The 288,358-nt window shown below is 39.4% G+C and overlaps 9 protein-coding genes, 1 long non-coding RNA gene and 1 pseudogene across 17 annotated transcripts; 8 read left to right on the top strand and 3 right to left on the bottom strand.

Moving 5' to 3' along the window:
* Positions 1 to 31,514: 31,514 nt before the first annotated feature.
* LOC146329395 (homeobox protein OTX1 B-like) lies at positions 31,515 to 40,814 on the top strand. Its single transcript, XM_084714660.1, has 4 exons — positions 31,515 to 31,791; positions 34,329 to 34,523; positions 35,223 to 35,374; positions 39,309 to 40,814. The coding sequence occupies exons 2-4, from the start codon at positions 34,427 to 34,429 to the stop codon at positions 40,104 to 40,106; spliced, it is 1,047 nt and encodes a 348-aa protein (XP_084570786.1). The 5' UTR covers positions 31,515 to 31,791; positions 34,329 to 34,426; the 3' UTR covers positions 40,107 to 40,814.
* Positions 40,815 to 59,623: 18,809 nt separating this feature from the next.
* Positions 59,624 to 66,271, top strand: LOC146329394 (integrin beta-1-like). Its single transcript, XM_084714659.1, has 7 exons — positions 59,624 to 59,749; positions 61,350 to 61,604; positions 61,920 to 62,130; positions 62,213 to 62,348; positions 62,556 to 62,862; positions 63,557 to 63,835; positions 65,404 to 66,271. The coding sequence occupies exons 2-7, from the start codon at positions 61,351 to 61,353 to the stop codon at positions 65,600 to 65,602; spliced, it is 1,386 nt and encodes a 461-aa protein (XP_084570785.1). The 5' UTR covers positions 59,624 to 59,749; position 61,350; the 3' UTR covers positions 65,603 to 66,271.
* A 39,536-nt stretch (positions 66,272 to 105,807) lies between these two features.
* Positions 105,808 to 117,825, top strand: LOC146329393 (malate dehydrogenase, cytoplasmic-like; annotated as a pseudogene). The gene is made up of 9 exons (XR_014769808.1): positions 105,808 to 105,964; positions 107,109 to 107,207; positions 108,851 to 108,947; positions 112,321 to 112,496; positions 114,718 to 114,840; positions 115,475 to 115,651; positions 115,764 to 115,877; positions 116,724 to 116,813; positions 117,331 to 117,825. The product of XR_014769808.1 is annotated as a malate dehydrogenase, cytoplasmic-like (transcript).
* Positions 117,826 to 121,095: 3,270 nt separating this feature from the next.
* LOC146329392 (UTP--glucose-1-phosphate uridylyltransferase-like) lies at positions 121,096 to 138,446 on the top strand. 2 transcript variants are annotated; one of them, XM_084714658.1, is made up of 10 exons: positions 121,096 to 121,298; positions 125,890 to 126,005; positions 128,699 to 128,806; positions 133,668 to 133,853; positions 133,964 to 134,097; positions 134,179 to 134,476; positions 134,563 to 134,760; positions 135,281 to 135,523; positions 136,883 to 136,987; positions 138,032 to 138,446. In XM_084714658.1, exons 2-10 carry the CDS (start codon positions 125,907 to 125,909, stop codon positions 138,137 to 138,139), a joined length of 1,479 nt encoding a protein of 492 aa, XP_084570784.1. In that variant the 5' UTR covers positions 121,096 to 121,298; positions 125,890 to 125,906; the 3' UTR covers positions 138,140 to 138,446. The 2 variants fall into 2 exon arrangements, with proteins under 2 accessions (XP_084570784.1, XP_084570783.1); XM_084714657.1 differs by lacking the exon at positions 121,096 to 121,298 and adding an exon at positions 124,178 to 124,418.
* A 5,259-nt stretch (positions 138,447 to 143,705) lies between these two features.
* Positions 143,706 to 172,089, bottom strand: vps54 (VPS54 subunit of GARP complex). The gene is made up of 24 exons (XM_084714656.1): positions 171,950 to 172,089; positions 163,928 to 164,093; positions 163,010 to 163,251; positions 158,694 to 158,778; positions 157,314 to 157,348; positions 157,005 to 157,136; positions 156,172 to 156,557; positions 155,426 to 155,552; positions 154,471 to 154,500; positions 152,859 to 152,966; positions 152,686 to 152,741; positions 152,440 to 152,536; positions 151,572 to 151,906; positions 150,760 to 150,889; positions 149,701 to 149,882; positions 148,737 to 148,849; positions 148,517 to 148,574; positions 148,254 to 148,359; positions 147,247 to 147,334; positions 146,869 to 146,990; positions 146,599 to 146,679; positions 145,436 to 145,543; positions 145,218 to 145,312; positions 143,706 to 144,693 (listed from the first exon to the last, which is right to left on the bottom strand). The coding sequence occupies exons 2-24, from the start codon at positions 164,061 to 164,063 to the stop codon at positions 144,588 to 144,590; spliced, it is 2,958 nt and encodes a 985-aa protein (XP_084570782.1). The 5' UTR covers positions 164,064 to 164,093; positions 171,950 to 172,089; the 3' UTR covers positions 143,706 to 144,587.
* On the top strand, positions 145,439 to 150,902 carry LOC146329391 (uncharacterized). The gene is made up of 3 exons (XR_014769807.1): positions 145,439 to 145,574; positions 147,187 to 147,384; positions 150,778 to 150,902. It is a non-coding gene; the product is annotated as an uncharacterized LOC146329391 (long non-coding RNA).
* A 2,476-nt stretch (positions 172,090 to 174,565) lies between the features above and the next one.
* On the bottom strand, positions 174,566 to 201,039 carry LOC146329389 (E3 ubiquitin-protein ligase pellino homolog 1-like). 3 transcript variants are annotated; one of them, XM_084714654.1, is made up of 8 exons: positions 200,826 to 201,038; positions 189,297 to 189,439; positions 188,958 to 189,140; positions 180,978 to 181,107; positions 179,958 to 180,059; positions 178,275 to 178,472; positions 177,998 to 178,186; positions 174,566 to 176,425 (listed from the first exon to the last, which is right to left on the bottom strand). In XM_084714654.1, the coding sequence occupies exons 3-8, from the start codon at positions 189,041 to 189,043 to the stop codon at positions 175,847 to 175,849; spliced, it is 1,284 nt and encodes a 427-aa protein (XP_084570780.1). In that variant the 5' UTR covers positions 189,044 to 189,140; positions 189,297 to 189,439; positions 200,826 to 201,038; the 3' UTR covers positions 174,566 to 175,846. The 3 variants fall into 3 exon arrangements, with proteins under 3 accessions (XP_084570780.1, XP_084570779.1, XP_084570781.1); XM_084714653.1 differs by lacking the exon at positions 189,297 to 189,439; XM_084714655.1 differs by lacking the exons at positions 179,958 to 180,059; positions 189,297 to 189,439 and having other exon boundaries at positions 200,826 to 201,039.
* Positions 201,040 to 208,745: 7,706 nt separating this feature from the next.
* LOC146329388 (equilibrative nucleoside transporter 2-like) lies at positions 208,746 to 217,144 on the top strand. Its single transcript, XM_084714650.1, has 12 exons — positions 208,746 to 209,037; positions 209,277 to 209,358; positions 210,435 to 210,592; positions 210,708 to 210,847; positions 211,035 to 211,169; positions 211,624 to 211,721; positions 212,842 to 212,917; positions 214,281 to 214,390; positions 215,084 to 215,192; positions 216,065 to 216,150; positions 216,232 to 216,425; positions 216,696 to 217,144. Exons 1-12 carry the CDS (start codon positions 209,000 to 209,002, stop codon positions 216,805 to 216,807), a joined length of 1,338 nt encoding a protein of 445 aa, XP_084570776.1. The 5' UTR covers positions 208,746 to 208,999; the 3' UTR covers positions 216,808 to 217,144.
* Positions 217,145 to 221,305: 4,161 nt separating this feature from the next.
* On the top strand, positions 221,306 to 232,013 carry lgalsla (lectin, galactoside-binding-like a). The gene is made up of 6 exons (XM_084714651.1): positions 221,306 to 221,453; positions 224,773 to 224,817; positions 228,511 to 228,594; positions 229,669 to 229,757; positions 230,883 to 231,066; positions 231,594 to 232,013. The coding sequence occupies exons 2-6, from the start codon at positions 224,779 to 224,781 to the stop codon at positions 231,735 to 231,737; spliced, it is 540 nt and encodes a 179-aa protein (XP_084570777.1). The 5' UTR covers positions 221,306 to 221,453; positions 224,773 to 224,778; the 3' UTR covers positions 231,738 to 232,013.
* A 2,454-nt stretch (positions 232,014 to 234,467) lies between these two features.
* On the top strand, positions 234,468 to 252,715 carry aftpha (aftiphilin a). Of its 4 annotated transcripts, none has more exons than XM_084714647.1 (10): positions 234,468 to 234,605; positions 238,042 to 239,739; positions 243,516 to 243,679; positions 245,147 to 245,276; positions 245,605 to 245,661; positions 247,224 to 247,346; positions 247,556 to 247,616; positions 249,181 to 249,264; positions 250,990 to 251,113; positions 251,705 to 252,715. In XM_084714647.1, exons 2-10 carry the CDS (start codon positions 238,078 to 238,080, stop codon positions 251,844 to 251,846), a joined length of 2,547 nt encoding a protein of 848 aa, XP_084570773.1. In that variant the 5' UTR covers positions 234,468 to 234,605; positions 238,042 to 238,077; the 3' UTR covers positions 251,847 to 252,715. The 4 variants fall into 4 exon arrangements, with proteins under 4 accessions (XP_084570773.1, XP_084570772.1, XP_084570775.1 ...); XM_084714646.1 differs by having other exon boundaries at positions 247,553 to 247,616; XM_084714649.1 differs by lacking the exon at positions 249,181 to 249,264.
* A 6,885-nt stretch (positions 252,716 to 259,600) lies between these two features.
* LOC146329385 (SERTA domain-containing protein 2-like) lies at positions 259,601 to 276,270 on the bottom strand. The gene is made up of 2 exons (XM_084712072.1): positions 275,863 to 276,270; positions 259,601 to 261,485 (listed from the first exon to the last, which is right to left on the bottom strand). Exon 2 carries the CDS (start codon positions 261,479 to 261,481, stop codon positions 260,507 to 260,509), a length of 975 nt encoding a protein of 324 aa, XP_084568198.1. The 5' UTR covers positions 261,482 to 261,485; positions 275,863 to 276,270; the 3' UTR covers positions 259,601 to 260,506.
* Positions 276,271 to 288,358: the final 12,088 nt, after the last annotated feature.

Raw genomic sequence — 288,358 nt, 5'->3', positions numbered from 1 at the left:
GAATTCTTTTGACAAATCTTGGCTTTTTATGTGAAAATTCTCAAAAGGTTGTTTAATTCATTTCCCTCCAGTCTCAGTTTAAATTAATCCCAGCCTCTGGTCTCTATTGATTGGTTTATAGTATGAAAATCAATATTTCTGTATGTATTTAAAAGCACAACTGTAGCAGGTTTTAATTGTATAAACAGATTTTTATTCATAAACATAAATGTTGATACGTCCACAACATGTTATCTGTAATCTACATTTTTACCACTGATTAGTTTGTCCTTTATTATTAAAGATACATTGATTAATCAGTTTTTGAACCCGTATTGATATTGTTTGTCTCTCGGAGAATCCTCAAACGTGTCACATCCCTAAAATCCACACAACCTGAGCTAGAAGAGTGTCTGCATCAATAAATCATAACTGATAGTGTTAAAATTATAACATAAATAAAATATTTATAACATAAATAAAAAGAAAAATACAAAATTCAGACTTTTTTTTCCCATTAGGTTTTATACTAAATACATCCACAAAACATATTGATCCAACAGACTTCTTACACAAGCAACAGTATAAGTTATTTGAATTTTTATAAGAAGAGTGTAGAGGCGTTTTGATAGTTTGTCGCCATGTTTTGCACCAGACAAAGCGTAACGTAATGACATCACTGTGAGCGTACAGTGTGATGACACAGAAGCCTTGGATCTCTGCTGCAAAGAGAATGAATGTTCTGGATATTATGATTTTTATTTTAGATCAGTTTAAACAGGATCAGGCAAACAACGACTTCCTGCGGCCAGTTTAAGGTCCAGTTTCACGTGATAAAATACGGTCGTCACAGTTGGAATTTTTGCTTCAGATCATTGACCTAACCAACTAACAGACTAATGATTACAGCCCCACTTCAACACTGAAAGGTTAACAGAACACTGGTCTAATTTCAGGAGGGTGGATCCTCTTTGTTTTTGTTTCCAGGACTGGAAACGACCACCGAGCTGCTTGTCGTAGCAGGTAAACCAGTTCAGCAGGTGAGTCCTGACCTCAGAGGCTCCACGCTTCTCTTTACGCCACATTTGTGAGTTTTTGGCTGAGCGTTTCCTCGCCTGTTTGCTCATTTGTGTGACGGAGAAAAAAAAAAGAAAAGGAGTCAGTGTCCAGATTGTGGTACATCTGCTGTTTTTCGGCGGCGTGGCGAGGCCTGGCCCGCCACGCCACGCAGGTGCTGCTCCTTCCCCCCTGAAGGCCACATTCTTCTATAGCCATGTGCTGCCTGAGCAAACTGCGCTTGTGAGCGGGCCTGTCCCACCGCTGACTGGCCACTGCCCCGGCAACACGCATTGTTGCTCTATGCAAATCCGCTCACACTGGGACAGAGGCTCGGGGAGGGGGTATCCTGAGCTCAGTAGCCGGGATAGAGAACGGAGGCCGGCCAATAAATGAAAGTTTGCCTTAAATCCTCGGGATAATAGAGGCAGAGGTTGGGGCCGAGCCTCGAAGCCGAGATAAACAGAGGGATTACTCCTCGGTTTTGCATCACTCACTCTCCTCTGGGTGGCCCTTAACCGTCAGGAAAGCTAAGAGGGGAGAGGGGGGTGGCGAGAGAAGAAAAAACGTTTAACGCATGGACATTCACACAGCACATAGGGGGAAAGAAGTGAGCCTAATTCCATCAAAGACTGAGAAATTAGCAATTAATTTATTCCAACCTCCCCGCCCCTGCTCCTTTTCTATTTTCAGCCCAATTGTTGGTTAGTTCTGCAACATCTGGTCCAGAACAGTCACTGTGCCTGATGACTGATGCTCCCTCCATTAAAGTAGAATGGCTGAGAAAATCTTCCCTTTTTCATTCATTTCTTGTCCATGGGAGATTAGTTTGGTACGATGTGAAAAGTAATCATTAAAAATGTTGCTCTTTTTGCAGGCCATGCATAACCACCGCGGGCAGCGCCTTTATTTGCAATTGTAATTTAAAGAATAATTAAAGAAGTTAAATGATTCTGTAAATGTAGAACAACTTGAGTCTTTGTGCTCAAGGGTGCATGAACCTTCGCCTTATGGCTGGTTGCTCCGATAAACTCGGTAATGAAAGAATGTAGCGCCACGCTAATGACAAATTTTGAAGTGTTTTGGATTTGCTCACTCTCCTGTCCTCGGCTCACGCTCCCCCTGATGCCTGACTTTAATCTGGGCGGTGCTGAGGAGCAGGAGCCACAATGAAGCGTTTCCACCAAAAAAAAAACTTTAAAAAAAAAAATCATCAAATGATTCACTGATTTCAGTGTTTCAAGCAAAAGAAAAAGAAAATGACAAGAGCATAAACGATCATGTCAGAGATGTGATCCAAGATGAGCACATGCACACAAATTTTCCACAGTTATTCCAAATATTCCTGTTTTTTTTACCGGCCATGTAAACAGCATATTTTGTTTGGATATTTGTCATTAGGCCTTATTCTAAAAGAAGCATTTTCTGATGGGATATTTCGATATTATTTGGGTTTTTAGGAGCAATCTTTGGACAGCTGCATTCAGAATTTGTCTCAATTTGAGTTTTTTTTTTTTAACCGCAGTTTACGACACGCAGACTTTTACCTGTTTATTCGTTCGTGTGCAAAAATAATGCAATGCCAACCTTTTCAAGAAGGTCTTTGATTGAATGAAAGAGCGAGGCTGTGTTTGCGACATCAAACTAGTTCACCACTGGCGGAAAAAATCAAAAAAATCCTAATTTCATACAAAGAAGCAAAATGGCTCAAGTTGCTCCAGCTGTTCCATTTTGCCATAATCATTTGATGTATGTAAGCAGGAATACAGCTTAGCAAGAATATTGTCCTTTTCAGAATAAGGAAAAACTGGAATATTTTGTGCATGAAGCATTTTTACCATGTTAGTGCAAAAACACTTGATTGAATGGGTTAATGTTAAGAGCAAATTCTGTTTGGATATTCATCATCAGGCCTCATTTAATCTGGGTTTTTACCACAGTTTGTGTCACACGGTCTCTTACTGTTTATTTGTGTGCACAAATATCACAACTCTGAATGAATGAGAGAGCAATGCTGTGTTTGCCACTGGTGGAAAACCTGGAAAAAAATCATGTTTCCATTTCACTTTTCCATAATCAGAGTCTGTAAACAGGAATATTGTGGAATATCTATTTTTATTAACCATGTAAACAGCTTGGTAAGAATATTGTCTATTTCAGAATAAAGGAAGAAAGCAGAAAATTTATCATATTTTAATGTTATTTGGTTCCACGTCTGTGATTGAGTATCAGTCACACAACTTCAGTTTCCCTCTTCTTTCATTGTGTTTCAATCTGCAGATAAGGAAGGAAAGAGGTGAATTAACTGGTAGATTTAATAAATGTCAAATCATTTCCCTCGGATCAAATTAACAGAGAAAGTCCTGGAGTCAGCATCTCGAAACCTCGAGCCGCTGCTTCGTCTGACGTGAACTGGTGAGTGAAGCAGAGATGTCCTCGTATCAATCACATCAACCTGCTTTAGAGCTGCACCACCAGCAGCTTATAAAGGCTACACCTCCCCATCCAACACACACACACACACGCGCACACACACACACGCACAGACTGAAAGACATAACCCAGCTCTGGTGGAAATGAGCTGTTGACATTATTTAGGGTCATTGTCCATGATAGCGAGGCCAACTGCTGGGATTTAGCAGATAAATCCTTCCACCGACACCCATAACACATCTCACCACGTCAGTTAGCTGCTCAGCATCAGCTCACGGAGTCCAAACATCCTTCATAACACAAGCCTGAACAAGTTTGGTCACTCTGTTAGTAATAAATTTAACATATGCATGAATATTTCTTGGAAATCTTTCTGACTGTGAGATGATGGAGAGGGACGGCAGTGACGACAGTGACGGGGAGGCAGCAGCTCCCGTGGAGGTGACCTTGAAGGCTGTGGTTGTTCTGGGCAGGTCCAAGGTGTCACTGTGGGTAACTGCTTCATTGTGAGGCTGGACGGAGCTGAAAACTGGCCTACAGCGCTTATACAGGCAACCACCCCTGGAGAAATCAGAAAATATACATCCATCAGCAGGTCCTTCTGTGCCACAGTGTTCAAGACAAAGACATACAGCCAACAATAAACATCTGGTTTCAAGTTAAAGTGCAGCTAATCAAACATTTCTTGGACTAAGAGTTAATGTGAAGGAAATATTCTCTGGTTCTGTATTGCACCAAAGAAAAAAATACAAAAAAACTGCAAAAAGCTAAAGCTAAATAGATGATAAAGCTACAATAGGAAATCCAAGTATGGGTCATATTGTGCACCTTAGCAACATTTAATAAAAGGGAAAAAATCCAATAATGTTTTCTTCCTGTAAAACAATGCATAATGCATACTTACAAAGGGTTGAACCAACCAGTTTCAACCAATCATATCATGACATCCACCTATCAATCAATCTTCAGCATTTAGCTGCACAGAGCTAAGATTCATTAGTTAGCTAGCTAGCAACAGCATGGCCGACCTGCATCGAGTTATGATTTCCACTTTTGAACGGTTAGGTCAAATTCTACAAAAAATAATGTTCTGCCCAGTTTGCCTATTCTGTTTCACTGGGAGATATGTCACAACACGGAAGCTAGAAACTCCTGAAATTTCCTCTCAGCAGGACTCAAAGGTTAGCTAGGTTGGCTTAAATTTTTTGGAGCCAGACAACGGTTCTTTAAGAAAAAACGAACAGGAGAAAATCAAAACTTGGTTAAATAAAATGCAGAAATGCAGAATTTGATTTGTTTTGCAGGTGGTGGTGGGGATGAAAGATGACTTTGCTACACGAGTTTAGCTAGTTAGCTTAGCAAGCCTTCTGATTATTTTCAATAGTAAAAAATAACAAATTCCTATTTGCCTATTTGCACCTCCGCTTCCCTCATCTGAAAGTCATTAGGTTTTTTTGAATGGCTGAAATGAAGTCTGTGGTTAACAACAGCTGAAGCAATTTTTAAGTTTTGTCCTACAAATAAAATACATCAGTATATACCCCACTCATGGATTTTGAAAGTTTTATTTGTTTTATAACAAGAGGCTAAATGAGACTACAGAGGCTGTCAAAGGCATTAAATCATCACACCAAACGACGATGTTGAAGTCATGCAGCCGTGATGTGGTTCGTAGTTTAGTTCGTTTTGTTTTGCTCTTATGCATTAGTTTGTGTCTACAAACACCATAGGTTGCACAGTACTGTGTGTATGACTGGTTTAATGAGACACAAAACACAGAAGTGCTAATAAACATTATGTCACTCCAACTCCCACATACTGTTGATGCAGGGAGCAGCCATGTTGGATTTTGAGGTTGGGGTTGATGACGTTCTTGGTGGAACCTCCCACCACTTCAGTGGAACGCACCATAGTTTCCTGGATGGCCAATAATACCTCAGAAAAACGTGCATGTTGGTCGAAAACACAGCAGCCTGATATGTCCATTTATTCTTAGACAGCGCCCTCTAGTGGACGTAGTAAGTTTGACGGGAGAATTAAGCAAAAAAATTCTACATTTGGAGGAGGTGGGATGGATGGACGGCTCCATCAGACACAGGACTTTCAACAGATGTCAGATCTCGAGTCCTGCGTAAAACAAAAAGTAAATGTAGAGTTATTTAAATATGGAGGAACTTAAACTGTCATTATACACGCGACATACGAAATGTAGTTGTTAACTCGATTTTTACAGAAGTACAGGTACTTCTGTAAAAATACTGTAGTATATACAGAAGCACTGATTCAAATTCTTTACTGAAGTAAAAGTGGAAAAACTCTGAAATGTACCCATAGTATAAAGTATAAAAGTAAAAAGTCGTCCTCTGAAGGACATTTCTATCAGCCGTTTCTGTGTAAACTAACTGAACAACAGTTGAGCCTCCTTCCCTGTATGTTTCATCTTGTTTCATCTTTTTCGTTTTGCTTTGACTTTTTCAGCTTGTTAGATCTTTTATGTAGTTTTTATTGTTGTTAAGTCTTTTTCATCTTGTGAATTTTTTGCCTTGTAATGTCTTTAATTACTTTTTTGTCTTGTCTTGATCAACTTGTTTTACATTGTTGTCTATCTTCTTACGTCTTTTGTTTTGTTCTCGTCTTGGTGTTTCTTTTTACATCTTTTTTTTGTCTTGTTACATCTTTTATGTCATTTTTCTCCTTGTTACATCTTTTTTTTCTGGTTACGTACTTTTTCCATCTTGTTAACGCCATCTTTAGTCTGCCATGTCTTTTTTGTCTTGTTGCATCTGTTATGTTGTTTTTCATTTGTTTAATGTCTTTACATTGTTTTTGTCTTATGTCTTTTGTAGTGTTATATCTATTACATCTTTTTTTGTGTTCTTGTGTTACTGAGTTTATGTTTCATTGCCCAAACCTAGCCAAATAATTTTTGTGCCAAAATGAAATGTAAACTATGTCTATCATGTCATGTGATTTATATCACATGACTTATTTCACATGACATAATGTAGTTCAGGTCCAGTAAGCCTGTTGCTGTCGATACGCGCCACCAATAATACGCATCATTTTTGGAGTAACTGACAATCAACCTACTCTGTCGTTACAGTATGGAGGATGTGTTGAAAAATTCACCTTCCCTGCAACACTCTATTTTAGACCCAAGCCTGTAAGTTATAGACCCAAATCAAGAATTGTCTAAATTTGCACAAATCCAGCTGAAACCCGTTTTGAACCTGTTGGGCTCAGGTAGCAAAACTCCAACTTGTACACACCAGTTTTCTCAGACAGCTCGGTTCTTGTTTTGGGAGGATTTTTCAAACTTCCTGCTTTTCTTTGGATCAAGCAAATAACTCGACTTCATCGAGTTTCATTGTTTAACTTCACTTTTATTTTGACGTGAACTTGCCCAGCCGCTGTCAAAGTATCGGACAGCCATGATATTGTCTTTTCCCATGATCCTCTTGGCAACGTCCTGCCTAGGAAAGCAGCCCGACATGACAAAAAAATCTTGAAAGAGCACAAAGGCACAAAGAGGCGGAGGGCGCAGCGGCAGAGGCGGCCGTCTCGGGCCCGACAGAGGACCCGGCCTCGCCATACAGCCGGGCCACTCCAATTCTGAGCGAATGCTAATGAGATTGCTCTGATCCCTCCGGTGCTTCCCATGTTTTCAACACCTTCAAGGACCACATGGCGCTCGCAGCATAAAGACAACTAAATGAGAAATCTGAACGTTTTTTTGTGGTGCCGGGGGCCTCTTCGCTTTTCAACCTGGCCGCCCATTCAGTGTACCTCCCCGAAAAGAAAAGATAAGAAAGAGACTGCTACAGGGGGTGTGGATGAGTAAACTTTTCAGGAAAATGGCATATTTGCGAACCTGAAGTAATAATCAATTTATGGCCACGCAAGGGCGAAGCCTTTGACGCAGGAAGAAACGCCGGGGTTGGGGGGATTGAAAAGGAGGGAAGAGAAAGAGAAGGGAGATGCTCAAATTTGGAGGCTGTTTCTCACAACCGCTGTAATGAGATCACTAACATCTTGAGCCGGCCTCCACTATAGCCGCCAAACAACAGGCTCCCAGATGAAAGGTGAATGGGCCCGGGTTCCCGCTGGCTGGTTCAGAAGCACTTTAATAGCACAGCGCCCTATGAAAGGTTCCTGGGCAGTAGCTCATATTAGCGGCGAAGCACACTGCTTAATAGGATGATGCCTTTTGGCTTTTGTCATGAGATGATTAAGGGCTTCGTTGTCACCGGTGCCTGTTGAGCACAAGGCACTAGAATCCACTCTGCCGGGCTTATTGTCTGAGTCTATGTGGTAGAAAGGGGCCCTTTTGATGAAAACACCTCTCAGGGATCTATCAGGTGAGCTCTGCTTTGGAGTCCCACATCTACGCCCCCTTGAAAATATCTCAAGTGCTTTGTTTTCCTCTAAAGACCCTTGAATCTGTCATCGTGGTCGGACAAAGACAAACGCCGCTGAGGGGAGCAGCAGAAAGATGAAACTTGCTGATAATGGTCCTTGAATAAAGAAAATATGTACGCACGTCTTTAATTAATTTACCTCGTTGTGTTAACTGTGCAGTAAGCGCTGCTCGGAAGCTGAGCGCTTATTGCATTGTGGTTTTAAATAACTCAAAGGTAATGCAAAAAGATCTGGTTACACTTTATTTTACAGTGCATTAATAAGACATTAGTCGTACTTCAATTTAAACAAAAACTAGAAATGATAACTTCTTTATTTGACAGTAGTAGAACGTTTATTAACCTTTCATCAGACTTCATTAGAAGGTAACAACAAAACTGACCTGTAAACTAAAGTGTAATCATTTCCACCATTAGACACATTTTCATTTTTAGTATAAAGGAATTACAAAAACAACAACTGTACTGTCAACTAAAATGTATTGTTTCCTACCGTTAGACCTTTATTAAATATTACAAGACTTTAATTAGGAAACCATTACAACAGAACTGCACTGTAAACTAAAGTGTATTATTTTCCACCATTAGACCTTTATTAGACTTTATTAGAGGGTGATTAGGGACAGAACTGTACCATAAACTAAAGTGTACTGTTTCCCATCATCAGACCTTTATTAGACTTTATTAAAGTGTCATTTGGGACACATTACAGTAGAACTGTACTGTAAACTAAAGTGCATCGTTTTCCACTGTTAGACATTTATTAGATTTTATTAGAAAGTAATTTAGGGCACATTGCAACAAAACTGTACTGTAAACTAAAGTGTGTTGTGTTACCTTATTAGACACATTTTCAACTTTATTATTAAACTTTAGTTTACAGTACAGTTCTGTTGTGATGTGATCCAAATTACTGTCTAATTAAGTTTAATCAGGGTCTAACAAACGCTCTAAACTCTAAATTATTTCTTATTCTTGTCTAATTGAATACAAAGTACAAGCCTGCTGTGACTTTTATGAATCTAAAAATTCAATTCTAATACAAATGAACTTTATTAATCTTCTCAGCAGGGCTGTAATCTTTCATATATGACCATATTCATGATACTGACACTCAACCAAAAAGGAACAAGTGGAATTATGTAACAGGCAGAATTTTCTTTCTCCTTCTAAGAGACTTCTGACACTAAATGACTTGTTAAGATGAATATTTTTTTAGCTGCATCAAAGCGGCATCTCCTTCGGTCACTCGGACATTCAAGAAATCTCAACGCGCTCAGTCAGTCGAGAACATTTCTGTCAGGTTCAGCACGATCCCTGAGGCAAAAAAAAAAGAAAAAAACATCAATGAAAAGGCATTAAATTAGCTCTTTTTATGTTTTAAATAAAGGAGAGATTGCGTGTTATATGATCGCCACAATTTACCACACAGAGAAGGTGACTGAACGCCATGAATGTTGGCCAGATTGACGTTCAACAGAGAATGCACTATGTCCATTTTTTCTTTTTTTTTGCAATCAATGCAGGTCCTTTCAATCAGGAGAGCTTTATACTCGGGATTAGTTTTGGTGACTTAAGAAGCTAGACTACCTCCGTACCCCCACCATCTGCAACTGCACCCCCCCGCCCCACTCCTCCACTCTCCTTTGCCCCCTCCAAACCCCCCTCACAAAAATAGCACAAGGATACTGCCAGCCTTTTCACTCGCTCCTAACAAGGCGGCTCCAAAGCACAGGCCCACTCCAAGTAATTAAATCAATCCCTTTGTGTTCCCCAATATTCCCCTTCAGTGGGTGACTGCCCAAGATCTGATTATGGCTCTTCATGCATATTCAGGCTGAAGCTACAACTTGTCTAGAACAACCTCTTACTTTTTATACTCGCGTCATGAAGCAGCCAACGTGCACCAGTTTCCTCTTTTTTCCTCTTAATAACCCCTTAAACGTTTTTATATACATCCCAAAATCCATAGTTTGCTCCAGCAGGAGCTGTGAAATGAGGAGCGGTCACTGACTCCGACGGCTCAGGCATATTTAAGAGAAAGCTGTAAGATGAGGAGAAGTTAGGGTGCGGGAGCCCGAAAGACAAATTGGATTAGCAAGTATTGGATTAAAGGTAAAACGGAGGGATAACAAACAAGAAAAGCTGCCTGTGATCACAGGGTTTAATATATTTCTTTTCCTCTCCGATCCCTTTCTTCTCTCCCTCCCCCCCTTTTTTCTTTCTTTCTTTTCGAGTAAAGATCCCAGGCTTAAGACAGACTTATTAAAACTGGGATTAATTTGTAATGCTCCCCTAACCCTCGGGGTCAACCAAAGATTTGTTATCTAAAGCAAACAGGAAAAAATGTACTATAACAACAAAACGAGGGCTTTAAATCCATGTCTGTCGGGCTTCTGGGAGATTTTAGCTTTGTACGAAAGGTGTTATCCCTGAGATATTTATTTGAGCAGGGAAAGAAAACCCTTGTAGGGCAAACTAGACGTGGATGAAAATAGCAATTGTGGAGCTTTTCTGAATAAAAAGCGATTAAAAAGTCGCTAAAATCCCTTGGAAGGAACGTAAATGCTAAAACATGCAAAAGGTGTCCAATAAATAAAGATTATTTGATAGCGATGATCTTGATACGAAAAATGGAGCATGAAAAAAAAGGAGAAACAAATACACTCCTCTTCCTATATTAGAAAATGTCCTGCTTTTAATCAGCGGATGATGAGAGGTAACTGTTGAGAGAGCGGGCCACTCTCATTAGCCTTATCTTTTTAATGTAGCACTGCCTCAGATTGTGATCTTAATCTTATTTGGTTATGGAGGCTTCGTTCACTCTGACAAGCACAAAGACCTTTGGGGAGCAAATCCAGAGCCGCTGGAAAAAAAAAAAAGAAAAAGGAAGAAAGAGAGAAATCAGCGCCTTGTTTTCTGTGATGGCTTTTGGGTTTGTTCCCCCGGGGTCGCGGTTCAAGGGGCCGAGCTGACCGGGCCTCAGAGCCGGGCGGCCTAAATCCCTTGGCCAGTTGCCCATTCCTGTTTTGTTCCATAAAAACTCCAGTCTTTGTTTCCCTCATGCTTCTTTTAATGTCTTCACCAAACACTGTTGTGTCACATATTTCATAAAATACGATGCACTGTAAACATAAAAAAAACGCGATTCTGTTAACACATGTTGAAAAAATATTTTTATACTTATTTAAATTAAATTTGAAGGTGATCACCATTTCACATACAGCATTTTGTAAAGAAAGGGTCAAAAAAGCTAAGTACAGTCTGGAAAACAGTCATGAAATCATACATTATTCTGACACAGCAGCCTAAATGCAGTTTCAAAGGCAAGAGACTCAGATTCAAAATGGTTTTAATAGACTTAAAGGCTGAATATCGGCACAAAATACTGCATGAATTAGACCTGATCTCAATAAAAAGTATAATAATCATCATTCATTGTTGAAATAATTGATACAGGAGGTACTGTGTTAAAGCTTGAAGAGAAGTGTGTGTCCAGGAGGCTGTTTGCTTGGTTTTCATCTCCTCTGCTTGTCCCGGTCAGTCAGCTGTTTGTTCTTCTCTGATGAACAGGGTTGCATGAACACATTTGCAGAAAGAAAGTAGAAAAGAAGAAGAAAGTTTTGCACTGAACACCAAGGCTGCAAAAAATAAATTCTTACTCAAGTTGTTATGATACCAAAATTTAAAACTTCGATAAAAATACTAGATTAAAAGAATGGAATGGAATTGATGGAAAGAAGGTAACCTTCTCTTCTGAGAAAAAAAGTCCCAGACACACAAAAGTGCTGGTACAGAAAAGTCACTGAACAAGGTCACTCTAAGCTGCAAGGCAGGACTATGACTGAACTGAAGTGAGGTCTTGACTTACAGCTTGGGTCTTTGTTTTTTTTTTTTTCTTTAGCTTTGGTATTTTTGGTACCATAATTAATGGATATTGCATCATTTTAAACATGTGGCACTGAAAAAATGTCTAAGTATGGAAATATTATGGTTACCGCCAATAAAGTGTGGCTGAGGTATAGTTCAGTCCCTCCAGGACCAGGATTTCGTGGTCCTTTTTTGGGATTATTTTGGCCTAAAATGCCCCATTTCATGGCAGCTTTTCTAAAAAAATCGCAATGCATGTTGCAATGTTTTTAGGCATTTTTTGCAATGAAATTGTGGGACCAACAGAACATTGCAAAAGAAATTTGTGCTTTTTTTTTGTATGATTCATTAAAAATCAAAGGGAACTTGTTCCAGTGTCCAGCTGTCGCCATATGTACTAAAGTCTGTGTACAACATTTTAATGATGTTTAGTTGTAGCTGTTAGGTATTTAAACATGTACAGTCTGAAGTGTAGAGCCACTGACCAGGTTTTTGACAAGCTGGATGTGAGAAACTGTTGATCTTGCAGCCATAAATGAGCCACAGCCAGTTCATATTTGGTTACCAGAATGCAGCCGGACGTGCCGTCACTCTGCTGCAATCAACCTGATACGTCTGCCTCCCTGAGTGGTGAGTGAGCATTAAAACCTGAACTCCAGGTGTCACAGTGTCTCTAGTTGATGTTTTTAAGACAGAAATACTGTAGTTCTTAAGTTCTAATGTGTTAAACAAAAATTCTGCCATCAGATCTACCTCACTGAAGCGTGTTTCTGTGTAAATTAGTGTGTCAGGCAGCATCTGTCTGCGTTCACCTGCTCCTGTGAGGTCTGTAATCTAATCTGTTGCCCAACAAAGAGAATCCACATCTGTGTGTTGCTATGACTTATTGTCTTCAGTCATCTGTGTTTTAATAGACATTTGGCTGAAGGCCCGGTGCTGCCAGTCACTGAGTTACAAACTAAATTCTTCTTCAATCACTCACTCATATATCTGATTACATACATCCCCTGCAGGAATGTTTTATGCACAGAAAAAAGTTAGCCACAAAACTATCATATACTGTAAATAAAAAAGTGTATGTTAAACCTTTCTGTCGGAGCTAAAATTTAAAGATAATTATCTAAATGTGCATGACAGTGATGAGTGAGAACTTCAGAAATATGCATCTATTGGTTTGTTTGCATCAAACATACTCTTGCAGAACTTTTGCATGAAAGCCAAAAAGTTTGAACGTAATTGTTTGGTCCCTGATTTTGTTGGCAAGTTACAGTAATTCAGTTTTGTCTGTATTTAAATTTTTTTTGGACAGTTTTTTCATTTCCCAATCCAAAACCACTTTGTGTTATCAGAACACCTTTCTGGTTTTTCACGTCACTTGATTTATATTGTGAAGAGACAGCCTGTTATTTTACACGCAAATGACAGAGAAAAAAATGTCATGTGATGTTATATAAAGATATAAAGAGCAACAAACGTACTTCACGTCATGTTTTTAAGTGACATTTTATGTTAGCTAACTTAAGTTACGTACCTAACATACTTGTTTTAGCCTAAACCACGGCCTTTTCCTAAACCTAACCAACATGGTTAATTTTCATCATGTACACGACGTTAGTTAACTTGTGCAACTTAAGTTACGTAACTAACCCAAACCACGATTCATATATATCATCCATTCAGTCTAATAACATTTGGCCTAGAAAAGCTGCATGAGTGAACTATTCATTCCCTTTCACGTTAGCTGATGACTCAAGTGGAAGTTAGCTCCTTGGCTACAGGAAGTCTGTAGTGTGCTTCCTCTGTGGGCCACATGGAAGAATATGCAGAAGGTAATTTTATACCTGAAAGTCGGTTACATGCGTCACTGAGCAGCTCTCACAGGAATGAACAGAGGCCCGCCTCAAACCAATCCTCCTTAATACATCTGTGAGATGCAGCTGTACAAGTTATGGTAAGTCAATTTATAGAAATAAGAACTCATACATTTCTCTGTGGTTGTTTTGAAATATGTTAAATTAATGGCTGCATGCAAACGCTACCTCTCCTTCTGCATCAACTGAAGATGACGGGCAAATACTTCACTTGACTTTTTCTTCCTTTAACTGCGTGACTCATTTTCATCTTGCTAATTTAGTTTTATCATCTTTGTTTTGTCACGATGCAGCCGATGGCATTCATGCTCTTGATATTACCTTCATGACAGATGTGTTAATGTTTGCAACGTGCAGATCATAAGGATAAAATACAAGCTGCAGCACTTAAATGTTAAGAGTCGAGCCCAAACAGCTCTGCTGACTGTGGGTGGCCTCATCGACAATGAAACTTGTCGCGTCCCTTGATTCTTAAATAATATGATTTCTATTTTAGGGCGCATCTTCCTTCTAAATAGCTTGTTGACCTCAACAACAGAAGAAAGGGTGACTCATCCTCATTTCATCCCCGCCGCTGAAAGCGTGATCAATGTCTCTCACGTCCATTTTCTATTGGTAATCCTCCACAAATTGCCCTCCGCTGCAGTTTGTGTATCAGCTATTTGCACTGGATTAATGTGAGTCACTGGTGGCAAGTGTTCAAATCAATGTTTATTAATGGTTTCTTTAAGTGTTTAAAGATTAAGTCATTAACATATTGATGAAGTTTTCGAAGTTGCCCAGGGAGAGAAAAGGAGCCGGAGCTGGAGAGGGTTTGACGAGCTGCTGAACTGACGCCAGCTGCCAAAAAACAAAAAAGAAGAAGAAGAAGAAGAGCTGTGGGTTTCCTGAGAGGAGGGCGTCAGACGCTCCACTCACCGATGCAAAGTTTCTTCTGTTTATTAAAACCCGGCACGCTGCCAGAGCAAATTTCACTTGACACGGTACACTCTCGACTCCTCAGCTTCAGCTACATTTGCTTAAAATTAATATTAACTGACTGAATTTTACATGCAAAAGTGAGAATTAATGCATGATTTTGAAACGTTAAAGAAGCTGTTTTTGTGTGTCGTTCTCTTTGGGATGCAGCGCAGTCAGCTCAGATTGATTTTACCATTCAGCAGCGACCTGCCGCAGCCCTTTGGCTCACCATGGTAATTCTCTCTCCCACCTGATAAGGTACCTGATCCATAATAAATCAATTCTAATTAGTTTTATGTTTGGAGGGAGGAGTAGGTGGGGGCTGCACTTTGCTAAGGGGACTCTCTGCTGTTCACCCGCCTTCCTCCCATCATCCTGAGTTGTTTTCAGCCGCCAGTCATCTGCACACCTGATATCAGTTAATCTCCTGATTATTAAGTGCGGATTATTGATGGAAGGGAAGCGGCTGTATTTGGTGCTGCCTCTTGTATCAAGGACACGCAGGTTTTGTTTCCTCTGTTTGTTTTTAGGGTGATTTGTGTGTGTGTGTCTGAGTGTAAATGGGTGTGTTTGGGTGGGTGGATGTTGGGGTCAAACATGTCCTCAAACTTCTCCTGATAAAGGTTTCCTGCCAGCCTGAAGTGTGAGGAGAGCGATGGAATCTCTCTCAGGAGCCGCTGGGTGTCCCTCTGCAGGACGTTTAATCAGTTAACATTCAGTCTGTCACGACACACGAGCTGGACAAGTGGTTAAAGACATCGTCCCGTATCAGTGGAGTCACCGATTTGATTCCTGCAACAACCAGTTTGTGTCCTTCAGCAGTCATGTGACTTGTCCTGTACCTTTATCTATTCAGACAACAGTAGTTATGTTTCTGTTAAAGTGCTGCACAGGTTTTAAAGCAGCATTTTGCGATTTTCAGAGTGCAATTGACTTATTATCTTGCAAGGCTGCTGGATTCGCAAGATCATGTGACAATCCATGCTTCAAGTTATCGGTGCAGACCACAAGTGGTGCCGCCAATCTTTTTCCAAACAGTTTCTGAAGATGACTTCCCAGATGGTTCTGGGTAACAAACCATCTGATGTGTCAGTTTAATTGACTTCTGGGACTTCCTAAAAACTTGGTATGTCATCCGGGTGGACGTGGTTTTGCAGGACATAACAGTGCGTGCTTTGGCAAGCTCATGGGTGAGCGTCTTGGGAAATTTTATTTCTAATGCCTGGGAAATTTGGCAGACCGGACTCAATAATACATGCATACAATAGGGTTAGGGTTTTTCAGTATAATGTTATGATGGTCAGTTTGAGAAGTGATCAACAGTCATTTTAAAATCTGCAGGAAGGTCTAAAGTTAATTGAAGTTGCAGCCATGTCAGCAGTACAAGGAGCCAAAATCTTTGTAAACTGATGACCTCAAAAAAGTGAGAAATCATCTCTGCTTGAAGTCAGGACAGTCAGGTGTGAGGTGTCCTGTGGGTTAATCTTGAGGTTACAGAAAAGATCAGGTTAATAAACAACTTTTTAAATCATGGTTTTGCTAGCTCATGCAGAAAGTGACAAGCTGACAAGAACAAGCAGCAGGCGTAGCACGCAAAGCTACCCACCCCTGGGTTGCTAAAACAACCAAACATCAAGTTAATGCAACAGCACAAGACACAACAAGACAAGCTCACCGTCTGTCTGTCAGGTTGCTATGATACAGAATATTTGCATGTGTAATCGTTAATTTATGTTTTGCAAGTTTTGCATGTTCCCTGAAAGTTTATGCAATCAACAAGAACTTAATGTAACCCGCTGGTCTGTGAGGGCTCATGAGATTTTGTGAAACATCGTTTGATTCAAGAGCTGAAGTTAGTCAGGGCCCGGTTCAAGGAGTACGAGCAGGACACAGCATTGGACATCTCAGTAAAAAGTTATAGCGACGAGTGCAGCGTTTTACCCAAAGCCGGACATTTTTCAACTCTTGGTGACCAGAGAAAGACGGCATACACTCAGCGCCTCATCACGCTGCAGTCGGTTGTAGCAGAGTGTAAATACATGGTGCTCCCCGTACTTTGGGAATCACTGATCTAAATCGTATTTCTGAGACAGTCCTGTCCATGTAGCAGTGCAGTTAAACCAACACAGACACTAAAGGAGGATGAAACAAAAGGGAAAAATTACAAGAATTTAAAAAGATATAAAATAAAGGTTGTAAAAAAAATTTAAAACACATTAAACATCGGTATTTTAAGGCTGAGAATAAATAAATCAACACAATAAGAAGAAGCAAACATGCAGCTGCCCCCATCCCCCCCAACCACCACAGAGGAGCGAGGTGGAGTTGTGATTCCACAGTTAACAATGTGCCACCACACCTCATCCCTGCCATTGATTTCTCCACCATTTATTTCTGTTTTGGTTCATGCTCGGGGTCTCTGTATTTGAAAGTTGATGCTCCTCTCTAAAAGACGGATTCATGCATAGACTCCGCTACTTTTGTAGTCGGTGGCGGTTTTATATGATAAGCTTTTTTAGACGTTCAAAATCAATATGTAATCCTGTGCAGGGGCTTATCCCCAGGACTAGGCCATTTGTGAGGCTCTTTGAGCTTTGTTACAGGTCTTCTGGCAGCTCTGTGCTGCAGATTGATTAGCTGCAGTGCCAGAATCCTATCAAATGGCCGGCTCTGATGATGGAGCAAACTCTCTCAGCGCCTCTAGTTGACTGGACCTGGAGATAAGGAGGGATGGCAATTCTCTCCCTCCTGCACACTGAGGGGCAGGGAGGGAGCGCTCGTCTCTGAACTCAGGACAGGATCAGCGGCCGTTTGGACGGTGTTCGTCCACGTTTTAGGACGTTTAGCGGAGACTTATCCAAAGTGACGTACAGTTAGAGCTGCAGCAGAGACTTACTACATCAGCAACATCATCAGCTGTGCTTAAATTGGAATAATTTTAATATCAGAATAAAAATGAATAAACTGTCTCATTCTAAAATGTTTGATTGTGTCTGAACAGGTTGGTTTTGACCTCTGTACACTGACAACAAGTCATCTAATCTGCCCTTTCTGAGCATCACTAGAGTTAAGTCAAAGATGCTCTACAAAGAAACTCTACTCCTTCTGTTCTGTATATTTTTGTTCATTTTTCTCTGCAGGGCGTCTTTCTCTTTGATAGTCGATCATTCAGTTAACAGAGGGCTCACAAAGCCTGCAAAGCATTTGACACAACTTCATCTTTTTCTGTATTTTTTGCGCATTGTGCATGTCTCATATTTTTGGTGGTGTAGATTTGATGCACACTTGCAGAGTTTGATGGCTGATTTTGGCTGAATGCCGGTGCACCTGCACGCTGTCTTCTAGTGTGACCAGTGGACTCGAGCATCGTCTTAGTTGATCTCCATTTTATTTCTGACAGCAAGAAGTAAATAACAAAACCCTCCATCAGTTGCCACATTATAATTAATTGCATTAATTGCTTTGCAGTGAATTAACAAAATTACAGGAAAAAATCATTTTGGTAGAAGGTGCATTAAAGGTTAGATTATGCTTGCCTACAGTAAATGTGTAGAAGTAGAGATCACAAACAGGAAACAAAACCAGTAGTTTGTGAACTGCCGGTAAACCTTCAGAGAAGAAGAAGAAGATGGATGGATTATTTTTTCATGGGACAATCTATAACAACAGCTTCTTCTTCTTCTTCTTCTTCTTCTTCTTCTTTTTTTTGTGTCAGACTGGAAACAGCTGATCAGTCATGTGAGTTGAAAAAGTTTTTCTGTCTCCCATTACTCTTTTTCTAAAAAGGCAAAACCACCTCAAGCGATTTCATCAACCTTTTCTACTGCAACATTTCAACATGTGCATAAAAATATGTGGGCAGTGGTCACATCTCTGAGGTTGTCAGTGTTTCTAATAGACCTGATGCTCGCTGGCAGCTGTTTCACCAGCTGGAAAACAACAAGCCAACCGGAGCTTTGAAGGTTTGACAGCATGAATGAGACTGATGCAGCTGCACAGGTTGTGGTAAGAAAAAAGAACAACTCGTACCAAAAAATATGAATCTGACATTAAGTTACTGTCTCCTGATACTCCTCCTATTGCTGCAGCTTCCGTGTCAATTAAAAATTACAATTTGTCACTTGCTGTTACTTAGATTGAATAATGAAGTGAAACTAAATGACACTTCAGTCTAGGTTTTTGCACAAACTGCACAGGCATCCCACATTTAAGCCAAGCCACTTTTGCTATGTTAGCACATGATGTGAGCATCAAGTTCAAGTATATGTGCGGCCGTGTCCTGTGTACATGTTTGCACTGAAAACCAGCTGCAGCATAAAGGTAATAGTTCCAGGAGGACTCACTACAGCCCCTTTAGACCTTGCAATTCATATTTGTCCTCTGTGGGGGGACACAACACTGAGGCCTTTATTTTAAACACCCTGCATGTATTCTGTTTGAATCCCAATGTCCTTTAAAAAGCACATCCTAGAGTTTGTTGATATAACACACACGCAGGTGTGGCCAACAAACCATAACTTCTGTCTTTTCAAAATTGCAAGAATTTCCGCAAAGCAGCAAGATAGAGTTTAGTGATCAGATTTATAAAGATATGTTGTTCCTGATTTTTATATATGAGAGTCTTAACTGTATTATGTTGAGATTTGAGAAGACTATTTTAATTATTAGTCATTTTAACCCATGTCCTTTATGGGAGACAGCAGGACTTCTCTTTTTCAACCATTTTCCATACCTGAGTAAACACAATGTGATCACATGATCAGCCTTTATCTAATGTCAGGTTGCACAAACAAGCAGACTCTCTGCACCGTCCTGCATTTTTTCAGTCTGGCTGCCACAAACAGCCGGATCCGGTACAGTCAAGACCGCCAGGCCTCTGGGAGACCTGCGGACAAGAGGTTGCAGTCTGCGGTGCATTAAGTCCAACATGTGTCTCAAAGACCAAGATCTGCTCCCTAATGTTGCGTTCATGACATGCATTTCTCTCAAGAAAAACAAACACACGTCTCCATCACCACATTCTTTATGATGTTCTTAAATTCAGCACAGACACAAAAGTAGCTTCTTTAAGTTTTTCTTAGCACTGAAAGTAAAGTAAGATTTGTTCCTAAAATAAAAGCCAATCTTCACTTTAAGCTTCCTAACTAACCAGAATAATAATATGTACGTTAAATGAAAAGCTTGTCATCTCTTCATGTACCCCTCCCTTCAGATGTGAAAATGCTAAAATCACACTGCCCCTATCTTTCATGTATTGCATTTTGCAGACATGAGGCATTCATTTTTGAGGATGAGGACAACCTGAGGATATGTGAGGCAGCCATGATGCGTTAAAAGCAAGTGTATCTGCAGCCTGATTGGTCAGAGGATCACCAGAATCATTTGGGTTCATCATCTAAAGGAACAACAACCGGTGAGCATCAAAATCCAGGCAAACCCATGCAAGAACTGTGAAGATATTTCACTAGAACCAAAGCGACAAACACCACCTTCCTCAGATAATAATAGAAAAAAATAATAACTCCTGTTTTCTCATCTAGAAACTCACATTTGATTTGAACTCTTTTGTGCTTTTTCCACATCCGAAAATATCTGTTCACGTCACATTGAAAATGTAAAACATTTTCACGCAAGAAACTCAAAATCTCACGTTTACACATAAAAACTGTTCAATGATCACATGTGCTTTGAGGTCATGTGAGTTTCCACATGTGACTTGTTTTTTTTTCAATGCTTTACTAATCGTCCTTTAAAAAGCAGCCATTTTGCTCCAAGACATCTGGGAAATGCTTTATCGCCTTCAATATTTTTCTTTTTTTTTTTTTCTGTTGGTACAGGGAGGGTGACGGGGAGCAGAATCTGTGCATTCCTGCGTGCCTCGCCAGCGCTCACATGGTTACCGCTGCTCCGCATTGTTAGAGATATCTGAATGAGCGCTGGCCATGCAAGTTTTAACGTGATTGCCCGAGGGGCAGCGGAGTGAAAGAGCGAAGAACAGAGCCAGAGAGAGGAGGGGGGGGCATAATCCTAAAAGGATTGGAAGTTACCCCCACCACCACCACCACCACACACACATACACACACACACACACACACACAGAAGTAATTTCCTCCACACACACACACCTCTGTGTTTCAGGGGGTGATGGGTACTGGATGGGGTCAGTTGGTTTCGTGGCTCTGGTGTCTGATTTCTCCCTCCTCATCACCCCCCCTTCTTCTTCATTGTTTGCCTTCTTAATGAGAGGGGCGGGGCCACGGGGGCCTGTGATTGACAGCTACATACTCCTCTCTCAGTGCTGTGTCTGTGCGAGGACTCGCTGCCGGCTGTACTGTACTCCACGCTGACTGACGAGTCGTTTTTTTTTTTTTTTTTCTCATTTCCTGTTTCTGCTGCGGCTCCTCAGGTGTCGGTCAGTCTGTCAGTCAGAGCGGCTGCTGCGGCTGACGGCTGACGCACAAGTGTGTCTCATAACAGCACTGTAAAAATACACCCCAATGATAGAGTTTCACCCTGAATGCTTACATTAAAATCCACCTCTGGATCTGCACTTAAACCCACGGAGATATAAACTTTAAATGGAATGAAGTTAGCTGCAACGCTGGATGACATGCTTTAAAACAGTAGTTTACCAAAAGTACACTGTGAAACCAAATGCTCAGATTAATTAATTGCAATAAGTTGTGAAAACATAAAATTTGTTTGGAAGTTCTACTAACTTAAAAATGTTGAGTGCTTTTTTGTTTATTAAACTCATAATTTTAAATAGTTTTGCATGAAATAGTGGGCTGGTCGTCCCTCATGTGTCCTGTCTTTGTCCTTTTGATTGGTATTTGTTTCACCTGTTCCTGATTAGTTCCACCTGTGTCTGATTAGTTCTTTGTCCGTTTAGTCCTTGTGTTTCTCTGTTTCTGTCACTTCGTCGCCCCCCTTGTGTGTCATCCTGTATACTCCTCCTCATCATCATCATCTTTTTTTGTTTTTTGAACTTTCCGGTTGTGCCCTGACTCCAACTGAAATAACTTGATAGAACTGAATAATTTTTAGTTGCATCAACTGAAAATATTCGACTAAATCAATCATCTTAATTCAACTGCAATCAACGAGTGCATGTAGCTCTAACTTCAAGATCTTACTTTAAGCTCTGATAATCTCCAACTTATTTGACTTTACAGTGTCGTTCAATCAACTACAAAAAGAAATAGCTTGTCAAGCTAAAACCACTTCAAGAAGTACTGCAGCTACATCCAGACTACATCACCTGAATTTATTGTTTCACGGAGGTACGACTAAATTAACACTGAGTAAAGTGTAGGTGTGTTTGATTTAGCAACCAGGACACGCCAGTTTTCACTCGCACGACCTGAGGACATGTTTTAAAGTTAGTGAATTTTTGAGGTGGAATTGAGAAAATGTTTAATATCTGGGGAAATTCATCGTACTCACTGATGATTTTAATCAAGTAGCAGGTGATGACAGCTGTAGCCAATGAGCTGTGGCACTGTGCCACACTGTAAAACAAAAAAAAATATCACAAGAATACCGACAATACATGAATATGTAGTTTGCAATTAACAAACTAAACTACTGGACCCAAAGTAGTTTACTAATTACTGATAAAAGAAAGATATGAATGTAGTTAAAATAATGAACTACTGTACATGTAGTTAACTATACCCCATTATTATTATTATTATTATTATTATTATTGTTGTTATTGTTGTTATTGTTATTATTATTATTATTATTGTTGTTGTTGTTGTTGTTGTTGTTGTTGTTATTATTATTAAATATGGGTGACTGAAACAGTTTGACAATCATTTTGCAGAATTCGGAGAGAGAGAGTCCAGTAAAAATGACCAGTAAGACCAGTGGGAGTTAAGTTTTCTGGAGAACTGACGGTTTATAAGTGTGTTTTGTCTCATTTTGTTTTGTTTTTTAATTGATCTTTAGTGGCACGAAGGAAAGACAGCTGGAGAAAAAAACAGTGAGTGAACTCGCTCATACTTTTTTGTGCCTGGGGCGACTCATTCCCAGACATCCAGAAACATTTCCAAAAGACCTGACAGCTATTTTGATTTTAAAGATTGTAACTTGTAGCCGCCGTCCTGATATTTGGTTTGTTAAAATCTCAGTAAGAAAACATAATAAGGAAAAAAGTTTAAACAAACCAGGCGTGAGTGAACTTTCCATCCTCAGAAAAAGACATTTACTGCTGTTTTATTTTGATGCATCTCATTTTAAATCTGCAGCATGTTAAGATGTTTTCCTTACAGAGATGAAGTGTGTCACTGACACAGTAAAGTTTAATATTTTTTTATCAACTATCAGCTCATAAATCAGCGTCATAAAGTTGACATGTCGCCTGCAGCCTGTTGCACCAGCTGAACTTAAGTTGAACTCTAAGTTCTAAGTTCAAGTGTGAAGTCGACACAAACGTTGGAATTTGGCTGCACGACTGGAGGAGATAGAGGTAATTTTAATTCAGAGAACATCTGGTTTATATTGTTTGAAGGATGTCTGAGCACATCGATGCTCAGATTGACATAAATTAACTAGAAATCTGTCGACTGAACACGACTACTTAATCATAGTGTTGCTGAGTTAATAATAAGAACTTAAGGATTCATTTCTTTATTTGTGAAAACAGAGAAAAGGACAATTTTACTTTTATGCAAACCACAGTGTAATTTCACTGTCCACCAAAACCAGTTCACATGTAGAGTCCACTGTCAGACTGTTTGAAACCAAGTTTGAGAATTATTAAATTTGTAAAAATGGACAAAAAGCCTTTGTCAAATATTTCTTTATGTCCTGAACACATATATATACACACCTACATTTATAAAGTGGTGGTAATTCAGTCAAAGCTGGATTACAGTAACATTGTGAACTTTGTGAAGAACAGGCAGAACTTTCTCTACAAATCCTCTCCTCTGAAAACTTTTCCTGCCCTAAAAACTACGGTCATTCAGTTTGTATTCAGTTTTATTTCTGCTTGGTTATGTATATGTATATTATTGTATAAGTATTTTTCATTTGTATCATGGATTTTCATGTACATACTGTGTATTTTTGTATTTTACCTCATTTTTTAAATATTTTTAAATATTTCAAATATTTTGTTTATGATGTTGGTACCACTTTACAAATGTTTTCAGCTAATAATTACTTTATAAATCATTAATAAACAATTATAAAGTAGTTATAACACACTTCATATATCAATATGGGGTCACTATTTGGCAAGATCCAGATAATGCTTACTACTATTATTCATAGTAATGAGTAATATGAAGTGTAAACTAGGCTACATGACCATTTATTAATGACTTAACCACCTGTTATAACTGGTCAAAAAGAGCATTATTATTGTGAAGTGTAAAATGGTGTAAACAATATAAAGAAAGTCTTCTGGTATCTGTTATTTATGACCCAAGCATCGACCTCAGTGTGAGGATCCTGTTGAAATTGAAGGAATTATTATTATTAAGATGAATCACCTTTTGAGGAACTTAAACATGTTCAAAAACTTACCGAGTTTGACACATATGTCAGTCATGGTGAAAATTTACGTGTTATCTAGTTTTCAGCCCCCGCAGCACGTTTCACTGATATGCACGAAAGTCTCTTGGACTCATTGGCTAAACCCAACAGGAAATCAACCATTTTGAATTTTGCAGGCAATTTTAGCGTTTTCCGCATCGTATTTTAACAAACTCCTCCTACAGAAATACCGATCGACTTAAAAATGGGTGTGTGCCATGTAGACTACTTTGAGATTAAAAGCTACTGAACGATCTGGTCAGCACTGAACGGCTGACGTCTCACCATGATTCACGAAATTACTCTAACTTTAGCACCACCTAGTGGAGACAGGAAGTGTTGTTGAATTCCTTCCTGTGGTGTCCAAAGCGTGTGAAAATTCAGCGTGTTGTTGGCCGGTCGTCATCATGTGACATGGTCGCAGGTGCAGCGTGTCCCAGCGGCCGCGGGGGTGTGAGGGCCCGTCCAACGCTGCTTGCACCTTCAATTTGATTTGTTATTTTAATGCACCAAATGAAACTATTGGACTGTTCAGATATGCTGATGATGGTGAAATGTTAGTAGCTTAATAACAAATTTGCATAAATGCTGCTGATGGAGGAGACAAAGAGCTCAGTAACTCTGAGATCTGAGGCTCAACAGTACAGATAAATGTGGGCTCACTATTTGGCGAGCAACGTGTCACTGCTGTCCTTTAAACTAATGTGTGTAACAGCTTATTGATCATTTATAAAGTGTTTACAAACTAAGTAATCAGCAAATTAGCTCACAGTGTTACATTTTTATATATTTTTCTCATGATATTTATTATTGTTTTACTTTGTGTACAGTCCTGTGAGACATGCTTTGTAACGTCTGGCTATAAGCTTTGACTTTAACTTGATTGAAACCCAAAAGTCAGATTCATTTAAACATAAAAATGGGCCAATCAGAAGCCAACGTCAGCCAGATCCAGCTAACTAAGGCTTATAACCTGGACGCACCCACATCCGAATATGTTATGGCACAGAGTTTTTCGGGAAAGCACAAATAATGCGATGGAAACAGATATTTCTTTTATCTGAAGTTGCTCATTAATTCAGAAAAAGTATGCTCCATGATTACCTCGACATAGATAAAAAAGGTCTCATCTAAATTAATCAAACACTGATATAATGCACCCCGTTAAACTGGTGCATTATAAACATTTTGAATATATTCTGTATAGTTTCTGATTTTTCAATATTCACAAGCTGAAGGAGAGGTGGTGGAGGGCTTTAGGAAGTTCATAAAACTTGTGGAAATATATTTTATAATTAATTGTATAAGAATATTAAATCATGCTGATGCTTTTTAGGCACAACAGTTGCAATGCCAGTAAATATTAGATTAGAAAACACAACATTTGTCTGATTGACCATAACTTCAGGTTAAAACACGCCCACGTCTTGTTTCCTATCTGAATACAGACACAGACACAGATAGTTCTGTTGGTTGAACAGATACAGATACAGATACAGACACGTCCACCCTAGAGTTTGGTTCTGCTCGTGGTTTCTGCTGTTTTTCCTCACCAGTGTCGCCTTAGTGTTTGCTCATGGTTGGAAGTGTTCAGTCTGTAGATAATATTATAAAGAGTAAAGTGTAAAGCTGCTCTGCAGAGTGTCTCCAGATAACCTCTGTTATCATTTGGATATGTAAATAAAATTGAACTCAACATAAATGATCATAATTTATTAACCTCCTCCTGTCTCGGTTGTAGTTTTTTCTTTGAGTTTCAGTCTAACGTCCCTCCACCCTGAAGCTTTTTACTCACTGAGATGATTTTGTGCCTCCAGTGCGTCTCTGTGTTTGTGTCTTTCGGGTTATTTTTCCTCTTTCCTCTGCAGCAGCAGCAGCAGCCAGGTGAGATGACAACATCCAGAGAGCTGCTGCTGACTGTTATCTGCTCCGTCAGCCTCCGTCGGCTCCGCTGAGCCAAGTTCATCATCACTGAGATGCTGAACGCAGGAAGAACGTGGCAGCTGGGTCAAGTGACTGCACCGTGCAGAGAGAGAGAGACTTCACTATCAGTCATCCAACCTGCAGCTCGACAGCTGATTCACATCTTTTCAAGTGTTGATATTTCACATCACAGCCTCTAATGAATTCAAAATGTTGCTTAAGTTAAAATATATAAGTATTATCAGCAAAGAAGATAAAAGTAGAATGATTCCTTTCAAAGAGTTCTATTATAGAATATTTTATTATTATTCTTTTATCTCTAATGAATACATGTAAGAGCATTTTAATCATGTAAACTGTCAATGTGGAGCTAATTTTATGTGACTGTATTTTGCATATACTGTGCTGCATTGTGTTATAAGTAAATGATATATTTTTATTAAATGTCAGATGAATTGGTGACATTTTATATAAAAGTAATAATAGGTAATAAGGCTTTCAAAAGATGCTTTACAACATTAATATGTGTTAATAAGACTATATAAGTGTTAGTAATAGCATAATAAACATGTTTAGTGATCATTTGTAAAACAGTTATTAGCAAAAACTTGTTAACATTTTATAGACTGCTTAAGAGCTTTGATAAAGGCCTTATGAGTTTCTTATAGTTGTTTTTAATAACATTAAAAACACATTTAACTAACACATTTTTGTTGTTGCATTATTATGATTTTACATTTTATTGAGTATTTATTAGCAGTTAGCTCTGCTTTTTGTGGCCACCAGATGTAAAGTGTGAACAAACCTTATAAAAGTTAATAAATCCTTCATAATACGCTGATTGAGTACGCATTTTTGACTATTGGATCTAAAGTGCGAACAATGTATTATTGTTAATAATGTTAATAATTAACGTTAATAAATCCTTTATTTAGTCTTGAAAGGTATGGGTAATTGTTAATAAGTGCATAATAACTGATTTATAAACCTTAATAAACCTTGTTGATAGATGCATAATTAAATATGTAGAAATCTTAATAAAGCAAGACAGGAAACCTAGTAAAGACTTTTAAAATGACATTAAAGACAAATTAGTCAAATTAAATACATGTGTTGTTGTGTTGATGTTGTAAATGTGCTGTTATTAACAATCATAAGAAACTCATAAAGCTTTTTATGAATATTTTTGAACAGTTTATACAATTTTAACACATTTCCTAAAATCTATTATAAATATCTTACAGTCCAATAATAAATATGTTTACATATATGAATGTTAATAAGTATGTTATAAGGGCTTTATTACCTATTAACTAATACTTATTACATAATATAAAGTGTTAGCAATAAATGTAGTTTAGTAAAAAGTCCAGTATTTCCCTGTGAAATCTAGTGGGGTAGAAGAATAACAAAGTATAAAGTTACATACTCGCTCAAACTTGTACTGAAGTACAGTACTTGAGTAAAAGTACTTGGTTAGTTTCAACCACTGGCATCAACCATTTTCTAACTAGCAGCAACATGTAGACGGTTTGTTTTGTAAACCTCTTTTTAAAGGTGCACTGTAAAAATAAACTGGTTGTTTTAACTTGAAAAGTTAGATGACTTAAAATTTTTAAGTTGACTTGATTTGAAAAGAAGTTGAGTGTTTTTTGTGTTTGTTTGTTTGTTTTTTTTGACAAACAAACTTGTAATTCAGTTGTACATGAGAAAATGAAAACACATTCGATAAGATTAAGATATAAATTGTTTTAGAGACATTGCTTTTGCAGTTTTCACATATGTATTTTCTATTAAAAAGAAGGGTCTCAGGAGTTTTAACTCTGAAACAATGCATGCTGGGAAGTCTGCTCATATACTGATCATGTTTCTTTAGAAACTTAATTTAATGAGTTGATTGAACTCTGTACAGTACGTTCATTCAACTCATCATTTCAAGTCAGATGACTGAAATTTTTAAGAACTCTGAAATTGTTCTGAAATTAAATACTAGAAATTTAAAGTTTGATTAACTAAAATAAATAAAACTTGTGTATTTACTTCATTTTAATGAGAAAAAATTAGTTGATTCTAATAAATTCGTGTAGAATTTTTTTACAGCGTGTACACAAAAAATCATAGAGGACTGGATAGAGAACAGTTTGGATTTTATTTTGAATTTGCTTCAAAATGTCGTGCCAGCTCACTGTTAATGCTTTGAAACTGAACACATGGTGAGCGGACTGGAAGAAAAGTTAATGATTTAAAGTTTCTTATTTCAAATAACTTAATCTCCTTTTCGTTATGTTTTTACAGACACTTCTTAGATTTTTTTTTTAATCAAATTTGTTGTAATATCATTTACCAAGTTCACTCTGGTAAAAAATAATAAAACTATAACATTTTTAGATGTTTTATTTCTATATTTTATATATTTCCTTCCTCACTACACTATTGTCTCGCATTTTAAACTATATTTTTACAGTTCAGTTTCAAATTAACCTTTTTAACATGTGCATGTTATCACTGCACTGCAGTATCAATCCTGCATGTTGTACATAATATATATATATAAACATGTATACATGCATATACTACAGATAATCATCCACTCCACATACGTATTCTATATTTATTTATTTACACTATTTGTTTTGTTTACAACTTAAAAACACACTTGACTTGTGTAAAGACTGATTTATGTTGTTGCATTTGTGACTTTTATATTCTTTTCACATAGTTATGCACATTACAGGCCTGATCTTTCTTTATTCTTCACTTTTATTTGTTCACCTAAAAATTCAGTTTAAGTTCCTTGTGGACACACTTAGAAAAATAAGGCTGATTTGCATTTTGATTCTGGTGAGAGGAGTCAACAAATTTGACAGCCAAATCCCTGTTCCTCATATTTGTCCTGGGTTAACACTACATTTAGAAAATGCATTGAAAATTAAAAAAAAAAAGTTATATATTTAAAATGATATGAATTTTAAAAAGTTAACTATACTTTCTTCTGTAACCTGAGATGTCATTTTGCAGTGTGGAGAACAGTTGGTGTGATGTGGAGGTGTTACATAATCACATTCAGGCGTATTTCCATACGCGTCATCGTCCTGTCACCTCTAATGTCACACACAAGAGGGTTTGGGATCAGTTTGCCTCCATGAACACTCACAATATCTAAATTAAAATCAGCAGCTAGTGCTGACTTTTACTTTTTAAATGCTGTATAAGTTGCTGAGACACTTGGGCCTTTGAAAACACACTCATACAAAGTTTTTTTTGTTGTTGTTACAAATTTTAGTAAATTTGATATTCAGCTGTCATCTCTTATGAAATGAATATTCTCCCACTCTCCAATTCACAGTTCTCAGTTTTTTATGCTATTTCTAACAGCATATTATCATCTCCAAGAAATCAACTCAAAGATCTAAACTTGTTAAGACAATCAGAACTATTTCAAACAGCAGCATTTCCCAGCAGATTAGCATAAAACACATCCTCAAGGAATAAAATGTTTCAGTGTCTTTCAGCCTGAACTTAGAACACCTCAAACAAATATTGGACAGTTTTGACACAAATAATTTCAACCACAAACATGAGGAAGATCAAATTTGAGTTGTTCCTACCTGAGAGTCCCAGCAGAGAAAAATCTTCTCCTGATGGGTCCAGATCAGAGTCCTGTCAGACAGCAGAGGTGTTCTCTGGTTCTCTGGTTCTCTGGTTCTCTTGTCCCACCTGCCCGCTGAGCTGCACTTTTCCTCCAGCCTGCAGCACAAACTCACGGCTGTCAGCTGATTTAAAGGGCTTTTCTGCCCCGTTTTCTGTCTGCACGGCAGGTTTTGTGTGCGTGTGAGTGTCTGTGTCTTTTTTTTTTTTTAACAAAGTAGAAAGTGTGCAGCAGCCTGGCCGGAGCCTCCTGCGTGCTTTTCTGACAACCTGGGATTTTATGCATCATGCTTTTTAATAAGCGCCGACAACACAGAGACGAGAAGCCTCTCCAAACTTAACCCCCACCACCTCCAACACACACACACACACACACACACACACACACACACACCTCTTTAGGCTGCCTGATCCCTGGATTTACGGGCTTAGTATTAAGAAAATACTCCTGCAATTTGGGATTAGACCCCAAAAACCCTCACAACAACAATGACTCCGTCCATTTGATATCTTGATACTTGTGATCAATCAGCGGCTTTGTCCCCGTCGGCTGCAGCCAATTTCTGAGAACACACAGAGGAAATGAGACAACAGAGATTTCCAACATATTCATACTCATTTCCCCTGAACACAACCTGCTTTTTTATCTTTTGATTTTACAGATATTTTCCTGCCTCAGGAGGCCACAACGTCAAATCTTTCATCGTGTACTTCCTGCGTAGGATTTAAATTAACGGCTGGAATTTAGTGAACAATTCACTTTAATTGATGCAGTTATTATTATGCGTGTTCACGTGGTCAGGCTGCTTATATTTAGCATTTCCTGAAAATATTAACAATTATAAAACAATGATACGATAAAATATAACATCATTTATAAAGTTGAGACATTTAAACAATAGATTTACGAGATTGGAGCACTTTTTTTTTTTTTACCTGTGTGATCCTTTAAGTTCATTTCATTCAGAGGTCGTTTAAGTTAAATAATTCCTGGCAGCAGCATCTCTGCTTTAATCAGCAGCTGCTCATGTCTGAACCTGTACATCGCAGCTTTTTGCTGCCAGGTTTCTTTTCAACAATAATCTGTTTTGTTTCTCTGAAGTGAATCAGCTGGTTGAGGTGTCACTGCAGGGACGGAAATAACTCCTGTAGCAATTATTCGAAGGAAAGGAGTTTCCATTAAATTATCTGCGTAATATTTAGAGTGAAAAAAACAAATATATATATATATATATATCCGTAGCTTTGCAGCAATTTGGAAAGTCTTCTGTTTGATTTGTAGGCCTAGTGAATATATTGTGAGCCTGACGGCAGCCTTCACTGATACACACTCAAAAAAAAAGTAAAGGGTCAACTGGTTTTCAATGTGCTACATTTTATGCTAACTGTTGCAGCCAATTTATCGTATTATTGAGGACGCAGAAAAAAACTTTTAAATCCATTTTAATTTGTCTTCTTCTCTCATGCAGTCCAAGTGTAAAGACGTGTGGTTCAACTTTTGTGCTAATTAAGTAAAACACACATTTTTGATACAAACTCTCCACGTTTACGCTCTAATGTTTCTGCTTCGTCTTAAAATTAGCGCCTAAATCAAACATTTCTCGCTGTAATGGCAGCCGGAGAGATTCTCCTTCAACTTTCTGACACAAACGTTCCAGTCGCGTCACGTGGTTCGTGCTCCACTCGACAAAGGGCGGGCGTTTGGGCGCCGAGCTCGCGGCCTGATTGGCCGTCCGCATCGCCCGTAAGGCCGCAGAGCGCCGTGATTGGCTCAGCAGACGCAGACCCGCGTGCTTCCTTGACTCTTAGAGGCGCGGGCCTCGGAGACGAGCATCAATCTCCGTCCGTCAACACCGGCAGGAGAGAGCACGAGCGCGGAAGAGTCAAAACACGATTATTTTTTTTCATTTTCTGCGTTGAAATGTTAATTTTCTAGTTCCGACACAGGTGTGAGCTGCACGCGGAGCTGCTGAACCTGATTTATTTTTTGTCAGAACAATAAATTTTCCTCCATGTGGATATTTCTCGAACTGTGGATCTCATTGGTTTGACATTTAACAGGATTTTTTAAAGGAGCCAGAATAAGGTGAGACTCCTACCTGATTTTATTTTATTTTATTTTATTTCTCCATTTTATTAATCTTGATTAGTGAGAATCAGCTTTTTTTTACTGAAATAATATTTAAGGCAACAATTTTAATGACATTAATTGCATCAACTTATTATCCCTGCTTTTTATTAAAAGTTGTCGTAGGTCTCAAAACGAGGCCGCGATCTTTATTTTTCTTAAAAGAAAGAAAGAAAGAAAATAAAAAGAAAAACTTGAAATAAATTACATTAAATAGATTTTAAAATTAAACTTATTAGTTTGGTTTGTCTTTGAAAAAATACAGCAGGAAAACCAAAATAATGGTGCGTAACTTTTCAAATTAAACACTGTGAAGTATTTTTAAAGTATTTTTCCGCCGTGTAACACTTTTTTTTTTAATTAGTTGAACTTAATCTTTATTTGGGAGTATTTATTTTCCTCCTGCAGTTTAGCCCGCAGCCTCCTGTCCGTTTACTGTGCTGATAAGAGCCCCTCTGCTAATTGTCGCCCTGTAGATCTAATCTAAATTGTAATGTACTTCATTTGCACACACTTTTGACGCATTTACATTGCGTGATGCGGCTCCTTCCTGCGGTTATGGAAATAAGTCGAGCTTTATGCGGAGTGTTAACGCCTCAGTTCAGATCCACCAGGAGGCCCGCGGCCCCTTTCACGGCACAGAAAGCTGCTATTAGTCCTAAATTTGAGCATTTACCTGTTAAAAGGACCCCGGTGGATTATGGAAATTCTTATCTAAATACATTGTTTTACACTAATACTAACAGTTAACAATTAAGGCAGTTCATTAACAAACGTGTAAACTTCTGCAGAAAAAAACAGTCAATATCCAAGTGCAGGATATTCATTAAGTCCGAGATAAATTCTTGAAATGTTTTTCTCTTTGTATCAATATTTAGTCTTTAGCCTAATCATTTTATTATCAGTCATTCTCTCTAATCTCATGTGTACTTTTATTTAATTTCATAAAGGCCAACTAATCCTTGTTCAACTTTACGCATTTATTTCTATTTATCATGGTGTACTGCAGGTTTAACATGTTATCATCAATTAAATTATTTAATTCAGCTTTTGCATTTTAGAAAAGCTTCTTCACATAGAAAACACCAGTAGGGCACCTATGACAGCTATAAATAAACGAAAACATATAATTAACCGAAATTATATTAAGGACATGACAAAAGTCAGCACATGAATAGTAAAAAAAAAAAAAAAATAGTCAAAATAAACAAATAAAAACAAAAAATAACATTACAGTTGTAACACATAAATCGTCCTACTGGAAAAAATAAAATCTGAGATAATTTAGAAACCAAAAGTAAAATAAATAAATAAATAAAATCACGTTAAACTATATTTACTCGCACCATGAATTTATTATGAATTTTTTCGGCAATTTCTACACTCGGGAAAAGTCTGTTTGTCTGTTTGAATAAATAATGAAAGGATAATATTGGAGTGAGACTCACATTCCTGCAGAGATACTCAGAGGTGAGAAAAGTCTCGAGTGGCCTGTAATCTAACCGTGTGTCTCCACAGGTCGATTTAATTGCGAGCTATTGAATTAATTAAAACCTAATGAAGATGTGAGCGATAAGAGCGCCGTTTAAACATCCTGAGAAAAGTCTCATAATGAATGAGGTCTTGTTTAGAAGCAGTTTCCAAGTTTGTCTCATGAGAATCAGACTGAGCTCGGTGATATTTTCCATCTTTGATTATTTCTTTACTCTCAGTGAGACTGACAGCTGCTGATATCTGCAAACACCGTTTCATGGACAAATCAAAGACTGATTTCACTTTTTTTTTTTTTTCAAATTAAACTTTAATTCCTTAAAAGGAAATTTACAGAAAAGTTGCATCACATCGTGGTGCTGAATCCAAGTTTGTTCTGGGCCTGGAAGTCCCTTAATGAATGGAATATAATTTTGAAGACCAGTTTTCCTTAAAATAAAATGTATCTTGCTTAACATCTTCTCCCTAATTCGTCCAGTTCAATTCCACAGGCAGTTAAACGCATTTACATTCATTATGTTGTGAAATCACATTATTTGTGATTTTCTAAGTTATTCCAAAGTGCAGATTTTTTTTTTTAAAGACCAATTTACTTTGTAAAAAATTGCATAACCATGTCTTTGATTTAGAGTATTTCATCTGTGTTTTATTGTTTTCACTGTGTTTTAAAAAATATGAATTTTGTCAAAGCTCATAAGCAAAATGAAACGTTAAGCGGCAGGTCTACAGTCTGTCGCAGGAAGTTTCTTTAAATCTGATTCTTAAGAGTTTTGGGGCTAAGACTTTAGTTTTAAGTGTTTGGGTGATTAAAATTTATCTGTATTATAGATTTTATAGGCCTGTGGTTTGGCCTGCTTTAGTTTTATGGAAATGTAGTACTTCGATATGTACAAATATTGTTTTTTATTATGTTTTTAATGCACAGGTGTTCGATTGAATACAGTATTTTCAGCGTGTTTCTGCATCCTCTCAGTCTAAATTTACGGTGCTTCGTTCTCTCGCAGGAGCCGACCTGAACACCGGGGGCCCCGAGCTGCTGAACACCGGGAGATCTGCACCTTTCTGTCCGTCCAGACTCCGGTCTCCCCTCCGTGCTTCTAGCATGATGTCTTATCTCAAACAGGCCCCGTACGGGATGAACGGACTGGGCCTGAGCGGAGCTGCCATGGACCTGCTGCACCCGTCTGTGGGCTACCCGGGTACGGGCCACACACACCTCACGTCTCCTTCTAAAACTACTTCAAATATAACTTCACTGTGGTTTTAACAGCATTATCTTAAAAGGAAACTTTTTTGATCATCTGCTGTAATATTTCTGTGATGTTAAACTTTTATTTTTATGTCTGTGCTGCTCGAGTTTAGTGGCATTACGGAGATAAATTATCACGTCTTGATTATTCCCAATATTTACGTATATTTTAAACTTTAGGCCAATCGGCTGCTGTTGTCCGTAACTTCATATCGAATGAAATAAATAAAAACTTTAAGCAGCTGGGAAAAAGTCTAATTAGTTTTAGTCGAAGTGTGTGATAAATTAAAATTTGATTCTAAGTTTGTTTGGTGCATTTAGAAACACAATGAAAGTTTCTGCTGTTTTCTAATATTTTTGTAATATTCTTGTATTATTTCTTAAAGTACATCTCTCAATTTTGTCTCGATGATAAAAACGCTCCTTTATCGAAGGATTTTTTTATTTATTTTTTATTTTTTGGAAGTGCAAAATGTTTTATATACTGTAAAGACGTGGAGATGCGTGGGAATTAACGCGCGTGTTTACGCAGGACGCTCAGATACTTGACTTCAGTCTGTACTGTTTTGGAGGAGTATTATTTCAGCGGTGTTTAACAGTCACGATCAGACTTATTAATAATGAACGTTTTTTTTTTAAACACTTCCAGCTAACCCGCGGAAGCAGCGCCGGGAGCGGACCACCTTCACCCGGACACAGCTGGACATTCTGGAGTCGTTGTTCGCCAAGACGCGCTACCCGGACATCTTCATGAGGGAGGAGGTGGCGCTGAAAATCAACCTGCCGGAGTCCAGAGTGCAGGTCAGAAAGTCACTGCGACTGGTTTATGTGTCAGGGCCATGACATGTGCAACTTTAAACTTAATTTAGAAGGAAAAGGAAATGGGGCATTTTTTTTTATTATTGAAAAAAATATATAGGCCTGTTTATTTTGTAGAATTAAGTGATTTTTCCTCCAAGTTTATTCTGCTGAGGTACAGCAGATGACATTCCACTTGTACTGAATGTACGTTATAAGAGTTAATAAAAATAAGAGACAATAAAGCAAAAACGGTGCAAGAAATCCAGAAAGTTGGAGGTCACATCAAAAAGCATTCAGAGCTAAAGTTTCCTCGAAGTTTTATGATTTAATGTCACATTTAATTTACCGCGCTAAAGACATAACAGCAAAGTTGTGAGCTTAAAACACTTAATTTGTGTTTGTGTTTTATGCACAAATTTGTGCGCTTTATGCACCAACCTATAATGGAAAACAGAAGTGACGCACCAGGTGAAAATTCAGAATGAATGGGTAATAATACATGAAGCTCACAAGAAAGTGGTTTGTCAAAATAAAAGTCCTCTGTAACTCTAATGTCTTCGTTGGAGGGGACAAATGGGGGACAGATTCTCAATATTAAGGGGGACCTGCCCCCTCGTCCCTCCACCAAAAAAAAAAAAAAAACACACTCTGCACCTTCCCTACGTCCTCAAAGAGTTTTCTGCATCTGAGCTCAGGTTTGAAAGTTTTCTGATGGACTTTCTGTTTGTCACCTCAGGCCTCTGCACGATTAGCTCCAGTGTTTAAAAAAAGAAAAGAAAAGAAAAGTTGAGCTATTATTGATCAAGTAGAGACAAGTCTTTAATCAAAGGGGAGTATTTGGCTGGGCTCTGGCGCAGTGAAGGACCGGCTTTTGATGCGGTGAGCTTTTCTTTAGAAAAGCCTGTGAGAGGTTTTCCATCCCCGGCTTTAGCGGCCTTCTGCTGGGCTTAAAGCTGCAATTATGGCTGCAGCCTCTCTGCTTTCTGCTGCTGCTGCTGACAGGCCGCTTTTACCACCACAGCATTTACTGGTTCACCTCTGACAGGCCCAGTTTACCAGCATTACCAGTGCTGTAGATTTATTTTAAAATGTGCTGTAATAAAGTTACTGCAAATAATCCTGAGTACTTCATGATAATGATTTGTTTTATAGGGAAATATTTTTGTGCACTTGTGCCTTTAGCTCCAGCCCATGTGCATTACATGTTTCATGTGCACAAAAGAATTAACAACTTTACAACAAATTTATAGAGATTTCTGACATTTCAATATCCATAACATATAGATTCAAGATTCAAAACTTTATTGTCCACTCAAGGGGGAAATATCTGTATGTGGACTGTTACACTGTTAAAAGAGGAGACAGTGAACATGTCTTTAATTTGTGATATAACATTTGTTGTGTCTTGTTGTCCTCTTAAAAACTCAATTACAAAAAACTGTATTATCCATGAATGCAGGCAGTTATGGAAATTTGTCACACATACATTATGATGGTATATATAACAGAAAGACACATTTAGTCAAATTTTAAAATGTAAAAGTAAACAGGAGAAGAAAGTGAAAGTTAAGTACAAAATCTTTGTCAGTGATGTTTTCACTTTCATTTGGGTCCTGATCAAAGATATATTGGAAACTAAAAACTAGAAAATTTAATCATAGAAGCAGATAATCAATAATTAAAAAAAGAAGGCAAGGTCTTTTTTGTACATTTTGTGTCCTCGTGTTATCTGTCAAAGTTTTGGTCATTGTTCTGCTCACTTTATTTTGAAAAAACACGCTGGTTGAGATGCATCTTTTTCATTCAAACAGTGTAATTTTTAAGTTTATAAGTTTCCATTGACGTCAGGCTGTCCTTAATATTTGTGTAATTCTTTTTATGTGACACGTCACTTCATCAAGGAGAAGTTATTGTTTATTTTCAACAGCACGTCTTCAGGCCAGAATACAAGTCAGGTCACTTTATTTATACAGCACATTTTAAAAACAACAGGAGTTGAGCCAAACTTCTTTCCAGACCAGGAAACTGTGTGAGATTCTACCTGAACACAGGTAAACATGAAAAGGAACAGTGCCAAAAAAAAAGGCATTAATACACTAATGCAGTAGCACAGAGAAGGAAAGACTAAAAATAGAAAGCTAAAATAACTAACATGATAAAATCAGATTCAAAGTAGCAAAGCAGGAAGTTAGATGAAATAGAAATACTGTATTTAAAGGGTCAGTTCACCAAAATCTTGCACAAAAACATATTTTCTCCTTTCTTTCCTCCATGCAGGCAGTTTTGAATTTATTTGTGCAGATTTTGGAATATCTGTCTCCACCTCAGTACAATGGAAGCGAGTAATTATCTGGTGTCTGCACGCAGAACTACTTTCCACTGGACAAATAGTCCCTGTTAAAGCTGTGTACAGTGTACAGAATAACAGGGACAGTGCAGCAGAGGGGTGTGGAGGTGGAGGCAGAAATCTCTGAACGAGGAAAAATCAAACCAAAACTGTCTGCAGGGTAAATGTCACAAGAGATGAGTGTGGAAATATGATTTTTTCTGTGTGTAATTTGGCTTATGTTTGGTTGTTTTTTTTATTATGCTGAAAGTTGTGATACAAAGAAAGAAACACAAATAGTCTCATTGCAGTTTGTGAAAAAGTCGTGAAATTTAATCTATAATTTGTGCACGGACACAAATTTTCCTTTTTTTTTTCATGACACATGACTTTGGAACCGGTGCATTCTCACTCTGATGTCAAATCAGCAATAAGGTCCAGTTACTCTTTCAAATTAAATGTCTTAGGTTTAGGTACCAAAAGGAATCAGTTAGGATGAGGAAAAGATCATGGCTTTAAGTTAAAATTAATAAATGAATGAGCTTTATTTACACAGAACCTTTCATGGACAGACAGAACTCAAAGTGCCTTAAGATTAAACTGCAAATAGAGAAAAAAACATCCACAAAAACAAAATTTAAAAAAATAAGTACATGGGACGATGTGAGACGGGGTTTTACAATTAAAAATTGAATCAACATAGTATCTTAAAAACATAAAAAACACACACAGTTGTTAGTTATAGACTGTGTATTAAAAGATATAATCTATAATTGTTTATAAGCCGTATCAGAAAGATAAGTTTTGAGACTTCCTTCTGAGTCAATAACTCTCATGGCTAGAAGAAGCATCACTAAAGGGTTTAGTGGTGACCTTGGGAATAGTTAAAAGATCATAAAATAAATAATCATCACTGACAGAAACACAGACTTTCTCGCTCTTTATACCAAGTTCTTGTTTATTACTTTGAAAGCTGTGACCTGCGTTGCACAATTAATCGAAATATTATCAAAATCGCAGTATGGCCAAGTGCAATATCCAAACCACAGGAGCTACAGTTGTTTGGTAAAGAAATAAAGTGTGACAAAACAGCTTCACAGTGAAGAACTGTGAGGCTGCAGAAATGTCCTGACATGCTAATATTTTTCTGTTTGTTTGGTTTAGACACCAACAAATATCACATCATCATGATTTAAATAATTTTGTGTGTGTGTTGGTGTCTGTACCTGCAGAGAACCTGCAGCCCTCTGCCTGTATTTCCTTATTTTTCTCATTGGTTTGCTGCTCAGGACGTTTCATCAACCCAGAACGTTGTTATTTGACGTCCTGATGCATTTAAGTACAGCTCGGACAAATCCCACTGACTCTACCTTTAAACTGTGGTGATACAGATTGACTAGTTTCTTCTTTGGTACTGTAGTCATTTAGCGCTCTTTATCCACAGCGAAGAGTCTCTGGAGCCAGCAGTAAAGGTCAAAGGTCAGTGCCACAGCGCCTTGGTAGCGTCATGTGACAGTGAGGTGTGCAGAGGGTGTTCAGTCACTGCCGGCTCCGTCGGGTTTTCTCTGTGTCTCGATTTCTGACCTCTGACCTCTCCTCCCTCCTCAGGTCTGGTTTAAGAACCGACGGGCCAAGTGTCGGCAGCAGCAGCAGAGCAGCAGCAGCGCCAAGGTGAAACCCATGAAGAAGAAGTCGTCGCCGACAAGCGAGAGCACCGGTTCAGAGAGCAGCGGCCAGTTCACGCCGCCGGCCGTGTCCAGCTCCTCCTCCTCCACGTCCTCCTCTACATCCTCCTCCTCTTCCTCCTCCTCCGTCTCCTCCGGCCTCGGCGGTCCCGGCCTGATCAGCACCTCTGCCTCCGTCACCGCCCCAGTGTCATCTATCTGGAGCCCGGCGCCCATCTCCCCGGCCCCGGCACCGCCAACGCTGCCCGACCCCGCCGCCCCCACCAGCGCCTCCTGCATGCAGCGCTCCGTGTCGTCCTCCGCCACCGGGGGGACACCGTCCTACCCGGTGTCTTACAGCCAAACGGCGGCAGCGTATAGCCAGGGCTACCCGGCCTCGGCGTCAGGCTCTTACTTCAGCGGCGTGGAGTGCGGCTCGTACCTGGCGCCCATGCACTCCCACCACCACCCACACCACCCGCACCAGCTCAGCCCCATGACTGGCAGCTCCATGTCGGGACACCCGCACCACCACATCGGCCAGACATCAGGGCACCACCACCATCACCACCACCCGTCGCACCACCACCAGGCGTACAGCGCGCCGGGCCTCACCTTCAACTCCACAGATTGTCTGGATTACAAAGAGCAGACGGCAGCCTCGGCCTGGAAACTCAACTTCAACGCCTCCGACTGTTTGGACTACAAAGACCAGGCCTCGTGGCGTTTCCAAGTGCTGTGACTTCCTGTGTTTCTCTTCTTCTCTGCTTTCAAAGAAGTATTCTTTTTGTTGTTGGTGGTTTATTTTTGAAGATCCTTTAAACTAATAGTAGAGACATTTTAAAATAAAGTTTATTTGTGAACGAACTGAGACGACGCACAAAACCCTGAAGCCTGAGCAGGTTCAGCTCTGTCGTCGTCAGCGGATCGACTCGTCCAGGATTATTTTTCTACTCCAGAACTCGAGAGAAACTGACCAAGTTACAACTTTTGAAGGCCTTTCGTGGTAAAAGTTTCGGTGGAACCTGCGAGACTCTGGGATCATCTCAGCAATCAATCAAACTCCAACTTGATCTGGATTATTCTTCAATTCAACTTTGACAGACCTGAAAAAAAATCACAAATTTGACTCTTGAGTGGGCTTTTTCTAAAAAAAACAACTTTTTTTTCAAAAACATGATGCTGCTATGATTTTCAGGTTTCTGATGTTCATTTCTATCTGATTTCCAACTTGAATCCTGTTCAGAAACTCGTCGTCCAGCCTGTGGGTGTTGTATTTTTGGAGGAGTGAATTGCAGCACTTGTTTATAAGGTGAAAGATTTTGCTATTTGTTCTTTGCAGAGGAAAGAAAATAAAAATGTGAATTAGACACGCAATGTCAGTATTCCATTGAGATTTGAGAGATGTACATTCGTGTCTTTATAATAAAGTCTTGTTAAAACATGAGAAGTCCAAAGGAAAGTTTATTTCTACCATGATCACTGCAGGTTTTAAACTCATCATACTAAACTGCTTCTACACTTTCACATTTCACATTTCACATTTCAACTTTGTGATCATTATTAACAGCAGTTTTGTGGGTTTGAGTCCATCATTTGGCTGTGAACCACAAAAGGCAGCAGCGATTACTGTTTGATATAATTAAAAAAAAACAGTTGTTTTTAACTTTTATTGATAAAGGGAAGTTTCACTAAGAGTTTCATACACACAGTTACACACATTCACACCTGGAAGCTGCCCAGAATAAACACAGTCTGATCTGTTGGCCTCTGAGCTGCTCCACTGTAGCAGTCGAGGGATTAAAACCTTGAGTCTCATCAATGAAATGCTGCAGAAAAAAACATTTAATTTCAATGGAATCGCCACAATCAGAGGATTCAGAGACAAAGTAAATCTTTCACATCAAGTTTTACTTTGATAAACTTTTGTTAGCACTAGCAAAGCGTCTTGATAGCATTGATCTCTGAGGGAACAGAGGGCCTATAGAGTGAAAAAAGGGGGAAGCTATCACAACTTATTAGCTCTGTGTCATATTTTATTGAACAGCAAAGACATGGTTTACACAGTTATGGAATAAACTGTGGCCTTATTGTCCGATTAGCAGCCGAGCTAATGAACTTCCTCACTGAGAGTTAGCTAAGTGAAAATTAGCTTGAAGCTAACTTGAAGAGTTAATGTCGTGGGAGAGTAACCAGTCCAGTACAGACAAAACAAGCACAGAGAGATATTTTGATTGTCTGTCCAGTGCTAGCATGTCACGATCTACGGTTGGGGCCATGTTCCGGGGCGAGAACATGTTAACTGTACCTAAAGGAACCTTTCTAACCAGGTGATTCCACAGGGCATGGCACGTCAGCGTTTTTATCCATCCTCTGCAGGCTGCACGTCCCCACCAGCAGCATTTCAGCAGCGGAGCGTTTTGCCCTCCTGATTATGTTTACTTGTTCAGAGTTTGTTGATTTGGTCCTCTTTTCCTTGCGAGTTGCATAGTTTAATAGTTTTCTTTTTTGTCTGTCTTTATGAACATGAGTTTGCACAAGGTCTTTTATTTTAGAAATTGATCAAATTCTCTCTGCTTTTCCTGTGTCTGACTTCCTACCCATTCGATTTGCTTTGTGCAAATTGATGTCAAAAATAGACGCGAGGCGCTGCCAGTGGAATCAAAACCACTATATTGAATGGCAGTGATCAGCTCTGGCTGACGTGTTGCAGCCGTAGCAAGACGCAGTCGTGTCAGGTGGAATCAAGCTGTCAAGGGGCCTTTGCATGATCCATAATTTGTCCTGAGTTCACTGCAAGGTAGGCAAAGCACAGCGCTACAACCACTGCGTCCTGTCTGTCTGGTATACAGATGGCTAAGGTAACTTAATCATTGGATTTAGGTGAGTTCATAAACTATATATGATTCGCAAATTTCAAAGCCCAACTTGACAGATCACATTTCACCATGCATCACAATTACTAGTTTTCTACTAGTTTTGTTGTCGTCTAGAGTTTGAAGAACCCTGAAACACTTGTCTTTGGTCATCGTGATGTTGCACAAACGTTAAAATGATCACTCTCGCCACATCTTTTGTGGGTTTGGGGTTACCTTCCAGACTTGACCGTCAGTCTGTTCTCTGCTTGTGCTGCTTCCATACATCTACAGTTGCTTCTGGCTGCGCCGTCACACGCAGCTGTTATTTCATTGGCTGCAGTTTGAAAGGTCAGCAAACAAGTTAAAATAATTGGAACTTCTGCGTAGTAGTCAGGGGCAAATGTGAGCATTTTGCGACGCCGCTTCATCAGGTGCCACCACTCTCTCCACAGGAAAACAATCAGGTGGCCAGTGTAAAGTGCTTTCTGCTCCTTTTTGCTCTGCGCTCCAATGACAGTTGAGCAAACTTGGAACTTAAGTCAACTGTGTACTGTGTACCTTTTCCTGTAAAAGCGGCACATCTTAAGTTAGCGAATGTTAATGTACTGGTCTCCTTTGGGGAATTTCTGTTTGACCCATCCATCCACCCCAACCTCATCCCTCATCTCTTCATACTATGTTGTGCTTTCACTTATTTTAACCAGAGCCATGATCTTTTCCTAAAACTAACCTAAAGTCCTGACATGCAGTTTGCACACCATCACACCACACACACACACACACACACACACACACACACACACAGTTCAGACAGTGTGCACATGAACGTGGCTCCAAGCTAAAGATCTACAGTGAAGATTCAGGATAGAAACATGGTGTAAGTAACATTTTTTTCAGTCAACTTGGCATGTTGAGGCTTTAGGAGACTTGAATTACACCAGACGAGCAGCATGGAGGCATTATATGTTTTTATTCTGTTGTTTTTTTTACATTTGAAAACTGGTCACCATTCACTTCCATTGTATAGGAGATTCTGCAACACTGTTTTCCTGTGAAACTGCAGCAGATTTTTGTGGATTGAAAAACTAAACCTGACCTTCAGTCGAAATGAGGGTGAGAAGATAATGACTGAATTTTCATTTTTGGGTGAACTATCCTTTTAAGGATTCAAACCAAAATGTTTGTCTGTCAAAATAATTCCACTCGGGGCTTCTGCTCCTCTACTTCCTCCAGGACAGATAGTCCACAATCAGTGGCAGAAAATACTCAGTGACAAACTGCACAGTTTGTATTCAGCTTCACTGACAGGACTGATCTACATGTGGTCTGTCGGACATCTAGCTTTAGCTTCTCTCTTTTTACAGGTGGTAATGTTTAATACCTCTTGTACAGTTTTCCATCAGAGTAGGTGGGCATGGAAATATGGGACAAATTGCATCCTGTATTGATTAAGTAAGGGATGGTCCGTTTTATTTTTCAGTACAAGACAATCTTGGATTATACAGAACAGGCGGTGACCCGAGAGATTCCTCCATGCTACAGCCTTGTGTTATCCCTCAGCCTGTTGATCCAAGGTCTACACTGACTTCTTTTACAAATCTTTGACTTTGTTTATTGTGCATTAAATGAATTAAACTCAAAATTAGAGTGCAGGGAGGTGGAGAGACAAAATAATGTAATATTAATACAATATGTGATACAAAAGTGTTACAAAAGTGCAAGAATAGAAAAAAACATAGTGTTAGATTATTTAAACAATATTATTAATGTGTTTTATTAACATGATATCAATATTTCATTTTTTAAATATCACAACAACAACATCAGTACCAGTATATCACAACAGTGGCGTCGTGTACAAGATCACATCTTGAAAATATGAATGAAAAATCTCTGTTTGGGATTTTAATTCACAAATAAAGCTCACAGTATTAAAAAAAAACAAAAAAACGATTAGCTGCAGAAACATACTGCAGCTCCAGAACATGAAGGCAGTATAAATGTTATCTGTGGCACCCGGAGGAATATCCAAACAGCGTGTCAATAATCAAACCGTCCCTCCCCGCAGAGGTGGACTCGCAGCCGGGCAGGTTAGCAAACATGTACACTGGCATCCCCGCTGTTTGTTTGGCCGTGTCGACAGTAATGTACAACTCATTTGATCCAAGGAAAAAAGGGACGAATCACGATTTTAATTAACAGCCGTCCCGCTTCCTCGCAACGTCCCTCCAGCAGCTGGACAAACAGTTTTCGGTAAACATGGCGTCCGGGACGTGTGTTTGCCCGCTCTGCGTCCTGCTGGGCTTTACCAGCGTGCGCCGCTGCCTCATGCAAACACGAGCCGGGATTTACCACATTAGGGCGAACTAATCTTTAGGCCATGTTCAGGCAATCTCTGCTGCTTATTTTAGAGAAAGGACGCCCCTCTCTGAACAGCTGTTCTGGATGTCTTATTATCCTGCCTGCTTCTCCCCCGGGGGCCTGAACTTTTATTCCTCGTCTTTGTAGTGACAAAGTGACTCGGCTTTTTGGCTTCTCACTTTTCCAGAAGGCCGCTGACAAAAACGCTTTGTCTTCTCGAGGGATCGCTGCACTCCTCCTGACGAGACCGTGCTTCAGAGGACATCAAAGTGTCCTCTGGAGTGGTCCTGAAGAAGCAGCACCGCGGCCCCTCCTGTCCTCAGAATAAATGATTCACAGAGGATGTGAACAAAGCTGCTTCCTGGACTGCATGTGGACCTGCTGATCGAGCTGAACCATGACAGGAGGTTGAAAGTTTGTGTCGACTTCATCTGCTGGGCTGCAGCCGGCGTCCCATTAGCACTTTCTTAAAATAAACTGGTTTTTAACTCTTTATTGTGTCTGTAAGGAGGAAGAGTTCAAAATAACATCTTGTTTTTGTTCAGCCTGTGTCTCCTGGACATAACTGAGTTCAAATTAAGATCAGTATGAGACTTTGACCATTTTCTCACACTTCTTAAATTCGGCTCCTGAGAAATAGCCTTTGTCTCGTCTCAGTCTGAAACTAATTTGAGCCCAACTGAAGATCTTAAAATGTCTTTTTTTTTCTCTTACTGCACTGATCGGAAATTTGCCTTGAATAATCAGCTCATGAGACAACAGAGAGATCTAAAAGTTTGTCTTAAACAAGATCTTAAACCTGTCTCAGTGGTCAAGTTAAAGCGTTGTTGCTTACGGTTGTAGAGGAGAAATTTTTGAGGCGTCTATGAGCTCAGCAAAAGATCTCCTGCTTTTCTTTTGTTTTGCTCCTTTTTTCTCTTAAGGGAGGAGCTAAGAATCTCACTTACTTCTCATAATAATCCATATTACTGGTGTTGCATGGGAACTAAACACTTGCCTTGTGTGTGAAAGTCCTCTGTTTGACCCATCCATCCACCCCAACCTCCGCCCTAACTCGCTCTTTTTACTACATTTGTCCTTGTTAATTTTCAGTCATGCTGTCATGAAAAATATTGTCAATTTGTGTTCATGTACACAAATCTATAAATTTCATTTTGTCACTATTTCATGAGCTGCTGTGATACTGGGCTTCTAGGACTTAGCCTAGCTTAGCACAAGGATTAAAAGCATCATGAACATGTTAGTTAGCTGGTTTGAAGTTTAGTCTCTCTCCTGCGTCGCTGCTTGTACTTCCAGGTATCTGCTTTATTTTACTGTTTAATGTTCGCTGTCAGCTATAGAGGAGGCATGTTGTATTTCATGATAAAAGCATATAAATAACAAAATAATGTGGAGCGATTAAGTGTTTATGCTTCTGTTAAAAGACACACCTTCAAGCATGTGGCCCCGTTATAATGGAGATGTTAATCCTTACTATGATGGGATGACGAGTCAAACTGAGTCTTGATGATGTCCTATTCAGCTGCTCTAACCTGATAATATGAGCCCCAAAATGAAAAGCAAGAGGTTCTACGACACCCAGGCGTTAGCTATTGATGTGCCGTTAAAGTTGGGTTACGTCATATGAGGAACGAGAAAGTGTGTGTGCATCAGTACGAGACACTGAGGGGCGTCAAAAAGCATCGACAGTATTCAACAACCTGGGACAAGAACTGGTTAATTACACTGTAAAAATGATAACTAGCTAACCTGTAGATGCAAATCTACAAGGTTTCCCAGTCTAAGCATGTGGGCAACTTTTCATTTCACAGAACTTAGAAGTTTAGAAGTTCATTGAACAAGAATATCTGTGTTTGTTGAAGGTAGAGGTACATGGCACTGAACCAGGAATTTCACTGTTAGCCTCACATGAATGTCATAATTAGGGGAACAAGACTCTTGCCTAAACTTGTAAACCTTGGTAAAGTCAACAAAAGCTGAGAAAACACAAAAATCTATTGAATCACGTTGCCTTGATATTTTGCTTTTTCTCAGCATTGTCTTATTAACAGTGTACACACTCCTGCAGCAACCTGGTGACACAAACACAAACATTACAGTAAGTGGCAGGTATGCAGGTGAATCCATACCTCGTTCCAACAGACAGTTAAATCTTTTAAACAGAAGTTTAAAAGTTGACCAGCTGCTTCTCAGAGCCATGACACTGAACACAACCACAGTGAGTTTGTTCTGGTTGTAAAGTGTAACAACAGTGTCGAATTAACAGGCTCCATCTTTACTTTAAAACTCTTGTCAAACAAACAAAAAATATCAAATCCTTTATCCGTTTTTCATTTTCTTTATACAACATGACGACAACATAAGGACAACAACCAGCAGCTGATGTGAGTCACAGCAAAATGACACTGCATTTCTACCAAAATATGTTCTGGTTTGAAATAAAAGGTTCAGCACAAGACAAGAAATGATAAAGATGTATTTATAAAATATGTATTTGGTGGAGTCTGTATCTGCAGAATCCCTGCAGCTCTCTGTCTGTATTTCCTTATTGTCTATCAGTATTTGACGTCCTGGGAATGAGACTCAACAATCAGCAATCTTTCTGGTGCGTTTATGATCAGCTCAGACAAATCTGAATCTACATTTAACCACCAGCAGTTTCTTTGTTTGCTCCAGACTTAAGTTTTACCATAAAACATAAATGACAGACTTTTATTTTTATTGTCAAGCCATTAGTCATGTTGTTACTCCAGATGTGCGGGTGTTTGTTGTTTTTTTTTTAAATGTTTTTATCCTCATCTGAGAGTCAAACTAGCTCAGCAGAGATGCATCAGTAAAAGTTAAAAGAAAAAAAAGACACAATCTGGCTGGAAAAGTGGGTAAAAAGCCAAATGATGATTTATGATTTTGAACACTTCCAGCATCTCTCTGTGTGTGTATAGTTTCATATGGAAATCCCTTTTAGCACGGCGGGTAAATAGATTACGATACAGTGAGGGATTAGGGACTGCCTCGCCGCTGGCCCACTAATCCCGAGCACAGACTGTCAACAGCCCCTGACATGTCCGGGACTCCTTCTGCACAAAATGGCTCCTCGGCTGTTTAAGAAGCCAATCTAGAGACACACACCCCCACCGCCACCGCCGCCGCCACCACCTCCTCCAACATGAATATTCCTATCAGGGCTGTCAGCGACGGGAAAGACAATGACGTTCGTCTTCAAAGGAGGGAGATTAGATGCAGCACGAGACAAAATGAGACTCTTTGAAGTGATTTCGGTTCACATTCCAGCAACTTTTTTGGTCGTGCGGGAGTGAAAGTTTGTGTGTTTTTGAAACTTCTGTCAGACTTCGCACAAAGCGTGAGATGTCTGAGCAGTTTAAGAGCTTTTTATGGCTTTCAGCTCTTCTTTCGCTCGCTTGTTGCTCGTTTAGTATCTTTAGTTTTGTGACAAAGTTGACAACAATACTGGTATCTGTAGTCTGAATTTGCCTGTAGTCTTGTATTCGTATTTGGTGACAAAACTGTAGTTTTCAGTGTGTTTTTCTTTTTGCAGTTTTCCAATCAGGGTTGAAAATCTCTGAAGCAGCATTCAAAACATCACAGGATGATAAAACTTAACTGAAACCAGACTGATTAAATCAGTAAATTCTGCAGTTAAGAACCCGTGAACATTTGAATGTGGGCAACTGATGAACATGATAGGCTTTTTTTTTTCTTTGTGACGTCAGTGTGTGTTTTTATCTCATCTAATCTAACATGGTTCTTTAAACATCCTTTAAAAGTCCTTAAAAAGTCTTAAAATGTCTCAACATCACATTTTCTAATAAAATATCTTGAAAAGTAATAAATCGTCTAACATTCTGTTGGGTAAGGTCTTAAAAATCTTAATTTAGATTTATTTATTGTGGTCTAAAATTCACTCCAAGCACATCTTTGCCAAAATCAAGAAGCGTTTAGTTTGCATGACTTTGTTATCCTCTTAGAGACTTATAGGTTTTTGCTATTTGCATCAACAAACTTTGTCCCCTGGTGGCCACCGTATCATCTGCCTGGATGACATCGACCTATTATTTAAAATACATATATAAAACAGAGAACTATAATAATAATAATACAGGCATCTAAAATGACTTTCAGCGAAAAAAAAGGTTCTACTTTGATACAGGTTCATTGCAGATTGTCACATGCAGTGAACTGACAATACATGTTCATAGCACGTCTATATTTTTTATATATGATGTCTATTTTTTGGCATTAAATTGAATTAAAAGTCTTTTATTTAACCTGTAGGCTGTAGCATACACAGAATAACAACATTACATTAATTAACAACTTACTGACTGTTAACGAGTGGCATCAGTGTTAACTAATGTAATTCTTTTAAACAGATGAATACTAACATGACTGTAACTGTTTTTACTCAGGTATTGTACTTGAGTACCACTGTACTGTTTTGAGGTACTTGTACTTAACGTGAGTATGTGAGCTGATATTGTACATGTTCACTTCAGTTTATCTGTAGGTATAATAACTGAGCTGGTAGTTTAAATCAGCTCCACCTTTACCAGCTGCAGCATCAGTGATATTATATCACTCTGTGTACTTTTACTTTTGGTACTTTGTTTTGATGCTAATATTAATGTAGGCTGTTTCTATTCTGTGATACTGAGACTTTCTTTAGTAAAAGATCTGAGTACTTTTACCACCACTGATTGATAAAGACAAACAAAACCTGCATTCAACCCTTTTGGTACCCAGACACAGAAAAAAAATCACTATTTATTTGTTTGTTTCTCACAGCCAATCATCACCTTCTTCATAATGAATAAAGGAATCAAATAAAGTAATCCATTACTATCATTGTCACTGTAAGGGTACTGCTGTTAGTACTGGTATCTCAGCCCTAAAAGTGACAAAAATGAACAATAATAATGACAATAAGTATTATTAAATATTAATGTGTTTGCCTAAAGGACTTTAGAAACTTTAACTGATGGCTTTATTAATAAATTAATAAATAATTTATTAATGTCTTTAGAGCGATCAGTTGTAAGCCTTTAAAGGTACTATGTGAAATTTTCAAATCAGGCTGTTAAAGATAACGGAGAAAGTCTGAGAAGGTCTCGTTCATTAATTTGGACTTTACAGAAAATGACCTCAGAGGATCTAAACATTTTACAGCTGTGGTTTCAACATTTTAATTTAAGAATAACATGGATTTTTACTTTAGTTATTTGGGCTTTATGTGAGGTGTGTATTTATATTTATATTTACAATAAATTTGTTAAAAATCATGTAAACATTTTGTTGCACATGTCAGTGGGCTGCACTTTTCCTGCTGCTGAACTTTTATTTATTCATGTTTTCAGTAAAGGTCCATACACACAAAAATATAGTTTTCTTCCTCTCTGATGCTGTGAGGAAAAGTAAATAAATTTGTTTTAAGCACTAATAAGCTACTGTAGTACTAATACTGAGTGAATCTTTGATTTATTTTACTATAATATTTGGATTTTATTTTAGTTTATACTTCTACACCATCGCCTTTTTTGCCCCTTGATATTAATTTCACATAAGTAATATGTACTTGTACTGCCACCTGTACTGCTATTAAAACTTCAATTTTGAAATGTAATGGAGTATTTTTGTTGTTACTCAAGTAAAGTATCCAAGCACTTAGCAATATACTCACACACATTTAATAAATATTTAATAAAAAATATTGATCGTCATCTGAACTATAACTCTTCGTAAAAGGCTGAAAAACTCCTGCTGTTCATGATGATAATTGATGCCAGTTGTGACAGTTATCATGACGTTGAAAACATGCATCATGTCAGATATCAGTGGACGACACCGATCAGCTGATATGTGATGGTCCTTCAGTGATCACTGCCCTGGTACCATGAATGCAAACAGCATCTTATGGTGTGTGCGTACCATAAATCAGACCCTGCAGAACTGGAGTGCGTCTTGTTTTCGGGTTCCTACGTTTGATGTTTTTTGCTTCCCGAGTGCCTCTCACTTCTGAGGCCATGCTGGCTGAAGCGGGGCCTCTCCTTGAAACAAACGACGATGGGGAATCTCTTTGTCGGGGCCGTGCCTAAGCCTAATCTAATGATTCAGATGACTGGGGGCCGTACTTAGTCGGATAGCCACTGGCTCGCTTCAAACAAGCCGCTACGGGTGGAAGTTTCCCAAGGATTAACACTTAAAGAAGCAGCAGAGGGAAAAAAAAAAAGAGAGCCGGTGCCTTCCAGGGAATCCCCATTAAGTCGAGTCTTGGAGTGGCAGAGAGGAATGTGTCTCTGCTGAGCTGTGATCCAGGTCTATTTCAGCGCTAATGGAAAAACTGGCCCCGAACGTTTGATCTGTGACTTCTTACAAAACAATAGAAACATGTTGATGTGATTTCATTTGCTCTCCGTTGGAATCTGACTGACTAACATCTCGGCACAAGCTGCTAAATATTCAACACAAACACAACCTGCTGATGGTGCTCATGCTTTTATTTATGAATGAGTCTAAATTAAGTCTACCAGATGATATTTTTCTTACTTTGCAAAAGTACCAAAATGAAATTTAAGACACCAGTGTAGGAATTCTTCAAGTATTTGAAGGGCCAGTGTGTAGGATTCAGTGGTATTTAGCGCTGAACTTGCACACTGGAAACACGTTGCCTCACTCTTCCCTAACCAACAGCAACACATGGCCGTATCTATATTTTGTGTCCATTCTGGGCTACTGTAGAAATAACACACAACATGGCAGCCTCCATGAAGAGGACCTGTACTGTCTGTAGATATTAACATCTCAGTCTAAGGGAATGAAAACACAACAGTTCTTATTTTCAGGTGGTTATACCCTAACAAACACATACTTATGAGTATTATATTCCATTTCTGCCAATAAATCTCCATAAATCTCACACGCTGGACTTTAAGCTCAAAGCCAGACCTCTCTGCACAGCACTGGAGAAATATGCATACACACACTGCTATAGAAGAAAAAAACGCCCTGCCTTGTTTGCATTACTCTAAACCAATCACAGACATCTTGGGCGGAGCTAAGCCCAGGATGGTGCCACTGCAAAATAGTGCTGAGGGGGAACTTGTTTTGGTGGAACATCTGAACGTCAGGAGGTGAGATCTGGTATTAACATGACTACATCACTGCAAAAGAAAAGGGAACAGCTGTTGGCTTGTTTACATTAGTATTGTTAGTGTGTCGGCTGCAGCTCAGAGGTTGTTCTTGTTTCCTGGGGACTCTGAAAACATAGATAGCAGGACTCGTACCTGCAGTGTGCTTCCTGTTTGTCAGACTAGAATTTAAGTAGACTTAAAGTAACTAAGTAAGTTTTAAATTCTTTGTCTACAACATGTCGACAGACTCTTGTCTCCTGTATGGAACAGCTGGTCCACCACTCCGACCACCACACCCATGCTGATAGATTTCGCCAGGCGCGGCTGCATCGCATCAGCCGGAGCTGATTGCTGCCAGTCTACACAATACATGTGATTCTACCAGCATCGCTTCAGCGTGTCCCAGAAGAGGCTTTCTGTTCTGCACCACCTCAAATATAAAGCTGAGTCTATTTTTGATGGGTACTGCGTTAATCTGCACAGAGCAGATCGAGCAGACAGGAAGTCAGACACAGGAAAAGCAGTGAAAATCTGGGCAATTTTCAAAATAAAAGACCTCGTGCAGACTACACAACCTGCTTGTCCATGGTAGAAGCACACAAAGCAAGAAAATAGGAGCTAATCAACACAATCTGAGCAAGTAATCATGCGGGCAAAACATTGTTGAAACGTTTGAACTGCTGCTGGTGGGGGCTGCAGCTGTATGGGTTTATGTACAGCTTGTAAAAATCCTACCAACTCTACCTTTAACTAAAGAAACCTTGCTAAAAAAAAATCCATCAATCACTGTTTAGATCTCGTGTTCATAGCCTCAATCATTGCAACATGCTGATTTTGCTGCAACAAGATCAATGTTTGCTGCACAGACTGAATTACAACAATCAAACTACAAATTCGGTAAATTAACTCAGAATGCCATTGAATTCACGCACAATGTTGAAACCGTACAAATATATCAGTCAAAAGTTCCATATTCTTCCCTTCTGCACATATATCTCCTGCAAGACTAGATCCTGTTCTGTCACAAATAATCAGTGAAAGGAAAACATTAAATACAACCAAAGAAAAAGATCTAACATATTACCAGCCAACAAATTCTTACTCTTTTATTTGATCATTTAATTTGGTGCAACAGATGTTATTTTGTCGTCTGAATTTTGTAGACTAGTGTGCCATAATGATTTGACAGTTTCATATAGACCACATTTTCAGCATACATGAATGCAACCAATAACGTAACCATAAAACATCAGTATCACTGACTGAAGTTTAATGAAATTCTTTGGACTTTGGAGTTTTAATCTATATTGATCTATTTTCCAGTCACTTTGTGCGTGTGCTGACCTCATATTATAGATGACATAATTCTGACACGACTTATAAAGATTCAGCCATCTGTTTTTTTCTTGGTCACACACGTCTCTGTCGTTATCCGATCACTCTGAAGGCGTTTCGCTAATTGTTCCTCAGGTTCCCACTGTTTGTTTGTGGTCGACTTTTATTTCTGAAGCTGCAGTAACGAGTCGGTGCATGTGTGTGGACGCCGGCTGTTTGAGGTGCCCTTCGGTGCTGCTGTCAGCGCTTTGACTGACAGGCCTGTGCAACACAAGAAACCCCGGATTAAAGTTAGCCGAGCGTAAACAAACACTGACGTTTTAAGAGCAGCAGGCGGGGAGACTTGTGACCGATTTCAGACTCTGGGGATGTTTTTTTTTTTTTTACTGCAGTGCTGCAAGTGAGATTTTTAGGTCAAAAAACAACTGAAGTCAACCTAAATCTCAAAGAGTGGCTTTAACACAGAGAGGGGTCACATCAATAGTATTTGAGGCCACTTATCCAGCTACACTGTTTTGGTGTGAGTTGCAGAGTTTAGGAGAAATCAACTCTACGATGTCTCCCTTCTCTCCGATCTAATGGAACTAGATGGCGCTCGTTCTGTGGTGCACAAAATGCCAAAAAAGACATTTGTAAAACTCACCAGCAACATCTTTTTCCAGAAATCATGGCTTGGTTACTCAAGATAATCAGACCTCGTTGTGAGGGGTTTCATGCAGGAACTACTTTCTTTCTGCAGTAGAATCTACTGGAACTACTTTCTTTCTAATTGAGAGAAAGTAGTTCTTACATGAAACTACACTCCTCTGAGCCACGGGCTTTTGTTTTCAGGGTAACAGGCTGTCAGACAACTGGGTTTTCGGGCCACTGGGACATTTTTCGGACTAATGTGGTTTCAGAACAAAAGGCAGTTCCCCTTCTATACTTGGATATTTCTGAAAGAATAAAATTTTGAATTTTCAGTTCCTGTCACCTCAAAGTTCAATAAAATATTTTTTTAAATATATTTTATGAATTACTTTTGTCATTTGCCTTTTTCTTTACCTTTTTCATGACACTGAAGTGCAAAACACACAAAATCATTAGCAGTTTTTGAAAGGGGAACAAGAGGCCATACATGACAAAATATGTTAACACAAGTCTCACTCACTCAGTGATTCCACAGCTTTAAACTGCTTCTCATGGTCGTCATCAGAGGATGGACGTTTTCTCAGTTGTCAGTTGGATCAGTTGTCAAGAAAAAACCCTCAGGGCTGAATATGTTTTTATTGTCAATCGCCTACAACAATGCTCTTATATCTTCAACCACTTCACACATCATGTACGACACTTTCTCATCAGTGCATTTTTGAGTCCAGGGAGTCTAACATCCCTGCTGAGGGAGCGTCTAACATACATCCCTGTGCTGGTGCTGGTTTAAATGGTCCTTCATGTCTGCAAAATTTGTGCACAACTTAGTTGTGTTAAGCTTGAAACAAAGTTAGCCGGGTAGCTCATAATAGCAGCACAACTGAAAGAAACAGTTGAGTTTGCCAAACTTGGCAGGTTTAGTTGGAAAATAATCCGCGTTGATTGTTGTGGTCCTTTATGTCCTTACAGCTAATCTTGTTTCAGATGATCTTCTCCCTGCATTGCATCGCTATGTGGCAGATGCCTGATGTAGCAAGCTAACAGGAAGTGCTGCCAAAGATGTTTATATCCTGCTTTAGCGAGTCAAAATGGCGTTGTATTTCCTCCGTCACATACACACTCAATTAAGCCTGGACCTCACCGTCAGTCCATTTATCCATGTTTTGTTCCATGTTTTGTTCCATCTTTTCAATAATTATGAACTGTTGCGAGCTGTTGTTTATGCTGCTAATTGTTTATACAGGGGTTTAAAAGTGGTGGTTGCTGGTGCTGCATTGGTGCATGTGTTGACCAATCTATGCACACTGAGATCTGAACCAATCACCAAGTTCCTTTTGTGCTAGAGGAGTACCGACTCTGAGGCAGGAACTAAAAGGTTCCTCCTGCGGTGAAGAATCAATTATAAAGGGGAAGGACCTCCAACAGTTCATAGAACTATGGAAAAGTTCCTGCAGTCTGAAAACACCAGTAGATTATAATGTGAGATTAGCTGCAGACAGTAGCTCCACCCACATTGGCCAAGACACGTACAACATATAGAATTAAGTTATTGGTCTGCAAATCCAGAACAAGGGTGGTATGAACGTACAGTGTACAATGTTCAGTTTGTCTTGGTCAAGTTAATATCACTGAGAAATGAAGGAGGACTGGTGGGTTTGAACGGATGGAGAGCAGAAGAAAAGCAGACAGGGATGATGTGGATAATGTGGCTCGCCGGCACATCTGATAGCGCTCGTCTTTTTCACAAATGTAACACGGGATATGCTCTAATCTTATTTATTTAAGAGCTTTAGGGGCTCACAATGAGAGGCTTTAGTCTAAGCAGAGCTGTGGCCTTATCATTAGCAGAGAGGGAAGGCGATTAAGAGCAAATTATAAAACAAAGAATTAAGTTCTGAGAGCCAATCTAGATGAGATCTCAGTTAAACTGAATCAATTTGCAAAAGTGAGACGACATCTGGACCTCACAACGGGGGAATGTTAATGCTGAGAGAGAGAAAACACTCTCTCTCTCTCCCTCCAACCTTAAAATACCAGGTCTCCCATTTTTTTTATGTTATTATACTCAAACACAACAAAAGAGACATTTGTTTCAGAGCAGGTTGTACATGACAGTAATCACTTATTATTCCAAATATGAACAATTGTATTATTATATTCCTAATATTTTTATTTAAAAAAATCCTCTCCTAATCACAAAAACAGATGCATCTGGACGCAGAAAACGTCTAGCGGTGCAGACACACTGGATCTGTTGTCGGATGTTAAATCTAAGTCATTTTCTGTGGAGAGCAGGAGATCCGGCAGCGCGGTGTGTGAAGGTTAGAGTTGATGAAACAGTCACTGTTTGCTAATTTGCAGTGCTACAGCGTCCTCCTGTACTCTTCACAGCTGAGCTGCTCTGTGAAAAGCTAACGTAGATAGTTAACAGCTACATCGATCGGAGCTTCCACCTCTGAAGACGTCTGGTTTTAGGTGGTTTTAATTGTCCTGAGCCCAACTTTCCCAACAAACCCTCTAACCTCCGTCACACCGGTTACCCACAAGCCCGCCTCCCTTAAAGTTCAAGTCCATTACTTAAGCAAAAGTGCTATAACTCCACAAATACTCCACAGCAAGTAAAACGTCTGCATTCTAAACTTTACTGAGGTAAATATTTACTGATAGTGTCAAAAGTAAATGTAATATTATTCATTGTGCAGCAAGATAGATGCTGTCAATGTAATATTATATTATGGTGGAACCCAGAGAGCCTATCAGTATTTCAAATGTTATATTTAAATGTATTATATTTGTTTTATTTCATCTACCCTATTCTCTTCTAATTTAAAACTCAATTTCTATCAACTTTACTTTATCAACTTTGCTTCAGAAATAAAAGGGTTACTGTCCTGAAAACAGCAAAACAGAGTTATCCAATCAGATTTTTTTTTTTTTCATTGTATCTAAGGAGATAAGGTCCAGAGGCAGAAGTAACTAAGTACAAATACTCAAATGACCATAATCAAGAAGTCTTTTTGGGTAGAATTTCAAGTCTGTGCTTATACTTAAGTATGCATTACACCATGTAATATACTTAGTTACTTTTAAAATCAAAATAGAGTACTGAGTACAATTTAAATTAATATTCAAACCATTTATCTGCATTTTTGCATCCAATCAGACGATCTGATGACAAACAGTCCAACATAAATCAGGACTTATGCACAAAAACCAAACACTGCAGCAGCCCACTTTCACTGATCAATTAATTGTCCTTAAGAATTTAACCAATTAAAAATGTATTCACTGATATTTAATCAATAATCTCAGCTGTAACTGCACCTCATGTGACATTGTTTTGTCGGTCAGAGCCATTTGTTGAATAAGGGAACTTAAACTTAGACTTAAAATGAGAAAAAAGAGAAAAAAAAAATGAAAATGAAAATGAGGAAAAAACATGTTTTGCAACCCTAGTTTAGAGAGGTGACTGTGACATCAACAGTTAAAAGTAACTAATACTTTGAGTAGTTTTTGCAACTCAGTAATATTATAGTACTAGATTTTCAACACTCTTTCCACCACTGGTTCGATCTGGTTCACTCACTGGTTAGGACTTTGCAGCCCGTGTGTTTGTTTAGAAAATGTCAGGTGAATTAACCAATCATACTTTGATTTACAGTGGGTGGGACCAAAAATAATCCCCTCAGGCCTTCCTGAAGGGCGGCGATGTCTTGCTCGAGACGAAACGGTCAAGACCAACACTTTTGCTAGGTGGCTGGACAGCACTGCCTTTTTCACAGAGTAGCAGAGAGGAGACTGAAAGTCTGTCAAAAAACAATTTTCAGATGCTTCGGATGCCATATTGCTCAGCCCTAATTGAAATCCTGATGCTAAAAACTTTTATTTATAAGATCATTTAACAAACTGTCAGTGTGTATGGTTTTGTGTTTTAGCAATTGTTGTTCTGCAGCAATAAATGTAGTTTACTTCTATCAGCAGAGAGGATTTTAGGGATTCTAATCTGTCCAGTATTTCTTGTTTGACTTCATTCAGCTCGTAGAGTGTTCGCCTATTGACACATATGGCACATATGCACTTCACGTTATCTCACAACAGAAGCAGGTTTTATCTGGGTTAGACACTTAAATACACAGACACACAGTGTTTCTGTAATCTGGTGCGCTGAACTCAGTGTGTGTGTGATAACAGCTGAGAGGTCAGGTCCTCGTGTTCATTTTGTCAGATATTTCTTTTATTTAGTCTTATTCTTAGTCCTGTGTCAAAGTAAAACAAAACTCCTGTCCCATCCCAGTCCCGGAGAAATGAGGACCTTCACACTCTCTCACCTTCATTCTGTTGGTTTTCTGTGTGCAGCGGTCTTGTGTCTGTGTTTTGGGGTGGAGGGACTTCACTTTGCTGTGAGCCAATGGCTGTGATGCAGGTGCTGATTGAAGGCAGGTGTGATTAAATGTGTCTCACTCTCGAGTGAGCAAACACTGCTGCGTCTCATCCTGTTGCACGTCTCTATCTGCAGGTACGTGCATGACTCAGGTGAGTGACAGTGAAAGGGCTCTCATAAATTTAACTGTGTGAATATTGATTTCTCGTCCTCTTGTCCTCTCTGCAGGCCGAGGAACACGCCATGTGCTGCAGCCAAGTTGGGCTTCCTGAAGGCCAAACTGTGAAGCCGGCCCAGCCGATGGCGACTGTTCACAAGTCTGCAATCAAGTGACGTTTAAGCATGATGACGAACTGTAAATGCAACCGACACGCAGCTAAACTGACCTTAGCCTGCTCTCTGCCTCCTCTCGGTGAGTAGAAACTGACCTTTCCTCCGCCTTCTTAGAACAGAGGAACTGACCATTTCCTCTCTCTAAACTTAGATTATTGCTCTGTTGATTTTTATAAATTGTAAATTGTGTTTTAATCCCTTTTAACATTGTGTTGTCTTTTGTCTTTACGAAGCTGGTTGTGAACCTGCAGACCCACTGCAAGTACTGCAGTCCCATTCCTGTCAGTCCTCAGTCACACACTCAGGTCAGATGGCTGCAACCAGCTACCTGAGACAACAGAACAACTAGCTAATTCATATTACAACTGCATATTTCTATATAAAAAGTGACTACTGTTATTACGATTCCCGTGGCCGTCTGCTCCCGTTGACTTTTTCTCATGTCCTGTCCCCCATCCTGTGATGAAAAGTGAAATTGACTCCCATCCCACAAGAGTCCTGTGTCCTGGGACGTGGATTTTTTTTATATACACAAATATCTAACAGGCTAAAATGATGAGGTGATGACATTTTATATCCAAAAGGTCATAGGTCAACTCCACTGTGACATCATAATGTCAGTCTTAGTGTCTGAGTGAAGACAGCACCTGGAAATGATTTGCAAGAATCAAACGTATTATAACAGCTTCCATTTTGCAAAAAAAAGGTTTCATACAACCATTAACTGCTCGGGACAACGTATGTGGAGGTCATGCTAATGTTTGCAGAAGCAGAAGTTTGGGAATCTCTGCTGGTTGCATCTGGCAGTTGTGGTGTCATTGCAGTAGGTGCTTCACCGTCTGTTGCCTCTACTGAGTGCCCTCTTCTAGTTGTAAAATTTTTTACACCTGGAATTAGCTTGATTTCAGTTGGTCATGTGTTCCAGAGTTGATGTTACTTATGGAGAAAGTTGATTGTCCAAATCTCAGTCTAAGATCTATTTTACAGTTGCTGTTCATCGCGCTCATAGTTCATGTGAATTTCTTTGAACGTCTCATACTGGATGCAAATACTTGATCATCTTTATTCAAAGTTTGATGTAACCTTTTGTGCGGGCAGAGCTACATGTGGACGATTGAAGTCCCCAGTTGTTGACTCTGATCTGTAAATATTTGACAGCGACAGACCCGATCAATGAATGTTGTGAAATCAGGCGTGTCTGTCTTCTAAAGCCACAGCGAGATTCCCCAAAAAACAGCCCCAACATTCACACCCAGACGAAACATAACTGAAGCTCGTTAGTGTGTCTCAGCGTGCAGAGGTGGAGACAGAAGACTGAAGACAGAAACCTTCAAAACTTCAGGTAACTGCAGGCTCTGCTCTGCATCTGTGTTTCACTTTATTTAGCACCAAATCCAGCACAGTAACAGATATGTTAGGCTCCTGGCTGCCTGTTTATCATAGTTTTGTTTTTCAGTTTTAGCCAGAAAAGTTGCTTCGCTGGTAAAATGCAGTGTGACAGACTTTCTCACAGGAGACCAGGGTTCAGTTCCAACATGAGGCCAGAAGTCAGTGTAAATTGTTGTAAAGATAATTGAAGTTATTTGAACTTCAAACTGTGATGATTTCCTAAACCTAACCAAACCGTGACGTTACTTTCAATGTTTCTCAGCGAACTTTATTTTGAAAGTTTATCCAGACGATGTTTATGTATTATTGCTAACTTTACTGCAGGATGAGAACACAACATGAAAATGTGACGCTGTCGCAGTGGGCTGGCGGGTCTGTCACATGTCTGGCGTGGTGTCAGTCATCAGTCCTCATGCTGTTAGTTTAAGCTACAGATTCTTGGCCATTTAATGTAGAAGTGAAATAAAAATGCAGCCGCAGAAAAAAAGTTCTTTGTTTGTTGTTGTAAGGAAAAACGTATCGACTTACTGTGTTGAACGACTGGGACAAATAAAGTGATCCGTTCAAGGAAGTTAATGTTAATAGACTGGTTATATTTTATTCATTCATTTATTTATTTAGGCTTTTATATCACTCTGTAGCTTCCCAGAAATGTTCCTCATCTATTCAAATCCAAACAATCAGATTTTGATCAAGGCATATGTTTCAGTGTAGGACTCCAACCAACCATTATTTTCATAGTCAATTAATCGCTTGATTATTTTCTCGATTAATTGATTAATAGTTGTTTTGTCTTTTTGCATCTTCTTACATCTTTTTACTCTTTTACATCATTTTCATCTTGTTACGTGTCTTTTGTCTCATGTCTTTTTTGTCAATACATATTCTTTCTTGTTGTGTTTCTTTCTCGTGTTACATCTTTAACATCTTGATACCTCTTTTTCACCGTTTTTCATCTTTATACATCTTTTTTGTCTTGTTACGTCATTTACATAGATTTTGTCTTGTTAAGTCTTTTTTGTCATGTATTTTTTAACTTGTCAAGTCTTTTACATCTCATTACTTCTTTTACATAGTTTTTCATCTTGTTATCTTTTTTTTTGCCTTGTTACGTCTGTTTCTTCTCGTTAGATCTTGTGTGTGATATGCACTGATGGACACACCATCCATTTAGGTTGAAATCAGTCTTGATGATGGGAAAATGGTGTGCAACACTGCAAAATAATTGTTGGTGGCTCACTCAGTCTTTGAGGCTGACCACTTTCTGCAAACGAGTTTGCTGCTCACAAATCTCATGAAAAGTTTTCCTGTGTGGCCCTCAATCACATGCTGGTTCCATAAAATGACACTCAGTCATCAAATCTTTGAGAACTGCTGGTCTATGGCTTCTGTCCTTCTATCCCAGGAAAGAGATATGTAGATGAATGGTCTTTGTTAATAAAAGTGTAAAATAAAGTTAGCTTATCAAAGGTTTCCAGCCTTTATTTGATCAAAGTTGATCACTAAATTATAATGTCCAAGAACATCATCCCAGTGCTTTATGTGATGTGCAGGATGGCTGTGAAGCTGCTTCATCTCTGCCTGCTGCTGGTTCTGTTGTGTCCCGGCCAGGCCAAAAAACAACCGTGTCTCAGATCTGCCTCCAGCTGTGACGAGTGCATTCAGTCCAGCCCTGAGTGTGCGTGGTGCACCGCCCCTGACGCTAACATCCGCTGTCACACCCTGAAGGGGCTGCAGAGAGCGGGCTGTCATAAAAGTCATACGTATCACCCTCAGGGCAACGTCCAGGTTGTCAAAAATGAAAGCAGGTAAGTAAGTATCCTGGTTTAAAGGGAAACTGTGGTATTTTTTCAACTTGGACCAGGCTCAGACTGTCAATCTGACAGCTTGAACTGCAAACAAGGTCAGTTATGACTCGGATTGAGATTCAGATTAATTCTTTCCCTCTGTATGGATCCTTTTCATATCGTTGTCATAGTTACCCTTTAAAGATCCTCTATGAAACTCAGCATGCAACACAAACATGCATCAAATTAACTGACGGTGGTGTTAGATTACAGTGCCACTGTTTGTTCAAGACCTGCAATAACTTCTGGGGTTTCGATGTTCTTGAACTCCTGCAGCACAGAGTCAGCGAATGCCAGCGTTGCGTTCCTCCAGCCACAGGAGTTCTCCCTCCGTTTGAGGCCGGGTGTGAGCCAGTCCTTCCCTCTCACTATCACCACGCCTACAGACCAGCCAATGACAGAGCTGACCCTGGACGCCAGCCCTCTGCCAGCGGGAGTCAACATCACATTCAGTAGCAGCATGAATGGAAACCACCTGGTCGTACAGGTCAGCAAAGTTAAGGTGGATACATCATACAAGACGTTAGGAAATAAGAGTTATTACAACAATAAAACACTCTTCTCTCCAGGTGAATGTTGATGCTGCCCACTGTCCCAGTGAGAGTGACGTCTCCAGTGGGATGCAGAACAGGACTGGGCCCTGGTCTGTCCACATCACACCCAGAGGTTTTTCACTGAGTGTGAAATTAGAGATATCTTTGGAGTGTGAGTACAACTTCAGAACCATGTTTCAGTCAACTAAAAAAAAACAGAGTATCAGATAATCTACTGAACATTTCTACCACCTGTTTCTGTGCAAAGCCAGCTGAACCAAATGTTAGAGCCAGGTGTAACCACGTTCTGAGAGGCTGAAATAGTCAGTATGCTACTAATGAAAAACACAGATTTGTGACTATTAAAACAAAATTTCAGGTGAGTGTGAATGTACCAGAAACCGCGAGGAAAACAGCCTCAGCTGCAGCGGCCGTGGGGCTCTGGCGTGTGGCCAGTGTGAGTGCGACGAGCCGTCTGCAGGAAAACGGTGTCAGAGGGATGCTGATTCAGTTTCTTCAGCGAGTGAAGACGCCTGTCGCTCGGGCCCGAACGCCCCCGTGTGCAGCGGCAGGGGGACGTGCATGGACGGCTTCTGCGAGTGCGAGAAACGACCAAACCCGGCAGAAAGATACAGCGGGAAGTTCTGCGAGTGCAGCAACTTTGACTGTCCGTACCACAAGAACAGGTATGTGATGACTGGAGAGAACTTTTGGTAACATTTTATTTGTGCATAAGACTGTCATTACACTGTCAGAACCATGTTATGACACCTGTCTGTCATCACTAATGCAAAGTGTACATTGTTTGAAATATCTTTGTCATGACAACTTGACATTATCAAACTTAAATAAACTTACATGACATTAAACTGTCATATGTGGTTGGTTTTAACACTGGCTGTCAGGCGACAATTAAAGGGATAGTTCACACAAAAATGAAAATTCAGTCATTATCTATTCACCTTCATGCCAGCTGAAGGTTTTTAGTCCACAAAACACTGCTGGAGTGTCACAGTGTTACAGAAACTCCCAAACAATGGAATGTCTGCTGAGATGTAAGCTAGCTTTAGCATCAGTCTTTTAGCATTAACGTTATATCATGTAAGCTGCTGCGAGCTAACTTTACATAAACACTTTCACAGGGTTCTTGTTTTAAAACGTGTCAGATGGAAACATTAAAACATAAGTTGGAGACTTCTCAGCTGACTCATGTTGAATTAGCATTAGCATTAGCTCAGATCAGCCAGCTACACTTTTAAAATCTGCTTGTGAGAGACATAACTTTAGCCAACAAAATCCTAAGGAGGGCGGGGCTTGGCAAAGGGTCATTTCTACTTATTTACAGACTCATATTTAAAAGATAAAAGTTTTGTCTAACAGGATATGTGGAGGCCACGGGATGTGCGAGTGTGGAAACTGTGTTTGTGACAACGACTGGACGGGTGATGACTGCAGCTGCACCATGGAAACTACTTCCTGTCTGGGAGACAACCAGATGCTGTGTAGCGGCAGAGGGACATGTGAGTGTGGACGGTGTAAATGCGTGTCGCCGTACGCAGGTCCAACCTGTGAGACCTCAGCTTTTCAACCGAGTCCATGTGTGGAGAACTGGGAGTGTGTTGAGTGTCGGGCGTTCGGGACAGGAACAAAGAAGGACAGGTGAGAAATGGCTGCTTTTAAACATCCAGCATGTTAGATATACAGGGGTTTATTGGCAGAATATATCGGAAGTGCACTGTAAAAAAAAAAAAGTAATAAAAAAAAGAAACTTTCTGGCAGCTGGGGTGCCATAAAAATACTGACAAATAACAGAAAATAACTATCACATAAAAATACAGTCATTTTGCGTAATTAAACTACAGTTTACACTTTAAATTTTACTTGAAATCTTGTGTATCTTTTGTCTTTTAAATGTCTAATGAAGGATATTTACGTTTAAACACAACAAAATAGCTTAGAAATATGCTTATTAAAGTTGTCAATATATAAGTTGTCAAATAGTTGTTAGTTGACAATAAATCTACATGGAATAACATAATATGCATTTCTATTATTAGTGCATTCTGTAATTTTACCACATTCACCCAAATATTTAATATGTTAATCTAAATTTCAAAAGTTACAGAACTGTAAAAGTCACCATCTGTGAAATTACAGTGATTATGGCTGTTTTCAATGAAAGAAAATGTATTTAACAGTTTGACCATGTTTATATATATATATATATATATATATATATATATATATATATATATATATATATATATATATATATATATATTTATATTATACACTGATTTTAAAAAAACATTTGTTCAGTGTTTTGTCGGAAAAACTGAAAATATCTACAATATCTGTCAATTTGTAAAATTACAGAACCATTATTCATTTTGTTAATTGTTACTAATTTTTTCACACTTTATCAAGCAATTTACAGTATGAACCTTGAATTTAACAGTTTCATCTATTAAATTAAAAGGCAACATTTGTGAAATCATGATAAAATTATAAATGTATTTTAAAAGTGAGAAAAAAAAACATTTTTACGAGGATTCAGTTTGTAATTTTATTGATATTTAATGTAATTTTAAAATACTGGAAAAATCTGTAAGACGTTTTTTTTACAGTGTAGAATGTAATTTTCAGAAGTATGTTTTTATTTGTGTATAATCACCTGGAAATAAGAATTGTTGTGTTTTCATTACCTTAGAATGAGCCCTTCTGTGTATCCTCTTTCATGGAGGCATTAACGTTAGCTTCGGAGCTAACCCCGTCACTTTTCCAGCAGTTGGGAAACAACATGAGACTTTTTGAGGTGTTGCTGTAGCGTTTATTAACTGACACACTGTTACCTGAACTGTAAGTTTAACTTTCTGCTCCACTAAGAGCATCATCATCACTCGCCTGCTGCTACACTCTCCCTCATTTGCACACCGCGCACACTGCTTTCATTTTTTTTAAAAAGTCTTAATGTTCTTACATGTACATGACTTATTTTAATCAACTGTTGAATTCTTATCAGCTGTTTATTTCATTATCTTTGTTTTTTTCTTGTTTTGTTTCTATTGGATTTCTGCTTTGCTGCCTAATCTAATCTCTGCATCACTGAGTTCCTGAGAAATAAATAAAGGTTGAATGAATGAATGAATTTTGATATTTTCACACTCATATGTGTCTTTTATATTGTATGACTGTATGTTGACTGTGTTCTCTCTCATCATCATCAGGTGTCAACAGGAGTGTGGCTCCCTCACCATCACGAAGGTGGCGACCCGACACGATTTGGTTCAACAAGGGGAAAATACTGTATTTTGTAAAATGATGAACCGTGAAGAGCACTGCCTCATTTACTTCAGCTTAGACAGTACGTCCTCTGACGTACGGGCAACTGTGGTGCAGTTTCGAGACTGTCCAGGTTTCCCCTGACTTTAATGTAACTCGGGGGTCTGCAACCTTCAGGATCAAATGAGCCAATTTTGGTTTAAAAAAAAAAAAAGAAATCTGTCTGGAGCTCCGGTTATTAAATTATCTACCTTAAAAATTTTAACAATAATTCACTTTCACTTGAATTTTTTATGTACAAATTTTTGGGGTTTCTAAAACTCAGAGATTGAAGTTTATGCAAAGAAGAAAAGTAAATTAAGAGTTTGAGTTGAGCTTGAAATGCAAAAATCTACTGCAGTATGTTGCCCTGAAATTTTGAGTGCCTCGACATTTTCAAAGACCTACAACAATGATAAAAGAAAATTGAAATGTTAAAGAAATAATCCTTATGCCTTTCCATAAAATATTTTGCAAAAGTCACGAGGAGCTTCTGGAGAGGAGCTGAGAAGGCACATGTGGCTCCGGAGCTGCTGGTTGCAGACCTCTGATATAACTGAAAGATAAGATATCCAGTTGGAGCAGCCTGTGTGTAATTTAGCAACTAGAATGAAGAAATTTTAAGTTAAACTCAGAGTCAAAGAACCTGGACCTGACCGGTCTCACCTGGAAACTCACCTGATGATTTAAAAGCAGTGAATGAAGACTTGTATGTACACGCACTGATGAAGGCTGAGATCATGTTGTGTTAAAGTAAAAGCTCATGAAACCATATTACCTCTGAGTGTGACCCTCTTTTGTTGGACAAAATTGTGTCTTTTGATCGTAAAGGCTGCAGACCCCTGAGTTAGTCCCTCCAGGATTTCATGGGCTTTTTCTAAAGGCCTGAATTCACGTCAGCTTTTCTTTGCAATGCATGTTGAGATTTTTTTAGGCATTTTTTGCAATGAAATTGCAGAACCACATGAAAATTGGGGGTAAAAAAGTTGTGATTTTTTGTATAATTCATGAAAAATCAAAGGCAACTTGCTCCAGGCAGAGCAGGGAGACCACACTCTGTTCTGAGTGTTCTCAGTACTTTTACCAAAAACACTCAGGATTACAAAAATTCTAACAAAATCTTTTTTTATTTGTAAATGAAGTACAGTTTGGAGCTTAAACTCAGTCAAAACAGCATAAAATTATATAATATAAAAATGCACAGGGCACTGATAAATGACACACCTTGTGTTCTTTTGGAACTCGTGGGAAACAACGATGATTGGTCAAATTTGTGGAAAAGTTGCAGTTGTGCAGAATTCACAGGGATTCATCCTCATCGCATTCAACATCGCAGCTTCCTGGAGGGACTGAGCAACGCAACGGAACAACCCAGGACACTCAGCTGCATAATTACACTACTGTATCCATCTGAAAGAAAACTGAGACCACACTGTACACAACCACTTTATTAAAAGCTTCAAAGATCTCCACTGGTGGCATGTGGCACTTTGTGGGAGCTTTGCAGTAGGTGCTTCACCATCTGCTTTCTGTTCTCTTAATTATTAAGGTTTGGTTCAGACTTGTGCTCATAAAATGTCGACTAATCAACAGTCAGATCAAAGAGGAGGTCGATTTGTTTGTCATCGATCACAAACTGCGGTGATTAAAGCGGAGGCTCACCGACTGGGTGAAACATCAGTAACTCCCCCGCCCACCCCCCCCCACCCCCCAGCCTCTCCCCTCCTGTCTTTGTCGTCTTTAAAGTGGCCGTAGGAGTGTTAATAATTTGACCCCCTCCAAATGTCTCTTAAGTGATGGGGAGGAGGGGGTCGTTTGAAGACTGACCCTCCCGTCTTGTTTCTTGTCTCTCCCCCTCCCTCTCCCCCTTTCTTCTTACTCTTTCTTCTTCTGTTGTCTTCTTCTTCTTCTTCTATCCTCTTTCATGCTCCGTGGCCTCGGCTCCTCCTTTTCAATCTGCTCGGCTCAGCAGTCGACTCTTACGGGGCGAACGGACTGGAACTGTTGCTGTTCCCTCTGATGTGTGGCGGGGGGGTGTGTGGTGGGAGGGGGGGGTGACACGGGAGGTGTCTCATTCTTTCCTTCCTTCCTTCTTTCCTTCCCCGTTTTCCCATCTCTTTTCCTTACCTCCTTAACATCCATTTAGATTCTTTCTTTTCGATTTTTGTTCCATGTCTGCATCTTTGCATGTTCTTGTTTTCCCTCCACGGTTCTCCAGAGGTGAACCTGTTCTAGTCCTGTTGGAACAAGTTATCAGAATCAGATTTAATGCCAACAAAGATTTCACATTCAAGGAATTATCTTCAGTATCTGAGTGCATATAACCATCAACACTGTAAAGGAAAAGAGGAAGAAAAGGAAACGAAAGAAAAGTTCTGCAAGTTAAGAATCTAAAAGAGCCCTTCCAGACAAGTTTGGCATTTATGTAAAAACTCCACATTAAATAAGAATTTGTATTTAATATATTCAGTTATCTTGTTAAAATCTTATGTTTATCTTTATCCTTCATTATAAATCCAGGATCTATAAATATAAGTTGAACATTGATAATCGAGTGTTTTCATCAGAAGTGGCAAAAGTTCACACGTTCTTTACTCAAGTAGAAGTACAGATACTTGAGTATAAAACAGTAAAAGTAGAAGTACTGATTCAACTTCTTTACTGTAGTAAAAGTGAAAAAGTACTTTACTCAAAGTATAAAAGTAAAAACTCCTCTGAGGGACATTTCTACTTTCTGTGCAAAGTTAACTGAACGTCATCTTTTCTCTGTGGTCGAGTTCCCTTCTCTCTCTGTTTTGTCTTGTTATATTTCTGACGTAACTTGTCTTGTTATGTCCAATTATGTCTTTATTCCTGTTTTCATCTTGTCACTGTACATCATTTTCATCTAGTCTTTTACATATTTTTTGTTTTGTTCTGTTTTTTTTGCTTGTTCCATCTTTTTATGTCATTCTAGTTTCCTTACATCTTGTTACATTGTTTTCATCTGGTACTTCTTTTTACGTTATCTTCGTCTTGTTACATCTTGTCATTTTCTTGCCTTGTTAAGTCTTTTTAGGTCATTTATATTTTGTTACATTTTGATACATTATATTTGTTTTGTTACGTCTTGTTGCATCATATTTGTTACTTCTGTTTATGTTGTTTTACTTAGTTACATGTTTTGCCTTGTTATGTATTTTTTCATTTTTTGTATTGAAAGTAAGGAGTAAAAAGTAGAGATATTTCTGTTAAAATACAAGGAGCAAAAGTAAAAAGCTGTCAGAAAAATAAATACTCAAGTAAAGCATAGGTACCTGAAAAATCTACTGAAGTACAGTAAGTATTTATACTTTGTTACTTCCCACCTCCAGTTTTCACCTGTTTATCAGTTTCCACATCACATCACTTTTGTAAGTTGTATATTGGATCAGGATTGGCCTCAAAACTACTTGGGATGAAGTGGAGACTTGACAGAAAACAAAAAAACAAAAAAACAAAACCAAACAGTCAATAAGTGTTTACTGATCCATTAAGCTTCACACTGCAGATGAAATATATGTGAGTTAAAATGGCCTAATGTAAACAGATTACCGGCAGTGTTCTCTTCCTGGGTTGTACCGGGTCCCTCTTCTTTTAAACTGACAGTGTTATTAATTATTTGCACATTTATCTTTTCTGTCTTAATTTCCTCCTTTTGATTCTTTCCTCCTTCCTCCCTCCTTTCCTTCCTTTCTCCCCTCCTTCCTTCCTTGTCTCTTCTATATTTTGCTGGGCTCGGGGCGGCTGCAGGCGGTGGAGCAGCAGCAGCAGCAGCAGTCGTCTGGTCGCTGGCTGCCAAAAATGGAATTAAGTCGGTTGCCAGGCTGGATAAGGAATTGGATTCTCTTCCTCTCCTGTTATCCCTCTGGACCAGATCCTGTTTCCCCCCTGAGGGGTGTGGGGGGTTAGTGGTGATGGAGTTGGGGGGGGTGGGTGGTACGGTGGGGTTAGATCTCTGCCAGGTCGCTGTCACCGGAGCACCTCAGTGAGTCCACATCAGGCCACACCTGTCCCCCCCCAAACAAAAACCCAGGCTGTGTGTCTGGGCAGCAGCTGCAGCCGGCCGGGGGTCTGAGTCTCCGGACCGGCCGAGGTCTCCTCCACGCCACGCCGGCTTATTTATCTTCACAGGATGCAACACCTGGCCGGGCCTCCACCCAGCTGGACAATAACACTGCTGACTGATATCAATAGAGGCTTTGGAGTTTCATCACAAATCTCCTAGCAACCGCGGCTGGCGCCATCATGGAGGAACTCACTGTGTGGAAATAATGTGCAGTGTGCGAGGCATCCTGGGTTAAGGAAATCAAAGATAGTGCCACATTACTGTAGTGGAGATTGTTGGGCTCAGAAAAATTTGCGTTACAGCCTCCATTACCTTCCTAAACATGCATGATAAATATAAGCTTTGGTTAGCAGGCAGCATTTATGACAGCCAAATCGATTGGCCGTCATAAATGCTGCCTGCTAACCAAAGCTACTAGCCATTGGTCAATTTTGGACTTCATTAGCTGTTTCTATCCAAGTGTATCACAAAGTTTAATCAAAATGCAAATGAATGCTTGTTTCCATCCACTAGCATTATTACTGTGATTTTTAGTTGCCAGGTTATCAAAATAAGCAGTAGATGGCGCCAATTCATGAATCAGAAAACCATTATACAGTCCCTCCAGAAAGTTGCGATCACAACAATCAATCAATCAATGTAAATTCAGCCAATCCCAGTGAATTCTGCACAACCTTGCAGTTTTGTCCAACCACCACAGCTTTCCTGCAAATTTGTAGTTTCCCATGAGTTCTAGTTCTCAGTGAACCGAGTCAATATTTTATTATTTCTATCACATCCATAATGAAATTTTAAGTTACACAAAACTTTAAATAACTCCACGTGTAACTTTTTTGTCTCCTGAGTGAAAGTCCTGTGCCCGTTTGAGCCGTCCATCCACCCTCTTCCAAATGTGGACTTTCTCGTTTCTTGTACTTCTCCTGTCATACTTACTACATCCACAAGGGGGCGCCACCCAACAATAAACTGTCGGAATATCGGTCGGAATAAGCTACTTGGACTTAGGACCAACATGCATGCAGGGTTCCTGTTTGTTTCAGACCAACATGCATGTTCCCCGAGGATGACTCCTCCGTTCCAGATGAAATCTCCAACTGGGAACTTTCCAACTTCCCATTTCAAATAGAACCAACAGAACAAGACAGTGATGATTAGTTCAGCAGATGGAGAAGGTGATACTAACTGAAGACAAAATCAGTACAAGTACTGTTACATTACAAAAATATTACTCTATTACAAGTAAAAGTACGGGCGTACATCTAAAAAACTACTTAGAGTATTCATTACTTTTCAACCACTGACATTATCAATAGCAGCGTTTAGTCATTTCTATTTCTTTGAATCTTTCGTCTGAATCGCTCCCAACATCTTCTCTGTTCTGCTCAGTGATCACAGTCACCTCTACAACATGTTGTGCATTTCATAGTTGAACATACTCGCAATCAATTAATCATTAATAATTTATCATTTATAGTTTTTAGATTTTTTTCATTTTAAGTTTAAGTTTCCTTATTAAACAAATGGCTCTGCCAGACAAAACAGATGCTGCCATTTCTAGACTAAAGTTAAATTCTTAAAGGGATAGTTCACACAAAAATGAAAGTTCCCTCATGCCAGCTGAAGGTCAGGTTTAGTTTTTTAGTCCACAAAACTCTGCTAGAGGTTCACGGGAAAACAGTGTTGCAGAATCTCCCAAACAGTGGAAGTGAATGGTGACCAGTTTTCTAACAGCTGGATCCAAGCTAAAGATCTGCAGTGAAGATTCAGAATAAAAACATGGTGTAAATATTTTTTTTTTAACTCAGCTTGGTATTTTGGGGCTTTAGGAGACTTGGATTACACCAGACGAGCAGCATGGAGGCATTTTATGTTTTTTATTCTGCTGTTTGAGAACTGGTGACCATTCACTTCCACTGTTTGAGAGACAACAACAATAAATCGATTCATGATTAATTATTAACATCCTTATGCATAGTTAAGTACTTGTAAAAGTACAAACTTGAAACCCAGAGTACCCAAAAAACTACTTAATGACAGTAACATGAGTATTTGTCATTAGTTACTCCCCTGATTGGCTGTTCACAACTGTAAAGATGAATTACATCTATTTATATCTGATAAAATTGTGTAATAAATCTGTGTGCAGCTTCTGTAACCTTACAGCTCAGGTTCCTCCACCAGGATCAGGTACATTTCACACCAGAAACCCCATCTGGTTTTTGACTTTTACTCTCCTAATGACAGAGGTGATGGTGTATATATATTTAATTTCTGTAAACATTTAAAGATTTGCAGAAATCAGATGACTCTTGGGGGAGAATCAGTGATCATAAGGTTTCATTTTCCGTTCCCATAAAAGTGTTAAACACAGCTGGACGAGTCTGCTCTGGGGTTTGGGTTTTTTCGGGGTTTTTTTGTTGGGGGGATTGAGGAGAGAGGCAGGCTTGTGAAACGGACCATCGGACCTCAAAACACATCTCCTCCTCTACTTTTTCATTAAAATAATTTTTTCCATTCTCCCAAGAATGATTTGGAATTTAAAGTCCTCTATAATTGGGCCTATATTTTCCTGGCCTGCCGCGGCTGTGCTTATCAGCAAGGGGTAAGAATTAAGACCACATAGGGAACCAAATAACATTTTTTAAAAGCTGGGAGACTTAAGTAGAAAATTGGCTTAGCATGCAGATAGCAAAGTCAACAATGGGAACATATATCCCAGCTCGGAGTGATTGAAGTCGCTGTCTTTCTGAATAACAAAGTGTTTGATTTCCACCACGGCTCTTACATAAACTGCTAACTTGATTTCACACTCCGGATCTGAGGGTGACAACAAACACTTTAATTAGAGGAAGATGATGCAGGGAAGGGGAGGGAGGGAAAGGTGATAGACGGTAACAAATCCCCAGCACACTCCAGACAGCCTAAATATACAGCCAGCAAAGCGAAATATAATAATTTTTTTCTCCTACTTTTCATATCTTATTATTTTTCTCTTCATTCTCCAGCTTGGAATTGTGAATATTTTTGCATAGCTTATAGCTCGCGTGCTATCTCGCCCAAACCTACATGGCTCATTTGCATTGTGGAGGGTTTGCACGGGAGGTTACCGGGTCTGAAGCGGGGGGTTGTGCGTACCATAATTAGGCCTTTGTGGTTGGGTTTTGGACCGGACCGCGTACCTATCGTCCTGGCTTGTAGCTGCTGTGGCGTGGCAGCCTGAGTGGCACCTTGTGGCCTTTTTGAACCAAACCCCTCCTCGCCGCGAGATTAGCTCCTTTCAGAGTGCCTCCATCCTCTAAGTAGTTGTTTTTACACTGATAGAAGAGAAGAAAGAGAAAGGGAATGAATAAAACCTGAACAAAAAGCACAAACCCCCTGCACTTGATCCCGCAGACGTTATTAAGCGGCCGGACAGATCACCAAAATTGATAAACGGCGTCCAATAAACGTGCCAATCAAGGCCTCCACCTTTCTCTGCAACCCCAGAACCAAACGCCACCTCTGCGCTCGGTCTGGGCTTTATTGGTCAGCAAATAATCAAAGCGCTTCTTTTTTTTCTCCTCTGGAGGGGATTAGAAAGGCGAAGCTTAGCCCGCTGGACCAGACACTAGCGGGGAGGCCAGGGGGTCTCCTTATCAGGGCTCGGCTGCTGGATGCAGCCCCGCTACAGGACAGATTGCTTTCACTGTCGCCCGTCTGCGGGGAAGAACAAAGACGCACCGCCGCCGCCGCCGCCATAATGCCCCAGCTCTGTTGGGACACCGAGGGCTCCAAAATACGCCTTTATGTATTCATTAGGATGAGCAGTGAGATCATACATGCCTCCGCCTCCCCCTGCCTCCCCCCTTTCTTCTTCTCTTCTTTTCATCCATCCATCTGGCCTCCATTAAACGGGGTTAATTTCTTCTTCATAACCTGTTTTCTCTGATTGTGGGGGCCGAGGATATAGATTACAGATACATGGGCTGTGTGTGTGTGTGTGTGTGTGTGTGTACATGTGTGTAGCTGTAGAAGACTTGCTGTCTGAACCCTCACAGACTCTCAAAACTTGGATACTTTCTGTACTAAATTTTGCTGATATTTTTTACTGAAGTAAAGTTTTGAATGCATAATTTTCACTTTTAGAGGATTATTTTCACACTGTGGTTTTATGACTTTTACTTAAATGGAGAGTGCAGTAGATGCCGGTCGGCAGAGAGCAGAGAGGAGCACCAGCACAGAAGCTAAACAACAGGGCTGTTTCTTGCTATATGTGGGCTACGTGGTTGCACAGGGCTGGCGATGCCTCCAGGGGCCCCCAAGAAGTGTAATGTAATGATCTGAGTTCAGTAGCAGAATACAAAACAACCCTAAGAATGTACCTGTACCTACGTTCGCACATTCATAAATCTAATCCCAGTACAAAATGACAGACACCTGTCCCAAATACTTTATCAATCTCAGCTTGGATTGACCTCCAAAAATTTTGTCCACACAGACCTATTTTTATATTTCAGACACCGAAAAGAGCACATATATCATATTTACATCAAATAGCTGGGGTGTAGTTTCTCGATAAGGATTTGTTAGAACATGTAATTTTTTTTGCAGTCAATAAAATGTTTCTCATCATCCAGGTGGGATTCAAAATCTTCCTCCCAAGGTGTTTTACTGGACTGGCATTCATTTAAAATAAATAAAGAAAACACAGCTTCTGTCTCATTGATATAAATCCTCCTTAAAAGCCTCTTTTAAAGTGCACCAGATTGATGGATTGAAATGCTGAATGTATGCCTGCCAATGATATTGGAGCGTTTGATTGTTTCACAAAATAGGGGCCCTCAAACAGCATTTTGCATCGGGCCTCAGAAAAGTGAGAAACAGCCCTGTTAGAAAGTGCTGCTGTGGACAGGGTCAGCAGCAAAACACAATTTTAGGGTCCACCTAAAAAGAATCAATACCAATTTAAGTGTACGCTATATTTGGAATATTTTTATGCCTTTACTTTGCTGTCAGCCTCGTGTGGCAGGAAGCTGATGTTAATATGAGCCAAAAATCGCTCTCTCCAAAGTCCATGCATTAAATCAGTAATTTTACCTCACAGAAAACAGGACTTGCTGGTCCACCGCAGCCTTGATCTGCTAGTTTGTTTGTGTTATCGTGTAACTTGGGTGTTTTAAAGGACAGTTCAGATTCACACAATAACACAAAAAAACTAACAAATCGAGGCAGCAGTAGACCAACAACTCCTGTTTCTGCAAGATGAAATGATTGATTTCGTGCATGGGGTTTGGTTGGCTATGAGAGAGTGACATGTGGTTTATGTAATGACTGTTTCCAGTCTGAAGAGGCTCCCTGACAACAAAGAAAAGAGGTAAAAATATCTTAAATACAGCACTTAAACACTTAAACCAATTTTCTGTAGCCTTTTTAGGGAAGCTAAAATACCTTACTGCTTTGTTTCTCCAAACTGGCAACACACAGACCTCCATCTACAGTAGGTAATATAGTCCCTTATTTGATATGTAATGTGAGTTACAGAGTTTTGGAGATGTTGAATAAAATTAACTAGATGGCACTTGTGGTGCTCAAAGTACCAAGTCAACAACATCTCCTTCCAAAAATCATCACACAGGCCGAGTGGAGTTAAAAAGTCCAATATCTCTAAAAATCTGTAAGTCATGCCAAAGCAATCTACATGGATAATTACAGGTAAGATGGAAAGTATTTGTTTTTGATTTGGGGGTGAAGTGTCCCTTTAATACTTTAGGAAATACATGCAGATTGGCAGTATTGGCTTTAGCAGAGGTCTGCGCTCTCTAAGGGTCTGTGTTGTTGCTTTTTAATTTAACTGTTCTTTTGTATGTGAATGAATGTGTTTCTTATTCATTTAAAGTTACTGTTACATAAGCTCACTTAAGTCACACACTCTCACACACACACACACACACACACACACACACACACACACACACACACACACACACACAGTATGGTGGAATCCATTGACTCCAAGTGGCCAAAAAAATATTAAAATGATTGAATTTGCATGACAAAAGCAAAATGAAAATTCACTGTGTTGTAGCTGAGCACCTTAATCCAAGGTGTATTCAGTGCACTGTATGTGTGTGAGAGAGAGAGAGGGAGTGTGTGTGTGTGTGTGTGTGTGTGTGTGTGTGTGTGTGTGTGTGTGTGTGCACCTTTCTCCCATTGCATGTCTTTATGTAACACAGTTTGTACAGAAAGTGCTGACAGGAAATCTCTGTAAACTCAAGGACTATAAACGCTCTCGCTGGCGGCCATGTTGTTGCTCTCCTGACATCTAACCCCAATTTGCGTCACACTAATTCCAAGTTTTAAATTACACCTCCTTTCTCTCTCCCTCCTTATTATTATCTCTCATTTCTCCTCGTCAGTCCTTTACTCTCGCTCTTTCTCTCTCTGTGCTCGAGCCCCTCGGGGTTCTTGGCTCGTTTCTTGCGGAGAAGAAAGGCGAAATAAAAGCGACATAAAGGAGCGAGGAGCCTGAGGAGGTGACGTGGCGTTTGGCGGACAGAGCGGCGCCAGGCCTCGCCGCCGACACACACCGCCACAATATAGCAGACTTCCTCAGATTCCCCGAGAGCAGATGGAGACATGTGACCTGTCAGGTGAAAGTAACCGCGGTTTGACCCCCACAGACGTGCCACGTTTAGACTGAAGCTGCTGATACTCCGAGTGTCAGTCTGACAATTTTGCACCTTTTTGCTAAAGGTGCAATATGTAAGAACTGTCCATCTGTCTAATTCATACTCAAAACAAATAGGGGGCAACATATCAACAGAAAGTTAAGCTGCTGTTAGCTAGTTAGCTCAATTAGCCGTGCAGCTAGTGATCCTATAAGCTGACTATAAGCACCAGGGACATTTTGGTGTTCATCACCAGGGTTACCATCCCCATTTTTGGTGGCCTGTCCCCAGAAATGTTTACTGTGCATTAAAAACAGACCTCAAAGTGAAATAATATTTGAAGTGTCAATAAAGGCCAGGCAGCAGAGCGTACTGGTCGACGTTGTCCTGGTTTTGGCCAACAGAGGTGGCTGCTCATTACTGCAGCTCTATATCACTCTTCTTCTACTATTTGTTCTAAATATTCCTGAACTAGAAGAGGTCACTCAATAGAGTGCAGATCCCTGCCAGGCAACAGATGGTGAAGCACCTACTGCAATGTCACCAGATGTCTACCAGATGTAGCCAGCAGAGATTTTGCAAAGTTCTTCCAACATTAACGTGACCTCCTCGTACGTTGTGAAAGCTGCAAAGAACTCTGGCTGGATGCAAACCACATGGCACTTTGTTTTCGTTGACTTAATCCCGAGGACATCAGGCTATAATCGCATCAGAATTTTCCAGGTTGACTTTGTGTGGACTTCTCCATCTTAATTTGTCACGTGCCTGTGGTTCCACCAATGATTAAGAGACATTTATTTATGGGCTCTGTCCAGTTACAGTATAGTCCAGTCGCTACAGACCAAACTTCTGCAACAGTCTACATTTCAAGTGTCATGTTTTACTTTGAAGATTCAATGTGTTTGTTCTAGTGCATGTGCTAACCCATGCACCTGACCTGTACTTTACACATTCACTGTGTTTTCTTATTGTGTATTGTGCATTTTCTGTTTTTATTGTTTAACTCCTATAAAACACTTTGTGACGCATGTCTATGAAAAGCGCTATATAAATAAATTTCTTCTTCCTCTTCATCATCATTTGTGATTTGAGAACATCAGATTTTCACAGATACACTTTAGTTGCAGTATGTGACTCAGACAGCCTTTTTTAACATGTGAATAATTAGTGAAAGGGTTGCAGTGTGGTTAGGTTTAGTGACATGCAAAACAAAGGTCACGTGATGCACATAAGTCACGTGTCACTCAGTCGTCCAGCAAAATTAAAGTCATGTACCTACAACTTTTAATACTGTTTTAGTTTCACATGGGACATGAACCCCACTCTCCTGGGTCAAAGTCTTGTGTTTGTTTGATCCATCCATCAACCTCACTTCCTCTGCATGCGACTTCCTGAGACATCTTATACAGCTGTAAATGGGGACTGTCCACATCTGTATGAGTCCTGTCTGATATCACAGTTAAATAATCAGATAGAAAGAGCAGTTTACCAAATCAGCACTTCATCATAGGCCAACGTTTAAAAAAAAAATGCACATACATCAAACGATTAGTCCCATTATTGCTTCACTGCATGTGTAGCCAGTGAAACTATAAAGCATAAATCTGTGGACTATATTCACACCACCTGCAATTAATACATTATTAATTATTGCTCAGTGGGAGCAATTTTATCCCGTCTGAATGTCAGTCTAAAAAGGCTAGAATCAGAAATTCATTACTGATCCTCAGGGGGAAACTGGTTATGTTACTGTTGCTCTCATTCAAAAACAGAAACATATATAAGCATAGAGAAATTATTAGAAAATAGAAATAAAAAGTACTGAAACTAGCAGAGGTCACTCAGCAGAGTGCAAATCCCCACCAGGCAACAGATGGTGAAGCACCTACTGCAAGATGCAACCAGCTGAGATTTTTAAAACAAACACAAACATGATCTCCACATACGTTGTCCTGAGCTGAAACAAGATTTCAGCTGCTGATCTTGTAACTTAACCCTTAACGGACAGCAAAACTTTACGTCAACTTCATTGACAGCTTCAGGCGATTAATTGGCTCGTTGGGTGAGTTGTTGCTGGAGATAACTGGGCTATTTACTGTGATAACTGTCCTGATTAGATTAGCATTTTTACTAGCATTAGGCAACATTCAGCCTCTGGCTCCACTTGAAACTCCTCACCGACATGAAATTTATTACACCACAACGTGTGAGATTTATTAGTATGTCAGAAACCTGAGCATGAAACCAATATTTTTGAATTGCAGATTTTCAACTATATTACAGTACACAAACACAGCGATAGTGACAATTACAACTAGAACTGCAAGCAGTTATGAACGGGGGCCAAGCCTCCCCGCGCGAGCCGGTCCCCGCGGCCCTCGGAACCCGCCGCCGCGGGCTCCGAGGGACGCGGGGCTCGGGGCGATCGTGGGGACGCGGGCTGTCGTCCTAGCTGCAGCATTCCAGTTCAGGGCAATTGTCAGGACACAGGACAAAGCTTAGCTGCAGTATTCACTGTAGTGGATGTGCACTGTTAGTGCCAAAGGCAGAATGCGTGGTGATTTTGATTTGTTGTAATAAATCCCGCCCACTTTGACCAATCATTACGTAAGTTGGCGGTTGATCTCGGGAGGGAGTCCACATCATGCACAGCGAATTTCGTAGGAATCCGAGCAACTTTTCGGAAACTCGATTTTTTTGGGTTTCGCCCCCTATTGGCCGATCCGCACCAAATTTGGCAGAGCGTCTGCGGATGACCTCTGGAACGAGCGTGTTAAGTTTGAAGTCAAAAGACTGTAGTTTGACCGAAATATGACACAACATGTGTTTTTTAAGCTAGCCAAGAAATCGTTCGGTTATAATTAGCGAATTTTTTGTCGTTCAACAATTCCTTTGATAACTTTAGATCAGACACGTCTAGAAATCGCATGTGCAAAGTTTGGCGCAGATGGCGCTTAAACTGTAGGAGGAGTTCGAAAAAGTAGGTTTCGGACATGTGGCGACTTAGCGACGGGAATTTTCGGCAAAAATGGGCGGGGCCTACGTCAGAAAATCCAGCGCTATTCGCGGAATACGGCAATATCAGAATTTTCAATGTGTCATTTTAAATGTGGAAGTTATAGGCAAAAATGCGTTATAGCGCCCCCTAGTGGAGCACAAACGCGATTTTCGGTAGGCGGGATCTGAGTCCTATTCTACATGTAGCCATAAAATTTCAAAACCCTAAGTATTATACTTTGGCAGAAATTAAATTTTTTTGTTTATCTTGTAATAAGCCCCGCCCACATCGACCTGTCATGACCCCCTTGAAGATATGGCCTCAGGACCGGCCCTACGTCTTACGGACCAAATTTCGTAGAAATCGGTGCAGCCGTTCTAGAGATATAAACTTCCCATATCTCTAGCGCCCCCTATGGGCCAACATTTGCCAAATTCAGCTCATAGGCTCCCAGTCTCATGCCAACCAAGGATCTCTGATTTGGTGTCGATAGCATTTAACTTGACCGAGATATGCAAGATTTTCCATTTTTACGGCTAGCTACGGAAATTTGTTCGTTAATAATTCGCGGAATTTTCAACCCAAAAAAAATCTTTTGATAACTTTAGGTCATGAGCACCAGAAGAGTGTCCGGGCAAATTTTCGTGCAGATCGGACAAAATCCCTAGGAGGAGTTCGAAAAAGCAGGTTTGCCAGTTTTCGCGATTTTGCGAAAAAATTATTTAGGCGGAAGTGGGCGTGGCCAATTACAAAGTGACTCAGCTCCATTCAAGGAATATGGGGATATAAGGTTTTTGAATGTGCGACATACGGTGTGGGAGTTATAGGCCAAAACGCGTTGTCCTTGCTTATAGCGCCCCCTGCAGGTTGACATGTGCAGTTTTTTGCGTCTGAGGTCCCTGCAGGGGTCTGGGCCAGCCCTCAAATTTTCATCGTCCAAACTTGCACGGTTTAGGCTGCAGCATGACTTTTATCAACGGAAGAATAAAAATAGAAAAGATGATGAATAATAATAATAAAAACCAGAACAAAAACAATAGGGTTCCCAGCACCGCTGGTACTGGGAAACGCGTATGCTTGCATCCGCGTTCCCCAGTCCCCGCGGGCTTGGCCCCCTAACTACATAACAGGAAGGTTATGACATACTTCCTCCAACAACAGTGTTGCCTTGGTGACAGACAGGCTGCAAACTGACAGGTTTGAGCAAGGAGAGGAAAGGATTTTAATCCTCTGAATGAATAATAAAATATTTTAATAAATAAAAATGCTGAAATTGAAAAGTTTGTACTTATTTTTTTACAGTAGGAGGAGGGAGGGAATGAAGCAGGAAGGACTTACTGTTCCAGTTCATACTGGTGTTTTGAATAAAAGTGTCCACAGGATGACAGATGTCGTGTCGGTGCACGTGCCTGGAATGCGTATTTTCAATCGACAGATGGTTGAACTCTGAAATCTGCCTCTTCTTCTTCTTCTTCTCTGTGTGCAGACTCGTCGATGACACATCTGTCGGTGGCCTCGTCAGGCTGCCTCTCCTCACGTCTAGGTATATCCAACATGGCCGCAGGACTCGCAGCCGGGCAAGAGGTGACATGACGGGCGTGGGCGCGTCGGTACCTATGTGAGACGACAGACTTTAAAAAGGTCACATGCAGACAGAGAAGATGCGAAGCCCCTCGAGGAAGCGGCCTCCTGTCCCTGAGGACGAGGGCAGAGTTGAAGGGTTGAAAAGTTCATCCACAGGGGAGAAGAAAGGTGGGCGAGGCAGTCATGCAAAAATCTGACATGAAGACAGGACGAGGGGCGGGGGCAGGATTAGCCCGGGCTAAGGTGACAGCGGACAAATAATAGGTGGTACAAAAGTGAGTGTTTTACAGCGTAAACTGAGATGGTTTATGTTTCCTTTGGGCTGAGTAATCATTTCCAGCTGCTGATTTTTCCACATTCTTAAAGGACGACGCCGACTTGTGAGGAGTTTGGTGACTTTATACAAACTCATGCTTGAATTTAACTGCAGAGTTTTTCCAGAGCTCAAGTTCTGTTTGGTCGTGTTCTTCACCCAAACACTGAAACATGTAGACAAGTTACACTAATAAGGCAACATATTTCACCATAAAATAGCAGCTTTTGATGCTACACAGACTTGTATTAAGAAGAAGAGTACCTCTGTTATAACACTTTATGGAACTAAGTCACACACAACCAACTATGTGACTGATTTTGGTGAAACTGGATCATATTTCATGTCAAAAATGTTTTTTGTTTTTCCCTCTGATGCCTAAATTTTTGGTGATTTGTGGAGTTTACTGATGGATGGATAGCTTTATTTGTTTCTAAAGTAACTGCTAACAGCTGCTAACTGTAGCTGTCTTTAGCTAGTTAGCTCCTCAGTGAGCTGTGCAGCTAGGAGTCCTGTGGAGAAAGAAAGTCAAAGTCAACACTTTATGGCACTAAGTCACACGCCACCAACTACATCACTGACTTTGGCAAAACTGGATGATGTTTTATGCATAAAATGTTTTGTGATTTTTCCCTCTGATGGCCTCCAGGTGCCCTGCCTAAACTTTCCGGAGTTTACTTAAGAACAGATACCTTTGTTTGCTTCTAAAGTAACCGCTAACAGCTGCTAACTGTGGCTGCCTTCAGCTAGTTAGCTCCCCAGTGACTGGTAACCATGGCACCTAACTTAGGAAAAAATATGAACTATAGTCATTGGCGAGAGACAAATGACTTTTTGATACTGCTTGATTTATGGCACAAATCACACACACTAAACAAGGACTAAACAGCTGTGCAGCTTTAAGAAAACCACTTATCAGTGAGGTTAAAAGCAAAAAAAAGGTATCATTTTGTTAGGGTGCATAAAGATTGAACTCTGGAACAATGGCAAAAGGTCATGTGGTCTGATGAGTCCAGATTTACCCTGTTCCACAGTGATGGGGGCATCAGGGTAAGAAGAGAGGTGGATGAAGTGATGCTCCCATCATGCCTAGGGCCTACTGTACAAGCCTGTGGGGGCAAAAGTTATGAAGCAAGACCTTACAGTCTTACTGTCCAGTTTGAGGATATTCCTGTAAAATGGCTGCTGTGGATCACATAAAAGGTGTCGCTTTTTCTCAGCTTCGTTAGTTAATCGGTCTCTCGTCCTCCCTTTAACTGCTTTGATGAGAGGAAACAGAAACCTCCAGGATGTCTGAGATGCCGTGACAAAATATTTGTCTTTGATGACCTAAGAATGAGAACAAGCTGCCTGTGCATGTTGGATACAAGTGTGCAGGTTCTCCACGTCCAAGAATGTTTGCTTCGAAGGGACAGTGGGCCTAAGAGAAGGGTTATTAGGAATAATAGTTATTATGAATCGCAGGCAGCCAGTATATAACAGGAGGTAAAGGATATGAAAGCTGCAGATTCTGCCTCTGTTATCCAAGAAAACACTAACTTTCTTGTTTTTGTCAGGAAGAGACAGCAGTGAGATCGGAGTGAAGGTGGAAGGCGTTGACCCAGACCGACACAGCGATGTGATCTGAGGTGACACACTGAGAATTCCTCACATTGTTGCATTCATCTAAGGCCAAACTGCTTCCACGTCACACTCCGAGGAGAGGAAACACCTCTCCGGCCTCGAGACAGAGAAGGAATCGCCACTTTCGTTCCTCCGTCTTCACCATTAACCATTAATCAGCGCGTAGACAGCCGGCTCTGGCCCCGCACCAGCACTTTAGGGCGTTTTCTATCAGTGCCATTCCAGGCAGATGGTGGAGTAAGTGTGATTGGCAGGAGAAGTGGAAGAAGCAGCGAGAGAGCGGATACTGTTGCCAGGGAGCATGGGGGGGTGTGGGGGGTAAGAGGGTACGGTGGGGGGTTGGGGGTGGGGGGTTGTGGGGCGTGACCAGTCTTAATTATCCCAAAGGGTTGCCAAGTGTTGGCGCTCTGACAGGGTTTCAGAGCCGAGTGACGGGTTTCCAACTCCACCGAGGAGCCTGCAGATGAGTTTTGTTTTGAGGGGAGGTTTCTGGTTTCTGAAGTGTTTCTGTGTGTTTACTGTAAAAAAAAATCATCCAGGGCTTCAGTGGAATCAATTAATCTGTTCTCATTAACTTAAAAGGATAGTTTTGATTATCTGAAGTGGGGTTGAATGGCAATAATCACTATGTTACCTACAGTAGATGATGGTTGACACACACCACCAAGTTTGGAGAAGCACAGTGGAGCACCAGCGATGTACAGCTGTGGACAGGGTCATGAAAGTATTTTATTTGCTTGGAAAACATAAAAAAAAATTAAATAAATAAATTAAATTAAATTAAATGTAAAAATATTTGCATCGCTTTTTTGCAGTCAGACAGCCTTTTCTGATGGGAAACCATCTTTATCTAGGCCAAATATTGTTCTCTCAAAACCAACCAAACTAAAAAGGCAAAATCAAAAATTTTTCTTTCCAGAACACAGGAGCTGCTGATTTATCGCTGCCTTGACTTGTTTGTTTGTTGGTTTGATTGTTCTGTTTATAAAAAAAGATCATTCAGATTCACCAAAGTCACACAATAACACAAACAAACTCAGTGATCGAGGCAGCAGTAGACCAACAACACCCGTTTTCTGTGAGGTAAAATGACTGATTTCTTCTATGGAGTTTGGTTGGTTTGAAGACAGATATTTTGCTTATAAAGCTGCTGTATGCCATTACAAAATGCTGTCTGATGGTAAGGTGAAAATGTTCTAAATATAGTGTACACTTAAACTGCTACCTTTTTAAAGTGATTAAAATATCTTTTGTTGCTGACCCTGACCACAGATGTTCATCGCTTCGCTTCCATCCGTTTGCATCCCTCTCTGCTAGTTTAAACTTTAGGTGTGACCAACATCTACTGGAGGTAACACCTCATACAACTCCACTCCAAATAATCTGAACTTTCATTTTGATGTAAATATATAAGGTATAAAGTAAATTAACCTTTTTTAAGTTCTAGCATTTATTTTCAGAACACTGTTGGTTCAACTTCTACCCTGTAATGCCATTTGTATCGTACTTGATACACAAGTTTCAAAAACGGCTACATCATCAATATGATCAATACTTTACTGATTAAATCTGATGCATGTCTTCTGCCCCCTAGTGGATTATCAGTGAGCTGTAGGCAGCTGGTGGTCTGTGAGTGCAAAATCCAATATGGCTGCCTTCATGTATTAACTCACAAAATTTTGGCAGTGAAATCTTTGCTAATTCTGAAAATGTTATAGTAAGAATAAGAGATATATTGTTACTAATATTTCAATATGAATATTTACAGTATTTAAACAACTTTACTTAATTGTTTGTACATTATTTTATAGTAAAATCATGATGAAAATGTGTCAAACATGATTATTTAAATGTGAATCCCTCAGTCATTATTCCATTATAGTTCATAATGCAATCTCTATGATTCCTGCTAACTAATTTAAGGTTGACATGCCATTTTAAGATATATTTAGAGTGTAGATATTTATATGTGCTTTCTATTTTTTGTCTAAAACAATTCCTTGGCTGTCATAATCTGTATGTTCTATTGACCAGATCAGATTATATATACCCACAACGCAAAATGAAAAGGTTCCTGTTTGAAACAAAAGAACCAACTGAAATGGTCCAGATTTTCCAAAAGCAATGAACAATACTGGTTTTTGTTTCTAAAACAAAAATGGTTATAAAAAGAGAATATCATATGAAAATTATGTAGATTTTTTTTTCTCTTTTTTTGTCCAATAAACACTTCAATTTCAACTTAATGAACTTTTTTTCCAAGTACAGCTGAATTAGTTTGACTGTAAAAGTTTATTTGTATTGAATCATTGCAAAATTACCCAAACTTTCCTTTGAAAATTCACTGAACTTAACATTTTAATGCAGCCTGGACCCTTTTTTCAGTTAAAATAAAAAGTTTTGTTTTCGATTGTTTCCATCAGCAGTTCTGACAGTCGTTCCCATGAAACACAACACAACGGTAAAGTAGCCAGCAGTTGCAATCAGAGCATCTGAACAGGCTCTGAGTTTTAATCCTTGGTTTAGATGAGTTTCCCCGATCCACTCTGCAAATCCCCGCTGGAATGCGACCGCGTGCATGTCGCCTTCACTGAGATACGGATCGACTGATGCGGCCTGCAGAGTGGCCTCGTGGAGCACATGAACAAAGCCAACCGCCTCCAGGTCGAGATACCGCAGGTGCAGCGTAACTGCCTGGAGAGGCACCAAAATGGCGGACGGGTGTTGGGTTCATAGGGGCGAAGAGGAAGACAGCGGCGGCGCGGAGACACCAGGCCGCCCGTCCCTCCCCTGCCTCTGCTATCTGAGTCACGCAAGGAGGAGGAGATAACCGGCCATCACAGGTGAGATCACCATCAACTCCGGGTTCAGCCTGAGGTCAGAAAAAGCTCCCACAATGCCCCTTGTTTCCACAGAACACACCAGCATTGACCACGCCGCCGAGAAAACCGTCGCTTCGATGCAATCGCACTTCCTCTTTGCTGTCTGTGTTGTTGTTGTGGCGCTTCAAAGGAAGGAAAATATTCATAATCCCCACATTGTTGGTCCGCAAGCCATAACAAACAAACGGCGAGCTACAGCGCTGACGCCAGCCGAGCCCCAGAATGGTCACAGTTGGCTCGGACGGCCGAGTGGACCTGTTTGTCCTTATAAGTTCAACGGAGGAGCGATGAAAGCTGCAGCTCATATCCAGCTCGATGCTCAAAAAACTGCATTCTCCACATTCCTCCTCCGTCCTGACAGCCGGAGCTGCTGAAAGACGCCTTCACTGACGCCTCTAATTACTGCCGATGCACACTCATGGGAAATATTATCATCAGCAAACTGCTTTCTCTGTCAAGAGCATGTATGATGCATGACGTAAATTTATAAAGGCACTTGTCTAAATCCTGCCAAACTCTGTGAGCAGGTGCTAAACATGCTCTTGTTCCATTCTGACCCGCTGCAAAACTATTTAAGATGGTCTGGTGACCGACTTTAGGGATTTCCCAGCAGTGTGGCTTCATTATACAGCTTGTTGGCTGATTTTAAAGACCCTGAATACCTTTTTCCTCAATATGCTTCTCAGTCTGAGTCATCCATCCAACATTAACAAAAGTTTCTCCCAAATTTGGAACAATTTGGGTTATTTCACAAGAGATTTCTTTACTTTTTGCTTTGCCATGTCTGTGCTCTTCTCATTGGTTTGCAAGAACAGATACTGAGTTTAATGGTTTTCAAATGCTGTGGTTGCAATTTCTTTTAACTGACATTAAAGGGCACTTTCTGGATTTTTTTTTCCCACAAAACCCACTAGAGGTCGTCACGTAACAGACACGTAAAAATGGGTCGTATAAGCTGCTTGTACAGGTAACATGTATGGTCATATTAGCTGGAAAAAACATAGTTTGGACGTTATTTTACTCTAAAAGTCTTGAGGGACAGTGGATTGTGTTTTCTGTGAGTGAGCATGAAAGTTGCTAAATCATTCTGAATTGTCTGACTTTCTTCTACACACTTTAATAAGTTAGATTTGGCAAGAAATCATGTTGCAATGTTTTTAGGATTTTTTTGCAATCAAACTGCAAGTGAAAATTGCACCAGCACGCAAAAGAAAGTTGCAATTTTTTTTGTATAATACATTGAAAATCAAAGGCAACTTGCTCCAGGAAGAACAAAACCACACACTGTTCTGAGTCCTCTCAGTACCTTTACCAAAAACACTCAGGATTACGGAAATACTAACACAATCTTGAAGAAGTGCAGTTTGGAGCTCAGTAAAAAAAAGAAAAAAGAAAACATTCATTGAGTCAGGTCATTGAAATGTGTATGTATGACATTTGTGTGTGGGACTGTTATGATTGGTGGAAGTCGCAGGAAGCAACGATGATTGGTCAAATTCGCAGAAAAGATGCAGTGACTGAAAAAACTTGCAAGGTTATGCAGAATTAAGGGGGATTGAATTTGCACAAACTGTTGCGATCACAACATCCCAGCTTCCTGCAGGGACTGAATAAACTACACAGATTACACAGTATCTGCTCAGACATCCAGTTAGCTAGCTGACCCGTCAATACTGTCAATACTACAACTGAAAAAGACTTTGAGATTGTAGATAGAAGGAATAGCTCAACAAACAATCAATAAACGTAAAAATAAACACAAAACATTATATTTGGATAAACAATTTCACTGTTTGGTATTGAGGTTACCCAGGAGTAACTAAATGTAACCAAGTTACTTTACTTTAATATTGTGATACTGAAATTAGGTTATTTTTTAATTGGCATACTTTTCTAAAGTAATCCTCCCAACCCTGTGTATCAGACTGTGGGCTGTTTTTTTTCTGACGTCAACTTCTTTAATTATATTAATAGCAATTAAAATAATTCAGATTTTCTCATAAATGTGGCAGGTTGAGTTTGGTCATGATCATATTTTCCTGTGAAAAGTGTTTCTAATCCACTTATCGTAATTAGAAAGTGTCTGTCAGAGGAAGTAATCATAAACTCTACATGTCTCAGTGTGTATGTGTGTGTTTTACATGTATGTGTCAGGTGTGTGTGTGTGTGTGTGTGTGTGAGTTATTTGGCAGGTGAGCGCAGCAGTCATCCCCTTCCTCAGGCGTTTGTCAGTGACTGACAGTTAAAGCGGAGGGCAGGGAGGACAGACAATACAGAGTAATGAGAGATGTGGTAAACAGGCTCGGGCCATGCCTCCGTCAACGCCGCCGCCGCTCAGCTAACGTGACATGTCAGCTCCACGCCGCAGCGCTTTGTTTACGCGTCAGCTGTCAAACCTGGAGAGGGGGCTGAAGTGGAAAGAGGCTCTCATTAATACCAGCTGATGATTAATATTTCCAACAAGCAGCTGAGTGACGAGTCTTCATGTACAGAACAAACGTCTGACGCTCTGAGCGCTTCCTCATTTAGCTCCGATTGGAATGTTTCCTCTCTATGAACTTTGGCAAACTTGCTCAGGTTAAACTCATCCTCAGTGGGCAGAGTTATCCAGTGGTGGCACACTTTCTGTACCCAAGAAGAAGAACAGATACTTGTGTCACAAGAGACTTGACTTGACTCTGAAATGTGCTTGAAATATAAAAGTCGCTCTCCAAAGAACATTTTTACCCGCTGTTTCCATGCAAAGCTAACTGAACCTCACCTTTTCTCCCCAGTCGAGTCTCCCTCACGCCTGGACGTCTGAAAAACCTGTGTGAAGTTTCATATCGGTCGATATCGATAATTATTGATCATGTAGGTTGTGACTGAAGATGTGTTGTGTGCTCCAAGGGGTGGAAGCAACTAAAGTGATTGTTACTCGTTATGTCATTGATATTATTTTTTCTTGTTATATCTTTTGTTGTTTTAGGATTCTTACATCTTGTTACGTCATTTTTGTTTTCTTACATCTTTAATATAATTTTCATCTTTTTACATTTTTTATGTAATTTTCATCTTGTTAAAGTTCCATATTAAATTCCTTCAAAGTCTTCACTACAGACATTATTATAAGTCTGGTGGAGACAAACAACTGCGAGCCAGTAAATATCTTTATACGGCCAGTGACAGCAGGCTTGTCTTGTATGTGGAGGTCATGTTAATGTTGGAGGAACTTTACAAATCTCTGCTGGCTGCATCTGGCAGCTGTGATGGCATTGCAGTAGGTGCTTCTCCATCTGTTAGCTTGCCGGGATCTGTACTCTACTGAGTGACGTCTGATAGATTTGTTTTGTAATATTCTATTCTAAATTCAGTTAATTATCTGCATAGAATGAATGTGTGAAGGAACTACAGCTGTCATTTCACTGTACAATGATAATAAATTAACTTAAAGGACCAGTGTGTAGGATTCAGTGACACCTAGTGGTGAGCCTGTAGAGTGTAACAGCCTCACTTTCCCCTTCCAAGTGTGTAGAAGAACCAACGGCAGCCAAGAAACATGTCAGAACATCAGGCCACATGTCAAAACAGCTTTCTGGCTGCGTCTGATAGGGCGCCGAAAGGGTGCGTTTGGTTTCAGTAATTAATGTCCAGACTTTTCATCTGCATTTTTGCAGCCAATAAGGTGATCTGATGACAAATGAGTCAATGAAAACCAGGACATATGGACAAAAAAACTACTTCATCAATCATCTATAAATGTCAGTAACTGCAACTCATTCAATATTGTTTTGTCTGGAAAGGGAAAAGGGAAACTAAAACTTAAAATGTGAAAAAAAATGAGAAAAGAACGTCTTCTATTGATAATGTATTACACATCAATGGTTAAAAAGTTAGATAATGCTTCATGGTAAATATACGATAATTACCAACTAATATGTTTGAAATTTCTTAGAGATTAATCACAAATTACCTTCAAATTTCATGATTAATTATGTGATAATTAGCAAGCACTGTTTTCATCTAGTGTGTGTTAATCACCAAGTCACATGTTTGAAATTTCTTAGAAACAACCCCAAAATTTCAGTGTAAATATATGATAATTCACAGGTGCCAGTTTTATGCAAGTAGGCAGTAATTACCATTTCACATATTTGAACTTTTTTTAAAAAATGAACTGTAAATATAATATGTTACTTACCACCCACTACATGAAGAAAGTACTTGCTAATTATCACATAATTAACCATAAAATCTGGGGGTAATTTCTGAGAAATTTCAAATATATTACTTGGTAATTACCACCTATTTACCACGAAATTGTGGGACCAAAGTACTTTATACTCTGAATAGTTTTTGAGAAGAATGCTTTGTACTTTTACTTAAGTATTTTTCTAACACCAGTACTTTTACTTGTAAATGAGTAATATTTTAGAAACGTAACAGTTCTTGTATTGGAGTACAGATTTTCAGTACTCATTTTCATCTTTAACTAAAAAATAAAGTATCCAGCGAAACCAAAGAATAAGCAAAATATTGTCAATAAATGCTTGAATTACATGTGAACAACTGCAAAGTAAAAGCTATCCAGACATCAACAGCAGCCCTTTTTTAAAAAAATTTAAATAAAACAAAATAAATAACCACATAATATCAGAGATGCTGTCACAGTCCGAGACAGTAATGAACTGGACAAAACTGAAAATTGGTGGGAAACCAACCACCTTTCAAGTCTGCAGGTGGAGACTTTCTGATTCTGAAGCGATATATTTTGGGTGGAGAATCATTTTAATCACTTATCCTCACAGTATGACAGTTACATGTAAAACTGGTTCCTTTTACTTTTATCAGGGACACAATTTCTGCCTCTAACTATAATAATATAACACCTGCAGTCTGCAAAATCTGTTAGTGTGTGTGTGTGTGTGTGTGTGTGTGTGTGTGTGTGTGTGTGTGTGTGTGTGTGTGTGTGTGTGTGTCTGAGATGCGTACACTAATTGACCGACTGACTGACTGGCTGTTATTTGGCAGGTTAGGACCTGCTGTGCAAATCACTCAGGGCTGCCTAATCATGCATTGTGTGTGTGTGTGTGTGTGTGTGTGTGTGTGTGTGTGTGTGTGTGTGTCAGTGATGGCTGCATGAAGGAATGTCAAACTGCAGCTCGCAGTCGGAGGGAGTCTCCGCCGGGCCTCGAGGATTCAAACAAGGAGACAGGAGAGGATGCCCCGGTCAGAGTCGGGACGGCGTGAGTCACACTTCCCCCCCGTACCACGTCTCTGTCATCACTCACTTTGTTTTTCACTTTGTTTACATGATGCTGAACTGAATCATCAATGTAGCGAGAAGTTAAAGAGGAGGAGGAGTCGGGCTCTGTCACGTGGCAGGTTACAGGTTTGATTCCTGCTGAGACCACCCATGTTGGAGAAATCCTGCAGGTTCCATCTAACCATGACACCCTGAATTTGTTTCTAGTGCACAAACTTTATTTAAAGTTGTGGTTGTTCTTGTATTTGATCTACAAAATAACAGAAACACAACGCAACAGAACTGCCTTCAGGCAAAAACAGTTTAACGAGGTGTGGCACCCTGAATATTTTTGTGGTACAGTATGCCAAGAATTACTATTGTATCAGTTTTTGTTATTACCCTGGTCCCACACCATTATTTCTCTTTTTGTTATTATACAAGTAGCAAGTAGCAATGAAGGGGCCCTTGCACAGACCCCACAAGGGCCTTGAATAGAAGGTATTCACTGTCACTTCCTGTCTCCACCAACTATATGTTATGATCCAGTATATTAAGTCACGTAAATCACATGATGATTGTCACACAAGGCTTACCTCCTGTTGCCAGTAGGTGGTGAAAAGACTGTGACTCCTAATTAGCATCTAGATGACTTCAGGTTGGGACAATCAAACAAATGGAACAGAAAATATGCTGAAATGTTGCAGCAAATTCAAAATAACTGACTTCATGTTGACTTTAGGGTAATGGTCCAAGAGTCTGTACCTACCAGTTTTCATACATGTAGGTGAAATGCATCATGGGGGCAGCTTCGTTGAAATTTTATATGGGGCCCTATTGGTCCATTTCTGATCTGACTGTTTAAAATCAGCCTTTTTTGGATGTGATACACAGATGGTTCATCTAATTACCTGCCAAGTGTTTTATGAAAGTGCTTGCCCTTTTCCAAACAGTTTCTAAGGATTTCTCAGATGTTTCTGTGTAAAAAATCATCTGGCGACTCAGGTCAAGTGAAACATGCAGCAGTGGCTGCTGTATAAGGGGCATGGTCAAAACATTTAGCCACGCCATTACCCAAAGCCATATCAGATGTAAATTTTCACCACGACTGACATGTGCATCACGTTTCATGATATTTTGAGCATGTTTTGTCCTTCAAAAATGTGATTGACTTCTAGGAATGATTATAATTCCTTCAGTTTCAGTAGAGTCCTAACACCGCTCAGTGCTCGGGCCCAAAACGTTTGGACGCTATGTAAAATGTAAGTAAAATCAGAAAGCAATGTTTTTGATATCATTAGCAACTTAAATTATATTTAATGTTCAAACTGATAAACTTTACTTTCTTTGTAAATAGACACTCATTCTGAATTTGAGAGGGAGACTCGACTGCAGAGAAAAGTTGAGGTTCAGAGCCGGTACTTTTTCTCTTTTACTTGAGTAAAGACATTGCATCAGTACTTCTACTTTTACCAGAGTCTTTTTTTTCACTCAATCTGTACTTCTGCTTTAGTACAGTTCTACCTTAGGTTTACCACCTTTGCTGCACAAAGCTAAAACAGTTCCTCCAGCTGCTGCCAGGTCTTTAAACTGCTTTCTCTTTTGATGTGATGTGTTTTACTTTTATCTTTGTGGTGTACAGAGTGTAGATGTAAGGGTCAAAGAAAATGTTAATAAGTCATCAGCTGACTGAAAAAATCATCAGGCTATTCAAAGCTGCTGTTTGGCTTCCTTTTGTTAATTACAGGATGTTCTACATCAGACTGTAATTAAGCATGTTGAGAATCAACGCGAGAGCTAACTACATTCCTCTTTTGGCCACAAACAGCCTTCTGACACAAACCTTTAAACAGCCAGAGAGCAGGTTTATTTCTGAACTCAGTTCCTCATGCATGGAGCGACCTCTGCTGGCAGCAGGCAGGAGTGAAACATCCTGGTTTGTCAGCAGGTACTCAAACTGGTTCACTTTTAGACTTCCTTATTGTTTTTTCATGACTTCATCACTTCATTCTTTATTTCACAAGTTATTTTTGGACTTAGCTGTCGAACACCTGCATGTCTCCATGCCTGATTCTGAGATTCAGACTTTGGACCGATTACAACACCACAGGGTAAACTCTGCACCGATAAGGCTGAAGATTGGACTTAAACACTCCAGTAAATACAGTAAAATTAGTTTCAGACATTCATGTTTCTCTCAGGATGAATCATACAACTTTGCTGATTCTTTGACTTTTCAGCGTCATCGAGTCAAAACTAGTTATTCCCATCAGCCTCAGCTTTGTGCTTAGTGCTGATTAATGTTCAAACTAAGATAGTGAACAGGGTAAACATTACACCTGCTAAAAGTCAGCATGTTAGCATTGTCATTGTGAGCATGTTAGCATGATGGTATTAGCATTTAACTTAAAGCACCATTGTACCTAATGCTGTTTTCAAATGGGGTCGTGTTTATCATGTTAACATGAAGAAACTGTGATGAACGCCTTCCTCTTGTGTTATTCAAGTGGATATTTTCTGAAATCTCAAAGGCCTTTCAGACAGAAGTTGACAACGGCACCACTGCACTCTGAAATCTATAACTTTCAGTGGTTTGTACAGTGCCATAGCAGCTTCCTGCTGCACTGAGCAAAACAGAGTGTACCATGCTGCACAGCATTTCAACCAGGTTGAACTTTGGGCACAAGCTTGCTCCAAATTTAAGTGTTAGGTCTGGAAGAGCTGTGACGTCTTCCAGAGTCGTGGTGTGTTTGCTGACGTTTTCAGAAATGTGGAGGCCAAGCTTCATTTTTCAGTGGATGGTAAGTTAATATTTTGTCATTTTATTGTAATTTTAGGTTGTTTTTTTTCATAATTTTACCTGTCTCCACATGGTGTTTCTTGGAAGGAAGTGCAAAATGACAAGAGAGCACTGAGGAGTCTTGTCTTGTTCTCATGATTCAAACACTAAACGCCTCCCCACCTCGTAACCACGGGCTCATGAAGTCCTTTGAAGGCAGCATAATGAGCTGCTAGCATGGCTCTATGGTCTTAAACCGTGTCCAAAGTCACTCCTTATTTACTATATAGTGCACTATATTTTCTGTCTCCTTCCTGCAAACAATCCCTCAATGCAATTCTCTGCATTTCATAAATGCCAAAATTACAGTTGTGTGGCTCTACAGCTGACAGTGATGAGACAAAATGATGATAACATCTGAAATCAGAACTTACTGCTCACTACTGAGTAAACTTATGTTACACAGGAAGTAATGATTGAGTGAACAAATGAGTGTTTCTGGATGCAGTCTTATGAGGTGTTCACACCAAACATGAAGCACATTTTTTATGCAGTGTTTGGATACAAGGTCTTGCAAATATGTGAATACATGCAATTTTGCACCAGGTGAAGCGAATTAAATGAATTGCAAGACACAAAAGGTCATGTGACGTTGTGTCGCACAAGCTTATCAATGTTAAGATTCACCCTCCTCCCCTAAACCTGATCGATCCAAACTCCATTCAGAAAACAAGTATTTTAAAAGTTGTGTGCTTGTTGTCTTGTGGACTGACCAGACAAAGCATGAATTCAGACCTTTTGTCAATCAGCATCATGATGTAATTATTTCTGCATCCTTTTGATCCATTTATTGCCATTCAATCAAAGCAAAATATAAATTTATTTTACATTCACACCACTGTAATAAGGAAGATTAATTTATTGATTTTTACAGACCAATTATGAAACCGCCACTTATCAAAGACATATGGACAGGAGCTCCGCAGGTGAGACAGAGCGTCTGTAGTTAATGTCCATCTGAGAAACCCTGGCACTGATCCTAGATAACATTTGCTCTAAAATATTCCCTGGGCTGCCATCGCCTTAACAGTTATGTTAAAGTGTCCTGGCCAAACTGCCAGCAGCAGCTGTGTATTGAACTGACCCTGAAGCCTGCATGGACCCGACACCACTGATTGTATCAGACGTTTGGCGCCATGACTCATTCATCCATGTAGATTTCACAGAACAGTCCTGAGAGCAGCGGGTCCCCCTCATCCAGCATCCTGCCAGTATTTTCATGTCCTCCAGGACTCGCCTCATAACTATGCTGGCCGGTAATGACAAAATAAACACATGACCATGGATCAGTCCACAATGTAAACACGCTTAATATACACAGCTACCGCCAGCATGAACACATTAATAATATGAGCATTAGTGTCATTAGTTGAGTTGTTTTGAGACATGACTTTAGGGACTTCAGAGGTTTTAGTGACCTGTATTTGACCTCAGTGATGACTAGAGAGACTTATATTTGACCTGTTGACTTGGCATGAACTAAACAACTTGATGTGACCTTTGTGACTTGGACATTACTTCAGTTAATCTAATTTCACCCCAGCGACTTGGATATGACCTTGACACAACTGTGACTTATTTGACCTTCATGACTTATGCATGACCTCAGAGACTTGGACATGAGCTCACTGGCTTCACATGTCCTCTCTGACTTGTATTCTACCTCAGTGACTCGGATATGACCTAGTGGGCTTTATTTAATCTCAGGGACTTTGACATGACCTCAATCATTCTTGCATTACCTCTGTAACTTCACTGACTTATCAGGGCTTTTCAAACTGAATATTCTTAGCTCAGGACTATCCTTAGCGCTGGGCTAAGAGTTAACCCCGGGGTTAATTAGCCCCCATTCACACACACATTGTTAACCCAGGCTATGCAATTCACAGTGCACTTCTACTAACTCTGGTTAAATGTCCATTGACACAGCAACTAATGTGAAAATTTTAGAATGGTTTGTGACCACTTGTTTGATCTTTTAGCCCCATTTAACACTGGCACCTTTTGGCCCTGGTTTTAGTTGAATTTTCGGAGGATAATCCCACAAACTCAAGGCTAACGTTGCTCTGGAGCAGGACCAGCAAGCCCTCGGCTAAACTTGGGTTAGCCAACTTTAGGGCTTTTCACACTTCATAATCCTAGCCCAGGTCTATCCTTAACCCTGGGCTTAGAGTTAACCCTGAGATAACTTAGCCCCTTTTCAAGGTTAAGTGAAGCCCAGGGCTATATGATTCAAACTGCCCTTCTACTAGCATTAAGTTAGTAGAACGTTCTGTGACCACTACTTTTGATCTCCTTTTGATTTTCAGGGGAAAACTCCACAAACTCGGGGCTGACCCTGCTCCGGAGCAGGGTCAGCAAGCCCTTGGTTAAAGTCGAGGTTAGCCCACTTTGGAGTGTGCCAGGAATGTGTCAGTGTGAAAGCTGTCTTTGCCCCAGGATAAGAGAGCTCTTGGCCTAGGGCTAACAGCTCTCTTAACCTGGGGCTAAGTGCAGTGGGAAAACTCCTTTTGAAATGTGCCAGTGTGAAAGCTTTCTTAGCCTGGGTCTGAGTGACTCGACATAACCCCAATGACTCATATATGAACTTGTATATAACGTCTGTGACTTGTATTTGACCTCAGTGACTAGACATTTCCTCAGTGACTTGAGCATGACCTTATTAATATTTCGCTTCAGTGATGCAGACATTTCCTCACTTGTTTGCAGGAACAGCAACTAATATTTTCAGCACTGGCCCCATGGGCCTTACCTTGCGAGGCAACTGGATTTGCGAGATCACACGATCAAGCAATCACAGGAGAATCCAGTTTGCCAGGGTCCAAGCTATCGGTTTGCATCTGCACCAGGGCTGGTGCGAGCCAGTCAGTGTCCTTGAAGGGACTACTGGCAGCTACAGGTGTGGTTTCAGGTGCGCCGAAGCATCTATGGAAGCAACTTGTCTCAAACAATGGCAGCTCCTGAAGAGGTTAGCATAGATACTGTGATAGCATCAATTATATCAGAGCTGGAGAGAATTTCTTCATTGAAAGAAGAACAAAGAACGACACTGAAGGCTTTTCTCCACGGAAAAGATGTTTTCGCTCTACTTATAGCCGGCTTTGGTTCACTGAGTTGATCTGATTGGTTGAAGTTAGCCCACGTTAGGCGTGACAGATGGTTCATCTAATCACCTGTGAGGGGTCTTCTTGAAAGTGCCCGCACTTTTCCAAAAAGTTTTTATGGACGCACCACCTGGCGTGCCAGGTTACCATGATCCTCTAAGCCCCTAAATGTCGTCTTTTTTGGAGACATTCCCGTAAAAGTTAACTTTGGATCATATAAAAAGGGCTGCTTGTTAATTAGTCTCACGTCCTCCGTGTGTCTTTGATGAGGAGAAAAAGAAACTTCAAGGACTTCAGCATCAATTGTGACCAGTATTGTATTGTATTGTATAACATATTGTATGTTGGAGGTGAAGCAAGCCTGTTTCATCTTCATTAAAAAAAAACCCAAAGTGATCAGCTGTTTGCTCGCTCATTCGCTCTGCGTCCAAGGAAGCAATGCTTCACCCTCCATCCACCCTCTCACCCAGTGGGTTCTACCAAGAACCTTTTCATATTCCAAGGGTTTTATCAAGAACACGCTCAGAGGGTTCTACTGAGAATCTTCTTATACTTCATGAGTTTTATCTAGAATACACTCAGGGGTTTCTATCAAGAACCTTTTTACAGTACTGCACAAAAAATAACCCCTGACAAGAGACAAAAGTGGTTCTTTGGATGAAAATGGTTCTTAATGGAACCCTTAGTTGCACAAAGAACGCTTGACAGAATATTTTTATATTTCATGGGATTTATCCAGAACACATTCAGGGGCTTCTAGCAAGAACTTTTTTTTATATATTTCAAGGGTTTTTATCTAGAACACACCCAAACTTTTCTATTGAGAATCTTTTCCTATTCCAGGGACGTTACCTGGAGCACACTCAGGGGGTTCTACAGAGAACCTTTTTATATTCCAAGGGTTTTATCTAAAACACACTCAGGGGTAGAACCTTTTTACATTATCATACAAAAAAACTTTGACAAAGCTTTGGCAAAAGAGTTTTTCAAGTCCTCGAAGAACTTTTTCTCCTAAAAATGGTTCTTTGGATGAAAAGGGTTCTTAATGGAACCCTTAGACTACTAAGAGTGTAATAGTATGGTCTATGTGACAAAAAAGTTGATGTTTACCTTTAAAAGTGGATACATCCTACTGAAGCTTCAGTGTCTGTTTCTGAGCTGCCCTGAGCTGAGAATAAATATATTAAAGAATAATGTGACACTACTTTGATTTGTTTTAAAGAGTGCAGGGGCTAAAACTCATAAAAGTGTCACCCACACTTCTGTTATCCAGTTACACATCTGTGAACCTGAACTTCCACGGTTTTTCTCCTGTAGCCCAGTTACCACTGAGCCTGCAGCAGTCTGACTGTCCTCATGTGACCCTAAAACATACATTTTGAGTTGGAGCCGCCATAATATCCCCTGCAGTGACGTCATCTACTCCTACACACAAAACTCAATTGTCTCTTTTTTTATACAGTATTTTAGCGTCCATCATTACTATTATTTTACACCTGTGATTATCACACATGAAAAGCTTTAGCAGTCCAGTCAGCGGCTATTTACGTCTTCAAAATCTTATTAAGAGACTAGACTGACTGCGGTATGTGTGTGTTTGTGTGTGTGTGTTTAAAGGTAGGGGTGGAGGTGTGACAGACCGGGCAAACGAGGCTCAAGAAGCCGTGAAAGTCGAACTGCAGCGCCGGTGTAACGTAGCCTCTGGTGCCGCGGCGGTATCCTGTCGCACCTGCCTGCCTGTCTCTCTCTCTTCCTCCGTGGGTGTCTACCTGTCTCCCGCCTCTCTCTATCTGTCTTCCTCCCGGTACCGAGTCGGGTCGAGCCGCCATTTCTGCGTTAGAGGACGTCAGTTATCAGTGAGCGACCACATCACACCGGCGGGACCATGCTGACTTTACTGACCTCCATGTATCTGGTGGTGCGGGCGGTTTCCTCGCAGGTGAGTTGAAAGCACCACAGTCGTTTGATAGCTGGACCACCGCGGGGACGGAGCTGACCGTGCGTCCTTGAACGCAGCATTGAAGACGAATTCTCGACCTAAACTTGACCGTTACAGACTGTTAGAACTCCATTTCCCTCCTAAACTAAGTCAGTTAAAACACGTCTGCGTTAGTTATGTGTGTTTTATCGTCGTTTATTCATCTGCAGTGGTGAACAGACGGGTGACTTCACGAAGAAACACTCCCTGTGTGTGTTTTTACCCGGGCCTTTTTTTCCTCAACCCGCCCGTCAGACTTCAGGTGTGAAAATGGCCGCCGGTAACCCTACACCACCTTCATGTAGGTGAAGGAACTCGGCGGGTTGCGTCTTTTTCTGACCCCGTCATCATTAATTCAGTGAGAGTCGCTTCCACTTGGCAGCTTTGGCGAGTTGTTCGGAGTCACAGTGAAGCCATCAGAGTGAACGATACTACATCCGGCCACGGCCTTCAAAATAAAAGCCATAAATTCCATCACAGTACAGGTCTGTTTAACACGTTTATGCAGTGCTGGAAAAAGTTCTGAAAATCTGTACTCAAGTAAAAGTACTGTTACGTTACTGAAATGTTACTCAAGTACAAGTAGTTGGCCTGAGTACAAGTTTTAAATAACTTAAATTACAAGTACCTTAGATTTGTTCTTAAGTAGATTTAGATAGTTCTACATTTGATTGTTATGTTGAAGTAATATTTATGTTTGAAATTGCCAGCAAAAAACAATTGTTTACTACAAACTCTTAATAGCACAAAAGCCCAATTAGGCCAGAAATGAAAAAAATGTTAGAAGTGATAAAAACATAGCATTACATATTAAAATACTTTTACAGTCAAAATTATGAGAAAAAAGTCTGAATATTTGCTTAATACCGCAAAACATGGCTTCATCAAAATGTTGAGCAAACGCATAATTTTGACTTTTTTACTCATCTCTTAATTATGACGTGTTATTAAACAAAATCAAGTACGAGTAATAAGTCCAGTCATTAGTATTCATGTATTAATATGTCAACAGTACTTTAATTTGTCACTGGTTCAGGTGGAGATAATTTTATGTAACAATGCATTATATTTTATTAGCTGATCATATGTTTCATTTGTAAAAAGTCACTTGAAAAGTCACTAGTAACTAAGTCAAGTACTCGTACCCTAGAACTGTACTAGATTTACATAGGTCTGTTTGGATTAAATAATGTTTGTGTTGATTTAAGTACAAATTGCCAAAAAGAAAAAAACATTTACCACAAATTCTTAATGGTACGGAAGACCAATTAGCCCAAGAAAAAAACAATTGTTAAGGGAGATGAAAAATATAGCATTATAGGTAAGTAATATACTTTTACAGTCAAAATTCTCAGATGAAATTTTTGAATATTTACTTTATAATTGTGACTTTGTGAAACTATTGACATATCCAATATCTGTCTCAGTAACTCATTATTTTGACTTTGCATCTGTCAACTTAGGCTATCACAATTTTGACTTAGAAATACCAATACTGATATCAGTATTAGAAAATGCCTCTTACTGCCTGAAATGCTTGTATCAGTGTATCACTGAGTATGAGATCTGATGTCACATGATTTATTGATCCTGAAATGCCAAACGTTTGCCATTTTTTCCTCCAGGATGGTGAGGTCATATTCTATGGACCAGACTGTCTCGCTGAACTCTACCAAAGTTTTGATAATAGCTAAATGTAGCAAAAACTAATATGCAGAGATGAGTTTTTTATATTGAATCCTACGTTCAACCTTTAAAAATTACTGACAAGTTGTATCTTAATGTTTCAAAGAATATTTTAGTGGAAAGTCGTAATTGATTAATTCCTATAACTTATTATACAAAATAATGTATACCATTGTTTTTCTGATCAAGATTAGATGGTGAAAATTTATAGATAGATAGATAGATAGATAGATAGATAGATAGATAGATAGATAGATAGATAGATAGATAGATAGATAAGGATGAAATACAGAAATACACTGAGGAAAAATGTGCATTTAGTATTAGAAAAAGTACCAAAAATATGAACAAAACACACAATTAAAACTATATAAAAGCATGGCAAAAGTTTTTAAAAGGAACAAAAAGTAGCAATGTGCGTGCTTTTATTTTGACGATTGATTTAGGGGGACTTCCGACTGTGTTCCCTGTTTTTGCTGCTGCCTTGATGCAGCAGTCCCGGCTGCAGATTATCAGCACCATGGTCAGCTCCTGCCAGGCTGCCAGCAGCACAGAACTGCAGCCTGGTTTATCTGCGGGCAGCTTTACAGAAACTGAACTCAGCACACAGATCCAACATGGCTGCCACCGGTGTCCTTGGTAGGCTGAAGGAGCATTGAAAAACTCACCTCACCTGAACCTGATACTCTCTCTGCTCTCTCTGAAAGAACATCCACCTCTTTCACTTTTATTCTGAGCTCCTGTTGGTTGACAAAAGTTTGTGGACACTTCAATGTTCCAGCTACATGAGCTGTATATGGGCATTAATCTGCTGCTGCACCTTCGGCTCCTCTGAGAAGGCTTTCTGCAAAGGTTGGAGCCTGGCTGCAGGGTGGTGGATTTAGTTGAGGTCAGGGCTCACTGCAGACAGTCCAGTTTCCACACCAATCTTGGAAAGCCATTTCCTCGTGGACCTGATCATGTGCATGAGGACAGTACCACATTGTAGCAGGACAGGTCCTTCCCTACCATTGTGCACTGCAGCATCAAAGTTTCCCCTCACTGGAACTAAATGGGCCCAAACCAGGAAAACACAACCCCAGACCAGAAGTACAACTGTCCACATACTTTTGGCCATATAGTGTTTCCTTTTGGTCAGGCTGATCAGGATCATACGCTATCTACATTTTTAAAGTCCCTAGAAAACCAGAACAACCTCCAAGCTGCAAACTACATGCTGAAAACAACTGTTGCCTTTTCTTTTGCAGACATTGTAGTCATTTCAGTGTCAGAGCTCGCATTCTGGCATGCATATGTTCCACCGAAACAAGTTCCCCCTTGGCACCATTTAAAAATTACAAGTACCAACACCAGTACCCTGAAAGTGAAACAATATAAATGAAATATTTCACTTGATACTTTTTTTGAAAACACTTGCAGTGATTGGCTGTGAGCAAAACTATATAAATACCCATTTTTTTATTAGATCTGGGTAGCAAAATAGTGCAGTGTTATTCCAATACCTTAAAGGTTCTGAGTACCAATACCCAGCTCTACTAAGCTAGGACCAGGTCAGTGTTTTGCAAGTCATGAGTAAGTCGCAAGTCTTTTCACTCATCTTCCAAGTCAAGACAGGCGAATCCTAAATCAAGTCCTAAGTCAAGTTTTGAGCCCTAAACAAGTCATTATACCCAACTTCAAATGTTGAACAAAGTTGGAAGTTGTTTCGTCTCTGTCTGATAGGGTTGGACTAATGGACAGTGACATCGTCCATTGTCCATCAGTCAACAGTCATTGCTGAGCCCTCCACCATCGTAACATCGTGATTTAAAAGCCTTCTGTATTTGAAGCAGTGTGTCGCACCAGAGTTGCCATAGAGTTGTTGTCTAAGTTGCGTTTTTGAGAATATAAAAAGGAGCTGTTGCTGCCGCTGGTCACTGCTAAGTTACATGAGGTGCAGACATGAAGACTCTTTTAAATCCAGCAACAATATCACTGTCAATTGTGTTGTTTCACTGCAGACATCACCATATGCCAGTTTGGTAGACATCACCAAACCCTACTGTCTATAATTTCTAACCCACGTGGTTTTTGGACAACCTCATAGTTTTTGTATATCTACTAAATGATCTCTGGTATAATTTTTTTCCAACTGGAGCTCAGTAACACAACATTGCTTCATGACGCTCTCCTGCAACGTGCTGTTTGACTGGTTCAGACAAAGTGGATCTGGGCAAATACGCATTGAAGTTGATTCAGGAAATAATAATAATAATAATAATAATAATAATAATAATAATAATAATAATAATAATAATATGGGGGGCAGAGATTAGGGGTTAAATTGATGGTCCTTCCATCATTTAGCGTTTATATGCCTGTTTGAAGTGTGTTACAGAAGTTATTGTTCTAACATAATGTGGGAACTCATTCCAGAGTTTGGTTTATGTGTGAAAAATTATCTTTGACCACAGCCATTTCTGATAATAAAACTTAATAGCTTGATTATTTGTGTAGTTCTGAAAAGTCGTGGTGTGAGATTGTAGTGCAGTGTGATGACGAGTCCAGAGAGGAACGCTGCAGTCGATCTTATAAGCTCTGCTGTACAGTCTTGTTATTGGTTCAGTAATTTCCTTTGTGGTGAGGGACCAGACTGGGAGACAGTAAGATATTGTTGAAAGAACTGTGTCATGTAGATATGTGTCGGAGACAGTTTAAGTGAGTTACAGCTTGTATGTTGCCTGGCTGAGCTTCTTTTTGTAAATTTTTTTTTTGTAGATTTTTCGTTTAAAGCCTCATAGAGTTTTAGTGTCCCATTAATGTCTAAATTCAGTTTCAGATGTGTTTGTTTCAGAAAAGAGGAAAAATAATTCCATATTTCTGGATTGAGAATGAAGGAAATTTTCATATTTTTGCACCATATTTTGCCTTTGACCTGCTGACTGTTGTGTTCATCTTGGTGATGTCTGAACTTTCTGCTGTTCTGCTCTATAAATGTCAGCAGATCAGACAGATCAGCTCAGCTCTGCTCAGATTTACCTCCTGCGAGGCCGCAGATAACAGGCTGAACAACAACTTAATGAGCTGGCAACTGAACCCAATGACTTCCTGTAGTCTGGGAATTGAACTTGACCTTTCACCTTTGACCCTAATTTGAAAACAGTCACCCAGAATAATCCACAGACCCCGCTGTCAACCGTTTATGCTATCTTTTAGAAAAACAGTTTTCAGTCTCAGGGAAGTTCTAAGAGGTTTGTCTTTGACAAACAACGCACAAACACTTAAACACTTAAAAGCACACGGTAACAACTTGGGAAAAGCACTTTCCATTTCATTTGACCTTTAAGTCACTGAAAGGATCATTCTGTGAAGCTGCTTAGTTGCCTGCAGGCAGCAGAGGAATGTTGTTTGTACACAGTAGGGCTCATTGTGCTGTTTGACCTGAGTAAATCAGTAAAGACTGTTGTAATGGTTCATGAAACCTGGTGACTCTTCTGATCACTTGGAACAGTTTGATCAAACAGCAAAAACTAAACAGCAGTGTCTCTTTCCAGAAATCATATCCAGTTACTCAAGAATAACAGATACTGTTAAAGGGGTCTGTGGAAGTTCCTGAGAGAGTTTTGAGAAGATTACAGTTATTCTGCCAGGTTTCCAGGGGTTGTTGATGGGTGGCCATAATACATAAACATTGACCTGAAGTGTGGCTGTATGAGGAACTAATCCAGTCAGTGTATTACTTGCCGCAGATGTTGGTCGGCACTAGAGGGTGATACAGGAGTAGATTTTCACTCCTGTCCAATCCCACTCCCACAAAGATACTCCTGTTCTGTCCCAATCCCACAACAGAGTAAACAAACAATCCAAAAAAATCTGTCCCATCCCAATCCTGGACAAATGACTCCTTTCCCATCCCGCTCCCATCAATCCACAGTCCACACTATGTTGTTTTGTTTGCGTTATTTTGTGACTTTGGTGAATCTGACCTGTCCCTTTAATACACAGAAGTCACACAATAATTCAAACAAACTTTCAGACTGATGCAGCTCTAAACCGGCAGCTCCTGCGTTCTGCGAGGTAAAGTTACTGAGTCTGGTGCTGGGTTGGTTTGGAGAGAGTGATATTTGGATTATAACAGTGGTTCCTTATCAGAAAAGGCTTTCTGACAGCAAGGTAAAGTTGTGAAAATATTCTAAATATAGTGTACACTTAAAAATATATAATTTGCTGCGACCCTGTCCATGGCATTACATTGCTTAACTCCTGCTGCTTCTCCAAACTGGATGACGTGCCAACCTCCATCTACTGTAAGTAACACTGACTATGAATAAGTCCCTCATACAACCACACCTCAGATATAACCTGGACTATCCCTTTGAGCGGATTCTTTGAGGATGTGGTTCTTGAGAAGGTTCCAGTCTTTGTGGGAGTTACAGGAATTATTTGGGGGGCTAAAAAGATCCAAGGAAGGTGCTGACACCAGGCACTTTTAAAGGGTTCACCTCAAAATCAAACAATATGTTTGGGGTTTTTTGTCTGGCCTGTAGTGCTTTTTATGCATCTGGATGTTTTTGGTGTGAGTTGCTGAGTTTTGGAGTTATCAACTGTAGAGATGTCTGCCTTCTCCTGAATATAATAAGACTGAATTGCACCCAGTTTGTGGTGCTCAAAGCACAAAAAAATACAGTTAGAAAATTCAAAACCAGTGTCTCTTTCCAAAAACACTGTTGTGAGCAGTTTTATTTTCTCTCTATTTAGAGAGAAAGTAGTTCCAGTAGATTCTACTGCAGAAAGAAAATAGTCCCTATGTAAAATTGCTCACAAGAGACAATGGTTTTAAAGTTCTCAAATGTTGTTTATGGTGCTTTAAGCACCACAAGTCGAGTGTTATTCAGTCATATTGTATTGGAGAGAAGGTAGACATGTCCAGTCAAAAAAATCTAGATGTTTAAACAGCACTACAGGCCAGGGGAAAACATATACAGTATATTTGGGGTGAAATGTCCCTTTAAACAGGCATGAGGAGCAAGTTCAAGAGAGTTTTTTAGGAGATTACATTTATCATTTTTTATTTTCATAAATATTATGAGTCATTAAGTACTTTACAGCTCATGAGACATTGAATAAAAACAAACAGAGCAGATCTCAAAGCTGTCATTCTGCAGGACGAGCGCTGCAGTTCCACTGTCAGCCACTAGGTGTCGCCAAAGTGCGGCGTCCAGAGTCTCTTTTAAAAAGGAGCCTTTTCAGAAATTCCTTCCGTATATGGCGTGGGGTGGGCGCGGTGTGTTCAGTGCGGGGCATTATGGGAGAATGTGTTTCTTTGGTCGAGTCGGCTGGCTCGAAGCCTGCGTTCGTGTCACAGAAAACGACTACAAGTCCCGTAGCGACTTGCGGGACGAGTCGTTTCACCGCCTGACTTTACACCACACGGATAGAGGTGACCCTTCCGTCTAGTCCGACTCTGAGCAGGGAGAACAGGCACCGCAGATCTCAAGCATCTCTATCCGCTAGAAAAACATGGTAAGATGAACCTTTAGCTCCTTTTGTCTGATTGTAAAGATGAAAATAAAATAATATACGGCCTTTATGACTGCACTGTTTTCCTCAAAACCGTTAAGAGTGTGCTTAAAGATGCATAATAATAGTTGACATTGAAAGGAGGAGGCGTCATCATTGAATTCCACTTTATGCGAACTTTAATGCTTTGATTGAGATTTTTTGTGCGCTGAATTTATGATTAAATAACCAAGGACAGAGCTGTCAAACGCATCTTTTTTTTGTCGCGCAGTTCACGCAGATTAAAGATGATGTGGTGGTGAAAACCCCGAGGATGTAACGTCTGCAGGCAGAGCGCAGATCTGTTTTCACTGTTTTTAACACTTGATCGTCCGCTGTACATTCATGCATCCGCCTCCATTTTAATAAGCAGGCTGTGGCGTGGTAGCAGCGTCAAGTTACATCATCGGCCTGTTCTTTTATTCGATCCGAGTAACCAATCACGACAGGACTTTCATCAGTTTGAAACTCGGCTCGCAAATCTGCTATTTTAAGGATTCACTGCTTGTTGGACAAATTCCAGCATGTTAAAATATATTAAATTACTGTTTACGAATGTACTTTGAACATATTTCATTTCGGCTAATATACAAATCCATCTGCAGCATTAATCATGTTTAAAGTTCTCTCTTATTCCACTCATTTTCCATTTTTCCATTCAATATTTAGCGCATAGAGCGTTAGAGAGTTGTGTGATGTGTGAAGTGTATCTGCTGCCTGATTGTGATGGCATGCATGCCGAATTGAAGAGTGACATCTCACACTAAAAATAAAGTCTAAAATTAAACTGATTGTCATTCCTACCCTTGCCAGTATGCAAGGTCATTTTTCATTGCACGAGTTTCTTAATGGAGTTTGGTGGAAGTCCTCTTAATACATACAAAGGGCAGAGTTCCACAGGAGGAGGAGGAGCCACTGATAAAGGCCATGTGAACCAGCAGCCTCACCGTCATGATTCCATCAGTTAAATATAGGATTTATAATTGGGGGGGGGAAAGTGATCCAACCAGTTCAGAACAACAATGCACGTTACTGCCGCTTGGTTTACTGTCTAGATAATATCTAGGTCAACGGCACATATGAACCAAACCTGTTTGTTTCCCTGCAGGCTGAACCGATCCGTGTTGTGGTGACCGGCGCTGCTGGCCAGATTGCCTACTCCCTGCTGTACAGCATCGCCAAGGGAGATGTGTTCGGGAAGGACCAGGTAAGACAGAGCCTGAACTCTGATTACATAACCTGCTATAAGCGGCAGCAGCAGCAGAGCCCCCTTCCCCCTTTGAAGCTGATCACTGCACAGGCAGCTGGGTGATGCACTGTGTGGGGCTTGACTGTTACATAATGGACTCATCATGAATAATACAGGTTGTAATGTGGGGATGCCTTCATCTTATTGGAGTCCTGATCAGAGATGAAATTGGCAAATGAAAAAGAGAGGAATCATTGTAAGACCTCAAACAAAAGGAAAAAGATGATCAGACTTTAGTAATGACTTGTGTGTTTTGGTTGTTTTTTTAAGTCATGACAGATGTATTGTAACCCTGCATTTAGCAAAGGAACCCATGCTGGTTGTCCTACTAAGCATTTTTTTTGGCCACCATTCAGTATTTCTTTGATAAGTACTGGGAGCTAATTTGCTGTGTTATGGATATAATGCATGCCGAATTAAAGAGTGTCATCAGGTACTTCAGAAAAACTCCTATGTTGAGCTGAATGGCACATCATTTCTCACCAAACACAAGGTCAAGCTACATTGGAAGATTTTTTGAATGGAGTTTGGTTAGAAGTCGTAATCTAATGAGCAAGTTTTTGATCATTTCATTTGTAAAAGGTTGCCTTTACATTACGCCATAGAAATACATTCAGTATGAGCTGAACTATTTAGAAGAAATATTTAATTGCATGTATTTTGACTGATAGTGCAGTTGCAGTATGATTTTCGATACTAGACGAAATTATCATTTTTGCATAATTAATTCATTATGTTTGAAAAACATATTAAAATGTTGATAGCATGATTTTGGCAGAGATCTGTACCAAACAAAGATGTTTTCGTAAGTCTGTAAAATATGATGTTTAGGCCACAACATGTCTGCAACAGGCCAGTATTTCATTTAAAATGTAATTTTGAAACACATTTTGCCTTAACAAATGTTGCACCTGCTGCAATTTGAAAACTGCAGTGGGATTAGAGCTGCAACAATTAATGATTAATTGGTTTCATTATTTATTTATTTTTTTCAAGAAAAAATCTAAATTCTCAGTTTTCAGCTTCTTAAATGTGGCAGTAAAGGAAATATATTTGGGTTGTGAGTAAAACAAGAGATTTGAAACACTTTTTCTGGACAGTTTTCACCATTTTCTGACATTTTAAAACGAACAGTTGTTAATTTGATTACTCAAGAAAATAATTGTCAGATGAACTGACTACGAAAAAATAAAGAAAAAGTTGTGGAAGTATTTTTAAAAAGTGTGAGAAACCTTCCATAGAATACAAGTCTGTCAGATTTGCTCGTTCACCACTCTGGAAGTTTCAAAAAACACCCTTTTAGAAGGATTTAGAGAACAGTTTCTCAAATGAGACGTGTTCAGGAAGACATTTGACATTTATTAATGTCAGGCCTTGATTTGAAAAAGTTGATTCTGTGACAGTGTTGCTATTTTAAAAAAGGCCTCCATGTGGCCAGATGAGTCCTTGAAAGTTATTTAAAGGTTTTCAGGCTGTGATCTGCTACTCGTTTCCATGCACTGACTGTTTTTTAAAACAATACAACAGTACAGTGTAATGTTTGACTGTGCCTGTGTGGTCGGGTTTCAGCTGACAGCTTTGTCGTCCCTCTTGTCTTTCAGCCAATCATCTTGATCCTGCTGGACATCCCCGCCATGCTGCCGGTGCTGGACGGAGTCGTCATGGAGCTGCAGGACTGCGCCCTCCCCCTGCTGAAGGGTGAGACGACAGTGTGTGTTACTGTGTGTTTGACAAAACGCTAACGTGGCCTTTGATTAAATAAAATACACATATTTTCTGGGTTTGACGGTGTTTTTAGACTGGAGAGGACAAATAATCAGTGTTTCCTCCACAGTTTTCTTATCAGGAGGGAAAATATGTGGTTATCTTCATGAGACACTTCAACACAACACATTCCATTGTCATTTCACATTTGCACCACACACCAGCTGTTTCGCAGAATAAGGAGTCAAGCTACAGTAGTTATGATGTGATAATACTGCAGATTTTCTGTAGATTTGCATTAATGTGCATTAACAGGACTGCAGTGTGTCCATCAGACAGTGAGCGTCAGTGTCAGTCACTGTGTTTCATACACCACCGGTCCGTGTTCCCCTGAAAACTCTTACATGAAGAAAAAGAAACTTGTCACCTTTTGAAGAGGAATGAATATACAAAGTCATCAGTATTTATCTATTTATTTATTTTCATTTTTTAAAGTGTAAAGTTCCATATCAGGTGCCTGTAGTGGAGGTCACCAACAGGTACAGGCAGCTGTATTTTATTACCCTGATAATAACTAAAACTTAAAGGTTAATTCAGATTCTTTTAAACCTGGGCCCTATGTGTTTTTTTTTTTTAAACATATTTTAGGTCTAAATGATCCCAAAATGATGAACAGGTCAAAACGTTTTGAGATTTGTCTTGTAAAGTAGTTCCCAAACTTTTTTTAGCAGCCTTTCAGAAGCTGAAAAAAAGTTTTTATCAATCATAAACAATAATTTGGGATGGAACTGATTTAAATAAAAAAAAGGATTCAGCAGTTGAATTCTGGTGAAATAAACGTTAGCAGGATGGAATCAGGATACTCCCCTCCTTGTAGTTTCTCTCTGTTTCACCAGTTTTGTTAAAAATGTCACTTCAGATCAGAAGTAACTTTTTAAATCACCAAAGTGACACAGTAACACAAACAAACTAACTAATAATTGAGTCAACATTCTTGTTCTGCGAGTTAAATTCCTATTTTTGTTGATGGAGTCTGGTGGCTTTGAACAGAGCGACATAACGTCTGTTTCTGGTTACATTAAGGACATTAACATTAAGGAAAGGATTCCTGCAGAGACGGACTCTTACAGAAACAGTCTGAGCCTGTCACTGGCAAGAAGGAGCTCTTTAATGGACACACTTGTTTGCCCTCAAGGTTTATGTTCCAGCCGTCTCATTGGCTGCTGGCTGAGGCGATCTACTGGACCAATTCTAAAACTTTTTGAAGCGCCACAATTCTCCGTATCCATGATTCAATTTAACTTTCGATTTTTCCTTTTTTGACATATGCTTCAGTCTTGTGTCTTGTATTTATCATGTTTGGATGTGCGTGCTTTTGTTAATTTTTTTGCATGACTTTCAAATTTAAGGCACGGTGCAGTTACCTACCTGTGAGTCATTTATACCACAAAATATGTAAAAATGGAGCACAAGTTTTGAAAAAAAATACTGTAATTGCCCTTTAAACTAAGATTATCAGCCTAAATGAACCTGCGTCAGTCAGAACGACAGACGAACTGCAGCTGCTCTTCATGCTGTCAACCATAATTGTCTGAAGTGCTTTTGTTCCATCTGGAGCACATTTTAATGCAGCACACACTGTGTGTTTGTGGTTGTGAGTGTGTTATTCGTCCTTCATAACCTCCTCTGTCTCTCTGCTGTGGTGGGGAGGAGGGAGGAGGGTCTAAAATACGGCCTCTGGTTGGCCGGTGGTTAAGGCACCGCAGCAGCCAATCAGAGCAGTGGTGGGACAACAATGATCAGACGGGAAGTGAACCCTGACTGAAGTCCAGTCTGATAGCAGCACGGCTGCTTCTAACAACCAGACACCAAACGCATCTTATCATCAGGATCAGAAGAGACTTCAGGAGTTTATCTGATCGGAAATAAAGTGACATCGGTACTTTAACTTTAAAGAAAGAGTGTGAGGATGTGAAATAACAGCAGAGAAACTCAGACACAGAAGAAGAAGAAGAAGAAGAAGAAGAAGAAGAAGAAGGTGTGGAGAGACGGTCGAGGACCACAGACAGAAAAATCAATGTAGCTTATCAGAACCAATACTTCACCTTATCGTTATCAATGTCCTATAACAGTTATCTCTCCAGAACAGATAAGATATCCCTACAGGCTGTTAATAAATGTCAATAAATAATAAGTGATAGAGTGATTTGAGTAGGAAAGTTTAAATATTAGTTCAGTTGAAGAGTTTATTTCCAAAATCTTCAAGTCTCAGTTCAGGAAAATCTTAAGAAATAGAATTAAAATTATGTGATCAACCTTTTATTGAATATTGACTCATTAAGATCATATAAAAGGTATGAAAAACAAGGGTTTTCATTCAGACTGGACAAGTCACCACAGAAAACAAAAACAGAAAAGACAAAATCAATAAAAGAAAACAAACAAACAACAACAGAAAAAATAAAGTTAAAAATGCATTTTTACAGATGAAATCATTATGAATGGTGGAAACCAGCCCAGCAGAGGATGTTCAAAGTGAAAAGTGAAAAAGCCTGGCTTGAATTAACTTCAGCTTCCACTCAAGGCTTCAGCTGGTCCACCAACACAGTTTAGGTTAAGTCCAGCCAGTCTAAAACGAGCTGCACTGTGAGATCAGACGCAGCCAAGAACAGCTGATTACCAAAGACACACAGTGTGTGCTGTTAATGAAACTGCAACATGACTGTCGGGTGCAAAATTTGTTAAGAGCAAAATATGTGTCAAAGAAGTTTTAAATGAATGGATGTTGTGAGGCAGAGACGTCCTGTCCTCCACATCAGATTCTACAGACCTAAAAAAAAAAAAAAACACATCTTCATTTGGTTTCAGATTCCTGCAAAAAATCACACCATAATCCTTTCAACATGTTTTTCAATCAAAATAAGAATAATGATGTCAAAATCATTACCTCTAATATCGCAATTGCAATATAAGTCAAAATAATCGCAATTAGATATTCAGCCCTAGTTTGGACCCATTTTTCAACTGACAGGATTTTGACAGGATTAATTAATTAATTAATCTTAAATGATCGACAGGTTAATCGATGGTGGAAATAATCGTTAGTAGCAGCCTTAGGTTGGTGCATAGATCTGTGAACTGGCTGATCCTCGATGCAGCATTTTAGGCTGCAGCAGACACTTTTCTGACGCTGGTTAACAACCTGCAGAGCTTAATACAGTTTAAACTGATAGTATTAATAATTATACATGAACCAGATAAAGTGAATCAGATCTGTGTTCAACACTTCCCTCTCCTCTCCTCTCCTCTCCTCTCCTCTCCTCTCCTCTCCTCTCCTCTCCTCTCCTCTCCTCTCCTCCCTGTACAGAGGTGATCCCCACCGACAAGGTGGAGGTGGGCTTCAAGGACATCGACGCCGCCATCTTGGTGGGCTCCATGCCCAGGAAGGAGGGGATGGAGAGGAGTGACCTGCTGAAGGCCAACGTGGCCATCTTCAAGACTCAGGGAGCCGCCCTGGACAAGTACGCCAAGAAGACCGTTAAGGTGACGCCTCAGTCTCCATTTTATCCTGTTTTATTCATTTATTGGTGAAGTTGATCCACGATCAGATCTGTGATTGTGGCAGGAGGTTATTGTGTGTTGTTTTAGGGCTTAAAGTGAACCAGCTGACTGCAGCTGATGAACGGGGAAGTGAAAGTGCTTCTGCAGCATCTCGTGTCGCCAAACAGAACCGACTGTTTGTCTTACAGCAGATTTACGTTTCTGCTCGGCTCTAATCTGGAAAAGACCCGCAGGTCACCAGAGCTGAGCGGTCAAAGTTCCCCCGTGTGTTCTGAGTCACCTGTAGAACAATAAGTCCACAGCATGTTAATCAGCAGGAGGGCCCCTAATGACCCACAGTCCACCCTGAGGCCCCGCGTCAGCGTGACGAAAGAGTCCGGGTCTCTGCTGAGGTCAAAGGTCAAAGCTTCACGTGTGGAGAATCCGTGGAGGAAAGAAAACAGCCTGATGTTGAACAGAAATAATCAGAGAAAACCGTTTTCACTCCATAAACAGAGACGTTTTTTAAGAAATTCTGTGAAACGGACAAAACTACATTTGGCAGTAAAATATTATCTGAAAAATATAGAATCCCAGCAGTGAATAAAAAAAAAAGAAGAAGAAAATAAATGTTGACAAATAAATAAATAATTGTGGAAACATAAAGACACATTTCACATTTATTTCTATACATAGTTTACATAGTTTTAAAATATATTAATTTTACATTTAATTTTTTTTTTTACTTATTTTATATGGTGTCATTTATTCATTTTAATTCCCTTTATTTTTCCTTATTGTTTTCGCTGTTGTTTTAAGGGAATGAATATAAATAAATGATTATTATTCAAAAATAAGCAAATAAATCAATAAAAAAAATACTCAAATATATTTCAATGAATAAATACAGAAATAAATGAACAAATAAATGTGAAAATAGATTAAAATGCAAATAAATATTCTTTTTTTTTATTTTATTTATTTATTCTTTTACTGATGTGTTGTTTTTGTGGCACCTGTCTGACTTTAGAGTAAAAATAGTTTGACTCTTCCTCTGACTGTCTCTGTCTCTCTTCAGTCCATTCAGTCTCTCTGTTGGAGAAAACAGGTTCAGTCTCATAAAACTCACCTCGCTGTTGTTTATTTTTCATGTTAGTAGAAAACCTTTTTTTTTTATAGAGATTTCTAAACAGTCATGTACTGAAACACCCACAACACGACACAACACAGGTGATGTTGGTTTAGTCCTTGTCGTATCGTGTTGCAGAGGATTCTGGGAAAATGTGAAAGAAAAGCAGCAGCAGCAGCAGGGAGGATGTTTTGACTGGAGGTAAACTGTGTTTTTGTGGTTCAGATCTGAGCTCAGTTACAAAAGAAATCTCATCAGGCTGTTTAAACAGTTTCCTGCTCTTTTCACTGAACACTGAAGTAATCAGAGCAGGATCAGAAAAAAATTTAAATATTAATTATTATAAACTCCACCAGTGCTGTTTGGTTTAGTATTTTTCACAGCTTTTTGTTATTTAAAAAACAGAAAATATTTGTTCATACCGAACAATAAGAGATGTGTTTTTTCTGCTCAGTCACAGTAACATATTGTGTTTTGTCTGACTGTTCTGTGAAACATATGAAGACATGAAGACCTTCATATTAAACATATATACTTATATATACAGATAACATGCAGAACACACTCATAAAAATTATCTTTGTTATATTTCAGATCTTTATTTATATAGTAGATTGATTAAATTCTTAATGACTGATCATTGATTAATTGTTATTATCCCTAATGTCCAGTTCATCTGATTGCATTTTCACTGCTTTTCATTTAATAAGTTTGCTTACATACTGATTTTCCCTTCTGCATCTGACGAATTTAATAAACTACATTTTCTGTCTGCATATTCCAAATGAGCCCTGATTCCTGGTGTAGCATTTTCATCTTAGATTTTCTGATATTATTCAGGTTTTAGGAGGATTATTTGGACGTTTATTCAGAACACAGCTTCCTGCCTTTTTCTGGTCATCTCTCTGTAACAGGCCATCAGAGTGCAGGTCTGTGGTACAGATGCATGCACAGAAGAAAAGTACTTTAAAACAAGACTTGGATATCAGCAGGTTTTTATATGTACAAATATCCAAACATAGACTTTATGGATAGATAAATAAATAGACGGATCACTTTATTAATTCTCAGGAGATGTTTGATTTTAATTATCAGGTTTTGGTGGTTGGAAACCCGGCGAACACCAACTGTCTGATCGCCTCCAAGTCTGCTCCCTCCATCCCCAAAGAGAACTTCTCCTGCCTGACCCGACTGGACCACAACAGAGCCTGCTCCCAGGTACACACACACACACACACACACACACACACACAGAGGACCACATGTCTAACCCTGACCTCGATCTGCCCTAAAGGCAACATGTGACCCTCTAACAGCCCTTTGAAGAGGTGACAACCGGACAAAATGTCCTCTCTCCCATTTCTTTGTCTGCCCTCAAAAAAACCCAAAAAGTAAAATCGTGACTTGGTTTTTGTTTTTCGCTGCTAAATCACATCACGGCATTCTAAACATCGGTGACCAAGCTGTGTGCAAAGAGCATGACACACGTTCACCAGCCTTTGCCAACTTTGTCTTGAAAAAACAGAAAAAAAGTATCTTATCTTTTGAGTTTTGAGGGAAAGAAGATATTTGAAGACATCATCTGACACTTTTAACCATTTTCTGACTTTTTAAAACAAACAACTATTAATCTATAAATTGAGAAAATAATCAACCGATTAATTGTCTGTGAAAATAGTCAGTAAGATTTTACTGAAAATATATGTAATATTCATTTACATTAATAATTATTTTTATTTACTAATGCATCAATTCCAATAACTGTACAAATTAACAGAATTAATGCCTAATCAATTTGTTTATTAAATTTAACTTTAGTAACGTGACTGCTGTGTCTGTCCCTCACCTGCAGGTGGCGATGCGTTGCGGCGTGACCTCCGACAAAGTGAAGAACGTCATCATCTGGGGCAACCACTCCTCCACCCAGTACCCTGACGTCCACCACGCCAAGGTCAACGTGCACGGCTCAGAGACGGCCGCTTACGACGCCGTCAAGGACGAGGCCTGGCTCAGAGGAGACTTCATCTCCGTGAGCGCGCACTTCTTTCATTTTAAAGATTTTGTCTCAGTCATTTTTGCCTCAGCTAGTTTCCCGCTGTCTTCTTTTTTCACACCTCGTCCTCTTCGTCTTCCTCCCGCAGACGGTGCAGCAGCGCGGTGCAGCCGTCATCAAGGCCAGGAAGCTGTCCAGCGCCATGTCTGCTGCCAAGGCCATCTGCGACCACATGAGGGACATCTGGTTCGGCACCAAGGAGGTCAGTGTGGACGGAGAGAAAAAACAGAGGAGACGGCTCTGACTGTTTCAGTCTGACGGTGATAAAAGCCGGAGTTGGTTTGAGGGGAAAAAATAAAACATCTGCGGTTTAAACTCTGTTCTACAGGCCTGAAAAATGGTTCTGAGAAGTGTGACAAAGCTTCAAGGACATTTATTCACAGCTTCTTAAACTGATAAACAAACATGGTGCAGCATTTAAAAATTCCCAATTTCCCCTGAAGTAGCTAAAAAAAAAACCTGAATGTGCATCTTATTTTATTCTGTGTGTTCTGACTCTTCACTGACACTTTATTACAAAATTCACATCCAGGATAGTATTTTTAAGGCTGTAAATTAAAACATTCAAAATGTTTTTTGAATAATTTTGACCACATTTCTCTGTTACTCGGCCAACAGATTTGGTGTCTGTTTAAAATTTCTGCTGACATCATTTTTTTAAACGATGTTTTGTGACACAACATCCCAATATTCTGTGCTAAAGTGTTTGTTTTATTCTCATTTTCTATTTCCATACCAAGCAATAAATGTGCTCTGTGAGATTTGTAATTGTTGGGATAGAAAAATACAATTTGGAGGATGAGGGGACGTTAAAACTAGTTTTTGCAACCAAATTGTTTCAGCCTACGCAGATGGGTTATTATGAAAACATTAAATAGATTAATTAAAAATATATAATTCAGATTTCCTGTCTGTTGTCCTGTAGCTGTGTTAAAGACAACAGGCTGCACAGTATCTGATCTTTGTTGTGACGTGTCTGCAGGCCTTGCTGTTGTTATTGTTGTTAATCATTCAGACTGACTGAAGTTGTCCTGTTTCCTGCCCACAGGGCGAGTTCATCTCCATGGGCGTGTACGCTGGCGCAAACTCCTACGGCATCCCAGAGGACCTTATCTACTCCTTCCCTGTCGAGATCAAGGTGAGTCTGTCGGTAACCAGAGTTAGCGCCGTCACAGCGAGGAAATTTCCCGACTCATGACAACACCGGTGTTAATGGTTACACCAGAGAGCTGTACCACACAGGAAGCTCAACACAGCCAGGTTTTCTTTGCATGCGCTGGCTCGTCAAAACCTAAAACCCCAGTCAGAGATAACAGGTGTCACAACAGTAGTTATCAAATTGCTTTCTTAACTCAGGCTTCCTTCTTCAGAATCTGTCCACGCTCACGTAAAAATGGGCGTTTGCTGCGTCACTTGACTCTTCTGCATACCTGCTAACACATTAATCTCACTTCATAGTACACCTGTCAGAAGTTTTACAAGAAAATCAGACGATAAGTATCTGTACTTCTACTTCAGTAAAGAAGATGTGTACTGTTATCACCTGATATTCAAAAGTAGAGAGACGGTTCAGTGATGAGCACACAAAAAAAGGACAAAATGCTCCAAAATCAAACCCTTAATCTCTTGACTTTTCCCTCTGTCGTCCTGCACAGAACAAGACCTGGAAAATGGTTGAAGGACTCTCCATCAATGACTTCTCCCGCGCCAAGATGGACGCCACAGCGGCTGAGCTGGTGGAGGAGCGAGACACCGCCGTGAACTTCCTGTCCAACTGACTGTCGCGCCCTGCTGGCCAAGAGCAGCAGCAGCAGCAGTTAGATCCCCTGAAGGCTTGCTGCTCGCGGCTCTGACGAAGAAGAAGAAGAAACCCTCCACTCTTATTAACCATCCCAGCTGCCGTCTGTGTGTCACCTCTCTTTGTGCGTGTGTGTGTGTGTGTGTGTGTGTCAGTGAGTGTCACAAGGCCACTTCTTCAGGTTTGAAAAAAAAAAAAAAACCTGTTTAATGACCACAACCTGGCCTCCGTCTGCAAGACACTGAGAGAACGAATGTCTGTGCTGGTAGATGAGAACACACACTAGCTGTCCAGAAACTGTAACGGAACAAGTTATCACCAATAAAACAACAAGGAAACTGACCAACCAAAATCAAGCCTGTATTTATGCTTCTTCTTTTTTTTTTTTTTTTCAAAACTTTTAATCTAGATAAGAATTATCCAGATCGGATTAAGTCTTAAATTTTGGTATTTCAAAACCAGGAGATGTGATCCTGATCCTACAGAAACAGGATATGGATTTGGTGATCCGATCATACGTAGAATCCAGAGCAACCAGGATGGCAAAAAACAGGATTACAGAATCTGGATAATTTTGATCGCTGGATTAAAAATTCCAAAACTTTTAATGCAGATCAGAATAATCTGGATAGGATTAAGTCTCAAAATTCTGTATTTTAAGGCAGGGCAAGTTTATTTCAATAGCACTATTCAGACAAGGAAACTCAAGGTGCTTTACAAGATCATAGAAATACATTAAAATAAAGGATTTAAGAACATTAAAATTGCTTTTGAGATCATAAAAGCAAAATCTAGAAGCAAGCTAATAAAATGGTTAAACATAAATACAGCTACAGATTATCTTAACAGGAAGTTATGTATCTGTTTCACTGAAAAAAAATAAATAAAAACAGGATATGTGATCCTGATCTTAACAGTCCTGTCCTGAATCCAGATCAAATGTTGATCAAAACTCTAAAGTGCAGATTAATGTTAAAAATCAGGATTATCCAGAGCCCAGTGTGGATGTAAAGACATGTTGGGTTCTGTAGGGAGGTATTTTATCATTCTTTTATTCACTTCTTGCATATTAAAGTAACACAGATGATGTCAAACCAGTAACCATTCTAAATTAAACAAGTAACTAATATTTTCAATCAGAACACCAGAAAACAAACTCCTGTTGTTTTTGTGTAAAATGCGTCAGTGCAAGAACAAGAATTTCATATTTATCCTCTGTGCAAAATAATCCTCACCTGCATTATGTTTGATTATATCGATAAATGATGGAAAGTTCCTGACTGCAGTAGACGACCCTGACCTGCTGCTGGCAGCGCTGCGACCAGATCGATCGGCTGGACGATCAGTGACAGATACTGTAGGGAACCATTATTTTACTGAGGGTGTTTTGATCAATACAAACAGTAGTATGCTGACAAAACAGATAGAATAAGCGCTTTTAGACAGAATTAGCATCATTTTGTTTTTTCTTCTCATCAGTAAAACAATATACATATTTTTAATGTTTTATAAAAGTTTGCAAAACTTGGCAGAATTTCCTCCACAGTCTTTTACTTATCTGTGGACCAAAATAAAATGTCCTGTGACCCACCTGAGGGTCCCGACCCAGTGTTTGGGAATGACTGGCCTTGTCTATGAAATCTCCTCACAGTTTCCCAAAGTGACGTCTTCAAATCGCTTCTTTTGTTCAACCAGCAGACCAAATTAGCAGCAAATCATTCACATTTAAGAAGCCGGAACCAGCAAATATTTGACATTTTTACTTGAAAAATGACAGAAACAATCAATTCGCAATTAAATTTCTTCCAGTTGTTGCAGCTCTAATACAATGAAGCACATGTAAAATAAAAATACAGTTGATTTATTTTGGCCTCTTCTCACCCAGAGCTCCTAGAAAAGTGTATGTCAGTAAATGTAACAGTGACCTTAATTTAATATTTTGTTCATGAATGAATGAATGAATGGTTTTATTTTGAACCAAAAATTCATCTCAAAGAACAAGTTTATTTGTACAGAACATCTGTACAAGGTGATACAAAACAACATAAGGGTGATTTTTAAAGAATAATTCATAATGATAATAAAAGTAGAGATATAATAGCAGAATAGTCCCCAACTGAACTTAAATAAAAGGCAGTGACAAACAAAGGTTTAAAGCCTCAATATAAAAAAAGAGAAGTCAAGAGAACTGGAACAGATTTTCTGGGTGTTTGCTCCAGATGTTTGTTGCAGAGAAACTGAAGCCTCCTTCTCCAGCTTTTGTTTTTTGATCTTGGTGTAATTAGTTTTAAAACTTAAAAAAAAAAAAAACAGCAGAGCAACAAATGACTGAATTTCAGCAGAGGTGTGAGAAATAGAAAGTGAAATGATAAAGTTAGACTCTGCACAGTGTTGATGCTGCTCACTGTCGTCTCAGCCTTTAAAACTCAGAACAAACCTCAGTGTGCATGAAGAGGATTTCCTTTTGTTTGAACATCTGGACATTATGAGTTAATCAGCAGTGAATCATTTTCACCACATGGTGGCAGCATAGATCCAAACTAAACAAGAAGGGACACTTGTCCACATGTTACACTTGATGTTTGTTGTCTTTTTATGTGGAAAAAAAGTCCATTATCAGGTTACTAAATCATCTACAGTATCAGTGTAGTTATTAGGGTTAGCATGGGGACAGTAAATATGAGAAGAAAAATAAATAGAAAAATGAATTCAACAAATGATGAAATTAATTAAAATAGCTCAATACAAAGTATAAGAAAAATCCTTGACAAGATAATAAGATCAGATTAATATCTTACATATAGAACACACACTATAAAATAATACTGGCACACAATACTAAAATATAAAAGTATACAAGATTATTATACAAGAACACAGTATATTGAAATATTAAAAAAAATGGAACAAAAATATAAATAAATAAATAAATAAATAAATAAACTAAAATAAGATACATATTATTTACAATAAGTGAACAATGCAATAGAATTTATTTATTTGTTAATCAAATCCTCCTTTGGAGTTAATCTAATTTTGATTTATGCTGCTTGGATTTTTTGTTAAATGTGTTTCAAAAGATACTTCCGATTTGTTATTTGAAGATGTTGAATAAAGGTTGGAAAAACAGCAGTGTCATTAAAAACACTAAGACGATGCTTTGGTGCCACTCAGTGGACACAGGTACGTATTACAGCACCCGGCGCACTTCCGGTTGTCCAATCAACAACCAGCGCCTGCTACCACGACGTACGGCGCTGAGAATGAAATTAAGACAAAACCTAAATAAAACCAAAAGAAAACCAAAAATAAAACCTAAAAATAATACAAAAATAATAGAATAAATTAATTTATAAAATAAAATAAATAAAACGGGCATAAAATGTGATTAGATATGAATTAACTGTACTGGACGCTAAATTTATGAAATTAAACTGAAATGAAAACTTTATTTGTTAAATAAATTAAAATGAATGCATTATTTTACGTTGAATTAAAAATAGCCCATCCTGGTTGGGCGGGGCATACTGTCAGTTCCAACTGATTGATGGGCCACTTCGGCCAATCACCGTTCTCCTTTGATGCCCCCGCTCTCTACGTCATTCTCTAGCGGCGGTGGGCTCGCGCTGCTAGGCTGTCTGTCAGCTACAGAAGCTAACAGCAGGATGATGAAACCACAGCGGTTTTAAACGGTTTAACGGGACTTTTCGGTTCTAAAACTGGGTCCTCCGGTTCTGAGCGGTAGTTAGTGTCGGTGTGAGGTTGTTCGCGTTGTTCTCGGCGGTGTTTTTGAGGCTCTCCCGGTTACTTTGACAGAGTGTTCAGGTGGGTAACAGCTTCGTCACAGACCTGTGGCTGCTCGTGCACGAAAAGTTTGTCGCAGCAAAGTTTGTCTGCAGGTTTGAGGAGTGAAAATTCAAAAAATTCAAAGCACTAAAACATGTTTGACCTGCTGCTGGCATGGACCTGCTTCTGCCCTGCCCTGTGTGTGTGTGTGTGTGTGTGTGTGTGTGTGTGTGTGTGTGTGTGTGTGTGTTGCAGAGGTGTGTCTTTCAGAGACGTGTCACCAAGAAGTTACCACACAGAAAAATATTAACTCCATTTAAAAAATTAAAATGTAATAAGATACAATAAAAATTGACCAAATAAGAAGTTAATATTTATATCATGTTATGTTCTGTAACGTTTATAACGTCTCCTCTAAACAAGGTTACAAAGTGTGTTACAACACAAGTATACAGATAAAACTACAAGAGGAAGAACTCAGTTTATTCCACAGAACCACCGTTCATCTTATATGTAAGACATAAAAATTCACTTATATAAGATACAAAAGAGAATTAAAGCAAGATTAAACAAAATAAAAGATAAAAATTAGCTTAAAAAAGGTAAACAAGAAAAAGAAATACAAACAAAATTAGTCAAATCAAAATAAAATAACAGTAAGTTGTCGAAGGAAACATGCAGGAAGATATTAGCTGCTTTTGAGGTGAATTAAAGTGGCATTTGTGTGAATTTTATCCTCATGCAGGCTACAACTTTAATAGTTTAAAGTGAACTTAAAATACAGCGAGGCCTGTCAAAGTTTCTGTCACCACACTTTAACAGCTGGAAACACATTTTAAAAGACTCAGAATAAATGTCGGCCTTGACCTTTGTGTTGAAGGTCAGGATCTCCTGCTCTGATGCAGCACTGAAGGTAAAGATCACCGTTACAACCTCACTGAGGAAGTTATTTTACATGTGAGTCATTTAAACATCTGACAACCTGACAGTCCTGAACTAAACACACCGAATGCAACAATATAAACTACAAAACTGTGAAATTTTAAGTTCAAGGAGGAAGTGAAAGAGTGTACAGCAGTTAAACTGCTGTGATGCAATGTGGTCTTAATGATGCGTCTTCAAGATGTCTCTGAAACGTCTCAGAGGAAATAGAGGAAAAAGACTCCTTCTCCCAAAACAGCACTAGAGCATCAGAGGAAATCCTTGTAAAAGTATTTGTCCTCATTTAGCTTTCAAAGGTTCATGAATGTGCAAATAAGCCCCGCCCCCTCCACATGTTTTGCTAGCTAATCATGGTAACTAGCTACATCTGGCGTCTCCTGTGGGCGGAGCATCACTTCTCATGATACGCATAGTACCACCCCCGTGATGAACGGGATTGGTTCCTTAGGTTTATGACATCACATACCTATCCTGACTGAATTTTTTTGAGACTGTCTTGTTCACTGCAGTTTCAAAGTAAGAAATGTATTAACTGATTATTTCATTTCTGATGTGTTTTGTAACACGTGACAAACACCACATGGACGCGTTAACGAGGTTAAAGATGGGATTTTCACTGGAGGGGGTCTTTAAATATTTAGACTAGATCATATGAGCAGCGGCAAACATTGATTTCAAGTTTAATTGTTTTTTTCCATTCAACAGTCCAAAACTACAGATGCATGATAATCTGGGCACGTCGCTGACATGGGCCCAGAAATTTCTACTGACATGGCAGACCAATGAGATGATTTTTTAGTTTTAGTGGAAGTGTGAGTGAAACGGACAGCAGAGTTTCTGTTTGCAGTGATTTGTCAGTGTGGATCGTGTGAGGAGGAGCCAGAAGAGCTCATACCGTGAAGGACAAAGAGAAAAAAAAATAAAGAATGTGTACACGTGTTTGACAGGAAGTCGCGATCGCAACGATTCACGCAAATTGAACCAGTCCCTGTGATTTCTGTGCGGCCTTGTAGTTTGTTCAAACTCCGCAACATTTCAACAAATTTGACATCACACATGTACGTCTCCGTGAATCCAGTCGATGTTTCATTATTTTATAGTTTTTTGCATTTATATTTTTCTATTTTGTCTCAGGTACTGAAAAGAACAGAGGATGATTGTTATTAACATCTGTCAGTGCTCTCTGCACTTGTCCGTCTGCATGTAAAGCATATTTTGTTTGTTTTTTTGTACTTGTGAGCCTTTTTGGTGAGGTTACTTCTGCAGTTTTGTTCTCCCAGGAGCAAGTTTACTTTGACTGTAGTGAATTCTGTTTAAAAAATCGCACTCTTCTTTTGTAATTTTATTTCTCGCGCAGTTGCATTGCAAAAAAAAGCCTTAGAACATGGCAACATGCATTGATATTTTTTAGAAAAGCTAAAGTCGTGAAATCAGGCATTTTAGGCCGCAACAATCCCAAAAACAGCCCATGAAATCCTGGAGGGACTGATTTGAAAAGCATTTTTATTTAGTTTATGTTATTAAATGGAAGAAAAAATGTAGCATATATCTGAATATCTAAATGTTAGATATCAACAAAAATTCAATATCATGCGTCCGTATCCAAAACCCACATTATAATGGTGTTAAATAGAGAAAAGTAAATCATCGTCACATTTAAGAAGCTTAAACAGCAGAAGTTTTTTGTGCTTTTGCTCAATAAAATCAATTAAATGTCTGTTAGTCAACAAACTGATTGATCGACTTATTGTTTCAGCAGTAATTAATTTCTTAATTGAGTCTCAGGATGTAAAAACAGAAACTTACTCATATCTAAAGCACTCAGGAGTGTGTGACGTGGAGTGGGCAGAACAGTCACAGTGTAACACACACACACACACACACACACACCCTGGCTGTGTGTGATTGGTGTGTGTGGCAGTGGGCAGGCCTTGTGTTGAGTTCAGGGTCGGGGCTGCAGATCTGTGAGCTTCCTCTGAGCTGAGGATGAGGAGGACGTCTGTTGTTCTCTGACAGCTGCCGACTTCGCTTCTTTTCTTTGGGACCATTTTTCACTTTTTTTTTTTTTAACGGACACATGGACCTGCTGTGAGACGACACGTCCGAGACCTAAAAACCCGCCTCCTGCTGCTGCTGCATTTCTGCAGATCTTATCATTCATTTGACTCATTTCTTGTTTGTAAGCAGACGGTGATAAAATGTCTCTAACTGTAGCTGGTGAGTTTATATCCGGGGTTGTTCTGCCAGATTTTGGTACTTTTTGGTGACTGATTAGACTTCGGTCCCCAGACGTTAATAAGTAATTGTTGGTTTGCACTGATGTCATGATTTTCTGAACAACCTGAATCAGAGCAAGGTGTTTTTACATAAACAGAGCGTAACAGGTTAAAAAATGTATTAATCAATAATATATGTTACCATTTCTCTGGAGCTCACAGGTTTTCTCGTGGTTTGGTTTGTTCGGCCTTGTCGGTCCAGAAACGGCAGTAATTTGGCCCCATTTGACGACATGTTGTCTGGCTGCACCTCTGGTTGAATGAGGACAGGAGGAGGATTGTGTTTGTTTTAACTGTTTGTGCTTCATGAATTAATGAGTCAAATAATTACGGTGCTGCTCGAGCGGTTTAAATAAAACTTAATGAGGAAAAAAGTGCATATTTATTAACTAATGTAAATGTTTTCAACCATCAGTTCAGGAAAATGCACAAAATCCAGCACCTTAGGCTGCGTCAGAGGTGATACTTGTATTGGAACAAACCAAAAAAAAAAAATTAATAAAACTCAATAAAATTTTTCTGCATTAATTGATTAGTTGTTTGTTGTAAAAAAAAAAAAAAAAATGTCAATCAGTGTTTCCCAAAGTTCAAGGTGACGTCCTGTTTCAACACAAAGATATTCTGTTTACTGTCAGAGAAGAAGAAAGATCCAGAACCAGATTTCCACTTTTTTTTTCTTAAAATATTACTTGAACCGATTATCCAAGTAGTTGGCGATTCATTTAATAAGCGATAAATATTAATGGTTGTAGCTCCAGAATGAGTTTCAGTGATGTCATCAGTTGATTTTTAGATACCAGTTTTAAAAATCAGCCTGTTAGATATTTTGTTGGACAACCAGACTGTAAGAACATGTTTGTGTCAAAGTTTCTCAAAGTTTGCAACAGTTGAACTTTGAAAAACCTTCAAAATATATTAGATTAATGACAAATTTCAGAATTGCACAATGGCGAATTATAGAAATAGACATTTTTATAGCAACCTAGAGACTGAGATTCAGGTTGTTCAGGTCAACTCAGATATTTTATTCATTTTCATGTCAGAAAAATAAAAATATCCTGTGTTTTTTTTCCTTTTGAAAATTGTGTGAGTGCACAAGTCTATGTACTGATCTGATATCACATAGTTAATTTATGAGCTCCAACGCAGGACCCAGGTGTTTTCCAGCAGCAGCGTCTTGTACACCAGTTTTATTTTAATCTGAGCCTGAACATAAATCAGTGATACCGATCATACTGGCTGATACACAAAGTTCAGAGTATCTGGAAGGAAAAATGATATTGACACACCTTTAAAATTGATTATTCATTTAAATTAAGACGTCACAATATGGTTAAAAATGGTTCTCAGGGTTTGGTCTCTGATGAACAGTGAGGGTCAGCTGAAGGTCCGTCTTGCGTTTGTGTTTGCAGATCTGACCAGAGGAGCGATGACAGAGTTCCAGGAGAAGCTCCGTAAGCAGCATGAGGAGTCGATGCACCGCGAGCTGGAGGCGCTGGTCAACACGGCCAACAAGAGCGAGTCAGAGGTGAGAACATCTGAGGCTCCGCTGCTCCTCCAAACATCCACAGAATCTCCTCAGAAAGTCTCAGAAATACATGTTTCCCTCCCCGCCGGCCTCTAGTGCTGTTTATCCAGGATTTTGCAGATATCAGCCGTAGAGACGTCTGTTTTCTCTCCAGTATAATTGGACTGGATGTCTTTTGGTGCATGGTGCTCAGAACAACAACAAAAAAGCATTTGAAAAATTCAAAACCAGTGTCTCTTTCCAAATTTCATGACCTGATTACTCAAAATAATCCACAGACCTTGTGGTGAGCAGTTTCATGTAGGACCTACATTCTTTCTATTATAAAGAAAGTAGTTCCAGTAAATTCTACTTCTGAAAGACAGTAGTTCCAGTAAATTCTACTTCTGAAAGACAGTAGTTCCTACATGAAACTGGTAACAACAAGTCAGGACCATCAAGATGGATAAACAGCACTACAGACTGGAGGATTTGGGGGCAAACTGTTCATTTAAATGTGCAAACATGCTTTATCTGCCTTAGCACAACATTACAAGGTATTTTGCCTTGTACCTTATTAAAATAATGGTGATATGGTACTTTTCCAGCTGATGGAAAAGATTTATTGTGCTTAAAAGAATTGGTAGAAACATCAGAGACCTGCAGAGGACGGTTCTGCCTCCCAGGATTCACAGATGTCGCATGTGAAGAACAGAACAGCAGAATTACATTAGATATGAAGTTTAATGACAGAGTTTCTGATACATAAAATTAAAATCAAATGTATGCAACATTACATAAAATTAGAAAACATGTAAAGGTTGTGGATCCAGGAGGCTGAAGAACTACGACCTCCTGTCCACCATGGAGACCTGGAGGAGGACAAACAAAATTTATGATTCATGAAATTATAATATATACAAATCATAATAAAATATAATATGTAGGCAGACTTTGCAGGATTTTCCCCAAAAGCAATGTATAAACTCATCATCACCCTCAAACCACCACGCCACACTTCAACCATACATTATTATCTCATTATTCTGCTTTAACTTTAAACATCTGTATTCAACATCTCGAGAATGATATTTAACAATCAATCACCTTTCTGGAGCGTTTAGAAACAGAAACTGATAAATCCCGCTGATTCTGAGATCTCCAAAACAATTGGTTATCTTTACTGTTTCCTCAGGGAGATTTGTTGTGTAGTTTCCATGAAAAACACTACAAAAGGGCAACATCACCAACAACAACAATAAAAAGAAAACGAGGTTAAAAACACACATTAATTAAAGAGAATGGAAAGTTTGTTTTGTCTCCTCAGCTGTGGACACAAGATCACTTTCATTGATTTTATTCCTCTACTCCAGAGCACATGATCCACTTTCTTCAGGGGTATGAAATGGGCAGGTACTTTGAGGTGTCGGTCAAACACTGCAGACTAACTGGCTGTGTGACAGGCTGTTAGATTTATCCATACAGAGAGAAAAATGTCAGAAGTTTATCATCGTTTTCGACAGAAACTTTATCACAACCCCACATGGAGATGATTTTGTCGTCCAGCCTCTACCTGCTGGCCAGGTGTTTGATTGGGACTGAATGATTTGGAACAAATATCAGAAAAACATATTGAAATGATTAAGGTGTGATTTCTGCAGGGATCTGCACCAAACTAAGATGTTTTCTTATGTCTGTAGAATCTGATGTGTGGGTCAAAACATCTCTGCAGCAACACAACATTTAATTTAAAATCGTATTTGGACACACATTTCGTCCTTTAACAAATATCGCACCTCCTCCGATATGAAAAACGCAAGAGACCATAATGCAAGTTCGCTAAACTTCTGATTTAATTCCATAATAAACAGGACTTAAGAGTCGTGTAAAGGATGGACTGTGAGATTTTAGAGGCTGTTTCAAACACCTTTAGATGTATTCAGCCAGAAATCATCTGCCTTTTCCAACTTTTATTTTCAGTCCTGATAAACTGGAATAAGTTTGAGGTCTTTTTTTTTAGGGATTTGTGAACCTACAGATCGTATTTTAGGTGTCACAAGGTCACAAGGTGCCGTGGGTTAATGTATCTGTGTCATTTATAGAACAAATATTTGTGAAGTGTTGCATACTGAGAGTCCAGCAGGTCGTCTTATCACACAGCATGTAGACTCTGCTGGGAGAGTTTTGGCCTGATGGTGGAACATGAGGTGAACAACCCTGAGGACGGACGGACGCACGCACGCACGCACGCACGCACGCACGCACGCACGCACGCACGCATACTGGTGCAGTGAATGAGGATATACTGAAGTCAGTTGAGCTGCAACTTTAAACTTTAGTTGCAGTTTCTTCCTCGAAAGCTTTTGATGTTTTGTCTGCACTGGAATGCATTAATTCAATATTCTGTATTTTACTGTGTGTCAGTTATTTTTCTCACCCAATACTGATGCATATTATATGTACTATTTTGTCATACCTTCCTGGTATTTCACCGGGTTGTACGGTGTAGGACAGTACTTGTCTAAAAAAACAAACTAACAACATCATAAAAGTTCTGTGTGTCTTCATATGAAGACTTAGTAAGTTTCTAAATACCCTGGTGTACCGTAATATCTTGATACTGTCCAAGTCTCGTTCACAGCTGAGGTTTGGAGTCATCGTTTAGTTTTCCTGACAGCAGAAGGTGATGTTTGTTTGTTTGTTTTCTCTTTCAGAGCTGCAGAAAAGATTTCGATGGCTTCAAGAAGATCTTCCACAGATTCCTGCAGGTCAAAGGTCCCGCGGTCGACTGGGCGAAGATCAACCGGCCGCCAGAGGACTCGGTAAGCAGCAGATGCCTCCGGTCACACTGTTTACCAGAGGCCAGGGTTTCGTGTTGCAGCCCTCTGTGCTGCGATCCAAGGTCAGACGTCAGAACAGCAACGTGTTAACTGACTGGACAGAACATCAGGCTGCAGCAGTCAGAGGGAAACTCCGTCTGCAGACGTCTCCAGGTTTTACAAATGGAAACTCGTGCAGTGACGTAGGTTAGAGCGCTGATCCCCTCCCCTTCCTCAGCCTAGGAGGTTCATCTGTAAGCAGCGTCATCACGCAGAAAACACAGGTCACATGGAAAAATATCATTCAGACTCTAAACTGCACATACTTCAAGAATGATTTAAATGTTCATTTATGTTCACTGAATACATGAGGAAGTCTACTGGGAAGCTACAGACTGATATAAAAACCTCAAAAAACAAGAATTAATCAACCCTAACTAACTTTTACTGAGAAAAAAAATGTTTTCTTTCACCTGGAGAAGATTTTTAGGTCAGGGCATCTGCAGCTCTACAGCACCTCATCATGATGCTGTTTTCTCACATTTTGGCTTTCATCAAAAATTTGCAATTTGGTTCTGTGATTTGGATTCTGCACATGAACATACTGTGATAAGTTTTACAGCTGGAGTCAAATCAGCCAGTGCAACTGACAAAATCCCACCCCTCGTTAACTGTGTTTATCTTCATTATTATACAGCGAGACAGTGGGTTGCACACACACACACACACACACACACACACACACACACACACACACACACAGAATTAGAGTTACGTCAGGTCAGGTCTGCAGTGCGACGGCTTTGGTAGACGTGTGACACTGAAGAGGAGAAGAAAACAGAGTCTTTCTGCAGCTTCCTCACAGTTATCTTCATCATCAGTATGAAAAGTTTGTGATGCTGGTGGAGATTGTTGAGAGTAAAGACCACATGAAGCAGGAAGGACTCACTTAGCTGCTCATTTTCAGTAAAAAAAAAAAACATCACAACTGCAGAACCCTGAGCTCAGTGCAAACAGTGACTCAAATACAGCAGTTTCATAATGAGGTTATTATAGTTAACAAACAAGGTGTGAAAAAAACATTTCGGTTCACTGAAATAAACAGTAGTCTTTAGAAAAATAAGAACAACTAACTGAAACAATATTGTGTACTTAGAAAAAAATAATGAAAGTAAAATAAAAATATACAGGAAGTGTCTTTAGTTTTCATCTTTGTGAATTTGGTCATTTTGTTAACAGAACAAGCATGAAGAGTCATCAGTGCATCTGTTGTGTGAGACGTCTGTCTGACTGCGAGTCAACGGCTTTCATTAAGTGTTTTATTTCTGATATCAGAGTAAATCTTTACTCCTGATATTATAACAAAAAAACTTTAAAACTCACACTGTAACTAATAAAACTTAGCTGAAACTAATAATTTTCATATAATAAAAATAAACTGAAACCGAAATCAAAACTTAAAAACAAAATAGAAGTAAAAGATAATTTAAAATACAAAATTATCAGAGCTGCACAGAAGAGTGTGACAGGAGGAGCAGCAGGTCAGCAGAGCTGCAGCTTCTGTCCTCCGTCTGGATCCACACACGATGCATTCAGGCGCAGCATTGAGTGTAGGTCACCTGAGTTTCGACAGTGATCAGAACCAAACACACAGCAGCTGTAGTTACACACATAAACCATAATAAAATAGACTTGAAGTGCACATATGGTACGAGTTAAACTTGAGCCTTTATGCAGCTGGATTGAATAAAACAGGAGTGTATCTGAGTACAAAACAAGTCGTCTGTCAGGACCTACATGGTTTTGCAGTGATATAATTATGCAGTTTATAGTCTGATGTGTCGACCAGCACGTCTCTGCAGAAACACAGTAACTTCACAAACGAAAAAAGGCTTTAATGAAATGTTGCACCTCCTGCAGTTTGAAAATTGCAGTGGATCATATTGAGATTTCGATAAAACTTCAATAGATTGTTCAGTCATCAGTAAGTTGAAGCTGAACTATAAGTTAAAACATCCACCTACATCTTGATTCATAGTCGTCTGTTCAGCAGCACAGCTGTTATCCGTCCTGGATGCACAGGGATGTAAGTGATATCCGTCTCATCATGTGACTCGCCTCTGATGTGAAACTGTCCCTTTAAATGATCCAACTACTTCTGAATGGAGACGAGCTTCAGGCTTCAGAAACAAGCTAACGAAACCAGATCTGAGGACAGAGAACATTCAGGCTAAAGCCAACTATTTATCAGCATGGTGACATTTCATACACACACACACACACACACACACACACACACTGTCCGCCCCCCAGTGTTCCCAAAATATACTGAAGGTTAGGACTAAGAATAGTCTGACCGCAGCAGTATTTGAAAGTCTGGTTTTAGGAGGGGTGAGGTCTGCAGACGCTGACATTTGTCTTCTGCTGTGAGCCCACGTGTGTTCAGGTCCTCTGCAGACATTGTCTCCAAAGTCTGAAATCCATTTCACGTGAGGCTCGAGTCTGAAATAAAGTAAATCAGGGCTGAACAATTAATCGTGATCGCAGTAAAATCCCAATATGGCAAAGTGCAACTTCGAAAAATGAAAAATGTGTGAGAAAACAGAATTATACTGAGGTACAGTAGAGCTGCAGAGACGACCTGACCTTTGTTTTTTGTTTTTTTACCAAATCGTGCAGCTCTAAACTAAATGTGCTTCTTGTTCTGCCTTTTTAAAAACACTTAAATAAACACATCACTCAGTTTAAACTTTTATACACAAAGAAAATTTATTTAGGCCATTTTTGTCTTTATATTGAAAACAGTTGACAGGAAATGAGGAAAGAGAGAGGAAGGAGGAGATGCAGCAAAGGACAGTCAGTGTTTTCTCCAATTAAAGAAATAATTATTAGTTCTTTTGCATCATCAGACTTTATAAAATAAATCAAACAGATGAGAAAATGTGTTTGAGGATCCAAAAACTGTCACTTTAACAGTCAGAGTTTAGTAGATCTAGTTCACGTTTGATTTGTGAGCTTCATGGCTGAAGTTTTAGTTTTGACCCTGACCTGCTGCCGTCCTCCAGCTCTCTCTCTCACACACACACACACACACACACACACACACACACACACACACACACACACACACACACACACACACACACACACACAGGTTATTGATTAGTTTGTGTGAAACCTGCTGTTTGCTCTCTTATGTAACATCAATCTGACGGTTTGTGTGTGTCAGTGAATTCGAGGCCAACAGGTCAGGAAACGTGATGAAATCAGGTTCTCGAAAAATTTAACGCAAAATATATTAATTTTACAAAAGTAACAAAACATTCAAACTGTGGTCCGCGTCCCCCTGGTGGTACGCAAACACTCTGTAGTGGTACGTGAAGAAATATTTGAAAACAAAATGAAGTAATTAAAAAACATAATAGTATCAAAATACTACAAATACTTATATGAAAATACACAAACTATGAAATAATTGAATTGAAATGAATTTAAACTTCTGTCTGTAACTGAGTAAGACTCAACCTACACTGCTTTATTTGAACGCTGGTCATAATGATGGTTCTTGGAGAGATCAATATTTCTTGAGGTTTTACACGGTGTAAAAAATTAACAAACACTGTGTTTAATTATGTTTTGCACTGAAGCACAAATTTTAGGTACTTGTACTTCACTTTAGTATTTTCATTAGTGCTGCTTCATACTTTTACTTCACTACAATTCAGAAGGAACTGTTGTACTTTTTACTACACTGTACTTAGTTACTCTGTGGTCTGAAACTATGAATAGAAAATATAAAGTAATTAAAATTAGTTTGACCAATCAAAGTTAATCAAACCACTGCTACAGTTTGATCAGGAGGAAGTTACTACACTTCACATTTCACAAATGTTACACAAACACTGCAGATTACATCACACACACAGCCGGCGTCCATAAATACACGTGTCCTTTCTGTGTGTCATGTGTTGCTGGAGAAGTTTTAAATGTCAGAGGTCGCCTCGTCCTTTGGACCAGATTCACACACACTCTGTCCACACACTGATTTTTCTTTTCCTCCGTCGTCAGATCTGGTCTCGTTGGATTCTTTCTCGAGCATTTGGTGTTGTAGGAGGTGGATCATTTAAAGGAGCAGTCCCACATTTTGTAGGCTCTGTGCATCCAGCCAGTATAAAATGAATGTTGGAGGCTGGATTCTACAGAGTCCTGCTGTCGTCTGTAATCAGATTTCACCACTAAAAAGACGTATTGTTGCCCTTTATTCACACTCAGTTGCCAGTTTATTAGGTTCGACTAAAACCCTCCTTCATGAAGCTTTTAATGTTCAGTTTGTTGTTTTTAGAGACGTGTTGATTCAACTTTAGGATCATTTTAAAGGCTGCAGTTTGAGGTGCTGTTGATCTGTGCTGTTATACAGAGAGGTGTTTGTACTTTTAACCTTAGTTTTAACAAAAACTGAACATTATAACCTTCATGAAGGGAGGATTCATGACATGACTGCTGTATGAGACTGAATTACATTCAGTTAAGTGTTCCTAATAAACTGAGTAAAGGATTTATTGAAGGGGTCTATTAAACAATAATAACCTGCTTAATGTCTATTATAACACTTATTACACTGTTACTTACATGGATTGGATTTAAAAATGATTTTGTTGCTCCTCCAAAATCTGTGACGTGAAAACTTCATGTTGGTGGAACTGACTGGTCAGTAAAGGGAACACAGACCTCAGAATGTAAAATGATTTATGACAGTACATATATTACAGATTCCAGGCTCAGGTTATATCATGATACTCTGTGTTCTGCCCAGTGAAAATCTGACGTATTGTCCCTTTAAATGTGTCCCTGCTGTGTGTCTCAGATCCAGCCGTATGAAAAGATCAAAGCGAAGGGTCTCCCCGACAACATCGCTGCCAGCCTCAACAAGCTCGCCGTGGTCAAACTGAACGGCGGTCTGGGAACCAGCATGGGCTGTAAAGGCCCCAAGAGTCTGATCAGCGTCCGCAACGAGAACACCTTCCTGGACCTGACCGTCCAGCAGATCGAGGTACGGACGCACAAAACACCACAACAACAACAACAACAACAACAACAACGAGCAGCTCTGAAGCTCCTGAACGTCAGGCTGAACTCAGATCTGTTTGTCCTCATTTTCAGCATCTGAACAAAACGTTTAACGCTGACGTGCCGCTCGTCCTCATGAACTCCTTCAACACCGACGACGACACCAAGAAGATCCTGCAGAAATACAAACACCACCGGCTCAGCATCCACACCTTCAACCAGAGCAGGTCTCCTCTCTAACTTGTTTGACAAACTGCATGTGTACTCTGAGCTCTTTATTGATTAGTGATCAATCGTTCTCCTCGCAGGTATCCGAGGATCAACAAGGAGTCCCTGCTGCCTATAGCCAAAAGCATGGGGTTGACCGGTGAGAACGCGGAGGCCTGGTACCCGCCGGGTCACGGAGACATCTACGCCAGCTTCGCCAACTGCGGCCTGCTGGACAAACTCATCGCCGAGGGGAAGGAGTACATCTTCGTGTCCAACATCGACAACCTGGGCGCCACCGTCGACCTCTTCATCCTCCACCACCTGATGAGCCAGCCGGCCGACAAACGCTGCGAGTTCATCATGGAGGTCACCGACAAGACCAGAGCTGACGTCAAGGTCAGAGCGGGTTCGCCGCGACCCATAATCCCTCGGGTTCTCATTCACACGACGGTCTCTCAGTGTTTCCCGTTTCCTCTCTGCAGGGTGGTACGCTGATCCAGTACGAAGACCATCTGAGGCTGCTGGAGATCGCGCAGGTCCCGAAGGCCCACGTCGACGAGTTCAAGTCCGTCACCAAGTTCAAGATCTTCAACACCAACAACCTGTGGATCTCTCTGCCCGCCATCAAGAGGCTGCAGGAGCAGAACTCCATGGACCTGGAGATCATCGTCAACCCAAAGGTGAGGCTTTATCCCGACCTCACACCTGAAGCGATCTAACTGTTGCAGACACATGATCGATGCCGGATCGATACCATAAAAGTCTTGCTCAGGGCTGAACAATCTGGTAAAATGACTTTTTTATTGTGGTTATTTTGACTGATATGTGATATTACTAGAAGTGATGATCATTTGCACGTCACAATTTCAATTTTTACTGAAAGAAATGTGATATTTGTTGAGGTCTGTTCCCTGATACTCGACAGTTTGAGTCATTAGTCGGAGTCGACTGAGATTCTTCCAGGACGAAGGATTTTTCTGATGCGTTAAAAATATCTTGAAAGTTGACAGTTTGCACGTTTTCTTACTTTCTCTGCAGGAGCAGCAGGGCGTTAGCCGACATGGTGACGACTAAAAAGTTAAAGAATTGAAAACCAGCTGCTGAATCTCAACAACTTTCTGTTTTATGAGCAAACAGTAAGAAAAATCACAAAAAGCTGCCGTTTCCTTCTCTAACCAAAACCTCTGAATGTCTCTGCAGACGCTGGACGGCGGCTTGAACGTCATCCAGCTGGAGACGGCCGTGGGCGCCGCCATCAAGAGCTTCAACAACGCCTTGGGCGTGAACGTGCCCCGCAGCCGCTTCCTGCCGGTGAAGACGTCGTCCGACCTGCTGCTGGTGATGTCCAACCTGTACAGCCTGGACGCCGGCTCGCTCACCATGAGCATGAAGAGAGAGTTTCCCACCACGCCGCACGTCAAGCTGGGCAGCTCCTTCACCAAGGTCAGTCAGCGACGACCGCAGAAACATTTAAATACGGTTTCTGACGTCAGTTTTCATTTATTTATCAGTTTATTTAATACAGAAACGTAAAGAAGCCGTGATAAATCCTGTGATCTCGACGTAACAAAGACATTTCCTTCAGAAAAGGGTCGTTTCATCCGGTTACTGAATCATGAACAAAATGTTATGTCAAGATAATTTTTATCATGACAGAAAATGGCTTATTTATCTCAGGAAACCTTTTATTTTTTATGATACTGGCATCATTTTCTTGTTATTGCAACAAAACAAAAGGTTGTTTTATCCTGTTACTGAATCAGAAGAAAACAAATGTGTCAAGATAATAAAAATAATTTAATGTTAGCAAACTGTATATTTATCTCAGGAAACACAACCTTTTATTTTCTCATGATAACGGGTAAATATTTCCATTATGAGCCTCGATATCTCGAGATAATAGGACTTAAATTTTGCCATCAAAGCCGCCTTGAGCTTTTGCACTTCATCGGTCCTTTTTGATAACTTGCTTCTGGAGGAAGCAGCCGGAGTTTTGGGTTTTCCGGTGCAGCCGGTGGATATCCAGACCGAGACTTCCTCTTCCATGTGCCGCTCGTTGTTTACAGTCTGATTAGTAACATGAGACCAGAGACCAGAACTGGAGGCTGAGCTCTAGACCCTGGTGTCTGAGTGAAGATACACTTTTTAAAAAGCTAAATTATTGTCGGTGGGTTCTGAGATTGCTTTTCAGACAACATTTGCCTCTTTCCTGCTCAAATGTGATTGGTCAGTACTACTCAGACTACAAACAAAAACCAGAACTGATACCAAAGTCTTGTTGCCTTTGTTTCTGATTCTGCATCAGTAAAGATTAAAGAGTCTCAACAAGTTTGAGATCTATAAAAGTGTAATAAGGTGATAAATTAACCAATAATTTCACATTTTTCTGTTTTAAAACCTGTAGTTTAAACACAGCTGAGGGTCAGAAACGGTTCAAAGCAAAGATGGATGATTTAATGCTTTATTTATTCCTGTGTTTATTGGCAGATCAAAAACAAAATTTAAAGGTTCATACCGCCACCTGCTGTATCTGAAGCTGCTTAAGTTAACGGAAGCAATTTGGCTTCATATAATCAGTGAGAATTTCATCATTGAAATAAAACATGATGATATAAATTTCACTTCTGTAGGAATTAAAAAAGTGTTGACATGTTGGAGGATGTTTTCTTTCTCTCACAAAAAAAACAACGTGCAGAAATCAACAACAGGAACTATTTTCAGGAGTCACGAGTTTTCTGCAGCTTGATGATGATGATGATGATGATGATGATGATGATGATGATGATGATGTTTGTGGTGCAGGTTCAGGAGTTTCTGCACCGGTTCGAGAGCATCCCGGACATGTTGGAGCTCGACCACCTCACCGTGTCGGGAGACGTCACCTTCGGGAAGAACGTCTCTCTGAAGGTAAAGAACGTTCTGATCATCACAGCTGACCGAAGATCATTTTCACACAGGAGGGTTTTGAAGGACGTCCTCACAATATATGTCTTAAAGGGACAGTTCACCCCACGATCAAAAATGCGTATTTCTCCTCTGGCCTGTCGTTCTGTTTCTCTGTGTAGACACTTCTAGTGTGAGATGCTGAGTTTTTGAGATTATCAGCGGTAAAGATCTCTGCCTTCTCTTCAATATAATACAGCTTCTAGTAGACAGAAAGTAATTCTTCAATGAAATTACTCAAAACAAGGTCTGTGGATTATCTTAAGTAACCTGGTCATGACTTTTAGAGAAAGACAGCTGAGTTTGTCAAGTGACACCGCTCATAAATACTGTTATGATTTTAATAAATACTCGTCAGTAATGTGGTTGAGAGCAAATAATAGAACATCTGGAAAAGTCTAAGTTCAGAAAATTACAACACTTTACTGTGATGCAGCCTTTAAAACCAGGACTAAATGGCGGAGGAATTATGATGCTCAAAGCAACCAAAAAAAAAATCAAAATCATGACCTGGTTATTTCAGATAATCCACAGACTTTATCATGAGCAGTTTTTTCTCCCCTTAGTTTTAAGTTCTGGTAGATTCGACTGTAGACAGAAAGTAGTTCCTGCATGAAACTGCTCACAACAACGTCTGTGGATTGTCCTGAGTAACCAGGTCATGATTTTTGGAAAAAGAAACTGGTTTTGACTTTTTCAAAGGTATTTTTTTTACAGCACTTTGAGCACCACAAGACACCAAGTCTCCTAAAGTCCCAGCATGCCGTTTGCACACCATCACATCACTACAGTGAAGATTCAGGGTAAAAACATTGAGTAAATAACTTTTTTTTAAGTCAGCTTGGCATTTTGGGGTTTTAGGAGACTTGGATTACAAATGAGGGTGAGTAGATAATGGCTGAATTTTTTTTTTTTTTTGGGTGAACTGTCCCTTTAACCTGAGGCTTCAGCTGTCAGAGTCGGACTAATCACACCGATTTCTTCCTTTGTTGTTTTTCCTTTCACCAGGGAACCGTCATCATTATCGCCAATCACGGTGACCGGATCGATATTCCCGCCGGAGCGATGCTGGAGAACAAGATCGTTTCAGGAAACCTGCGGATCCTCGACCACTGAGGCCTTCTGGGAAAAAACAAAACACACAGTCAAACAAACAAAGCCATTTGCACCTCGAAGAGACTGAAAGAGAAAAGATTTTTCTTTTCTTCGCCAATGAACTGTCACAGTTTGTTTTTGTCAGTTTTCAATGTAAAGTCAGCCTGAAAGGGTCAAAGGTCATCCTCCTCCTCCTTCCTGACGCTGACCTCATCATGAAGCTTTTCAGGAACAAAACCTGCTGTTACTGCAAACAACCGCTGCAAAGTCTGAACCGACCGTGGTCGTCTGTTCCTGCTGTCAATTAAAGAAGTGCAATATGGGTCGACAGAGTGTCATGTGATCTTTAATGGAAGAAAAGGGCAGAAACTGAAGGTGACTCTAAATTCAGAAAAACAAAATCTTTAAAGGTTTTCAAATGGAGCCGTTTGAAGTGGAGTCGCTCTGATTCTGAGGGAACGTCTCCGTTCACGTCTCGTGATGGATGGTCGTGATTAGAGCTGCACAGTTTGGTGAAAAAAAAAAGTCATATTGCGATTGTTTTGACTGAAACTGCGATAGTTAGTGGAAATGATCAGTTTTTATGCAGGTCGTCTCTGCAGCACGTCATTATCATGCTGTTTTCTGGTGATCTGGATATTGCACTTGGCCATTATTGCGATTAGTTGTGCAGCTGTAGTCGCGATGGGAAAGATTCCTGTTTTGTTCTGAGCGTTCATGTTAGAGACAACTCAAGGGTGAGGGGAGACAGACCGAGCCCCCTTCAGTCTTCAAGGCTTGAAATTAATATTATTTCCTCGAATGACGTCATGTGACAGCAGGAACTTCTGTTACACAGATGTATCCGAGTGTTACAGTTAACGAATCAGAAACAATAACAACAACTTCTCTAAGGTCACAGAAAGTGTTTTACAGCAAACAACTCCAAAAAAATCCAAAACTGAAGTACTGAAGGTTTCCACTGAATGTGCATCCAGTCACAGTTTTCCAGATATTAGACTGTTTGTCTGCAGAGACGCGGCAATTCTTCACCATATACCAATATTCAGGTCTTAAAGGGACAGTTCAGCAAAAAAAGAAAATTCAGTCATTATCTACTCACCCTCATGCTGATTGAAGGTCAGGTTTTGGTTTGGTCCACAAAACTCTGCTGGAGTTTCACAGGAAAACAGCGCTGCAGAATCTCCCAAACAATGGAAGTGAATGGTGACCAGTTTTCAAACATCAAAAAACAACTGGAAAAAAAAAACTCCTCCATTCTGCTCGTCTGGTGTATCCAAGTCTCCTTTTTTACATATAGCGCCTTTAAGACTAAAAACTCACAGCAGACAGACTGAAACTGACTCCATCATCCGGTTTGAAGGATTTAAAGCTACGTAAGCTGCAGAAACCATCAGTGAGGAGAAAGTTATTCTTTAATATCTGCAAAAAGTACTGAACAGTCACTGATCCTGCTTTTCATTTGGATTATTGACACTTAAAGATCATTTTGATCGATTTAGGGCCTGATCACCGACTGGTAGCTGCAGTGTTTAGTTGCACTTACTTAATGTTTGGCTGTTAGCAAAGTTGTGAACTTTAAATCATTAATAATGTAACGAGTGTTGACAGGTATGATTTTTTAAATATTTTAAACTACTTTTTTACATAATCCTGCAGCGCCTTTAAGACTAAAACTGTGCAGCAGACGAACAGACTGAAGAAGGACGAGTCGCTCCATCATCCTGTTTTATTCACATCAGGTTTGAAGGATTCAAGACATTTTGGATTCTCAGACATGCAGCCAGACTCGTCTGAACCCAAAAGAGGGTCGGCGCACACACACACACACTCTCCGACACACACTCACGCACACACGCGCACACACACACACACAGTGGTATGGTAGGCACACTGTAGTGGAGAGCTCAGATGTGTCATCTCTGACAGTCGGCAAAGTAGGCACTTCTGAAGCAGACAGTGATGATAGTTTGATGCTTTTTGTCCTCAGTGGAGCTGCCGTCACGTCACGTCACGTCACGTCACGTCACGTCACGTCACGTCACGTCACAATATCTTCCTCATGAAAACAGGATATGATCTGAAAAAAACAAACATTTTCTCTGCTATAAACCTGTTTAGCAGATTTTTTGAGTTTGTTTGATTCAGCGTCTCGTCTCATTTAAAGGTGTAGTTTTTGAAGCAGATGCTGCTGTATTGTTGACAGATGTTTCGTGACGTGACTGCAGCTGGACACAGCTGTGTGTTCTGTTTGGTCAGACCTCAGAACGGCTGAACTTCACTCAGGAACAGAAAATCTGATGTTCGAAGAAAAGCTGAGCGCTGTGAACACCTGCGCAGGTGTTTCTGGGAGTTTCTGACAGGTGAGTGAGGGAGGGACGCATCCTCTCAGTCCTGAGAGCAGGTCTGATCAGAGGGAGCGCTCCAAAACTACACCAGCACAGCGCTGGATTGAGACAGGAGGCCTGAATCATCGGCTCTGAGGCACGTAAACAAAATACCAAAGCATTTTAAAAGAGGCGACGTTGAACTACAGCTGCACAGGAAATTTAAAGCAACATTACGTCACATTTTACATTAAAATAACTGCAACATTCTCCAAATCCACAATTCAATTTGACTTTTGAGGTCTTGTTTCGTTGTAAATTTTTGGTTTTAACATTTTTCCAGCAGACGGTTATGTTGTTGTCAGACTATCAACTTCTCTCACGCAAAAAGCCACAAAGCCCTCTGTTAGGAACGCGGCCTTATGGGTAATCTGAACACTGATATGTGACAGACTAGATGGTTTGTTGTAGGAAGTTTCTCCTGGTGTGAGCATCACAGTAAAGTGATCCAAGTTATAAGGCAGCGGTCTGCAACCTGAATGATCACAAATACAAACTGTCTGCAGCTTCAACTGTTAAAAAAAAAAAAACAAGAGAATTTGACATCCAAGGCAGCTCAAGAAGACGAGCCACCGATAAAATTTAGAAGAAAACGGCACCAATTAAATGGTTTTAATTGGATTCTTTTAAAACTCAAAAATTGCGAAATCAACGGCAGTGTGTTGCCTTGGAAGAGCCTTTTTGTTTTTGTACAGTGTAGACCAACAACAATCATAAATGAAAATTAAAATGTTTTAAAAAAAAAAAAAGAAAAAAGAGCCACTGGAGAGGAGCTAAAGAGGCGCAGGCTGCAGACCCTCACTAGAAACAGTAGTTCAACAAAGGAGTTCAACAAGGAGTTTTTCAGCTGGTTATAAAACCGTCTGACATTAATCCTGATGAAGAAGTTATCAAGATCATCACAGAGAAGATCAGCTGTTTCTGTGGAGTCATTCTTAAATTTAAAGCTCATTTCGGTCGATTTCAGGCTGCGAACCAGACTGGAATTATTCCTTCTTTTAACTCTTTTCTCTGAAATAACGTTTCTGAGCGCCTAAACCTGCTCGACAACTTATGAAACTTCTTGCATACGAGTGTCGGTGTGGTACGGCATATTAGTCGAAGTTAACGGTTCAGTGTTGAGTCGCCACTAAAACCTTGTAAAGGAAGGCTTCACTGCACAGCTGGGGCCTAAAAGATGAAAATAAAAGCAGAAAATGTAGAAGGATTACTTCAGGGATGCTTCCATTCACACAATGGCTACAGAATGAAGTAGGAAGGACGACGCACTCATCAGAGTGATGATACCGATATTCAGCCTGAAGGTGCAAACGAACAACGTCACTGAGCTCTGCAGCCTCTACAGACGTCACGGCAGACGAGAGGAGACCAAAGGAGCGAAGAAAAAGGAAGTCAATAAGAAAAAAGGGGAGATGTTTGAATGTTTGTTCATGTTAGCAAAAGGTTCTGACACTAATTTTTGATCATAAATAATGTAAAGATAAATGCTCGCGTACAGCTGTTCAGATTCACGTCAGCAGCATGTCAGTGAAAACTGGGCGCTAAATCACAAAAAGTCTTACGTAATGTTGCTTTAAAGCTGTAAAATCTCACTGTGTGCAGATTTAAATTCTGGGTTTTGTTTTTCCTTGTTAAAAACAAGATTTTCTGTTCCGTTGTGTCGTTTCAGCCTCAGAGGAAACAAAAAGCTCATGCAGATTAAATAAAACTACAGTAGGAGGGAGAAGGTGGACAGTAGTTCGAGTTAACAGCTGATTCTCATGCTTCATCGTCTGCAGTCAAACTCTCCTCATCAATTAACTGACAACACGTATAAAAAAAATCACCTTCGACTCATCGACTGGGCCTGAACATGACTCAGCTGAAGAGAACTTGATGCATGATCGGATTGTTTTTAAAGGGAATAAAAAGTGTCGCTGAGGAATTAATTTCCGGAATTAGACTTTTACTTTGGTAACGACAGGATGTAGCTGAGCTGTTGCGATGCTTTCACAGTCTGTTTTGTCTGAAATTTTCAGGAAATCAGCTCTTCAATGACACGTTTTTATCAGCTCCTGCTTCATGAGGGTTCCTCCAGGCCTCGAAAAAAAAAAACAAGACGTCTGGAAAATGTTTTTTGAGTAGAAAAGAATTAATTTTACGGCTGTATGTTTCTACAGAAGCCCTGAGAGACAAACAAGAAAAAGAAATGATTTGTGATCAGTCTGATGGAAAGATTAGGCAGAAGTTCAGCTCGACACTAAACAGTTTCTACACAGGACTCAAAATTTCATGTTTTCCTCCAGGTGAGTTTTAATTTCTACACCTTCTCTAAACACCAGGTACATATTGTATATTCTCTGTTAGCACGTTAAGGAACATTACCGTCTCGCGTTCCTTTTGGTTAGAAATGGATTTTAACGTAAACGTGAACACTTTAAATTTAAAGGGATAGTTTGCAGTGTTCTGTGGACAGCGTCAGCAGCAAAACGGATTTTAGACACCAAAATGAATCCCACACCGGAGCTTTGCGTATTAACCGATCTGATAACTTTACAAATATATATATCAGAGCTGCAACGAGTAATCAAGTAATAATCAATTGGTTTGAGTCTTTTCCGATTCTCTGATTCCAGTTTCTTAAATGTGAATATTTTCTAGTTTCTTTTACGTCTTTATGACAGTAATTTTAAGGTTGTGGATAAAACATTTGAGGATGTCATCCTGGGCATTTTTCAGCCTTTTTTCTGACGTTTTCTAGACCAAAAAACAAACTGATTAACTGAGAAAACAAACTGATTAACTGAGAAAACAAACTGATTAACTGAGAAAACAATCTTCAGTTGAAGCCTCATTCAGACTGATCAAAGTCACAGTTTGAGGCAGGTCTCGTGTTCTGTGATGTAAAATTTTTGTTTTTGCCAAAGGAGTCTGATTGGTTTGGAGAGAGAGACAAATGGTTTCTATAATGTTGGTTTCCGGTAAGAAAAAACAGTCTGACAGCGAGGTACAGAACTGGAAATATCCTAAATATGGCGCACGCTAAAATACATGTTCCTGCTGACTCTGTCCACAGAAACATTGTTTAGTTTCCTACATCAGTCCTCCTGCTGCTTCTCCAAACTGGAGGCGTGTCGACCTCCATCTACTGTAGGTCATACACTGGAATTAAAGGGATAGTTCAGTTTTTTTGAAGTGGTTTACATGTGGTACTTATCCACAGTCATGTTTTCGTTAAAATACATTTTTAGTCAAAAGGAAGACATGACAGAAATGTTACATAATGAACCATGAACAGGTACCTCATACAAACACACTTCACATAACCTGAACTGTCCGTTTAAGGAACTGAAGGGGTTAAATTTCAGTCATGAACAGTAAAGAAAATCATTAACATCAGAATCTTTTTCCTCACTTTCCTCTCAGGGCTTCTGTAGTTTTCAGTCGTCTTCACAGAGATTAAAGCCAAAAGCAGCTGATGAGTTTTGAGGTTTGCAGAAGGTTTGAAAACGCCGTGAAGGAACCCAGCTGATTCTCTCAGAGCAGGAAGGAGAAAAAAGTGTGTTTTCCCAAAGCGATATCACGTCATCACCTGAACCCTGAATCCTCAGCTGTGAAGTTTTAGCAAAAGTCTGAGAAACCAGCGACAGAGAAGTTCGGTTTCAGTGTGCGTCTGATAAAAATCCCTTCGGCTCCGACATCCCGGCCCGCTGCAGAAAAAAAAAAGTCCGCCACAGTATAGAATGTTTTCAGGACGACAGAAAAATAAATTACCCCGCCACTTCTTAAACATTATCTACACCCTTCGCTCCCACTAAAACTGTCTAATAATTTACTAGTGTTTCTGTTGAATTGCACACAGTGAGATGAGGTGGCAGCAGTTTTTAAGGAGGCTCTGTGTGTTACTTGATAAAGTCTTTTAAGGTGGAGCCGTTCAGGAAGCCCCGGCGTGTTTTGCTGCTCTTCGTCTCCCAGTTTTGTGTTTTTGGTCCCTCCGGGCCTCCAGCCTCAGCCGGCCGCCGTCGGCCCCCCGAGGTCAGCCCTCCCGTCTCCGGGTCGGTCGGTCCTGGACGTCCCGTCTCGGTCGTCGTTGTCATCCTCCATCACCTCTTCTGCTCCCAGATCTCGGCCATGTTCAGGTCGAGCCGCTCGAGGCTCTTCAGCGCCTGGACGTTCTCCGTGTAGAAGGCGACGTCCACCACCACCAGCCTGCACGCAACAACAGTTATCAGCTTCAAGGAACGCCAACTCAGCCGACTTCCTGTAAGTCTACATGATGAAACTGATTTCCTGTCCACATGTCTGAACTCTGAGCAGATATTTATGAACACACCGCAGTAAAAACAATATCACCAGACTCTCTAAACCCTCTATGGTACGGTGTTTCCTCTCGATAACATTCCCATCTTTGGTCCTTTAAACTCACGTGATACTTATGGTGCAGTACTTTAAAAAAGAGGCGGAGCCCTGAGAAAATCAAAAACACCTTTTTCTATCATGTTACAATCAGAAAAAAATGGATTCAGATTAACAGATGATTAAAAGCTTTTTTTTTTTTTATTGTTTAATGTACTTAAGAAATGTTGCCTTGAAGTAACACCATACCATTATGGATTCCACCATGACATTTGTAATATTGTGTATTTTGGTTTCTATATGGTTTGCGTGTGTGCGTGTGTGCGTGTGTGCGTGCGTGCGTGCGTGCGTGCGTGCGTGCGTGCGTATGTGTTTACCCGTGTTGGGGTCCTCCGTCATTAACGACCCCGAGTCGAGCCAGCTGCCTCTTCAGGTGCAGCTTGAAACTGGCGTTAATCCTCAGAAACAACATCTGTACAGGAGAACAAACATCTGTCTGAGACTGCAGTTGATTTTTGAGAATTATTCACAGACGCTCAGATAAAACTCAACGTATTTAAACACGTTTAATAAAAGCAGGTGAGTCGAGTCTCACCTGTGTCTGCTCTTCAGGTAAAAGCTCATAAATGGCTTCGTGCATCTTTGCCATCTGCTTACAGACGTTTCTGAAGCAGGCCGAGGGCATCGGAGCCTTCACTTCATACTGAGGAGGAGACGACAACAGCACAACATCTGTAAGATCACATGACTGAACACATCTGCAACACAGTGAAAAATACGTCACAACATCACAAGCAGCCAAAACCCACAAAAAGAGTTTTTTAGGTTCAGTTTTTCCTGATTCAAATCAAGGGTTTAAAAGGTGCTAAATATTTAGTTATTAGTTATTAGTTCCTCTCTGTCTGCAGCTCGAACGTGTCAGTCGCTCTCAGTCTCCCCTGCGTAAGTTTTCAAAATGGCGTCCTGGTGAGTAAGTTCATCATGTTACAGCTGAACGGCGACTAAAACATGTTTCTGACAACATTTTAGGCAGAAACAGGTGATGCACTAACAGAATATTGATCCATGTCTGATCGACACTGATCAGTTTGACAGTTTGATCAGAACTTCAGGAGTCTCTGTCGGTCATGTCTAGAAGGGAACCCTAGATCTGTTAAGTGTTGTTGGTTCTTTGTGCATGTTGAACAAAATGAGACTCTGTTGAAGATCTGGGCAGGTTCAGAGACAGAGAGAACCTGGTTAAGGTTTGGGAAAGATCCTAGTTTTGGGTTAGAATTTTTCACGGGTCTGGGGTTCCCTTCTAGATGTGAGAGACACAACAACAGCTGCCCGGTTAAAATCCTTCTCATTTTACAATTTCAGTCACTAAAATGTGTTTCTGAAAACATTTTAAGAGAGAAACAGGCGACGGTGACAGAATCTTTTGTCCTGAATTTTTAAATGTTTTTGCATCATGTTGTAAGGTGGTAACTACTCTCTTCCTGTGGTTCACACAAGTAGCAGCTAATGGGGATTCCAACAAACAAACAAATAAAATCCCTTGAGCTAATTTATGATTCTGGGCTGTTTAAATAAAACTGACTTTACTGATTTAAGTTCATACAAAACAAAACTTTTTCAGAAATAAATCTGAAACCCGGTGTAGGTTCAGTAACTGTATGTAGGATAAATGTTTCAGAATGACACTAAAATATATGATGCACTACACAAAAGTGAAAGTTTGATTAAACAGTTTGAACATGTAAAAGCTGATCTCACCTTTGATAAAACCTTCTCAAACAGACTGTCCATGATGGCCACCAGCTTGGCAGATATCTCTGCTATGTGATCGTTGTAATCCTGCAAAACAACAAACCGTCTCAGAACAAGAAATCTTTGGAAATTCTTGGTGTCAGAATTCCTCAAAATCTGCTTCCAGTTTTATCTCTGTAAGAGTTTATATTGCTGACTGCTGACGAGGATTTTAAACTTTACGTGTAGATGTTTATTTGTGATTAGATCATCTGTTAAATAATCGCTGTGCGTTACCTTGGTGATGTGGTCGAAGTGTCGGAGGACGCTGAACTGTTTGGGCTGCAGTTTGGTCTCAAAATGAGCTCTGATGATGGGAATGTAGTGAACCACCAGCTGTAGGCAGCGGGAAGCTAACGCTATACACACACACACACACACACACACACACACACACACACACACACACACACACACACACACACACACACACACACACACACACACACACACACACACACACACACACAAAGCCAACACTGTGTTTAATGACTGAGTAACAAAATCAGCTTCTTCATTTTCAGATAAACTGAAGTATTAAAATCTCCTCCACAGGTTGACAAACTCCCAGCTGTTAACCCGACAGGTCAGACTGGTGCGTGCAGCTGGTCTTACCGAGGTTTTTGGTGGTGATGGTCTTGAGGCCGACGACCTGCAGAGCTCCGGCTCCCAGAACCAGCTGGCAGCTCCGAGAGTTGAAGTGCTGCAGAAACACAACAGAGGAGCTGATCTTTAACTCCAACACTGTAATCTGTAAGTCGGGGAAACAGTGTGCGTCTTGTCGCTTTTATCTTTCCTCCATTTCCCAGCAGCCCTTTCCCACCTTCCCTCCTCTGTCTAGAAATAATGACCTGCACAAGCACAAGAAAAGCCGACTCGAACCAAGCAGAAGCAAACAAAACAGGAAAAAAAAAAAGGAAAAAAGTCCCACAAAAATCATGTGTTTCTCTATAGGTACTCAAAGTTTCATTCTTCCTCACTCTTCTTTGAAAAAAGTCCTTCTTGCCCTGAAGCAGGACATTCCTGACCTATTCAAGGTCTGCTCACGTTTCCAAGAGACAGTAATTAGACGTCTTTGGGTCAGGCGGCAACTTCTGAGATAAAATCTCAGCGTCAGCAGAGACGGTTTCCCCCCCAGAACTCTCTTGTCTTAGCACAGTTGCAGAAACAGTGAAGCACAGCTAACATGTTATATATTTACTTTACAGATCAACACCAAAATGACCTGATGGTGGCGCAATAATCTGTGTTCCTGCTGCACAAAAGTCAAAATGTTTCTTTGTAAGTGTGATATTTCAACACAGCTGCTGTGATAACTGTACAGGAACTGACAGTGAGGAAGTTGCTTTTTGTGCTGCTTTGTTTTGTCTTTGTTATTTAGCTTTTCTTTGTTTGTTACAGGATAAAATAACTCTTTCTGTAAATCATCTGACTCTTAAACAAAAAACTCTCTGTTGGGATCATTTCTGTAATGCTGTCAGACAAAAACAAGCAGTTTTAGTGGACGTACTTGGACACTGAGCAGTTGTCAATGTAAGGATGACATTCAGCCTGACAGCTGTAGCAGGAAAATATGGTCCAGGTTGAAAAATACCCTTTAATATGTTTGTGTTGGTTCTGACCTTGAGGAGGTCCGACAGACGCGTCAGCATGTCGGTAGCGATGGATGGGATGTCATTGACACACTGACAGTATTCCAGAAAGATCCGGATCAGCAGCAGAACCGTCCTGAAGACACAGAAACATAATTCTGCACATTATCAAAGTTTTTCTGACTTTAATTTCAGTTGATTTCATCTGACGACACCAGTTTGTGTTCAAAATGATCTTGAATGATCACCTGACATTAATAGTAACTGTGTGATTAGGTGAAGTGGACACTTACCCAACGACGGCGTATTTTTGCCCGTTGACGAGCAGAAACTCAGTGGGCTTCCTGTCATCTGGACATGCACAAAGAAACTTAACATGTTACAGCTGAAGCATGTTGAGAAGCGTCGCTATGTTTCCTAGCGGTTCACAGGTTTTGTGCTCTTGTTGACAGACAGGTGGAAACGTCACACAGCAGAAGATGAAGGGTTTAGGGAGGTGGTTTTTTTGGGTACCTGGGATTTTTCGCTCTGGTAGTGTTATTCTGCCATCAGCAATGGAGTTCACCAGATCCTGAAACTCAGCAGGAACCTCCGCCTGTTTCCATCGCTCATTGTCCAGGAGGAGGCTGCAGGGACACAAAACAACAGACATCAGGAGACACAAGGAGCCAAAGGAGTTGAGCTAGACGAAACACCGGACACATGAATGAATGCTGAAAAATAAAAAATGCTGCTAAAAGCTTTCTGTGAGAAACAGTTTGAATAAAAAGACGCAGCAGTGTTGTTGAGTCGTTGGCTGCGTTTCCTCCTTCAGGGGAGCAGAATGTTTGTTTCACAGTTTGAAGTTTTTTAGACGGCGAGGTTAAAGTGATCCGACACGACAGATGGTTTGTTACACAGAACCATCTGTCGTCCTTAGAAACTCTTTCGGAAAAGTGCGGGCACTTCCAAAAGTCATTTGGCAGGTGATTGGATAAACCATCTGTTTATCACCTGTCTTGCCGAAGTCGGTCAGGAGAAGAAATTCTCTCCTGTTCTGATATAACTGATGCTATCACAGTATCAACGCAGGCGCCGCCCAGACAAGTCGCTTCAGTGGATGCTTCTCGCTGTTGTCACGCCTAAAACCACCAGGCCCACATCTGCCAGCAGTGCGTCGCAGTCCTCTGATTGGCTGCACCAGTTTTGGTGGGGGGCGGTCAGGGGAACGTTATCAGATTGATAACGGCTTCAGCAGATACTCAAAGGTTGCAGTGTTGGTATCGAACATGAAAAAGTGTTATCAAGTCATCGCTACACACAAACACACCTGAAACCATCTCTGTAATCATGAAGCATCACAACTTGACTTCTGGGGGTTTCAAAAAAAAGAACTGGACGAGTCTAATGTAGAGCAGAGCTTCAAAAACACTAAAACCTGAAGGAAACAGCAGGTGAACAGACGACCACACCGCCTCATATCTGAGCTGCTGCTGACCTGAGTTTGGTCTTGCGTTCTTCGTGGAAGCGGTGGACGAAGCGGTTGGCCTGGCTCTGCAGCGCCCCCCTCAGGGAGACGCTGCGTCTGCCGCACAGCTCCTCCGTGTCCCTGACGAAACCCTCCACCGCCTGAGAGAGACAGACGAACTCTGCCGAGCTGAGACGCTCCAGAGAGCCGTCCTGTTGGAGACAAGAGAAAGAAGAAAGAAGAAATTAAAAAGGTCATCTTGATGAAAAAATGTGTCTAAACCAGAGTTTAGTTAAAAACACACCTGTGACATTCTGAGTCGGAAGAAATATATACGGCTGCAGAGGAAAAACACACGACTCCAAAATAACCAAATCCTGTTCAGTCTGAGAGGCGCACACGTTAATGTGTGACTGTACTTCCATTTGTTTCATATTTGTTTATAATATTTGTTGGCCGTTCTTTTACATGAAAAATTTGAGACATTTTTGTTGCTGTTGGATCTGATAATAAAAGCTTGAGAGATTTTAAAACAACTGAGATGTATATTTGTATAAATGTTCATAAGACATCTGTATGATTCTGGCCATTGTTTCATTGGACCAGTGTAATTTCACTGCTGGTAAATATAATACATTTAATGTATTTAATATCAATATTCTTATAGTGCTGGTTCAGATCTATAAAACTATTAAAAAGAGTCAATAATCTGACTTCATGTACTTTTGTTTGATTTCCTTACAGTTTCTATGACAATAATATATTATAAAAGTAACTATAACAGATTTTTTATTAAATATTTTAGTACATTATGACATGCTATGATTAATGAAACAACTGAAGCAGCAAAGAAGCAAAGACATTTTAAACCGTGTTGGGTCTTAAATTAAACAGATAAATTTGATTTTACTGAAAGGATGTGTGTTAAACATTGTCTTAAAGTGAATTACAGACTGGATCAGCTGATGATCATCATTAACGCAGGTCTCTCTCTCTCTCTCTCTCTCTCTCTCTCGCTCGCTCGCTCTGTCTCCCTCTCTCTCGCTCTCTCTCCCTCTCTCCCTCCCTCTCTCCCTCCCTCTCTCGTACCTTGGCTCTGGCTGTGAGGACTTTGACGCAGCGGTCGTGGCTGACGTCGGAGGCCGAGTGCAGCAGCTCCTGGATGTTGCTGATCACACGGTTCAGCTCCAGATCAGTGGGCATCATGTTTTCACCGGACCTGAAGACAAAACACACACACACTCACCGACTCGTCTACACACACCTGAAAACTTTACAAACAACAATCAACATGTTTCAGGTTTGTTTTTACAAATTTGTGTAAAGAATCACATGCTTACCACTTATTACTGCACAAAAACAGAGAGCTGTAGAGCTGTTTATCCACCATAAACTAGTGTGAGATACACGTTACAGATAATCTATTTATGATTCCTCTGCAATATGATGCCTCACTGAAATGTTCTCCCTGTGCATTACTGTAACTGTCTGTTTCATGCCGTTACTGTAACACAGGTAGACTGCTCGACTTGAGGAGTATCAGTCGACTGAGGTGTCTCTGCCTTATGATTCTCTTTGAATATCGAGGGCAGCTCTATTTAAATCCTGTTAATCTGCTAAATGTTTCTGAATTTTTCCTCTTACCCTTTTTGCGCACCTTTAACCTCACTGACATCTGTGTCAAACTTTTTATTAACGGACAACTGTTATGATTTTCATAACAGCTGCACACAAATTCACAAAATCTGATTTTGCCATCTATCAAGCTAAAACTGTATTTGTACGGTTTGAGATTAAATAAAATGATTAATTTTAAGCAGTGAATGTTTTCTACATACATGTTTTCTATAACCTATAAACCAAACTGGAGCTCTGTGAGGTTCATTATGAGAGTGACCTACATGAAGTTCTGCTCCCTGCTGACGGAGCTCTCTGTGCTCCCAGAGGCAGAGTCGCTGCCGGCAGCCTCCGTCCGGCTCTGCTGGATCCTGGAGCCCGCCACGGAGCTCTGATCCTGGACTGCCGCCACCTGCTGCTGCTGGGCGTCGTTCAGAGCATCGCTGATGAACAGACCCTCGTGGGTGAGGTAGGCCAGCTCGGCCTCACCCTGCAGGAGCGACGGGCCGTGGGAAACCTCCTGGCCTGGAGCCCCCGAATCGTCCTCCTCCAGGAGCCGGTTCTTCTGGTTCGAGGCCAGAACCTCCAGGACCACATTTTTGATCACGTTCAGAGTGGCCTGACAGACAGAAAGAGGGGCAGACAGATGTGATGGATGTGACGACACCTGAGCCGTGTGAGAGGAGTGGGCTGATACAGATTCTGATACAGATTATTAGTACTTATGGAGGCAGATCAATGATATTCAGAACTGATAAACTGTACATTTGCAGTAAAAATAAATTGTAACATTGTAACTGTGTGTAACAACCATGTGTCCGAAACAACAACAATGGCAGACTACTCATTGGTTTATGTTTAGTTTGCACGACTATAAAGAGCTGCAATAACCAACACTTGGAATATTTTTTCTCTGGCAATAAACAGTGACTTTATCACCACCTGCTGGTCCTGCATGATCATCTGAGTGTTTGGAACTGTTGTTGTGTTCTTGTGTGGCATGGACAGATTTTTTTTAAACTGTATACATGCAGCACTCACATCAGGGATACTCTGCCTTCAGTTCTGTACAGTGGGAGGAAGTGGAGACGTGTCCACCATCTTTATTAACAGTCACACGTGTAACAACAAGACCTGAGAGTTTAGACGCACCTTGATCCTCTGCAGGAAGAGAAGGAAACTGTCGAAGACGTTTTTCAGCAGCTCAAACCACTGAGGAAACGTCATCACACGCATCTGGTCAGCTAGCCTGCAGACACACACACATTTTACACAATGTTGAAAAACATCCTGGTCATGATGAGACATAAAACTGTACCCATGTTAAATATACTCATTTTTTTTTAGTTAGTATTCGTTATATTTGGAAAACGGTGTGTTGCGTGTTGTTCTGCTTACTTAGTGACGACTTCAGTGTCAATTTCTTCTATGTGCAAAACACTTTCTGCTACACACTGCAAACACAACACATGTTGGATTAAAAGTGTGTTTTCCATGACATGTTAAGATGTTACATAAATAAAAAGGATTATTTTTTGACTCTTGTTTACACACAGTGTAAGCAGTTGTACCTGAGTGACGATGGCCTTTGCAGCCACAATCATCTCATTGCTGTAAATATCCAAAAAATCCAGTTTCCTCTGCCGCAGCAGGCCGAACACCAGAGACTCCAGACGCTCCTGAAACAAACACACACACATAAATACATAAAATAGACAGAGGCCTCAAAAATAAGAGCGCAGGGTCCACATGAGTGCAAGTCAAACCCCATCAGACGACAACAAATGTGATTCAATTTGATATAATTTAGGATTCCTTCCACAAGATTCAATCAAACAACTCAATAATCAAATGATCCTTAATTAATTCAACTGAAAATCAAATAAAACTGATTGAGCTGTCTCAGATTTTCTAAAATAAATTTTTATCCGTTTAAAACTAAATAAAAATTAAAACAATTTAATCATTTTGGGCTTTCACTGACTGTAATTTAAAATGTACACATTTTAGGTACAGTCAGTAATTATTATTGACTAAATTTGTTTTACTTCTTTTCTTATGGAACATTATTAAATAGTATTTTGTTAATCATTATGTAACAAAATCAAAGCTCTTTTCTTCATTACTATATGATTCAACTGAGAATATTAAAATACAGTAAATTAAAGAAATCTATACTACTCAGCTCGAACTCAAAGATTATTCTTCAGAATAAAAGCAAACACATTTAAAGGCCCAGTGCGTAAGAATTAATGGCATCTAGCAGTTAGACAGAGATTGCAAGCATCTCATTTTTCTTCACCCTCCCCTTCCAAGCTTGTAGGAGAAACTATGTGAGCCACAAAAAAATGTGAAAGGCCGTTTCTAGTGCCAGTGTTTGGTTTGTCCATTCTGGGCTACTTTAGAAACATGACAATGCAACACGGCACCCTCCGTGGAAGAGGACCTGCTCCCTCTGCAGACAGAAACAGCTCAATCCAAGTTAACAAAAACACAAGGATTCTTACTTCCAGGTGATTATACACTGATGAAAACATATCGATGAATATTATACTCCATTTCGGCCATATTCAGCCAATAAATCCCCAGAAATCTTACAGACTGGACCTTTAAAATGTCCAAATACTTTGATTGAAAAATCTAAATAGGTGTAATTGAGTGTAAGTCATAGTAATTATTATCAGATTAATTTGTTTTACTTCATAGATTCGACAAGATTTCTGAATAATACTGGCTTTAATCATTCTTATCCTTACCTTATCACTGTATGTTCCGACAGAGAACATTAATATTAATATACAGTAAATTTAAAAAATATACCGCTCAACCCAAACTCAAGAATTTTCTTCAGAATTAACACAAACACACTGATTCACATTCACAGTGTCTTTTTTCAACCTGCTTGGAGACCAGATGAATTCACCACATGAGAACAAATTTTAATGTTTGGACACAAACAGAACTGAGCTTTGTGAAACTTAATAACCTACGTGACAAGATCCAAATCATCCTAAAGCTGTTAACTCCACCCATCTGGCACTCCAGGCACATTAAAACAAACACTCCAGTTATTATCTCCAGGCAAAATTTGATTGACCGCTGATCCAAATCAAGACAATTGAGCGCAATTTCATCAGCAGGCGTGTGTGTGTGTGTGTGTGTTTGTGTGTGTGTGTGTCCCACCTTCTCTGAGGTAACTTTTTGTTTGTGGACCTGTGATGGACACAGCATCCGTTAAATACACAATGGTTCACATCAGTGCCGTCAAGTCTTTCTGAGCAAATGTGAATGTAAATCTACACCGTCTGCAGCTGCGTGACGTTTTTCACCGTAACTCAATCTAGATTTCTGCACCAGGTCAGGTACCTGTTTGTACCCAATGGGTGACTCGAAAAACGTTGTGCAGCAGCTGATAAATATAGTCATATAAAGTTACAGGTGCGTGCACAGGTAAAAATAAACTCATTGCATATAACACAGACGATATTATGTTTTTGTTCCCCTGGAGAAAGCATAAAGGAAAATAACTGTGCAGTGTTTTTAACATTTACATCCACTAATACAGCAAAATCAAGCCTAATCAGCTGGCAGGATTTTATTGTGAAGGCCTACAACTCGACTGTGAACACAATATAAATAAATCTCCAGCTGACACGTCCTCCAATCATTTAATTAAAAACCAAATGTTTCTTTTTAAAACTCATTTTTAGATCAAACTCAATTCATTCTGAAATGTGGATCCTCGTTTAACTTTTTCAGGCTTAAAGTGGCCAATTTAGAAAATTACAATTCCTCTATTTTATAGGAGTAACTTCACTAAATCTCCATCTCTTCTATAAATATATATAAAGATCCATTTTAAGGGAAGAAACTGGATGATTCACTTACATTAAGTGTGCTGCTGGATTAAGTTTATTTTCTTCATCATATAGTGTATTTTATGTTCTTTACTTCTTTGTCTGATGTTGTTATCTGTGAAATTTGTTTACTTGTATCATTACATTCAAGTCAAGCTCCAGATGCATGATCCTCATCTGGAATTGAGGGTAAAACTGTTTGAGGAGGTTTTTGTTTTTGTGGCACGTATAAAAAAAAAAGTGACAAACACGAGAGGTGAGTTTGATGAGTTTGTTCAGACCTTCTCCAGGACCTGCGGCTCGTCCTTCAGGCTGCGGTTCAGGTCGCTGCGGGCGTACATGCTGAAATCCTCCACCATCATCTTATCGATCAGCTTCTCCAGCTCGCACAGCTGGGAGCCCAGATGTCTGAGGGACAGATGGACAGAGGGACAGTGATGCAGCAGCTTGAGTAGTTTCTGACTGACAGTATCACTATGACTTCCTGTGCCGAGTCTTTTAAGATTTTATGAAATGATTTAATGAGCATCAGTAGTTTAGTTTGAATGTATAAATTGCACTGAACTGTTGTTAAATGGTTCTCGTCTAAGTTCATCTGTCCTCTCTCTCCTCAAGTGTTCATGGACTAAAAATAGACTGAAATGTTGCCTCGTAAAAAGATTAAAAACCAGCTGTCAGCTAAAAACTGATCATAAGGTCCAGCTGTTTCTCATCTTCCTCCACGCTCTTGTCTCGCTTCAGATTCTGCTCATTAATGACACTTAGAAACTGTGAGTCAAATAGCTCAGTTTAAATGTTTAACTTCACCCAGAGGTACAACATTAGAGGCACACAGTCGTGTCTGAATCTCAATTTCACTTTGCATCCAGTCTGCATGCATCTTCAGACTGAATCCAAACAGCTGCCAACAATAAACTCACAATGATGCTGCACGATTAATCCAAAAATTCAGCCATTCAGCCAGCTGTTTGTAGAGAATAAACAGATGGCACAAACCAGCAGTCAAATTAGTGAAAATAATCCTCACCTGAAGCTGTGGATTCCCTGCAGCTCCTGCTGCAGCACCTCCTTGGTGGTGGAGATGAGCTCCAGCGCTCCAACGAACTCGGAGGTGGAGAGCAGCAGCTGCACCGTGGGCTGCGTCTGATGCACCGCCGCCATCAGCTTCAGCTTGTTGTGCAGCTTCACGCAGTTGTTGCGAGTCAGGGCGGTGCGGAGGGCCCGTAGAGGCCCCTGGCACATGACCCGGTCGATGGCGGCTGTCCGGCCCCGCAGGACAGCTACGGCCCGCTGCGTCTCCTGCAGCCGGTCCTGCAGCTCGTGCTGCGAGGACATGGCGTGGAAAAACGCCTCCGAGCGCAGAGAGATCTGCCGGGCGATGCTCACCTCCACCACATCCAGGTAGTGACTCAGCTGGACGGAGGCAGAGATACAACAACTGATTAAAGTCTGCACATGTGAAATTTGTGTTTAATTGCTTCACTCTCACACAGAAGTCTAACCGATTCTACTGAGCACATCACATGGTTTTCATCCATCCTCCTCACAGCTGAAGCCCCCAGCAGCAACATTTCAGAGGCAGAGCATTCTGCCCATCTGATTATGTTGACTTGCTCAGATTTTGTTGATTGGTTCCTCTTTCCTTGCTTTTTGTGCTTAAACCATAGATGCACAAGTTATGTAATTAATTACTTTGTTTTTATGATCCAAGTCTGCACAGGGTCTTTTATTTTGAAAACTGGCTTCCTGCCTACTCAGTCTGCTCTGTGCAGATTGACGCAGCATCTGTCAAAAATAGGAATCTCAAGCAGAGGCTGAATGGCAGCGATCTGCTCTGACCGAGTGGATGAGTGAGTTCACCTTCTCCTGCAGCAGTTTGGAGGAGGCCACGTCTCTGCTGCTCTTTCCTCCGGCGCTGTTGAAGTGCGACCAGGGCAGGACGGTGTTGAAGGTGGCCGGATCCTCCAGAGCAAACTCAGGCTTCATAAAAATCTATAAAAGAAGAAGAATCCATGAAATTATAAAAGGGAAGTTTAAGGGGAAACTTAACAAGTTAATTAGAATAAAGTTACTGAACAGAAGCTCAAGCTTCAGTTGATACAACTCTGATGACCCAATAAAAACAGAGAATAAAGTAGAGTAGAGTTAGAAGTAAAGTAGAAGTGTTACCTTCGGGACTTGTTCCAGCTCAGCTCTGGATTTGTCTGGAGGAAAAAAAAAGAGAAGCTTTGGATCAGTAACTTGTTCTTCAATTAGTCTAGAGCTGCAACAAATAATCGAATAATCGTTCAATTATTGCCAACTACTTTGATAACCAATCAGTTCAGTCATTTTTTTAAGGAAACAAATTAAAAATTCTCTGATTCTAACTTCTCAAATGTGAATATTTTCTGGTTTCTTTCTGGTTTCTGAGGACATCATCTGACATTTTATGGAAAACTAATCAATCATGAAAATGATCGACAGATTAATTGATAAATAAAATAATTGTTACAGAAAAGAATTGAAAAATCAGTCCAATCATGTGGAGCACATACACGTACGTCCAAACGTGCACAGACATTCTTTCTTTCGTACGTCCATGTGCTCCACATGTTTGACCTATTTTTCAACTGACAAAATTGTGACAGGATTAATTAATTAATTGAGAAAATAATCAACAGATTAATCGACAATAAAAATGAGTGTTAGCAGTTGCAGCCCTAAAGTAGTCAGTTGAGTTTACAGGATGGATACCAGTAAAATCTGTAAAGATTTTTTTGTTCTGTCGAACACGAAGCTTTGAATATGGATTAAAAGCACAGCAAACATTCATGACACCTATTTAAAAAGCCTGGAATCATCTATTTATTTGCATTGCTCACCTAATTATCAATACAAATGTAAAAAAAAGTAATGAGTAAGAATATTAATAACTATAAGTGTATTTGTATAGTACTTGTCAAAAAGTTTCAAAGTCTTTTAGACAAAACAAACTAACAGAGGAATAAAATGAACAAAGAAAGAACCCAGTCAAACAAACACAAATTAAACTTAAAAATGTGATCAATGAAATATAGTTTTACTGAGTCATTTCAAAGATAACAAAACAGTACTGGACTGTGAAAATCTTTCTTACATGTATGAATGTGACAAACTATCACATTTGTCATCATTAAAACCTCAGTATAAAAATATATGTGATCATCATCATGAGGTCCATTTCCTGTAGGGGTCAGGAGTTTCCATGGTAACAGCTTAGAGCCTCTTCAGCGTAAATAATCTCTGAATCAATCTGTATCTGATATGAAGGTTAACGTCTGCGTTAAAAAACAAGAAATCTGAGGACCGTTTTATTAATTGTTGCATCTGTTGTCCAATCATGTCCCTGGTCAGGTCACATGTTCAAATTTCAGGCCTGTCCAGCTGCAGAGGACCGCTGGACTGTGGTGTGTGTGTGTGTGTGTGCGTGAAGGCGACATGTGTCTTCACTGGTCATTTTATGGACTGAAGAAGAGGCTGTCAGGGAGCATCCTGCAGCAGCAGCAGCAGCTGGTTAATAATTCATACCATGGTTGGTGGTGATACTGGAGACGGCGTCCACATCGTCTTTGTTGGGACAGATCGTCTTGCAGCGTTCGTGGATTCGTTCCCTCTAAAAATAAAAGCACAGAAAGACAAAAAGATTCAGGAGTTTTGGTTAAACTGAACATCTGCAGCCACACTGACTTCAGATGTAAAGTCCAGTCTGAGGGAGGCGCTAAATGACAAAAACTTCCAAAGGTCACAGATCAGAGAACAATAAAGCAGCTCTGTGGAGGAACAAGGAAGCATCAGAAGAATGTCTGACTGCTGCTCTGCTGTCTTATTGTCTCGGTGTCTGTTGTTCATTCTCACACCTGAAGGAGGAAATGAACAAAACACGACACGGACATTTCTAAAAACTCGACAGCTCTTACAGGAATAGAAAGAAGTTGGTTCAGGTACCGAAGTGAAAAGAAAAAAAAATTTTAAAGTTCCACACACGTCAGACTGGAAGTGAAACCAAACTGTTTATCTGAGATCTGTCAAAACCAACTTTTATTTCCTTTCACAGCTGCACAGAGCTGAATATAAAACTCAAAGTCAGAGAAAACAAGATAAGGAAGAAAAAGCTGCTGTACGAGCAAATTTCTGTTATGACCACCCTGACAAAGCTTGAGAGGCTACAAAAATGAAGAACTCACAGAGATCACTCAGAGTGCAGATCAGGAAACAGATGGTGAAGAACCTACTGCAATGCCACAAGTGCCAGATGCAACCAGCTCAAACTAATAGTTGAATAAAGTTTAAATTTTTAAATAATATGGTTTGTTGTTTAATGTTAAGTTTTCTTATATTTTGTTATTGTGGTCTGTGGTCCACTGATGAGCCATGATGACCCTGCAGGTGGACCTTCAGAGATCATGAAAAATAAATAAAATGTTTTAATAAATATTTGATTAATTTGAAAAAAGTAATCAGAAGCTATAAAACAAATGACCTGTTATTCTTTATTTATCTGAGCTAGTTTAACAGGTGTTGCACCGTATTAGGTCACCTGTCACATGAACACTGATATGATATCTTATAACCCATCATTGGTGCAAAAAGCTTCATGTGCAGATCAGAGCTGTGATTTTAGGTGGGCAGCAGAAGACTTGCAGATTTTAAACTGGGCTGTGTCATTCTTAAGTTTGGAAAAGACTGACTTAGAACATTACAAGCATCCAGGCAGCTTTACAACCAAACAATGGATATAGAAATGTACATTTTTGTGGAAAAGCTGAAATTATAAATGACTTACAGAGATGTTGCCTGTTCACAGGTCAGAGTCTGCATGTTCCAGTAGAAGCTGTGTCTATTAAGAAGGTTCATGTTTTGATGTAGAGTTTATCAGATCGCTCCCAATAACTGAATTTAACCACCACCATGTTCAGTTTTTCAGGGATATAACAAACCAAATTTCATGAAAATTGGGTCACGATTAAGCAAGTTAGTCGATTCTGTAGCGAAGTTAGCATGTCTCACTTCAGACTGCACAGACTCACAGCGACATACAGTCAAAATGGCAATGAAAAAAAAAAACAGGGATTTTTTTTTCATCTTGTGTTGTGCCTAGCTTTAGTGGACAATAAATATTAGGCTGATGTGTCCGAACACAGACAGAACGGACACTCGTACAGTCACAAGCACAAACAACCAAACACATGATCTCCTCCAGGCGCATCATGAGAACAAGTAAACCAGAAAACACACACTGATGATGAAGTTAAATCAACTGTACTGATCTTATCTGCATGTATCTCAAGTGCAGCTGCAGCTCAGTGAAACCTGACATTTCATGGGGAAAATATCTGACTTCCAGACATTTGAATACTTTATAAGGTGTTGAATTTCAAAAACTGAAAATGTCATCACAGAGGAAATGAATATAAAAATGTTCATTTAAACTCACAAAGTGCTACCAGAGGAACAAACCTGCAGTAACAAAAAGGTTTCATTTTCATTTACTCGTCTGGATGTTGTCGTGTTGCTGACTACAGACTCAGAGGAATCAAAAACAAAATGTCTCCCAAATGTTCCCAGATTCCATAATACAATAACGAGGCTGATTTCATTTGCAGAGTCTGATGTTTTCAAGGATTTTATCGAGTAATGAAGCAGGAAACCGCCAACACATTGAGTAGAGCAGGAGGAAACACAGATGTCTGTGGCTCCTCCTTTATGTTTTTCTAAAGGGACCGACTCTAAGTGCAGTGTTTCCCATTACAAAACCATCTGTGGTGCACCACTGCAGTTTTACAACACCCACAAACACAATCATAAATAATGGAAATACATAGTCGAGCTAAGTGGTACACAAGTAGAGAAACAAGGCTGCACTGACAGATAGCTGGGAGCAGAAACAATAAATCCATGTTAATTAAACAGTTTCAAATGAGATTTATCTGGATAAGTTTGTCTTAAAACACCTCTCACATCCTCATACGTACAGTGAAATATGAGACTTTAGTATTTAGTATTAGACAAATCAAGTGTTTATAGTGTTTTTAGTGTAAACTTCTCTCTTTGTTTTTCCCTGGACAGATTGTGCGTCTTTGCTCAGCTGCAGCAGAGTGATGCCACTTGCATGTCGATGTTAAATAAACAGGAAGTTACTTACTGTAGATGGACCCGATGATTTTGTCAGCTCTTTATGTGGTCAGTTTGGAGCTTCAGTTCATTTAGTCATTCAAGGTACTTTAACCTTTAATGTCGACTGTCATAATTTGTGTCAGAACATTTTAATTCTTCTCAGATTTCCTATCACAGTCAAATCTGAACACACAGACATGACTCACATCTTTGCAAACACTTTCCAAGGACATCATTTCTATAAATAATCGTCCTCAAGTCCACTTGTAAACCACAGAAAACACTCTTTCCTCAGAACTTGCCTGTTTTCTTTGGTATCACATTAATCCAGTGACAGTTTTCTCACCATCCATTGGTAGAAGACTCTTAAATGTGAATATTTTCTTTCCTCCTCTGTGACAGTAAACTGAATATCTTGTGGTTGTGGACAAAACAAGACATTTAAGGACGTCATCTTAGACTTTGGAAAACACTGACTGACATTTTTCTGAGACCAACAGGAACTTCTTAAAGCCAATTCAGCATAATATTTATGCTGTTATTATGTCAAAATGTAACCAAATAAAGGCTCATGAAAACAGGGCTCGAGTTAAAGGCCAAAAGCTTAAACCTCTGAGAACGTAGCCACATTAAAATACCTCTTTATATCCCCCAAAGCATTATGGCATAGTTTCTCAAAGTGCGGCCTGTGGGCCAGTGACGGCCCTCAGAAGCATTTAGCTCGCTCCCCGAACGTGTCATGAAATGCATGCATTCAATTTTAATCATCTGTGCTCCAATTCAATACCTTCACTTATAATAACCTTCATTAGTGTCTGTCAGGTTAAGAATGTTAATGGTTTCAAGGTAACTTGAGAGTGTTGCAGGAAATACGTTCTGTGATAAAGCTGTTAGCTAACAATGTCTGTAGACAACTTGGCAGTTTAGTGTGGAAATCAGATGGAAACGAACGCTGTCTGGTTGAGAAGAAAATGAGGTTTCAGGAAAAGATTTAATCTAAAACATTATAACAAGACAAAACACAAATTCTGTCGCTCCCAAACTGTGAGGACGATCAGGGGAGACACGTAGAGCGAAAAAAAGTTAAATCAACATGATTTATGTAGAGCAAATAAACACATGCTGACCTTTATTTCATACATTTAAAAAAGTTTTTAAAAGTGAAAAAAATCAAACAAATCCTAACACAAGCTGAGACAAGCTTTCTGCTCCCTAAACTGACAGTCAGTTGTTTAAACTTTGAGGACCCCTGGACTAGACGAATAGGAAACACAGGGAAAACAGAGAGGGGTGGACATGGTACAAAGGTTCCCAATCAGGAACAACAATCTAATCACCAAGATAAGGCAAAAAAAACATCTGCGATTACTCAGCACAGAATGAAAAAAGAAAAACAGGAAAGCTGGTAAGCATGTTTCCATCCTCCTGTTTTTATATGTAATTTTAATCTGAAGACAATAATATGTGGATAAAGACACCAAAAACTCTCTAATATCTCAGAACGTTGCTGTGTTGAGGCTATGAAAAGAAAATGTGGATCCTGAAACTGCTTCAACAGGATTCCTGACACACCCACAGCACATTCAATTCAAGTACAGCTGAATGTAAACGTGACACGTGTCAAACAGGCCACACCCTCCTTCAATCAGTGAGTCTGAACTGCAGTGATGCTGAGTGAATCCCTCCTCTGTCTCTCAGAGAGGCTCTGAATAATTCAGCGTGCGAGTTACCTGAGACATCTCCTGCAGGTACGGCCCAAAGTGTTCCCTGGTGATGTTGGGGAGGTAGAAGGAGGGCATCACCTCTGTCTCCGCGAAGTCCAGCCCCCACGTCTTGGTGAAAAAGTCCGACTCCCGTTTGGCGAGCCGCGGGTCGTTCAGCGCGGCGGGGAGGTTGACCTTAGAGCTGTACACCGTCCACCTGTCGTGCTCCGCCACCACGGACGGGCCGTCACAAAGGCCCCGCCCCTCGCCTGCAGGACAGCAGGGAAAACAGAGTCAGGGATGCACGACTTTTTCAAAATTCTTAGTAACATTTTAATGCCAAAACCACTTTAACATAAACATTAACAGAAAATTAAAAGTCTGATATTAAATTAAGTCACTTTAAGTCATTAAACAAGCAAGAATCCAAAACATATCCTGATTCCAGCTTCTCAAATTTATTCTGTTTCATTTCATTGTTTTTTCGTATGTGGCACAAAAAGACATTTAATTTGTCACCTGTGATGAGACATGTCTCACTGGTTTCTGGTTTTCTAATTCAGGGCAACAGATGGATAAATCTGTCAGTTACAGCTGGAGCTGCAGCTAACGATTATTTTCATCATTGATTCATCTGTCGATAATTTTCTCGATTTACTGATTAGTGGTTTGATTTGTAAAATGTCAGTCACTGTTTTCTCAAGCTGACATCCTCAAATGTCCAAAAGACTAAAGATATTCAGTTTACTGTAACACGAGGACGACAGAACCCAGAAAATATTCACATTTGAGAAGCTGAAATCAGAGAATAGCTAAAAACGATTAATCAATTATCTAAATATTTGACGATTAACTTGATAATCAGATTAATCGTTGCAGCTTCAGTTACAGCCCTACGATGTTGTCTCCAAATGCTGAGACATTTGAGACGGCAGCTGTTCCCACCGGTGGGCTCCTTGGGACAGACGTCAGGCAGGGAGCGGACGGGCCGGCAGCGTGGGGGGGAAGGATCCCGCTCCTTGTGATAGATCCCATCTCGGCCTCCACGAGGCACTGGGGAGGAGCTGTGGCTGGAGGCCATGGCATTGGGACTCGCCTCCCAGGAGGCTAGCTGGAGACACACATGCAGAGCAGAGACAAAAAATGAAGGATAAGACGGTTTATATATTTCTCTTGTTGTCAACAAATCCAATGATAAGACCAAAAACAACACATCTACCAAGTCTGGTTAATGTATCAAAGCCTGATACATTTCAAATCTCGCTACAGTTTTGTTTTAATCTGTTATTTTTCTGGCTTTATTGCTGAAACACATAATTCCTGTAACAGAAATACATTCATTGCATTGGAAAAGGGAAGCGTGAGACGGACCCTGATGATAAATAATGCACACAGCATCTTTCGACCGCCCAGTCAGATCAGCTCAAAGCATCATGTGACCACCCCAGAGGGAGTGGAGGAGAGCGGGGAGAGGAGGCGTGCTCCCGCTCAGATTTAAGGCTGCTCCTGGCTAATGTTCGGTCGCGGGAGGGTGAAGCGGATGAAATGGGACTCAGGCCGGACACACAACAGAAAATCAGAGACTCTTTGTGCCCTCATCTTACAGAAACCTTCCCCACAACATGTCGGATCAACGTGTTGTGGACCAGGTCTGAGCTGACAGGACGCAACATGTAAACACCCAGTCAGAGCTGATGGGCGGAGTTTCTCAGGTGTCAAACATTTTATGTGAAGATGTCGACCATGTTATCATCACCACTACTGCTGCACTTTACATTCAACCAGATGCAAATAAAAAAATGCACTACAGAATTATTTTCTGTGCGTGAACAATTTTGAATGATGAATGATTGAATGGAAGTACAACTTTCATTTTGTTGTACAACCCTGTGTTGTGTCATGATAATAAATGACCTTGATACAAGGTTCATTTGTTTATCATGCTACAACACAGGGTTGTATAACAAAAGGCTTGGCCTTTATGCTCAATCAAACCATAAACTATATAGGCTACTGCATGGGTAATTTAATAAAATCATATAACTGTTTTATGGTGGAGTTCTGTGGAGCACTTCTGCTTCCACATCAATCAGCCACACTGTCCTGCTGCCACAAATACTCACTAGAGCACCAAATGTGGATCAGCTGCTGAAAATAGTCCAAGATCAAATAATAGCAATATCTCAGCTAACTTAGGAAATTACTGAGCCTTTTAAAAATGAATCTGTGCATTGGTAAGGTGTCTTGAGAGCCACAGACAGAAGTCAGAAAGTATTGAGAGACGAGTTGTTGGTTTTGGTATTTGACAACAGTAAGAAAAATCAAGACTTATTTTAGCCAAAGCTGCACAGCAACATTTTCCTCCTCATTGTATCACGATCTGTAACACAGTAAAACGTCTCATCCACTCTGACTGCTTCAATGTTCGTATCAGTGAAAAAAGTGACGGCAGTCTTGAGTTTGCACAAAGTTCAGGAAGTGAGACCTGTATTTTTTTCAGGCAGCTGTAGAAATTCAAACCAAAACTGAAAACTGTGTTTCTGCTCTCATTTTGTCATCCTGTGCAGCAGGTGCAAGGCGGTGATGCTGACTGCTGCTGTTTTTACTGTTTTTACTATATATGAGCAATGTGAAGACATCAATTAACTCCGATGATTGTTAGTTGTAAATCTGGTTCGTACAGCATTTTGTTACTGACAGTTTTCTGAACCAGAGCTGCAACAATTAGTCTAATAAAGAAACAGTTCACTCCAACATCAAAAACACTATTTTCTCTGCCCTGCAGTGTAATTTTTCCATCTAGATTTTTTTGGTGTGAGTTACAGAGTTTTGGAGATATCAGCTGTAGAGATGTTTGCCTTCTCTCCAATATAATAAAGCTAAATGAGACTCACCGCCATCTCCGCCTCAATGCCAGTGACTTGTGGATATAATAATGTCTCGAGCTCTGTTTTGAAAATCAGGGTTTGCAAAACCTCTCAATCAGCTCCTTGTGGATTGTCACTGTCCCTAAACACTCTCTCACGGCTAAAAGCCCACTCGTTGTTCCGCCTATAAATGAGGCGCGCCATCATGTTACAAGTTATAGTTTCTATGAGTTGTTACCACAGAAGCAGCCTAGATTTTGACTGCTGCTCCTGGCTAGGCGGAAGATTTACGCCGATCTTAGCAAGGCTTAAGCCTAGTTGGTGCAACAGGCGCACCGATGAGGCTGGACTTAGTACACAAAGTCACGACTGTCTTAGCTCAAGACCAGGCGGAAGTCCTGTTGGTGCCCCTGGCGCTCAAAACATCAATAAAATGCATCTGAGAAATTCAAATCTGTGTCATTCTGAAAATCATAACCCAGTTACTAAAGTATTAAAAACAAAGTAGTTCCAGTAGATTCTGCTGCAGAAAGAAAGTCGTTCCCACATGAAACTGCTCACATTTGCGTCACACATTGCCTTTGAATGTTTCAGATGTGTTTTTGTTGGACAGGACAAGTGCCATTTACTCCTAAACTGACATCTCCAAAACTCTACAACTCACACTGAAACAGATGGATAAAGAGCGCTACAAGTCAGAGGAAAAATATGTATTTTTAATTTTAGGGTGAACTGTCCCTTTAATCGATTAGATAATAGACAGAAAAATGACCTGCAACTATACTGACAACCAAATAATTGTATTTTTTCTATACTATCATGATACTTGGGTGCCGATTCAATATGTTTGGTGCCATTCTACAAGTACTGCAATTTATGGCTTTTTGTTAAGTTTCTTTAAAACTAAATCATGAGGAAAAAGTTAAATCATACATTTTTAGAGATTGTATAACATAATTCATATTTCCAAAAACACGCCAGCAAGTCTTTCAGTTTTATTTCAGCAGCAGCATCACTATTCTGCAGAGGAATGCTGTGAATTCATTACTTTTTAAGTAAATATTAACTGTTCCTGCTCAACAAGCTTGTGCCTTGAGAAAATAATAAAGTATGATGTTTGGCCAAAAATTAACAGATTCCCTGAAAAGTGCACACAGCAGAAATGTGAGCCTTTTAAGTGAACATCTTTCACATATGAAGTTGAACTTTGAAACTGTGAATTTTGAGTTTTGACCCTTTCAGGTTACTGTAGCTGGTCAGTGTGGAGCGTTGAAGCCATTAGTTTGTTTCAACAGATCAGAGGAAATATAAGTCTGAAGATCTGAGCAAACGGTTTATGTTCAGCATCTGAAGTAAAACAGATCCGTTCGTCAAGATTATATCATCACGTTCATAATGCTAATTTACGTTAGCAGGGTCATGGGGAATTGCCTTTATGTGTTAGCATTGAGCTAACAGATTAAGCATTAATTATCAATATTTAGCCATCTAAAAAAACATGATACAGGAATCACAAAAAAAAGAATCACAATCACTTTTCTCTCCCACTCAAGATGGCCACCTCAGGCTTTGCACAATTACGATCTGCATTGTCCATTTCTGTTATTTTATTGATTAACTGAGATACAGTTCTGTATCTAACCTCCTACTGAGTGCTGTTTGTGTCCACCTGATTAATATAAGTCATATATTCACTCTGCTTTTAGCTCTAGTTTGGTCTCCACCGACTCCTGAGGGAAATATCTGTTTCTTCAGCTGCTAATTGTTTCACTACGTTTAGCAGCTCATCTCTGTCTGTTTGCTGCTCAGCAGGTGGTGTACAGTCAGAGCCTGTTTGCTGCTGCTGAGAGCACAACGAGAGAGAAACTAGCTGCAAGCTGTGAAAACCAAAAGTATGAATGACACCAAAAGACTGAGGGGAACTGTAGAGGCGGGTGATAACTCTCTGTGGGTTCGTCAGTATGAGTAACAGCTTTCATATTACACAGAGTCATTTGAGCCATTGTTAATATAAATGATAACTGCAGCCTTTTCATTTTCAATATAATAAAAAAAAACATCATTACTCAGAGCCAACAGGAAATCTATCAAACTATTTTGATGAGTGATGAATCATTATTTTTGTGAATTTTTAAGCCAAAACAATCTCCAATTTAGATATCAGCATTTATTTTCATTACTGATAATCTATCGATTATTTTCTCGATTAAATGATAACTTGTTTGGTCTATAAAATGTCAAAAGATTGTGAAAATTAACCAATCAGTATTTCCCTAAACCCAAGTGGACATCCTCAAATGTTTTCTTTTGTCCACAAGCCAAAGATATTGAGATTACTGTCAGCGAGGACTAAAGAAACCAGAAAATATTCACATTCAAGTTAAAATGACTGACTGATTATCAAAACAGTCAACAAATCGATTAACCAATTGTTTGATTAATTGTTGCAGCTCTGTGGTGATGGTATAGATGCTGATTCGAGCAACTGTGCAGAGCTGCAGCCGTCTCATCTTTCCTCACTGATCACACATAAAGATGTGTGAAATGAGTGTCTGGGCGGCGCAGATGTGAAGCAGAGATGTGTTGCTGTTGTTGTGTTGTTGTTGTGCTGACAGTCAGTTATAATCTGACTGCTCAGACTGTGGAGGTGTAAGACCCTCTGCCGTTAATCCCATCATCACACTGATGAGAGGATCAGAGGAAAGGTCTGCAGCCTCAGTCTTAGCATCACCACCGTTTTTAGCTTCTGTCTGTCTACACATGATGAAAAAAAAAAAACATCTTAAATGACAGAATAAACATTTTTCAAAGCGTAAAACTTCAGACCAGTTCTCACTGGCTGCTCATTTTCATCACCTACTGAGACTTCTGGGAGGTAAAAATAGAAATAATTGGCCGATTTTAGAGATGTGCTGCTTTGGAGGATTGGCTGTCACACATTAAAATGTCACTCGGACAGATTTAAGTCATCATGATTGCCTTAATTTTATTTTCTGTGGGTACATCAAGTAAAAATCTCTTGAAATGCAACTTGGATCTGTTTTGTATCCAACAGAAATGCAGAGACAGAGCTGCATTTTAGTAGATGTTGTTGACTGCCTTTGTTTTCTACGCAGTTTCAAGAAAAAGACACTTTTAAAAAAAAAAGTTCTCATGCACACTGATTTGTGATAAGATGATCCAGGTCTTGGACAAACTGTTGAGTCTGCTTTCAACTTACCAAGCAGCCTTTTAGACCAAATATTTCCTCCTCTGGTTCATCGTCTGACCAGAAGGGAATTACGTTAATGTGATGGAAAACAATAAATCATCAGATTACAGATGGATTACAGAAAACACAACAGCAACAACGACTGCACAGACATAATCCTGCCGTCATCAGTAAACCTCATTAATAGTTATGTGTTGACACCAGTTTAAAGCAGCCGAGTGAGTGACTTTTTCATGATTTGTGTACATTTTGCACTAAAAGTGCAGCCTTTAGTTAATCATAAAAAGGTTAAGTTTTATTTCATGTCATAACGGGGACGCATGTTTATACAAAGAGTGAAATCTTTCACTGTCTTTCAGAGTACATTTTCATTACGACCTCTATGTCAAATGCTAAATGTTCAGTTTGTACACCGCCTTTCTGTTATTTATAGTCGTATGACTAACAAATACAAGCATGTGCATCCTCTTTCAGTGTGACGTCCAGCTGAGTTTAAAAATGAGGAAATCATCACTGAAGCTTTTTTTAATCACCGTGTTTTATAGAATATTACACTAGAAGTCTCTCTCTCTCTCTCTTTCTCACATGCTGCGTACAGTTTGCGATAAAATATTCTGCTCAATTTTTTGAGCATCAGAACCAGAACATCTCCTGCTTTTTTAACAGGGATCAGTAGGGGGAAGTTCCACACATGGAAGAGCAATGTGACAGTAACTCAAGCCACTATGCAGTCCATCCAGAAAGTTCACGCAAATTCAACCAATCCCTGTGAATTCTGCACAACCTTGCAATTTTGTCCAAACTAGTTCAGGTTACACACAGGAAACAACAATAATTTTGCTTTTAACAGCCACTCAACAGGTTACCATTATTTTCCTTTGGCTGGTGACTGTAAGTAAAGCAAATCTACCAGCCACATGGATATTTTACCTGCATCTCTCTGGTGGCTGGTGCTGATTTTGTGCCCTGCTTACAAGACAGTACAACTGTTCACAGGCTCAGTAGAACTGTTCACAGGCTCAGTAGAACTGTTCATAGCTGGTAACATCTCTTAATAATTTTACATGTAAACTTTAGGGATGCACAAAATGGATTTTTTTTCAGCAGATACTGATAACCGATGATTACCTGCTTCTCATGGCCAACAGCAATAGAATTTTAAATTTTTTGTATTTTACAAAAAGACCATATATTCTGTAGTTTATGCACAGCTAATGGTTATAAAAAAGGCTCAGATGTTGTTAACAGTAACGGATCATTTAATATCCCACAACTGTGACTGAACCAAATCTACCTGACATCATTATTACAACCAAAATTAGGAACCGTTCTGACTAGAGCTGTCACAATACCAGAATTTTAAACTTCAATACAATACTAGTTGGCATATAAAAAAAATGATACCACAGCAAGAAGAATAAAAAGAAGCCCTACACACACCACTTTTCTGTTAAATTATCAAACTGCACACAGTGCTGGTATAGAAAAAGTCACTGAACACTGTCCGACTTTGCTGAAAGCCAAATTTCAGGCAGAACAATAAAGACTGAACTTTACAGAGGTCTTGAATGACCACTTAAATCTTTTTTTTAAGTTTGGTATTTTCGATACCTTCAAATGTTACTATTGTATTGTTTGAACATGTCATATTGAAAACGTATCAATACTTTGATATTGACAACCTTTCTTTTCTCTGACTTTTCATTTTTTTTCTGTCCTAAATTAAATTAAAAAACTTAACAAATATACATTTTGCCTAAGAATTACATTACATGCTCTGACATAATCTGTCAAATCGGATATTAATTTAGGCAATACTTATCAGCCAGTATAAATCAATACTAATACAGACAACATAGCAGTAAGATATATATACATATTAAGGCTGCACGATTTGGTAAAAAAAAAAAAAAAAAAGCCATATTGCAATTACTTGAATGATTGATTGAAACTGCGATATGTGATAGGACGAGTGGAAATCAGTTTTGCATTACAAGTTTCATGTTCAGTAAAATAATCAAAAAGATCGTGATGATATGATATTTATTGGGGTCTGTACCAGACCATGTTGTTTTTTCATCTGTAGAACAAAACTTTCAGGCCAGGACATCTGTGCAGCACAACAGCACCTCAGTAAAAATGCTCTTTTCTCACACGTTTTTATACACACATACTGATGTCTACATATATGAATATTTAGAGTGCATTCCCAATAAAATTGGTGTAGTTTCCCTTTACTATACAATAAATCAGTCTAATGGTCCTTTAAATTGCTCAGTGTATGCCTCAATTAAATAAACCCTAAATTAATTAAGGAATTAAACTCTTCAGTCTAAGTGGAAAGGCAGACTGAAGTAAGTGCAGGTTATGGTCGGCTATGACTCTTTTTAGCATCAAATTAAGTATTTTCTTGCCCAGAAAATTTAATGTTACTTCCTTCACGCAAATGTCACCCTCATCCTAACATGAAAATGTTAAGGGTTACAGCACTAAGGGTTACTGCAGGTTTTGTTTTGTGTATGTCAAATCATTGCACTGCCAGGACAGGCAGTTGTGACAGAAGCTAGCCAGCTAGCTTTAGCTTAGCTGCTAAGCATTCACTGCTGTAACTGTTACCGTTAAAACCACTGAGCTGACAGTGAAGGCAGCACTAAACAGCAACACGAGACACACAAAACCTATTTTACTTTCGATGACAGAGCTGATAATACTCTGAATACCCGCGGCCTGTGCCAAATGCTAATGCTAAAGCTAATGTTGTCAGCGGGTCCAGCGGGGTTACACGTAGACTGGCTAATGCTAACAGGTTAGCCTGCTGGACAGCGAGCTGCCGCTGTGACAGGAGCAGTGAAGCGGAGACAAACCGGGAGCTGCCGCCGCCTCCCTTACCTGTCGTGTGAAGCACAGCAGCCGGTGTTTCTCCTCTTCACCATCACAGGAACACCGGAGGAACCGGGAGCGAAACAGCAGGACACACAGCAGCAGATACCACCAGTACAGCGACCATCATGCACTGCGGGAGGAGGGGCAGCGGCGGCTTCTTCTTCTCCGGCCGTGAAGCTCGCTGCTGCCACCTGCTGACCAACTCAAATCACATTTTATCAAATCAAAAGAGTTTCACTGGCTTTTGGAAACTGAAGGTTACATTGTTAAACCAAGTGTGTGATTTTTATTGTTGATATCTGGGTTCTTGACCATTTTTAGTGGTAATAAGTGGGTTCTTGATGATTTTTAGCGTTTATATCTGGGTTCTTAACCATTTTTATTCTTGATATCTGGGTTCTTGACAGTTTTTAGAGTTAATAATTGGGTTCCTAACCATTTTTTGCATTGATATCTGGATTACTGAGAATTTGTACCATTAATATCTGTGTTCTTCACCATTTTTATCGTTGTTATCTGTGTTCTTAACCTTTTTTTTTTTTTTTTTGCATTGATATCTGGGTTTTTTGTTGTTGGTATCTGGATTACAAACCATTTTTTGCATTGATATCTGGGTTTTTAACCATTGCACTGAGATCTGGGTTCTTGGGAATTTGTAGCATTGATATCCAGAATATGAACCACTTTTCACATTATTGTCTGGGTTCTTGGCCATTTTTAATATTTATCTGTCTTCTTGATGACTTTTAGCATTGATATCTGGGTTCTTGATGATATAATAATGTTCAGTTGTTATGTTGTTATCTTTCTGAAGTTTTTTTGAAAATGAAGTTGAAAAAAATACATTTATTTTGTATTTTCTTTGTAAATCGTGAATCTTTATGTTAAAAAATGTCCCACATTTTCCTGTCATGAAGTTTGAGTCCATGGACTGAGACTGATTGTAGCCACATCACAAGACTTCAGATCAGTAAGTCTGTCTGTGTCCCTCTGTCTCATGGCTGCATGCTGAGAACATCACTGACACAGAACCAAGAATGAGATCTGTCAAATCTGAAGGAAACTACAGAGGTTTGGCCTCATGGTGGCACCAGAGGAAAAGTCAGAGTCACCAATGTCATCATTAATCTTCTTTTCTAGATATGTCATGGTAATCTATTGGAATATTGGTTGTTCTTTTAGTGTTGTTACATAGTTTGCTTTTTTATATTACTTAAACATATTTTCATGTGTATATGTCAGGGGTCTGCAACCTTTTCTATCAAAAGAGCCATTTTTGTCCAAAAAAGAAAAAAACAATCAGTCTGGAGCCAAAGCTACTGAATCTCTGTTTTCCTCAGAGACTTTTCTTTTTTGCATTTGGCTTCCAAAGAGAGCCGAGGGAAACTGAAGATTAGCTACCAGCAACATTTAGAGGGAAAGGCGCTGAGTCGTGGATGTAGGCTCATTTTAGTTGGCAAAATATTAAATACATTTTTTAAATTGAAAGTGCAGGCTGCACATTTTTACAATTGGAGAATGTAAGAATCACTTTAGGCCTACAGTGATGATAAATGTAAATTAAAATGTTTTAAAAAAAATAGCTGTTATTCATTTCCATGTAAATTTTTAGTCAAAGCTACAGGAAGCCACTGGAGAGGGGTAAAATATGTAATTACATGTATTCAAGAGCCCCATTGTGGGGCTTTATGAGCACTTTGGCAGAACATGTATCATCTAACCTGAAGTGATGTTTATCCATCTAAATTGTTTGGGTGCAAAGTTTTGGGAATATCGGCTGTAGAGTATCAGCTGTATGCTAGAAAAATACATTTGAAAAATTCATAAACAGCGTCTTTTTCCAAAAATCATAACCCAATTATGTAGTTAAGATAATCCACAGACATTGTTGTAAGCGTACCATGAATTTCATGAATCAGGTTTTCTGATATTTGAATGTAACACAACCCTCCATATTGGGTATAAGTCCATTGTTCATATATAAATGCAATTATATTCATTCACATTCTGACAACATTATGGAGAAGATCCCTGCAGAGAGTTAAAGAGTGAGATCCTTGGTGTTTAACCAGGAACAGTTTTATTTCTCTTGCCAAAGCCACCAGACTCCATTTACAGAAGCAGTAATTTTATCATCCCTCTCATCAGCTTCATTCAAACTCCAGAGAAACAAAATAAAACTCACCAAAACTGTTTTAGTTCATCTTTCCTCTGTGCCAACAATCTCCAAGTCTGGTTTGGATGAAATAAACTCTGACTTCACAGAGTCAGAAGTGATCAGGAGAGGAGCGAGGCGGGAGATCGGACATCAGAGAAGCAGCAGGGAGAAAATGACGTTTAGAGACATTATCACATCTAACTTTTTCTGAGCTTCATGTTGTTGTTGTCAAGTTTGAATAAAGTGTGTTTTAAAATAATAAAATTATTGTGTCAGTAAATGGAGTCTGGTGGTTTTGACAAGACCAACAAACTGTCTGTTTGATGATGGAACAAAACAAACACTTTCACTGGACATATTTTACCCTTTAAGAGTTTTTTCCTCATGTAACTACTGAGTTACGCTGTAATACATAATTTTTACATTCGGTCTGGATGTGTGTGTTTCAAGTCACAGACAGCAGATTAAAAAGTTTCCCAAGAAATATATTTTTGTTGTGTTATGATACAAAACTTGTATTAAGGTCATAAAGTACAGTTATTCTGTGTTCAAAGAGGCAACGGCGTTACAGAGGAAGGTCACTTGACAGTTGAATATCTGTTTACATTTTCCCACTTAAAAAATCTGTTTCCCTCAGGAAAACTTTTAAAAACAACAAAGAGAAAGACTGAAACCAAAGTGACGATCAAGTTTGAGTGTTAAAGGGATAGTTCGTATTATTTGTTGTCTGGTTGTATGAGGTATTTATCCATAGTCAGTGTATTAGCTACAGTGAATGGATGTTCACATGGACCCAAGTTTGAAAAAACAGCAGGACTGATGCGGAAAGCTGAGCAATGTGTGGACAGGGTCAGCAGTAAAACATGTAAAAAAAACATCCATCAGTTTAAGTTTATATTTCTGTCAGATATAAACCAAATATCACTCTCTCCACACCAACCAAACTCCACTGACAAAATCAGTAATTTTACCTAAATGAACACAGGAGTTGCTGATCTACTGCTGCCTCAACCTGTTAGTCAGTTTGTGTTTTTGTGTGACTTCAGTGTTTTAAAAGTTTAGTTCAGATTCACTGAAGTCACTCAATAATGCAAACAAACAAAACAACTGAGGCAGCAGTAGACCAACAACTTCCATGTTATGTGAGGTAAAATTACTGATTTTGTCTATGGAGTTTGGTTGGTTTGGAGAGTGATATTTGGTTTATGTATAACAGCAGCTTCCCGTCAAAGAAGGCTGTTTGACGGCAAAGTAAAAGGTGAGAACACAGCAGTACGTTGCTGAGCTTCCTACACTGGTACTCCTGCTGCTTCTCCAAACTGAGGATACACTGACTATGGATGACTACCTCAGACAAATCAACTTCAGATAATTCAAACTATCCCTTTAATGGCTCTTTAAGGCAGGGTGAGATAGTTATCAGCTCTTGGGAAAATGTGGGAAACGTTACAGCTGTTAAATTTTGCATTGATTTACAAAAAACATTACTGACGAGGTAAAGAAATAAATAAAAAGTTTAAGGCAAGTGAACCATCATGCAGGTTTGTCCAGGGAAGAACTTTTGCAACTCTGCCTGAATCGTATCTGATGTTCAAGAAACATCAGGAATCAACCTGAAGAGTCTGTATTGGTCAAAATTAAGTTAAATTAAGTTATAAAAAATTAAGTTATGAAAAATCCAAAACTCAAAGAAGCATAATTGTTCTGTCCACCCGTCTGCTGGTGATAAGAAGTCTGAGTGGTTTCTAGTCCAGCGGGCTTTGGAAGATGAGTCTGATGCAGCCGGACTCGCCACTCAGTGGCTGGATGCAGAACGGACAGGCGGCGTGGAAGGTGTGAGTGCCATGCGGCAGCGGGATCTGACTCCAGTAGGCCGTCGTCTTCTCCGAGCAGACGTGTCCGCAGGGGACGAAGGCGTGCGTGGGCGGCTCCGCATCCACGTAGAAGCCCGCCTCGCAGCCCAGCCACAGCGGCACGTAGGGGCCCCGCGCCCGGCACATGGGGCACTCTCTCTCCTGACACTCCGCCTCCACCTCGGGGTTGCGGCGACCCCCCCAGCCGTGGTAACCGTGCACATGGCCGCAGTGCAGGTAGGCCCAGGGCTGCTTCTCGTCCAGGACGTCTTTGCGGCGAAGGCTGGGGAAGGCCAGCGTGTTGAAGCCCACAGGACACTGCGGCCGCCCGGCGTTCAGCTCCTGCCGCAGAGCCTCCAGGTGTTTGACGGTGGGTGTGTGCGCCAGACCCTCTGCCGTCCGCCACAGCAGGGTGGCGCCGCACAGGTCAATGAGCGAACCGTCCATCAACTCGTTAGACTCAGAGTCCACCTGAAGGACAGAGAGCAGAAGGTTACAGGACATTCACAACGACACAATCTGATGCTGCCTCCTGTTTTAATTTATCGCTATTTAGGCTGAGTTACACCAAAAGGGTTTTACTTTTAAACTAGCTTAAATCATGGTTTAAGTTTAAATTATGTTGCACCAAACTCTAAACCTAGTTTAAAGTTAAGAAAGATGAAATTGCTGCTTGTCTGGTGCAATCCAGGTCTCCTAAAGCTCCAACATGCCAAGTTGACTTGACAGACGTCATTTCCACCATGTTTTTAGCCTTAATCTTCACTGTAGATCTTTAGCTTGGAGCCAAGTTCACATGCACACAGTCTGAACTGGGTGTGTGTGGTGTGACCATGTGCATGTGGACTTTAGGAGACTTGGATTAAACCAGACCACCAGGTTGTTGTGGTTGTTTTTTTATGTTTGAAAAATGGTCGTCATTCACATCCCTTGTTTGGGAGATTATGCAACACTGTTTTCCTGTGAAACTCCAGCAGCGTTTTGTGGATTGAAAAACTAAACCCAACCTTCAATTGGCATGAGGGTGAGGAGATAATGACTGAATTTTCATTCTGGGTGAACTATCCCTTTAACCTCAGTGCAGTTTTTACTCTAAACAGAGATTAAATTCAATTCTGCTGCGCCAAAACTTTAAACTCCTATTTAAACTTTGATCCAGTTTTAGCTTTAAACTTACACTTGATGAGTTTCAGCTTCTAAAACTGCAGCCTTTTCGAGGTGGACTGATCAAAGTAATAAAGTTCCTTTTATGATGAAGTTTTATGACGCTGCTGAATGTTTGTCTAGTTACCAGTTCACAGAGGAAACTGTCAACTGTCATTCTGCCAATAAATCCTCATAAATCTTTCATACTGGACCTTTAAATTACAGTCTACTACAGATCTTGATATTACAAGTTGAACTAATCATGATTTTAACAAAGATAAATATGACCTGTGGAGTTTGTACCCACTAGCAGCAGTTGTTTTGTTGGTATCCTGCACACGCATGCATTTTCTTGCAGTATTGAGAAAGCACCGCTGCGTAGAGTAGTAGTATCTGTAGATTCTACTGCAGAAGGTAAGTAGGTCCTGCATGAAACTGCTCTCAACAAGGTCTGTTTTGAACAGCTGGGTCATAATTTTTGCAATTTTTCATGTGTTTTTTGTGTCTCAAGCATCACAGGACTGACATTTACTCCCAGAAACCTCGACAATAGATATCTCCAAAACGCTGCAACTCACACCAAAATAATCTAGATGGATAAACGGCACCACAGGCCAAAGGAAAAATTTATTTATGATTTAGGGATGAGCTAATTCTTTAAATTCTAATCATCAAATCCCTCATAGATCTGTTGGTGTCTGTATATATGGATATTTTTTTCTTGGACCATGAGAAACAACATTCCACTCCTGTTTACCCTGCATGTGGAAATCTCAAATAAACAATTACATAACTCTGTTGCATGTAATGTGTTAGTCCCCAAGCCTTGTTATATAAGCAAGACGATGCATTCAAGTCCACAGGGGACGATCAATCGATCAACTTGTTTGCACCCACCATTTTGCCCCTCTGCTGAGATGATCTGGTTTCCCGCAGCGTGAAGACGTTGCCGCAGACTGAGATCTCCCTCCACAGTCCAGGTTTGGAGTCCTGGCTGAAGCCGTGGCGCGGGTGCATCACCAGAACGCCATTGGTGGTCAGTCCGTCCATCTGTCCGTCCTGCATCCTCCACTTGGCCGCCTTCTCCTGCAAAAAATTCACGTTGAACCGGTCAGCAGCGAAAAAACAGTTTATCTCCAACTACACAGAGTCATCAGCAGTCGGTGCAGCCCACCCCGAGGAAGATGTTCTTGGAGGAGTCAAAGCCTGCGGCGTAGATCCGAGCAGAGTAAGGTGGGTTTCTTTGGCAGATGATGCGGCAGGCGAAGCGGGAGATGGTGCTCTGGACCGTCTGACCGTCGGCGTGGCTCTGACCACCGGGCACCGTGTCTGTCACCACAAAGTCGATGGGATTCTCTGTAGAACGACCGATCTGTAACGATACACGAACAACGTCTGTGATATGAAGACCGTGTACATACTGACACCTGCAGACGCCTTCATCTCAGTGTCATGTTCACTGTGACTCAGTGATTTGATTAAAGGATGATTCTGGTGTTTTTTAGACTTGGGCCCATTCTTAAAAAGTATTATTATCTTTATTGTTAGTGTCTGCAAGACAGGCTGCATTGGCTGCAATGTAATCCTTGAGGACAAATGTGCTGTCCACTAAAAGTAATAGAAATAATAATAATAAACTTCAGTTGTATAGCACCTTTCATACAACAAATGAAGCCCAAAATGTTTTACAACAAAGAAATTATATGCACAAAGTGCTTCACATAAAAAATACATAGAATGAACATAAAAATAGGAATATAATACCAATAATTAATGTAAAATATGATGAAGTATAAAACCCTCTTGTAAAAATAAGATAAGATGAGAAAAGATTACACACAGTGCATCTTCACATGGATAAAGCCCACTTGATAATACTAGTAAAAGTAAGAAATGGGATTAAAGAAGAATGCATAAAATGCATAACATCACCCACTGATGATAATAAAAATAAGATTAAAGTTACAAATAGAGTATACAGAAAATAAAATCAAGGACAAAAGAAGTAAAATCCAAAGCACAGTCTCAGCCCTGTCTATGCAGTGTCACAGCTAGTTAAAGGCTAACGTGAAGAGAGACGTTTTTATTTTTCTTTTAAAAATATTAAGTGAGCAGACTTCTCTGATATCTAAAGGTAGTGTGTTCCAGAGCTTTGGGGTTTAACTGAAAACATCCCCGACTTTCTATCTGCTGTTTCTGGGAACCTCCAATGAAGCAGCTGCAGACGATCTCAGTGTTCTTGAAGGAAAGTGGGGAACAAAGGAGTTACAGAAACAGCGTAACTTGGTCCTTGTTTTAGTGACGGGCTCAGATTGTTATTCTCGGAGTCTGACAACATTATGTAGAGGATCCCTACAGAAACAGACCTTTCTGTTTAGGGCTTGTGGCTGTATAACAAATTATTTATAGTTCTAAAATAACTGGAATTTTTATCACAGCAATTTGTCTGCAGCTTTGTTGATTCTCATTTCTGTTTCTAATTCCTCAATTGTGGTTTTCACGTTTTCCTTTTTGGCTTTCAGAGTTTTCCGCTCTGAATGGATTTACTGAACCACAGTCTGGTGTGGGCTGAGGAAATTCTACCAAGCGCCAAACCTCCATTGTGCAACATGACTTGACTTGGCATGACTTGCAGAAAAAAAATAAAGAAAATAATTTTATTTCAATTTACTTAAAAGCACTTGAGGTAAACTGAATCTGAGTGAAACAAAGACTGAAGAGAAAGAGAATGAAACTCGTATTAAGAAGCACAAAACACAGCTTGGTTTTCAAGCAGTTGTCTAATCCTTGTGCGGCCTGCAGACACACAACATAAACCCAGTGTGTGTGAATATATACAGCAGCTGATGCTACAGACCTGGAACATGTCTGTGTTGCCGTCATGTGTGTACTCCACCACCACCGTCTGTGCCCTGGACAGAGTGTATGAAATACTGTGCTGCTCCTTGTTGCTTATAGCCTTTAGAAACATAGAAGAGAAGCACTGTTACAGTATGTTTAAAGGGTCAGTTCACCACAAAATCTAAGATATATATACAGTTTCATGTAGGATGGCAGATTTTACTGCAGAGAGAAAGTAGTTCCTACATGAAACTGCTCACCACAAGGTTTGTGGATTATTTTGAGCAACAGGTTTATGATAAAGACTTTACTGAGTTTTTCACTTATAGTTTTGGTGCCATCTGGTTATGGCTGGGTATCGTTTAAAAAATTACGATACTAATACCAGTACCCTTAAAGTGATACTGATACTATTTTATTTGAGACACTTCTTTATGAAGAACGCCTCCAGTGATTGGCTGTGAGTAAAATCATACAAATAGTCTTTTTTTTTTCTCAATCTGGGTAGCAAAAGGATTGAATCCAAGAAATGTATGACTGGAGAAGTTTTGATACTACTTGGTGGTGGGTTATTTTAGCCCTGCATCTAGTTCTGTCATACTGAAGAGAGGGCAGACATCTCTAAGGCCGATATCTCCAAAACTCTACAGCTCACAACAAAACTATCCAGATGGATGAATAGCACTACAGGCCAGAGGAAAAATACATATTTTTGATGTGCACTGCCCCTTTAAGGACAAACACAATTGTTCTTTTTGTTCAATAATTGCATATTTTGATTAATGATGCATTGAGTCTGTAACAGAAAAAGCAAGTTTGTGAAAATATGTGGTAGATTCTAGATGTGCACTTAAGAATCCACTTATCTATCCTGTGAAGATGACAGAAACAGAGCCGATTAAAAACACAGAACCTACGAGGAATACGCCGTTTCAAATGCCTCATTAAAAATGAATATACAAGAGCCGAATCCTGTTAATTTTTTGTTTTCTTCTGTACAGTTTATAGAGCCTTTGTGGGCGTGTCGAGGTCTCACCTTGGCAGCCTGAGGTGTGCAGGACGAGTGGACGGTGCTGGGCTTCACACCGTTGGCCTTGTTTCTACGACACAGAGCGAAGCGACTTTTCCGCCTCCCCTTGTCACCGTTGGGCAGAGAGCCGTTACACCTGAACACACAAGATGGAAGAGCCACATTAAACTGCAGCACAGACCTGAATCAGGGAGCAGGCGCACTGAACCATAACTGTGTTTGTTACTGGAAAACTGGCGAATGCAGCAAGTTCTCCTAAATCACTCTCACACACACCACTTAACAACAAATCTTAAGTGGGTCTTGCAGGAAGTCCATTGTCGTTTCAGGAATAAGGGCAAAAACCAGAAGTCAGTGTGAGAGTCCAGGGTCCCAGACAGGTTTATTTCAGTTCTGGATACAACAATACAAAAGCAAACAAAAGGTCTGAAACCACAGCAGCCAGTCTCCCTGAACCACAGGCTCTCTGTTGTGTCCACAGTGAATGGCCTTCAGTCAGGAAGTCAGCTGCATTCTTCACTGTGGTGGAGTTTCTCAACACATTAACTGGGTTATTCTGCTCCCAAACAATAAACACTATCTACCACAAGTCATTGTTTTGTAGGTCACAAGTGAGTCTCAAGTCTTTGCTATGAAATCGTAAGTCAAGAACAACAAGTCTTGATTCAGGTCCTAAACTTTGTGTTTTGCTTCCTAAAACAAATCATTATTCTTATTTCAGTTTTGGGAGTTTTCACACCTATAGATGAATTCATCCAGAAGTTAACAAGCCACCATTGCTGTGGTGGCGTCCCCCCTACAGGTGTGAGCCATCATAAGAAGTTTACAATGTTTCACTTTTAAGGTTACTTTTTGTTTAACATTACTCTTGACAACTATGTCTAGGAAGTCAGGAAGAACCTGTGCAGTTCGCCATCCTTAAAGGTTCCTTCCTGCTGTTTAACTTCCGTCTGTCACTGTTAGCAGGCAACAGCGGACACGGTGTCTAGAAGGGGACCCCTGATCCACACGATCTCGTGAGAGTGAACATTTGACCGAAACCATGAAGAATCTCACGAGAGTCTTGCAAATTTGGGGTTCCCCTCTAGACCCAACCAGCAGACATGACGCGCCACTGCAGCAATGGCAGTGCCACAAGATGGCGGATCACACAAAGCGGTCGCCGGATACGTTTCCTCTGGTCTCAATCAGTTGGTAAGTTTGTAAACTTGAGTGTTTTTCCCTTCATGTGTCCAAAGCGGGAGAAAGAGAGTAAATACAGGAAGTTGTTCCTGTGAGGGACTCAGTTCGCTGATATCGAGTACATACAACAACATGCTAACTGTCTACATGTTAAACTGAAGGTGGTGCAGTTTCCTGAAATTATTATGGAGTGAAATCCCCCACCCACACTCCAGGAACTCTTGTGATTGGCTGGTCCTCATTGCACCTGTTGGTTAGGTTGGTTAAGGTTAGCCAATCAGAGGCAAAACATATAATTAAAAATTGTGTAACCTGGTTTAAAAGGGTCTGTCGCTGCTTTTACACAGTTTCAAATGAGTTCTTGAATTATTTGGTCATAAATATTTTGTAAGTATTATAGTTGTTTGACATTAATTAATAAAAATAAACATTTGAGGTGTGATACAGAGGCTTGGATATGAAACAGTTACAACTGTTGTCTATTTATGTTGCATATACTGTTCCTATTTTTATATATCCCCATTTATATTGTTCATTTCTGTAACCGCTTATTCCGTAAGGGTCGCGGGCTGCTGGAGCAAGAGGCAGGGTTCACCCTGGAGTTTATATTGTTCCCTTTTTCAAATTTCCTCTTGTTTATATTGCTTGGTTACTATTTATTGTTTATAATGATGCTTCTTTTTATTTTTTGCTGCTGTAACACTGAAAATTTCCCCGTTGTTGGACTAATAAAGGATTATCTCATCTTATCTTACAGATGTGCCTTGAGAATTTGCCTTGCCCTTCGCTGTGCAACTTTATTAAAAAACACTGGCGAGGAAAGAGTTAATGAATTTGATTTATGGTGAGACAATTAAAAAACAAAAGTTTTGCTGACGCCATCATGCTGATCTTACTTTCACCAAGTTTCAAATTGATTTACTTTATTAGTTGCTTCCAAAACGATTGCTATTTTTTTTTCGGCAAGTGCAGGTAAGAGGACAAACAAGCATATTTTCCTAAATGTTTCTTTCCTTCTTTGTCTCACTGGAGACAGGAAGCTTTGTGGGGGAGGAAAAGCTCGAGCATCAACAGTTTCGATCCAGATTCAAAAAGCAGGATGCCACAGTGATGTGGGCTCATGATTTATCCAACCGAGCCATCAGGACGCCTCTTAAACTTGACTTAAATTTATTTGCAAAACATCATTTATTTGCAGAACAGTATTGTCGCGCTGAGCTGGAGTCGACCTGAAAATAAAATTCTGGAAGCTGAACGCTGTGGGAGCTTTAATTAAAAGTCAGTTTAGCTGGAGGTTATCTTCAGAGCCAGACTGCTGCCAGCCACAGGTCAAGTAAACATTCAAGCTCAGTTAAAAGTGGAGCCATTCTTTCACTGGATAATGCAAACTTCCTGCGTTTCAGATAAAGTTAACGTCCACCTCCTTTCTTATACAAACTCAGACCACCCTCAGCTCCTCTGTGGCTCCACTGTACGACACATAACGCCGCCTCTGTTTTCACAAACTATATGGCTCTTTAAAATTAAACCTTGCGACAGAGTGTAATCACCAGCTGCAGGGTCTGCCAGACTGTTTAATTCCACATGTGGAGAATATAATGCGAAAGCAAACAAAAGGTCTGAAACCACAGCGGCCACGACTTTCCTGACGTCTCTCGACCTCCTTGAACCACAGGCTCTGTCTTGTGTCCGCAGCGAATTCGGGCCCTCAGTCAGGAAGTCAGCTGCATTTTTTCACTGTGGTGGAGTTTCTCAACACGTTTAACTGCAGTGAGGCAACGTTTTGCTGCTCCTGAGCAAAAACAAGTGGACTGAATTTCATTCTGCAAATAAAAATGGTGAAAAATTGATGCTGTCACAACTTGTAAATTGAAAAATAGGTCTAAACATGAAAATCCACCTGTTTTCACATGTTTAGGCCTATTTTTCAACAAGGGATCAATCTGACAATAGTTTTTCCACTAATCAATCAGTTGTTTGGTGCATAAAATGTCAGAAAAGTCCAAGTGACGTCCTCAAATGTCTCGTTTTGTCCACAACTTTTTGGGAAAGTTTTGAAAATTAAGTTTACTGTCAGAGAGGAGTAAAGAAACCAGAAAATATTCACATTTAAGTTTGCATTTTGAAGTATCGGATCAGAAAGGATGGATGGAAACAGCAAAATTTAAAACAAAAACTTTCTGAATTCACTAAAAAAGATTCTGCGTTCGCTGAGGTGGTTTTTGCCTTTTTTTCAAAAAGAGTTAATGCACTTAATGTGAGAAGGAGACGCTTCTCCCGAGGCAAGAAATACAAGAAAAAGAATTAGGATTAAAGAATATTTTGCTTTTTGTTCTGTAATGATTGGCAAACAACTAGAGCTGCAAAGATTCGACTATGAAATGAATCGCCAAATATTTTGATAATCAATTAATGATTTTGAGGCAAAAAAAAAAGTCAAAAATCTCTCATTTCAGTTTTTTAAATGTGAATATTTTCTGGTTTCTTTACTCCTCTTTGACAGTAAACTGAATATTTTTGAGTTGTGGACAAACGAAGACATTTAAGGATGTCATCTTGGACTTTGGGAACGACTGATCAACATTTTTCTGACATTTTATGAACCAAATAACTAATCAATTAATCAAGATTATGTAAATAATCATTAGCTGCAGCCCTACAAACAAGTGGTTTTCTTTCCAGTTCAGGACCTTTCTTCTTCTCTGATTTATTAACGTAGCCTTTACTGCATTTCTTTTTTTTTCTTCTTTTTTTGCAACATTTCAAAGGTTTGCTTCAGTCGATGTCAATAATTATTGATCATGTAGGTCATGACTGATGACAGGGTAAGAAAAGCCTAAGTGATAAAATAAGTTTGTTGTATTATAGGTTTGACAATTGCTGCTTTAACAAATCATTTACACAAGGGTTGCAACTTTTGTTCATTTTCCTTAACCAACAGTTGAAAATGCTAACAATCGATTAACTATTAATAATTAATAAGATACAATTTTTTCTCATGTTTCTCATGTCAAGTTTCCTCGTTCAACAAATGCCTCTGGCGTAGTGTGTAAAGATAAATAATAGACAGCTAGAACAGTCTGAAAATTACATCACTTAACTGTAATACAGCCTTAAAAAAAAACAAAGGAAAAGTATCTAAAATCTAAGATGATATAATACTGACGTATTGCCGAGCCGTAGGAGAATTAGATTATGAATCAATTCCTTAATGGCAAAAATTGATTTTCTAAATGTTTATTAACATGGTGTTATGATGTGTCAAGATGTATAGAGAATCGTTCAATCATTGAACCGTGGCCCTCTGAATCTGAATCTAATCGAATCGTAAGCTACCAAGAGATTTTCACCCCTTGAACCTCGTACCAACATCAAATACGAAAAGTTGGCATCAAATAACATTGATCATATAATTCCTTACTTAAATAAACAATTTTAGATGATAAATGCAGGCAAACTTCTTGCAAAATGCTTGATTTCAGATAACATTTAATATTTAGGAACATTTAGGAAGACTTCTTTTGTTGAATGAAAAAAAATATGTAGAAAAGCTTGGCTATATTTCTCAGACTGACAAAAATCAGTTATAGTATTTAAAAATCTGTGAGAGCATACTGCCCGGTCACAGACGCCATCTTTATTCAACAGCAAAACTGAGCAGGCACCGTCATGACAGCAATAAAACTTCCATCCAGATGTCGGCAAAGGTAAGCAGCAAATTAGCATTTATGCTACAAGGTGCAGCCTACAGCATTAAGTTGTGGAAAAACTACTCAGAGCCACATCCTTTGATGATCCTCTTCAGATCCATCTGTGACGACATCCCTGCTGCACCAACACATGAAAGAGGAAGTTGGTGTTTTTTTATTTTTAGAAATGCTGCTGTTATTGCAAAATAACATTTTTTCCTCTATTTTTTCCCACACTACAAATTTGTCACACTCTACATTTTTGATTTGGATGAACTTCCTCAATGTGTCAAAAATTCAATATTCATGCAACCTATTAAAATCCAAATGTGTGCAGCTTCTGAAGTTATCTCAAATAAAAAAAGCTCCACATACCACTCGTACCATCGTACATGGGTTACTCCTCAGTGCATTCTTAATTGCTGTATTGGTAATTATCGTTCCCATATATAAAATAAAAATGGGGTGGGTGTTGTTTTTCCACAGATACAGATGTTTGGAGATGAGTGTATAACGTGGATCTATCTCTCTCACTGTTAATAGACTCCAGCCTGCAGTGTAGTTCATACATTTTACTGATAAACCTCAGAATTGGAGAGAAATTCAGGGTTCATGATCAAATAAATAATCTCTGCTTTTAAATCAGCTGACGATGTGAGCGCTATTATCTGTCAGGGGTGACTGACACCTTCATTAGTTGGAAACTGATTTGTTCAATTCACCAAAAATATGAGCATGTTCAATGAATGACGCTCTTGACAGCGTGTTCAGGCAGAACACTGTGGTCAGGCAGTCTGAAGAAGGCCATACTGTCCCTAAAGGCTCCACCAAGATGAGTTTGAACACACCCCCTCCTCACCACTGAATTACCACAGAACGAAAACAAGGTTTCCTGATAAACAAATAAAGGAAACGGTGGTGGATTATTATCTAAAGTAAATTTCAAGTCTCTGCAAGTTGAAAGGGTCTCATTTAAACTGCTGCATGAAAAGTCAGAATCTGAGGCGTCGAAACAGAAGTTTCTAAGATAGGAAAAATCCTCTCCTATTACAGAAGCAATTCTTAAACTCACGGCTGCGTCCTGTCTTACCTCAGACCTCATATCTTATCTTAACTTAAGAAATCCTAACTAGAGCTGTAAACTTGATTCTTCTTGTCCTGTCAGGCCTGAATCTGTGTTTAGAACGTACATGAGAGTTCCAAGGATTAATCGATTAATTGATTATAAGCAAATACTAAATTAATTGCAACTACTTTCATCGGTTGAGTATTTTTTTTTCAAAAAGAAAGTAATAATTCTCTGATTGCAGCTTCTTACATGTGAATATTTTCCTCCTCTATGAAAATTAACTGAATATCTTTGAGTTGTGAGTAAAACAAGACATTTAAGGACGTCATCTTGGGCTTTGAGAAACTGATCAATATTTTTTTTTTCACTTTCTGACATTTTACAGGCAAACAAATATTAATCGACTATGAAAATAATCATAAGTGTCAGCCCTGCGTGAGCCTGCCTGTATCCATGACAACAGCTGTCTCTGAAATTTATCGCGGCGAGAAAACAAAACCTCTTGGGGATATTTTCTTCCCAATTATTTGCACAGGATAATGATTTGAATGGACACAGCATGTCAATCTGATTCAAAATCAATAATCTTGACAGTTCATTTATTCTCATTAATACGTGGTCTGGGAAATTCAAACCATCATCATACGGTTTGAGTAGCCTTTCAATCATATTTCTGTATTTCGCCGATGGCTGACATTCATCAGTCATCGCATCGTAATTAAAAAGCCTTCTGTATTTGAGGAAGTTTGTCCCCTCAGAGTTGCCATAGAGTTGTTGCCTAAGATCCCTTTTTTGATTAGAGAGAAAATACAAGGAAGCTGTTGCTGCTGTTCATTGCACTGTGTCACCATGTCCTGTTCATTGTCTTCATATTCATATTATCATCATCATTTTCTTATCAAGCACAGGAGACAAAGATCCTTCTCAGGGCTCAACAGTAAGGATTGCCCGGGGCAAGTAAACTGCAATGTTGGACTAGTAAATCTGGTAACTCACTTGCCAATCCAGGATCATCAATTAATCGTTAAAGTAATTTTTCTTGCAAACCTCTTAAATATGGATATTTCCTGCTTCCTGCTGACAAAACGAGACATTTAAAGACATCACCTTGGACTTTGTAAAAGCTATTTCCTGACATTTGAAAGATGTTGCAGCTGCAGCTTAAAAATGACAGTTAACTTTAGGATTCACTGTTATTTAGTCTTGCATAGCCAGATGTCCCTCAACAGCGCTCAGCGCCGGAGAAAGCTCTGGCTCCACACATACACATTCTGCTATAGGGGAAAAATGCCCTGCCTTTTTTGCATTTCTTAAAACCAATCACAACCGTCTTGGGCGGAGCTAAGCCCAGGATGCAGCGACGGGGCTGCTGCAAAACAGTGTCAAGGGGGAACTTGTTGTGGTGGAATATTTGCGCGTCAGAAGGTGAGATTGTTTATGTTTGTATCTTTAGTGTCCCAGGTACTAATTTGCCGTTTTCAGCATGCAGGCTGCAGCTAGCGGGTTGGTCTTGTGACTTTGAAAACACAGTCAGCAGACACTGCGATTCCGCCTGAAGCAAGCGACCAATGGCAGGACTTATACCAGCAGTGTGCATCCAATAACTGCTAGTAAAACAATTTGTACAAGGGGCAAGTTAAATCTGACTTTAGGCAACTAGATTTCTGACCCACTTTCCCAACCTGGCAAATGGGAAAAAACACTATCATATGATAATTCGGTAGACATTAACCCTATTCCGCATTTTCATTGTCATTGTCATACAGTGGTGCTTATTTTGAGTTTAGGACAGGGTCTATTACATCCTTACTACATTAATTTCTATCTTTAGATCCTAAATGCAGTGAGGAAACACGTTTCTGTAATACCAACAATCCTAAATGTCATCCTGAACTGAGATAAGGCAGGATTTCTGTAAGGAGGCCCCTGATCTAAAAACAGATTCTGCAGAAAATGAAATGGTCAGCAGTTGGGTAAAGTACATACATGAGTGGTTAAAGGGCTAAAACAAGCACAGCTGTAAAAGCCCCTCAGTGAGTGTCTTACCCCAGCACAATGAGCTCTCCATATTTGACTGGTCCTTTGGTGGAAGCAGGGGAGGTGGAGATGTTTTCCTGACCGAGCGAAAACATCTGTGCAGCCTTCAGAGGGGTGGAGGGAGGAAGGGCGAGGAGGACGTTCCCACTGTCACTCTCAGAGCGCCTCCATCAGCGCAGGCACACACGTCACCTGCAGGCGCAATCAAAAGATTTTTATGCGTTAAAGATGTGGTCTGACAACGCATCACTTTAAATGTTTCATTTAAAATGCACAAAAACCTTCAGGCATTCATACAAACACATGAAACCTTCAACACAACAGTATTCATTAATACAATACACCCACACTGTCTTTGTGCTGAGAGCTGGGAGCAGACAATGTATGTATTCACTCCAGTACACTGAGCGGGGTTGTTAGGTGTAACAGGGCCATTTGCGTCCGTGACGGGGTGACTCACTTAGCAGCACACTGGAACTGATGTTATAATCCTTTGTGCCGTGAAGAAAAAAAGAAAAGACAAAAAAACAAGCCGAGTATTCATGCAGAAGCGGCAACTCTGATGTCAAAAGGCCTCAGAGGACATAGCGTCTTCATCAACCTGCGAGCTACACGACTGGTTGATTTTAGTTCAGGGTTTTTGTTCAAGAGACTCGTTGCACTTCTTTAGTTTTCCAGCAGTTGGAGACAGTGTGGGTCAGTGTTTCCCAAACCTTTTTAAAGAAGGAAAAAGTCAAAATTCTCTGATATCAGCTCCTTAAATGTAAATATTTTCTGGTTTCTTTACTCATCTCTGAGAGTAAACTGAATATCTTTGAGCTGCGGACAAAACGAGACTTTTGAGGACGTCATCTTGGACTTTGGGAAACACTGGGAAACCAAACAACTATTCGATTAGTGGAAAAATTATTGATCACAGATTGATCACTAGTTGAAAAATAGGTCCAAACATAGGTCTAAACATAGTGCGCTCCACCTGTTTTCACATGTTTAGACCTAGTTTTCAACTGACAAGATTGTGACTAGTTACATGTGTAGTTATTCTTCTGCACTTGTAGTATCCTACAAAGACATTTGTATGAAATTTTGTCATAATTAGGGTGTGAATTCTTGAGTTATGGTCACGGTGACCTCGGCCTTTGACCACCAAAATCTTAGCAGTTCATCATTGACTTCAAGTGGATGTTTGTACCAAATTAAAAAAAGAAATTCCCTCCAAGCATTCCTGAAATATCACGTCCAAAAGAGAGGGATGGATGTGAGGTTCCCACCAACTTGTACTCAATTCATCCGTGACTCCAAGTACACATTTGTGAAGGAAGTTTGAAGGAACTCCTTCAAGACATCATGAAATATCATGTACACAAGGATGGGATGGACATGAGGTCACAGTGACTTTGACCTTTGACCTTTAAGCATCAAAATCCAATCACTTCATCCTTGTATCCAAGTGAACATTTGTGTTTGAGTAAATTCCCTCTAAGCATTTTTGAGATATGGTGTTCACGATAATGGGGTGACCCAAGAACGTAATGCCTCTGTCCACAGCTGTCAAAAGCATAGAGGCATTAAAAAAAAAAAGGGTTGTCAAGTTTTTTAAAAAACAGTGACTCACAGAGGTCCTTCAGGATAAAGTCATGAATGTGCACCAAAAAAGATGAGGCTGATCGGTCCAGTAGTATTTGAGATAACTGTAGGTAACTGCAGGGGGTCTATCTTACACTCGGTGCAAAGCCACTGCGCTGGTGGCACAGGTGGTTTTGCTATCTTACACTGGTGCAAGTGCCATTTCTGCCACGTCTGCCAAGACAGCAAATGCACTTTCACCTTGTCTGTGCGGCCATGGGTGGGAGATCTAAACATGAAGGCAAAACGAAGGCGTGGCTGAGCACATTTGCTGCATTTGCATCTTGTGCTCGGCACATTGGAGTAAAAACCACTTGCTCTTTAGATCAGCTAAAACCTGGTTGAAGCACAAAGTCTGTGGCGAGCTTACTGTGATCCTTTTCACACTGAAAAGGTGAAGCATTTAATGAGTTGTTGTTGTGTTGCAGGTTAATGTGCAATGTTCTTAAGCACGGCGCAAAGTGACACATTTCACTGATAATTTGGCGATTCTAGACCGTGATTAACAGTTTCAAATGGCTCTTAATACAGGCCAAATGTCAGTGAGAGTAAAACACACTCCCATTTACATTTATATTGAAATGTTATGATCAATAAAAGCTGCCAAGCTGCAAGTCTGACTCATACTCAGGTTTCCTCTTTCACTGACACTTAAGATAAAATCACAAGAGAGGCGAACGGCAGGAAATAAAAAAACCATTAAAAGTTACTGATCTCAAAAGAACTAATATGTTAGGATGTGTCACGTACATGCTAAATGATGGTGATGGTGATCACTGTTATCAGCGTTATCCTGTGTGGTAAAACATCGCTGCTATAAAGGGATTAATGCTGATTCTTGCAGCCTCACAGCTGCTTTAACAGGAGGTGAGAAAAAACACTAGTCATTTCTGCCCCTTCAGGATGAACTTCACACAGAAAACTGCAAAATTATCAGCAATAGACTGTTTATCAATAAGGACATTTGTTCAATAAAATGTTCCAACAGTTTCAGTTAAATGCAATAAATGCAAACCATCTTGAAAGCACGTTGTAAAATATGTCCAAGCTCATAAACAGCCGATCATATCAATCATTTAACAGGTGAGGAGTTCAGGTGCAACACTGACATGTGACACAATAACACAAACAGAAAATGAGTGCAGGGCAGACAGTCAGGAAATTAATTAAAAAAGGACAGGACAGCTCAACAGTATGACAGTTTTTTGTTTTTCTTTTAAGTCTATTATCTGTGTGCCTTGATAATAAGGTGGTTAGATTCAAAGCAAAGTGGCTAAATTCAAAATAATGTGATTAAAGTCGAGTTTAAAAAAAAAAAAGGTCAAAATAAGGGGAATTCTCTGGCGGCCCTCCTCCTCTACCACTGTCCTCATACACAGATGACATTTAGACCACTCACCGATCTCATCCTACAGATACCACATACTTTTGACTTTAACTCATTGCTCTAACTTTTTAACTCAGAATTCGGCCTTAATCTTAAATTCAACTTTTATCAATCTCATAATTAAGACTTTATCTCATACTCTACAAGTTTTTAACTTAACAACTAATTTCAGTTGAAAGAGAGAGTTCAATCTCATAATCCAACTTTTCATCTCCTAATGATGGCTTTTGTCATGATTATTATTACTTTTATATGTCATAATTATGACATACAAAATGAAACCAGAGAGCAGCACCCTGCAGCGACAGCGGTGGCCTCAATGCCCCGCTGCTGCAGCTAATTTCACCATTTTTCTCCTCTGCCTCTTTCCTAATAATATGATCTCTAGACACCACTGTCTTTAGTTAGGATTCTGAATTCTTCCTATTCTCATCAAATATCCAGTAGTGGGCTCAATTTCTAGCCTGTTGTTAACTGCAGGAAAACCACTGGGCTGTTTATGACTGCAGTTTGATAAATTAGTGAACGAATAAGACAAGAAGCTCAACATATAATGTTGTATTACACGTATATCGCTACGCTGATTTAGCTGACCCAGAGGTGTGAGATGTGTTTGGAGTCCAGCGTGAATTACAGCCTCATGTTTGTAACGTTGAAGTTAACATACATGACATTAGTCCTCCTGACTCCTCGTCTTCAAATGAGTCCAGTAAATCTGATTAGTCCAGGGCTAACTGAATAAATATTGATCATTTTTAAATGACAAGAAATTATTTTTCAAATTAGTTTTTTATTTATTTGGGCATACCTGATTTCATTCATCCATTTCAAACAGGATCATCACTAGCCTTTGTGCTCTGACACCAAGAGGCCAAGCAGCCCCAGAAATGATGAAATTCACTGCTGATCTTTTTTTTTTCTACAAATAGAACGATACTAATAAAATAAGCATAACCAAATTTTTATCTGCAACGGTGCAGAAATATCGTGTTTAAACAGAACGAACAAACAGAGCTGCAAGGATTACTCAATTAGTAATCGGCTACTAAATTAATCGCCAACTATTTTGATGATCAATCAATCGCTTTGTGTCATATTTTAATTTAAAAAATGTCCAAAGTCTCTGATTTCAGCTTCTCAAAAGAAATATTTTCTGGTTTCTTCACTCCTCTATACAATAAATTGAATTTTAGAATCAGAAATACTTCATTGATCCTCGGGGGGGAAACTGTTCACGTTACAGATGCTCCCATCTAAGAATAGAAGAATATAGAGCACAGAGCAATTTGAGGAAAATATTTTCAAAAAAGGTCTATCTTCGGGTTGACTTTGGGAAACAACAAACATTTTTCACCATTTTCTGAGATTTTGTGGACCAACAATGACTCGATTAATTGAGAGAATAATCCCTGGACCAATCAACAGCTTTAATAGAAATTAAATATGTGCATAATTCCAATGTTGGTTTAGAATTCGAATGTAAATATCATAAACGGAGCTTCAAACTCTTCTGTTCTCTCCTCTGACCAGTTTCCTGAGGGAAAACCCTGCAGCCCTGTTGGAAATGTTAACTGGGAAATGTGTTCAGTGGGTGAAAGACATTTATAGATACACGTATCATTAAAAGAGAGCCTCAGGCCTCCGTCCTGACCAGAGCGTATTTCAGAGGCCATGAATACAGGCAGTGAACTGCAGGGGGACAGAGACCCATTCACTGCCTGTAACTGGACGCCACATAAGGAGGACGACTTCTAAAGTGACTTCACTCCCCCACAACAAACGCTCCTTTGTGCGCCTCTTTCCTCTCGTGACAAAGACGTAGCGTCCCCTCGAGTCCGACATCGAGGTGAATCACACGTTGGTCTGTTGACGCTGCGGCTCAAAGCTGAGTTTATCCCTCACTTGTGACTCAGATCTCATGGTTTTCTAATCAGCCTGAACAACACAAACCCACGTGGAGTCGAGGCTCTTTACACAACATGGTTTAAACTAGGGCCGCAACTTATGATTATTTTAATTACTGATTAATCTGTTGATTATCTCCTTGATTAATCGATTAGTTGTTTGGTCTATAAAATGTCATAAAATGGTGAAAAACGTCCATGGTCCAGGTCAAACGCACTGGGTGAGAACGGCTGCTGTCTGACGAGGCCGCGGCCCTGACTAGTGGCGAGCAGCTGCACGTTCGACACTTTAGAGGCAAAGGTTAACTGGCATTAATTAAGTATTGATAAAAATCATGCACATCCCTAGTTAGCACCTTAATCAACATGTAAACCTTAAATAAATGTTAACAAGAGACACTGGCAGTTAATACTTATTATGGTTGTAACTAATATTGAGAGCATCTTTATAAACTATCAACTGATTATTGTGTTACCAAAGGTATTTGGATATTTTTTAATTAAAAAAATGACCCAATTATCGATTATAAAAAATATTTGAAGATTAATTTAACAGTAAATTAACTGATTAATCATTGCAGCTCTAGTCTGTCGTCTACTCTGCTTCTACTGAGTGGGGGCTCAACGCTCAATCAGCTAATCAATTAATGATCTTTTCTTTAATTTTAAGAAAAAAGTCAGTAATTTCTCTGATTCCAGCTTCTTAAAAGTCAATATTTTCTGGTTTCTTTATTTCTTTATGACTCTAAACTGAATATTCTTGGGTTGTTGTAGACAAAACAATACATCTGAGGATGTCATATTGAGCTTTGGGAAGAATTGATCAACATTTTTCAACATTTTCTGACGGTATATGAACCAAACATCTAATTGATTTAATCAAGAAAATAATCGTCAGATAAATCGACAATGACGTAATCGTTAGTTGCAGCCCTTCAGGATGCTAAGCTAAGAAAACAAGAACACAAATAACATTGGCAAGATTAACAGAAACACACAAACAGTGGCTCGCAGATGAGAAACGCCGCTGCTGGCGGCCTGGTAGCTCAGCTGGTAGAACATACGTCTGAACTGAACTGAGGCTCTCTAGTCCTCTGCAGCAGCCGTGGGTTCAACTCCCACCTGCAGCCCTTTGCTGCATGTCACCTGACTGAGGGGTGAACTACGAAACAAGATTAATGTGTTAATGAGGTATACTGAGTCTAAAGTCAGTGTCTCTCTTTCAACCTGACTAGATCACCATGGTAACCGATTCAGATTAAATTGGATGTAAAAGCTCTGTAACTAATTATTTTCCTGTGATCACGTTTAAATCTGCTCTGTTAACTTTAATTCCTTTGTGTGCATTTGTCACCTTGGAAATGAACGACAGCATTAAGAGCTCATTAAGCTGATCAGTAATTTTCTGTCCGCATTCCTCTCAACTTATTTGCAGCGACAGTGTTGCTTTTTTTCTGTAACGTATATCTTTAATATCCTCCATAGCTCTCTACCATATCAACCTATTCATCTTGACAGAAGTGGGCGTCTCGCATGCAGAAGAACAGTCACATGACGCACCAAAAGCCCCATTTCCTGTGAGCATGCACACAACCTGAAGAAGAAACAACAAATCAACAAATCAAGTTGCTAATCACCGTTGCGATACCCGTTATCTCTGATTGGGGTTTTAAGTTATGTTGTGCCAGGTCATGCAAAGAAAGCCTGGCTGTGTTGAGCTCCTGTTATAGCTCAGCTGAGGCCTGACATCAGTGCAATGACCAGCAGCAACAGCTTCTGTTTATTTTCTCTCCCATGTGTGAAAAATGGAACTTTCACCCACAACTCTGAGGTGACACATGACCTCCAACACAGTGACAGAAAAAACTGCCACAACTGTCAGCTGACATAAACAACAACTCTTGAATCTGCGTATTTTTATGTTCATCATCATGAAAAACAAGTTTACTCCTTCCAGTAACCGCAGTCGCTAGCATACAAAAAGGATGACATGACAGGACAAGGCTGGTAAATAAATAAATAAATAAATTAGTATTATATCGTATCATGACATGAGGTTAAATATTGGATATTATTATATTGTGATATGGCTTAAATTAAAGGCTGCATTAAAGTAAATTGACTGTTCAAGCTGTTCTATTATTTGCCTTCACCCACTTAGTCATTATATCCACTTTAGTGATTATTATTCATTGGGTTAATAATTTGTGAACATTATCCCTGCAATATTGTCACAATATCTAGGTTTTTGGTCAAAAATATTGTGACTTTTACTGATTTTACCACTTAAGGGTCGATCGATAATCGATCGATTATAAAATTAATCAGCAACTATTTTGATACTTGATGACTCGACAAAATAACTGACCGGTTAATCAACTATGAAAATAATTGTCATTTGCAGCACTAGAGTACACAACATGTCACAAACTACGTGATCAATAATTAGCGATATTGACTAATATGAAACTTTATTATCATGATGGGTTTTGCCGCTCTGTCATCCAGGCCTATTATCAAGTTATGTCAACACTGTGTTCTATGAGATTTACAGCGGTCATTAATGTGTTACAAACATGCTATAAACCAGACATTTGACTGTTAGGTGTGTTGTCAGCGCTACAGACCACAGACCAGGGCTACATCAGCCAGGTGTTTTTACCTCAGCCCTTTAGAGGAAATACCCCCCCGGCCACACACACACACACACACACACACACACACACACACACACACACACACACACACTAACCAAGTTCACCATGGCAACAGACAAAGATAAGGGCTGTGGCTGCTAAAGTGTCAGAGAGCAGCCTGTCACACACATCAAACTGTCTCCTTAGCAGGCGGAGGAGGGTGGGTGGTTGTGTGTGTGTGTGTGTGTGTGTGTGTGTGTGTGTGTGTGTGTGTGTGTGTGTGTTGGCTGGAGGGAGGGAGGTCATAGAAACAATACCAGCAGTGTGTTTACAGACACACTATTAATTCAGTTAAGAGCAGATTAAGGCATTAGTCTAGTCCCATTAGTGCACCATGAAAACAATTTAAACAGATTATTTCACACCAGTTAACATCAAATTAGTTTAACCAGAGAAACAAAGACGGATAACTCGTCAATTTTTTTAATTAAATCACAAAAGACATAAAGCAGAGCCGGAAAATTTGACCCAACATCAATATCGTAATACAATCAGTATAATTAAGTTTTTGAAAAACCACATTTGTTGATAAAGATAGGGATGATAACAATTAATCAATGATCAATCAATCAGTCGTTAAGAATTTGATCAATCATGTAAAATTTAATCAATCTACTATCAAATAGACATCTGAAACATGTCACCCTTTATATGTTTCATAGCTACACTCTTAGAAATAAAGGTTCCAAAAGGGTTCTTCCTGAAGGGCTGTGGTTCTACCCAGCAAAATTAGCTTCTGTCAAAGGTTCTTTGTAAGACTAAGGGTGCCATTAAGAACCCTTTTCATCCAAAGAACCTTTTTTTAGAAGAAAGATTTCTTCAAGGATTGTTGAAATCCTTGAAGAACTCTTTCATCAAGGGTTTCTCAAGGGTTCTTTGTACCATAATATAAAACGGTTCTCATTAAAACCTGGGTTGATTCTGAATAAAACCCTGGAATATAAAAACATTCTATGTAGAACTACCTGTTTGAATTCTTGTTAGCACCCATAGAGAGGTAGAAAGGATCTACCTCACCTAGAACCCTCTCTGGAGGGAACCATTGCACCATAAAAGGGTTTCCTCACAGGTGAAACCTAGGTGAAACCTTTCACAGATAGTTCTAAGTGTAACCCGTTACGTTGGGTTCTAGGTAGAACTATTTGAAAGGGTTCCAAGTGAACTTTTATAAATGGTTCTAACAAAAAACAGAAATGGTTCTCCTATGGGGACAAGCTGAAGAACCCTATATGGTTCTAGTTAGCACCTTTATTTCTCTGGGTGTATGTAACGCTGTCAGAGAACGTGCAGCATGTTTCTGTGGAAATAAAACTTTTATTGTCGAGATAAATGCATTTCTTGTTGTTTGGTAAATGCAAATTTTTAAAGATTTTGTTAAGCATTATTGATCTATTAACTTATAATTTAAACAATTTGCAAACTTACTTAGAGATGTTCCGATACAAACACAAACTCTGATACCTGAACTTCACATACCGGTTTCTATCACTGTTGTATGGCCGGGCTCGGGTTAAAAAAAAAAGTTTGGTGTATATTTTCAAACAGTTTCAGGGGAGGCTCAGTGAATGGAAGTGAAGAAATATTACGTGTTATCACAATAGCCTTAACGTGTGTGACTGGGTTAACGGGACAGTTCAGAGACACAGTACGGGGGAATTTTACTGTTTTTCCCAGAGTCAGAAACTGATAAAATGCCTCAGGACGGACCTGTTTGTGTATTTAGTGTGATCTGAAGTTACATCAAACAGCGGTTTTAGGTTATCTTGGCTCAATTGTTTAGTGATTACAGCATCAGGCAACAATAATGAGTGAAACTAAGCAATTAAACCAAGGGAAGGGGGCTTTTTCTCCAAGCTTTGTCCGAAGGTTATCACTTAACTGTTTGTATTTTTTGATATTGTGCATATTTTGGAAGAGCTGCTGATATGTGTACTCTTTATTACTTTGCACTGCAGGTCCTGCAGAATAATTGTCATTATTTTGCTGTTCATGTGACACTTTACCAACCCAAAACGTCTATCAGGTGTCTTTCAGGTGCGTTTAAGAACAGTTCAGACAAATCCTACTGATTCCTTTAAACAATAAGTGCTTCGTATATGGTGGCTTCTTCTGTGTAAAATGGTTGCCCGCTTCTTTTCCCAGAAGGTTAACCAGGGCTCAACAAGCAGGTAAAATGCCAAGTACCTGAACCCGGCCCTCATTAGCATATTTCAGCCCAAATCCAGCCTGACGGGGACAATGCATGAAGGGAATTGGAAGTGGCAATGACTGAGCTGGAGAGAAAATTTTAAATAAATAAATACAGCCCAAACCCAATGTGAGTCTGTGAAATAAGTGACATATCTCAAGCTCTAGACCCTTCTGCTTCCCAGTGGCCTAACCTGAGTCAGGCCATTCAACAATAATAGCAATGAGCATCGCACAATATGGTAAAAAAGAAAGTTGTATTTCGATTATTTGACTGAAACTGCGATTGCAATTTGCGATACAATAGTGGGAACGATCATTTTAGCATTACAATTTTTATTTTTACTGAAAAAAATAAAATAAAAACAATGACGATGTGGCATTTGTTGGGGTCTGTACCAAACATACATGATTTCTTTCTTTTCAAGATTTGTAGGCCAGGAAGAAGAAGTGGTATTGGAACATTTTGACCATATCATCCAGCACTGACGTCTAAGATAACAGACTGGCTGAACTGTGACCATCTCTGCGGTTCACCCCCTGCTGCAGCTCTGCTTTAATCCACCCAGACTGAACTCTCTCCGCCAGGCTTTAGGTCAACATGTGCGTGTGGAGGAGTGGGGTTGACGTGTCTACAAGCTTTTAATATGAGCAGACAGTTGGACAAAAAGGGCCAACTTTCAAGTTTTAAACGGGGAACAAAAGCAGCGTCTGCGGGGGACAGATGCTCTCGTAGGATGGTGCATGCTAATCAGTTTGTGTGGCCGGAACAAAAGAGGCCAGCTGGGCTGCACAGAGCCGGACTGACCGGCCTGGCAACCACAACCACTGCTGGAGCCCCCTGCTTAGTGTAATACACAACATATAGACACTGCAAAATGGACTTTTTTGTCCTCCAGTCAAAGGCTAGTGAAGGTTTACATTTTTTTATTTTTTTGGTAAGTGAAGTAAATTTACCAGCATCTACCATGTATGTGGCATAATATTCATTATTACCATGTTAAAAAAAAAAAAAAAGCTAACCTAAAATTCTGAATTCAGAATAGGGCTGCACAATATGGTAAACAAACATATCAATTTTCATTTCAACTGAAATAAACTTTTATTTTTATTGTCTGTTTTTTTTCCCATTAGGTCATTTCTGAAGCACTATAGTACTTCATTATAATAAATATTATAACAAATATAAAAATTACAGCTTCTGCAATTTGGATCTTGCAATTAGCAATGTTGTATTTTTTTATTTGTGCAGCTCTAATTCAGTACCACACAAACTTTAAGAAAATATAGAAACATTATAAAGTGTAGGAATATTGTTGTATAATATACTACAAATACAATACAATATAAGTGTAAGTACCTGAGGTATTATTTATAGTCTTACCTCAAAAATCAGAATCCAGTATCCCTGACACTTGAAGTAAATATAGGAACAATAACTTCAGTAGACAAAGAAAAACATTCAAGGATAAACATATAGCTTTAAAATTGCATTATAAGGCACTGTATGCATATTAAAGTGATTCTTATGGGTGTTACCTTTAAATATTATAATGAAATCACACCAAATACCAAAATTAAAGTTTTAAATTTGCTAATAAGTATGACAGGCAGAGTGGAAAATGAACACCAGCCAAATGCTGCTAAAATATAAAAGTTGCTGGCAGATTTCAGACACAAAATAAAGTTTTCCTATTGAGTGTCTGATGAATTTCAACATTTATTGGTCAGTGGTTGTTCAAGATTTAAAAAGCTAATTTTAAAATAAATGAAATCCATAACGCTAACATTTACAAGGAACAAGGAGAAAAAAATAACATTATTTGACATTTATGACTTTTAATTCTAGGTATTAAGATTCAAACTGCTTCATTATTAACTTACAACAGTTAGCTAGCTAACGTCAACATTATGAACTTTGGTCGGTTAAAGTTGAGAACTTAACACGTAACCTAGCTAATACGTTAGCTAACTAGCTTGATATTTAGCATTAATGCGGGTTAAGAGAATATGTTTTAAACCTGTTAACGTCTGAAGAGAGAATGAGGAGAAACTCGTATTTAAACAACAAACTTACCAAAGTCACCGGTGTCTCTAAAATACTTTCATCTCTCGGTTGTCTCTCCGTCCCGGTTACCGTCGTGTTTTTGTCGGTTCTGAATGTAGAAATGTCCGGTCTGTCGGTAGTTTTAAATGTTTTAACCTTCGTTAAACTAAACAAAAACACAGACAGATCTTCCTCCGTGTCTTCAGCTCTGATGAACTAAACTAAACTGAACTAAACTGAACTGAAGCAGCCTTCAGTGTAAACTACACCTACTTCCGGTACACATTTCAAAATAAAACGAGTGACTTTAGTACTTGCATTTCTAAAGCGACTGATTTGCCAAAACTGACCAATATTAAACCACAGTTGTTGGTAACACAATGTTATTTTTTGTGACATATTTGTGACATTCTTCAGGATACTTCCTAACAAGAATACCATATAATTACTCATATATCTCTGACCACTGAAGTGTCCATGCTGGAAAAGGAAAAGCAGTACAGTTCCTCCTGGATGCTCCTACTTTAGATAAAATATGTGATGCAGTGTCATATTATCCCATGCATATTATCCATAATATGTATCTGTATAGCTTATGTGAAAGGTGTACAGTGCATAGCTTTTTATTTTAATTTGAATTTAATTTAACTTCATTTTATTTTATTTTTATTTTATTTGCCACTAAATCTTTTCTACCTCCTACTTTTGAATCTTGAATCTTGAGGTGTTGTAACAGGTACATTTTTCACATTTGGATTCAGGGACACTTCTAGAGGATAGGTCTGCGGGGGACACTGGCCACTCGATCTGGGTTGTTATAACAGAATATTAGTTCTAGTTCCCTTTATGCTGCTCACAAAAAAATCACACACAAAAAAACTATATACAGCAAATATGTGAATGATGATGCTATTAATTTGCAAGCTTATCTCATCTCATCTCATCTCATCTCATCTCATCTCATCTCATCTTATAGGCCGCCCTAAATACTAGAAAAGGGTTCAGAACTTTTACCATAAATGCATCAAGACTTTCTGCTTGCAGATGCCAGGCTGTATGATAAGTGTTTATCCAAAACCACGACACAACAGATAATAAATGTTTCAGACAACTGTAAGGTGTCAAATATTATATTTCATGCCTTACTTAGAATCACTACGTTCTAAACATTTGGTATAGATTTGAATTTAGTTCAGTTTAGTTCTGTGCATATGATGTAATTGCATGGCAAATTTGCACCATAAATGGGGCTTTTATTTTGAAAGTTCAAAACCAGAACTTCCACCTTTTGCTCCAGCTGGTGTCTCTCTCTCTCTCTCTCTCTCTCTCTCTCTCTCTCACACACACACACACACACACACACACACACACACACACACACACACACACACACACACAAAGGAATCATACCAGGTCTTCTAGTCATCCTTTTGTAAGGTGTGTATGAGCTGTCATAGCTTTATAACGAGTAATAAATCATTATAGAGCTGTGATTTTTCATATATATGATATATTGCAAGTTAGACTGTGCAGGAGTCTTTCTGCAACTTGTTGGATAAACTTCTCAGATTTAATTAGAGAACATCCCATAACTCATGAGCTTCGGACTCAAAGTCTTTTGACTTGAAAAACTGTGTTGAATTAAACTACTGTACAGAGTTCAGGCATGTTATTAAATGAAATATTTAAAGAAATATGATTGGCATAATAGCAGACGTCCCAACATGCATTGTTTGAGAGTCAAAACTCTTCTGGGATTTTCATTTTTTTTTTATTTGAAGAAAATGAACTGATAAAATCTTGCTGTGTGTCTCTGACACACTTTTAGATGAGTCATGATCTCTTTGACTCGAGTGGACGAGACAGCCTCAAAAATCAACAAAATATGAAAGTTCATCATAGCATGTTTTCTCGTGCACAATTGAATTAGAATCAAGTCCTTTTGACAAGAAGAGTTTGTTTGTTTTGAATCATTGCAAAATTACCTCAACTTATCAGTCAACTCTTAAAAATCTTAAGACAGTCTGCACACTAACGTTAAGTTAAAACAATTCTTTTTTTTTTTTTTTTAAGTGTAGATTTTATAACAACTGATGAAAGGAATCATAAAACTATAAAAGTTTACTGATTCCAGGTTTGTAATAAGTTTTATCTCACCGCTGGCAGCCATATATTTGGTCTTGCATGTAAGTCCATGTGGGTAAACTGTGTGCAAACATGAAATTAGACAAACCAGTCAAGAAAAACAGCTGCATTGCATTACTTTCAAGTAATTCTTTGTTGAAACACAATCATCATAATTATATTAATCAAACACATTAAGTTACACACTGTGGCACACAGGGCAGGACTAATCAGCAGGGTGGTTAAACTCTCAGGGAGAATGAGTCACATCCTTGATGACGTGTCCCTGTTTCACCTTCTGACTGTGTCTCTCCGAAGGATAAAGTTAATGTTTATCTTTCCTTCCATTAAAACATTCCTCTTCTTGTTAAAGGTCAGAAGAAGAGAAATCCAAGCTTCAGATTTCTTTCTTCTTTTTCGTCTTCTAAAGTAACAGCTAACATTTTTGAACATCTTTCCTCACAGATATACTGTATTTGTTTGGGACGTGTGAGGCCATCTAGTGTTAAAGTTGTGAAATCACAAGAAAGAGCATGAGGTATTTGGAGATTTCTCTTTAAGAAAAAAAAAAGAAATAGTACATGAAAAAAGTTTTGAAATGACAGAAAAGTTTATAGGTTATATATTTAAAAAAAAAAAAAAAGTTAATATGTATTTTTTGTGCTTAAAATGTTTTTTTTTTAAAGACCATACAATGAACACATAAAAAGACATTCAAAACTATGTAAAAAAAAAAAAAAAAAGTAATTTGGTATCGTTCAAACCCTGTTCAACCCCCCAACCCTCCTTGTGCCACTGTGGATGAAAAAATGCCCTCTTGGTTGCTCCTGTGGTAGATAAAATGTGAGAAACTGCCTTCTTGGGTGGCCCTCCGGAGGATAAAACATGAAAAAGTGCCCTTAAAGTGGATAAAATGTGAAAAAGTTACCTGAAAGCCACATTATAAAACAGTTTTTATCTAAGCCAGTGATTGGAACTGTTCCACAATAAATGCATGGCAGCTTTCGCAGCGCTGGTGCCTCACTGCATGCCCCTGGTGCCCTTTTCGATTTTTTTTGGCCCCTGCTCCTCTGACAGCCTGAGTCCACCACTGCACTTCACCATCCAGAACATCAGTATCTGATATGAAGTGATTTCCTGTTGGTCACCCCGTTGATGTTTCCGAAAATCCTTCTATAAAGAGTTTTAATCCTGGAACCAAACTGGCCACCTACGAGATGAATCGTGACCTTAAAATCATTTCATTTCAACCAAAAAAAAAAAAAAAAAAAGATTACAAAAAAGGGTAAAAAGGCAAAGACTGTGTATCTAATTATTTTAAGAGTGCCACTTCTTAAATTTAACTTTTGTTGTTATTTTAGTGTTTATATTGATAATAAAGGTGTTATAATATGTTCTAGTTTGTGTTGTATGTATATAAATTGTAAACACTGCAGCATAATGTTATTAGTACAATTCATTTAAGCTACCTAACTAGCCAGACTGCTAGTGGAACTACCTGGGCAGTAAACATATCCATGGTAACAGTGAGTTTAAATATGTGTATACATATGTATATATATATATATATATATATATATATATATCACCAACTCTTAAAATAAAGATGACCCCCTGTGAAGCTTCAGAGACCCCTACTGGAGGTCGGGACCCCCAGGTTGGGAACTAGTGATATAGAGTATAATAATGTTATTAAAGGAGATTAATGAAGACTGCATTAACAAACACACCTGAAGAGAACAGAACAGGCTGGAACAGAAGAGTTTTTAGTGGTTTAGACTGAAGATCTGGAGAAACTGAAGCCACTTTGATTCATTGACTGCTATTGATAATACATGAAACATCAACGGTAAATAAAATAAATAAATAAATAAAGAGTACTCTGCACTTTTACTTAGGTAGTTTTCTCATACCAGTACTTTTACTTGTGTCCAATTCTGAACAGATTTAAAATCATGATTTTCATGATTCTTCCAATCTGAAGACAGTGTGAAAAACATACTTTATTTACATTTCAATTTGACATTGGTCTAATAAAATTAATTTTCCAATTGAGAATAATCTTTAAATCAGATCAGGTTTGTGTTTTCACGTGGTCCCACACATTCCCTTCATATTCTTCAATACTACACTTTACTATAATCTCACCACGTGTTAACAGCAACCCAGAAGACAGAAGTTCCGGGAAGAAACGCGGGAGATCCCTCCCAGCAGACCCGGTAAGGTCCGCGCGTCTTTCATTCAAACTAAACCGAACGATCCGCGAGACGTGCCACCACAGCCTGGTCCGATCCTAACCCCTCAGGTAAGATCCGTCTACCTGTATTTATCGTTTTTACTTAAATTCAGTAACTTTCTTAAGGACTTCTGAATGGTGAATCGCCTTCAGTCTGACTACACGTGTTCGCTCTGCTCTGAGACTGTGACATAAAGAAACCAGAGGAAGGCGCGTTAATTAAACATTAATGAATTACTTCAGGCTGATTAAAAGTTATTCACCGCTTTAAAGGACATTTAGGCTGCTGTAACCAAACATCATGTATTTAATCATCGAACTGACCGGACACATGTTGAGATAAAAAAAAAAAAGTTCATTTCTGGCTGTTTTCATTTGTTGATGGAGATTATTTTTAATTTAAGTTCATAGTGTTGCTGCTCAGAGGTTCACGGGCTGATATTATACAAACACGATCTAATATTTCACATAAAGAAATCGTGTCCGCTCACGTCTTAAAGCAGGAAATAGATATCTTAAGTTGCCAGGTTGGCTGTAAATAAGGAAATTCAAACAATCTTTGAGTTCAATCGGAGCCGAAATCCCGCCAATTATTAAAAAAGCGGAACAATTTTGAATTTTTTTTAGGGTTTGTATATTTTGTGTGCGTATAGATAAATAATAGTCCTCATCGCCTTATTATCTTATTATCAGTACAATTTACTTAAAGTAAACTGAATTCACAGAATGGCTCAGAGTTACAGCTATTATTGTTATTGTTATTGTTATTATGGAATATTATTGTATCACTGACGAATACATGTAAGAGCATTTTAATGGAATTTTAAGTTAAGTTAGTTAATTTTAATTTAACAGTGGAAGCAGATTTGACCTGCATCCAGTGGTGGAACATAACTAAGTACTGTAATGCAAGTAATGTACTTAAGTACTTGAGTATTTACAATTTCTGCTACTTTCTACTTCTACTCCACTACATCAAAGAGTGAAATGATGTACTTTTTACTCCACTACTTATATTTGACACTTGCAGTTACTTGTTGCATTTCATATAAAAAAACAAATGAAATGTTAATGTGTGCAGTACTATACAGCCAATCTACCCAGTAGAATACAAAGTGTCGGTTTGGCTTCACGCTGACAAACAACAACATTAAAATGCTCTTACATGTATCCATCAGTGATAAAAAACAGAATAAGTTGATCTATAATAACATGATTCTTTGAAAGGATAATGATACTTTTAATTTTGATACTTGATGTACATTTTGCGTCTGTGTAGGATATGTATCTCGATACATGTTCAACGATACGATACGATATCTTCAAATTTTTATACGATTCGGTTCGATTTGATTCAGCTCTGTCACAGTCTGATTTGATATGATGTAATACAAGACAATGCAATGTGTGAATCTTTACATTTTGATTCAGTTAATGCTACATTTGTAGAGTGTTATTAGTTGCAAAAATAAATCCTGATAGTTTTACTAAATATAGTAACACTGTTTAAAATATGAGTATTTCTGCAGTAAGATGATCTGCAGCAGACTTTCTCATCTTTCTTATAAAACACAAACTTATTCTACACTTGCGTGTTATGAACGTTTGGTGGTACAATGTCACTTCTGTTTTCCTGTTTAGAGCAAATGAAGATGAGGGAGCGCTTGTTTCGTGTGATGGCAGCAGCAGGCTGAATGAAATCTCCAAATGATTTCCTAACTGTATCACGTGACTCAAACGACCAATGAAAACAGTAGCAGCAAATAACGTGAAGATAACGATGAATTACTCACAATCAACCACAAGGGGGGAGGAATACTGAAAATAAAGACAAGTTCTTAGAGAACATGACATAGGCCAAGATCAGACCAATAATCTCGGTCGATCGATATATTGATCAGGCTCTAATACAAAGTATCTGAAACTGGTTCTACATTGAAAATTAAGTGAATCCCATTAGTCTTAATCAGCCCAAAAACAGGTCAGAATATCACAGCGTACTACAGCTGCAACAATTAATCAATAATCAATTATTAATCGATTATTAAATGAATCAACAACTATTATAATAAGATAAAAAAGTCAAAATTCTCTGATTCTCGCTTTTTGAATATCTCATGATTTCTTTCTGGTTTCTGAGGACGTAATCATGGATTTTAAACTGATCGATATTCAAGCAATTAATCAATGTAATGATTGACAGATTACTTGATTATGAAAATAATCGTTACAGGAAAGGCTCACATGTTTGGAGCTATTTTTCAAGTGACAACATCTCGACAGGATTAAATAATTAATCGAGAGAATAATCTCTAGTTACCCAAAATGAGTTTACCTTCCTAGTTACATTAAAATAAAAGTATTCGTCCAATCTGGCAACCCGGCTGACATAGATCCTCTCACTGATGTAACTGGATGAGTCACAACCTGCCCACCATCCTGACAGTGAACAACACTGACTGAGACGTTAGAATGTCACAGCTTCATGCACATTTTAAAAGAAGGAATTTAATTTTAAAAATATGAAAATAGAAACAACAAAACACAAAAGCACTGCTCACCTGTGAAGTGACTGTAAAAAGTTTGTTCGTATTGTGAAAACCACTAGTAGAGATTATATTTAGTAACTCAGTGATTATTTGAGTCAGTCGAGGACGATGTGGTCTTTTAATCTCATCACTGATACAGAACTTGTGCTGTAAATTCAGGCTCCACTGATACTGGATTTTGGGGACAGACATCGATATTGAGGAGTAAAATTAATTCTGATATCCATATATCAGCTGATATTCAAAATATAATGTACAGAATATAGATTATAGAATCATTAGAGTAATTTTTAATGCAAAAATAACGACAAAATGCTGTTTTTTAAGCCTCCCAAATATGCAAATTTCACATTTTATATAAAGGCTCCACTCTGTACTTTGAAAAACTGAGGACATTTTTCTCTGATGTTTTCCAGACCAAATGATTGATTAATATTTTATTATGATCTGGAACATAATTGGCAGATGAATCGATATTGAAAATGATCTTTAGCAGCACTAGATTAAACATGACAATCAATTTTAGTCTTTGTTATTTGATAACTGCTAATAAATAAGACTCACTTTGTAGTCGATTAATCAGTCGATTATTTAGTCTATTAATCAATAGTTGTTTGCATATAAAATGACAGGAAATTGTGAAAAATATTGCTCAGTGTTTCCCAACGTGACGTCCTCAAATGTCTTGTTTTGCCCACAACCCCACAAATATTCACTTTACTGTCACAGAGGAGTAAACAAACCAGAAAATATTCACATTTAAGAAGAAAAAAATTTACTTTTTTCTTTAAAAATTACTCAAACCGATTAATTGATTATCAGAATTGTTTAGTTATCGATTAATTTTGGGCAAGTAGATTTCTGACCCACTTCCCCCACCAGGCAAGTGAAAAAAAAACCATTAACCTGTTTTGACAGTGTAATAACATGTACTGACATCTTTATGACAAGTCCAAAATCTATCATTAATATTCATGACACTCTTATGATGGTTTCATGACAGCCAGTGTCAACACCGACCACATATGACAGTCTAATGTCACGTCAAAACAAGAAGCTCAACAGTTTCTTTAAGTCTGATAATGTCAAGTTGTCATAAAGAAATTTCAAACATAACTGGACGACTCGCACTTAATTACAACAATCAATAACATTCATAAAGACTCATTCATGTTCACGACAGGTGTCATGACATGGATATGACAGTGTAATGATTGTCTTATGAACATCCCTTCAAATTAAGTGTTACCGACGTTCTCTTGACTTTCGTGCAGAAACTCGACAGAAGCAGCAGGATGGAGAACAAGAGGAAAGAGAACCCACCTGTCGACCGGTGAGTTCGTATGTTTGGTTTCTGTATAAGAAATGTATCGATGTATCGTCTTTAATGCTGCTTATTTTTTGTTTGTTTTTGATCGATAATTTATTGACAAAATGCAAAAATGGAACACAGACAAAATTGTAGATCACCAAGCACAAAGAGAATTTTTTCATGAGAACAAGAGCTGAACAGCAGGGATAAAAATAAATAAATAGATAAATAAAGTGTTTATTGTTTGTTTGTTTCCACAGCGGTCAGGCCGTAGGACTCATCATCTTCGTGCTCGGTCTGGGAACCCTGCTGCCCTGGAACTTCTTCATGACGGCGTCTCAGGTTTCACCTTCATCTTCTAATTCATGATGACAGAGAGAAAATGTTTATCCTTTGAAGTGTGTCTGTATGAGGTCACAGTCTGTGTTTTACCTGCAGTAGATGGAGGTCGACACGCCTCGAGTTTAGAGAAGCAGCAGGAGTTCTGGTGTAGGAAACTAAACAATGCACTGCTGCAGACAGAGTCTACAGCAAAGTGTATTTCAGACACTTAAAAATCATAATTAGTTTAAGTATCTGACAGGAAACCATTATATAAGCCAAATATCACTCCCTCCAAAGCAGCCAAACTCCTTTGGTGAAATCAGTGATTTTTTCTCACAGATCACAGGAGTTGTTGCCTCAATCGGTCAGTTCGTTTGTGTTATTTTGTGACTTTGGTGAGTCCGAACTAAGTCTTTAAAACACCAGAGTCACACAGTAACACAAACAAACTAAGAGATCGAGGCAGCTGTAGACCAACAACTCCTCTGTTCTGTGATGTAAAATTTCTATTTTTGCCAATGGAGTTTGGTGACTTTGAAGAGAGTGTTTTAACTTCAGTTTCCCATCAAGGAAAGGTTGTCTGATGCCAAGGAAAAGCCAGGAAAATATTTTAAAGATGGTGTAGACTTCTAATGATATTGATTTTTAGGGTTCTGTTAATGTTTCTGGTACTCCTGCTGCTTCTCCAATTATGAGAAAACTCAAAGTTTCAAGGCAACACAATGCAATAGATTTTTTGAGTTTTGAGCCCAGTTCAAATTCTTAAGTTTTGAAAAAGTTTTGCCAACTACTGATCTTTTGTTGAGATAATTTACTTTTCTTTTAGATCAACTTAAAGCTTTGAATTTTAGAAACTCCAAATGTTGTATTCAAGAAAAATATTGAGGAAATTCATTGAAGTGAAATTAAAAGTTTACTTATTACGTTTAAGTAAATTATCTAAACTCAAGATTATAAATCAGACGTAGTAAATTTAAACTTTGAGTATTTTCTTTTTTTACAGTGTGGACCTCTTTATAACCCCACTTCAATAAATCTGAACTCTCTAAAAGTTTCTCTGTAACGTCACTAAGAGTCATTATTTCCTTCTTTAGTATTTCAACGAGCGCCTCACCGTTCCCAACGTCACGGCACACGGTAACGACACGTCAGCAGGGACGACTAAAGACTACAACTATGACAGCTGGATGGCCTTGCTTTCCCAGCTGCCTCTGCTGCTGTTCACGCTGCTCAACTCTTTCCTGTATCAGTGGTGGGTTAATGTCCCTGCAGCACGCTGTGCCTGCCGTAAACTGAGGCTTTATTTACATGAGGATGATGATGATGATGATGATGATGATGATGATGATGTTGTTTTGTCTCTGCAGGGTGAGGGAGCGTTTCCGTGTGGCCTTCAGCCTCGTCGCCATCCTCATCCTCTTCTCCCTCACGGCCGCTCTGGTCCAGGTCCCCATGCAGCCGGACACCTTCTTCTCCGTCACCATGGCGACCATCTGGTTCATCAACAGTGAGTTTACACACGTTATCACATTATTCACATTTGTTTGTTTTTTATCCACCGTCATTCTAATGTTTAAATTGTGTGTGTGTGTGTGTGTGTGTGTGTGTGTGTGTGTGCGTGTGTGTGTGTGTGTGTGTGTGTGTGTGTGTGTGTGTGTGTGTGTGTGTGTGTGTGTGTGTGTGTGTGCGCGCAGCGTTCAGTGCCGTGCTGCAGGGCAGTCTGTTCGGTGTGGTCAGTCTGTTTCCTTCACGTTACAGCACCCTGTTCATGAGCGGTCAGGGTCTGGCCGGGATCTTCGCCGCTCTCGCGATGCTCTTCTCCATCCTGAGTGAGTAACGACCAAACATACGGGAAAAATCAAAAAAAAAAAAAAAAAACACCTGCAAAACTTTTTTCAAGTTTTCACAGATTATTATTTTTTTTTGTCAGAAGATTTTTTGAAGTGTTTGTTGTTGTAATACTCATTTTGACCACAGGAGGCTGACGTCATTGAAAAGCTGCGCATGCATTTTTGTGACAGTTTATGATCTATGAAAGGGTTCTGTTAAAACTCACAAAAATGTTAGACCTGTTTAGAACATGCAGTGCGCTCATTTCAGCCCCTTGTGGCAGAAATAAGTATTACAACAACAAACTCTAAAATAATTTAAACAAAGAAAAAGAAAAAAAAATCACCTGCCCAGAGTTTTTGGCTCAAGATCAGATGGATGAATAATAATGGTGCCTGCTTGATGTGTAGAGACCAGATCTAAACAAGCTGAAGTGTTTTTTTTGTTCTGCAGGTAACCCTGATCAAAGCTCAGCTGCGTTGGGATACTTCATCACTCCGTGTGTGGCCACTCTGGGAACTCTGATGTGCTACCTGCTGCTGCCACAGCTGGTGAGGATACAAACAACAACAACAACAACAATGATAATGATAATGATCTTTCATTTGTTGTCCTGAAATGAGTTATTTACGTTGTTTTCAGTCATTTATGTTTTCCTTTAGTCTTAATGTCAGCTTCTGTAGTGTTAAATATATTATTGTTAGAGTAAAATGTTAATTGTTTCATTAAACAAAACTACTTTAAATTAACTATTGTATAAATACAGTTTAAGGAATAAACTGAAGGAATATGATTTTTTTTAAATTTTACTTGAGATCAAGATTTAAGTTAAAAAAAAAGTGAGGCACAAATTCAATTAGCTGCAACTAATAATTATTTTTTATTGTCAATGAATCAGTTCATTTTCTATATTGATCGATCAGTTGTTTGGTTCATAAAATGTCAGAAAATGTTGATCAGTGTTTAGCAAAGCCTAGAATGACGTCCCCAAATGTCTTGTTTTGTCCACAGCTCAGAGATATTCAGTTTACTGTCAGAGAAGAGGAAAGAAACCAGGAAATATTCACATCTGAGAAACTTAAATCAGGAAACTTTGACCTTTTTTTCTGATACTTAATAATCCATTCACGATTAGACTAAATTTAATATGAATAACTACGGAGGCCGAGACCGGCTGTGCTTACCGTTATTTTTCTTAAATTACCTCAAGATCACAAGTTAATTATATCCTAATCTCGAGAAAATGAACTTTGTTATCTCAAGATGATGAGATAATCAACACATCGAGAAAACAACCGGCTGTTTTTCCTGTAATAAATTATCTTGTTATCTTGAGAAATCAGTCTTTGGTTTTTGGAGGTTTTTGCCTGTCATCTCGAAATAACAGCATTTTTTTAAAAAAATAATTGCAAGCAAGGCTTTTCTCATCTTCTGTACATGATAAATGATCAGGAGTTATTTTCTGGTTAATTGAATTTGATACGGTTATAATTCAACGTATTGTGATACTGTAAGATTTTTTTTCTTATAATTTTAGGAAAACTGTTGTGGCACAAAGAAGCGCCACAGTCTGAGTTACAGAAATGAAATAAGCTGAATTTCTTGCTTGACTTTGACTTTAGAAAAGTTGTAGGAACCCTGTTTTCTGACGGCGTCGACTCTCCTCTGCAGAAATTTGCTGATTTTTACCTGAACAGAACGCCGTGCGGCGACGTGGAGATGTCGCAGGACCTCATCGGCAGCACAGGTCGGTTCTTACAAAGTCTCATTCATCCCACAGCGTGCTGATGTTCTTAATGTTCTGTCAGTGGGTCAGCTGATCTGAGGTTCAGGGTCGGTTCCCACCGGCTCTTCATCAGTCCTTCCTGTGTTCTCACGGTCGTGTCTAGAAGGAAACACTTGAGTTCTGAAACTCAACTCATGTTGTAAAAACAGATTTTTAGAACGTGAGAACGCTGTGGTTAAAATCTGGGACATAGAACACTCAGTTAGAGTCAGTGAGAGATCAGCTGATCACGCTTTCACAGGTCTGATCACGAGAACTCTTTTTAGTTCCCGGTAGAACCTTTTATTAAGGTTCCACTTGGAGCCCTTTCAGAGAGTTCTACCTAGAACCCAACGTTAAGGATTATACCTAGAACCATCTGTGAAAGCTTTCATCCAGAACTCCCTGTGAAAGGTTCTATAGAGAACCATTCTGTGGTGTACTGGTTCCATCCAGAACCCTCTCTGGGGGTTCTATCCAGAACCTTTCTGCTTCCTAAGAGAGCAAACAAGAATCCACCCAGGGATATTCTAAGAGGTTTATCTAGAAGCCACCTAGTGGATCTACTGAGAACCTCATTATATATCAAGGACTTTATGTAGAATACACAAAGGGGGTTCTACTGAGAACTCTTTTATATAACAAGGGTTTTATTTAAAACATACATGGGGAGGTTCTATGGAGAACCTTTTTTTTCTATCCAGAACATCTTTCTAAGGGTGCTAACAATAATCCATGCAGTGGGTTCTACTGATAGCCTTTTATATTATTACATTTTATATTGTTATAGTCTATAGAGAACCTTTTTATATTCCAAAGGTTTTATTTATAAAACATTAAAGGCCTGGTTCCATTTAATATTCATGGAACCTTGATGTTTCTGGTGGACCACCCTTCATTTCCACCAGTTTTGAGTGGAACCATTGTACTCTACGAGGTCACCAACAGAGGGCGCTGCACAACCTGCACAACGTGACACACCCACTTTGGTTCCCACTTTTTTTTTTTTTTTGTTGGTTCTAGCTGGGAACCAACTGTTCAACTGTTCTGGCCCAAAAATGTATTTTTGGTGGAAATCCTCCGAACGGGTCAGTATCAGGGTTGAACCAGAACAAGGCTGGTTCCTTGTTGGTGGTCTGTTTTTATAATATGGTTCAAAGAACACTTGACAAAAGGAACCCTGACAAACCCTTACTCTTGAGAAGTTCCCTCCCAGACAGGAATGGTTCTCAGGAGCTCACTCTTGAGGGGGAACCTGCTTTAATTTATTCATGTGTAGAACGTCACTGATCATGTTATTAACTCATTAAATCACTAATAAATGTTCATTTCTTTCCTTTTAAAGAGAAAAAAGTTTTGAACAACAACGAAAAAGCGCTTGAGGGAAACGGGATGATCATCGTTGAGTCAGAGAAGAATCAGGAACGTTCCTCCGTCCTGGCTGTCTTCAAAAAGGTGAAACACTTCTCACCTGTTCTAAAGATAAACGATCATGATGGTTTTCTGTGGATCCACCGATGGTCTTTTATAGAGCTGAAACCTTTACTCAGTTTCAGTCATTTTTCAAGCAAAATATCAAACATTTGCTGCTTCCTGCTTCCTAAATGTGAAGATTTGCTGCTTTTCTTTGTTGTTTTGACAGAAAATAAAGAGTCTTTAGGTTTTGAACTGTGTGCAAGACAAAAGGTTTTTTTTTTAGCATTTTTCTGTATTTCAGATATCAGTGTTTTTTTTTTTATTTAATTTTTTTCTTATTTCACACCAAATTAAACTGCCCTTCAGTTGAAAACAAATGAAATAAAAACACAGTTCTATTTTTAAAACATGTATTATATGTTTCTGCAGGGTTGCATGTTGTAATTCACTGATATTCTCTGTGCAGAAAAGAAAAGCTTGTTCAACAGTTTTTCTCCATCAGCAAACACAGTGCAAGAGAGCAGATTAGCAGGTTATCAAGTGACGTTTGTGTTATCAGTTATTTGACAAACTCTGTGGCGTTAGTTACAAAAGACCAAAGTGACAGAAGAGTTCCTGAGTTTGTGTCCAATGCACTACGACTAATGTATGACGAAAACATGTAACGGTAACGGAAACAAAAAGAGCACATGAGTGTGTCAGTAATGATGAATCTTCCTGTGTGTCCTGCAGATCTGGCTGATGGCTGCGTGTGTGACGTGTGTGTTTGCCGTCACCCTGTCCGTGTTTCCTGTGATCACAGTCCGAGTGCAGACCGTCTACGAGGACAACGCCAGCTGGAGTGAGACGTTATTCTATCTATCAAACTATTCAATTATGCTATCTACCCTACTATCAAACAGGGCAACCAGGAGAAACACAAAATGCAGACTTGAACACTTTGGGAAACACTGATCGACATTTTTCACCATTTTCTGGACCAAAAAATGAATCAATTGATCAAGAAAATGATCAATGACCAACCAATGATCAACAGAGTAATTGTGTGAGAGAGGGCCAACCCACCATTGATGGAGAGTATGGCGTATATTTAAATTTTATTTACACAGAGGGCAAACAAAAGCAAATTCATTTCAAAGGATTTTCATGTTGACTAAAGTGAAACGAATGAATGAACAAGCTAGTAGATGTTTTGGCGCGTGGCCTTAAAGCTCCGCCCAGCTTCAGTTTGCCCACGAAGAAGAAGAAGAAGAAGCTGAGACAGAACAGACCCTGTCGAAATTCACGCCACTACCCAAGTTAGTGCATAGTGAGCAAAGTGAGCTAAATGACAGTGAACCAACGGAGGAATCAGAACTGAGACACAGCATCGGTGTCGAGGTCGTCATGTGAGCGTGACGCTCATGTGATGTTTGCAGTCTGAACAAAGGGTAAAGAAGGCACAGATCGGGATCAGGTGGTAGTTCCAAGACAAACCAATCCAAAAATGCGAGCAAAGTCCAAGAAGAAAGTCCAAAAAAAAAAAAAAGACAAGGAAAAGAAAAAAAAAATGTTCCCAGAACTGAATTGAGATCCTGGTCCCTACAGTGGAAACACATTCCTCCAAAGGTTCTTAGTTCCTGCAGTGGAAACGTGGCTTTATATTGTCTGTTCAGAGTATTTTCAACCCTCTCTCCACCATTAAACCCTGCTCTCTTCTTCTTCTTCTTATAGAAAAAGTCTTCACCTGCGTTTGCTGCTTCATCGTTTTCAACACCATGGACTTGGCCGGCCGTGGCGCCCCGTCTCTCGTCCAGTGGGTGAGTCTGCCGCCTGCTCTGAGGATTTCTTTACTCGTCATATATGATATCATTCCTAAATAAGCCTGTTTCTTCACGCAGCCTTCGAAGCAGAGCGTTCTGTTTCCTGTCGCCGTCTTGTCTCGTCTGGTCTTCATCCCTCTGCTCATGCTGTGCAACGTCGAGAAGTCCCAATACGTCTTCTTCAGCCACGACTTCGCCTTCGTCATCATCATGGCCCTGTTCTCCTTTTCCAACGGGTACTTGGCGAGCCTCTGCATGGCCTACGCTCCACAGTGAGTCTTTTTTTTATGTCATATCACACAACTTTAATAACAAATGAACTCCAAAACTAATGAATCGATTCCTGATTAATTCTATCAGAGCAGCCTCGGGACAAACTTAGAAAAGTTTTTAGAGGTTACAGACTTTTCTTCTTGTGTTTTTTACTTGTTAGTTGTGGTTCTAGTGGGAACCAAATGTTCTGTGATGCTGACTCAGTCACTGCGGAGTGTTTTTTGTGATGATGATGTGGTCGGATGTTTCTGTGTGTTTCTGTCCGTCAGGTTGGTGCGGTTTAAGGACTGTGAGACAGCCGGCTCTCTGATGACCTTCTTCCTCGTTCTGGGTCTGGCTCTGGGAGCGTCGTTCTCCTTCCTGCTGGGGAAACTGGTTTAGACGTCCCGGAACAGTAGAACGTGTGAGACTGAAATGATCCTCGGCAGGAAGTCCAGTCGGCCTGAAACGAGGCGAAGCACCACGTGTGATAAAAAAGGTTTCATCCTGTTGAGAAAAAAAGAATGAATACAGCGACTCTGAGTAAAAGCACTTTGTATCAGCACATCCAGAACAGCGAAGGCCTTCAGTACTCTATTATTAACATGTAAGTCTAAAGACATCTGCATCTTTGCAAACGTTCACTTTGGAACCATCACAGAGCCCTTCAAAAATCATTTAGTCTAAAAACATATACGCTGTAAGGAAATCTGTGCGTACTGTTCAGTCAAAGTGACAGTTATTACGTAAACTAATCAGGGATTATTAAAGGTAAAAATGACATTTTCAATTTTTTAATCTGTACTTTTATTTAGGGATGTGTATGATTAGATGACTAGTCAGTTAAATGTTGCCACCCTCAAAAGTCGGCACTAGAAATATTATATGAATATAAATAATATATAATTATTAGTGCTGCCAATCAACTAAAATATTTCATTGCGATTAATTGCAAATTAATTGAACATTTTTTATTTGTTAAAAATGTGCCTTAAAGGGATAAAGTGTTTATATGTTTTACGCAAATGTAACTTTATTAAATAAAGTCCATTAACCAGAAACAATGACAAATATTGTCCAGAAACCCTCAAACGCACTGCGTTTAGCATAAAAAAATATGTTTAAATAAAAAGACGACAAACCCTTCAGTCCATCAGGCTCAGATGAGCATATTGATCTGCTCAATTTAAGATTAAGGCCAAAACACACCGAAAACTTTAACAGAAAAGTCAGTTGACGTTTCTATGGAACTGCAGGCTTCAGCTTTAAAATTCAAACACCACAGAACCAGCAGCAGTTTAGGGAAAGGTCGCTGTTTGTATGAATTTATTGATTTATTACTGTTAATAATTCATGATCATAAGAAGTTTTTATATCAAGTCGACACATCTGTCCATATTCCCACGCTCTCTCTCTCTCTCTCTCTCTCTCTCTCTCTCTCTCTCTCTCTCTCTCTCTCTCTCTCTCTCATCTCCCTCCTCCTTTACTTCTGTTTCTTTGCACTGAGCCAGTTACCTGTTTACATTTTCAGGTGACAGAATCTCGCTTCATCACGACAGCGAGCCGCTTCGTTACCAGCAGCTGATTCAAACTATTGTTCAGGCCAATATAACAGAATGTGCATTAATCACGCTTAAAAAAAAAAATAGTTGCTTTAAAAGAAATTTGCGTTAATGGCTTTGACAGCCCTAATATTAAATTATATAAATAAGATGCAGCAGTGAGCTAACAGACGACAACATGCTGTAAGGTCGCTGACGAAACGCTTCATTTTAAAAAGGGTTGGTTGGGTTGTATTGACATTGAAGTTTTTTGTGTGGGGACTGTTTGAGTGACTGTTTTGTGTTGATTCTACAGGTTGTACATGTGACACATTTTGAAACATGAAAATGAAATTTGTTAACCTTGCGAGGCAGCTGGATTTGTGAAATCACAGGAGCATCCATCTTGCCAGGCTCCTAAATGTCCGTTTGTGTCCACACCAGAGGTGGTGCGAGACACTCGGTGTCCTCAGAGGGACTACTGTCCGCCATGGACGTGGTTTTAGGTGCACCAACAGAGAGAAGTGTCCATGTGACTCATCTCGAACAAACAACGGCAGCTCCCAAAGAAGTTAGCATAGACACTGTGTTAGCATCAGTTATATCAGAACTGGACTGAAGTTCTTGATTGAAAGAAGAACAAAGAACGACACCGAAGGCTTTTATAGATGGAAAAGTTGTTCTCACTCTTCGGTTCAGTGGTTAAAGTCGGTCTGTGTTAGACATGACGGATCGTTCATCCGATCGCCTGCCAGGTCTTGAAAGTGCCTGCCCTTTTCCAAACTGTTTCTACGGATGGCTTCACAGATGGTTCAGTGTGACAAGCCCTAGTGGACTAGTCTAAGTTTAAATGTTGTTTACTCGGCTGGGAAATTAGTCCTGGGAACATCTCCACTTTTATTAAGTGATGAAAAATGATGAACTCAGGTTAAAACTTTTTATTTGTAATTTCTAGTTTTATTCTGAAGACCATTTTGAAAGTCCTCTCCTTCTAAACATTTCCAAATTTATTACTCTTTACAGCTTCTGCCACAATATTTTTGAACATCAGTATTATTATTAGTATTATGATTATTATTATCAGTAGTCATAGTACTACAGTTTTGCATATTTTAGTAAATTAAAGGAGTAATTGATGCAGTCAGAATCAACATTTCTCCTTTAATGCTGTGTTCAAACATACAGTGGTGACATCACAGCGACACATTTTTCTCATTGTCTACAGATAAATCTGTTGACCACTAAGAGGCTTCCAGATATAAAGGGATGATTCACGATTTTTACTGTTCATATTTTTCATTGTGCATATTTGTTTTTTTGTTTTTTTCAGTTTGTATTTTATTTTTTCATGTGCTGTCCTGTTTTTTTTATCTGTGCTTTGTGTGTTTTGTGTTCTACTGTGTTGTGTTTGCTCTTCAGAGATTCTTTAAGACTTTTAAATACTTTTTATACATATTTTATTTTCACCTTATTCCTTATTTATGTTTTGTTTATGTTTTTTATTTAATAATGAAATGCCCTGAATTGAACTGTTGTGTGTTTTCTCAGTAAACCTCAGCTGTGTAATAACATCAGTTTATTTTCACGTACAAGGATGTTATGTAAGGTCTATATTTTTGTATGTTTAATTTTTTTTATTCAGTTAGTTTCCAGAGTGTTTGCTGGTTTTAATTCAGTTTTTATTTGTTAAAAAAAAAAGTGTGTGTTTTATTTATTTATTTTTTTTTTTACTTTTTATGATAATTATTATAGTGAGGGGGTATTTATCAGGAGCAACATTTAATAAGTTCAGAACAGGTATAACAATACAAACAACACTTTGTGAAGGAAATTTGACTCAGTCATCTTGATAAGAATCATAAAATCATAAGATCACAATAAATAAAATTAGTTCATTACAGTGTTTTAAATGAAGAGGATAAAATAATGAGAGAAGGATGTGCCGTCGTTCACAAGAATATGAATTAAATCAAGCTAGACGTCAAGTTGAATGAGACATTTATTATCAGCTGCAGTAACAATAATAATAATAATAACAATTCAGCTCTGTAGTCCTTCTAAATCAAATCTAAATAAGAATTATGGTTTAAAAATGTGTATTTTGATTAACATTAAGACACTCTGAACAACTTTAAACAGGTTTGTGTTTGATTCCATTTGTAAAACTTAACTTGAAATAATATTAAAATGCTTAAAATGAAAAAAACTGATACATTTTCTCATTGCAAATATTTGATAATAATTCATTCCGTTTTCTGACTCTGAATGAAGCGTCTCCCTCTGCTCTAATAATAATAATAATAATAATAATAATAATAATATAAACCGGGATGTGAGACAGGGGTCCTTGAGGTATAGCTGACCCTTTTATGATTAAATTTGTTTAATTAATGTTTTTTTTTAAACATCTGACCGAGTTCACGGGAATCTGGAACCCAGCTTTTAAACATTTTCATTAAAAAATTGATTTTAAAAGAAAGATGATTATAACAGCACATTTTTACAGCTCTATTATCAGGAGGTAGTTTTCATTTTTAGATTTTAGAATTTAAATTGTTTGTAATTGTGAATTCCTGCCTGAGACAAAGGTGTTTTCTGGCACAAAGCAAGTTCAGAAATAAAAGAAAATAAAAGCAAGGCGAAAATAAATTCAATCATAATAAGATAAAATGAAATACAGATATTTCATTTATTAAAATCCCAGAACAAAGGAAACATTTTGCACATCTGTTAGATAGGACAGGAGTGTTGGAGAGAGGAGAGTAAACCACAAACACACACTGTCTGACTTAGCAATATATAATTTATTTGCAACATTTTGGTGCTGAAATAATGTAACACAAATTAGATAGTGTGCAGGAGTCATTTTGCAATTTATTAAAACCCTTAAAGAACAAACTTTCTCCCTCTAAAAAATGGAATTGGACTGTTGTTGTTCATTAATTTTTAAAGTTTATTTCAGTAGGGCATGATTTCTCTCAGTTTTCAAGAATGGATGAAGTCCTAATAAATTAATTTGTACACAGGAAAGTAAAAAAAATGACTTCAGCAAATATACTTCTGACCCTGAAATAAAAACGTAACATTTAAGCCTGTATTCTCTGATTCACTGTGGTTTAAATCAGTGACTGACAGCAGATTGAGCTCCTGTCAGAGGTTTATAATGAAAAGCTTCTCTGCAGACTGACAGATGGTTTAATGACATTAATGATGTGCTGTCTGTGCTGCACAGCAGGTAGAAACACATTAACACTCCTCACTGACTGCACACACTGCTGCCGCTGCTGACCGTGTTTCCTCTTCCTCCCCCTCGGCCCTTTCCTTCGACCTCACTTCCCCCCCTCCTGCTTCCTCCCATTCTTTGACTCCCTTCATGGAAAATGAAAAGGAAAGTTGGGACAAAACAATGAGGTTATTCAGTGTTTGGTAAAATCACATTAAACATGAGAGAGCAGAACCACAGAGAGATCCTGGTGAAGCTCCGTATCTCGGCTGCAGATCTGTGAGGTGAGTTTGATTCTGTTCTTGATTTCTGGACACGTAAAATGACATTTTTTGTCAAACTCTTCTGCATGCATAAACTGTAATACTTATAATTACTATATTACTGTATCTCTGACTGCTGAGACTTACATAACTGTCCTCAAACACATCTTAAAGAAGAAGTCTGGTGATTTTCTATATTATTATAGTATTTTTCCAAGTACTGTGTGTATCAAAGCCCGACATATCTGTAGTTTACTTTGACTCAGTCCCACACACACCGTCTTCCTTCCCCTAATACTCACTAGAGCACCAAATGTGGATTAATCCGCTGCTAAAAATAGTCCCCAACTCTATTTCAGGGCAGCTGTTTGTAGGGAATTACAGAGCCTTTAATTTGTGAGCTGTTTTTAAAGATCCATTCCACTCAAAAAAATGTGTTTTTCTTTTGTTTATGTCCCCTAAAATGCCACACTGTCTTTTGAGTTTGAGAAATTTGAGTTTCAGAGACTTTGTTTGCTGGATTCCAGTGAGTTTTAAAGAATGGAAATAGCAAAATAATACATTTGAACATGAATTTTAATTCTCAAGAAAGAAATACAGAATATTTTGTCCCTCCAGTGTGAACTTGTCCCTAAAAGGAAACTGACGCAACAGATTTTACAAAAATGCATGTTCCTTTCCTTTAAAACTTTCCTTAAGAAGTTAGAAAGTTAGTGAGGAAGTTGGTGTTGCTGTGTTGTTTTCCTGGTGAAAACGGCAGATTGTCAGAAACTCATTGTGATAATGAAAAAAAAAGTTGTGAAAATTGGTAGAAATTCTGGAAAAATGTGATCCCAGGAGAAAACACGGGGAGGGAAACAAAAAACAGGAGTCAGGATGGCAAGTATGCTTGTATCTTTTCACATCCCTCAACAGAAGTGGGGAGATGTCTGCACGATTCCCTAAAATCTGAGATTCAAATGTACCCGAGCAAGCTAGATTTGATATATAACAAATTCACATAACAATCGTTTTATGCAGGAAAAGATCTCCAAAAAACCTCCAGCACAGACCGGAAATGTCAGTACAGAGAGCGAGAGTTAGCATTAGCTCTGTCACACTCTGTCAGTTACAAGCTAACATGCTAACAACATAAAGAAAGAGCTTAGATGTATAATAGAGCTACATGCAGCATTGCTGCTCCACCTTGATGCCATTTTTTCCCAGTGGCCACTTGCAGTATTGCAGTTAAAAATTCCCCTGCTGCCCAAAAAACATTTTTCTCTCCATAAGCCGTCTTTATAAAAGAGTCTTCTGCAAAACGAGTGTCATGACACCTTGAATTACAAACAATGTCAATGATGACTCTTTCTACTATGAATTTATGATCCATGCAGGCGTTAAATATTGAAAAACTCCTCAGAAAAGTTGGTTCAGGATCATGTTTCTCTCTGTGATCCATCATCTTTTCTTCTAACACTCAGTCAGTGTTTGTGAACTGAGACACTAACTGTTGAAGTTTTAAAGGTCAGTTCTTTCTCATTCTTTCTTGATATACGACTTCAGCTGCTCAACAGTCCACAGTCTCTGTTGGGATGGGAGACAGGTCTGGACTGCAGGCAGCTCAGTCTAGGACCTGAACTCTTTTAGTACGAAGACACACTGTTGGAACACGTCCACAATGTGTCTCTGCATCTTCTCTCTGAAATAATCAGGGACGTCTCTGAAAAAGACGTCTGGATGGCAGCATGTCGCTTCAAAACCTGTATGAACCTTTCTGCATTAATGGGGCCTTCACAGACGTGACAGTTACCCATGATGCCATGGGCACTAACACACTGAAGTTTGTGAAAACAGTCTGAAATGTGGACTCGTCAGACCACAGGACACTTTTCCACTTTGCGTCCGTCCGTCTCAGATGAGCTCGGGTCCAGAGAAGTCTGCAGAGTTTCTGGATGTTGTTGATGTCTGTCTTTCTCTTTGCATGGCAGAGTCTGAACTTACATTTGTAGATGCAGAGACAAACTGTGTTTACTGACAGCGGTTTTCCAAAGTGATCCTGAGTCCATATAGTATCCTTTATACAATGATGAGGATTTTGAAATGCAGTTTTTCATGCAGTGCTGCCTGAGGGGTCAAAGGTCACAGACGTTCAGTCTTGGGGTTCAGCCTTACGTGCAGAGATTTCTCTGGATTCTCTGAATCTTTGAATGATATTATGGATTGTAGATTGTGAAATCTCTAAATTCCTGCAGAGAAACTTTGTTCTTAAACTGTTGGACTGTTTGCAGTTTTTCATAAAGTGGTGAACCACATCCATGCTTTCGAGGACGGCCCTTTAATACCCGATCATGATACGTTACCTATCACTAATTCACCTCATTCCATCATTCCTCAACTTCTTTCAGTCTTCTGTCGCTCCTGTCCCAACTTTTTCGAAACCTGCTGCAGGCATCAAACTCAGAACGAATTGATATTTACAAAGAACAATAAAGTTTACAGTTTGAACATTAAATATCTTGTCTTTGTACTGTATTCATCTGAATATGAGTCGAAAATTGTGTGCAAATCATTGCATTCTGTTCTTATTTACTTTTTACACAACATCACAACTTTTTTGGAGTAGGTTTTATTTTAGCAGCAGATTAGTAATGTACTACTGTACACAGAACAACTTTACTGTTCGACCAATAAAGTTATACTACATACTACAAGTGTTTGACCTTCTTCGACCCTGCAGCCATGGGATTAGTGTGGCGGCTGAAAACAATCTCTCTTTGATCATTTGGTAACTTTTAGACAAAGGGATTCTTTGTTTTGTTGCTGTCATACAGTACTCTGTGTCTTATGACAGGACTGTGAAAAGGCCAAAACTACAAAATATGTCAGAATGCAGTTTGTCTTGTACGAGCTAAAGGCTGCATGCGTTAAAATAAAAGTGAAGAGGAAAGACACAACCTCAGTAAACTGGTTGTTTCACACTCTGACAGGCTGTGTGAACTCTGCTCTCTGTTATCACATGTAAATTTATGGATTCTCTGTTCATCATTTGAATTTTAGCCGTTAGTGAAGTTGTGAGTCTGAGAAACTTGTTTTTGGGGAATAAATAAAAGGTTTTTAAGTACTTTTTGTTCTGTTGGGGTTTTTGGCTGCAGTCACAGCCTCACAATAAGCTCACTTGTTATTGACCTGAGAGAGAAAGGCATGCAGGGCCAGCTGATTATCAGAGCAGTGTGTGTGTGTGTGTGTGTGTGAGTGTGTGTGGAGCAGGTTGAAGCTTTTACGTCAGCATTGACTCAGTCGACAGGAGGCGGACAAACCAGCCCTGCGAGCTCATTTCTCTGCTGTTTGTTTCCTTTAGATCAACATGGCTGAAACACACAGAGTGACAGCGGCGGGCAGGAAGGTGAGTTTACACACCTGAGCGACAGGCAGGCAGGCAGGCGGGCAGGCAGGCAGCCGGTCAGACATTATAAACACCAAACCACAACCGCAGCAGAGAAGGAACCAGATCAGTCTGACACACACATCCAAGACGGACTTTCCTGATTCTTTGTGTTATTTCTCAGGTGAATTTCTAGACTGGAAAGTTTAGTTTCAACTTTGGAAGAATGTCGCAACTGGTGTCAAACTCACTGAATGAAACGACTTCCAGTTAGAGTTAACAAAATAAAAGCTGCACTAATCTGTGCAACATTTTCAGAACCAGAATCAGCTTTACTGGCATTAAAATTAGTTCCATATTTACCAGCTGCAGCATTAAAAAAAATAAAATACTTTTACTTGAAGTATATTTTCATATTAATAATTTTGTAATGGTAATATTTAATGTAATTTATCATAAAACAACCACGATATGTCATCAGTCATTAAGGTAATGACGCTACAGCTCCTTTACAATTTCTGTTCCAGCCAGAAAAACTGTTTTTGTTTTTGTTTTGTTTCACTTTCACGTTCAAATCAGTGGCAAATATTTGCAAAATGAGTTTGTGTCAGTTTATGAGTCGTAAGCATTGACTGTATTTATTAGACATGGACAACTTCAGAGCTTTGTGCAGCCAAAGCATCTTGATTTCCTCCTGGTTGCCAGCTGCAGTTCTGATCTTAAATCCTGCTTAAAGGGATAGTTCACCCAAAAAGGAAAATTCAGGTCACCAGTTTGCGACGGCGTTTTCCTGTGACACTCCAGCAGTGTTTTGTGGACTAAAAAACTAAACCCGACTTTCAGTCAGCATGAGATAATGACTGAATTTTTATTTTTGGGTGAACTATCCCTTTTATTGAGCTGCCATGGGGGAAAAATTATTTTGACACGGCAGCACAAAAACGTAGCAGGCCAGGGGGAAATGCAGCAAGAAATAGAATAAAGATAGACTCCAAAATAAGTAAGATAAAATAGAATAACTGGGAATGTGGGATATACATATATAGTGCATCTAAAGTGCCAAATATTAATATGTGCAATATGTCAGTGAAATACACACCATTTATATAAACTCGTGCAACATGTCCCTGAAGTACAGACTCTATTTTATACATGTGCAATATGTTTCTTCCTCAGTGTTAACAGATCAGACATGAAGAAAACTAAACCAATCAGGTCAGAATAACAACACATGTAAATCAAGTCAGATGACAAATACATAAACAGAACAAAAAAACAAACAACCTCACCACTAGATGCCACTAAATTCTACATACTGGTCAGGACTTTTACTTGTTATATACATGTAGATACTTGAGTATTTCTGTACTGATTTATTACTACTTTTACTTAAATAGGGGAGACTGGGGACAGTTGCAGCACTTTCTGCACTTCAGTTACTCACAGACTATTTGGACCAGACCAACCAAATCTTTACATATCCAATCTGTCTACTAATTATCCGCACCATTTAAAGATGATGAGGCTACATATGACATATCGATCACGATTTGTGTTTAAATGGAAGAGGTTCAAACTCTAGAGACAGATCTTGATCGGGGACTGTGGCAACATGTTAAAAGTACATATTCTACTAATTAACTTTTGTTTTTTTTGTTTTTTTTCTATCTCAGTGAGCATAGCATTCTGATAATATGCACCATTATGCAATAATATTATTTACTTATACAATAATATTACAGCCTTTGCAGTATGAGTGCCATAAGTTCTGATTGGAAGACTTGTTGCAACCGTCCCCTGTTGCAAATGTCCCCAGCTGAGCCCTGAAAGATCAGAGTACTTCCACCACTGGACGACACTGAAGTTGTTGTCTCTGGGAATTTGTGTGCTTAAAAACTTGAGAGGGAAATTACAAAGTGCAGTTACAGAGAAGCACAGCTGCACAGGAGGGTATATATTTGAGTTTTTTGAGATTCAATCTGAAAATCATTTTGAGCAATTTTTACTAAAATTGTCAGTTTTTTTTTTTTTTTTTTTTTTTTTTTGGCTAAACAAAGATTCAAACTGAAGGGTTTGGCGTTTCTTCAGCAGAAAAATAGACTGAAACAACATGTAAATTACAGGAAATGTCATTTGTGCACATGAGGAAAAAATATCAAGAAAATTGTATTAAACAAAATGTTTTACGGAGGTGCAGTTGTATCAGAGGAAGTACTCACAACAGAAAAATCCTGGCAGTATATTTACACCCAGAGAAAACCTCACAGGAAAAAAGTAATAAAAGAAATTATGGATTGTTTATGTATCTAGCTTGATGCTTTTTTTTGTCATTTTAAAACTTTTTATGAGCATTTATTTTAAGCTAACTTTTTATCTTCCTCTACAAATCTTAAAGCCTGATAGCATGGTAACTGTCAGCTGCTTTTATTTTGAAGGCAAACCTGAACTCATTTAACTTCCGCTGTCTCTCAGATTTGACGCAGCACGTGCTGGTCACACGGCGTGTGACGTCACGCTGTTAAAGTGTGTGCTCTGACTGCCTGTCAGCACGAGTCTGTAACAGCCAATAAACCACAGAGATTTAATTTTTACCACAAACTTCAAACTGTCTTTATTTCAGTTTATTTTACTCTGTTATTCTGTGGTTATTACTGAGTTCTTCAGATTACAGATACTTTAACTCCTAACATTTTTGATAGACAAGTTGGCAGCAGTGGTAGAATGTAACTAAGTACTTTTACTCAAGTATTGCACTTATAATTTTACTTGAGAATGTACTTGAGTTTTTTCCATTCTATGTTTCTTTATATTTCCACTCCACTACATCTCGGAGGGAAATATTATACTTTTTAGCCAACTATTGTTTGAGACTCACTACATTCCTCATAAATGACATGATATGATGCAGTACTACTGATCAGTGCCAGGGGTGGAAGTAACTAATTACAAATACTCAAATTATTGTAATAGGTAGTTTAGTAATAGTAATTATTGTAGAGGTAGTTTTTCTAAATTCTCTGATTTCAGCTTCTTAAATGTGGATATTTTCTGGTTTCTTTACTTCCCTCTGACAGTAAACTGAGTATCTTTGAGTTGTGAGTGAAAAACGTCATCTTAGATTTAGGGAAACACTGATTTTCTGAAATTCTAAAAACAAACAACTGTTAACTGATTAATCAAGAAAACAATCCACCATGAAAATAATTATTAGTTGCAGCCCTCGGTGGAACAGATGGCAACTGATTTAAGATGAGAATGTCTAAACAAGGAGGACCAATCATTGATCAGCGCATCAGAACATTTAGGCAGTGGATTTTTGTTCGGCAGTGAATTCTGCCTGGCGGTAACGATACTGAAGGCTGAAATCAGGTGGGATCAAATAAATAATCAAGTAAATATCCTGTGATCTTTAGAAAACAAAAGCAGTTTTCTCACGATAAATTATCTCGTTATCTCAAGAAATCAGCCTTTAGTTTTCTTGAGATAACGAGATAAATTAACTCGTTATCACAAGAAAACATGATCAGTAAAAGTGTTTGCAGGCAGAGTTCTCAGTGATGTGAGTCACTCCAGTCAGTTTTCTCTTCACACTGCTGCTGCTCAGAGTTTCATCATATGAGCTGCGGATGTTCATCGTCCTGCAGAGGATGAATCCTGCTGAGATCAGCAGTGAAGTTCAAATGGTTTCCTGTTTTTGGGTTTTTTTTCTTTCAGAAATGGGTTTTTCCACAGAAAAGTGCGACTGATGAAAATAAAGCGAGTGTTCGCTCTGCTGACAGAGATGCTGAGAGGAAACTGGTAAGATGGACTCTGAAATCACACAAAGACAAACACAAACTCTGTGATGAGTGGAAGAAATAAACATTCAATAAACAACAAAGTCCTGAACCTTTACAGTAATAAAATATATATTATTGATAGTTATATTCAGTGTAATAAATAAATTATGAATAAGGCTGCAACAGAATGAGATGTTCAAACTTAAAACTTAAAACCATATGTGTAAAAAAACTTCCTTTTGGAAATAAAAGAAAAGAAAAGAAAGCTTTACTCCCATTTGAACAAATATATATATATATTTTAATTCAATCCTGTAGATAAACAAATGTAGATGGTGTGATTACAAATTTTATACCTCATTAATTTACCCAAAAACAGGTACATCGCTACAACCCTTAAAATAAACAATGTGAAATATTCGAATAAGACATAATATCATACAAGTGAGCTCCACTGAGAAAAAAACTTTGATAATTTGCATTTTGATAAATTGAAGCAACAAGATAAAAACAGACTAACTACATTGGATATTGAGGCCACAGTTACTGATGTAAAAACAACAACATAAAAACACTGGAGAATTTAAGAAAACATTTAAAGTTTAAGAGAATAAAGTAATTATGAGAATAAAACAAGTTATACTTTTAGAATAAAATGTTGTAGTCCATGTTATGAGAACAAAGTTACAAAACCTAATAATGGGTAAATTTTAGAAAATAAATTTTAAGAATATGTTTTTAATGTTATGAAAAAAGTTTTGATATTTTAAACTAAAGTTGTGATTTTACAAGAAAAATTGTCATCTTATTTGCCAAATCTAATCATGACAGATAATTTTGCTTTTAAAAATATCACAACTTCATCCTGTAATATTGTGACTCTTTTTTCAAAATCAAAAATCAAAAAATTTCACTTTTTGTGTTTTTAACTCACAAGCATTGTGTGTGTGTGTGTGTGTGTGTGTGTGTGTGTGTGTGTGTGCGTGTGTGTGTGTGTGTGTGTGTGTGTGTATGTGTGTGTGTGTGTGTGAGTGTGTGTGTGTGTGTGTGTGTGTGTGTGTGTGTGTGTGTGTGTGTGTGTGTGTGAGTACAGGCAGTTCCTTTCAGAGGTCACATCACAGGTGGGTTGCGTCCGGGGAAGAAGATCGTGGTGTTCGGTGTCGTGGACTCTCGTCCTGACAGGTACAAACACTTTCATGTATTAATCCATCGTCCCTCAATCAGGATCAATATGAGACTTTTGTTTCAGTTGTTCCTCCATTTTCATCATTTTTTATCACATCACTTCCTTCAGGTGGTGGCATGTCATGTACTGTAACCTACTTATGGTTCAAATTTGAGTAACTTGTTCTTTACTTGACTCTTTTCATGTCACTTTATCCTTCTTTCGGTAGATTTATTAAGTTACAACACGTTTACTTAACAAGATTTAGTTGTGGTTCCCTTTTTGCTATTCCCAAAAACAGACGATCAAACTGGAGAGCCGTTTGTGTGTTGGTGTGTCCCACCTCTCCACCTGTCCACATCCCTCATATCCCCTCCAAACTCGTCCCAAAAATGTTCAGGGGGGCGGCCATTGCATTTAAACTGTTTATATCTGTGTTTTTTAATTTCATTTCATTTTAAGGTTAAATGCATACTCTGCTGGTGGCCATGTTGGTTGGCCGTTGGCCCCATGTGACGGGCTGTGAGTCGTCTGCGACAGCCAAGAGTTTAGCAGAACTGGTTGCATCTGGCAGTTGTGGTGGCATTGCAGCAGGTGCTTCACCCTCTATCGTCTGCCGGGGATCTGCACTCTAATTACAGGACTATAATTTGAGTGTGTTTTCGGATATGAGCCATCCACCTTTTGTCACATCCCTTCTGAATTCACCATTGTGCTCTTTACAAAGGATGTTTTTAGGTGGTGGGGCCAGAACATCGAGGGGGATCAGGGCAGGCTGGGGGTGAAAGTGATGGAGAGGGTCGGGGTAGAAGGGTAAAAGTCTCAAAAGTCAGGAGGGAGTCCAGGAGAAACGGTTGCAACACCCAAAGGAATTCTGTTCTGGTATTTTATTCTGAAATGGGCCGTTCTGCATGATGAGAACTTGGTGCTGAGTTTTCATAAGTTTGAATTCAGGACTGCTTGTAAGTTGAGTACTTGTAGGAGTATTTTTACTCCAAGGTATTACTACTTTTACTTGAGTAAAAGACCTGAGTACTTCTATCACCTCGATCATTTGGACGCTGCTGAGAATTTGTGCTCTTTAAATTACTGGATCGTCTGAATCGTGTTATTTACAGCTGGTTCCTTCGTTCTTCTGTTAGGTTCTACGTCGCCCTGACGTGTGGTTGTGGAACATCTGGGGAGCCTCCGCCTGATGTGGCCCTGGAGCTCTGTGTTCGATTCAGGGACCGACAGGTCCTGCGTAGAGCCTGCGTGTCTGGATCCTGGGGGGACGTGGACAGAGCCGTCCCCTTCTTCCCCTTCATCAGAGAACAGCCGTTCAAGGTACCAACATCTGGCAACATCCAACCCTGAACCTGTACTGCAGTCCTCAACAGCTGGGAATATTACAAATTTATCGAGTAAAACCAAATTTATTTAAAAAAATATGATATAAATTTATGGAGTAAAACTGAATTTATATAATAAAATAGACAAATTTGTAGAGTAAAACCAAAATTTTATGATAAAGTAAAACTGGATTTATATTAAAAATTAACATATTTATTGAGTAAAACAAAATGAATATAATAAAATATATATATTTGGCTTTTGAGTAAAACCTGAATCTTCACTGTAGATCTTTAGCTTGGAGCCACATGCACACTGTCTGAGTGTGTGTGGCGGTGTGACGGTGTGCAAACGGCATGCTGGGACTTTAGGAGACTTGGATTACATCAGACGAGCAGCATGGAGGCATTTTGTTTTTTTCCGGGGACCCTTTGTTTAGACTCACACTCTGCTGTAAACGTTTGTCAGGTTTCACTTTAAAATGTCCAACATGTCAAATGAAATCTCGTCTCCCCTCTCAGATTGAGATTCACTGTGAGCAGAGTCGGCTTCGCATGTTTGTGGACGGACAGCAGCTGTTTGACTTTTACCACAGAGTGACGTCCCTCAGAGACGTCGACACGTTATGGATCAAAGGCAGCATCACCATCACCAAACTGGCCTGAAGTAGGACTGAAGTTACTGTTGAACTGTTGAACTGTTTGGACACAAACTGCCAGGACTCAGCTCGTCTGTGTTCACTCTGGACATTTTCGTCCTACGTGTTTAATACTGGAGACAAATAGGTCCATACGGAAGCCCTGAGAGGTCCTGAGCTTTCTATTTCTGATCTAAATGGTTTTCTGACTTAATAACAGATGAAAAAAGGTTTTGCCAGGATAATCTAAGTTCCTTATTTTTTTTTTAAATCAGTGGGGAAAAAGTTTGGTGCGTGAATCATTATTTTAGCCGACAAAATCCACCGTCGTCAGCTAGAAATAAGAATCTGCTTTTGTTTACTTCTGTGAGGATTCACAGACGTTGTGTTTCAACTATCACCATTATCACTGTAAACTGTATAAATGCAGTATGAGAATGGAAAGTTTAGCAGGCATAGCAACAGTAACTAAGGAGGGCGGGGCTTAGCGAAGGGTCAGTTGCAAATCCTGGTTAACGTTCAGTCATTCTCTTCAAAAACTATCAGTTTTGAATCCATTCTGAAGGTCTTCTATTCATTTTAAATGTAAAATGTTCAGTGAGTGATGTTACATAATTTGCTAACACACAATATATTTGTTGTGTGACGTGTGCATGGAGAAATTAAAACTCACCTGGGAGAAAACATGAATACTTTTACTCCTGTTCAGAACATTGGGTAGTGGTGCATTTCGGCCTCTTGTGGCCAAAATTAGTATTATAACAAACACTCATGCCAAAAATACAAACAAACAAATAAAGCAAATAAACAAGCAAAAAAAAAAAAAAAAAAAAAAAAAAAAACTTGCCAAAACTTTTTTTCTCCCATTTGTTCATTTGTTCTCAAACGGATCGCCTTTTTTTTTCACATTTGCCTCTCAGGGCTTCTGTACAAATCTGTGTTTCATGATGTACAAATGAAAACCAGATTTACAAATGTGTAAGTCATTTGTTTGAACTGGTGGGTTTTTAATTGTGGATGTGACGATGCAGTTTAGACCACAAATTACTCACAATCATCACACACGTTTTATTTCTGCATCATGAAACACATTTTCTCTCCACAGTTTTAGACTTTATATTGACAAGGTTACTTGATATTGATATTTTTCTTATTTCTTTTATATTTTTATGTGTGTGAAGCTGAGCTGAAATCACTCAGGAATTACTTATCAACACTGCTGCCTGCTAATGATTAAATGATTAAAGAAGCACTAATTAGAAATTAAATCACACTTGATTTCACTGTAATTAAAACTTCACTGTGTGTTTGTGACTTTGGTAAATCTGTTGTGTTTTGACTTTTTAACTTTTCCTTCATTCTATGAAAGAACTTTCTATATTCTCACATTTTTGGCGTTTAGCAGATTATAGTGACATTTTCATTGAACAAAGTGATCGATCAGCTGTCACATTCTGGCACGTGTTCCAGTTTGTTTCATTCATTTGGAGATTGTTCCCAGAATGTCCTAAAAACAGGCTCTTATTGTTGTGTAAATACTGTCACTGTACTGTAAATTAGGGATGTATGATATTAGATTTTTGCCAGTATTTTCCAACTCCTTTTTGGTCGGTCACTGATGTCAATACAGATAAATGCACATATCTTTTCCACTGACTGCAGAGAACATGACGTCTCTCCTGTAGTGGAATTAATATATTATTAAACCTTCTCTGACCCTGATGGCCTGCTGACAGATTCAGAAACAAATAAAATGTTTTTCAAAATGTCCACATTCACTGAGTGAAATAAGAAAACTACTGCTGACAGTTTTTTTATTCTCTGGTGTCTGTTTCTCTGTCGTATCACTTCTACAGTGTCACAAAAATGTGTAACGTGATGACTACCTCAAACCGCAAAGTATGATGTCGAGCTTCAGCCGTCCATAATTAAAAGTATATGAACATGAATCTCTATATGATAAATAAATCCTTCTGTTTGAACTAAGTCTCTTCTTTTTATATTCATTGTGTGACATTTTTTAATGCCACATCTTATCTGTGAGCTGTAAATTTCTTTTTTGTTAGACTTTTCAAAATAAAGTGATTAATGACCATATTTTGTCCATTTCATCATTTGTCATGAGAAGTGAAAATGTAGAATCACAAGAAAATCAACATTACCATATGAAATTTATAATTTATATGTTATTATTATGCAACCTCTTGTTAAAAGCTATGTGGGATGTTTTAGGAAAAATGTTGAAATGTTTAATTTTTTTTTAAATATATTACTTTATCTTTATTTATCAAATATTTTCCCCTAGTATTTTACTAATAATTTGGGGGTTTATTTTCTCTGGTATTTTACTAATAGGTTTTAGTGAATTTCCTGTTCTTTTCCACCAAGTATTTGTGAGTCAAAAAGTTGTAATTATGAGAACAAACAATGTATGAGATAAGAAGTCATAATTATTACAGTAAAAAGTCATATTTATTAGATAAAATATAAGAAGTTAGAATTATGAGCTTAAAAACGAAATTATGAGCTATGAAGTCATAATTATTTTTCTATCACAATTTCAACTTTTTTAATCTCATCATGTTGACTTTTATTCCATAACTATGATTTAGTAAATTCATGTATTTGGTATTTGGGCTTCCATACTGAACTGCTGTACCTGTTAGACATGGAAAGTTTTGGAGGAGCCAAACAGCGCAGCACAGAGCCAACCTGTCACAGCGGTGCATGCTGGGTGATATTGAGGCAGGGTAGCAGCAGCAGCAGCCGGCTGACTCAACCTTCAGTTTGTGCTTCACTCTCAGCCGTCCTGCGCTCCTCAGCTGGCTTCACCTGACACCGTGTGGACGGCGCCGTCTTTAACCGAGTCATGGGCATCAGTGGACAACATCTCACGGTCAGATCAACTGTTTCTGTCGGTTACTGAGACACCTGCTGTCAGACCAGGCTGGATGATGAGGAGAAGCTAAAGCTAAAGCTAAAGCTAGCTGGACGTTCAGGGAAGATGCTTGTTGTTGTCGTTAGCTAGCTGCGTAGTTAGCTCAGGTAGTTCACTTCTCACTTACTTGTATCTGATGCTGTTGCTTTACCAGCCTTTAGTAATATTAAATGACCGTGTATTCTTCTTGTTTAGCATTATAACCGACTCGGAAAAGTGGCTGAAAACTAATTAACTGCTAACATCGCTCATAGCAACACCGTTAAGTTAGCCTGGCTTTTGGGTTTTCTGCACAGGCTAACGAAGCTAAGCTGAGTTAGCTACCGTTACACCCCATCTCAGCGAAGTGTCTCGGCCTTGTAGTTTAATTAGATGCCTTGTAGTTAGTGCTAACCTAGCTAGCACTTAGCCTCATGTCAGGTTAATCCCAGTCTAGTCGGTTTCTGTTCCACCTGACGCCTCGTCTCAGCTGTCAGCTCTCAGCTGAGCTAACGGGAGCGCTAGCCAGCCTGTTAGCCTGCTAAGCTAGATGCTGACCGATTTAGCTACGTTAGTTAGTTAGCCTCCTAGCTTCACCTAAATACCAACGTCAGACAAGTGAGGTAATATGTATAAAACTTTGCTAACTGGAGAAAGTGTCAGTTTGTGTTATGAAACAGTCAGCTGTCCAAACGAGCTAACCTTGTCATGAAGGTGACAGGTCGTATTAATAGATAACATATTATGTTTGCTGATAAATTAACTCACTTGGACTTTATGTGAGGTTCAAGTCCTGGTCCAAGACATCTGCTTTCACTTAACAGTCATTTTAATTTAGGGCTGGGCAATAAATCGATATTGTGGTATGAGTCTAGATATGATGTTAGATGTTGGATGCCGTTACATTGTGATGTGGTCAAAATGTTCCTGGTTTTAAAAGCTGCATCATTAAAATAAAGCGATGTACCTTTTAGAGCCCGACTAATACAGATATTAGGGAGCAAATAAAACTTTTTATATCAATATTATTAGAGCTGAAACGATTAAATGATGACTAAATTAATCAACAACTATTTTGATTATCGATTAATCAGACCTATCTGTCTGTATCTGTTTATCTATCTATTGTTTTATCTAATATAAATAAAAAATAGCTAAATAAACAAAAGCATTGTTCAGTATCAGTCAACTGCTGAGTATTTTAATACAGTCAGTCATTTGGGGACAGGTTGTAAAACAAGAAGCAGCTTCTCAGTATTTGCACCTTGTGTTAAATCTACATCACCTGAAACAGTTTTCTGCATCATAAGTAATAAAAAAAAGAAAAACATACATACATACATACATACACATATGTATAGAGAGAGAGAGAGAAAGAGAGAAACACCCTGTCGTTCAATGTTTTTTCTTTATTTTTATTATTTTTCTAAACTGGCTTGATACTACAGACATCAAAACTTTGAAATAATATATACAGAATTATGTAGTAAGAAAGATCAAAGCAAAGCAAAATGTTTTCATATTAGATTCCTAAAAAGGAAAATACTATGTAGTATTTTTTTTGCTTTTTATTGTCAAACCTTAGTCTTTTCCTTCTCAGTCCTCTGAGAGGTTAAAATCAGCGACTTCCAGAGACAGACAAATTAAAAGCTTTAATGGGGACAGAGGCACAGATCCCAGTGTAGTTCCGTTGGAAACAAATGTTTTGTCCGTCTCTTCGTTGCCAACTCGTCTTTCTGGACTTGCCTGTCTGTAGTCCATGTCAGTACTGCCTGGGTGGAAACTACCTGCTCCCAGGTATTCTGAGAGATAAGGCCAGCAAAGCAAATACAGGTCCTCGACACCGCCCACTGCTCCGGTTGGTGGTTGAGAATGCAAACAGAGTTTCCTCTTTCAGTTAGAAATCCTGGTGTTGAGAAACTCTGGTTTGTGCCTCTCATGTAATCATAATTGTAACATCAGAAAACTTTGCATAATACTTTTGTTTTATTCGATTGTAATAACATCTAATAACTTCCCAGAAAGGTTCTAGAAAGAAATATGTAATTTGGCTTTTGTTAGAAGTAAAATAATGTTAACACGTTACACTTCCAGTGAATAAGTTCCAGGCAGGGCTGCAACAAGTTTGAATCTAAATTCCTCAAAAGTATGAATGCTAAAATACTTTTTCAATACTGTACTATGTGTTATAAATGATATGATCCTAACATTTGAAAGTACCGAAGCTATTAAAAAAATTATTTAAATGCTGCTTCAAGACCTCTGTTCAGTTTTATTGTCCTGCCTGAAATTTGGCTCGCGGCAACACAGTTTCAGTGACATTTTCTGTTTTCTGCACCGTGTGCAGGTTGTTAATTTAACAAAAAAGTTTTAAAAAGTATCTTATTTTGTATGCCAATGACTTTTTTCTTTTGGTTGTGTTATTGAAAGTTACTGAAAACTTTTATTCTTTTTTTAATTAAATTATTTTTTTTAATAACTCCTCTATTTAAACTTAATATCTATGGGATGAGGACCAATTAAGACATTTTCCTTTTAATTAGCACCAAATCGTATATATATTTTGCCAGGAAACTTTTACAAAATTACTAGAAAACAATAAACTTACAATAATAGTAAATAAAATGTTACTAAATTATGTTTGATTGCTTTTCAAGTCACACAACTGAGATGCAAGTGATATTGTAAACACTTTGCAGACCATTTCATTTTGGAAGACATGTCCTTAATCCTCAGAGTCTTTTATCTTGCTGGTAAAACAAATACTGCAGGTAAAACTTCTACATCAAAGTAGTTGTATCAGTAGGTTTGAAAAATTCCTGAGAATTATGGGTTGTGTCTGTGACTTCTGTGTAGTCATCAGTGCACAGACATCAGATGTAAAACGATTGTCAAACTATGAGGCACAGCTGTATGACTGAGGGGAATCAGAGGCAGAACTGACTGCTTTTTCAGCACATCCAGGAACTTAACAGGTGTTAAAGGTTTACAAGGACATATTCAAGGAAATGAAGATAACTAAGAGTTCTCTGCTACATGTTGCCCTGAAGTTATTTGTTAGGTCAGTGTAAACATCACATGAATTGAAGAGTCAGAACTTGCAGACTGATGTGAGGCATCATAGTTTATGTTCTCTGTCTCTGTTTTATATGTCACAGTATGTGTTTCTTATTACCACTCCATTACTGTCAATTTGACTCCAATCTGTCCTCTTTTAGTACTTAAGTAATTCAATTTCTGCTTCGGCTAAAACCGCAAATCAAGCTAATTGGTCCTGGAGCATCACAGAGAGCTGCATTTACTTAGTTCTCGTGTTTATGAAGGCAGAATGATGCTTAAACACGTGTATTTGTATTTTATTTATCTTCTGTGACAGATCATTTGTGTCTGATGACGTCTCTTCTCACTATCTCAGGTGTAGCCAGGAGGATTTGTTGATTGCCAGAGAATCATGGAGCCAGATGTCATCCGCATGTACTCCTCCTCTCCGCCGCCGATGGAGGACGGTGCCGAGGATGAGGACAACGAGTTTGGAGACTTCGGCACCTTCTCTGGCGTCCCAAACAGCATCAGCTTCACAGAATTCGACACCCCGACCACTTTCAACCAGACCCAAGCTCTCACCGCCACCTCCCCGCCTGAGCTCATCAACAGCAGAGGGGTGATTGGATTCAGCCACAGCTCGTCTAACGGCACCCTCAGCCCCAATAATGAGCTGTCCAAGGCTAATGGCGTCGTGCCAGTAAGCCACCTGGGCAGCAGCCCCTCAGAAAGAACTGAGATGAAAAAGGTCCTCTCCAGCACCCTAGATTTCTCAGTGAGCGACACAGACGGCAGCGAGCCTGCTGACTGCAATGGCGGAGGCAAGGAGGTGCTAACAAACGGGTTTGCAACCTTCGACGTTCAGGGAAGCCCTTCCTCGCAGAATTCTGTCCACTCTCATTTAAAAGGAACGTCCACTGAGGACACGGGCAGCGTCCCTGTCGACAGCCCAGAGGACGATTTTGCAGACTTTGCTGCTTTTTCCAATGCTGAAGGACACCTCAGCCAGACAGCAAATGAGGACTTGGACACCCCCACAGGGGGTAGCTGGCTGGCGGAGCACTGTAATATAGCGCAGGGAACGACTTCAGAGGACAGTGTCAGGGACACAAACAGAACTGGACCCAACACATCCGGCTCTGATTCCAGATTTGTTCCCACTGAGTCCCCGGACGGCTCGTGCAACACGGACCGGGGCGCTCACACAGATGCTGACTCTCAACAAAGGGACGTAGCCTTTGCACAGGAGCACTTGGCCTCAGAGGCAGTTTGCACTAACAAACCCCTCACTCTGAACGGGGTGGATGTAGCCGACAGGGACAATTCCAAAGACGCCACCGCGGGCTGCAGTGAAAACGACCTCTCACCTGACGCAGCTGGAGACGGTGAGATGGGACAGTCAGACGGGAAGGGCTCCGGTAATGACACTGAGACAGAAACCGAGACGGAGACATCACTTGGTCGGCCCCTGTCGACAGACGCTCTAGAGGAGTACGGCGACATGAGCACCACGGGCTCAGTGCCCTCCCCGCCTCTCCAAGGGGAAACCGCCACACCCGCTGACCACAGCCAGCTGGCAGAGGACGACGAGGACGAGGACTTTGGGGACTTTGGAGACGCCGGCTCATTCAGTGGTCAGGGCTTTGCCGATTTTGACCAGCTGGATGTCCAGCAGGAGCAGAGCAGATCGTGCAGCTCTGCCCCTGCACAGGAAGCTACGGACACAAAGGACGATGACGACTTTGGCGACTTTAACTCCCCCAAGTTTCACACTGGTGAAAATGAGGAGGAGGATGGAGGCAAGTTTGCAGACTTCCCCGTCAGTGACAGTTTTGGAAATTTCAGCTCGGCTGCTGAGGGCGCAAACACTGAGGCTGACGCAGGGTGGAGCGCCTTCGGAGAGCAGGAGCAGGCGGAGGGGGAGTCCTGGGCGGCCTTCAGCACAGAGCAGAGCATCGCTCCTCCTTCAGAGAGCAGAGAGGAAGACCAGGAGGAGGAGGAGGAGGAGGAGTGGCATGAAAGTGAACTTCCTGCAGTCAGCGAGGAAGCCAGCAGGACAGACAGACAGTTGGTAAGCACCGTGGGACATAAAGTGGCTGGTTTGGAGAAGGCTGTCGTTGAAGCATGGAGTTAAAGGGATAGTTTGGATTAAGTGCGGTTAAGTGTGGTTGTCCATAGTCAGTGTATTACCTACAGTAGATGGTGGTCGACACGCCCCTAGTTTGGAGAAGCAGCAGGAGTTCTGGTGTACGAAGCTAAGCAAAGCACTGCTGTGGACAGGCTCAACAGCAAAACGTATTTTAAATCAATAAGTTATATTTTCACTTTACCTTGCTGTCAAACAGACGTTTCTGATGGGCAAGTTTTTTGTGTTCTTTTGAAGCTTTGGTATTTTAAAGAGTTGATTTAGATTCACTGAAGTCACACAATAACACAAACCAGCGAAGTTATTCACATTCTGCAAGAATCAAAACCAACAAAACATGACAACAGCTCGCTAAATGCTTCAACTTTTCAGACTGAGCAGGATCACAGTGTCTACAGGTAAACAGTGTCATTTACCCAGATCTGACGTTAGCTGTCAGTCTGACACACAGTGTGGCTAATGCTAGCTGTTCAGCAGCCTGCTCTACTTCCAGGTTAATGTCCACGTGTCTGTGCTCAATGTGGTTACACCTTTCTCCGGTCGAGTGGTTATATGCCAGTTTTTTCTGACACAGCCAACCAAACATTGTCAGCACTTCCATCGGCGATTAACGATATTGTCAAACCCCCTCAGAGCACACATGCAGACTCAGTAGAGAAACACGTAAAGCTCAACAAAACCAGCTTTGTTAGTCTGTCCGCTCTTCCAAAAATCACCAACTCTGGTTTGGTTGAATTAAATCCTTAATTCATTGCCTGAAAACGGTGCAAAGAGTCTGACTCTGCAGGCTGTCACCCAGCTCAGAGCGCTCATGGTTCCACTGAGTGGGTGTGTACTGTACCACAAAATAAAATAACAAATATCGCCCCAAAAATTGGCCAAAGACACCAACCGGCGATGGATATATATTCGTCCATTTGACCAACACAAACAGCCTACACTCAACCTTATTTTCGTTTTCTACATCAAAATACTGTCAAACTGCTCTGGTTTTATGAGCTCTCATCTGTCCAGCTTTGCTGATAACATCATACAGGCATTTGAGAGAAGAGAGGAGGGCTGCTGTCTGCTGGGGCTGCAGCCCTGACGAGTAACATCTTAGAGGCAGTTATGTGACTTTATACATGAATAAAATATTGATAAATAGCTTAACTCAATAGTATTTCTGTAGCCGACTAGTGAGGATGGCGACCAATTGCGTACAACCAAACGAGCCAACCAAAAGAGGAAGTTATTTTCACTTTTAAATCAGTTTGTAGTTGTTTGTTCACATTCAGCTGAGTCACAGCCCTCATACCAACTTCCACTGTTTGTATTAAACATTAACTGACCCATTAATGAGACGGGAGGTCAGCCTTCTGATTGACTAGAACAGAACAGAAAACTTTGCCAGCAGGGAAAACAAATCAGAAGGTGTCCTGAAATGCCTCGATCTGTGTGATGTGTGGCTGTGGGTGTGGAGATGGATAGGTGTGGAGGAACAGTGATGACACACTGATGTGTGTTCAGGTTCTGCCCTCAGGATGTGACCTGCTCAGGTACTTGAACTTAAGCACATTCCTGTCAGATGAACTCACTCACACACACACACACACACACACACACACACACACACACACACACACACACACACACACAGTAGTGAGCCTCGTCCGACTGCGGCGGCTCAGTGCAGGATTCATTCACAGCTGTAACAGTGATGCAGAGACCTCCAGTTTCATCATGCAGCGTTAGCAAACAGCCGGTACGACCAGCCGGCCAGAAACTGGGTTATAAACTTTTAAACTGACCCTTTTCTGGTATGTCTGGTATCACGCTAAGCTAGTATTTTTAGAACGGTCTGAGAAGTGACTCTATTGAAAGAGTAACTCCATATTCAGTTTTGGAAGGAATAAAAACTGGGGTTGAATTTTAACGATTCTGGTTCTGCTTATTGAGTCAAGCTCTTAATAAATCTCAATTCACATTGTTTTAGGGTCAAAACAGGTTACATGCTTATTTCACGTCACAAATGTGAAGATTTTATTCTTTTCCTTTTAAGTACTTAAATAATTTTGATATATGTCTGAATTTGCGTATCTGCTAATACCAACCTATACTGATTCCAGAGCTCATTATTATTGTTATTATCATTGTTGTGTAGGGCTGTACAATTAATCACAATTGCATTAAAATCACAATATGGCCAAGAGCATTATCCAAATCATAGAACCAGAACCAAATTGCAGTTTTTTTGAACAAGGAAAAATGTGAGAAAACAGCATCATAATGAGGTTCTGTAGCGCTGCAGAGATGCTGTGACTTAAAAATCTTGTTCTCCAAATGAAAGAAAACATGTTTGTTTGGTTCAGATCCAATAAATATCACATCATGTCACAACTCGGCAGCCATGTTATTATGTAAGGTTACATGAGGCTGAAACTGAACTTCGTTTTAGTGGTGAAAAGTTCTGTGTCAGTTAATGTTGATGGGCTGTTCACATGCAGTCAGTTTTCACCATCAGGAAAGTTTGTTGAGAGTTAATGGCATCCTTAATTTTCCCATGATGCATGACTGAGAGTTTAAGTTTGCTAATTTATGCGCCAAAATACAAACATTATGTTTTGTTGGTGTTTGTCATGTGTAGCTGTTACTCCCTGTTGGTGTTGGTATTGTGTTTGTTCACAAAATGGTAGTTAATGTTGGTAATTTTTGTGGTGGTTTTGAGACTGAATGAGAAGCGGTGGGTCTAGTACATTTCTCCAGTCCCGCTGAGAGTTGGGTTCATTATCCCCAGTACATTGTACATACTAGAAATTAGCCAGAAGTAAAATAAATGCTTACTGTATGTCATGATAGTAAATACTATGATGTAGCAGTGATGACATGTTGGGCAGAAGTAAGCATGAGTTAAAGTAGCTGGAAGCAACTGGCAGAATCGAACTGAATTCTACAGAATCGTAATATAATACTAACATAAAACTGTATCTGCAGCTGCCATTTGCATCTTTGTCAGTACTGTGTATAAGATTCTTGTTTAAATATTACATAATTACAGTGTCCATCATGATGAACGTTCCCATCAGAGAAAGGCGAGGGCGTCTTCAAAGCTCACTTCTGTATTTATACTTTCCCCCTTATTTAAGTGAAACTCCACAGCTGTGACTGTGTCTTAACGCAAAGTTACACTCGTCCTGGAGTGTGTAGGAGCTGGACTGGAATTGGGCCTCAGTAAACCATTTTAATGGGTGCAAAAGATGCTTGTTCTCTGCTTGTAGGTTCATGTCTTTGAATCAATCAATCAATCAGACTTAATGTAGCATCACTAAGTGCATTGTGTTTTTGTGAATCTGTTCACAGATTAAAAAGAGAGTTCTGAAATGACGAGCTCTCTGCAGGTCAGAGCCTTTTCCATGCTCATGTGACGTTATTAATCAAGGTTTCTGTGCATTTCAAGCCTGATGGGAGAAACATTCCTGCATTAACTTTTCAGCAGCAGCCTCAGTTCATTCATAAGCCCGTTACAGAAATTTTACAGATGATTCTTGAGTAAATCTGCGAGCGTGAAGCTCTCTTTGATGATAACTTACTGAACAAATCAACAAACAAGTTATTCCTCAGATTGCAAAAACAGGCTTACATTAAAAGTCTTTGACGTCAAACATCCCTGTGGAAGATTTTTAAGTGTTTTTGTGTGTCATCAACTGTTGTGTTCTCTGCAGGCGTCGCTGTCGAGCCGTCTGGAGAAGCTGTTTCAGAGCAGCTTCCCTCAGACTGCCGCTCCCTCGGTCGAGGACGAGGTGGCGTCCCTGAAGATCCTGCTGGGACCTCCAGAGGACAAACCACAGCCAGGAGCCGAGGAGGAGGAGAGGTCGCCATGCAACAAGTGAGTCTGTGCTTCCTCAGTGGACCACGAATTCAACACATCAAACATGAAAACTGGCAGAAAGTCCTCTAAAGCAACAGGTGTTGGAAAAAGGTTCAAATGATAAAGCAACCTCTGTCTGAATGGTTTTAATTTAGTTTATTTCCACCTTTTAGTTTCCTGTTTGGTCTCAATGAAACATGAGTCACACCTTTCTTTAAACTTCATGTCACGAGAAGTAAAAATGGGTTCGGTGTTAATGTTTTTTTTTTTCACTTTCCTGGCCAGAAATCTCCTGAGGTCAAGTTTTACTTGTCCCCTGTACAAATTGATTTAATTATTAGTGATTATTAAATAAGATAAAGTTAATTGTCATGTTTAAAATAGTGCTGTAATGTCTGTAAGATGTCAGAAAATAGTGCTAAATGTCCCAGCTTCTCAGACTGCAAGGTGATTTCTTTAAATGTCTTGTTCTGTCAGTCTAAAACCCAAAGATATTTAGTTTAATATGATACTGATGGAACAAAGCAGGAAATCTCCATATTTGAGAGGCTTGTCTGCCATATTTGCACAAAGTATTACTTTAGCGATTAAAAGATTATCAAGGTATTTTAATTGTTAAATTACTTTTTAACAACTTGAGCAAATGAGTTGTTGTATTTACCAGCCTGACTTGACATTTTACTCGCTCTGGGGAATCATTATTGTCAAGTCCTGAATGGTTTTTGAATCTGTCCCTGTGGTTTGAGGTTTTTCTGTCCTGTTCACTTTTCACTTCACTTTTTGTTGTCTGCTGTATGAACAGTCAGACCCAGTGGCAAGTATTTTTTTGCCGGCGTGGTCAACTTTGCAACAAATTGTTGGAAACCCTGATGAATGTTCAGGGTTCCTGCGGTCGTGGAAAACCATGGAAAGTCAGTGAAATTCACAATCCTGTTTTCCAGACCTGGAAAAGTCATGTGTTGTGTGTGTGATTAAATTGATTGTTACAGTTAATCTTCCATGGATAACCTTCCACATAATGTAGAACAGCAAATTTATTTTCTGCAGCTGTTGACGTAAAGTAGCTGTAATATGCGTCAAAGCGAACTCCAGACTGACAAATGGGTTTGTAGAGCTGCTAATGTTAGACAGGACATGCACTGATTGTGCCTCTAGTTTGAAGTTGTATAATTTTCATACTGGGGCTGCAGATCGCAAAAGAATTGCAGTATGGTTAAATGCAACCTCCAGATCGCAGAACCAGAACCAAATACCATTTTTTTTTTTTTTTAAATGTGTGGGAAATCAGTATTATAATGAGGTACTGTAGTGCTGTTTAGATGAACTGACCTAAAAATCTTGTTCTACAAATGAAAGAAAACATGTTTTTGGTTATTGGTCCTTGAAGTGTCCTGGAAAAGTTTAGAAATTCTGTGAATGTTCGGTCTCTTTGACTGTTGAAGCCTGTCAGTCTTTGACTCTGCTGCGTCTCATTGGTTGGCGCAGGTCTGTGCGTGGTGGCGTGTGGACGCAGCTTCAGGACATCCACGAGGCGTTCGGCCTCAGATACCAGTGGGGGGGCTCCCACTGCAACAAAGCACTACTCTGCTGCCTGGGCATCGACACCCGGAACATCGTAAGTCCCTGCTGGACCCCCAGTCTCCACGCTGTTTCAGCTGTTTAATGACAAGTTAGAATTGATTTTTATTAAATAGGCCAAAACCTCAGAACATTTTTATGACCCCTCTGAATCTGGAAATATGCAGATAACCTCCTGATCTGCGTAAAGTGTATTTTTAGAAGTGATTTAATGACGCGTCAAGTCGTCTGCGACCTTTATTAACCTCTGCAGGAGGCCATCAGTGACTGCTTGTGAGGCTGAGGAATTATTCTTTGTTTTTTTAACGTGAACTTTGCTGCAGGACGTGTCTGAGTTTTCTAACCTTCTGCTTTAACACCTGCAGCTGTTCACGGGACAGAAGAAGCAGCCGGTCATCGTGCCCATGTACGCCGCCGGCCTGGTGAGTCGTCTGAATCCTTCACCTCAGCAGAACAAACTGTCACTCAGCACTTCATATAGTCCCTGTTACTCCTGAACAGTGGAGTAAAGGGGGAGTAAAACAAAGTGGTTATCAAACACTTGTGACAAAGAGATGTAATGGAGGCAACAGTTTTACAGTTTAACAGTTAAATTAATTGTCCAAAATGACATTCGGTCACTGAAACGGTGAACTTCACTGACATTTTTAAAGATGTGCTGCACACTTAAACATGTTTTTAAACTAAATTATATCACTGTACTGTGATGAAACACATCAAAACTGGTGTTAATATTTACATTTCTTGATAAATTTGTCATATCAGGGGTTGAAAATGGCTGCAAGCCGTCCCACTGTTCTCAGGTCATCCTGAACCCTGTAGGGCCGATGCTGAGATGGAGCTGACCGTCGAGACTACTCTACGTCTTGAAGTTTATATTTAAAGAAAGATGTTACCATGAGGACTGTACAATTAATCGAAATTTTATAGAAATCATAATATAGCTTTCTGCAATTTTCAAATGACAGGAGGTGCAGTATTTGTTAAAGACAAGATCCGCCTCCTCAATATTTTGCACTGTTTTTAGTGTTGAGTGGAGTGGAGTTCGGCTCAGATACACAGAATGACTATAAATAACACTCATGAATCAAATATACATAAAACGCTTCCTATATAACAAAAAAATGAAAACATTCTACTTTATGTTCTGTCAAAAAAAACAAAAGAAAAAAAAGACAGTTTTCATATTTTCACATGTCAGACAACACGTACACAGATACCAGTACAGACCAGTGTGGCTGTGACAGGCCAGTATCAGCCAGTCGACACATCTGTCTGGCTCTAAAGTTCTCATTAGAAACATAATCCACAAACAGACTGAAACATATTTAATATCATTAGTTTCACCGCCTTTGGATGTCAGCAGTCACATTATTAATAGTGTTCAAATGATTAGTCAGTTAATTAGGGTTGCAACTAATTAATATTTTCATAATTGATCACTAGTTGTTTTAAAATGTCAGAAAATAGTGAAAAATGTCAGCCAGTGTTTCCTAAAGTCTAAGATGACGTCCTGAAAAGTCAGTTTACCGTCAAAGTGAAACTAACAAATATTCACTTTTAAGGAGCTGAAATCAGAGACGTTTGAGTTTTTTTTCCTTTAAAAATTACTCAAAATAGTTGGCAATTGATTTAACAATCGATAAATCATTGCAGCTCTACAATTAATCAATAAGTTGATCAAGAGAAAACAGATGATGATGATGATGATGATGATGATGATGATAATGGTGGTGATGGTTAATTTGTTATTTTTGAAGCAAACATCTGAGTTTAACTGGTAACATGACTAAACAGCCACGAGTTAATACAAGCTTTTTAAATCGAGTGTCTCACATTTCTAAGACTTTTGATCCCCAAACTGAAGAACACCAGAGGGACACTTTTCTCCAAACCTGAGCAGGACTCCTGTAGGTTGTGTAACTTTGGGTTCTGGTTCTCTGACACGGCGTCCGTTTCTCTGTTCTGGTCTGTTGTTCTGCAGGGGATGCTGGAACCAACCAAAGAGCCCGTGAAGCCCGTCTCTGCAGCAGAGATGATCGCTTCGATAGCCCAGGCGCCTCCAGTGGCTCCAGAGAAAAGCTCCTGTCCCTCAGACTCAGTCCAGGTGGGACCTCAGGACGGGAACAATACTGAGCGCTTTGATGTTAAACATCGTTTAAAGGATCAGACTTTTGTTACTCTGTGTTTTTGTTCCTTATTAAGAATTGAGACGAACTGTATTTTGAAGAGGTTTTGATTTTTACTCTTCCATTCGACCCTCCTGTCTGTTTGTATCTATAACCTGTTTGACCTCCTCTGTTGCTCCTCCAGCAGGAGGCGCTCCCACCCGTCCAGTTCGACTGGAGCAGCAGTGGCCTTACCAACCCTCTGGACGGTACGTGACCCCCCGCCGCCCTGAAACCCTCCCTGCCTGCTCTCGTCTTTGTCTTATCTAACCCTCGTAGCGTTTCCTGAAAGTCTCTTTCTGTAGACGCTTCAGTCCAAAATCCACCAGCCACTTCCCCTGATTCTCAACCAATCAGACGTCAGGAGGAGAGACGCGCTCACACTCACACTGCAGCATGTGGCTGGTGGTATTTTCACATCCTGACTGAGCATGCAGATGTCAGATTATTACTTGAAAACCTTTTTCATTAAAGGAAAGATCCACTCTAAAGATTACAGCACTGTTGGCAGGATTCAATGTGAATCAGTTGCACAGGTGGTTTGGGAATCTACTTGCCCAAACTTGATTTTTACTTGCCCCGTACAAATTATTTGATTCAATAGCGGTTATCAAAAGCCAACAAAGACTAAAGTTAATTGTCATGCTTCATCTAGGACTGAAAAGTCTATAAATGTCAGAAAATAGTGAAAAATGTCCATCCCAGTTTCTTAAAGTCCAAGTTTAAATGATGTAATTAAATGTATAAATGTTTTTCCTTTATAATGCTCCACTGTGAGGAGCGGATCCCTGTTGACATAGAAATAAATATTTGAATATTGATTAATGGTTGATACAGCGGGTGACCATTTTATTATATATTCATATTAGAGTTTTCAGTGCATCACCTCGTTGCCACTGACAGGTAGTCACAGTTAACTTAGGCGAACCTCAAAAGCGACTGAAAGACTGTGTTGTGTTTGCTGGCACAGAAAAAAAATAATAATTTTCAGCTCTTTTGGTAATCTATTAATTGGTTTGATTCATTTCTTTTAAGAAAATACAGGTAAAATTCTCAGGTTCCAGCTTCTTAAATATTAATATCTTTGGGTTTATTTAATCTTTTATGACAGTAAACTGAATATCTTTGGGTTTTGGACAAAACAAGACGTTGGAGGACGTCATTTTTGGCTTTGGAAACACTGACCGACATTTCTCACCATGTTCTGACATTTTATGGATCAAACAACTAATCGAGAAAATAATCGACAGATTAATTGACAATGAAAATAATTTTCAGTTGGAGCTGTAGAGACGTTACTACAACCTCTGCTTGTACAGACTGTGCAAAGCTAATGTTAGCTAGCCAGTTAGCAGCTATGAGTCATGCTGAAGTCGGTTAAAACAGGCTAAAACCTGATTCCTCCCAGATATGTTGTGGAGCTTTAAGCTCAGGTGGAGTAACAAACCTGTAAGGAACGTTGCTTTGTGGGTAACGACTAAGTTGCCAGATTTGGCTACTATTGATATAATTTTTGACACATATTTTTGTAGCCGCAGTGAGAAGATGTGTTGTGGATCTTTCCTTTAAATCTGTCACTGAATCTAAACAACATGGCTGCTCTGCATGAAAACGTTTGTCATCAAACTGTAGAAACCAAACCAGTCTAACAGCAGTTCTCATGTAGCTGACTCGTCTCTCTGATCGCTGACACTGCTGCATGTTTCTGGTTTCTTCTCTCTCTCTTTTTGTCTGTCTGTGTTTGTTAACCTCGGCCGCCCCCTGGCTGTGCAGCGAGCGGAGGCTCGTCTCTGTTAAACCTGGATTTCTTTGGTCCTGTGGAGGATTCAGGCTCCACCAGCTCACCCTCCATCCCAGGTCAGCAGCTGCTTACTGCCGCCGCCGCCGCCTCCTCCTCCTCCTCCTCCTCTTCACCTCCTCTGTCGCTCCTGGTCTTTAAATTAACCTCCCATCTCTGCTTCTCACCCGTAACACTCGTCTGTGAGACACAACAAGAGTAAATAAAAGCTCCTACACACAAAAACACCAAGAGAGACTTCGATGAAAGTGGCAGCAGGAAGTAAGGAAAAAAACAATAAAAACCACAGTAATATTTGAAGAATAAATAAAAACTTCAATAATAATTAAAAATAATCAAAATTTAAGGCATATGAATCAGGAACTCCTGGAAGTAAAATGTGATACAGTTAAAGATTTAAATGCCCTGTGGATAAAAATGAGGAAAGCTTTAAATTGTTCTGCATGTTGTTCTACGCTGCAGATGAACAATATGAGAAACTGGATTTTCCAAATTCAGTAAAGCACCTGCAGTGTGATCTAATCATTAGACCGAGTTTGATAAGAGCCCACATTAAAAGAAAACATTGAACTGATGTAAGGAGGTAAAAGACCAATAAGAGCTTTATAAATAAATAAAACTCAGTGTCTTTCTGTCCTGACAGACAGACAGAGACACGCAGCTTTAACATACAAGTCAATTCTTGATTGCAACTCGGAGATCAGAGAAGCAGTTTGAGGGATTAACAGCAGGCCGTGCATCGTTCACAGTACAGTATAAAAAAATGATGGTAAAATGTTCTGAAATCATTTCACATAATTATATATTGAAAATCTGTCAGCGATTTGAAATGGAATCGCGTCTGTTGTGATTTCATTGTGTTCACTGATTGGAAACAATCCCACGTTGCTGCTGCGCCTCCTTCTGGGAGACCGTTCCTAACTTTGGTTGGTGCTGTGCTCAGGCAGCGTAACAGAACTGTTCCCATCCTGTCCAGCACTGAAAAGTACTTCATCATTCGCTACCAAGTTTTGATACCCGAGGACTAAAGGGCCTTTAGTCAACACTGCAGATTCTTGGTTGGACTCATCAGCGTGAGAGAGCCAATAGGATCTAACGATGCAGCGTCTAACGTCACACGACACAGAGACATGCAGGAATAAACAAGACAGAGAGGGATTATCGTTTGTTTTTTATACCTTCATGATCTGCACAGGTCATGCAAATGTGCTGCAGGCGGGAATCGAACCGGCAGCCGCTGCAGAGGACTGATAGCCTCAACACATGGTGCGCACGCCCCGCCAACAGAGCTATAGGGGCGCCCCAACAAACCGTATATTTAAATGGAAACGGTGCTGCGCTGAACACCCTGTTGTAGACGCACTTTTCATTACATTTCTTCTGACTGGGTAACACCTGCGGCACACCAACCACACGAGAGAAAACGTAAAGCCTGTTGCACACCGGGCTTTATAGAGACCGTTGATCTGTCTATTTAGAACAAATATCTGCTGATGATGGTTGGTGGCTGATTGATCGAAGCGCCCTTAATTTTTATAGGGACTTTATACGACTTCTACACACCAACCTGCTGAGTCTGATGAGTGTTTTCTGTCAAAAAGCTTCAGCTGAAGTTAAAAAAAAAAGAAAAACTCAAACTATCCAAATTGGGACTTTAAATTGAAGGACAAGGTGGTGGCGATTCTGGTTGAAATCTGACTGACAGCTGCAGAGTGAACGTGTTCAAGTGTTTTTCTTGACTTCACTGACCCCTTAGTGACTTTTCTTTTTGCTTCCTGCTTTAGGTGTCGACCCCGAGCTGTATGAGCTCACGACGGCCAAGCTGGACCCCGGCAGCTCCAGCAGTCGGGTGGCAGACGCCTTCGCACGCCTGATGTCCACCATGGAGAAGACCAGCACGTCCACCAGGTCAGGGGTCAAAGACAGCAGACGGCCGCAGAATAAAAGGCAGCAGATGAGGGTCAGGGGTCACAGAGACTCACGAGTCGGTGTCTGTACGCTTCACTCAAAACACACTGAGGACAGTCTCACAGCTTTCAATTAAAAAAACGAGTGAAAATATGTGGAGAGCGTTAACAAAGAAAGTTCGTGTTACGTCTCATCTTTAACTTTTCTCTTTATCTTTAACTTAAACTTCAGCGTCGTGGTTAAAAAAAAAAAAAAAACATCAGTCAGTATTATTTTATTTTATCTACCAAGTTATTTATTTTTATTTTCTGACTTGTTCCTTTGAACACTTTATTTCCTTTGTATCCACTTGATTAATTGATTTTAATTTATTTACGTATCTTTTTATTTAGAGTTTTTATCGTGCCTCCGGCGTTTCGATGTCGTTTTCTGTTTTTAATGAGTGTTCTTCATATTTTAGTTATTTATTTAATCAGTCATTTCTTTGGGTGTGTTGTTTGGGACGACGGGGGACTTTTTGTTACATTTTGTTTATATGAAGACCGTTACACAAATAAAGTCTGATTGTTTGTTGTTTGTTTTTGTCGACAGGAAGCCGAGGAAAGAGGAGAATCTGAGCGAGGAGGCGGCCAAAGTGATCGCAGGTCTGCCCGATCTCTCCTTCATGCAGGCCAAAGTGCTGATGTTCCCCGCCACGCTGACGCCGCTCGGCTCCCAGGCCACGCCGGACTGAAGCCCCGCCCCTTACACTGACACCACCACCACGACCCCGCCCTGCCCTGTCCAATTAGCCCCGCCCACAACTCAGTCCATTTTATAAAGTCTTTTTTTTTTCTTCTTTTTCTCTCTCTCTTGCTGCGGCTTAGTTCCTCCCTCACTTTCGTACATATTTGTCTTTCTTTTTAAAATTAGCGCTTTTGTTTTTTGTTTTTTTTATCTAATTTAAAAAAATAAAGCGAAGCATTTATCGTGACGGGAAACAGCTCGGACGTGGAGGAAGACGACCTGCACATTTAACAGAATAGGAGACCAGACAATTAATTTATAGAGACGATAATTTATAGCAGAAGGTTTAGAAGTGTGTGCTGTTCATATCTAGAAGAATCATCGTGTACATAATCAGGGATTAAATGTTTATTTTCTTTTTTTTTTTTTTTTTTTAAATTCTGGATGATTTTTGGAGGATGATTTTACGTCTGTGGTGGGAGTTTGTTTGTGTCCGTCTGTGAAGGAAACACTGGCTGAAGCTCTTTGAATCAAACTGAAGTGGAATATATGTATGACAAGTTTAAATTAATACATTTATATACATATATAAAATCTATATATATATATATATTTATCGACTTGAAACCACACTGCCTGCAAAATCCAGCTGAATGTTTTGTCCCCTCGTTGTGTTTAAAGGCCTTAGTTTTTACCTGCTGTCTGTGTAGATTTTAAACCTGATTTTCTTTAACCCGCAGTGTTTTTTTTTTTTTTTTTTTTTTTTTTTGTTATTTAACGTAGCTTTTTAACATAAATTATGTCCAGCCCTCCCCCTCACTGTCTCTGCAGTCAGTCCACAGTCTCTAGGACGGAGGGCGACTGTTAACATTTTTATTCAATTTTTTTTGTGGGAAACTTCGACCAACCAAACGCTGGTGAATCCGATGAGTCGATGAGTTTCCTCAGTCATCGTTTTGTTTTTATCCCACGTTGAAACATTTGACAGATGTTCCAGCTGTTGTGGCCGGTGGATAAAAACAAGTTTCCTTCCTTGTTTGTGTCCACTCCCTCTCTCTCTCTCTCTCTCTCTCTCACTGTTGATTCTTGTTGTTTATTTTGGTGAGGGGGGGTTAAAATGGGACTTTTTGGTTAAAACCACTGAAACTGGCTGAGAGTTTCTCGGCAGTGAAGGTCGACTCACATCAGAAGGGAATTAAGGGACCAATTTCTGCTTCCATGTTTTGGGTTCTGTACACTGTTCCTGATATGAAGTGCTTTTTGTTGTTGCGGCTCTTATTTGCTCATGTTTTGTTTTTGTTTTTGTTTATTTTTTTTCGCTCATACTACTGTCAGCCCCGTCTCCCAGGAGGATTTTGCACATTGTAAAGATGAAATGGATGTAATCATAGTTCACTGTGGCTTTAGACTGTGTACAGTTAAACTATGGACTGTAAAATGTACGGGAAAATTCCTATGGAAAAAAACTGAATCACTTGAAGAGCCTGTCAAAAGGTTATTGTGCATGCCCAGGTTCTTTTGAGACTATAAGTGTGTAAATTTTACTTTTAGTGTACACAAGAAATTAAAATAGTTATCTTCTCTGCTGGTGTCCGTTTCTTTCAGACAAGTTTCTGTTCAAATTAAACGTGATGTGTTTGCAGTCTTTCATCACCCTGAAGTCGTTCAGTTCCCTCGGACTTCAGAGGACAACAAGAAGCCTCGTTCTCCGATATCTTTGTAAGTTTTTTTTTTCCTAAATTTGTTCTTAAGAAAGGTCCCAAGAAAAGTCTAAGATTCACGAATGTGTTCTTAACCTGTCAAACTGTTCGTATCTGCGTTCTTATTTTTTTTTTAAATCAATGTCTTCAGATGTATCACAAAAGACGTAAAACCGTTATTCCGACAGCACATGAACGCACCACTGACGTGGAAAAAGAACATCGGTTTAAATGAAATATTAAAGCAGTTAATCATAAAATTAACTTTCTGTTTTAGTTTTGATTTGTAATGCTTAATTTAAATGTTAATTTAAAAGTCAGACTAGTGACGTGGATTCAGTGTTACATTTTTTTAATTACTCTAAAACAATCAGATTACTGTGATTTCACTCAAAGGCTCCTTTCACATCCACTGATCTTAATATTAAAAGATGAACAGCAGGAAACCAAACAACTTCTTCAGCTTCTTTGAAACGGCTCGTCTGAAAAGACGAACAGAACCTCAGTTTCAGATGAACCTGGTGAGGTAATAAAAAAAAATGCATTTCCTGTAGAACATGGAGCGCGAATGTTGACAGCTGAAATGAATTTCTGCTGAAAATCTGAAAATCAAAGGTCAGATTTTATGCAAAATACACTTTTTTCATGGATTTTCAACAAACATTTTTGTCCCCAGTGTCTCTAAAAACTTCAGAAACATGAAAAACTCATCTTTTTTTTTGTTCGCTCCCCCATTTCAAATGTTTCTTTCCAAACACCAGTTAGATCTGCTTCCTGTTACGACGTCACAAATCACTCAGACCCACCTGTAGACAGCTGACCGTCCTGCTGACTGAATACCTGGCGAATCACAGTGGGCGGTGCCTGCTCCTCTGATCAGGGAACTGACCAATCAGAGCAGACTTTCCAGGAGGAGGAGCTGCAGAAATGCCCAGAATAAGAAAAATAATGTATTTTATGAACATTAAAGCCTGTAAACCTTCTCTGTCAGTGCCCCAAATAATGAGCATAATATCTCCTTTAAAAACACGCTACTGAACTCCAGTTAAAAATGATTATTTTGACCTCGGCTGTTCTCAGCTTCCATCAGAAAATAAGACAGACGAAAAATAAACGACAAAGATGAGCTCATTTTCATTTAATGTAAAAAATAAAATTACTAAAGTGGACCCCCCCCCGTCAGAGCTGAATCATCATCTTACACATTCAAATATTATACTTCTCAGAGGAAAAATGTCATATTGCATAGGACAAGGCACAGATTCAAGGTCGGGCATGAAGCACAGAAACAATTTCATCCTTCTGTTAATGAACATGAAAAAAAAAAAAAAAACTCCAGTCACCACAGTGATGCTACAAACCACAGAAGAAGAAGAACATTTGGTTTTATGAAACAAAAACTTTCTTTCATTCTCTGGATGGAAAAAGGAAGAAAAGAAACGGAAAAAGAAAGCAGAGAGCCAGTTTTTAAAAATAATTGGACTGGATTAAATGTAAAAAAGAAACAGATCAGAATTTACAATACATGTGTTAAAATTTAGATCTGAACGGCAAAAATTACAGATACTCTGATGATGCACGATTTAAAAACCCGCAAAACAAAATCTCATTTTACAGAAACAACAGGATGTCATGTTTGTATTTCATCTAACACACGTCTGATTTTTAAGCGTCTAAATAAACTGTAACAGGTAGTGATGCAGCACCAGGAAGATCTCAGGAGACAAAAAACATATTAAACCTTTTTTTTTTCTGTCACTTTGTGAAGTTTCATCAGTCGTGTCTTTGTAGACGGTTTGTTTAACGTCTGATTGTGCACATTTTGTGATTTTCTGTTTGTATAAAACAGTCAAGTATGAAAACCAACTGCAAAATCTGTTTACTATAAAGACAAAGTGGGACTCAGTTTTTACTGGTGTGACAACCTGCAGTTACACCGTCTGTCCAGCAGGTGGAGACATTTTACTATTTTAAAAACGCAGATCTGGATTCATTTGTATTATTTATGCATCAGGACATGATCGATCCGTCTGATCGATCAGATCCAAGACCCTGTATGACCTGAATATCCAGATACAGATCACATGTTCACACCAGGTGGAAATGAAAGTATTTCTCTGTGAGAGACGAGTTCTGCAGACGTGATTTAAAGAAAAAAGATCCTGCAAGTCAACAATAAGGCTCGACCCCGGGCGAGGAAATGTAGCAAGTCACTTGCCCAATCAGGAAAGTGGTTAAAACAGAAATAATCTATTTAACTATTTTATGGTAAAAGTACATTTTCATGCAAAGATACTGTTGTCAGCCTCTCAAATATGGAGATCTGCTTTTCTCCTTTTATTATCACTTTAAACTCAGTATCTTTGGGTTTTGGATGGACAAAACAAAACATTTAGAGATATCACATATTCTGAAATTTTATAGATGTTTTAACTCTGGATTAAACATGGCAATTAACTTCAGTCTTTGTGGTTGTTTGAAAACTGCTAATAAATGAAACAATTTGTACAGAGGCAGGTAAAAAGTGACTTAGAGGCAAGTTAGATTTCTGACCCCCCAAAAAACCTTTATGTTGAACGCTGCATTAACTTTCCTGAAATACTTTCTCAAAATAATGACACACAGTAACAATGATGACATAATATCTTAAAATAATGAGAAACTTTCTGAAAACAGAGTCAGAAGCTCAAAATTGAAAAAGTTTCTCCTTATTTTTAGACAGAGTCATTATTTGAAGAAATGTTGTCATTATGTCTCACAGGATCTTTTTTCCATCACAGTGACACAAACAGACTCAAACAAACATCAGCAACAAGTTTGGTCCTGCTTAAAAAAATGAAACAAAAAAAGAACAACAGAAGTGAAAAATAATTTTGGTGTTTTGGATTAAAAATGTAAAGAAAAGAAAAAACTGGCTCACTTTATCCATTTAAAACCTCACACACACACACACACACACACACACACACACACACACACACACACACACACACACACTAGAGATGTGGAATAGGTTGAATTGATGGAGTTTGCATTGCTGAAATCCTAAAATATGACATAGTATTAAAAAAAACATCATTTATTAAATGATGGTACATTTTATAGAAGAGATTTCCAGCAAAAATGACCTCAGAGTTCATCTTCTCTTCTGCACATTTTGACGTTTTCACTCCAGATTTTGTAGTTTTTTTCATTTTCTCTGAACTCGGAGGCCAGTTTTGGTGGATTTATCCTTCAGAATGCATTTTATGTTCTGTACAAACAAACACAAACAAAAACAAAATATTAGTGTCCAGAGTTACAATAAATACACACCAGAACTGAGAGATAATAAATAATTCATAGAGTTGTGTTCTGTGTCGTTTCTGCTAAAGGGGACGTCTGTGTTTGAAGGTTTGTGTCGTCACCACTGTTGGGTAAAAAAAACAAACAAAAAACAAAACACGTACCTCCATTATTGCAACTTAAATGTTCTTTTCTTAAACTGAAGAGATAAAGTTTTTTTTAAAAGTTATTTTTCCAGATGAGAGAGCTTTGAGGCTGCTTAAAATGTTGTTTTAAAGGGAAATAATTTCATTGGTTGAGTTAAAACAGACAAAGGTAAGTGCATACAAACCACTTTTCAAAAAATAGTAAAAATCAGACTGAAGATGATGATGATACGATGAAGGTTTTTTGTACAGTTTAAACCAACAACATACAGCGGGTTAATCTGAGTTGAAGGTTTATTTTTGATCTGTGAACACAGCCACGCTAAACGTTTCCCCCTGCTTCCAGTCTTTATGCTAAGCTAAGCTAACAACGTCCAGACTCCAGCTCTGAACAGAACACCTGACAGTAGATGAGTCTAATTCCATGTAACGAAATAACAGAGAAATAATAATTAGTCAGTATCAAATGATCTAGTTTGGCTTGTAAACAGCTGTTAGCAAAAAAGACCTTTAGCTCTATATTCCATCAAGGAACAGAAAGCTAGCTAGCGCCCCCTAGCAGCAGTAAGCTAGTAAAAAATGTCTGCATTTGAATGGAGCTACAGTTCATTCTTATCACCTGTGAAAATATTACATTTTCATTTCCATGTAATTTTTCCCCAAGTACAAGCGAGCACAGAGGTTAGCTAACACCTAGCTGATGAAGCTGATTTATGTGACAAGAAATGTCTGCTAGTTAGCTTTGCTAGTTTACGCTGCTGTTGTTGTCTGAACCTGAGGGACGATCACTACGTTGTTATCTGATTCATTACTCATCTAAAATGAGTTCAAAGTTTGAAAACAGAAATGTTGTAGTTGAGGCTACGAGCTAAAAACTTTAGTGCAAGAAATATGAACTAGGTTTCACTTATTAACCACAGTGTATTCAGGACATCATGGGTAAAAAACAAACAAACAAACAAACAAACAAACAAACAGAACGGCGGTGCAGATGGAGGGGGGTAATATTCTGAGAAAAAAAAAAAAAGAATTTACAAGATTAAAATCACAAATTTACCAGAAAAAACCACCTTCTCCTGCTCCATATTTACTTTTTTTTTTTTTTCACTACAGTGGATATAACACGCTGTCGTGTTTATTGCACTTGGAGTAAAAATTGTCGACGTACATTTTGTTGTTTTCTACTAATTCTTTGTAGCTAATTATCTTTGCTAACCTTTGAGGTTAAAACAGCCATACTAGGTTGTAGTTAACTATAGTTAGGCTAGTTATCTAAAATGCTAACGCCATGAACATTAACCAAAAACTAAAGTTATTATCGTTTCTATGTTTTTAAATCAGTATTTATATTTGAGTTCACTCTTTCCCATTTGATTTCCAGTCAGTAAATTTGCACTCACTTCAGTCCTTATCGAAGTTTGACTCAACCAATGAGATTCTGTGCTACTAAAGCTGCCAGTTTTTACCCAGCAACAGTGACAAACTGTACCAACCAACCAACCAATCAGAAGCAGCAGCAGTGATTTTTGTTACCCTGATTTCTCAACAGAGAAAACTGATAAATTAAGTTTGAAACAAGAAACATTTGAAGTCTGGTGACATTATTTTTTTCTTCTAATCAAATCCGATGAAAAGGAGCCGAACAAAAGGAAGATTTCTGATTTTACTTTGCTTTTCCAGAATTAAGTCAAAAGGTTGAGTTTCCACATCAGTGCCAGGTTTAAGAAAAATAAAGCAGAGGAGGAAGATTTTAGTTTCTTTTTCTGCATTTTGAGAATAAAACTGAAGTAACATTTGACCTTTTTCTCAAAATGAAATTCCAACTTGAAAATGTAAAATTAAAAGAAACTGTAGTCTGGGAACACGTTGCTGGTTTTGGTCTTTTTTTCATTGGATTTGTTGACAATAAGAAGAAAACTGAACCACAGCAGACTCATCATTTACACTTTTCATTTCCAAACCTACAACAAATAGATAAACAGCTCAACACACGTTGTGTTCCTGTTTTTAAAAAGACTTTCATATTCTTTGTCGACAAAATAAAATTCTGCAGGCTGCATCCTCGATTTTAAAGATATTACATGAAAAGAATGAATTTTGGGTTGTTAAACTGCATTTTGGAATAAAACTTCCTCCGGCGTTCGTATTGCTACGTGACGAGCAACAGCGAGACGTGACGCGATAAAAGTCTAAAAGGCACTGAATCGTTCTGTTTTTCATAAATGCTGTAGAGATTTCTCATTTGTAAAAACATGCACAGACGGTAGAAAAATCTCTGGAGATTTAGTTTCTTACAATTGTTGGACAGCGGTAGAAAACAGGTCAGTACTTCACACTGGTGTTATTGAACCTGGAGCTCAACCTGAGTTCACTGGAAGACGAAGACTGAGCTTCACGTCTGTGAGGGAAAAGATTCACACGGTGGATCCTCAGTGTGCAGCACAGTTACAGTCCAATACTTTAACTCTGCCTGTGACCACGTCGCATGTTAAACACCTGCTCACACCGCCATTTAAAAGAGAAAATTCTGCAGTAAAATCAGCTCATTTCAATGGAAATAAACCCTCATTCATTTCTTCCTCGTGTTCAACTTGACAGAGGAAAGAAGAAATAAAGTTTAAAGAAACGGAAGCTGTTATCCCGAGATATCAAGTTAATTTACACATTATCTTGTTTTCTCGTGATAAGAGATGATTCATTTTTGTTAATCAAGACAAACAAAGCTAGTTTTCATGTTGATAAATTAACCTGTTATCATAAGAAAACAAAGCTTTTGTTATCTCGGGATTATCACAAAAAAAACAAGCCTTGTTATCTGGAGATTATAACAAGAAAATAAGATTTGTTTTGTTTGAAGATTATCACGAGAAAACATGCTTTGTTTATTCTGAGATTATCACAAGAAACTAAGCTTTTGATTTTGAGATTATTGCTAGAAAAAGAGCTTTGTTATCTTGAGATTATCATGAAAAAATTAGCTTTGTTATTGGATGATTATCACAAGAATAAAAGCTTTGTTATCCAGAAACTGTCATGAGAAAACAAAGTGTCTTTATCTCGAGATTTTCTCAAGACGACAAGCTTTGTTAACACGAGAAAATGGGCTTTGTTATCTCAAGATAACAAAATAATAAAAACAATAACTTGTGATCTTGAGATTTATGGCCGTTTATGGTTTCCGTAGTAACTGACCAGTGGCGGCATGTTGGCTAAAATGTCGGTTATTTCTGGTTTAGTTTACCAGGGACAGTTCACATTAATAGAAGTGTCTGTAGTTGTGCCATCTGTCTCTTCTGAAACAACAGCGCCTCCAGCTGTTCACTAAAGGGAGCAGATTTCTCTACATGAGACCAAACCATGAAACACGCCTCAGGTAAATAAACCGTCTCAGGATTAATCTCCTAACAACTGACTGATGTTAAAACTCTACACGCAGCAGCTTGAATCCTCCAGAATAAGGCCAGTGTGAAGTACGCCGTCGCTTTAAAACTGTACAAAATTAAGAAAAAGTTAGAAAAAGTTTCCTCCTCGTCCTCTCAGCTGCCCACCAGCACCTCCATGATGTGGTCCAGCTCAGCCAGGTCCATTTTAAAGGGCTGGTTCTGAGCGCCGGGCCCCGCGGGGCCGTACCCTGACATCGAACGGACAAGGTCATCGGCCATCACGACGGGGGCCATCTTGGATGGCGGCGCTGCCGACGGCGGCGTGCAGGGGCCGAGGTCGTACATGGAGGTGTCAATGTCTGTGAAGAGGACGTCGTCCAGGGCGAAGTCAGTCAGGAAGGAGCCCGGGGAGGACGAGGAGGGAGGAAGAGGAGGTGGAGCAGGTTTCTCAGACCTGGTCTCCACCTCCTGAAAGCTCCGCCCCTCTTCCTTCATGACAACATCAAACAGAACCCGAGCAGGAGGCGGCGACGCTGGCCGGGAAGAAGACGACGGACAGAGCTCCTCGATCTCCTCCAGGGCTGAGGAGAAGCTGTCTTTGGGTGACGGCGAGGGCGGTGGCGGCCTCAGGGAGTGGTGCAGGTGGTGGAGTTGGGCGGAGGAGGAGGGCGGCGGCAAGGTGAAGAACATGGGTAGGTCCTCCTCCAGCAGCGAGGCAGGAGTCAGACAGGAGTCCAGCGCTGTCAGTCCCGACAGCGACGACGAGAGGATGCTGAAGGACGGTGGAGCAGGCGGAGGTTGACGGTAGCCGTCATCCTCTTGGGTGGCGGCGGCGGCGGCAGCACCAGCAGGTGGTGTGGCAGAGAAGAAGACGGCGCCGGCGCCGCCTTCCTGCCTGAAGTCGTCGTGGATGCGACGAATGATGTTGTTGATGAGGACTCGGCGCTGCAGGCCGAGATCAGCGCCCATCCGCGGACCGTACAGCTTCATGAGCGACATGTTGAGCACCGTCTGGCGCTGCAGGGTGTAGGACGCCTGCGACATGCCGCCGACCGCCAGAGGACGGCTGTCTTCCTCCAAACCATCCTCATCCTCTTCCAGTTTCCGCTTCACCCCGTTACCCAACATAAATCTGTGGATCAGAGACAGAAACCGTTCAGACGACGTCAAACCTGGACAACATTTTTAGGTTTATTTGCACGTTTTTAACAAAAAATGACAGAAAAAGTCAATAAAACTAAAACACATCTGCCAACTTCAAGGTTCAGAGGACGGATTCCTGCTCTCAGCTGCGAATCAAGTGAGATTAATTTAATAGTTGACAACTAATTGAAAACCCCAAAAAACCCTTTAATAGGAAAGAGACTGAAGGAAGATCTGAAGCATCAATCGGAGCAAAACTGAGGAGGAATAAAAACAGAAAACGAAAGATGACAGAAAGTCACCTAAACTTCACAGACAGGCAGTCTTGTGACAGGAAAGTCACTGGTTTGAAACCCCCTGATCTACAGGGGAAATCTGAGAGGGGAACAGCTGCTGTACAGGTGCCTTTGAGCAAACATGTCCGACTGCACGTCTTCAAACCTTCAGACTGAGTTCAGCTGAAACACACGAAGAACGACTGGAAGTGAGAAAGAGCTGCGTGTTACACGACTGAAGGACACGCAAAAACTGAAGTGATGGACGAGTCACAGGTTTCCAAAAAACTGAGAGACTTCCTCACAAACTGTGATGAGAAGTGTGTGTGTGTGTGTGTGTGTGTGTGTGTGTGTGTGTGTGTGTGAACAGTCAGCTGACCTGCTCCCATGTGAGCTGCAGTCAGCTGATTGGGTGAGAGTGTGACACCTTCTGACTCCCTGAACAACAAAACACAGGAAACAGGCGACTTCCGTCCTGACAACTGAATTACTGAACAAAGCGCGCGCACACACACACACACACACACACACACACACACACACACACACACACACACACACAGCTTCGACACCTTGCGTGAGCAGCCAGGGCTCCTAAAATCTCCCTTTGCTCGATTTTCAGTCCCACAAGATTTTCTGTTTTGTGTTTTTGTCTTGTGAAATAAAACGGTTCCCTTTTAAAGAGACGTATATTAGACAGTCCCTCCAGGTTGCCATGGCAACAATTCACACAAATTCAACAAAGCCCTGTGAATTCTGTGCGACCCTGAAATTTTGTCCAAACTCCACAACTTTTCCACAAATCTGACCGATCATCGTTTCTTCTCACGAGTGAAAACATCAAACACTTACGTTTTGCACATACTTTATTTCAAGATGGGTACTGAAAAGAACACTGGCAAATTGTGAAACGGCACCAACTGGAGCATCAAAAGAGTAAATCCTGGGTGTGTCGTAATGGAGGCTGAGATAAATACAAAAATTGTCTATTTAATTAAGACACGAGCGTCCAAACAAACATGTTTTCTTACATTACAACAAGATTTGTAGGCCGGGACTCTGCAGGACTTTATTATAATGCTGTTTAGGGGCTTAAATCCAAATCCATGATTCAATTTGACCTTTTCCTCTCGGACTGGAAGAAAACTCTGATTTTTTTTTTACACCAACAACAAACCCACAGTCCTGCAGGTTTTTATGGTTTCAGTTTATACAAATTGTTCTTGCGCACGAGGGAGGCCAGATAAAAAACCTGACCTGCAAACTATCGCTCTGAGCTGCAACGTCCTTAATGAAGCCGAGTGAGTGGAAGTGATGAAATGTGACCTAAAAACAAAGTAAACAGAGAACTGATTACTCAGATTAACTTCAAAAGGACCTACACTGCCTGTCCTGGTTGTGGGTTCACCGTTTTTTTTTTTAATGTGAGCTCACTTTCACTTTCACTTCCAGGGTTTAGATTGATCAGTTTAAAACCTGCTGAATAAGTGGCAGGATGATCGATATTTATTGTCATTATTGATCGATCAAACAATTATTTTCTCCATTAATTGTCTGGCCTATAAAGGCTGAAAAGTATACAGTATAACAGTCCACTGTGTAACAATCACATTTTACTCAAGTACTAGACTTACGTACAATTGTAACACAACTGTACTTTATACTTTATACTGTGACACTAACTTTCTCAACTCTTTGATCCATAAAATGTCAGAAAGTGTCGATCAGTGTTTCCCAAAGTCGTCCTCACGTCTTATTTTTTACACGACCCAAAAGATATTCAGTTTGCTGTCAGAGAGGAAGTAAAGAAACCAGAAAATATTCACCTGTAAGAGGCGGAAATCTGAGATTTTCTAAACTTTTTCAAAGTAGTTCTGATGAAGGCAGCTGTTGGGCTGCAGGTCTGTGGGGGGTTTGGACCTGTGACCTCTCCATTACTCAGCCAACAGGAGGCTGAAAGTGCTCACAGAGACTGAATTAAACAGCGCACACACACACACACACACACACACACACTCCTTCTCATACATGATTATTCATCAGCTCTCCCTCCTCCTCCTCCTCCTCACTGCGGGGCCCCTCAGAGGGTTCATCTGCTCCGACAGCCAGAGAGGACGAGGTGAGGAGGTGAGGAGAGACAGACGTGGGGGGAGGACGCACACGACGTCTGTCTGTTTGTCTGTGTAATGATACGAGCGATTATTTTGTGACGTGATATGATTCACGGTTAGCGGATCATTTTTGTATCACAACTTTCATTATAAACTGGAATATACAATTCAAATCATGACGATGTGACATTTGTTGGTGTCTGTTTGGTGGCGTCACGATTCAATCTGACTTCGGATTTTAAGGCCACAAATCAATTAGATTTAAATATATAGAGCCCGACCAATAAAGGATTTCTGAGATGACGCCTATTTTAAAGGGGAAAGATTCACAAATTAACAATATACTGAATTTCTGAGCTGGAATAAAAACATATTTTTTCAATGTGGATTGTGCACCAGTGTGTCAACAAACCCAGAAGGCTGTTCTCTTAAACAAATAACTTTATTATAGAGTATTATATATTTTAATTTTAATAGAGCTGCATGATATGGTAAAAAAAAAAAAAAGTCATATTGTGATTATTTTGACTGAGACTGTGATTTCAATATGCAACACGATTAGTGAGATGAGATGATCATTCTTGCATTAACATCTTCATTTTTACTCAAAACAAGAAAAGACAACAAGAAAAATTGTGAAGATGTGATGTTTGTTGGCGTCTAACGACAGGAGAATTTCACAGATTACCAGTTTGGTGGTTTATGTAGTGAACTTTTGAGCCGTAATGAAACCAGACCTTTTCAATGTGGATTGTGCACCAACATAACTCTGCAAACGTATCCAGAGGCTGCACCACAAATCACAATAAAACTGCAATATGGCCAAGTGCAATATCCAAATTGCAGAACCAGAGTCAAATTGCATTTTTTTTAATGGAAAAATGTGAGAAAACATCATTATGAGGTCATGTAGAGCTGCAGAGATGACCTGAAATAAACATCTTCTTCTCCAGATGAAAGAAAACAAGTTTGTTTGATTCAAACCTCAATAAATATCACATCATCACGATTTTAATCAGGGTTTTTTTCACTGAAGATGAAAATTGTGACGCAAAACTGATCATTTTCACTAATCATATCGCATATTGCAAAATAATCGTAATGACTTTTTTTTTTTTTTTTTTACCACAGGGTTGTTTCAGTAATGTTTTCAGTAATTGTACAGCCCTACTTCTGATTAAGCTAAGATAAAGTCTTACCTAACTGTGAGTCCTTACAAACCAAACCTTTATCTTGTGGTAAAGACTGACTCTGGATCAGCTGTCTGAGGTTCAGATACGCCCCCCCTCTTCCTCCCCACCCTCCCCCTCTGTCAGCTGTCTGTCTGATGAAGTAAAAATCCAAAAATAGTTTCAGAAAAGCTTCATTTGTGGGAAAAAACAAAGTCTTTAGATCTGACACGTCAGGTGTGTGTGTGTGTGTCTGTGTGTGTGTGTGTGTGTGTGTGTGTGTGTGTGGACTCACATACCTTTCCACTGAGTAAACTGTTGGAGGTGGTGTTGTGTTACAGCAGCTCTGCTCTCTGAGAACAGACTGAAGTCTCAGTATAATGTGACCCATGTGATCACATGACCTCAAAAAACACATGACCAGGTGACCTCAACTACCTGAATCTCCTTCTTTTATGAAAACATGAATTCTTTTAAATTTTAGGCTGCATTTAATGTTGTGTTTGTTCGCGGTGGGGCTGCAGCGACAGATTAATTTCATTTCTGATTAATCGTCTGATTTTGAACATCATTATATCATGAAATGACACGCGTGTCTTTTCCTGCTTTTAAAGGCTGCATTACAGTAAACTCTAAGCACCAATGGTGGGCACTTTAATCTACAGCAATGCATCATATTCTATGTGATCATATGTTTGCACCATTTCAGAATTTACAGCATGTTATTTTAAAGGAAATGTGTGTATGTAGATATAAATCATATATCACAGAACAGCCTAAAATATTTGGATATTACCTGTAAGTCATATTACTGTCATCTCCTATTAAAATATAATGTTTGCATTTTAAACAAATAAAACTAATGGTTTGTCATCGTGGCGGTGAGTTTTGCTCTCACAGTGATTTGTGTCAGACTTGGTAAATATCTCAGACTTTTGTTCTTGTGGCCCAGAAAAAGAATGAAGGTTGAATTTTTTAAATGGTTTTTTTTTTTTTTTTTAACTAGGGCTGCACGATATGGAAAAATAGTTATACGTGATTATTTTGACTGAAACTTCAATTGTGATACAATTAGTGGGAATGATCATTTTTGCATCACAGTTTTTATTTTTACTGAAAAAAATTTCATGATGATAGGACATTTGTTTGGGTGTGAACCAAACACACATATTATCATACATCTGGAGAAGATTTGTCATTCAGGACGTCTCTGCAGAACTTAATTATGATGCTACTTTGTCTGTTTTGTTTCAAAAGCACTGTGATTAATTGAGCAGCCCCATTTTTTACCGTGGTAATCAATTAGGTATTGAGAATGGAGGAATTTCGTTGGCATTGGTATCAAATAAATTTCAGTCATTGTGACATCCCCGGCTGCAACTAACAGTTGTACTGTTCTGTAGGGCTGCTCCCTGATACTCAACTAAACTGTTCAAAAACATCTTTGTTGACCACATTTTCTGCTGCTCCCTGAGCTGTAGAACATGACAGCAGGTGGATATGATGTTCCACCTAGTAGAAAGTCACCATTAAAAGAAGAAGAACTGTGCTGTAGCTGCCATTAGCATGTTAGCTCTGTTAGCAGTTTAGTAAAGTTTGTAGTTATTCATTCGTGTGTTTTAAACGAGACTTGTGTGATGTTATACTGTGTTGAAATAAATTAAGTAAATGTTCAGTCTGCTGGTTGTTCTGACACATTCAGAGTCATTACCACTCGTGTCGAGAGCATTAAATGGGCAGCTTCCTTTGTGCCCCAAAAAATATGTATTTAAATAACTAAATTAACATTATAAACATACGACAACTGGTCGACTAATGGCTTAAACTGATAATTACTGGTCAACCACGAAGGCCTTTAGTCGAGGGCAGGCCTCCTGTTTAGTCTATAAAAAAAGTGACAGATGTCCATTACAGCTTAAATTCAAATTTGTCCAACCAACAGTCCAAAATCCAGAAATATTCAGTTTATGATCAAACAGACAATAGGAGAGCAGCAAATTGTCACATCTGAGAGGCTTAAACAACCAAATGTTTGGTATTTTTGCCTCAAAATGTATTCTATGACAATTTGCAGACGTTGGTACAGATTATTAGTTTGTTTCATGATATTCTGCAGCATTTCTTTCTTTATCAGTCCAGATAAAACTCTCACACTTTAAACTGTGTGGACACCAAATAAAACCACTGACGCACCTGAGAAAAATCATTCACACGCCAGCGACTGGTTATTAGGATTAATCACAGCAGAGAGCTCAGACCGGTCCAGCCTCATGGTTTGTACGCTGACTACTACTGGCCACCAAACGGGTCATGTGACTGTGTGACACAAGTCAGGACATGTGTGTAAATCAGCTGTTTGAGCCGAAATGAAACAAACACACCATTCTCATGTAAGATCAGAGACATAAAACTACCAGCAGCCGGACTTTACATGTAAAGAGAGACTTTGGTATCAAACCTGTGACTTCTCAGCGACAGTGTCTCTCTTTGTGTTAACGCAGTGAGGGAGGCTTGTTACTACGTTCACACTGTGTGGAGCTGTTTCACTGAGCAGCAGCTGCCTCCTTCACAGGAATTTTCTTGCTCAGCAGGCTTCAGTGTTTAGTCATCCTGATGACAGCCAGCAGCACACCGCCGACCGCCCGCCCACCCGCCCGCCATCTTTGTTTCTTTTTCTTTTTTCCCTCTTGACAAACTCAGACTCCTGCAGTGCAGATTTTACAGGAGCTGCATCCTGTGGACGCTGTGTAGAGTTTTTACTTGTCTGGTTGGTATCAGATCACAGAAAGAAAAAAAGCTCTTATCCAATTTTTTTTTTCTTATTTAGCTAATTTATCCGAACAAAGATTGAATTTTAATACCAGGTGTAAATGGTGTCTGATGCAGCAGCATCTTTTTGTGGCACGTGTGGCAGTAAATCTCACCAGGCTGCCGCTGTAAATAAGAATTTGTTCTTCATGATTTGCCTCGTTTCATAAAGGAAAAAATTTAAAAAAAGATTATTACTGAGCTGCATCAAGTCACTTAATCATACATTCTTGTGAAGCCAGTTTTTTACGCCTGAAAGCAGCTGTTTTTGATTATCAAATAAGCAAAAATACCAAATATTCTGTTTCCAGCTCTGTGATGAGTTGCCTGTTTTTTACCCATGATACACTGGACTGGGACTGAGCAGTATATCAATATCATATTAGATCAGACATCATCTTAGATTTTAGATATCGTTCTGTTTGTGTTGTGTGTTTCTTGGTTTTAAAGGCTCCACTACAGTAATGTAATTTTCTGAAACACCTCCGGACTGTTCTGGCTTTAATTTGCCTTTTCCAATATTATATCCAGAATACTGAAAATTCTCTGTGTTAATATTTTGTGAAAACACCAACAGTCATCCCTACAAAACGGTTATGCATCATATTATATAAGATCATTATATGTTTGCACTATTTGAGAACTTATGACATTAGTTACTTTAGAGAAAATGTGTACATTAAGTAGGGATGCACAATATGGGTTTTTTTTGTGCCGATACAGCTTCCTGATAATTACCTGCTTCTCATGGCTGATACAGATAAGATAACTGATATATTTTTTAGAAGAAGTTCATATAACTTGTAGTTTGTGCAACTGAAGGTCAGAAAGGCTCAGGTTTAGTGACCAGAGATGAATTATTTAACATTTCACAGCTTTGACTGAACCAAAATCCAACAGACATCACTGTTACAACAAAAACAAAGAACAGCTCTGATTCTTCAGCTGCTCAAACATACTATACCATTCATTACTGATTGATCTGACATTTATTTTCACGATTAATTGGTTAATCATTTACTTTAAAATGTCAAAAAAATAATATTTTTGCAGTAAGCATGTTATACATAGATTTGCTGTAGAGGTCAGTATCAAAAAGTATTGTTTTCATATAATTATAACTCAAGTATGATATCAATAATACTGCAAAAAAAAAAAAAAAAGTAATCTTACAACACCAAATCCAACTTTTTGGAAAAAGCTTCATTTTTCCTCAGTAACATGTCAATAAGAGACAAACATCTTCACGTGTCCAGAGTTGAAAGAGGAGTATTTTCTCAATTAATTGATTAGTTGTTTGTTCTATAAAATATCAGAAAATAGTGAAACATTCAAATGTCTTGTTTTATTCACAACCCAAAGATATTCAGTTTACTGTCAGAGGACCAAAGGAACCAGGACACATTCACATCTGAGACGCTGAAATCAGAGTGTTTGGCCTTTTCTTATTAAAAAGTGGCTCAAAGTGATTAATCGATCATCACAATTGTTGGCGGTTGATTATTCTTGTTGCAGCTCTGGTTGACAGTGTTACCAATTCATCAGCATTAGTTTGTGAGTTTGTTTGTCCTCAGGTCAGTGCTTCCTGAGAAGATGCTTTTTGTGGGTTTCTTCCTCTGAAATTTGAGGTGTCCTGAAAGACAACATTCTTCAGTCTTTCGGACAGTTTAAAACAGTCTGTTTGTCTGACTGACTAACTGTGTGCACGTGTGTGTGTGTGTGTGTGTGTGTGTGTGTGTGTGTGTGTGTGTGTGTGTGTGCTCACACTGCTCAGCCTGACATGCAGGAACATGCTGCTGCTGAATGACCTGTTTAAAGTCAAGCTTTCATTTGCAGCACTCAGAGAAAGACGGAGAAATTTTCTTTGATTTAAAACCATGATCTATAATCTATGGATCAAACTTTTTGTTTCCACGTGACACTTTCACGTGACTTTTCTGTTGCTGCATGGTAACTGAACACGAAAATAAAAGATAAACTTACTATTTTTACACACAAAACTGATTTTTAAAAAAACTTGGCTCTGCTCGCTCACTTTAACTTTGCATTTTATTTCCATATTATTAGTAAAAACTTTACATTGTGGCTATAAAACTATGAGACAAAGCTGCTCCTTATTGCTGCTGCTGTTAACTGTGATCTGTGTTTAAAGGGAAACTGAGAGTCCAGGAGGTGAAGGTGGACTTTACTCTCAGAGAAGAAATCTTGTGTGTTTGCTGCAGCGGCTGCCGCCTCCTCAGCACACTGCAGGATATTCCCTGCTGTGTGTGTGTGTGTGTGAGCGTGTGTGTGTGAGCGTGTGTGTGTGTGTGTGAGTCATCATGTACAGTGCGTCCAGCAGCACTCATTTTAGTTAAAAGATGAAACACAAACAAAACGTTTGCGTCTTTTCGCTCCCAGTTCAAATAGAAACTCCGGTACGAGTGTCTTCATCTTTCAGTTTCTTGGCAGAGCCGCCGCATGAGTCACTGATGACTCAGTTGTTCTGTTTCTGTCACTAAACTTTTCGGTCTGATGTTACAGAAAATATATGTACCAGAACCTTTGGGAAATTGTTTGAAGCTTACAAAACAGGAGTGGGTTGTTGAGCGAGTGGGAAAAACGTGACGTGAATGCGAACAGAGCAGAGGAAAAGGTCAGTAGTGTGTTGTCAATCTGGCAGTAAATGTACAGTAGGGCTGAAACGATTCCTCGAATAATTCGAGTAACTCGATTACAAAAAATGTTTGAGGAATTTTCTCTGCCTCGAGGAATCGTTTAATTTTGCCAGCTCAAAGCATGGTATTTCGCCCGGACTACTTTTAATGCGGCACAACACGCTGACGTCACGCACGTAAAGGAAGAAGAAAGAGGCGGCGGATATGTTCGGTTTTAACCATGGATGTAGAGGTAACGACGAAGAAGGCGACGAAAGCGAAGAGAAAGGCACAAAGAAAAGGCAGAAAATGTCAAAAGTGTGGGAGCATTTTAAGCTGGACACGTTGCGCTAATTAATGAGATTAACGTTACTGTACCTTGCTAACATAACGTTAGCCCTGCGGAGGACTAGGTTTCTATTAATTATGACTACTGTCGACGCGTGGCTAACGTGCCTTTCATACAGGCTTTATTTAATCTGTAAAAACACAGCGCTGTAGAGTGATGAGGGTGAAAAATAAAAACATAATAAAGCTAACTGGGTAGTTGTCAATTTTAGCTCAGTAGTCATTGATGGATAAAACATCAAGTAGCACTGGTGCCTAATGTGCTCCAATACAGCAGGTATCATAATTTTATTTTGAACACTGCAAAAACTCAAAATCTTATCAAGACTTTAACTTAAAACTTAACTAGAACTTAAAATGTGCTTGACACAAATGAAAGTTCAATTGAAACACGTGGGAAAAACACCTAACCTTTTAAGTGATGTGTGTTATCAGGTGTAATGACATTTTTAGGTTAGAAATAAGAACATTTCTTGGTAAGATCCTTAGTTTTTTGAGTGAAGGCAGTGAATTTGGTCAGCTGGTGTAAGTTCAGGGTTTTTAAACAATGTGCATCTAAAAATAAAGACATTGATTGTCTAAAAAAGGAAACCAATGGTTCATTATTAGGTGAAATGTCTTATTTTCTCATGTATATTTATAATTGCTCTTTAACTAAACAAAAGTATGTTTTATCCGATTACTCGATTAATCGATGGAATTTTCAGTAGAATACTCGATTACTAAAATATTCGATAGCTGCAGCCCTAATGTACAGTTTAGGTTACGCTGTGTGTCAGTTAAAAAAACACTAACCGAGGAACTGAACTGTGCTGCCCCTGCAGACTGTACTGGCTGTTGACAACAGTCAATAAAAGGTGCTTCTGAAAGCTCAGAGGAAGGTAGAAGTTTGTTTGCATGCTAGCAATAATTGGAAAAGTTGAGATGAACTGGAAAGTAGATGATATCAGGCAGCAGGAAGCTGTGACAAAAAGCCGCCGTCAAGTCAGATATTTTCAAACAGCCTTCTCAGAATACACAGGAAGTGAGAAAAACATTTATGACCTGTTAGGTAAACAGTAGGCTACCTGTAGTCTGCAGATCATGTTCAGATTGAAGAAATAAAACATGCTTTCTGATCAGGAGGAGGAGGATCACAGTGTCTGCTGGTAAACACAGATTGTGATTTGGTTCTGGTTCTGTGATTTGGATACTGCGATTGCGATTAATTGTGCAGCCCTACACTTGATTACTAGAATAATCGATAGCTGCAGCCCTGATGAACATGGTCAATGTTATACCTGCTAAACATTTAGCTGAAAGCTCAGCGTTATTGAACAAGCGATTGCTCTGATTATCAAGAATTTGTTTAACCAAGTGTCAACTGATCTTCCAAACACTGCACTGCAGCACAGGGAGAAGAAACACAGCTGCGCTTCGTCTCCCGCTGTGTCTCTAACATCTTATTCTTGACTCCCAGTCTCACTCAGCTCTTGTATCAGAGTTGAAGAGTGTAACTGGCATCATGCAGAGTGTGTGAGTCCAATGTCGAAGCCTTACATAATACACACAAAGTGCTGATTGTACTGAGAGCGGAGTGAACGTCTGTCAGTCTGCTGCAACTCCTGGTGACTCCGCCTGCTCCACTTTTCTTTTTTTTTTTTTTAAACTGCTGCTCGGCCACATTCTTCCCTTTAAACCTCGACTCCACACCAGGAAACGCACAGCACGCTGACCTTTGACCCCCAGCTGCTGATCTGGGTCACCACAACCAGTGTAAACACAACTCCAGGACACTTATTTTCACATGCTGCGTTCATGGTCCTACTGCAAATCTGTGTTTTTTTTAATTAACAGCACAACTGTCCACATGCACCTTTCAGCATTACTGCTCCTCTTCATGCGGCCCTTATTTGAATCGGTGAGTAAAATGTTTTCTGTCAAACTGATGCGTTCAATTCAAACAAACTGATCCTGCAAATCAAGTCACAGCAAAGCAAATAATTGTTGGTTACAGCTTCTAAAATTGTAGGATTATTTTTTAATTATTTTCTTTGTCGTTCAATATAAATTTTATGCTTTTTGACTACAGGTCAAAGACAAGATAATTCAATTAAAGACATTACTTTGGTAATTTATACACGACTGGGCATTTCTTGTTGCTTCTATCCCAATTTATAATCACCCAACTGGCTAATTAATTAAAAAGGTCAACAACAGATTCATCAGTAATAGAGCTACAATGATTAATTGATCATTAAATTAATCACAGACTATTTTGATAATCAATTTATAGGTTTGAGTATTTTTTAATAAACTATTTGAATATTGTGAATATTTTCTGGATTCTTTACTCCTCTGTGACATTCTGAAACAAACAACTATCGATCAATTAATCGAGAAAATAATCGACCAACTATGAAAATAATTGTTAGTTGAAGTCCCAATCAGTAAAAAACCTGATTTGTCATCTGATATTATCAGCTGATTTTAGCAGATATATCGTATCGGCATGTAACGTGGCTGATATGCAACGACAAATTGCAGAACAGGAATGCTAAATGTCACCAGTAAATGATCAACAAATTAAAACATAAGGATTAGGCGCTGGTGATGAGTAAAAATTCATTTACTGCTCATAATGCAGGCTTGGCCACATCATGTTTGGTGGCGAGGAAGACGTGGACAGAATGGCTTGGAGGAAGTGAAGGTAAGCTAGTTATGTTTTACTGTCCACATGATGCGTCTTGTCTTCATGGAAACTTTTAGACGCTCTGTTTGACACTTTGTGCAGGTGCAGTGACAGAGAAAGGCACCTAATTTTAACACAGTCACCATCTACGTTCAAACTCGACAGAAACAAAATAAAACTCATCAAAAAACAGAGTTATTTGTGAAAATATGAAGAGAGGAGTGAGAAAGAAGTCGGACGTCGGAGGGAGAAACGGTGTGTAGAGTTGAGTGAACTGAGAGTTTATTTCAACCAAACAACCAGAGCTGGTGATTGTTGGTGCAGTGGAAAGACGAGACGAAGACTTTTTTGGTGAGTTTGATTTGGTTTGTGTTGTGTTTGAACGAAGATGACGATGTTAAAATTACTGTTTCTGTAAATGGAGTTTGTTGGGTTTGGCGAGAGCGACAACACAGCTGTTTCTGGTTAAAACAAAAAGGATCTTACTCTTTAACAAAAAGGTCTATCTCAGCATGGATCCTTTCCATGATGCTGTCTGAGCAGTTTCATGTGGACTAATGGAAACAGTCCCAGCAGATTCTACTGCAGAAAGAAAGTAGATCCTACATGGAACTGCTCATAACAAGATGTGCAGGTTATCTTCAGTAACCGGGCAATGATTTTTGGGAAGAGACACTGGTTTGGATTTTTTTTTTAAATATATTTTTTGGTGCTTTGAGCACCACAGGCTGAGTGCCATTTAGTTCCATTATACTGAAGAGAAGACAGACAACTCTACAGCCGATATCTGCAAAACTCAGCAACTGACAACATAAAAATGTAGATGGACAAACAGCACTACAGAACGGGGGAATAAAAAGTATTTATGATTTTAGGGAGAACTGTCCCTTTAATCCTACTTACAATACTTCTGTACCAACCTAGACTTAAATCCCATCTTAAGACTAAGAGTTTCTGGTCAAAAAACTCTGAAGTTACCCTTTAATTATCGTGACGGGCCCAAGTAATATTATAGAATACAGAACTGCAATGATTAAAGAATTATTAAAATAATCTCCAACTGTTTTGCTAATCAATTAACTGGTTTGAGTCATTTTTTAATAAAGTAAGTGAAAATGTTCTGATTCCAGCGTCTTCAATGTGAATATTTTCTGGTTTCTTTACTTTTTAAATGACAGTAAATTGAATATTTCTTAGTTTTGGGCAAAACAAGACATTTGAAGACGTCATCTTGGTATCTGGGAAACAGTGACAAACATTTTTCAACATTTTCTGATGTTTTTATAGGCAAACAACTATGAATAGATTAATCAATAAAGTGACCCATTGATTAATCACCTATGACAATAACGGTTAGTTGCAGGTAATGATTATTATCATAGTCGATTAATCAGTTGACGTTTTTCTCAATAAATTGATTTAATAGTTGTTTGTTTTAAAATGTTAGAAAATTGTTAATAAATGTTGATCAATGTCTTGATTTACTAACAACCAAGACGTGTTCATTTTACTGTCATAAAGATGTATAGAAACCAGAAAATATTCACATTTAACAAGCTGAAATCAGAAACTCTGACTTTTTTTTCTTAAAAAATTACTCAAACTAATAATCGATTACAAAAATAGTTGCCATGATTAACTTGATAATTGATTAATAATCAATTAATCATTGCAGCCATAATATAATATGTTAATATCAGTGGGTACAATGAGATGTCCATGAACTAAATGTTAATCCCCTCTAGTTACATTTTAGGGAATTTAAAGTCACACCACAGCAGATAAACAGTCCAACAAGTCCGAGAAAATCACAGCTGACCATCAAACTCTTCATTATAACCAGCTAAAATAACATTATTGTCATTTAAAAGCTTCTGTCAGCCAAAGTTTTGTTGATTTGACGGTCTCTTCACTCTGCTGAGTGTAAATCACTGCTGCTGACCCACTGAGCTCACTTCAAGCTGTCAGAGCAGCAGCTGCTGTCCAGACCTTCCGGGACCTCCAGGCCACCGGCTGCTCTCCGCCACCTGCCCGGCCACCAGGCACCCGCCCCCGGCCACAGCCTCCTCACAGGACCGGGAGGGAGAAAAGCGGCTGTTCTGATCACATTTGTCTATAAAAACCGGCTCCTGTTTGGTTAAAGGTACCGAGAGGAAGTGAACTATGATATAATTATTAGAAATGTTAAATAACACTCAGCAGCTTTCTTCTTCTACCACCATAAGTTACAGTACAAACCACGCATAACGTCTTATAACGGCTCCCCGCTGAGGCAACATGAAGACAAGTTTCTGTCCGTATTTAAAGGTGTCGGTCGGTGCTGCTCGGTCTGTCTGTCTGTCACTCACCACATGAAGCGAGTCCCATCCAGGGTCTCCTCTGCTGCATGGGTGTCGTCGTCGGTGAGGCCGGGAGCGGAGCGGCGGGCGGTCCGGAGGAGGAAGAAGAAGGAGAGGGAGAAGAAGAAGGAGAAGGAGGAGGAGGAGAACATGGAGGAGAGACGAGCCGTTAGTCCGTCCGTGTGTTTGTTTGCTTCCCCGCGGATGCCTCGACCTCAACACTCGCCGAGCTCCACACACACAATGGCGAAGCGGAGCGACCGAGCAGGAGCAGGAGGAGGAGGAGGAGGAGGAGGAGATGTGTCGCCGAGCGAGTCAAGACAGCACGAACCGCCATTAACACCACTTCCGGTGTTAGACTTCAAAATAAAAGCTGTGGCCAGAACGGACACTGTATGGACAAGAATTCAGTCACTAATGACTCAAATTACTGTAATTAAGTAGGTTTTTTTTTTTTTAGGGGGGTGGGGGTACTTTTCAGAGAAGAATTTCAACTCTGTATTTTTAATTGTACTTAAAGTATGCAATACACAACATAATCTATTTAGTTACTTCAAAGTAACTGTCTAACTAGAACATGACTCCTGTTTCCCCTCAAAAGTATTTTGCAGCAGCACCATTGCTGCCTCCTGGGTTCAGCTCCACCCAAGGCGTTTGTGATTGGTTTAAATGTAAAGTAAATGTAAACGTAAAGAAATGCAAACAAGGCCAACATCTCAAAAGTGGAGCCAAAGCACCTTAGTCGCCCCCTGGTGGCTGGCTGCAGTACAGGTCATAAATCCTGCCTCACAACACGTGGGCAAAACTAAAAACCATCAAAGTACAAATAAATTTTCCCCACAGATAGATTATGTCATCTTAGGTAGATCTTATCATGCTGATGTTGTTTAAGTGTTTATTTTTCTGATCACTTTGGCTTTAATCGGTTATTTGTTGATTTAAAAACGAGCTCTGAGATTTTCCTGATCCCAAAGTTTACAAGACAAGAAAGTGAGTTTGTCATAGTTCAGTTTAGTCTTCTGCTCAGTGAACTACGTCTCTCCTGTCGCGTGATACACGTCACCAACACCAATATCGGTGTCCCTTACAATGTTATCTTACCTGAAGAGTTTTATCAGTGACTCCTGGTTCTTTTATCAGCCAGGACGAGAAAGAACAAGTAAAATTCACTGTTTTGAGTACATCCTCACTATAAAAAAAACCAAAAAACATACAGGCATTGCAGCTTCAGCAACTAGTCTTGTGGCGGGAACGGACCGATCTAACAAGTGATATAACTTCAGTTTCCTGTCTGATGAGGCAAGATAAAGAAGTGAAAATATCCTAAACTGTTAAAGATTTTTGTAAGTGACTAAAATACATTTTGCTGCTGAGCCTGTTCACCGCAGAACACTCCTGAGCTTCGGTATTCCTGATCGCCACGTGCTGACTGAAGTAATACACAATGCAACCTTGAAAAAAACAGAATTATGCCTTTAATTTTAGGACCATTAGGAGACATTAAGTACAAAAAAGCTTGTCAGAATAAATATAGTTTAAAGTTTTTGTGCGTGGATCAAACTCTCTCCCTCTGACTTTAAAGTGCTCAGCTGACAGTAAAGGACTCGCTCTCTGCTTGGAAATCACTGAGATGTCCAACTCTGAATATCTCAAATGCTTCACATAGTTGTGGTTGTTCACTCAGCAGGAGACGCGAGAAAACAGTCGGACGGATAAACAGACTGATGTTCAGGCAGAAAACACTGCAGCCGTTCTCCACTACAGAGCCGAACGGAGAGCTCTTTTTCAAAACTCTGTATATCCTCAGTGATCAGCAGGTTAACACTGACGCTGCGTTTGAGGGATATTTACTATGAGAGAGGCGGACCTGGTGTTAGTGAGGCAGCAGCCAGCACTGTTAGAAAAACAGATGCACCGATGGACCTTTAAAGGTGTCATGAAGGTTCTCCAGCTCATAAAATCTGTTTAATGTCACTTTATTGCTGCACAGAAACTTACAACTACTTTACCTCACATTTACAGTGTCATTTTACAAAATTAATATAGTATAATGACAATCTTAAATCTTTGTTTTTTGAAATTTTGAATGCAGGACTTTTACTTGTTACATTACAGTTACTAGTAAAAGTAAAAGATCTGAGTACTTCCTTCACCACTGACTGTAAATCTGACCCCTGACTTCAGCCAGTCGTTATAATTTTGCCAGTTTGCCACTGAGACACAATCACAAACAAGTAAATGAAAGTTTTATGCGGTTGTTCCTGTCATGGTCAGGAGGACAAATTGTTGCAGGAGAGTAAAGACAAAATCAGATGCAGCATATTTACTTGCATCTTTTTGAGGTTACATCCCAGAACAAACAGGAACTATCATCAAAACAAAGACATTAGCAGCAGATCAGATGTCAGCATGAAGTCCTGCAGAGCGAAACACATTCTTTGGATCATACTTTTGTTTTCGTCTCAGCTCCAGAGAACAATTTCCAAACAGGAAAACAGAAACGTTGATCGACAGAACCAACAGTTATTCACGGAGAACTGTTTCCATTCATTCACAGTTTCCAGCTGTAGAAGGAAAGCCACCTGATTTACATTTTATTTTCTTAACATTTGAAAGGTTTGCATGAAATCTTCAGGACAGTTTTCCAGAGATAGCGGAGTTTCTTGGAGCGGAGCGTTGGCTGCTAACGTCCAACTCAGCCACAACTTTCTCTGCTCTGTCTCCCGGCTGTCTGAGTGAATAAAGCCACCGTGAACAGCTGAGCGGACCGACGCTCTGCTTCGAGGAACTTCTTCTGCGTCTCAGTCATCTGAAGTAAAAACAGTTTCATAACTTTAGATGGATGGAAATCACAGACTGTCTAAAAGGCTCTGCACTTAAAAGTTAACAGACAATTAACCAAAGAGAATCATCAGGAAGCTTTCTGAGGAAAATTAAAGAGCCTGTTGTAGACTCAAGTCTATTCTGTGATTTTTTAGGGTTTTCAGGTGTCTGTACTTTACTTGAGTATTTATTTTTCTGACAATTTCTTACTTTTACTCGCTACATTTTAATACAAAAGAGGAGTACTTTCTACTTCTTACACTTTCAAAAGAGACTTGTTACTGTAGTTTTAATGCGTATGAGAGGAATAATTAATTATTTTTATTATGTATCATTGTGAGCCACCTTCCCAACATCAAGATAGATTTCAGTCTAAATGGATGGAACAATTACATGCAGAAAAGATGATTCCTTGGTGTGTCCATCAGTGCAGATTGCACACGGTGGACATAAGATGAAAAAGACAACAAGATTTAGATGATGGAACAAGGCAAAAATGACGTAATGAGGAAAAAATATGCAACAAGACAAATAAGATGTAAGGAGAGGAAAAAGACAAAACAAGACGATAAAGATGTAACAAAACAAGAATGATGTCATGTGGAAAAAAGACATAAGATTTAAAAGATGGAACAAGACAAGCAAGGATGTAACAAGGAAAAAAGACATAACATGATGAAAAATGTGTAACAAGAAAAGAAAATATGTAACAAAACGAAAAAGGGTGAAATGAGAAAACACAACACGACACGACCAAAGAGACGTGCCAAGAAAGAACAGACGAGAAGGAGAGTCGACTGATGAGGTTCGGTTGTCTTTGCACTGAAACAGTCAGCAGAGATGTCCTTCAGAGGACATTTCCTTCAGAGGACATTTCAGAGCCTTTTCACTCTTACTTGAGTAAAGAAGTTGAATCAGTACAGTTTTTTTTACACCAGTTCCTGTTCTTCTTCTGACCACCTCTAAAAAAATTATCCTTTACTTTTATTTGTATCTGCCTCATTTCTGTGCCTCCTCTGGGTTCTCCAACAACAGCTGGAATCCAGTATCTCTGAAGGCTGTGACATTTAGGTTGCGTCCTCGTTCAAAGTGTCCAGCTCGTCCCCTGTGAGGACAGACGTGTTATTTCTTGATAAAGGTCCCTCAGTGGACCATTATTCTGTCAGTGCTGTGAACGCCACTGCATCAAGCTCATCACAGTGAGATAAAAATACTGGACATCAACAGTTGGCCTTCAAACTAAAAGCTTCTTCCTGTCAAAACTTGTTTTTGTTTATTCTCTCATTTTGATTTAGATTTAAATTCAAGATTTAGATTCAAGTCTGACTCGAGTTCAGCTCTACAAAACACACTCCTCATATTTTAATCAGAACTGCTGCAGAACTCGTTTTTTAACCTCTGAATATTCAACACAGGATTAATTAACTGTTATTATTTTGAGTCAACAGTTTGTTTAATAGCAAAAAAGTCAAAAAACTGTGACTCCAGCTTCTTAAACCTGAGTATTTTCTGGTTTCTTTGCTCCTCTCTGACAATAAACTGAATATTTTTGAGTTGTGGACAAAACAAGACATTTGAAAATGTCATCAGCCCTAAAAACACTTTATAAGATTCAACAATTTCACCATATTTTATATTGAGGTAATTAAAAAGTAATGAAAAGTAATCAAGTTCCATTACATTAATATTGTGATACTTGGATTACTGACTACTTTTTTTTTTTTTAAACTGTCATAAATGTCAGTCTGTAAATGTCCACACATAGTTCCGATAAGAAGGAATGAATAATAGTTTACTTCCAGGAGAAAACGGGTAAATACACAGGAAGGAAAATGACATGCCAAAATTGACCACTTAATTCAAAATGGCTGATGGCTCCAACACACTTTTTTGTGTATGTGGTTTTGTGTAAACTTGTTGCCGGGGCTACAAAGAAACCTATATCACACATAAATTTCCACCACAACTGAATTTTGTGCCTAATTTGGTGATTTTTTAGGCTTGTTTACACCCCAAAAATATGATCCATTGCATGAAATAATAATGATAATAATAATGATTTCTTCAGATTCAATAGGGACCGAGGTTGGTGCTCAGGCCCTAACAACAAAAAATAAAAATACAACAATAGTGAAAAATAAATAAATAAATAGGGGTGCCTCTGAACAGTAAAATCTGAATCTGACTCCATTTTTAACATGTATTTAGTAACTGTACAGGAATTCATTTTTAAAGAAACCTTCCCAACCCTGCCTCTAACTTCAAACATTTGGATTTCTGCCAGCGGCTCCTCCTGATGTCACAGCTGACTCAGTGACTGAGGAAAGTTGAACTGGTCAGACGAGTCCAACCAAACAGGTTGTCGTTCCTTCTTTTCCCCCCAGAAACTCTGATCCTCGTCTTCCAGCGCAGCGTCACTCGGAGTGATGTGATGCTGTGGTGCTGTCAGGCAGCTGTTCGCTGATGTGCTGCTGGTTAGGCCTGAGTCAGGCAGAGCGTGACATAATGGCAGCCAGATGGCCAGAATAAAGAACGGCGCCGGCAGCTGATCCCCTTCAAATGACCACGTGAGTAAAAAAAAGAGAGATATGGAGATCTGTGACTGCTCAGCTCTGAGATCCATACCATCAAACAAACACTGAGCAGGTTTGATTCACACTTTGTTCACACTGCAGCTGAAGATACAGTACAATAATGATTTATTCAAAATGTGACTCAGGTCTGTTTTCTAATTAGTCTGAGGAGCAAAAATCTGCTCAGTTACTGTCTGGAGGAGGTGAAGCCGAGTAATAAAGGCAGATGGAGAAAACTTACAACTACTGATTTCTACTCAATGAAGCTTCTATTGAAATTTTTATTTGTATCAGACTGGAAAGAAAGAAAGAAAGAAAGAAAGAAAGAAAGAAAGAAAGAAAGAAAGAAAGAAAGAAAGATCGATCTACCATCTCATTTAGTCATTTCTAGAGATCCCCAACCAAGATTTTCTTTAGTCAAATCACATTTGGCCAACCTATATCAATATTTGACGATTCATCCTATTTTTTTTTTTACAGTGCAGTTCATCCTACATGAGTGTTTTACCTGTTAGACTCACGTTTTGATGCCTTTCTTCATCATCTGTCATCAGATTTTCACACAGTCAGTGAAACTAAAAGTGAAAGTCAGTAAACCTTCTGTCCTGCAGCTGCAACCTGCGCTGCACGCTGAGCGCTCCTTTACTCCATGAATTTAAGATTTATTTGGACCAAACCAGAGCTGGTGATTGTTGGGACAATGGAAAGATAAACCAAGATATTTTTGGTGAGTTTTAGTTAGTTTCTGTAAAGTTTCAACAATGATGCAAAAGAATTCTGGTGAGTTTGGCGAGAGCGATTAAACAGCTGTGTTGGGTAAAACAAAATGTATCTTACTCTTTAAAATAAGGTCTGTCACAGCTGTGATCCTCTCCATAATGTTGTCAGACACTAACAATAACAGGCTGATTCTGTCAGCGACAAAAACCACAACAAACAACAAGCAAACAAACAAGCGTCACCTGCTTTTTGCGCTCTGTGGGTGTGTCTAGACGGATGAGGTGTCTGACAGCACGTCACACTGCTCTGTGTTTCTATCATTCTTCTCCTCTTCCATCATTTAGTTTTGTGGTTTGTGGTAACTTTGAGACTCGGTTTGTAAAGTTTACAGCCTGTCATGCTGTTACGTTGCTCTGTGTACAATTTATTTGCTTTTGTTTGCCCTCTGTTTCTCAGGAGGTTAAAAATACATCATAGTCTTCGCCAGTGTTTGGCCGGCCCTTCCTCTTGCCTCCTCCTACTGCCTGAAAACACACCAGTATGTTGATTTATATTTGATTCACGGTACCAAATCTGCACAAACGTATTTATATTGGTGGCTTTAATCAACAGTATAGTGGTACTTATTGAGTAAAACAGAGGTATGACTTATATCTGTATAATTTGGTTTTCACAGTAGAACTTTAGTTGGTCCTGAAAAGTTGAGCCTGAAAAGGCCCAAGCCTGACAAATATCTGTTAGAACCTGACCGGAACCCGCCACTCATTAACACATTTCAACCTGAACCCGATTACAGCCCGGCATTTTTCTTAACAAGCTTCCCACTATGCATCAAACAATAGGCGCTGGCAGTGACAGGAACAAAACATGGGGGGAATCTGAATTGGCAAAGACAAAACTGAAAAACATGTTTACAAGTTCGGTTGCCCCGCCTCCTCTGCTACGTAGACAAAATGGCGACTGTTGAGGTCGAGAAGTATCCAGCACTCCACACTCAACTTTTTGGCTGTTTTGAGCACATCATTCAGGTACTTGCAGTGCACTTTGTTTTGCCGTAAATGTCAGTGTGAACACACTTACGCACTCAAAACAGGAAGTGTAAGTACCATACGGTGCATCTTGATCTAATGAGGATGGAGAACATCCATCTGCCTGAAGGCTGTTTTTGATGAGGTCTTAAAAGTGAAAATAAAAACACAAATTCATTCAGACCTGCTCCCGTCTTTGTCTATTTACCCCTGAAACAGTCTGTGTTTGACTCAGTCTCCGAGTCTCCACATAACAGACTGCTGGCTTCTCCACCACAACATAAACCACGTCAGGCATCATGCACCACTTGATGTTTACACTGTCGCCATGGATATCAAAACCTCGTCTCTCCAGGAAATAAACCACCAAGAAAAGGTAATTAACTCGCGGATTCCCCGGGTCCCAACCAGCCGTCTCCTCTCTGCAGAGGCAGAGGTCCAATCAGGAAGTAACAGTCTGTGGTTTTTAGAGCGTGGGCGTCCATCCATCAGCGTCTTTCTCTCCTCTCACTCTGAGTCGTCTGGCTTCAAACACGCTGCTGCTGCTGTTAGAGCAGGGCAGAGAGGAGCTCAGCATCATGACAGAGAGCAGTGACGACTCCTGAATCAAAGTGGAATACTGAAGCTTATGTATACGGCTGTTATTTATGCAGTCAGCGCATTAAATGAAACTGATGATTGATGTGGTGCTTCTTTTTCCTTTTGCTGCACTGATTTCCCAGGTCAGGATTAAGGCTGGTGTCAGATTACAGGATGCACACAGCCACTTTTATGGGTTCATTTCATGTTACAATAAGCAGGACAGGTCTAATAAAGTCTTGGTTGTAATCTGTGTGTGGCTGCACATTAGCAGTTTTGAGGATTGTCAGGTTGTGTGAATCACAGCTACAAACAGACCTTTTTCAGAGCAGAAATAATAAACACTGGTGTTACTGATGATATTCATTAAGATTTCAGTTTTTCCAGTGTGCCGACATGCACAACAGCAGCACCCTGATATGTCAAGACCATTGTGCAGCAACTGGACAGACACGATGCCAAAGAAAGATTTGAAGATGTCTGCACTCTTACAACCTGTATAGAGAGTTAAACAAGATAGATCACAAAACAGCTGGGATGCAAAAGTAAAAGTAAGTAAAAAAAAAAGCAAAGCATCATATTCTTCCAGATCACCATATATTTGCAATAATTAAGAATTTACAGCATGTTCTTCTAGAGAAAGTTTCTACATCGAGATATATTTTGTAAATGCCTGTGAATATTCTCATTCATCCAGGTCATAGTTATCTTAAGGGATTAAATCGATCGCAACTGGACTGGTAAAATTCACAATTCACAATCACACACTATTTTGTAAATGGTCGAAAATGCTAAAATATTGAAATATATAACCTCGCCCTGGTGCAAATAGCACCAGACCACCTCTCTGGTCTCTGGTCACAGACAGATGTGTTGATCCAATCAGTTTAGCTGCAGATATGGCTTTGGTTTGAGGGAGGAGACTATCTTAGGTTGGCCCCTCCCAAGCAAAGCTGTAACAGCTTCACCAACTTTTTCCTGTTGTGAGGTTGCAGTGAAAGTACATTACAGTCATGGTTTGGGACAACACGGCACGAAGACAATGTAAAGAAACATGCAGAAAAACTGATGGTAGCGGTGCATTTTTCCTCGGGGGATGTTTGTTTGGTTGATCTACAGGACAACAAGTGTGTTTGTACGTTAGAGAAGAAGGAGACGTTAGCAGGAAAGATCATGTTCAAAGTCCGCGGCTCTTATTGTGTCTCAGGCTGTTGTCTGGTATCTGACATCAGATGTGTAGTCTTACTTTGTTCAGTGCTGCTCTGACTGGCGACCGGCAGTCCAGGTCTCCTTCTGGATCTTTCTCCACACTGGGGACAGAAGGAGTCTCCTGATGAACCAGACTGGTCCCAGTATGAGGTGATGCACTGTCTGCAGAACCAGTGTCCACAGCTGGTAGAGACTGGATCCTTCAGGACGTCTTCACACAAACCACAACAGGACAGCTGCTACTCCACAGAAACACGACTCATCTTTCTCTCTCTGTGAAGACATTCATGTCAGTGCAATTCAAATATTCTAAAAATTAGAACTGGTCCAAGTCTAGATTTTCTGTTTCTTTTTAAAAAAATTCATAATAATTTTTATATTCGTGCAATACATGGTGGAGAGAATCTGAGCTCAAAGGTCCATTTTTCAACTGCAAGCTCCAATTAGTAAGTGGACCTTTGAGCTTAAATTTTTTTTTGTTTTAGTGCAAAATCAAACTGTTAACATAGATAATCAAAGGGAGCAAAGCTTTTCTACAAATTCTTTTTCATTACATGTTGCACAGTTGTGATATGAACTGATTCAGGATGAATGACACATCTGGGGCAGATTTGAAGCAAAAATCTATTAATATTTGCTTTAAGTGAAAATTCTGAAATGGAGATTCTCAGCAGTTTTGCTCCAGTAATACCATCTGACTTATTTTGAGAGTATCTGCACTAATAGTTCTGCATATGAATATAAATCTGCTCTTACTTTGTGTCTGAGGGTCCAGGTTCATCGCTGAAATTCGGAGGATGATCACTCTTCAAAGACAGACAGCTGGACACCGAAGACTCTGCTCTCTCAGACTCAGTCTGTTGGACTGAACTCTGCAAACACCAACATGTTTTTATTGGGGATGGGGAATGCCTTTAATGGTAGGATAGCTTACAATATGACAGTTAAGAGGAGTGAGAGTTGGGAAATGACATGCAGCAAAGAGCCATGGGCAGGAGTTGAACCCAGGATCACTGCAGAGGACTCGTTGCCTCAGTACGTGGGACAAACGCTCTACCAACTGAGCTAAAGCTACAGGGTCACTGATATAAATCTTTGTCTTCATCTTCAATGCATCATCGTCTATCAGGACAGTTTACAGTAAAAACAGTCTCCTACTTTGTGTCTGAGCTTCCAGGTTCATCACTGAAATTCGGAGGATGATCTTTGGACCCATCACTCTTCAGAGATGGACAGCTGGACACTGGAGACTCTGCTCTCTGTTTGCTGGACTGAACTCTGCAAACAAACACCAATCATATCATTATTTTATGTACAATAAAGCTTAAACTTAAAAGTTTAAGTATTTGGTAATTTGAGGGGTTGGAAAAGAAGTGTCTGTTGTGATTCTGGTTTCTCTCTGCTCCCACAGCTCAGTTCCTTAGTTTCTCAGAGGGAGATTCCACAGAATATCTGAACCAGGTTATTTTCTGCCTGATGGTATTCGGACAGAGGACTGCATGGCGCCAGTAAGTTGGGCCACCGGGTCGACGTCATCCATGTACTTTAAACATGGCGTTCCTTCACTGCTGCAGGAGATGTTGTCAGTGTAGACAGAAGAGAATGGGGGACAAAACACGATCTGAAGGAAGTCCTGAGTTTAAAAACACACTGGATTTAAAATCATTAACAAGCACCTGTTGTGATCTGTCCTGTAAAAAAACTCTATATCCATAAAACCAGTCTCAGGTCCACTGAGACAGTGTTTCCTGAACTTTTTTGGGAACCCACTTTTTCAAAATGATAAACCATTGCAAACCAATTCACAATAGGCCTCAGTTTACAGGTCATTTCATTTTTTATTTCCTCTCATCAGGAAATCAGTAGAGGACAGTCCCTAGCTTCCTTCATAAATGAGACAAAATAAGTGCATTTAGGCAGAATTAACAAGCTCTTATTTTTTCCACTCATCCAGTAAAACAATGTACACATTTAAAGGTGTAATGAAGACATACATTTTATGTGTTTTTTTCCATAGTCTTTTATTTATTTCAGGACCCAAATAAAATCTCCTGTGACCCACAGGTGGGTCACAACCCAGTCTTTGGGAATGACTGCATTAGGTGATGTAATGGAGTGTTTGTGAGAGCAGTATTAAAAACAGAAGAAGCATCAATGACTGAAATCCTAGTGTGTGTCCTGGTGTGTGCTGAGTCCAGGTGTTTGGCCATAGTGTTTTAATATGTGAGACTTGCATCTTAAATCTGGATGAGCTCATATTAGACTAAACTCTGATTAAAACTAATCTAAAATTAAACTGAACCTTGTTGGTGCAACTCAGTATCAGTTCTCTAACTTTGTGTCTGAGGGTCCAGGTTCATTATGGAAGGTCAGAGGATCATCTTTGGACTGGTCTCTGTTCAGAGATGGACATCTGGACACTGGAGACTCTGCTCCGTCCTCCTCTTCCTCCACACCGTCACTCATCTTCTGATCTGAAGACTGAGAGGTGAAGCAGTAACACTGACTGTGAGTCCAGAGCACAAGAATCAAGAAAAACAAGTTTGTTCAAGAGTGGAACGCAAGACTGACAAACACACACACACACACACACACACACACACACACACACACACACACACACACACACACACACACACACACACACACACACACACACACACAACAAAATATGATGAACCAAGTTTGGAAGTTTTCTGTATTCACTTCTACTGTTTGAGAGATTCTGCAACACTGTTTTCCTGTGAAACATCAGCAGCATTTTGTGGACTAAAAAACTAAACCTTCGATCAGCATGAGGCTGAGTAGATAAAGACTGAATTTTCATTTCTGGGTGAACTATCTCTTGAAAAGCTCCAATGTTTAGACTTCAGTGTAAGTTATTATCACCTGGCTGCAGCGCAGGTTGTCCTCGTCTGTGTCTGTGTTGATGCAGCTCCTCCACGCACAGCGAGGTCAGTGCAATGAAACAGGTGACGTTACTGGAAGTAAGTGCGATAAAACCCTCACGAGTAAATGCCAAAACTTTATCAATACACCTGATCAGCAGGCACAACCATGCATCAGAGGGAGGACAGAGGACACGGTGAATGACACTGACACGTCTGTCTTCTTCATCATTTCTAAACATCACTCGGTATTTTCATGTAAAGAATATGGTTTACTTTATTCAAATTTTAAATTTATTTCCAGTGAGATAATGATGAGTTTATATTGTGACTTGGCTGCAGTAAATATCACAGCTGATCCTCTAGTTATTAGTAACTATAAAACATATTCTGTTTAATCTTTTTTTTAAATGTATCATACTTTTTAAAAAAGCAAATATTTAGTAATGAAAAAGTACTGATAACGGCACTGTTACAGTGCATTAAAAGACATTAAAAAAGCAAAGCAAAAGCATGTTTTTTTTTTCAAAAAAGCAAACAAATAACTGTTCATTTAACAAACCTGTTGTATTTTCTCTTTTGTATATTATTATTGCTCAAAAATAAAGCAAAATTAATTTAATGTAAAAAAAAAATGCTGGGTGTGCAATATTTCTTATCTGTTTACTCAAATAATCACCTGAAT

Source organism: Lutjanus erythropterus, chromosome 3 (genome assembly GCF_056507025.1).
Source record: "Lutjanus erythropterus isolate fLutEry1 chromosome 3, fLutEry1.hap2, whole genome shotgun sequence".
NCBI classification, from domain to species: Eukaryota; Metazoa; Chordata; class Actinopteri; order Lutjaniformes; family Lutjanidae; genus Lutjanus; species Lutjanus erythropterus.
This window is presented reverse-complemented; position numbering and strand designations above follow the sequence as displayed.

Coding starts and splice junctions, on each gene's coding strand:
- LOC146329385 (XM_084712072.1), bottom strand. CDS start 261,481: ATGTTGGGTAACGGGGTGAAGCGGAAACTGGAAGAGGATGAGGATGGT.
- lgalsla (XM_084714651.1), top strand. CDS start 224,779: ATGGCTGAAACACACAGAGTGACAGCGGCGGGCAGGAAG. Junction 224,818..228,510: donor TGACAGCGGCGGGCAGGAAG/GTGAGTTTACAC, acceptor TTTTTCTTTCAG/AAATGGGTTTTTCCACAGAA. Junction 228,595..229,668: donor GAGATGCTGAGAGGAAACTG/GTAAGATGGACT, acceptor GTGTGAGTACAG/GCAGTTCCTTTCAGAGGTCA.
- LOC146329388 (XM_084714650.1), top strand. CDS start 209,000: ATGGAGAACAAGAGGAAAGAGAACCCACCTGTCGACCG. Junction 209,359..210,434: donor TCTTCATGACGGCGTCTCAG/GTTTCACCTTCA, acceptor TTCCTTCTTTAG/TATTTCAACGAGCGCCTCAC. Junction 210,848..211,034: donor GACCATCTGGTTCATCAACA/GTGAGTTTACAC, acceptor GTGTGCGCGCAG/CGTTCAGTGCCGTGCTGCAG.
- vps54 (XM_084714656.1), bottom strand. CDS start 164,063: ATGGCCTCCAGCCACAGCTCCTCCCCAGTGCCTCGTGGAGGCCGAGAT. Junction 149,883..150,759: donor TCCTCACAGCCAGAGCCAAG/GTACGAGAGAGG, acceptor TGTCTCCAACAG/GACGGCTCTCTGGAGCGTCT. Junction 146,991..147,246: donor CATCACCACCAAAAACCTCG/GTAAGACCAGCT, acceptor GTGTGTGTATAG/CGTTAGCTTCCCGCTGCCTA.
- LOC146329394 (XM_084714659.1), top strand. CDS start 61,351: ATGGCTGTGAAGCTGCTTCATCTCTGCCTGCTGCTGGTTCTGTTGTGT. Junction 62,131..62,212: donor GAAACCACCTGGTCGTACAG/GTCAGCAAAGTT, acceptor TCTTCTCTCCAG/GTGAATGTTGATGCTGCCCA. Junction 62,863..63,556: donor TGTCCGTACCACAAGAACAG/GTATGTGATGAC, acceptor TTTGTCTAACAG/GATATGTGGAGGCCACGGGA.
- aftpha (XM_084714646.1), top strand. CDS start 238,078: ATGGAGCCAGATGTCATCCGCATGTACTCCTCCTCTCCGCCGCCGATG. Junction 247,347..247,552: donor GTCCCTCAGACTCAGTCCAG/GTGGGACCTCAG, acceptor TTGCTCCTCCAG/CAGGAGGCGCTCCCACCCGT. Junction 247,617..249,180: donor CCTTACCAACCCTCTGGACG/GTACGTGACCCC, acceptor CTGGCTGTGCAG/CGAGCGGAGGCTCGTCTCTG.
- LOC146329395 (XM_084714660.1), top strand. CDS start 34,427: ATGATGTCTTATCTCAAACAGGCCCCGTACGGGATGAACGGACTGGGC. Junction 34,524..35,222: donor CCCGTCTGTGGGCTACCCGG/GTACGGGCCACA, acceptor AAACACTTCCAG/CTAACCCGCGGAAGCAGCGC. Junction 35,375..39,308: donor TGCCGGAGTCCAGAGTGCAG/GTCAGAAAGTCA, acceptor CTCCCTCCTCAG/GTCTGGTTTAAGAACCGACG.
- LOC146329392 (XM_084714657.1), top strand. Junction 134,477..134,562: donor AGACCAGAGCTGACGTCAAG/GTCAGAGCGGGT, acceptor TCCTCTCTGCAG/GGTGGTACGCTGATCCAGTA. Junction 136,988..138,031: donor GGAAGAACGTCTCTCTGAAG/GTAAAGAACGTT, acceptor TCCTTTCACCAG/GGAACCGTCATCATTATCGC.
- LOC146329389 (XM_084714654.1), bottom strand. CDS start 189,043: ATGTTTTCGCTCGGTCAGGAAAACATCTCCACCTCCCCTGCTTCCACC. Junction 181,108..188,957: donor GGAGAGCTCATTGTGCTGGG/GTAAGACACTCA, acceptor TTGTGTGTTCAG/GTGTAACGGCTCTCTGCCCA. Junction 176,426..177,997: donor CTCAGCAGAGGGGCAAAATG/GTGGGTGCAAAC, acceptor TCTGTCCTTCAG/GTGGACTCTGAGTCTAACGA.